The 240,554-nt window shown below is 36.6% G+C and overlaps 1 protein-coding gene across 1 annotated transcript; it reads right to left on the bottom strand.

The window, feature by feature from the left end:
- Positions 1-25,604: 25,604 nt before the first annotated feature.
- Positions 25,605-162,975, bottom strand: LOC137238171 (uncharacterized). Its single transcript, XM_067762846.1, has 15 exons — positions 162,541-162,975; positions 95,154-95,258; positions 86,649-86,773; positions 79,832-79,929; positions 71,229-71,437; positions 59,824-59,976; positions 55,123-55,295; positions 47,843-48,076; positions 36,647-37,108; positions 34,353-34,736; positions 33,982-34,263; positions 30,544-30,588; positions 28,966-29,082; positions 28,230-28,376; positions 25,605-28,041 (listed from the first exon to the last, which is right to left on the bottom strand). The coding sequence occupies exons 1-15, from the start codon at positions 162,622-162,624 to the stop codon at positions 26,472-26,474; spliced, it is 4,188 nt and encodes a 1,395-aa protein (XP_067618947.1). The 5' UTR covers positions 162,625-162,975; the 3' UTR covers positions 25,605-26,471.
- Positions 162,976-240,554: the final 77,579 nt, after the last annotated feature.

Below are 240,554 nucleotides of genomic sequence, written 5' to 3'. Positions count from 1 at the left end.
GCAATTTCTACCCCATTTTAACAGCTGTAAGCTTCAAATTTCACCGATTGCTTACGTATATAGCATATATTGTTGTCTGAAAAAATCATAGAGATCGGTTGTATATATAGTATATATCTCATACAACCGATTAATCAAATGAGGAACTTTTCGTAATTACTGCCCTATTTTAAGAGCTAGAGGCTTCAAATTTCAACGAATGCTTACGTATATAGCATATATTGTTGTCTGAAAAAATCATAAAGATCGGTGGTATATATAGTATATATATGGTGGTATATATGGTATATATATATAGTATATATATATATATATTTTCGCAAATTTTAGCCCCATTTTAACAGCTAGAAGCTTCAAATTTCGCCTATTGCTTACGTATATAGCATATATTGTTGTCTGAAAAAATCATAGAGATCGGTTGTATATATAGTATATATCTCATACATCCGATTGTTCAGATAAGAAACTTTTCGCAATTTCTACCCCATTTTAACAGCTATAAGCTTCAAATTTCACCGATTGCTTACGTATATAGCATATATTGTTGTCTGAAAAAATCATAGAGATCGGTGGTATATATATAATATACTTCATATAAACTGTCATTTTTGCCCCTTTTTTACGGCTAGAAGCTTCAAAATTCATCAAATTTCATCAAATAGTTACGTTTACGTCATATATTTTTGAAATACGTGATTCGTAGTCATAGTTTTTACATGCAGACCACAAAAAACGTGAAGCTTTGCATCCTCACACAAAGAACCTACCTATTTTTTATTTTATATTTATCTTAAAAATCGTTTAGGTATGTAGATCTGTTCACTATATATTTCTTAACTTATACATCCGATTATTCAGAGATTACGAACGGGATAAGATTATTGTTCAGCCCCATTCATGAAGGGTATGAAGTCTTCGGCAGAGCCGAAGACAGTCCCGTTCTTACTTGTTTGCGTTGCTGTAAGCTCTTTTCAAGTGATTATAAAGTTCGGAGTCGAAAATCACTTTTAAATGCAGAGGGTAATGAAGTTTCTATAGAAATGGAATCACTTCGACAAATATACATATAAACTAATGTTGGGAAGAAAAATCTACTTGGTGATTTCTCGTTTAAAACATAATCCTATAAATAGGAACTCATAACAAAACAATTGAATCGGAGATATACGAATAATTAAGATATTGTAGTTATCATGAATACGTACCTAAGGAAGTGATATTGAACCAACTATTTCTATTAAATGAAATTGAAAACATTTTTTTTGCAAACCTCATGCTTTGACGTCAAAGCAAACTAGTTTTCAAAGTAAACACTCCCATTCATTTCCACGAACCAAACTCACTCCGCCCTCAGCATTAACGAACAAAATTTTACTGAATCATAGCCAAACATCAGAATAAGTACATTACATTTGTTGTAATAAATTACTCATATTTTAAGCTTTTGAAATTTTTTTCATTTATTCTGATCTGGTTTTTGTTATTTAAAAGGCTTTGCTGCGAAAAAGGCCCTCAGCAGACTTTTACTTTGTGAAAACACCAAAGTGCTTCATGCTGATTGCTGATGGGAATTTGTGATATTGGCGTAGAAGTGACAGTGGATGAAGAAGGCCAAAAAAGAATGAAGTTTGATTTGTTTTTGAAAGCAGTGAAAGCACAAAAGCATCACAAAAGTAGGAATGATAGAGCCGCAAGCTGTTATTGTGCTAGATATGATTATATATGTATGTGTGAGTGTGTGTTAACATATAGTAGCATAATTGCATATGTTTGTTTTACATTCAAAGGAGTGTGTATGTGTGTGTGTACAGATAAGATGTAAATTGTATTGCATTCCTTCTTTTTAATAATGTCTTTTATTAAAATTTAGCTGTTATTTTATTTGTGTTTTACATATGTATGTATGTTTGTATGTATTCCAATGCTGTAATGCTGTAAATGCTTTGTTATTATATTACTTATGTGCCAAATAATTCAACATTTTTGTATATGCTTCCAGAAATTTCCATAAAATATAGATCCAGATTGTAGAAAAAAACTATTTTCATTGCAAAAAAAATTATCTTTCTGCCTTGAGCTATTAATAAAGACCCTCAGGCTGTTTTAAGAGCGCTTTGATTAGGACGCATTTAATATTCACTTCTCAGAGCTAACTGATATGTCAATTTAAAATTTAAGCAATTTTTTTGCTTTACCCAGGTATATCTTTAATGTAAGGCCAAATCTAAAATAAAGGTTAAATAAAAACAAGTAAGGAGGACTAAGTTCTGGTATAACCAAACATTACATACTCAGCTGCCAAATTACAGCTTGAACAACTTTTAAATTACCTTCTTTTAAAAGTAGGTGGTTCCACGCCCGTTGCCCACAATTTTCCTAATTTTCTATTCTGCGTATTAAGGTCAACCCGTTTACCAAGTTTCATTGCTTTATCCGTATTTTTTAATGAATTATAGCTCTTTTCGGTTTTTCAAAATTTTCGATATCGAAAAAGTGGGCGTGGTTTTAGTCCGATTTCGTTCATTTAAATAGCGATCTGAGATGGGTGCCCACGAACTTACATACTCAAATTCATTAAGATACCTCAAAATTCACTCAAGTTATCGTGTTTACGTACAAACAGGCGGACGGAGGGACGGACATGCATGGCTAAATGAATTTATTTTTTCGCCCTGATCATTTTTATATATAGAAGTCTATATCTAACTCGATTAGTTCATGCCGTTACGGGGTACCGTTATGCGAACAAAATTAATATACCCTGGCAGCTCTAAATATAAAAAGATATAAACACTTCCTTTATATAAATGTACTGGAAGACCCGGCAGACGTTGTCCTTCCTATCTGCATACATTTTAATGAGCTTTTTCAGTCTGACTCTGCCCCCCCCCCCCCCCCTCCCCCCCTTCCACTTTTTCCTAATCCTTTTATTCACTCCTCCCTCCGTCTTTTTCGATTCATCTATCTCCATCTTCGTCTCATTCCACATCTTTCTCAATCTCCTTCTCTCTTTTCTCTTCTCTCAATTCCTTCTCATTCTTCTGTATCCGTTATTGCCTGTCGCAAAGGGTGGTATGTATTTTATTCCAGTCCCAGTCCCAATCCCACTCCGAGTCTTAGTTCCAGTCCCACTCCGTGTCTCAGTCCCAGTGATAGTCCTAATCCCAGTCCCAGTCCGTCTCTGGATAATGTATTACTCTGTACCAAAGCACTCATCAACAGCTTTCATTTGTTATCCATATTGTATAAACACTGTCTGGGCATTCACTGGCCTACGTTTCGGCCTATATCTCGAGACCCTGTACCTGTAGTAACCACCGCGTGATGTTTACGCAACTTGTGTGGAAGTTTGAACAAAATCGAGCAACTCATCTCTTCAAACACCGGCGACCAACTAACACACATTTTAGCCTTTCCTTTATATATATTGGTTTTTATTTTTCACACTTCACCATAATATTAAAACGAAATGCAGATTTTCGTTGCTTTTGAAATTCGGCTAAAAATTGCACATGGAACAACGTAAGACTCTCCTGTATTAAAAAAAAATGTCCCCCCCCCCCCCCCCCCCCCCCTCTCGACGGGCCTGGTGATGTGCTATGCTTGATATCATTCGCTATAATATTTTTTATTGATAAGCAGGTTGTTTTATTTAACACCAAGCAATTACACGGAAGTATATCCGCACCACCTGAAAATATGAGTGCCACTGCGTATACGTAACATTTTAATATTACGTATAAACAAATAAAAAAATTGCAATAAAATAATATTGCGACTATGAACTGAGATATAATCTATCCTATATTTCAAGCTATATCAAACTACACACGTGGTGCAAAACAAGTTCAAAATCGGTTCAGTAGTTTAGGAGTCCATTGGCCTCAAACTTGTGACATGTGTTTTTTATATACTAAAATTAAAAGGCAGCGGTATATTTTGAAATTTCAACTTTGAAATTTTACCAGGAGCTATTGCAAACAGCAAGGATCTTACTACGTTCTATGATCCGTGATTTTATCTCATGTTTTAAATCATAATATTTCTAAAATGGTGGATCGGATTAATGACTGTGTGAAATAGCGGCAAAATGCGACTCGTTAGAACTAATTATAATTTAGTAAATAGTTTGAAAATTGCATGGTTATCGTTTGAACGAAAAAAGCTTACATTCACTGATTGTTAAACGTAATACGGGTCCAGATTATAAGAAATTAAAGGTAGATGCATTTTCTCTCAAAAGCTTTAGACGAAAGAAATACATTCGGCGTGTTTGCAAAGTTACTGCTGAGGGGTGACCATGCTTAGAATTTTTTTTCCAGTTGAAGAAGCTTTTTTCTAAATTTTTGGTGTTGCTTCTACCGGGAAAACCTTCTGTCTGGTAAACGTGTAGGCTTCTACCACAGCAAGGCAGCTGTTGGAAACTTTTAAGAAACCTCTTTTCCGTGAGTCTTCCATAAGGATGCTAAGCCTTGACATTTTCTCAAACATATAATTTTGAACATTGGTTAGTTTTCTTATAATTTGGCAACTAATAAGTTCTCCTATTCACCGTATGTGCTATGCTTTAATCAAATTTTATTTTGGGAACTGTAGAAACACTGCTCCCAGTGGAGGAGAAGAAAGATGAAGTGAACGACGCATCCTACGAACTCGTAGAACGCACATACGAGCGCTACCTCCGCCATTTTATTAAAGTCATGATTGAAAACTTTAATACTAGTGCTAGGTGCTTTCGGCCTCATTGTCGGATAGTTCAGGCTCCGCAGTGAAGCCTCTTCTAGTGAAATGAGACCGATGGCTTTTGCCGGTGCTCAAAACATGGTCGTATCCAAGACGAGGTGCATGTATACAAATATTCATCAAGCTAACATGGCTGTATCCCAAATGAAATACACTTAATAAGGCATGCCTTTCACTAGAGGCGCAGCCAAAATAAGTGCTCGCATCTGCACGGCTAAAAGCGAGCAACAAAGCAAAAGCAAAACGAAAGCAATACGTCGAAAGGCTTTAATTGTAACAGAGCACGTGCTCTCTGAGGACATAAGTCAATTGGACGGAATAGAGGAGCAGTAGGAGCGTATCTCTAAAGCACTACGTACGGCACCGATGATAAAATTGGGTTCCTGCGCCCACGGAAAAGCAACTGGCACGAAGAAAGAACGCTGCCCAAAGGGCTACGTTAAAACCGAACGCAACAAAAAGAGTGTGAGGACGCTACTGTGAGCTGAACAATTAAGCGAAAAACTTTTACAGTAAGAAAAAAGCGTCAGGAGTCAGAAAGGCATGAGTGCAAGAATCTTGACATATATGTAGGTAGCAGTCAAGGATTACCAAGAGCCTTTAGTCCGGATCAAAAGTAGTTGTAACCAATATTCAAATACTTAGATTATAGAGAGAGCACTTCTCTGCCCATTATATTATGATGCAGTAAGAATAGAAATAACCAGATTAAGAGACAACAACGTCACGGGAGTTGATGGATTGCTTGCGGAGCTATTCAAGTACGCCGACGGGTAGCTGACAAGGTGCACGCATCAGATTTTTTGCAAAATATGGTCGGATCATGCCTGAAGATTGGAATCAAATTTTCTTTACCCAATCTACAAGAAGAGAGATTCTGCAAACTATGTCAACTGTAGTGGAATCAGCCTTCTTAGTTTCACATGTATGATCCTGTCCAGTATATTATGCGGAAGATTGTAGCCCACCGTAAATCGGGTGATTGTACCATATCAGTGCGGCTTCAGAGTTGTTAAATCTATTATCGACCAGATTTTTACTATGCATCAATCTTGAAAAATTTTTACGAAAGAAACACTGACAGACATCACCTCGGGTTAGGGGATAAGAATATACCCGCGGTAGGCATGCCTGTCGTAAGAGGCAACTAAAATACCAGATTCAAGGGGCTATGTAGCGCAACCTTTCAGGTTGCCAGCGCAATATATAGCTTCTCCAAAACCCAATTGTCAACCTCACCTATCCGCGGCGAATCCTGTTTCACTAACAGACGAGGCTCTGGCGACCCCAAGCTCCTCATGGAACTTGGAGGTAGGGAGGGAGGGAATGGCCTGAAGGTTTAATGTGGCCACATAAATCGTTCCCGATATGGTCGGGCTAGCACCTTAATGGTGCTATGGTACCGGAGCGTACCGGATTTATTTCCGGCAAAGGACCATCACATCGATAACACTCCCCTAAGCATTCGGGGAGCAACCTTATCGCTACAACAACAACAACAACAGCCTCGATTTTAAAGCCGACTTCGACAGCACGAAAAGGAGCTACCTACATATATGCTGTAATGTATGTCTAAATTTTAATTCACCGCAAAACTGCTGTAACGTCCTCTCTCGGTACTCGAAGATCATCCTCTACAAGTCACTAATCCTACCCGCCCTGATATATGGTCTATAAACGTGTACACTAACAATATCTGATTAGGTGGCTCTTGGAATGTTCAAAAGATAATTTCATCGAAATATTAACGAATCTCTAAGCATTGGCAAAGTCGAGTATTGAAGAAGATTTAATGATGAGTTGTCCGTGCTTTATACAGACATCAACATAGTTCAGCGAATGAAAACACTGCGGCTACGTTTCCTAAACCATCTTATGCGAAGGAAAAATGATGCTCCGACTGAGAAGAGAGTGGCCCACACTCCGCTGGAAAGACTAGGGGGAAAAGTATTTAAATTTATTTCATGTTACTACATGTTGACTATTTTTTTCTTCTCTGAAATCGGATGAGCAAAAAAAAAAATGTTTCAACTTGCTCTATAGCAAATTAATTAGCGCTATTTGAGAAAGGTGAGTCCATTGTTGCATTAAAAAAGTGTTTACAAATTCCTTTTAAATCCCTTATAAGGTAACCTATCAATTATAATACAAATGTATGTGCACAGATTTGCTTAGTTTACTAAATGTTTTCAAAATATGCATTTCCCATAAATTTATACATACATATATGCACACACACACCGACTCAATTTGTTTTATCACATTATATTAACATAAATAAAACCCAAAATTGAAGTACGTTAACAACAATTTGTATCTCACTTGTACTCCTGCACTTTAAAACAGCTACAAATATTCAGTCGTCTGTTGAAAATGTGGCAAGTAAAGAGCAACTACCAAAAAGTTACAGTTAATTTGTAATATAATATATTACACATATACCACATTCAAGGTTGTGAGAGGTACGAGTACTTGCCACTTATTCAGTTGTGGTAGCCGAAGCAGCAATAGAAGCAGCAGAGAGTAAATGCAGCTTCTTGCAAATATAAAACCTGTGCCCTCTTAGATGTGTGTGCAAGCACAAATTTATGGCTGTGTTGAAACCCGGGCATGCAAGCTATTGATAGTAGTTTTCTAAGGGATTTGTTCGCAAGTCTATCTTTGTCATGAGTAAGTTGCCTAAGCACGTAAATTGTTTGGTTATTTACGGGCTTACTTACTTGATGCAAAGCACTTATAATCACAAAGCATTTACTCAATTTGTATGTATAGGGTGTTGCAATATGAATAAGCAAATATATTTATAAACATTGTCTATAATTTGTAATATCCAAAGACATCAAAAGAACGAATCAATTTGCACAGGAAAGTTATAGGCTTGCATAATGCTGAGAGGAAAATAATAATCGAGCAAAGTAAAAAGAAAGGAGAAAATAAGAGAAAAAGTAAAAAAAAAAAAAAGTAAAATGAAAGAAAAAAGAAAAGCAAAGTTAAAAGGATGAGAAAAAGGAAAAGTAGGGGAAAGAGAACGAAAAGAAAAAAAAAAAAAAAACAAAAAAAAAAAACGTATGTTAAGGAAAATTTTAGTAGACGGGTCTCCAAGAAAATATCAAGGCAAGGTTGGCGGTATATTTTAAGCGAGTATGTTTTCAAATTCGCGAGAAAATTGTGTGCAAACTTTCAACCGAATAATAAAGAAAGTTGGCGCTCAAAACTTGGTAAAGGTTTTGAGGCCATATTTTTTTTTTAACAAATAAAGGTTCGGTTGCACATTTACCGGCGTAGTTTGGTAAGCTTTCCAAAGAACGAATATTCGTGGAATAGGCTAGGTTGAAGTGGCCTCTGCGGAGGCAAATATACCCCAGTATTAGTAGGTCCATTTTGATACCCCAAAAAGCAACAATTGCCCCTCCTCTCCAAACCATTTTTCGGACCTGATAAAGGCTACCAAGTACTTTATGTCATACTCCTGCTGAACATTATCCAGAAAGGGAGCTCCAAAACAGCACTATCAGGCTCCAAATAAAAGCTAAGAAATGCAAAGCATGATTTAGGCCCATTTTCTCTTCCAATTTGTGTCATGCTCCTTTTTATTTTTCCGACTCCGAGTGGCATTTGAACAGAATAATATTTTTCACTGGGAAGCTTTTCATACCAGAAAAATACTCGGAATGCTTGTCAAAGTACTGCTAAGGGGCAACTCCGCTTAAAGAACTTTCTTGTAGTTGAAAAAAAAAAAATTGTTTGTGAGCCCACCACGGCGGCCGACAAGACTCCACCTTAAGTCGAGCAATTGCAGTTGAGGTGATCCACAGTTTGCTCATCATCTTCGACCCTAAAACTCCTACATCATGCCTACCAATAAGAAAGTTTCCAGTTAATTCTACTATGAGTGTGGAAATTGTATCCCTGCTTAGGGTGTAAACGTGACGTTATCTTTCAATATACCAATTTGGACAGGTTTGTTGAGATGTACGAAAACCTGGGCACTGTAGCCATCTTTAACTGATTTCACTCCATTTAGTTGATCATCCAGAAAGCTGTTAATGCTCAGAAGTAACTAATTTCCCTCTCCTTTTGAGGTACAAGGAACGAAATACTGATTGGCCTGTAGTTCTTTGGTTCGTAATGAGAACCTTGGTGGAATAACTTTGGGTTAAATTTTTTGTTGAACTAATTTCGATGGGATATTTTGGGCTCAGATGAAATTGCGTTGCCTTTAAATTTTTTGGGGGTTAATTAGATCTTGTGCTATTTTGAGACACAAGATTATACAAATTCGCCGATAAAAAAAAATAAAAAAAAATATGCGGAGCCACGGTCTAATGCAATACGAATGCTCAAGTCAACAATAAGAGAATTTGAGCTATAGATGCCAGGGAGGGTGCTATTGAATTCTGTGCACGAGCATCCTCTTGATATACCTCTCTGAAAATATTTCGGAATAGTACGAATGTTTCAGTACACCCTTTTATAAAAGCACACTCCTATATTTACTCAGGTGTACACTTTTGTTTAAATTGGTATAGTATGCTTATATTTTGTTTGTATTTGCCACCGCAGCATTCAAATCAAATTTTGAGATTCCTACTTTGTGCTGTTGATGTCTAGCTGAGTGACTGACGCCTTTTGTGTTGACTGTTTTGAGTATTTGGGCAACACGTCCTGTGAATCTTTACATATACATACATACACCTTGCATATTCATAATAGTGGCTTCCTCCTACCAAAACATATGTTTGAAGTGATGTATGCTTTTAAGTAAATTTGCTGTTTGTTTGTTTGTTTACTTTGTATATATTACATTGTCTGCGTGCTGCGGCGTAAATAAACAAACAATAATGCAAACACACATATAAATATACATACTTACATAGTTAGGTATTTCACTTAGATGGCATGGCCTGCGCGTGTACTCAACATTTTTTTGTACATAATTCATACGCATACAAATATATATATATATATATATATATATTTATTTATATGTAATTATTGAAGCAGAAGCCTCATATAGCAAAGCGAGAATTTAATTAACTTTAATTTATTTTCGGTTACGACAGGCATTTCTGAAATTGTTTGCCTTTAGTTTTCCTTTGCCTGAAGCCTGTTTGTGAGTGTATGCGTGCGAGTATCCCTGAATGCGTAAAAATATTTACAGGCTTATGGCAGGGTACTCTAGTAATTATAAAAAAACATTTATTTATGTCTATATTTATTTGCTTACACATATTTGCTGCACTTGGCGATTATTATCAGTATCAGATATTTACATAGCACATTTACTTCAATATTACATACATATACAGCAGCGTACACCGAAGTAGCAGTGGACATTTTCATAAGATTTAGCTTAGTAAGTTCTTTTTTTCTAGATTTCATAATTTAAGAAAAAGCTCTTTTAAATTTTGTAACTGAAACTGTACAAACCAATATCAAAGATGTTTTCGAAAAAATTCGAAATTACGATAAAATTTCACAAAAATTTCGAGCTTTTTGTTTAGTGCTTTATGAATTATTTTGAGCGTGAGATTTTGCAGCTCAAACAAGTTTTCGAAAAAATTCTAAACATTTGCGAAAATTTTACAAAAATTTCGAAACTTTTATCTCGAGTTTACTGAATTTTTTTGAGTTTGCCGTTATGTAGCTCATAATCATTTTCGAAAAAATTCTGAAATTCGAGAAATATTTAAAGAATATTTCGAACTCTTTATTTAGAGTTTTCTGAATTTTTTTGAGTGTGCGCTTATGCAGCTCAAAAATGTTTTCGAAAATTCGAGCGGGTTTTACGACGATTTCGAACTTTTGATTTAAAGTTTTTGTGTTTTTTTTCGAGCATGAAGGTTTGTGTCTCAGAAGAGTTTTTAACCTTACAAACCTTTTATTTAAAGTTTTCAGAATCTTTTCGAGTACGCGGTGTTGTAGCTTAAAAATATTTTCAAAAAATTCGAAAATTCGAGAAAAAAAAACTAGTGTTTTCAGTTTTCTGAATTTTTTTTAGTACGCGGTTTTGTAGCCCGAAAGGATTCGGAAATCCTTAAAAATTTTACGAAAACTCGAACCATAGCTTGAAAACTTTTGAAAATTCGAGAAAATTTTATTTAAACTTTGTACTTTTTATTAGTTTTCTGAATTTTTTGTTAAGTTTGCGGCTTGTAGCTCAAAAGCGTTTTCGATAAGGTTGAAGACTTTGAAAAAATTTAATGAAAATTTCGAACTTTTAATTAAAATATTCTGAACTTTTTTTTGGAGCATGCTATTTCGTAGCTCGAAACCGTTTTCGAAAACATTCGAGAAAATTTCTTGCTTTTTATTGATTTTTCTGAATTTTATCGAGTATGCGGTTTCGTAGCGCAAAAGCGTGTTCGGAAAAATTCGAAAATTCCAGAAAACTTTTCGAAAATTTTTAACTTTTTATTTGGGGGTTTCTGATTTTTTCAGTCTGCGGTCTAGTTGATCAAAAACATTTTCAAAAAAAGTTCAAAATTTCGAACTTCTTATTTAAAGTTTTCTAAATTTTTTTGAGCTTGCGGTTTTAAAGCCCAGTTGACTTTAGTCTAACGAAGTGTAAGTTATAGCTCTCTCAAAACTCGAATTATTGAAAGTTTCTTTCCGTAAGGTGTTTTCTGCCACACAAAAAAAAAAGCTATAAGTCCTTCGTATGGAAGAAAATGTAAAACAACTTTCGGAAAAATATTGTAATATTGTATAATTGTCAAAAAGCAATAGGAGTTCTGGGAGACCTATACTTACACTTTACAAAAATAAAATTGATTGGGGCACAAAACTGCATACTTCAACAAATTCAGAAAGTTTTTTTTGAAAAGGTTCTCGAGTTTTTTGAGGAACTTTTTCGAATGGTGTGCATAGTTACAGTAACCAAAATTCATTGAAATTTTATCTCAAATCACCGTAAAAAAGAAGAATTTAATAATTAATAAAAATGGACTCTGCTTTTTCGGGCTTACTGCTGTACATATGTACATATGTGAACATTTTTATACTCAGCGTGCTTTGCACACAGAGTATATTAACTTTGATTGGATAACGGTTGGTTGTACAGGTATAAAGATATAGATATAGACTTCCATATATCAAAATCTTCGGTATCGAAAAAAAATTTAATTGAGCCATGTCCGTCTGTCTGTCCGTTTACACGACAACTTGAGTAAATATTGAGATATATTCACCAAATTTGCTACGCGAGCTTCTCTGGACCCACTTTTTATACTCAGTTGAGCAGAGCTCACAGAGTATATTAAGATTGATTGGATAACGGTTGGTTGTACATATATAAAGGAATCGAGATAGATATAGACTTCCATATATCAAAATAATCAGGATCGAAAAAAAATTTGATTGAGCCATGTCCGTCCGTCCGTCCGTCCGTCCGTCCGTTAACACGATAACTTGAGTAAATTTTGAGGTATCTTGATGAAATTTGGTACGTAGGTTCCTGAGCACTCATCTCAGATCGCTATTTAAAATGAACGATATCGGACTATAACCACGCCCACTTTTTCGATATCGAAAATTTCGAAAAACCGAAAAAGTGCGATAACTCATTACAAAAGACAGATAAAGCGACGAAACTTGGTAGATGGGTTGACGTTATGACGCAGAATAGAAAATTAGTAAGATTTTGGACAATGGGCGTGGCACCGCCCACTTTTACAAGAAGGTAATTTAAAAGTTTTGCAAGCTGTAATTTGGCAGTCGTTGAAGATATCATGATGAAATTTGGCAGGAACGTTATTACTATTACTCTATATGTGCTAAATAAAAATTAGCAAAATTGGATGAAGAACACGCCCACTTTTAAAAAAAAAAATTTTTTAAATTCAAATTTTAACAAAAAATTTAATATCTTTACTGTATATAAGTAAATTAAGTCAAAATTCAACTCAAGTAATGATATGATGCAACAAAATACAAAAATAAAAGAAAATTTCAAAATGGGCGTGGCTCCGCCCATTTTCATTTAGTTTGTCTAGAATACTTTTATTGCCATAAGTCGAACAAAAATTTACCAATCCTTCTCAAATTTGGTAGGAGCATAGATTCTATGACGGTAACTATTCTCTGTGAAAATGGGCGAAATCGGTGGAAGCCACGCCCAGTTTTTATAGACAGTCCACCGTCTGTCCTTCCGCTCGGCCATTAACACAATAACTTCAGCAAAATCCGATATATCTTTACTAAACTTAGCCCACGTACTTACCTGAGCTCACTCTTTCTTGGTATAAAAAATGGGCGAAATCTGACCATAACCACGCCCACTTTAACGATATCGAAAATTACGAAAAATGAAAAAAATGCCATAATTCTATACCAATTACGAAAGAAGGGATGAAACATGGTAATTGTATTGGTCTATTGACGCAAAATATAACTTTAGAAAAAAACTTGGTAAAATGGGTGTGACACCTACCATATTAAGTAGAAGAAAATGAAAAAGTTCTACAAGGCGAAATCAACAGCCCTTGGAATCTTGGCAGGAATACTGTTAGTGGTATTGCATGTATAAATAAATTAGCAGTACCCGACAGAAGATTTTCTGGATCACCTGGTCCACATTTTGGTCGATATCGCGAGAACGCCTTCACATATACATCTAAGGGCCACTCGCTTTTAAAACCCTCATTGATACCTTTAATTTGATATCCATATCGTACAAAAACATACCAGAGTCACCCCTGTCCCACCCTAATGGCGATATCTCGAAAAGGCGTCCACCTATAGACCTAATGCCCCTCCCTCTTAAAATGCTCAGTAACACCTTTCGTTTGATACCCATATCGTACAAACATTCTAGAGTCACCCCTGGCCCACCCTAATGGCGATATCTCGAAAAGGCGTCCACCTATAGACCTAATGCCCACTCCCTCTTAAAATGCTCAGTAACAGCTTTCGTTTGATACCCATATCGTACAAACATTCTAGAGTCACACCTGGCCCACCCTAATGGCGATATTTCGAAAAGGCGTCCACCTATAGAACTAAGGATTACTCCCTTTTAAAATACTCATTACCACCTTTCATTTGATACCCATATCGTACAAACACATTCTAGAGTCACCCTGGCCCACCCTAATGGCGATATCTCGAAAAGGCGTCCACCTATAGACCTAATGTCCACTCCCTCTTAAAATGCTCAGTAACACCTTTCGTTTGATACCCATATCGTACAAACATTCTAGAGTCACCCCTGGCCCACCCTAATGGCGATATCTCGAAAAGGCGTCCACCTATAGACCTAATGTCCACTCCCTCTTAAAATGCTCAGTAACACCTTTCGTTTGATACCCATATCGTACAAACATTCTAGAGTCACCCCTGTCCCACCCTAATGGCGATATCTCGAAAAGGCGTCCACCTATAGACCTAATGCCCACTCCCTCTTAAAATGCTCAGTAACACCTTTCGTTTGATACCCATATCGTACAAACATTCTAGAGTCACACCTGGCCCACCCTAATGGCGATATCTCGAAAAGGCGTCCACCTATGGAACTAAGGATTACTCCCTTTTAAAATACTCATTACCACCTTTCATTTGATACCCATATCGTACAAACACATTCTAGAGTCACCCTGGCCCACCCTAATGGCGATATCTCGAAAAGGCGTCAACCTATAGACCTAATGCCCACTCCCTCTTAAAATGCTCAGTAACACCTTTCGTTTGATACCCATATCGTACAAACATTCTAGAGTCACACCTGGCCCACCCTAATGGCGATATCTCGAAAAGGCGTCCACCTATAGAACTAAGGATTACTCCCTTTTAAAATACTCATTACCACCTTTCATTTGATACCCATATCGTACAAACACATTCTAGAGTCACCCTGGCCCACCCTAATGGCGATATCTCGAAAAGGCGTCCACCTATAGACCTAATGCCCACTCCCTCTTAAAATGCTCAGTAACACCTTTCATTTGATTCCCATATCGTACAAACACATTCTAGAGACACCCCTGGTCCACCTTTATGGCGATATCTCGAAACGGCGTCCACCTATGGAACTAAGGATCACTCCTTTTCAAAATACTCATTAACAGCTTTCATTTGATACCCATATCGTACAAACACATTATAGAATCACCCCTGGTCCACCTTAATGGGGACATCTCGAAAAGGCATCCACCGATAGACCTAAGGCCCACTCCCTCTTAAAATGCTCAGTAACACCTTTCATTTGATACCCATATCGTACAAACAAATTCTAGAGTCAGCCCTGGTCTACCTTTATGGCGATATCCCTAAATGGCTTTCATCCATAGAACTATGGCCTACTCTCTCTTAAAATACTCTTTAATACCTTTCATTTGATACACATGTTATACAACCACATTCCAGGGTTACCCCAGATTGATTTTCCTTATTTTGTCTCCATAGCTCTCAACTGAGTATGTTATGTTCGGTTACACCCGAACTTAGCCTTCCTTACTTGTTCTATATATAACATTTTGAAAAACACAAAAAACCTGATTATTTAGTAAATAATACACCTAGAATGTTGAAATTTGACATGTATACTGATATTGAGACTCTTGATAAAAATTTGAAACATTTTTTTGAAATGGGCGTGGCACCGCCCACTTGTGATAAAATAAATTTTACAAATATTATTAATCATAAATCAAAAATCGTTAAACCTATCGTAACAAAATTCGGCAGAGATGTAACGAATGCTTTGAAGAAAAATTAACGAAATTGGATAAGCACCACGCCCACTTTTATATAAAAGATTTTTAAAAAGGTCGTGTACGAAAATAATAAGCTATATCTTAGCGAAAAAGACCTTTGTATCAATAGAGTTTTGCTTTTTAAATTTAATTATAACATTAAATTGGAAAACACGAACATTTTTGTAAATAGGTGTGGCACCGCCCCTTTTATAACTAAGCAATTTTCTATGTTTCGGAAGCCATAACTCGAAGAAAAATTAACGCATCGTAATGAAATTTTGTACACATATTTTCCTTATAGCAGAAAATATTTCTAGTAAAAATGGACGGGATCGGTTAAACATCACGGCAACTTAGATATAAAACAAGTTTAAAAGCGTCGTAGACTAGAATAATAAGCTATAACTTAGCGAAAAATAGTTTTGAATCAATGATATTTCACTTATCAAGTTTTATTGTAAGAGGAAATGGGGAGATATTTTTCTTTTAAACGGGCTGTGCCACGTGTTATGTTTAAAAGTAATTTATCTGAAATGAAATGTGCGATTGAAGCTCACGCTGAGTATATAATGTTCGGTTGCACCCGAACTTAGACAACTTTATTTGTTTGTTATACAATGGGTAAACGATCGTCTACTTAAGGAGGAAAGCGCAAGTTGGAGCCACGGTATTGGTTTTGTGTTGGGAAAGCGAGGCGAGGTTTTTCGATACACTGTTTTTTTGTGCCGTCGCATCAGTGTTCTTTGGTCTTGCAGCCCGAAAAATAATCACTTTCACCCATTTTGCTTTCTTCTGATGGAAGAGCATAAAGAAAAATCGATCAACAATTAAACTATAAAAATTACTTCTCCTCGTTGTTAGATCGCGAGAGGGATGAAGAACACAAAACCCCAACCTTTGACGAAGTTGCATACTGGCTTTAAATTCGCACTTAGCCAGGCATCTTGTCGTTGATGTGAGGGCTTATCTTAACACCAAACTACCTTACTCTAAGACTGTTTATGGATCTGCATTTATGCTGTTCCGCTGCAAAAGGCAGCAGACTGCCGGCAACAAAGAACTGCCACCGTCCCAATTCAGGGTACTCTGCAATCCGTTATTGCTGAAGGATTTGCAGCCATATTATTTATATTCTTAATTATTTCGAAGAGGTCATACGATAAATCATAAGGATAAGAAAATATTAAAGATAGCGGTTGTATAGGTTAATAAGCTTTGAAAGAGGAGTCTGACATGGAAAGCGAGAGAAAGATGACATCATTGAGGGAGCAATAACTGGGGTGCAAAAAAAAATTTCATGGTATGAAAACTCGAGTGAACGATTGGAAAGCACTATCACAGCTTCGGTCAATACTAAGAAGTGAGCTATGGTCGCTCCAACCGATTTCGATGAGAAGAAGTTTGCTGGGAGCAGTGAGCAAGAGTTGGTCGCAAATTTGGAATCTAAAAGAGCAATGTGGAAGAATTTCCGCTGCCATTTTTCTAATCGCCGATGTAAAAGTAGAGAAGGCGATATCAAGAACCTGGTATAAGTGCTGTAGGAAAAAGACGTGCGTGTTAGGAAGGAGGGGAAGAAAGGATAATACAATCCTGCAAATACACCTCCAGAACAGCAACTTCTCCTAACTTTCTCTAATCTTATTCATTTGCCACTACACTCACATAAACAAAACTGCAGCTTTAACTGGCTTGCGATCGATTTCCCTACAGCATAAAGCAAATATTACAAATAGGCAATTTCTATGCAAGTAAATAACAATTAAAAGTAGACTCGCCTTCTCATTCACAAACTAAAGATTATCTATAGTCTCAAATGATTTTTCTATGTACACGGCTCAAACTAATTGCAGAAAATCGGAAGTCATCAAGAATTGCTTTGATTTTGAAAATTACAGCTCTCAGAGGAGTTCTGCTATGTACATACAGACTTTCATCAAACAAAAGTATTAAATAAAAACTTTCTCCTTTAGTTATTGGCCAAATTATTATTGTTGCAACTAACTTTTAAGCTATGTAAGGCGCGATAACCTCCTAAGAGATTTTAGGCCGAGCTTCTCTTCCTATTTGCATCGTGTTCCTTTTTAGTTCTTCCTAAAAATTGATGGGACGGGATCTACTTGCTTTTTGCCGGCTACGAGCGGCATCTGCAAGGCAGATGAATTTTCACTGAGGGCTTTTCATGACAGAAATATACTCGGAGTGCTAACCAAACATTGCCGAGGGGCGACCCCGCTTAGAAACATTTTTTTCCAATTAAAAAGCTTGTTTCTAAAATTTTGATGTTGCTTTGACCGGAGCGTGAACCCAGGACATTTGGTGTGGTAGGCAGAGCACGCTACCATCACACCACAACGGCCGCCGCTTTTCAACTGCCCGACGAAAATAAGAAGCATTAATTATTGGATTGTGAAAGCTTGATCAGGCTGTAAGTATGTAAAAAAAGTTCTATATTATATTTTGCTTGTTTTTTATGCTTGTAGTAGAGCTTAAGCAAAGCCTACTAATAGAAAATTCTAAGGTCAACTTTGTGTAATTACAATCCTTGTTTTTTATTTGGTTCTGTCTCAATAAAAAGCCGCTGTGCATGGAATTATTAATAGCTCACCCTCCATCTCTTCTTTTGCGTTTTCGTCTCCACCTCTGTCTTCACCTTCGTCTCCGTCTCCGTCTCAAATTCATTATTTGTTTACTCCTACTTCTCGTTTAGGTCTCCGTCACACTCTTCCTCTTAATCATAGTTTTGGTCCCATTATCAGTCTCCGTCTTCGTATAAGTCTGCGTTTAAGTTTGCGTCTAAGTCTGTCTCCTTCTTGTCTTCGTATAAATTTCCGTATAGGTCTCCATATCTGCCTCAGCCTCCCTCACGTCTCCGTTTAAGTCTCCGTCTCGAGCTTAGTCTACGACTCGGGCTAAGTTTTCGCCTCGAAGCGGTCGCTGTGTAACACGCCATCTCAATCTCAGTCTACGTCACCGGATAAATTTTCACCTCGTCGCGGTCGTTGTATAACACGCCATCGCAATCTTAGTCTCCGTCTAAGTCTCCGTCCTCTTCTCAGTCTACATCTGAGTCTAAGTTTCTGCTCCGCTTCCGTCTAAGATTCCGTCTTTTCTAAAGTCCCCGTTTCCATCTAAGTATCCTTATCTTATCCTCCTCCGTCTCCGTATAAGCCTCCGTATCCATCTAAGTCCCCGTCTCAATCTTCGTCAAATTATCTGTCTCTTCTCCATCTCCGTATCCATCTCAGTCTTATTCTCCATCTAATTCCCCGTCTCCAGCTTCGTCAAAATATCTGGCTCTTCTCCGTCTCCGTATAAGCCGTAAATCTCAGTCTTTGTCTCCCTCCAAATTTCCGTCTCCACGTTCGTAAAATTATCTGTCTCATTTCCGTCTCCTCTCAATCTTCCTTTACGTGAGTGACTCAAGAAGAGATGGAAAATTGCTAACACAATTAACAAATAAAAATAAATTGTTATAATTCGGCTAAAATAGCCATGCTGTTGTTTATGTTCCGTATGTTGTATACGCCATTGAGCAAACAAACCTAATACCAAACTCGAAGGTTAAATAGTCTAGATACGGAAATCAGAAAGCTTTAGAATAGCTTCAATCAAAAATTATGACAAACAAAAATTGTTCTCACATCGAGCGGAAGTTAATAAATTTGCTGCTTTGTTGGTACCATAGCATAACTTGAATATGTGTGAGTGCGTATAATAGCCCAGCAGTAACATAAGGAATGCCTGAGTGAACTCATGCGTAAGCGAAGTGGTAAGGTATGCCAGGTGGGGGAGGGATCAAGTCGTACAAAACTCACTTAAGCCTAAATACAGAATTTTTTATGAGATACATTTGTAGTGCTCTCTGTTCTGCCACTTAGTTTGTAATTTCCATTTATTTGCGAGCCTTCCGTAAGAACGGTCGTGGGATAAATGCCTATAAATAGGGATATCGTCCCATTCATGCACTTGGGAGATTTCAATTAAGGTCTTGTTGTCTAGAGAATATTGGTGTCGCATTACCAAGTTGACGTAAGTTTTCAAGAACGAAGGCTGACATGACCAGGTCTGACGTTGCTTTAGAGTAGGACCGTGTTCTGTCTTATGACATTACAACCACTGGTAGACTCCAGGTACCATATAGGTCTGTAAGGAGGTTTGATAGTAAAGGCTGTATTCCACCTCCTTTCTGGTTGCCTCTGGACTCGTACCGTGTTAAAGAGAATTCGCCCCTAACTGATGGGATGGTATTTCTCGCTAGAAGTTGTGAAGTTGCTTCACAAAAAGAGGTTCAGTATTTTAAAAAGGTGATAGCGTGAAAAACTCTCTAGATTTGCCTTTGGAGTATGCTTACTGAAGATAGCTCTCGGATGTTTAATTCTGATCATTATTTTTTTAGAATCTCAGTTCATATTAAGTATGAGCTAAATTTTCGAAGGAATGCTCATTGGGATATTCACGTAATAATTCAGGTAAGAATTGTCAAAAACCCTTTTAACAATGAGACCTGATAAAAGCCTAGATTTCAGAAAAGTTTCTACTATTGGGTGTTAACATAGTAGATATATATAATTGTACATATGTATATAAACAGACTGTTATTTGTATATACACAGCTACATGTATCCTCATTTAACCTCAACCACAGTAAACCTAGTCATCGCCTCCCTCTGTGACACAATAAAGTCCATGTAATTGTAGCGCATTACTCCAACGAAGGGACAACTCATCATCAAGTCATGCGAATCCTTTGTAGGCTTACAATATATTATGTAATATGTTTCACTTTTCTATTTCCTTTGTGCGTACTGTTTTCTTAGCAGAAACATAGCCAGTATTTGTTATTTCCTTAATGTTTTGTTGTAGACAGTAAAATGTCAGATTGATAAAATTGGTAAATAATACATATCATATAATGGGAGTTATTGAAGTTTGAGTGATAAAAGTAGATTCTTGTTGTTCTTATTGTAACATATAATTCTATATATTTTATGACTGTGCTATAAAAGAAAAATTGCAATTTATTCATATTTTTTTATTGCACATATTAAAGAAAATATAAAAATTTGCTGTCAGCTTTGAAGGTATTTTGGGGGGAATTTGTGTATGTATATGTTCTATTTTTCCGAATCGAATGAAATAGCACACAGAGTAAAACAAAATAAAATATTCTGTTTATAATCTTATTAAAAAAATCTTGAATCTTTTTTTATATTCATTGAAAAGGAATATGTATGTATGAGAACTGAATGCTCTTTATAATTTTGAGCTCGGACTATAATGCCGATTGGTGTCAGGTGGTTCTATTTCAGTGGTTACCAAAATGAAAACTGTGGCTCTGTGAGTAAAACTAAAAAATCTTATTGGTAGTGGTTTAGTTGCTGATGAAGAATCAATGAGGTAGAACGTATGCCAGCATGTTTGTTAACACACAAAAAGTAATTCGTAAATATGTCATACAAATACTACTTTTTTGCTTGAGTCTAAGGAAAAATTTAAACGAAATAAATTGTTAACATTAAACCATTAAAACATTCTGCGCATGTGTGTTTGTTTGGAAAATATCTTTTCGCAAATTCGCAAATAAACAATAACCTCATCCGATGTTGCTAATCTGCTTGTTCAGCGAAAACTAAACGAAAGAGAATAATAATACGTGTGGCGCCAATAATTATTTCACCTGCCGACGACCCGACCACTGTTCTATTTACAGTTGCAGTCATACGAATTTCAGGAAAATTTTAAGGCTCTATAAAAAAATTAGGGAACTCATAAAGATTGAATTGGACAGTTCTCTCAAATAGAATTGATATATAACGTCAAAAAGAAACCACAATTTTAACCCATTTGAGATATTTTTTTTAAATTTCTCAATTTTAAATTTGTGAAAGATAGTATGCACTTCTAAATAAAACAATATCATTCGCGATAGCAACATGTCAAGAACAATAAGTGCATATACGCTTATAATTTTTCTCAGCTTAAAAGTCAATTTTGTTGTTGTTGTAGTGATAAAGACACACGCCGAAAGTTTTTTGGGAGTGTTATCGATGTTGGTCCTTTGCCGAACATAAAAACGGCACGTTCCGCAAACAAGCACCATTAATGTACGAGACCGACCATTTCGGGAACGATTTTATACAGCCACATTGATCCTTCTAGAAAAACTTTTTCTAATATAATGTCTGATAGACAACTTTTACTTGTGTGTTTAGTTTTATAAAAAAAAAAATACAGTCGGGTTTTGAAGTTCTCAAATTGCTTTATATGTAGTCATTAAGGTGGTTTTATCTCATAGGGTAAAAAATGATGAAGCTTGTTTAGATACCTCATTTAAGTTTTAATTTTTGGTTTAGGGTTCCTTTTGTATCTTTAATATATACGCATTAGGGTGATTTTATCTCATAGCGTAAAAAAATGTCAAACATTTTTTGTGGGCGCCTCCCTAAAATGTTTCATTTTGTTAGATTTTAAGATTGCCAAAGTTTGAGCACAATTAGAAGATGTTAATCCTGCCACTGGGGCCACTGTAAAGCCTGGTTGAACGCCCCCAGACACCAAAACAAGACGTAGACCTCACTGTGGTCTTAGTCCTGAAATTATTGCCCTGGCATTGTTTGACCCAACAATGCAAAACACCGTAAGGAGCCAAAAGGCGATAAAAATCTTAACAAATCAAGCAATTTTTTATTGGATATTCAAAACTTTGAGGTTCAAGTGGCATTCGTTAACATCTTCCAATAGTGCTCCAACTTTGGCAATCTAACAAAATGAAATATTTGAGGGGGGTGCCCCAACAAAATCCGACATCGATTTTTTAAAACCACCCTAGTAGTCATAGATAATGCTGTCAAATAACGCAAAATGCAAAAAAAAAAAACATAAGTGATAAAAAAAAATAAAATTTATTTACATTTGTTTGAAATTATAATGCAATAATAAAGGTGATATCAACAACATAACCTCACTTTTTCGGCAGCTTTATTTGCCAGTATTTACGTGTATTATAAAAGTAATAAATTTTTATTACTTAATTTTTCGTACACATTCTTCAATGAAATTAGTTTTTTGCGAAATGTTTACTATATTCTGTCGGTGTATACAAAGTCACGTTAATCTTTTTGTCTAAAAAATTCTGGCAGCGGTTTATATAGTTATTATATTTCTAAACGTATAGTAAAATCTACTCCGATTGTAGTAGAATCCAAGAGCAGTTATGTATGATAGACAACCCTCTAAAATAAGCATGCCGAACTTGTCCGAATAAGGGAAAACGTCAAAGGGATGAGAATACCAGAATATTAATTTCATCATGGTTTGACATAATAAATTGTTTACATTTGTTTGACATAATAAATAGTCCCTTACAAGAGAATCATGGCTCAGTTATATGGTTGGCTAATCTCATCAGCTGATTTTATTCTTTTCATTTCACTGGTATAGGTATTGTCAAAAGGAGATGGAAAACGCAAAATGTAACCAACCCATTGACAATAATTTACTGCCGTGGTGGTAAATTTTTGATAAAAAAATATCTTCATATCACTTTAAAATATTTTTTTTTAGTAAATCCACCTAATTTAGCGCATTATTTTCCCATAACACAAAATAATTGCAAATTGACTCTTCTTTTCATTCCATTCGCCTAACACCAACACGCAGGTTTCGACAATCTGAACAATGGTATGTTGTTGCTGTAGAGATGAGCCAATCATAGTCACCTATCAATCACACTTTATTAAATTCAATTTAAAATCTACCTATTAAATTTCACGAATATCGAAAATACTAAAAATATAAAGGCCCAAAAATATTGGAATTTTACTTCGCCACTTTGAAAGAACGGGCGTTGAAACTTTTCCTTTCATCAAACTCAAATAAATTTTTTTTTAATTCAAAAAAAGTAAATAAATAATTTTTTTATTCGAAAAAGAAGACATTTGCAATTGGTCTCTAAGTGTTGCCTTTTTGTTGCTATTCCTTTATTCACCATTTAGATACATACTAATTCTATATGCTTTTTAATCCTAATTGTGTGGAATAATTTTAGGCGCGCTTTAAGAGCTTAGTAAAATTTAGTTTGCAAAGCGAGCAGCGGGTCATTCATATGACTGAGTCGATAAAGACATCTGCCTTTACACTAGTATAAAGTATGAATGTTGGAGATTTCGAGTTCAATACTCAGCTCCCGAGAGGCAAGCTGATGAAGAAGTGAAATTCAGAAACATGTCCTAGTAACCATCGCAGTTTGTAAACTTTGTAATTTTTCTCTAATATCAATAAGCAAAAACAATTTTTTAAAGCAATAGGAGCATGTCTCGCTAATTAAATACTAAAACTGATATCTTAAAAAAAATATTTTTTGGCGAGCTAATGCCAAATTTAAATTTATATTAATTTAATAGTATGCATATACAGAAAAAAAATTTCAAGAGATTTCAAACAAACGAACCTCGGAATAGGATTAATTACCATGCAATATCTTTGTTGTTTTAATTAACTTGTTCCATATACATTTAATAACGAATTTGAAAAAAGTCCAATACTTGACTTGAAATTTTCGCTTATTATCATTGAAGCATTAAAAGTAGTACCAACATACATATTAACGAATCAATCAATGCGTGCACAAAACAAATAAACATAATTACATAACAAACATTTAACAATGTACTTAAATTACACTAATTATAAAAATACAGAAGCAAATAGATATATATGTGCGTAAAACATATATACATATGCTGAAAGTTAAATATACATAACAAGAAACTCAAGGAAGACAACAAACAAATGATGACCACAAGCAAACAAAAGGGGCATAGCACCCACGCAAACTCTTGGTCAGCTATATATGTATGTGAATGTGTGTGTGTATAGTAGGGTGGTACGAAAAGATTTGTTTGTAAATGCAACTCGTATGGATTTATGTCGTCTGCTGAATGAAAGCTGATCCTATCTCGACAGCTTTTCTAAAATGATCTAGCTCAGAGTTTGTAAAATGAAAGCTAAATCTAATTGCTTCGAAATAGCCATATATTAAAATGTACTCAATAATTTTCAACTGATAGAGGGTGATTAAAAAAAAAATTGAAAAAATCTGAAATAATGTGGTCTCCAATCAAACCATGACATATAGAGTTTATGTACTGGCAGTCATGATAGGGTGATTGTCCACACAGATTTCTTGATTTGTTGTGTCCATTTTGAGTGAATGTTTGAAGCTGCTGTGCTTCGGGACGCGATTTTAAGTAAAAATAATAAATCCTAGCAGGTTTTTCCTAAAACTAATAAGCAGTGTAGCTCTCATCAAATACAAATTTGAAAGCTCATAAAATAAGTTAGGTGCACCGCTCTTCGATTGATCTCCGGATAGGTACGGGAACTGTTAGTATAGGGCATCAGATTATTTTCCAGAACATGTCCTGAAGCAACTTTGAAATAAAAACGGAAGAAGTAAAATTGTTCCTGGTTTCATGAAGTACGCTATATTAAAAAACATCCTTATGAGAATATCGATTTTTAAATATTGATACAGGATTTCAAAATGGATTGGGTATGCAATAGCTCCGACTTATTTACTTACTTTATGTCAAACAGGAAGGCGAAAGAAATTGTCAAATGGTATGTTACTACCGTTAAGGTTTAACAAGGTTGCCATCGGTCTGATTTTTTTTTTTTTAATTAGATGAGATATACCAATATAAGTACCAAACGAAAGGTATTTTAAGTCCAATTTTAACACGACATATTTCAAAAGATATACTTTTAGGGAGGACTGATACCTAGGTTTGCTACGAATTGCAAGATTTTTAAGGGAGGATTTTCACCTTTTATATCAAACATGGCTTCAGCTATTGTACATGACATATGTTCTGATGTTTTTACAAAATTCCCACCTTTTAAAAAAAAATTATGATAAAAATATGCAGTATGGACGTTAAACAAAACGCAGTTCATACATGCAGTCTTTTCAATAAAATTAATATTGTGCAGGGTTGCCACCTGACGCTAATTTTGTATAAATTTTTTGCAAATGTATATTGAAGACTTTATTAGGTAAAGTCAAGTTACGCCGAGCTAAGCTGGAAAGACCAGGATAACTGATCCACTATACTGAACAAAAAATAAAAGACGCTTTCTCGAAAATTGTGTAACATTTTTCTGATATTTGTCGGAGCACCTCACTATACATAGACACTGAGGTGGGCCAAAAAAATTTGGTTAAATGAAAATATTGTATAGCCTCTAATAATTTCAGATTTTTGTTTTAATATTTAGTGATGGCCAACGAATAAGAATCATAAGAGCAATTTTCAAGTTTTTATAAAAATATACAAAAGCTCTAACCTCTAACCTAATTGGCTATACATATTCTAATAGGAAATTGAAGGGTCTACAAAAGGGCCCGATATAATTATTTTCTCACTTTTGTAGTTATTCGAGGTTAAAGTTCAACCCCAAACTGTTTGAGATTCCCCATACGATTTGTGTGTAAAAACCAATGTCAAAATAATGCTCCTCTAAACATTAAAACAAAAAGCTGAAATTTTTACGGGCCATCTTTTTGGTTGTCCTGAACAATATTTTCACTGTACCTGAATGAAAGACACATTTTGATTCGGGTCCACCCTAATATACGCACACTTAACTGTATTCATGTAAATAAAGCGCAAATAGTATTGGCAGCTATTAGCATAATGACGGAGATTTGCCTTGATTTTGTGTTTGCTTACGGTTGGGTGCTACGGAACAAACAAAAACAGAAACAAACAAAGGGTGCGACGGTAAACAAAAACAACACACAAACGATAAAGATTATATACATACCTACTTAGCACAACAAAGAAACAACACAACACGTTAATCACAAACAAAATAAAAACAAACAAAAAAAAAAACAAAAAAACAAGAAGAACGTGCAACTAGCGCGATCATGCCACATTTAAAACGCCACATGCCACATGCCACACAAAACATGCAAAAAGACGTTTTCCAATTCCGTTTACGAGTTTTGCTTGATTTGATGAGCCTCATTTACGGCAAAATTTTACTTACACTTTGTGGCTGCTGTGCTGATGTAGTTGCTGTTGACGTCAATGTGGCATTGGCATGTTGCAAGAATACTAATGGACCTATGACACCACTGCCGCTTGCTGCATTGTTTGTGGTCTTGTTAATCAAAGATTTAGGTTGTTGAACGATGGGCGGTTTACCGTTATCAAACTGATAGTAGAGTACATCGGTAGCAGGTGCAGCGCCACCATAAAGCATCGTACTCTCTGCAGCAGCACCGATATTGTTACTACTCCCGCCACCTCCCACGTATGTAGGCTTGTAAAGCGTTGTTTGTGGGGGCGGCGGATCAGCAGTTTGTGCGCCAGATATATGATAAGCTGGCATTTGTTGATGTGCATCCGCTGTAGATGCGGGTGATGTTTGCTGTTGTTGCTGCTGTTGTTGCTGCTGCTGCTGATGCTGCTGTCCTATAGAGCTACGTAGAAAATCGGGCATTTGTGGCATTTTGTAGTTGTAAATGTAGGGACGTTCGTATTCAGCGCCAACAACAGATGAACCACTCGCGCCATGATGTATATACGAAAGAAAAAGATCTGATTTGGCTGAATGCAATCGTGAATCGAAACCTGCTACACCCGCTGCATGTATGGGTGCACGTGCATGATAATAGCTCGCGCCAGGTAGTTGACCGGTAAGCATTTGTGTTTTGGTTAGCGCTTGTCCGGAGAGACGACGTGTAGGTACACCAATGTCCGACTTAGCATCGCGTTTCTTGATGTGCACGCCGGTGACCGTTGATGGACCCTGATAGTAATAGGGCGCCGCAGGTGTATTTGGCCATTCGACAAAACTATCCATGCGATTTGTGCTAGAACTTAAATTATTACCACAACCATATGTATTACTACAACTACTAGCAGCAGCACCACCACCACCATTATAACCAAAACTACTACCGTTATCTCCACTACTAACATTATGACCACTGCCTGCTGCTGTTGATGACGTCGCCGAAAAACCACCAGTCGCTTTGCCAAAAACATTATTCAAACTGAATTTGTATTGATTATTCTCAAATGTGGTGTAATTCATCAATAGACGATTGCCAACACCACTATTGCTGCTTTTGTTGCTGTTGTTGTTGTTTTTACAGTTATTGTTTATGCTTGGGTTTGGGTTTGCAGCTTTTGGAGTGCATTTCTCATTTATGTTAGTATGATTAGTTTGAAGGGATACGTGGTTATGGGCATTGGATGTGGAGTGTATGGGTGCCAAAGACTTACCCATTGGATAGGCAGGATTATTATGAGATGAGTTAGAGGAATTGTTATAAATGGGTTTCGATGGTGTTAGTTGTTGTTGGCGTGGTGCATAGCATGAATTTTGGCGTTGCGAGGATTGTTGCTGTAGCTGTTGTTGTTGTTGATGTTGCATTTGCTGATTACTCACAGTTTTTTGCATTAAGCTGTTGTACGTAGATGTTCCAACTCCTCCGCCAACACCTCCGCCGCCACCAATTGATTTACGATGGCTGCCGCTAGAGGCGCCCGAGGATTTGTTTGTGCCATAACGTGTGCTATCACTAGATCTAAAATAAAGAAAAAAAAACAAATGTGAATAGTAATGGAAATAATTGTGGCTTATGTTGCAGATCAATGACTTAGTTGTCTGGACTCTCACTTAGAAATTTAGGGAGTCACCTAATGAGTATTTCATGTTTCCTTGCTTTAAGGATCTTTCAAAAACTAGTAAGAGAAGCAAGACAACTGGGCTTACCTCTCAGAAGAATAGGCATAATCTTGATCTGCTCCTAGACCAGAATCGGTATGTTCATGTGAGACGCGCAACGCAGAATTCTCTAATGGACTAAGATTAGAGCCGGTTGGTGAGATAAAATCGCCCATGCTCATGCTGGACATCATTCTGTATAAACGAGAGACATTAATATGGTATAACAATTATTTCGTTAGGGTATAAAAAAATATGTCGATATTTAAGTTGATTTTTTTAGTGGAAACTAAGATAGGTAAACATGTTTTTTAAATAGACTCGAACGAGAAAAAACAGGGAGGGGAAGTCGAAGTAGAAACAAAATTGGAATACAGAGAAGGAGAAACAGAAGAAAGGGATAATTAGATGTAGAAGTAGAGAGAGAAGAAGGAAAAAAGGAGAAAGAAAAGAAGGAGAAGTAAAAGAAGGAAAAGGGGAAGTAGATGAAAAAGCAGAAAGAGAATGAGAAGGAGGTAGAGGAGGAAAAGGAGAAGGAATGGGAAAGTGAGAAGTGGAAGGAGTGGGAGAAGAAAGAAGGATATGAAGACGGTGAAGGGGAAGTATAGTAGGAAGGTAAAGTCGAAGCAAAGAGAGAAGCTTTTAGGTAAAAAACAGATAAACCAATTGGGTTAATTCCTACGATTTCCATCAAGTTTCAGTCGGATTTTAATAAACTCTAATCGTGAGGCTTTAGCGCCATCTCTTCAATGAATTTGTATATTTCTTTCACAAGTTAGCCTACCTTACTAATCCGTTGTTCCTTTCACACTCTCTCGAGGATATTGTGCTGGCAGAGCGTATCGATCCATTTCGTGCACCAGCATTGTCTGCTACATTCGAGGAGCTTTGCAAGTATGATCTATTAAATAAATTTTGAAAAATATTTAAAATTAGATTAAAATCCATATTCTGGTTCACGGGCACTAACAAATGTTATAGTTTCGTTTTCATTGAAACATTAAAAATTACAGAAATAGTTTTAATTTTTTATATCGATTGTCAGTCGCTTGAAAGTCCCAATATGGGCATAAGCTTGAAATTAAACATTTTGAATTTTTGTCAGAACTATGCAACAACAAATTGTTTACTGTAAGCGGTTTTTTTTATATTAATATATCCAACCCTAGTTGGTGAACCCTCAGCAGTCCTATTAAAAAAAAAAAAAAATATAAAACAATTTCCAAAAAAAAAAAAAAGGCCACTACTATCTTCATGCTCGCTACTATATAGAAAAAAAATGAGGATAGTATCTCTGGGTGTTGAGTGAGAATTTTTGAAAGCACAGTTGAGTATTTTTGATCAACTCAACGGTTGGGACTTTACGTCATATTACTGAGATTTAAGAAATCTTTTTGAATAAAAATTTAAGGATAATTCTTTCATTTGACAGTTGGCTTAACCCGCTGATCAGAGAAAAATTTGTCCTTAACTCAACTGATGGAAACGTATATACAACGTATTGTAGCGAATTTTAGAAATTCTTGATTACTCCGCACCTACTGCTAGAGTTCGAATCGCTGAACTGTCGAATAAATAGCACAAATTTTCAATAGAGCAAAGAATTCTTTATTTACTCGCGTACTTCACTTTTAACGTGTTAAAATCAAACTGATTACTTGGCGCTGCTCTTATACTCTCAGTTGCATCGTTCACCCATTTTTCCTAGGGTCTAGACTTTTCACTACCAGACTTCTCGAATAGTTGTTTCTTAAAGTTGGTTATTTAGCTATATACATATGTGTTAGTAATGTGATCATCGCTCTTAGCTCATGATTACATAATGGGTGACCGTTTTTCTTTCTTCTTCGCTCTTAGCTGCTGACTACATATATGTAAGCGAAATATTTTCTTTGCTGTTAGCTTCGCATGTACGTGTGACAGCTTAGTTGCACAGTAATGTATCGAAATGCTTATATTCGCCACAGCAAAGAGGAAAAATTATAATAAGAGACGTCAATCTGCTACTCGTAGCCATTTGGTCGATGTTTTCTATGAGGTAGTCGCTGGTGTTTTTTTTTTTTGGACTAGATGTGCATAAAATGTCTTCTATACATTTTCGCGGGGTATTTGTGTTTATTTTTCCGAATGTATTTAATTAATTAATTCTCTTTACAAAAATTGCAGTTGCCTAAGGTGCCTCCACCGCATGTATAAATGGGAGACAATTCAAAAATGTCTCTCATATAAAACATTCGGCATCAATTTTTTTTATTTCCAGCGAGTTACTCGCCACTCGTAGCAAATGTATCCTCTTTGGCCACAGTACCAACAAAATACTATTCGCTGAAAGCGCGAAACATAAACTAATTTGAGTGCTCACCTGATACGATCACTATTGATATTTGGTTGAACTGGTTCACATTTTCTAAGAAAAAAAAAAAAAAAGAAGTATTATTAATATGAAGCTATGATTTTAAATTGCTACATATCGACGCCTGGGTGGAATATCAGCCTATTTGGGAAGCCGATATAAAAATGGTCTTTTTTAGAATTTGTTTGAAGAACGCTTTAAAGTAGAACTTTGTGGTAATGAAATCTTGAACCGTATTCTAAATTAAGGCGTTTTAAAAAAGTTTGCTGAAATAGGACGTTTTTGAAAAAGCAGCCAATATAAGGTGTTATTTATTTATTTATTTATTTATTTATCTCGGATTAATCTAGAAAATGTGAACATTTTCATACAGATTACAAGAAAAAAAAAAAAAATAGACACACAGTTATTTAAACGTAAAACCTAAAAGTTACCTAAAAGTTTACGTATATAATTCATTTAATATCGATTTAAACATATGTTTTGTGGAGGAAAAGTCCAGACCCGCAGGATTTGAAAGCATATTAAACTCTTTTAAAGCTCTTGAAATTGGAGCATTAGACGCGTAATTTGTTCTAACCGTGTACAGCCAGAAGGTATCGTTAATGCGTAGACTCCTCTGTGGAATGTTGAAACAAATTCTGGCCAGCAGAAATGGGCAGTCAATCGCTCCACTTATCAAGTCGAAAACTAAGGTGAGAGACAGAATAGAACGTCTGCTGTTTAACGATTTTAGGCTTATAAGCAAACAGCGACTACTGTAAGAAGGAATCGGGTCATTGAAATGCAACGACCGTAGGGCAAAGCGAACAAAAACGTTCAAGCATGGTAACGTGACAATTATAGAATGGCCTCCAGATAAAGACGGCGTATTCTAATTTAGACCGCACAAGAGAGGTGTATAGCAATTTTAATGTGTAAGGATCGGTAAAATCAGAGCTAAATCGTTTGATGAAGGCAAGTGTTGAATATGCCTTCGCAATTATGTAATTCAAATGGGTTTGAAACAGAAATTTACAATCGAATACAACACCAATATCAGTAATTTCACTTAAAGTGGATAATCGAAGACCATCGATTTTATACCATGTGGGTAACGGACAGCGCGACTTTGAGTAGCAAACATGTGAGCACTTTTTTATATTAAGGTTCAACTTATTACGTTTATACCAGTGGGCAACATTATCTATATCAGATTGTAGCCTTACCATGCCTTCCTTGCTCGTAATTGTCGAAAAAATCTTAAGATCATCAGCGTACAACAGAAAATTTGCATAATTGAAACAGCTGGTTATATCGTTGATGAAAATTACGAAGAGAAGCGGGCCCAGAATGCTACCCTGTGGAACCCCAGAACTCGCAATGAAAGGATTAGATGATGCCACATCAACCGTAACCACAAATTTACGAGAGGAGAGATAGGTTTCAAGCCATTTTAAAAGAGTGGAATGAAATCCTAGAGCTCTCAGTTTCAATAATAAAATTGTGTGATTCACCTTGTCAAAAGCTTTTGAAAAGTCAGTGTAAACTGCATCAACTTGAAGGCGATTTTGAAACGCAAAAATGCAGTATTCCGAAAATATGGCGAGGTTTGAAACTGTTGAACGACCTTTAACAAAACCGTGTTGTTGAGCGGAAATCAAGTGATTTACCGCAAAATAAACTTTATTTTTAACTATAGCCTCAAATAGTTTTGAGACTGAGGATATCTTTGAAATTGGCCGATAATTCGCAATATTGGTCTTATTACCACTTTTAAACACTGGAGTGATAGAACCGACTTTCCACGCATCAATAAACACTCCTCGTTCAAGTGATTTATTGAACAGAACTAACAATGGGGAAGCAAGGGCAGAACATTTTTTTTAATAGGTATGAAGGCAACACATCCTCATCGGTTTTAGTAGACATCTTCAGTTGTCGGATTCCTTCTTCTATATCAGCGAGCGATAATGTTAGCGATCCAAAATTTATTGGGGAATTTATGTTCGTGTAACACACCTGATCAAAGTCAGTGCCAGCTTCGAAGTTTGACTTGAAGAAATCAGCAAAGAGATTAACAGCTTCAATAGTGGAGTGCGCTTTGGTCTCATTGAGATAGACAACAGAAGGTATACTCGAACACGATTTTCTGGAACTGACATATCTCCAAAATGATTTCGAGTTTTGCTTTATATCCGATTCGAACTTACGAGTATAATTACGCTTCAAGTCCCTGTTCATGGATTTAAATTTACTTGAATAAAACAGAAATTTCTCTTTATGTATAACAGATTTGGATAATTTTAACTTCTTGAAATATTTGTTTCTTAAATTCTTAAGTTTTAACAATCGTTTTGTATACGAAGGTATTTTATATCTGGGTTTCTTAAGGATTGGGATGTGCTTAACGCAGATCTCATCTAACTTATATTTAAAGATTTCAAAGCAGTTGGCAACATCAACGTTGGAAAGTATTGAATTCCAATCAATGGCATCAACTGCAAGGTTAACTATATCGGCATCCATTCGACTGAAGCAGAAATTAGTAACTTGTTCATCATAATGAACCGAATCAAACTTATTGAATTCGACCTTTAAAACGAATGGTATATGATACCATACAGCATTCGATATTTAAGTCATAGTTACACAGCCTTGTATTAGTCTCTCATTTCGCGAAAGCTTGCAATCATAAAATACAACAAATATTGCAATCTCATTGGGTTCTTTAATCACTTCTGATTGCAATCACAGTTTGATTACAATCCGTAATTGTACCATCATCCACTGTATATAAATCACAGTCTACAATCATTTGTTTGTATGTGATTGCTAAATCAAAAATTATAATTGAAAAATTCAATTCTAATAACAGTGATATACTGCAAATCTTTAGTGCGATGATGGTACGAAAACGATTCGAAGTTTTTTGAGATAACCGAAATAAGCATATCATGTTTTTATCTCTAAAAGATTCCAGGCTATAAACTAAAAACGGATTTCGAAATAGGAAATAGGGTCAGTCCTATCAAACTCTTGAACGTTGCTTTTGGTTCATTGTAGGGGTATTCAGTTTGTTTTTTGAATAAACTTCTGGTAAATACTACCATTACGTTCAGATTTTGCGAGATCGGCCAGTTAAATCTTCCTCGGCTTAAGGTCACTGAACACTAACTTTTGTTAGGCTAATTAGTTCCTCTAACTAAATTTTATGTAAGGAAAAGGAACCTATATTTTCTTGAAAATTTTTGGGTCATAATTTTTTCAGTTCGTCACTTCGTTCGCTTATAGATTGGGGTGTACTTGAAAAAGAGGACTGCAGACTGAAGTACTTTCTTTGCGTTAATAATAGGGTATATAGGATGACAACATGCGTCACTAATTTCCCTCATTTATTTTATATCATCCTCGTCTTCAGTCCTATCACTGTTATATTATTATTTTTCAATAAAAACTGTTACTCACCCTCTAATGCGATCCACACGATTCTTGCCTTGCCCACCAGTCGATCCACTAACATTTGTTAGCGTATTGCCTGATCCAGTACTCTTTCCGCCCACACTACTCTTACTACCACTTTTATGAATCTTCATATTTCCCGCAGAACGCTTCGAGTTCGTTTCCACTACTGTGTAAGGTATTTCACGCAGCTGATCTTCAGTCATGCCAGTTGTGTCAACCAAACCAAATTGCAAATGTTTTGCAAGCTCACTAGACCAAACGCGATTACGTGACTCAGAAGGTGATCTGAAAATAAAAATAAAGTGGAAAAGTTAAAAAAAAATTGCTTGATATTTTTTAATGGGCTTTCCACTTTATACATCGCTTCTACTTACTTATTCTTCCGATGACGCCGCGATTTATGATGCGAATGCGTATCCGAATGACTATCATTGCTATGCAAACTTCGCGCCACCATACTACTCTTCGATACAGATGCCTGTTGTACGGAACTTTGACCCAGACTAGCTTCAGCTTGACGACGTTGCGCTTCACGCCATTGTAATGTCGAATCGATTAGCTCGGTTGAATTGCTACGCACCGATGACGAACGATGTCCAGAATAGCTACGACCACGTGTACTCTCATGCTCAGAACCAGCAGATTCGCGACGATGACGCGAACGACGACGTTTGCGATGATGTGAACGGCCTGAACGTCCAGAACCACGTGATAATTCACTCTCATTATCGGAGGTACGACGATGACGATGTCGATGTCTGTATGGACATTGTAACGTTGAGTTGAAGTGTGGTGAAATGAAGATCAGAGCGGGGAGAATAAAATAAGATACGATGTTGTAATATTCAAGCTACACAAACATAGTTCAATAGTTCAAGCAATGTAATTGCATTTAGAGTCAATATTGCGCCAAATTATTGGTAATCAAAAACATATTTCCACTTAGCAGTCAGCTGTAATGTGATCGTACGTGCCTGCAAGCGAGCATCTGTCCAACGCGCACATCAAGTAATTTGATGCACAAGTTCGTTTGTACAATTTTTTTTCAGTACTTACACTGTGCGGTAAAATAAATTTTTATCTATTTGCATTAAATTGTTTTGAGCCATAGGTAGAAAAATAAACTTTGTTTTTCGAAGTTCATAATTTGACACTTCGACATATTCTATTTTTTTTTATTTTTTATATTTAAGATTTTATTAAAGTAAAAATATAGCTTCTTCCACGTTTTCTTACTAGAACTGAATAATTTTTGTATAGCTTATGTAAGGGGTCATAAGGCAGATCTTCGAAAAAATTAAAAACGATAAATTGCATAGCCACACAAAAAAGGGATTCGCTTTCATCTTGATGCCCTGAACACGAGTCCGCTCAGTAGCTTGTTATATTTTTCTAGAAACGTTCTGATAGAGGATTGGAACTCAGAGCATCGAAATGCTTGCGAATAATTATGCTACACGTGCAGAAGCAGTAAACGATTTGTTATCGATGGGTTATAAATTTGTTATCGACATGAACTGGTATCGATATTGTTGTTGTTGTAGCGATAAGGGCAGCCCCCGAAGGCCTTGTGGAGCGTTATGGATGTTGATTTCCGTTGATAGATGCATATCCGGTACCAAGCCCCACCATCTCGGGAACGATTTGGTATAACTACATGAAACCATCTAGGCCATACCGCCCTCCCACCGCCCAGATCCATGAGTAACTTGGTATCGTCAGAGCCTCGGTTGTTACAGAAAGCAGGATTCGCCACGGGTTGGTGAGGTTAACAATTGGGTTGTAGAACCTATATATTGTGCTGGCAAACCCCCTAAAAGTTGTGCTACAAAACCCGCGGGGGTATCGTGGTGTTATTGATTTGTTATCGAAAAGTTATCGATTTTTTATCGAAAATATATCGCTTTACTATAGAAACGTTATCGATTAATATTGAAAAATTTTCGGTCTGTTATTTCGATTTGTTATCGAAAATTTACCGATTTTTTAGGTTTTCGAATCGATATTTATTCGATAAGAAGACGATATCTTTCAACAACAAATTGATTTTTTCGTATAAAACGATTTTTTTTATAACAAGTCAATGTTTTTCGACAAAAAATTTCCCACATTTTTCTGAAAATCGATAATCATCCATAAATTTTCGATAAAAAATCGAAAACATTCAGATAATTAACCGATAACACACAGATAACCCACCGGTAATATACGGATATCTATTCAAGAACATTTTTACCGATAACTCTTCGATAACCTACCAATAACATGCCGATAACAATCCAATAATAAGCGTTCGACAATTTTTCGTGTACATAAATACATTTTTCCGAACTCTGCCAAACGATTCTGAAAGAGTTGCTTTTATAATCGTGTAATTATTTCTCAAAATAAGCCGCGAACAGTTCAGAAATTATCTAAAATTGGCATGACGCTAGAAATACACAATCGGGACGTAGTATGGTTTTTTGTTTTAAAGAAATATTTATAGGATTTACCATTCCCTAAATCGTAGGACAAATTTTGAACTTCGAAAGCTAATATCTATATTTATGAGGCTCACTACGGCAAACTTACTTTTATCTAAGAAAACAAAAAAAAAAAAAAACCAAATTGCTCTCTTCCAATACCAAGCCGAGTGCTGCATAGTGTTATTCAATGCTTCACTCACCTGCGCGTCGAACGTGACTCATTTGAGGAATGACTCTCTACCGAACTTGAACGATAACGTTGCTGATGACCCGTAGATGAAGAGACGTGATCACGATGCGAAGATGACTGACGATGTTGCGACGATGAACCGGATTGGTGATGATGATGGTGATGGTGTTGATGGTGATGATGTGAATTCCCACCTCCACTACCGCTGCCACCGCCACCACCACCCGATGCAAACGCTGATCGTACTGAGCGCGGACTTGAGGGATTATTACCGAATAGTGAACGTTGTTGCGAACGTGGCCATGGTGCACTGCGCGTGCTGCGCGGTGAATCAGGTGTTTGCAAATTACTATTACAACCGCTTCCACCACCACCACCACCGTTGCTGCTCAAATGCGTTTGCTGATGATAGGGACGTATGCCAAGACTCGTTGGTATGCTATATGTGGAACGGTAGGGACTTTCGTATTGGCTGCTGATTAGAGAGAAAAAAATATATAATGGTTATAAATATGAGCATTTCAATGTGATTTCATGTTGTAAATGGTTAGTTTAGAGATGCTGCGCAATTCGAATTTATATCTATACACGCACACTTAAACATACACATTTGCTCAAACCGCACGCTCGTGCATCATTTGAGTTCTGTTGCCTCAATATAATTGAGGTGTTAAATAAATAGTTGCAACATTATAGATTTACGATCGCGAAATATGAAAAAAATATTAAATACAATATAGATTTGAGTACTCCTAAATATGCATGTTTGTATGTTTGTGCATATCTGTGATTAGTAAGCGTGTGGCTGATTACACACGTCACGCAGATACTTGAGGCGCACGTGAGTAGGCGTGTAGCGCGTAAGCGTGATCAGATGAGCACACATGTTGTATATGTGTAATAAATATCGATTCGTATGTTTTATGCGTTTTGTTTTCGCATGATTTTCTGTTTGATAAAAAGCCAACGCATCTTCTGAAAAATTGAGTAATTGCCTATTTGCTTGCAGTGTGGGTCATGTTGAGAAACTTAATGGTGATTGATGAAATCAACATCTCTGCTAGATAATGGTCCCTTTCTAGATGTAGTAAAGATACTTATTAGTATCTAGCACACAAACGCGTGTTCTAGCTACAGACATGTATAGTAAGTACTCAGTACTGAAGGGTCGTGGTTCAAGTTTCGGGTCAGATATGAAAATGCTTCAGAAACGTTTTAAGAAACTAGGTCTTCGTTGTTCGATTTGAGTTGTCACTGAAAAAAATGTTGTGGTTGTTGTAACAACGATTTGGTGTTGGCTGTTTTGGAGCCGTGCAAAAAAGCGCAGAACTGCACCTTAAACTAACAAAATTACTGCTCTTATTAAAAAAGAGGATTGTAGGCCCATAATGGATGCTCTGACTGCACATTAACATTTGGCGTAAAATGCTTTTTAATTAGGTCGCGTCAGTGGTAGTAGATGTAGGACGTGCGGGTCGGAGGCTGGGCTACACTTTAGCTATTAGGAGTGACCCAGATATCAGATCTAGAAGCAGCAAGTAGCATAGGTTAGAGAGCTATTAGACTTTGCAAAGAGAAACGAGTTATTTAATAACATAAATCCTGGTTGTTGACAGGCTTTTTCAGTTTGGTCACTGAGCAAACATCTGAGACCTCACATAGATTTAGATTACTTTGACGACTAAACGGAGAACTCCCAATAAGCTACGAGGACTTTTGCTATAAAATAATAATTTGTTTTAAATTAATCTACCCTGTTTGAGAATCACTGCCTCATAGGCCACGCAACAAGAGTAAGATTGGGTCTCGTTAATATCTTACACATTTCATCGAAAGAGGCAGGAAACATTATTGACATATCCTGTGAAACATTATAACTAACTTCCATTAACTAAATAAGGCTGTCCAAAGAATTCTCGTTCTACTTTTCAAAAACTTCAGAAAAAAAAAAAAAATCATGCTAGGCATTCTTCTTTCATTTGATTCCTTCCCAGAAGCCAAACTAGCTTTGGGTGCTGGAATGTACATAAAGCGTTTGCAGGTAAATTAATCGTATCGACTACCTGACACATGCAGTGTATTCCAGGCGGAGGTCTTTGCCAAAGAGAGAGCAGCAAGAATGTTCCAGGACAGTGTGGCTCCGATCGTCGGTGAGGATCTATAGCCAAGCCGCCTTAAAGACATTATAATTCAACGTGGTAAAGTCAGATATCGTGCGGTCAAACCTTGCTCGCGTCCGTAAGGCATCACAATTTCTTCCTTTGCTGGGTCCTAGGTCACAGCGATATTGAAGGAAATGAATTGGCAGATGGCCGTTCAGGGTTCCGAAATGGACATAAGTTAGGCGGACAGCTGCATATGACCACCGCTGGGTTATCAACTGAGAAAAATAGAGGAACATGAGATTAGGACAACAGCATCTAGCTTCCTTGTGAGGCTAAACAAATTTTTAGTCACAGTACTTAGGTTTGTCATTATAAGTAATTGCGCTGTTATACCAATGCTTCGACGGTGGCGCATACCAACGAGCTCCCTATGCAGAAACTGTTAGGGTGAAGGAGAAAATGATTCGATTCATCACCTTCTCTGCCGATATCGAGGACAGCAACAAAGGCAACTCAAATTTCTGAGCGTGCGATTTTTCGACAGTGCGGTAGAGATTAGCAAAGTACATCTTTCTTTCCTACTTAGGTTCATCAGAGAAACATCTCTGAGTGGAAATGCCCGCCCTCTTAACCTAATCTAACGATATGTTATTGAAAAATCAAAAAGCAGTTGTGTAGTCTTGTGAAACACCCCATTTCTATTGCTAAGAGATATTTGTTTAATGTATATAAATACGTTCAACTAAAAAAATTAGATTTAAATAAGCCATGGAACGATCAATGCAATGAGTTTTACTCGTTAATAACTTCAACATATTACTTCGTGGCTGGCTTATACCAAGTTAGCATAACCAAAACTCCTGTTGCTAAATTTCAAAAAGTTTCCTTTTCCCAACACCGAACCTTAATTGATCAATAATGAAAATATCCCTCGTTAAATAACAACTTTGGCAATGTCTAGACGAAACAATTGTCTTTAATTGAATTTAAATAGATTTCAGCGGTGTGATTAGGGAGTGTGGTATGGCCACTTTACATGAAAGGAAAAGCGCAAACCCATAAAGACTAGCAAAAAATCCATTTAACCGCACCATATTTCTTTGACTCTGTTTGTGTTTTTTTTGGCAACCATTCATATGTGTTGCACTTTTTGTTCTTTTTTTTGGTATTTCTGCTATGAAAACATATTGAAAGTCAAGAACTGCACTTGATTTGTTTGCTAATGAAAAGGAAAAATGAATCAGAACTGAAAGAAAAAAGCGAAATTTATTTTATGCCAGAATGAAAGAAACAAATTGTATCGCATACATTCCATGACGCATGCGGAACTGTAGTCGATTGGGTTTGTCTGCATGAAAAATTGTGCCACCATTAGTGGGCAGCATAAATAGAAAACTTCCGTTGTAAGCGGGTTGTAATGTGGTGCAAAAAGTATCGTGAAAGGTTTTCGTTTGTATGGCTCCTGTTCTAATATAAAATTTGGTTAGATCAATGATGCTTCAGTATATTGTTTACTACAAGATCTGCAAAACTGATAAATTGTATACTTAGTTATGGAACTATTACGTCGAGACGGAATAGCTGCAGTATGTTAGCGTAGGTTGAAGTGGCCGCCTTCGCTGTCCAAGCGAAGACTCACTTAGGCCATTGTGGCCCATTGTGATGATATTGTGACGAATATTAGAGACACTAAGTGATACTCCCATCACTAATCTGATACTAAGTAAATAACGCCACAAGAACAATGAAGCAAGCTGCTACACTTGTATGTACGTAAACGAATAAATCATTATGTCTACACATATGTACGTACACGCAGCAGAGGAGAGATGCACAAACACGTGCAGATATCTTATCTGAGATGCTTTCAAAAGTATGCAATTGTAATTGTGGAATTGTCGCTCACAAATACACGCATCTGAGAAGTTATATACGTGCATCTGTAGTTATAATTATATGGCGGTAACTAAGTAAATTCTGGAAGCGCCTAGAAGATGCCACGAGGAAATCACAGAGTATAAAACCACCAGCGGTAGAGGGGCTAGAAGCAGTTTTCAGTTAAGTACGCTATCTGTCGGGCAATAGATCAGTTTCATTTAAGCTGTCAGTCAGTTTGGCTATTAAGGAAGCTAGTTACAAAGTATAAGTGTTATTGTGAAGTACTTTAATAAAGACCATTTTTCCATTATTCAATATTGGAGCTATTTACTCAACAGTTTGGCGATACGAACGTTAGCAGAAGATTGCAAATAAGGGGGGTTGCAGTAAATTCGTTACAATTGGTGTCAGAAGAGGAATTGTTGAATAAATTCCGAAGATTGGGAATACAACTTGGACATGACAAAGTTGAGTGAATATAGGATCCAGCAACTGAAAAAGGAGTTGGAGAAACATGGATTGAATACAACTGGCAATAAGAGCGAACTTCAAGCACGGCTACGAGAGGTAATGGAGTCGCAAGGAATCGATGTGGACGAGTATGTCTTTTATCCTGATGGGGACGAGACAGCAACTAAAATTGAAGAGAAAAACGTAACATCGCAGACAGTTACGAGCACAGACTTGAACATGATTTTGGCTGCAACATCTGCACAAACATCGACAGTAACATCAATGTCGTCGCAAATGTCATCTCAACTGGAAGAACAGAAGACCCGTACGTCAGAAATGTCGACACAGATAACATCCAAGATGGAAAAACAGCTCGAAGAACAGAAGACATATGTGGCATCCCAACTGGAAGAGCAGAAGATATATATGGCATCCCAACTGGAATCACAGGAGGCACGTATTTCAGAAATGACGTCGCAAGTGTCAACTGGAAGACCAAAAGACATATGTGGCATCTCAATTGGAAGCGCAAGAGGCACGTATATCTGAAATGTCGGCAGAAATTTTGGAACAGGTATCATCAAAACTGGAAGCGCAGGATGCAAAAATGGCTCAATTTCAGGCAGAAGTAGATGATTTAAAAGGTCATATGGAGCAGTTACAACTAAATCGGCCAGCTATTTCAGCAAGCAATCCGTAGGTAAAGACACCATCCTTTGACGGTTCTGTTCCTTTCAAGGTCTTCAAGCTACAGTTTGAGAAGACCCCAGCAGTGAACAACTGGAATGCTGAAGATAAAGTTGCTGCACTCTTCGTGGCATTGAACGGACCTGCAGCGGAAATCTTACAGACGATTTCAGAGTACGAACGGAACAGTTATGACGCATTGATGGCTGCTGTAGAACGACGGTACGGAAGCGAGCATAGAAAACAGATATTCCAAATTGAGTTGTAAAACCGTCACCAAAGAGCGAATGAGACTTTGCAGGAGTTTGCGTCGGATGTTGAAAGGCTGGCACATTTAGCGAATGCGGACGCACCCATGGAATACACTGAAAGGGTAAAGATTCAGAGCTTTATAAATGGCATACGGAACATCGAAACGAAGCGAGCCACATACACAAACCCAAAGCCAACATTCGCAGAAACGGCTGGAGGGGATGAAGAGCGAGTAAGATGTAGAGATCGAGAGCTAGCTCCAGCTATTGAATGTCCTGTGATATCTCGCAAATTGATAGAAAATCGAGCAGTCTTGCCGTCAGGGGAAAGCTGCATGGCAAGGAGCGTGTACTGACTGTAGATACGGGCGCATCTCACTCCTTAATCCGATCTGATTTGGTCAGTAGGAGAGTAAAGCCATTACCTGGAGCAAGGTTGCTTACGGTCACAGGCGAGTATAACAAAGTCCAAGGAGAAGTGGTATGTGAGGCAATAATTGGAAAGGTCATGGTTCTACACAAATTCATTGTGGCGGAGATTGTTAATGAAGTCATATTGGTAGTGGACTTCTTAGTTGACCATGACATCAAGATCGATATGCAGAGAAGGGTGATGCGTTATAAGAACCAGGATATACCACTTAACTTCAGTTTGCAGAAAGGGTTCAGTAGTAATCGAGTACTGGTGGAGAAGACTCGACAAAGACCACGAAGGTCAAAGGCAAAGATTCATAGGTTGAATGGGCCAAATAAGGCAAAATCAAAAGTACCTGCGAGAGAAACACTGGCATTGACAAAACCTAATGGACGCAAAAAAAACAAAGCAACGAGTTTCCCAGAAAAAATGTGAGGGTAGTTTCAAGAAGGAGTGCACTACTGTTGTGAAACGTGGGAACGATACTGATTATGCGAAGCCAATCCATCAAGCGCAAGCTCTACGAAGTAATTCATTGGCCAAACAACAGAGTGTGAGGGAACGGCCCAGGGAAGTGAGTAGTAAGGTCAAACACTGGCATGACAAGAACTTTAATTCGGAAGGTTTCTTGGAGGGAGATCTGGTACTGCTATACAACCCTCACCGGCGGAAAGTGTTCCGTCCAAATTTCGGCGTAGTTGGGAAGGCCCGTACAAAGTTGTGAAGAAGATCAGTGACACCATCTACCGCATACAAACAATTGGGAAACCACGAAGTAGAAGAGTAGTACATTTGGAGATGCTCGCAGCGTTTAGATCGGGAGGATTAGGTGGAGGGCAGTGTGACAAATATTAGTGACACTAAGTGATACTCCCATCACTAATCTGATACTAAGTAAATAAAGCCAAAACAAAAATGAAGCAAGCTGCTACACTTGTATGTACGTAAACGAATAAATCGTTATGTCTACACATATGTACGTACTACGTACACGCAGCAGAGGAGAGATGCACAAACACATGCAGATATCTTATCTGAGATGCTCCCAAAAGTATGCAATTCTAATTGTGGAAGTGTCGCTCACAAATACACGCATATGGGAAGCTATATACGTGCATCTGTATTTATAATTATATGGCGGTAACTAAGTAAATTCCGGAAGCGCCTAGAAGATGCCACGAGGAAATCACAGAGTATAAAACCACCAGCGGTAGAAGCGCTAGAAGCAGTTTTCAATTAAGTACGCTATCTGTCGGGCAATAGATCAGTTTCATTTAAGCTGTCAGTCAGTTTGGCTATTAAGGAAGCTAGTTTCAAAGTATAAGTGTTATTGTGAAGTACTTTAATAAAGGCCATTTTTCCATTATTCAATATTGGAGTTATTTATTCAACAGTTTAGCGATACGAACGTTAGCAGAAGATTGCAAATAAGGGGAATTGCCGTAAATTCGTTACAATATGTTGGAATGTGGTTCACACACAAATGGAGCTAAAACCGGTGCGTTTCCCTAATGTAGCGCAGAAGTTCGTTTATATTTGCGAATTCCAGTTCCACAATGTACGCAAAGAAATGTCTCTGGAGACATCGGTAGTGCTCTACGTTCTCTATTTTTTCTTCGTCCCTGCAGCTGCAGCAGAAGTCATTTGTTTGCACGAATATATGGGCCCATAAGACAGTGATCAGTTAGAATACCTACAAATGGGCTAATATAAAGGCTATTCAGATGCATAACCGATTGCAATTTCTTGTCGCTTGGGCCAGATTTGCCTCGACGCGCTACATGTTTGTTCCATGGCCCGTCTGATGCTAGCTTGTTCCGAGAACTTAGATTGCAGCCAGTGCTTGTCAGCAGAGGTGATCCGCGCAGTTTTCCGAGATGTACCTGTGGCACTGATATAAACTAAAAACCTTTGACGCTCTAAATGTTTTCAATTTCATTTGAAGTATACAAGAACTTTTAGGGCGGGTATACACAGCTTTCGGTAGGTCCAAGACCATCATTCACCTGTTTTGTGGAAAAACGTCACTTATGGCGGTAGGGATATTTTCATTTCCGACATGAGCCCAATGAATCAAGGGAACGGCATCCATGAATAACGAGAGCTCGAGCGAAGTCCACTTTGTTGAGGCGCTTATAATATGGTGGTGCAAGGCATATCACCCCTTATAGGTGACTTAAGGTTAGATGGACCAAACTAATCGTTTTCACATCAGTAGAGCTGAGACTAGATTAAACTAGTATCGGAGGGTATCCGTAATCTTCAGTCAGTTTTTTGCGGTTCCAAAAATAACAACAACAAAAACCAAAATAACAACAACAGATGTAACTTCTTGAAAAAATATGGCTAAAAACAAGCCGGTTGTAATAATTTTTATTTTTTTTTTTAAGAAAACTCTTCTTGTAACCTAGAGTTGGCATAAAGCTGATAGTGGATAAAAGGGGAGATGAGAAAGGTTCTCGTTATCACTTCCAGGTAGCAGTTGTCTTTACGAAATTGTCCGAAGAATATATATCAGTAAGCTTTCAATCGAAATACATGCTGAATGCAGCTTGTAGTATTGACTTAGGGAGGATATAATTATGTAAGTTTCATTCAACGATATAATCTGTTTAGTCTTGATTGAGAGTTCTTAAAATAAATTGCGGTGTTAACCAGATGTTGAAATTCTGGCACATTTTTGCCTGCCATTGGGTTAAAGTACCTCATGTCTTAGCCTTAGCTCTGCAAGGGCGGAAAATGAACGTAATGTACGATTGTGCAAAACACTGCCACAGTGGAATGAGCCCATACTGGAGCCCTTCGGAACACAAGGATATCAAACCCAAGAAGACGACAAAATAATTGCCGAAGTAGAATGAGCCGTTACTGGAGCTCTTCAGAACACAAGGATATCAAACCCGGAGAGATAAGTCAAAATAATTGCTGTCGTCAATGAAAAAGTCATTAGGATCTAGCCAACAACAACACAGTTAATAGTTACTGTGAAGATCTTCGTTTAGCAGGAAACCAGTTTTAAGAGCGAACACGATTTTAACTTGGAAATCCATTAAAGAATCAAATTTGCAAGTTGTAATTGAGAAGCATTATTCTCTTTGTTAAATACAGATCACTCAATATAAGTCTATCATTTCACCAATCCAGTTTAATGGTGTCGAGCCATGAATGGAAACAAGAGCTGATGATATTTCTCTTGAAATACTCCCGAACAAAGTTTTCCAGGAATGCATGAGTTGAGGTCACCAAAACCACTTCTGTCTTACTGCTAGCCATTTCCAGCCCCAGTTTCCTCAGCCATTCCTTTATTCTTACTACGGCGTTATTACATAATGCTTGAAGCAGATTCAGTTTCTTGGCCACTGCTACCACGACAATATCATACACATAGCCGAGATTTTGCGTGACTCCGGGAATATCAATTTGACGCACACCATCATACATCTCATTCCATAGCGTTGGCCCTAGAACAAATGTCTGAGGGACAGCGCCCTTAATGGTTTGCTTTCTTGGTCCCTCAACCGTTCAAAGAGGAGTACTCTGACACTAAAATAACACCCAATTATTCTGAGCAGGTAAGAGGGTGTGACAAAGTTTCGTAGCGATGTCGTTATCTGTATAGAAATGCTTTTAACATCGCGAACTTCTAATATACAAAGTAATCAGTCCACAGAGCTTTCTTTTATTTTGACCTCGGGTTATGGTTTCACTAGCTATATTTGCAACTGTTTGTATTGCATCTAACGTGGATATTGATTTTTGAAATTCAAACTGACCATTTGCCACCAGGGCTTTTCAGGGTCTGCCACAGACGCTCACTAAAAATACGCTCGAGAATCGTTCCTATCGAGTCTAACATACAAAGTGGCCTGAATGAGAATGGCTGCTCAGGCACCTTACCAAGTTTCAGCAAAAGGACTAGCCTTTGCAGTTTCTATGAGCAGGAGAAGACGCTTTCCTGGATACAGGCGCTGAAGAGGTCCGTAAATACTAATGTTTTCCACCTTACCATGGATTTAAGAGCCATATTTGGCACTCAATCCGGTCCCGGAGACTTATAATCTGCAACTATATATATAGCACCCAGTACCTGCTTTGGGATCACTAATCTTGTGTCGGAAAAAGAGTTTCAATAATTGTTCTCATTAGTATTGTGCATGTAGGTTGCGCTGATTTCTGCCCAATGAAGCTAACTGAAGGGTTGCTAACAGCGCTCTTTCGGCTAATCCACTAGCCGGTACTCGATTTCATCATGTCATGAAATTGTCTAACTTTCATTTTTCGAATACTGACAATTTCATAAATATAATTTCTAATCACTAAAAAAAATAATATAAACATTTCATGAACTTAACTTCTCGCCAAAAACTTGAACTAAAGGTTGCCAAAGAAACGAAGTGCAATATGTGCGAATTGCAGACGGCTTACTGTAACTCCAAAACGTCTCGCAGATCTAAACCAAGAAAAATTCTGCTAATCAACTAATCAAATTATCGAAAGCTCTAATTGCTATCTAACCCGATCTACTTGAAACTGGCATTGAGGGCGAAGAAAGCTTACAACTTACTCACTTTGATCGCGTGTGACTGTTTGACAATTCAATGACACGAACCGATTACAAGAAATCGAAAATCAACGAATTTGTCTCAAATAATTTACCAAAATTGATTGATACTCATAGGTGTAATACTTCTATATTCCTAATAGAAAATGCTCGCAATGTGTCCTGAATTCGAAATCAAAACAAGACAGCCCATACAATTTTTGGGATTGTAGCAGCATAAGTGTGACAAGGATAAGTTAAAATTTTTGTACATTCGATTATTGAATACTAAAACAAAAACGTTTAAACATCAATGTATCGGCACTCTGATGTTTGGGAATGTACCTAGCCTTTTGTAGCAATATAGGAGTATTACATATATGTTGATACTTTTTGTGCCACCTTGTCTAAAACTCAGCCAATAAAGGTTGAATATACATATTTTTTTCAAAAGCCACAAAATCTAAAACCACATCCCAAATCATATGTGGCGTCGTCGAAAAATAAATCAAAAGTTTATTTGATCATTGGTTAGCACGCGGACAGCGTAAAAAGGAAAATAATTAGTGCAACATGTATGAGTAAATAAATAGCAATAAGTTGGGTGTCGGAATCTGCTATAAGGGCGAATCCGCCGGAAATCAGACATTGATATAAAGTACGACAAAATAAAAGCAATAATAAAGAATATAAAAAATTTACTATATGAAAAGATTGCAAGACAAATACATATACAAATATGTAGGTATGTATATGAAATATGCTATAAACTGCGGTTGAAAAGGGCAACCAAAGATATTTTATGGTACAAAAATAATAGGAAAGTGTCTAAGTATGAGCGCATGCATGCAAGCGAGTAAAATTGTACACAACTTACTTTGGCATTCCCGTTCTAACACCGGCTGCACCTACGCTACCACCACCACCATCGGTAACACTGCTGCCTTTGTGAACGTTATTGGCGACGTTCTTTCCACCGACAGCAGCGCCACTCAAAAAATCATTAATCACGCGTCTTGGTTGGCGTTTCGAAGGAACCCGTGTAAATGCTGGCGGTATACGACCCATTGTGTGGGCATCCTTCGATGATGATTGCTTCTCGGAACGATGACTGTATGCGTGTGTTGGACAAATGATGAGTTGGCACAAGTTGGTTGTATTGGATGAATGGTTGATTGTAAAAAAATAAAAAAGTCATTCCAAAAGTCGTTACGGGTGCGGGTTGTTTGGCAAATGCGGGAAATATTTGGGTGCATTTGTTGGTTGGGCGTTGTGTGTTATGACGTTGGGGGTTACATGAAACGAAAAATTTAAACATGAAGGTTTTTAGGTTAATAAAAATAGCAACAAATAAACTTAGTATAAAAACAAACAAATTGAAGTAAAACTTAAACATCAAATTCGTATATATGTATATATTCCAGTATTGGCCGATTAGAAAATACTCAACCGCCCATACGATTTTTGTCTGTATTGAGTTCACATAATGCCATGTAATGAAGGTTATTGAAACAATACGCAAGTTAGAAGAGCAACGCGCAAAAAATTTTGTAGTTTTTTTTTTTTTGCTGTGCTCGTAAAAAGTTTGACGCAAGCCAGCAGTAAAAGCAAAGCGTTTTACTTGCTACAACCGTGTGCCTGCTGTGTTAGCTTGCCTGTGGCTGCAGACAAATGAGTTGCACACCGTATAACCTTGTCGTTGAGAACGTCGTAAAAAACCACAAATAATTATTGAAACTTGTGCTACTAAAAAAAAAAAGAACAACAACCACAAAACAGGTGAAAACAGAAATACAATTTTTTGGCATGTTGCACGGTGTGCGATTTTGATTTTGAGTATATATTAAATATTGAGTTTTAAAAAACTGTTACAAAATTACGAAAATGTAGTGAACGAATTGATGGTAATATTCACACGTATAGTTTTTGCGGTAGAGAGGTCACTCTGTACTAAATAAGGCTGTATAACTCTGAGCGATGGCGGCCGCTGTGGTTGGGTGGCAACGTGCTCCGCCTACCACAACAAAGATTCTGGGTTCACGCCCCGGAAAAAGCAACATAACAATTTTAGAAACAAGTTTATTTAATTAGAATAAAGTTTTTCTAAACGAAGTCGCCCCTCGGCAGTGGTTTGGCAAGGCTATGGCGACCCCAATTTCCTCATGGAACTAGAGGATGGCGTGTCGGTGCTTATTACCGGAACGTACCGGATTTATATCCAGCAAAGGGCTATAAACATCGAAAACACTCCCCAAAACCTTCGGGAAGTGATTTTATCATTAATACAACAACAACAACAAACATGATGGCAAGTATGGGCTAGTCGGATCATTTTAAGCTCCGTTTCGGAACCATTTCGTGATCACTGCGAAATATTTTAAGACATATTCCTATGTTGTGGTTCGGAACATTCAAAAAAATTTTGGGGTCAGAGTGGTACAATACCCAGAAGGCTGTTGCTATCATTTCAGGACTATTTTAATACCATTTAAGTGCGGGATAATTTTAAAACATTTCGTTATTGTTTAGGAGTCGGTTTTTTTTTTCGGGTAATATCGGTATCGTTTCAGAAAGAAACTTTCTTGGAAATTTAACCAGTTCCGAAAAAATGCCTTGTGCCCTGTTAAAATTCGCAGACCAAAAAATATAACCCGTTTCGAAGAAGAACAGATCGCCGGTTAAAAGTCACTTGTGTATCTTGTTCTATAAAAGTGTAGTGACTACTGTAACAAGTGACTAGTAGAAAATTCCTAATCTAACTCTCGGAAATTCCTTCAGGGGTTCTTTAACGCATTGCTATGGACAGTTAAGCACGCTGTGAAAATAATACAGCTAGGGATGATCTATATTCTGATTACCAACAAGCAGTGCCCATTGCTTTAAGCTCTATTGAAAAATTGAGCCGAGTTTACTCTGGTATTTCCGCTGGATTCAACATCCGGCCAGAAAGATCTTGACATCTGGAAAAAGGTAGATCCTGCTAAGGAATAAATCTTTAGGCTGGAAATGTGGGTCTAGTAGGGAAATGACAATAATTAACAGTGAAAGATGTGTTTTTAAATCGACTTTCAAGCTCATTTCACTAAGAAAAATTTTGTGCTCATTTCACTAAGAAAAGGCTGTGAAATTTCGATTAATTTCTCCTTATTCTGAAATGTGGGAAATTTTTAATTCGATCACTTAGAGATGAATATCTATTTGATACCTTAGTATTGAAAAAAAAAACTTATTTATATGTGTGTCACAGATGGGGCAAAAACCATCACTTGTGAAAGTGGATGAATTCACTTCCCAATTTTGGTCAAACATAATAAATGTGTTTGCCATTCGTTCAACTACGATCCGATTTGTATTTTCCCTGGACTAACGTTCTAAAAAAAAAAAAAAGAAAAATATGCTCATTTTACTGTGACGGGTGGAACAGTACTTACACGATTTGTAAATAAATTAAAAATTAAACGTTATAACAGCTGATAAACTGCAATCCATGCAGCTGATAAACTGCAATCCATGTATGTATTTGAATATATTAGTCGTGTTATCTTCTTAATTGAAAGTACCCATAGGCACATTTCTCTCAAATTAAATTTTTTTGCCTTTCCCGATGACCCTAACCAAGTTCCCCCAAGTAGTCTTTTAAATTTTATTAGCTCGCATTGGATTTTCTTTACGATTTGTTTTTATTATTCCTTGGTTTGTGACATAACTTCGTATAAACATACATACAGCAGCGAGCAGAAACATAGCAGTGACAATTTATACTGAATTTCATCAAGTAAATTCCTCTTTATTTTTATTTTCAATATTTTAGAAAAAATTTCCAAAAAATTCGTACTTGAAATATACAGAATAATTTCGAAAACGTTTTCAAAAGCAGCCGAAAACTCAATTCAAATTTAATTTTAAAATTTCGAGGTTTTTATTTGGAGCTACTAAATTTATACTTTTTTAAGCCAGCAAAGTACCATTTGTTATAGGTCTCTCAAAATTCGCATTGGGTTTGGAAATATTTTTCCCGAAGGGTGTTTTAGATTTTCATCTTTACAAAGTTTGAATTTTTTTTATATGGAGGAAAATCTGAAATTGTCAAAAACCAATACAAATTTTAAGAGACCTAAAAGTTAAACTTTGTGAGACTTGAATGATTTAGCTATAAAACTGCATACTGAGAAAAAAATTCGGAGAAATCTAAATAAAAAGTACGAAATTTTCATAATATTTTTTCGAATTTTCGAAAATGTTTTTGAGATTGGTCTGCATAGTTTAAGTGTAGAATTTAAAGAGGTTTTTTCCTTTAATATTTAAAATAAAAACAAAGAAGAATTATATTGACGAAATTTGATAAAAATTGGCACTGCTATTTTTCTGTTCGCAGCTGTTTGTAAGCATAAAATTAATGTACATACGTACATACATTTACATGTATGCAGACCAAATTTGTTAGCCAAATGTAAACAAGTAAGGAAGGTTAAGTTCGGGTTTAACCGAACATTACATATTCAGCTGAGAGCTATGGTGACAACATAAGGGAAAATAACCATGTAGAAAAATGAACCGAGGGTAACCCTGGAATGTGTTTGTATGACATGTGTATCAAATGGAAGGTATTAAAGAGGGAGTGGGCCATAGTTCTAAAGGTGGACGCCATTTCGGGATATTGCTATAAAGGTGGATCAGGGTTGACTCTAGAATGAGTTTGTACGATATGGGTATCAAATTAAATGTATTAATGAGGCTTTTAAAAGGGAGTGGTGGTAGTTGTATATGTGAAGGCGTTTTCCAGATATCGACCAAAATGTGGACCAGGGTGACCCACGACATCATCTCTCGGGTACCGCTAATTAATTTATATGTGTAATACCACGAACAGTATTCCTGCCAAGATTTCAAGGGTTTTTTATTTCCCCTGCAGAACTTTTTCATTTTCGTCTACTTAATATGGTGGTGTCACACCCATTTTACAAAGTTTTTTTCTAAAGTTATATTTTAATAAACCAATCCAATTACCATGTTTCATCCTTTTTTTCGTATTTGGTATAGAATTATGGCATTTTTTTTCATTTTTCGTAATTTTCTCGAAAAAGTGGGTGTGGTCATAGTCGGATCTCGGTCATTTATACCAACGCAAATGAGTTCAGATAAGTACGTGAACTGAGATTAGTAAAGATATATCGATTTTTGCTCAAGTTATCGTGTTAACGGCCGAGCGGAAGGACAGACGGTCGACTGTGTATAAAAAATGGGCGTGGCTTCAACCGATTTTTCCCTTTTTCACAGAAATAAGTTATCGTCCTAGAGTCTAAGCCCCTACCAAATTTCACAAGGATTGGTAAATTTTTGTTCGACTTAAATGAAAAAGGGCGGAGCTACGCCCATTTGGAAATTTCCTTTTATTTTTCTATTTTGTTGCACCATATCATTACTGGAGTTGAATGTTGACATAATTTACTTATATACTGTAAAGATATTAAATTTTTTGTTAAAATTTGACTTTAAAACATTTTTTTTTTAAGTGGGCGTGATCGTTCTCCGATTTTGCTAATTTTTATTAATCGTACATATATTAATGGGAGTAACGTTCCTGCCAAATTTCATCATGATATCTTCAATGACTGCCAAATTACAGCTTGCAAATTTTTAAAATATCTTCTTTTAAAAGTGGGTGGTGCCACGCCCATTGTCCAAAATTTTACTAATTTTCTATTCTGCGTTATAGGTTCAACTCACCCTTCAAGTTTCATCGCTTTATTTGTCTTTGGTTATGAATTGTCGCATTTTTTCGGTTTTTCGAAATTTCCGATATCGAAAAGGTGGGCTCGGTTATAGTCCGATATCGTTCATTTTAAATAGCGATCTGAGATGAGTGCTCCGGAACCTACATACCAAATTTCATCACGATACCTCAAATTTACTCAAGTTATCGTTTTAACGGACGGACGGACGGACATGGCTCAATCAATTTTTTTTCGATCCTGATGATTTTGATATATGAAAGTCTATATCTATCTTGACTCCTTTATACCTGTACAACCAACCGTTATCCAATCAAAGTTAATATACTATGTGAGCTCTGCTCAACATGAGTATAAAAATCATAAAGTTCAGTGCATTGTTGGCAACAAATTTCAGCAGCCAACCGTCCCCAACGTCATCGTCAGTCATCGCCATCATCGTTATAGCAATGAGCTGTGGTCTCAAGTGGCACCAATCTGCACATCTGCTGATACGTTTGTACGTACGAACATAAAATCAATTTTATAAGACTCTTTTACAATTAGTCTGAAGGTGAAAATTACTACATACATAAATGCATTTGCTAAAAAGAAGCTGGAACATACTGAGCTCATACTCGCATCATACTTGTATGAGTATTTGAGAAGCAGTGCACTTGGCTTTTGGTTAGTTTTAACGAAAGGAAGGTCATTAATGAAGGCTATGTTCAGACATACATATGTACGAATAGTAGTTGAAATTTGTTATTGTGAATTTAAGTGGACGAGCTAAGATTTTTGACGACCCTATGGATAGAAAAGATTTTTGGCATGCATGTTTACACATACATATATGTGTAATGGTGTTGAGAATCATCGTTTCTAAGGAATTTAATGTTTTCAAATGTGGCATACACCTTTAATGAGCGGGGATGTTTCTTTTTTGTATAATTGAAATTAAGAGGAAATGTAGGCGCTTTGGCATTTCCAAAGATATTAAAAGTGATGTATGGCATCTTACATTTGTTTGTAATAAAATTCACAAATGACTGTACGTATAGCAGGCAATCATTATATAAAAATTGTTGAGCTTCTTTTGATGAGGTAATTCGTTGTAAGATAGTAACTTTTGATGAGATGGATACGTTTGAGTAGCCTATGATTGAAACTTCACAAGTATATACCATTCAAGTATAACAGTGTTCATTATATACTAATAACTACAGTAGCAAACAGAAAAATACCAGTGGACACTTGTTTTAAATTTCGACAATTAAATTCTTCTTGTTTTATATTTCTGACATTTTAGAAGAAAATTTGTATGGAAAACGTTTTGCAGAAAATTCCTAAATTCGTAAAAAATTTCAAGAAAAATTCCAAATTTTTATTCTGAACGTTTTCGAAAAATCTCGAGAAATTTTAAGAAAAATTTCTAGTTTTAGTTGTCTTACGCCTTTCGAAAAAGTTCGAAAATTCGAGAATTAAAAAAAAATTCGATCATTTTATATGGAGATTTCTGAACGTTAACGAAAAAGTTCGAGAATTCTAGAAAATTTCGAAACTTGTATTTCAAGTTCTTTAAACGTTTTCGAAAAAATTCGAAAATTTTAATAAAATTTCGACCATTTTATTTGGAGTCCTCTGAGCGTTTACGAAAAAGTTCGAGAATTCGAGAAAATATCGTAACTTTTCTTTCGAGTTCTTTAAATGTTTTCGAAAAAATTCGAGAATTTGAAAAAATTTTAAGAAATCTTCGAACTTTTTTTTGATTTCTCTAAACGTCTTCGAAAAAGTTCGAAATTTCGGAACCTTTATTTTGAGTTCTCTAAACTTTTTCGAAAAAATTCGAGAAAATTTCGAGTTTCTTATTTGGAAAATATGTAGACTTTAAAATTATTGTTTATAGTTTATGTTTTGATGAGTTTCACGATATTTGCATGGATTAAAATTTTTTTTATTTCAAATTGATTAACAACTTTTATTTAAAAAAATTGGAGATATTTTCAAGAAAATTTCGAATTCTCCATTTGTATTTCTCTGAACGTTTTCGAAAAAAATTCGAAATTTTGATACAATTTTATGAAAATTTGGAATTTTTGATTTGGAGCTTTTGAACTTTTTCGAAAAAATTCGAAAGTTTAAGAAAATTTTTAATAAATATCCAACTTTTCAGGAACAAAATCTTAAAAGGTTTTTTCTTAAAATATCTTATATAAAAATAGAAGAATTTAATTGACGCAATTTGATAAAAATTACTGCTGCTGTTTGTGTTTTTGTTCACTGCTGTACATATTAATATGTACATATGTAGACATCTTTACATATATTATGCCTAGTCTATAATGAAACATTTTAATTAAGTAATTTAGAGCTTTTATAGTGATAGGGGGTCAGATCTTGTTGCTCTACTATTGTTGCTCTACTATTAACATTATTTTTCACTCACCTGTAACGCAATCGTGAACCGAGTTGAAATAAATCCGAATTATTCGATTGTGAATTTGGTAGCGGAGCAATGCGCACCATACGAAAGAAGGCGTGGTGCTCGACACAACAACGCCACAAATGTTTGCAAGCTGTTTTACGTGGCGTCTCGAAGCCATAGGTGCTAAGTTCGTTCTGCAAAGAGAAAATTTTAATTAAATCTAAAGAGATGTGAATAGAAGTAAAAGAGTAAAGTGTAAAAAGAAAAATAACATAAAAAGGCGGTGAGTGCAAGTCTCGTCGAAATCGGGGTCAGTTGTTATTGCGTGCCATGTCTTATGATGAAGCGGATGGCGTAAATTAAATTACAGTGTGCCAAAACTTTATGGTTATTATCAGAGTGCATGGTGCAGGCGCAGTGGGTTTGGGGATGAACGAGTATGGGAATGTAGACCAAAAATACAACCTACCGTCTACACTAATTGTAACGCGTTCTTTAACTTATTTCAGCACTACTTTCATTATCCCTAATTCAGACAGAGCATTTTGGAGAAGATCCACGGTATTACCATGTCGAATTACTCCGATGATCCTTCGGTAAGAAAAATTTACCGAAAGGAATTCGCTACCTTGCAATTGGAAGTATCCGCCCAGCGTTTGTTTAGCTGACTTAACGTTCGCCTATAGAGGAGCAGATCACAGGTGGTCGAGGTAGTCCGTGGTATCTACAGCTACCTACATTCCGTTCAGTTGTACCCATGCGCTCTAGGAGGTCTGCATGATATGTGCCAAATATATTGCTGTGGCATTGGACCAACGCGAAATTAATATTAAAATAGTTCGAAGAAACCTTAAGCGAGGTTTGGCATCGCCAACTTGGGCCTTTGAGATTAGCTTGACTATCAAACTAGATGCTTAAGTGTTTAACTTGCAATGCTCACCATCTCATACACAGCATCCTTAATTGCAAAAACCTCTGCAAGCAACTTCAACTTGCGGCTTACATCGAGCTCGTCACAGAAAACAGCTCCTCCAACTTTACCATCCAAAAATAAGCGCCTTGTGTGATAAAGGCCTTAGTGACTGAAGGTCAAATCTCAAGAACGTTTTCTAAGACGTATAATTTAAAAGTGACTTGCATGAGTATAGCTCCCTCCGCTCCCTGAGGGAATATAAAAAGCCGTATATTTTACGAATACAAAATCTTGGCAAAACCACTGGCAAGTCAAATGAGGCTGCGAAGGGCTTAAAAGGACTTGTAAATATTATTACCATAAATCATTCAAAAAAGGCTTTTGTGAAGCACACTGATGAAGCAAGGGCAGGATCACCAGCTGAGATGTTATTGTTGTTGTTGCAGTGATATAGACACTCCCGCAAAGTTTTTGGTAGAGATGTCATTGTTAATATTTTTCTGGAAATAGATACGGTATGCTACGGTTACACGCACCATTGAGGTAGGGAGCCGACCTTCTCGGGAACGATTAAATAATACTACGTTAAACCGTGTAGACCACCCATCACCATCTCCTCATCATATAAGATACCGGAAATAGATAATCTCCCAGAAGTCTTTGTTTAAGGAGCTAAAATATATATTTTTTGGAAAAAAACGTTGATTTTCAAAGCGATTGCGAAGAGAAGAGAGCATAAGTTGACCAAGAAAGTCAGCCTTATAAGTTTCACGTGTTTTCTATTAAAAACTCTCGACAGATTACTTGGCAAACGATCACGGTATGATGAGCTCCATTTTCAATATTTTTTGGAAAAAAACGTTGATTTTCAAAGCGATTGCGAAGAGAAGAGAGCATAAGTTGACCAAGAAAGTCAGCCTTATAAGTTTCACGTGTTTTCTATTAAAAACTCTCGACAGATTACTTGGCAAACGATCACGGTATGATGAGCTCCATTTTCAACGTATGCTGTGATGACAGAAGTGTGCATGGTGTGAACAGTGGAACCTTAAAGAGAGTAGATATCACTGGGACATAAAAAATACTCAGCATGGGTATATCATGGGTATATAATTGAAAGTATCATAAGCAAGGTTACTCTTACAAGTAGGAATGATTGAAATGAGAGGCACGATTGCTGCTGATAACGGATTGCTGCTACATCATCGTATCCAAGATAAACTTAGGTGTGTGGACTCGACTCTAATTGTCTAAATACTAAGGAGTAGACCAAGCAGAAACCCTCGCGATTTGAAACTCTGAAATCACTTGAGTACTTACTGGAAATAGTAAATTCCATCACCAAACGTTAGAGCAGCCTTCAATATGCTTTATTTAGAGTGTTAAAAATGATGACATCAATAAAGAAGATTCTTGAAAACAGTCTGAATAATTTGTCTACTTCACACTTAAATGCGCTTAAAAGCTTTACAGCTTTTAAGTAAATATTAAAATGTCTATTATTATATTTATCCCTCACATATCGTTAGACTGCAAGCATATATTTTATAAATTTTTTTCAACTTAATTCAAAATAAATTCCTTTGACGCAAAGAAATAACGTGATGACAAAAAAAACCACTGCAAGTAAAAATAGCTTCAAAAGAGTTCTCGAGTTAATAAAAGCTGGCTTAAGAAATCTCTGTTTGAGTGTGTGCATAGCGCTATGTGTGTGTGTGTATGTGTGTGGGGGGGTGGGGGGGGGGTACCATGATTGTAAAAAGCGCGTTGCTAAGGCTTTTCAACGCATTATGTTGAGCGTAAAATGCCTTGACACTATGCCAAACAAGGCAATGCATAACATAACATAAAAGTGTACGTAACACATGCGCGTAAAAAAATTGAAGCTAAAAATGATTTGCAAATTTTAAAGTATTTTCTTTTAAATGTTAAAAAAAAAACTTAAGCAAACTATAAAAAAGAAAATAAGTTATTCAACTTCGAAATTATATTAAAAAAATTCGTAAGTTGGAGAAATTTATTATAAAAACTGTTTCAGTAACAGTTTTGAGGATTGTCTCGATACTTTTACTGATTTTCGAAATTCATTTCATCTAAGTAAATCAATTCCGAAATCATTTTGGAAATATTAGAAGATTCAAGTTATTTTTAAACATATCTATGTAAATTTTCAACACTTTTTTGGATTACTAGAGAAAGTTTTGAGTAGTTTTTCCAAATTTTCGTTGCTTCAACATTTTTTTTAAATTGCTATAAAAACTTAATTGTTTTGTTTTCTATTTTAATTTAAAATAAATCATTTAACAAATTATACAACGAAAACTTAGTAACTAAATTTTTAAACCATTTTTGAAAAATTGGAAAATTCGAGAATTTTTCAAAAATCTCTATATAAATCGTCCAATTTTTATTTAGTGTTTAGGTTTTGAAGAATTTCACGATATTTGCAAGGACTTTAGAATTTTTTTTTTCGAATTGATTTACAACTTTTATTTTATTTTTTAGTTTAAAAGAAAACCTAAACCAATTATATAATGAAAATGAATAAATGAATGAATTTCGAAAATACTTTCGAAAATTTGGGAAATATTCTTAAATCTTTATATAAAAAGTTTCAAAATTCTTATTTAGAACTTTATTAATTTTTCAATATTTTATTTAGAGTTTTATTAACAGTTTGGACGATTTTCTCAATACTTGCATGGATTTTTGAACTTGTATTTCTAAACTGATTCAAAAGTGTATCTTTTTCAATTTTTTTTAGACGTAAACTATAACAAATTATACAGAGAAAACGAATGTAAGTAAATCAAGTTCGTAACCTAATGGGAAAGATTCGATATTTCAAGAAGTATTTTAAAATCTATATGTTAGTTTTTAGAATTCTACTTAGCATTTTATTAACAATTTTCAGTTGTAACTCGAAATTTATTTTGAATTTTGGAATTGAAATTTTGAAAATTGTCAAAATAGTTTCTTTTCCCAGTAAGATGAGTCATACAACAAAACTGCATGTAAAAAATTTTCATAGATTCTAAATACAGGCTTCGAGATTTTGATGCGGAGTTCCAAAAAAAATCTCGAATTTTCCAATTTTTTCGAAAACATTTTCGAAATTGGTTTACATTAAATAAAATCATAAAACATAGTTTTCCTTGCGCGAATTCGAAAATTCGAGTAGTTTTTAAAAATTTATACATATGTGAATTCTCAAATATTCTTTTAGAAGTGTAGGAATATCTGTCCCCAATTTCCAAAATTTGCATTGAATTTTGAAAATTCTTTTTTCCGAATGGTGCTTTATACATTCTTCCATGCAAAATTCGAAAATGTTACTTTTTGTATGGAAGTAAATCTCAAACACTTTTTAGAAAAACAAATTTTATAAGTTAATTGGAATTTTATAAAAACCTGAGATTAGTATTTTTTTCGGTGTTTTCGATATTTCTTTCAAAACTTATTTGCACAGTTTCGTTACATAATTTACTTAAATATTCCTTAAAATCAACGAAAATAAAATATTCAAATTTGTGCTGCTGTTCTTTAACACGCCGGTGTATATATGCATTTTTTTTGTTTGCGTAGAACGAAAAGCAAAAATGCCAAGTACACCAAGAACTCCCGTAAAGAAATTGACTTTATAAGTACTCCTACAATTACTTTAAATTGTTTCTATGTGTTAGTGTGATTGTTTGCGTTTACGCTATGATTTTAAGCATCACTTTGTGTAATTGTATATGTCGTTGTATATGTGTGTGTTTGTAATGAATTTTTATTTCAAAAAAGCGTATTAACGCTCGCTTATTTACATTTTTATCGCTAATACGCAGCATGAAGTAGCGTCCTTTGTAGTAAACTTTGGCAATACGCGGCCAATAGTAATGAGCCACTGTCGTCTTATTTCTTAGCACCACAATGCCACTTGGTGTCAAACCCAGAAAGTACTCAACGCTATCCTCGCCCTGGTTTGTGGAAAAAAAGAAAAGAAAATATTGTTAGAAGTTATGACAAACCGTAAATATACATAAATACATACAAATTTATATTAACAACAATTATTTACTATAGTATGATTTAAAATATTTCGAAGCTCAATTATAATGCAAACTTGAGCCATCACTTAATAACAGAAAAATATTTCAGGGCTGAACATCCGATGGAACCGAACATGATATACCAAGATTTTAACTAAATCCAGACTTTTCGGATTATTCATAACTACACCATATGTTAGGACGATATGGGTTTACTACTTAAGAAGACATCCTTTCAGATGCTGTTGGAACATGTTGGTCTCGTTTATGTAATGCTTTATATAAGTGTATTGGTATTCACTTGTATCAACCATATAGACCACGAAATAAAATAAATAGATCAGTATCAAAATATATCAGTACCAGTATCAAGTATAACCACGGTTCGTTTGAGCGCATTGAATTTTTATTAAGCAGGTATTTCCATATACTGTATTCAGAAGTCAGAGTCTGACTTTTCACCTCGTATAACAGCTGTTATACTAAATTTCTCAAAAAAAAAAGAATCCAGCCCTTATAATAAGGGAAAAGAGCGGACCACGCCCACATTTTTAATTTTTCAATTTGCTGAACACGTTAAAAAAAATAACGAAATGTAGAATTTCGAACTTCGAACTTCGTAAGCCAATATCTATTTTTTAGAGGCTAAGTTCGAAAAACGGAGATAGTGCTTTGTTTACTTAAGCCTCAATCTCTACGAAAAAGTGGGGTTTGTCCAATACCAAGAAAAAAAGTTGATTTTGTCGCATAGTGTTATTATTATAAATACGAAACAACAGGTTTGACCCACTTATTTACTTTGACTTCCCCTATTCATGATATTTGGCATATCTTTATTAACTTTTCAATGCAAACCCTGCAATTTTTCCTCCAAAAATATCACGAGTTTCAGGTCTAAGTATAATAAGAATCAGGTAAAATAACAGTTGCAATAAATATTGAAAGTGCTATAACTTCTTTACTTATTATTTCAATAATATGGTTTCAAAGCAACATTTTCTTGAATTTTTAAGTAGTTTCGTTTGGTAAGGAAAAAAAAACATACATTAGGGGGGTACAATTTTGTTAGCTGACCTAATCATGTGAAAACGACTTCATAGCTTAAAAGGACATTAAACGGAAATGTGAAGCTTCTCAAGGCCAAAATAATGACACATCAATTTTAAAAATCGGACGCCGAATAACCAAGTTACAACGAAAAACCCGTTTCCGCTGTATTTCGAAGGATCAAAAAAAATAAAAAAAAATTTTCCGAAACCCTCTCAACATAATCTTCAAATTTAGGGGCGGAAATTAGCAACTTTTTTTTCGACCCAGTCTAGTAGACAGCATACTTGATCGGCTCGATTCGCCATCTCTTTGAAGGTAAAGTACGCATGCTACCCTGAACTGATGAGGCAGTTTAAAAGTGAGGCCTCTTAAGAGGAGTACAGATCACACCCATCGGAATCATGTAGGTTCTGTATATGAAATTAGACAGGTCGAAAAATTTCTTCGGAAAATTAAAGGACCTTTGTGATATGCCAACAGCGGATCCTGCTGCCGCCGGTAATATACTAAAGGCTATGCTCGAGAAAGCAGCTGAGGGAAACCTTGAATTCCCTGCGGGTTTCTAAATTAACCTTTTTCTTGAGATTTAAGACATTGGGTAGCACAACGTCGTCAAAGGGCTGTCAGCGCTATTTATAGTTTCCCTAAACCAATTGTCAATTTCTACGCAAGACGTAAAAAACTGAATGTTTACGCAAGATTAGCAGGTGAGGTTCTCAGGCGCGACCAAGAAAGACCATCGTGGCCATATAAAATTGTTCCCGAAATGATCCAGGTAGTACCTTAATGATGTGTCGTTTTGTAACATAACTGATCAATATCCAATAAAGGACCATTAACATCGATAGCACACCCTTTACACTTTGGGGTGTATCTTAATCGCTACACGAATAATAAGAAGACCCAAAATTAAGTTATTTATATTGGCGCAAGCTTCAGCTGGTTACGCAGTAAGTCGTGTCCTTAAATAACAACAACACAACATATTTCATCACCTCCTTGTAAAGTGCAACGAAAACTTTTGCATATTTCGACAGCGTGCCAAGTTTTCCAAAAATGTTATTAAAATTCAATAAAGTTATTAGCTATGTAATGTTCGCACTCTTAAAAACTTCTGTCAATAAGTGAGAGGCGACAATTGAGTGCAGGTAAGAGGATGATAGCTTTCAGTGTTGTTATGACAAAGTTGTAGAGGATTTTAACACGGTATACTTGTTAAACAATATACTTTTTTTCATACCAGACTAAACTGCCACTATGGATAATTGTAATTATCCTTTGTGAAGTCACTTTAAAATACTTCTTGGTGCTAAGATAATGGGCGCATCTAGGGTGATTGGCTCTACTCTGGCGCCATTTAAGAAGTGAGTTTAGTCGAGGTAATACTTATATAATACAGGGTCATATAGAGGTCGCACAAAACCCAAATCAAAAAGCACGATGTTTATGTGCTTTAATCAAAAACCTAAATAATGTCGGTCTAAGGACAACGGGGTTTCATACCAATAAAGTGATTAGTAAAAGAATAAGGCAGCCATAAGGCTTATCAGTATGCGACGAACGCTGTTGGTGAGAGCGCATATTACTCTTGCGATGTGAGGATCGGTGGTTGGCAAAAACTGAGCAAAGGTCCGCGAGAGTATGTAAAAATTGTGGAGAGCCAATACAAAAGAAGGGATCGAGAAGGATTTTATAAAAACAGGTGATATACTTTGGAATAGAGGAGTGAACAACAGTGACGTTGGGATGACAGTGTTCGTACTACTAGTAGATACGGAGAAATTGGGATTGCAGAAGGATTGTACAGGTATATGTTTACCTTTTGGTAGTATATTTTACTCATACTGTATTTGCACATTAGTGTAAAATGCCACAAAAGTGGTTAGGACGTTCTGCATCGGCTGGTTCGCTCGAGATGTAAACGTTCCCGGTAGGCACCTCCAGCCCACAACAGCAGAATCGGCTCATAGTTGGAGACGAAAAAAAGAACAGAATGGGTGAGGAATGTTAAGACTAAAAATCAGCACCGAAGCCAGAAACGAAACCGGACGGCGTGTCATCAGTTTGTTAGAGGAATGTCAGCGGTTTGTTATCGGTGAGTTATCGGTTTGCACCTCATTTCTTATCGAAATCGTTATAGGTAAATTATTGACGAGATATAGATAAGGTATCGCTTTGTGAGCGATGTGTTATAAATTTGCTATCGATAACAGTGGTTATCTATAAGTTACCAAGTTCGTCCACGAATTACGGTTAGTTATCGTAAAGTAATCGGTTTATTACTGAGTGCTAATCGAAAAGTTATGGAAAGCTTATAAAATCTTATCCATTTGTTATCAAAAAAGTTCTTTTATTATGGAAGAGTTATCGATAGTTTATAAATACTTATCAATTTGTTATCAAAAAGTTATCAATTTGCTATCGGAGTATCACCAATTTGTTATCGTCGTCTTACCAAAAAGTTATCTTATAGACGAGGGATATAATAGGTATTGTGACGAATATTAGCACCACTAATTGATTCACATCACTAATCTGATACTAAGTAAATAAAGGCACAACAACAGTAAAGTAAGCTGCCACTCTTGTGCACATCAAATCAATCATCATTTATTCACATACATGCAAGGCAGCAGAGAGATACTCACAAACGCATGTCATCATCAGCCGAAGTAGTACCCACATATACACATGCATATGGATACAAACTACAACTATACATGTATAGAGTTGGTGACCAAGCATGAAATTCGCGAAGTTACTAGATCTTAGGAGAAATGGGTGGACGAGGCAACAGAGAGTATAAAAGCAGCGAAAGCTGAGTAGTCACTAAGCAGTTTGATTTAAGCACGCTATTGGTTGCGAAAAGAAGTTCAATTGCGAAGTACTCACAAAGTAGTCTAATAAAGACCATTTTGTAATACAGAATATTGGATTGTTTTGTTCAACAGTTTAGCGATACGAACGTAAGCAGAAGGTTGCAAATAAGCGGAATTTCCCGAATTTCGTTACAGTATGCTATGGAGGAGACAAAGACGAGTTATGGCTTTGTAGGTTATCGAAAAATTATGGATCTCGTTATTGATTTATTATTTATGGTTAATAGAATGCTACCAATAAATTATTGATTTGTTTTTGGAAAGTTATCGAATGACAAACGATACAATATCGAAACGTTATCGATTTGTTAACGAGGTGTTAACAATTTGATATGGACATGTTATTGATTTCTTATCACAATTCTCGCTTCTAAAGCTCCGAAATTATTTGTTCTAGTAAAGTCACCTGGGAGATCATGAGCAGGTCTTACAATCTTAGGCTAACAAATTTATTGTGATCATCAAAAAGAGGGGACTCTTGGCTCATGTTTGGTATTCTGACTGGACACTGCCTTCTGGCGTCATATGCTTTTTTAACAGGTTTTATCAGAGATAACGGATGTAGGAAATATGTGCTGGAGCAGTAAACGATCGAGCACGTTTTTTCGTCGTGTCTTGCGCTCACCAAGCTGAGGCTCCAGCATTAAGGAGTGGCGCAGCTATCAGATCTAGCAGAAGGGAAGAGCATAGGTCCTAGAAAGCTTCTAGTATTTGCCGAGAGGGCGGAGTTATTTTACAATATAAGCTCTGATTTCATACGGGTTTTTCAGTTTGGTCGTTGAGCAAACTTCTGATAACACTAAAAGAGCTCCTCTCGTACCGGCCACTTTAACCAGTTACCTTCATCTGTTGTGGTTTAGCTTCAACCCATTGATCAGCTTTAGTTAACTTCGCGAGTACTGCTACTAAGGCTTTTTTCTGATTATGGTATTTTCTATTAACTGATTTGGTATCTGATTGCGCTGATATTTTTTATTTATTTATTTATTTAGTTTTCTTCGATTCTTGGCCACAATATGTGCGGCCACGCGTGGTGTAAATGGCATTCGATGTGTGAGTGTTCTCGGATTTAGCAACAAATAATTTTTATCACTTACTCGGTCAGAGATGAAATAAATTATTTCGACAAATATGTAGAATCTACCATCTTTTACACTTTATCTATTACGTTGAAGTCTATTACGTAACCTCCCCACCCAAAACTACGCCATAAAACGCAACACTAAAGCACTAGCCATAAAGTCTTTCTAATATTTTAAGTATAACGAGTTAATAAATTTTTGTTTGAGTAATGTATTTGAGTTAAAAGAAGATTATAGATGTCATAAAAATTTCATACGCTTATTTAATAAAACACTAAAATAATAAAACACAACGCCAGAGCAATAGAAAATGGCTGTTAAAAAAGTTGTGTGAAATATGAATGAACAAATTTTCTGGCTCGCGAATCGAGATTTTCGTTATTGGTAAATACAGACACTCTAGTTGCTTATGAGACTTTAACCCTCATTTGGACTGATGGGTCCAGCCAGACCGTTTTTGAATTTTTATTCACGGTAATTGTGCAGTTTAGGGGCCCACCCTAAAATTGGGCCTTTTTTGTTGAGTGAGGTATCAAAAGACGCGTATTCACGTCTAGATCAATAATCCGAAAGCGGAAGTTAACTTTTTTTACCCGTTCAAAAGATATTAACGAAAAACCGAAAAAATACCCGGGGGTACTTCCGAAACCGGGGGTGGGATCCATAGTATTTTTGCGCAGAACACCTTTCTGCGTTGGCGGCCTTCGGCCGCGCTTATAAAAAATAACCCTGGGCTACGCCTTGCTAAGTCCGGGTGTGTGGTAGCCACGGTGATGCACAATTTTTTTTGTGGGTACAAACACAAAAACAACCACATGAAAATCGCCAACTTCAACTGCAAATATCTCCGGACAGAGATACAATTTTTCTTTTCCGCCTTCTGATTATTATTTTCGAGATTAGTACGCGTCTTTTGATACCTCACTCGAAAATCTTGGCCCAACTTTAGGATGGGGCTCCTAAAATTATTCACTATTTGTAATACAGGAGATGGCCTGTTTTTGACATCCTTGGACCGATTTCGCCAATTTAGTTTTGAGTTATTTTTGAAAGTTCACGGAAGGCTTAAAAGGTCATTAAATATAATAAAAATATCAGCTAGTTGACCCGGCAAATATATAAAAATGATTTGCTGTGCATTAAAATAAATAAATGTAAGGCGCGATAGCCTCCGAAGAGATCTAAGGCCTAAGGTCTAAGGACCTTCTCTTCCAATTTGCGTCGTGCTACTATTGATTTTCCCTACAAGTCGGCCGGACGGGACCTATATGTTTATGCCGACTCCGAACGGCATCTGCAAGGCAGATGAGTTTTCACTGAGGGCTTTTCATGGCAGAAATACACCCGGAGCGCTTGCCAAACACTGCCGAGGGGCGACCCCGCTTAGAAAAATTTTCTTCTAATTGAAAAACCTTATTTCTAAAATTTTGATGTTGCTTTGCCCGGGGTGTGAACCCAGGGCATACGGTGTGGGAGGCGGAGCACGCTACCATCACACCACGGTTGCTGTGCATTAGTCTCACTAAAATTCAGACATGACTTGACCGATTTCTATAAATTTTTTTTGTTCTGTTCGTTATGGTTTAAGGATGGTGTAGAAGAAAAGTAAGAAAAATGGGTGGTACCTCGCCTTTTAATAGGAAAAGTTTAACTTAGCCTTATCTTCGCAATTATTTAAAACAGCTATTCAATATATGGTATAGAGATGGCATACATGAGGAAATTGAGGGGTGAGAGGGAGGTCCAGTAGGGATGGGAGTGAGATTGAGATGAGAGAGGAAGCGTGAATGGGAATGGGTATGATTGCGGGAGTGCGGAGTGTGGAGTGGGATCGGGGGTGCGAGAGGAAGCGGGTACGGGTGCGGTAGTGGGAGTAGGGTGAATTTAGAATGGACATAGCAGTAGGAACAGGAATGGTAGTGGGTGTGGGACCAGAAATGGGAGCATGTATTGGGAATGGGAGCGGGAGTGCGAGTGGTATTGGGGGTGGGAATGGGAGCGGATAAGGAGCGCGACTGTGAGTGGAAGGAGCTAGAGAATTGGTAGTGGGAACGGCGATGGTAATGGGGGTAGAGTGATTATGGGATTAGGAACGGGAGTAGGGTTGGGAGTAGAAGGAGGAATGATATTGGGAATGAGAGCGCAAGTGCGAGTGGTATTTGGAATGGGAATGGGAGTGGATAAGGAGCGCGAATATGAGTGGAAATAGCTGAGGGCGTGATATTGGGAACGGGGATAGTAGTGGCAGTAGGAGTAAGTATGGGATTAGGAAAGAGAATGGGACTAGGGAGTAGGAGAAGAAGAAGGAATGGTATTGGGAACGCGGATGGGAGTAGGCCATTAGGTGTGGGAGGGGTGGTGGAAATGGAGCGAGTGTGGGAATGGGAGGGAGATCAATGGAATAGGGGCTGGACAAGAATAAGTAGACAATCGAACCTTTAGTAGAAGAGAACGGTAAAGAGAGTGAAAAGGAATAGAGAGGTTCAGTTTTTGAATGTTGGCAAGCCAATTTTCGAAAATAACAAAGTGTGCTGGGTACAATCGTGTTATATATGTTTTAAATGCATTAAAATAAATTAACTTTAACTTAAAAATTTTGATTTGATTTTGATTTAACGAACAACATATTTAAGTTTTCAGGATGTTATACAAAAATTAGCTGAAGCTCCCCCATAAGATGTTAAATTTTCTGTTGCGTCCAGCCAGACACATTGGTACTCTATATGAAAGTAAGGGTTAATAATGCCAAAAGAAAACGTCATGGTAATGAAGTCTTCCGGTCAAATAAGAAAAGGGTATAATTATATTCCATATCTACAAGCACTCTTTAATTAAATTTTTATAAATTGTTATTTATTATTTCATTCACATTCGACGCCACGTCAAAGAGGAAGCCATACTTTGTCCCTTTTCATACACAACACATGTTCACCATCTACCTTAAATTCTTATCAATACCAGCCATCAAACAATAAAACATTATGACATCCGCACACCACTACCAAAATTGCTACCGAACCCAAATGAAAACTAGCCTTCGGCGCAACCTTTAAGTCATCATATGCCCATTCATTTCGCAATTCAGTCATTTGTCACTATTTTGGCACTCATTGTCGCCAAACATTGGCCGTCGTCTATCTGACCAATTTGGTTTGTTTTCCTTCCTTGATTTTATTATCCTTACACCATCCACCCACTACCCACGCAACGTCATTGTCATTTGTGTCCATTATGCTTTATGATTAAGTAGAAACAGGAGTGAAAAGAAAAAAATTACTTTTCGTGTTTACAGTCGTCTGCTATGTGTCTTTTACTGTCGTGGGCCTTCAGTAGCTCGTTTTTACTTTTGTCCCTTTATTGTGCTCCAACTTGTATTTGTAATTTAATGCCTCTGCGTAAATTTTCGCTTCATTTACATTTTTTATGGCATTTTTGATATCCTGCCGAAATAAATCACCCGCAGTAGCAAGGCTGCTTGTTGGACTGTAGAATGTAAATGTAAAGTTATTACATAGTAAAAAGTATGCGTGTGAAAGATACATTCAAATTTACGTGATCACATATTGTGTGACATGCGTATGTAATTATGGCGGTACTTTTCCAAAAACTCAAAAAGGAGAAGGGTTACAGTTACGACTCGAATTCAAGGCGAAAATACGCCGTTTCGAAATCGCATCGAATATGAAATGAACTCGCGAAAATAGATTATCTAGAATGCTTAATTTTAGATTCGTGTCGGGTTCTAGGCAAACTCCATCGAATCAATTTTCACGAAAGCATATTTTTGTATGACCCTTTCTGGACCTACGGACAGTTGTAGATTTGGCCTCGCTAGCGAAAATCAATGGCTCGCAAAGTAAATAAGATAATTTGTATCCACGACTAAGTGAGTTAACGGTTTGTTATCGACTTAATAACAAAAAATTTTCGATTTACTATAGAAAATATTTTGATTATTTATCGAAAAGTGGTTCATATGTTATTAAAAAGTTATCGATTTTATTATCGAAAAATTATCGATTTATTATCAAAAAGTTATCAATTAGTTGTTAAAAAAATGTATAGAAAAGTTATCGACTTTTTTACCAAATCGACTTTTTGGAGGGTTTTTTTATCAGAGTGATAAAAATTTGCTATCAGCCTGTTATCGATATGTTATCAATGACTTATAGGTTTTTTATGAAAATCAATAACACAGCTGCAAGTTAGAGACTGTAACCAGTCCTTTAATATGCCGATTTGAAACCAATAAGAATTCCATTACAAACCGATATTCCGAATAGAAGAATAACTTTTCGGTGTTTTTGTTGTTGTTCTCGCAGCAACAAAGACGCTTCCCGATTGATTGAGATTTGAGTATTTTCGTTGCCTCTTACGACAGGCATACCTGCCGCGGGTATATTGCAAACCCCCTATCATGCTGGGGTAAAAACTCTTCGTTGGCGGTTATTGCCGTGAAAAGCCAAAGAAGTCCTTCCCAAAGAGATCGAATGATAATTGGGCATAAAGTTGTAACTCAATAACAACGTGGCTTTGGTCGAATTTTTTTGTCAATATATCGCAAGAGAGTGAGTTCGAGTTCCACACCAGAAAATGCTTTGAAAAGGTATACAAAACATACCTGCCAATTTGTGAGGAAAATTAAGAATGAGAACGATGCGAATTGGAAGAGAAGCTCGGCCTGAAATCTCTTCGGAAGTTAACGTACCTTGTGTTTGTTTTATTTCTATGTGGAGTTTATAAAAAAGTGACAGGTTTGTTTCTCGATTAGATTTCAATTACTAAGGTGTAAGAGTAGGCATACGTCCTCTCTGCTCAAATTAATGACTTTGGCTGATACAATTTCTGATGAGAGGATAAAAAATTGGCTTGTCTTTGCCACAAGGCAGTCAATCTAGTGTGGGTTCAACTACTCTTATTCTCAGTTGGCTTTGGTTCTAAAGTTCTGCCTCGTACAGTTCGCAGTATTCTATTGAGAAACTGATTTCAGTACCGTGCAGAAATGGTTCCAACATGGACAATTTCCTTTTCAGAGTAAAACTTTACAAGCGTTGATAGGTTATTTACGCCATATTCTATAATGTGCAGATAATATTGCACGCGATCGGATATTGTTTTCTCATACATCCCTGTAATGCAGATTACTAAGTCAACTACATAGCGTCGAGAGTTTTTAGCAGGCGAGTCATCAGTGATCATCTGTTACTAACGTACACAAGGGAGATGAGTTCATCTCCTTTAGGGCATTGCCTAGTGGCCACAACTGACTATGCTGTACTTCCTATCCTCATATTGATCTTTCTACTATTTAGTATGGAACATATCCAACCAAGCTTATGGGCAGAACAGAGAGAGAAATGGGAAAGAAATGTATATGGGGCTTTGGTAGCGGCAAGCTTTAGTTTCCTGAACATTGCGGCGTCTTCAAAATGGAAGTAGCCGCAATGCGGCGGATGAGATGCTAACCTGTGCTCTTACAGCCCTAACTGCAACGATACAATATATTTTGCAGACTAGCAATATTCTATTGGCAGAAAATGGACAGTAAGCGGTCTGCTGAAATTATTGGGTGATTGTGGTATTGAGGAGTCACTGTTCAATGGGAGTGAATGCTGTACGTCTCAGCCCATTGGAAAACCCCTCTTGCTGCAGCCGCATGGAGGACGAAGAAGTGAATAATCAATAAATTTTATGCATAACTGTGCAGCTTTTGCCAGAACTAGACAAAGTTATCTTCATCTCGACTTATTAGGATCTTTGAAGGACTTGTCCCTATTCGAAACTTCATCGTTATCACGTATATAACTAACAGCTGTAGCTTATGTTAACGTTGTCTTATGTGGTATCATAGTGGACCTTCATGTTGCCCAAAAGAGTATATATGAATCTTGGTATACATATATCAACTCAAAACAGGGTATATGATATACGATTCCACTCAAGCTAACGCTTCTATGACAATTTTGTTACAATTCTCCTACAATATCCTTTTAAAAAATTTCCAGGGGTACTTTGCTCTAAACAACGTAAAATCAATAATAAAAATTTAAACATCAACATCAAAGCGATGTTGTTGATTTCCCTCCCTCCTTACGGGCTAATCATTCTCCTTTTATTAATTAACGTACATATTACGTACATACATATGTGTGAAAGGATGTTCACTTACCAACACCGGATGCAAATCCACACCGTACATATCGTGCCATTTAACTTTGTCTAAATAGTTTAGCTCCGCTGTTGCTGGTGACATGCCTTTTAATTGCTGATGAAGTTCGGAGACACGTGTTTCCAGTTCGCTACTCTGATTTGGCAGCAAACGAAACTCGGACACATAGCCTTTGGAGTGGCGTCTTTGATCATAATCGCCCAACTCAGCTATAATAGATGAGAAGGAAATTTATAAATTAGTGAAAATTTAGTTAATGAAAGGAAAATCACTGCGTTACTCATGAAACAATTAAAGCCGATAGGTGCAGTCAATATTACAAAATGCAGTCGCATTAGACAATTCTTGCCCTCATAGCTTAGAGGGATGCTTTTTCATTTTTCTCTACAACATTGATTTTTTCGGTATAATACAAAAATACCATATGCATGCGTTTCTGAAGTATGAAATGACATACAGATAAATAGCGCCGCGGTTTTCTTTTGACGGCCAACATTGCTAGGCTAGAGAAAACGATAATGTTATAATCAAAGGAACTAAATGGTGTATCTTTATTGCATTTCAATACCCACAACTCTGGAATACTGAAATAGACCGTTGATGTCAATGGGATTGCTGAGGATTTACAGCAATACCATGAAGATGTGGTTGAGTATCTCGGAGGCCTCTATAATACGAAAACTCGAGACTGACGGTGTAACGTACTAAGACCCAACATTAACATATGAAGACAAAACGTCACAAGGTAGGCTAACTCAGCAGATAGTGGAGAATGCTGTATAAAGATAGTGTGGCAGCGGTTTTATAGCAATGACGCTTCAAAAGATCAGAGCTTGTTGAGTAACCTGATGACAAGAAAGAAGTGTTGGCTTATTTTATATAGCATTGGAAAACCTCGGAAATGAGAAGAACAACTTGAAATGCTTTTAGCCTTAATGTATATTGGAACGATTTCCAGATATCCCTTGTCAAATTTTGTTCGAGACAAACCGGTTTCCGAGTTATGCCATCATAACTGTAAATTATTGTTCTGATCTGTTGTTATCATTTGTCTTATATTTATAGTTCGTAGATTCATGAGCAGTTATTGTCAAAATTGATGATTGTGTATATTTATGTGTGTTCATTCAGAACCAAGCGTGGTTTTGTTGAGCGATTTGTGGGGCTGTCAGAGGCAAGTAGCAGCCAGTAATTCTATTCGTTTGACCTTTTTCGCGTGTTTGTTGCTTTGGTGCGTTTATTTTTTTGTGTTTATTTGTTGTTGTGTTTGTCCGTTTTACCGGTGTGATTACCTTATTTCTTGTAAACAAGTTTTAGAACTTTAAACATAGTGTCAGAAATTATGTTTATCTGTTCGTTTATTACTCTATTGTTGCATGTTTTCTGTTTGTAGATTTCCATGTTTTCGAGTACGTTCAGACGTCGGCCTTTTGCTTGTATGTGTAGGAACATGACTATGATATTGATTATTTTGATACAATATTTGAACCTTAAAAACTTCTTCAAAGTAATCACTCAGATACAACGGACAAACACACAACAACAAATAAACATAAAACCATAAAAGCAACAAAACAACAAACACAAAAAAAGGTCAAACGACTAGAGCCCCTGACTTCTACTTGCCTCAGTCAGCCACACAATTCGAACATTAAAAACCACACGTGGTTCTGAATGAACAGCACATACATATGGGATATTCCATCCCATTTCGACCTATTTTGAACCCGACCCCTTTAGAATTGGCTGAAAGTTTTTCTTATTTTTCTAGCTTACGAAAGACGTTTTTCAGAAGTTTTTCAAATTTTTTCATCCAACTCAAAAAAAGTTATGAATTAAAAAAAAAACACCGTTTTTGTTTTCAAAATGCTAAGCCTTTTACAAAAATTGACCGTTTGGGATCCATTTTCTTTTTAAAAATTTGTTTTTAAATGTACTTTTCGGAAAAAATTCAAAAAAATTTTTAAAGTTTTTTTTTTTTGTAATTTTTCAGTTTTTCGAGATTTTTCGAATTTCGCCCTTTTTTTCTCATAAAAAACTTCAATCAATTCTGCAATCATGCCCACTAATCCCGGAGTGGGCCGACATTTTTTTTTTATTTAATTGAAAAAAAAACTTTAAAATTTTTTCCGAAAAATACATTTAAAAACATATTTTTAAAAATAACTCAAAATAAGTTTTAAATCCTATAACTTTTTCAAAAATTGACCGTTTGGGATCATTTTTTTTAAAATATGTTTTTAAATGTACTTTTCGGAAAAAATGCAAACAAATTTTAAAGTTTTTTTGTTCAATTAAATAAAAAAAAAAAAAATTCTCGGTCCACTCCGGGATTAGCAGGGATGATTGCAGAATTGATTGAAGTTTTTTATGAAAAAAAAGAAAAAAAAAGGGCGAAATTCGAAAAATTTCGAAAAACTGAAAAATTACAAAAAAAACTTTAAAATTTTTTTGAATTTTTTCCGAAAAGTACATTTAAAAACAAATTAAAAAAAAAATATCCGAAACGTCAATTTTTGAAAAAATTATAGCATTTTGAAAACAAAAACGGTGTTTTTTTTTAAAATTCATAACTTTTTTTGAGTTGGATGGAAAAATTTGAAAAACTTCTGAAAAACGTCTTTCGTAAGCTAGAAAAAGAAGAAAAACTTTCAGCCAATTCTAAAGGGGTCGGGTTCAAAATTGGTCGAAATGGGATGGAATACCCCATATACATATACAGAAACATTTATTTTGACAATACCTGCTCACGGACCTAGGAACTATAAATACAAGCCAAACGACAACAGCAAATCAGAACGAGAATTCACACTGATGGTAGCACAACACCGAAATCGGTTTGTTTCGAAACCAAATTTGATAAGGGATGACCGAAAATCGTTTTAATATACATCAATTATCCACCCTGTCGGAAAATCAACAAAACACCCAGTTTTCCTTCATTTTTATATTAGACTTCCTTATCTCACAGTCGATCCTAAACAATAGCGGTAGCAGAAGTCACCTGTCATTAATTTCGTATGCCAATTGTTTTTGTATGAAGCAAACCAAAAAAAGCGTCGCTACCCCGAGCGTTAGGGAAATTCGATTTCTATATCACGGTAGGAAGCGATGTTGACTACGAAAAAAACGCCCCGCTGTCGCTCATGTTTAGCTTTTATCGCTAGTTTCACTCTCGCTTTTACTATTAATCTTATCTCAATGTTATTCTTAATCTTTATGATAACTCTTATTCCTAGTTTTATTCTCACTCTCCCTTCACTTGTTTCCTTTATATGTCTGTCTTTCCTCAACTTTTCGGTTTTTCTTTCTTATGTTTCGCTTTTTCTGGTTCTCACTTCGTGTTTCCTTCACTCTTTCCTATCAATTTCCCTTTTCCTATCCGGAAACGCATCGAATACGAGAGAGCATACATTTCATTACAAGCGTAGTAAGAAGTTTGCAAAATAGTACCAAAAACTGTCCCTCCCTACTACCTTAAAATTCATTACCGTTTTAAGATCACCTTTAAATTTTTGTCGTTCTACTACTGAGTTCCTGTTTGGTTTATTATCTAACATCTTGAGTTGATTTTTCAGTAATCTTCTTCTAATATATAAAATTCTTCTGTCACGGTGTTAGAGGCTTAACTCCTCCGAAACGGCTGAATCGATTCTCATGAAATTTTGTGAGCATATTGGGTAGGTCTGAGAATCGGCCATCGTCTACCTTTTTTTGCCTAGGGTCTTGAGATCAAAACGGTGCCTTTACGTGCCTAGGGTCTTGAGATCAAAACGTGAACCCGGGTACTCCCACAATGTGTTTATACAATATGGATAACAAATGAAAGCTGTTGATGAGTGATTTAGTAGACGATAATTTTCATACCCCTGGGTGACTAGGGTCTGGAGATATAGGCCAAACGTGGACCCGTGAACGCCTAGACAATGTTTTTACATTGCGGGTATCAAATTGAAGCTGTTTATGAGCGCTATAGTACAGGGTAGTTTTCATACCTATTGGTGACTAGGGTCTCGAGATATAGGCCAAAACGTGGACCCTGATACACCTAGAATGTGTTTTTAAATTATGGGTATCAAATTGAAGCCGCTGGGTGACTACGGTCTCGAGATATAGGCCAAAACATGGACCAGGATACCCCTAGAATGTGTGTGTATTATGCATATCAAATGAAAGCTGTTGCTGAGAGCTCTAAAATTCATTTTGTGATAAATATGCATGCGAAGCCGAAATAAAGACAAGAATTAATAATACCACATACCTATTTCATACGTCCTATTCGATTTGCCTGAAATTTCGTATATAAATTTGCCTTTATTAGTATTTACGATGCTTTTTTCCGGGAAGTATACCAGAGACGGACTGGGACTGGGATTTGGACTAGGAGTGGGACTGAGACTGAGACTCGGAGTGGGACTGAGAGTGAGACCCGGAATGGGACTGGAACAAAATGCATACCACCCTCTGGGACTGGCAATAAGAGATGAAGAAGAAGGAGAAAAACTTGAGAGAAGAGAAAAGAGAGAAGGAGACTAAGAAATAGATAGAATGAGACGAAGATGGAGATGAAGCGAAAAAGACGGAGGGAGGAGTGAGTAAAAAGATTAGGATAAAGCGTAGAGGGGTAGGGCTGAGTTAGGCGGAAAAAGCTTATTAAAATATATGCAGATAGGCCCAAATTTAGGGCAGAACAACGTCTGTCGGGTCTGCTAATTTTTCTATAAATCAATTAAATGCCAGACACAATTAAGCACTTAAATATTTGCGCAAAAATTAACTTTCATTTTCTTTAAAAATTTCAATTCAAAAGAAAAGTATTTATGTAAATAATTTAGCCATTGTCTATCTATAAATGCCTGTCCATAATTTGCTTAATGAACCCGAAAATATACTCAACTCGTACGCCTCCGTTGCAAAATTTTGCTACTATCCTCTGTCCATTTTCATCGTTTCATCTATTTTATATTTGATTGTCTCTTTGCGCCTCATTAAGTGATTTTAATATAATAAATTTGTTAAGTCAATTGTTGCTTATTAATATTTTGCATAATGAGGCTGAAAGCAATTTAATGATAAATGAATGGATGTACGAGTTGGGCCATTTTCATATCAAACTGCATGGTGTGTTTGGAGGCGTAAAGCGGGAGGAGAAACATAAATTTATATAAATTTGTGGCAGTCGCGGAGGCCATGAGATGCTCTGGGACGATTGAGGTTTTTTTGTAATTTCTTTGACGAAGCTTACCCATAAGTAACTTTTTGATTTGATTTGGCTTTATTCGCCTTTTCTTTCATTTCTACTTACAAAAAATTTTTCAATAAATTGTTTGAGCGGGTGGCAATAAAAAATAAATTTTTTCTTAAGAGTAAGTCGGTTCAAAAAATTATATATTGAAGTACAAACCACAATACGTACATAAAATTATCTGTATACTGAAACTTTTTTAAATAAAAAAAAAAAAAATAATAATAATAAATAAATAAAATTTACCTTCAATATTTAAAGAATTTTGATGGTCCTCTTAATGAATAAAAGTTTGAATTAACATTTTTCTCAGTGCTACAATATTTTTGAAAAAATGTTTGTTGTGAATTTATTAGTGTAAATTTTAATATCATACCATATCATGCCTCGGCTATGGAAGTGCATTTTCTTTGCATTTTCATATGAAATTTAGGCACTCTAATATGAATCGAATTTATATGTGAGGGCATATGGAAGTGCTATGAAACTTCTATTTCTATTCTTCAAGGCAAAACAAAAACAAAAGTGCTATAAATGCATAGGGGTTGAGCAGCTATGCTTTAGAGTGAAGAAAAGAAGAACTTGAAAAGATATCCGTAAAAACTATAAAAAAAAAAAAAAAAAATTCATTCAAAATGGGACTCACCATATAAATTTCATATGGGGTTTCCATGAATTGTCCCATTTTTAGTGAAGTTTTTTACTACCTTTATATTAAGTCCCTTTCATGTTTGTCCCCTCATTTCCATACGAATTTTTGACCCACGGAAAAGTCCTTTTCGGTAACTTCACGTTGAGCTAGACACTTGATACATAGAACATAGTTAAGATCTGGGGGACACTACAATGCAAGTGAAAAAAAAATTCATCAGGTTTCGCACGGATCGGGATATATAGAAAATTAATTTTAAAATGGAAATTTTGCAATCGACTTTTAACTAACTTCTTCGGTGATCCAGAGCCTTGAAAGTTAGCACATAGTGTGCGAGTCGATGGCACTACAATTCGTGGAAAGCAAAATGCCACCAGGTGGGAGATGATTCGAGATAAAAGAAAATCCCTAAAAAAACGCAGGGAATCTTGCCATCGATTTTTAAGTAACTTCTCACTGAGCTACAGACTTGAAACTGGGCCGTGAGTCAGAACCCGGTGACAATGCAATATTTGATCAATCTTTCAATACATTTTTAACTAACTTCCCGGTTAGCTAGAGACTTGTATCTTAGCACATAGTTCTAGACCCGGTGACAATATAATTTATAGAAAACAAAGTTCCGCTAAGTGGCGTGCTAATTGAGATAACTACAAATCCCTGAAAAATATTAGGAAAATTAATTTTAATTTGGGAATCTTTCAATCAATTTTTTTCTAACTGCACGGTTACCTAGAGACTTCTAACTTAGCACATATTTCGAGACCCGGTGACAATACAATTTACAGATAACAAAATTCCGCTACGTGGCGCGCTAAGTGAGATAACTACAAATCCTTGAAAAATGAGGGGAATCTTGCAATCGATTTTTGAGTAACTTCCCGGTGAGCTGGAGATATGAAACTTGAGCCGTAAATCAGAAACCAATGACAATGAAATATTTTATCAAAAAAATTCCGCTAGGTGGCGCATGGATCGATAAATTAGGAAAATTAATTTTAGTTTGGGAATCTTTCAATCCATTTTTAAATAACTTCCCGGTTACCTAGAGACTTGTAACTTAGCACATACTTCGAGACCCGGTGACAATACAATCTGTAGAAAACTATGTTCCGCTAGGTGGCGTGCTAATTGAGATAACTACAAAACCGTGAAAAACGAGGGGAATATGTCGATCAATTTTTGAGTAACTTGCCGGTGAGCTAGAGACTTGAAGCTTGGGTCGTGGGTCAGAACCAGGTGACAATGCAACATTTGATAAAAAAAAAAAAAAAATTTGCTATGTAGCACGCGGATCGAGATAGTAAGAAAACAAATTTTAATTCTGGAATTTTTAAATCCATTTTTAACTAACTTCCCGGTTACCTAGAGACTTGAAACTTGGCACTTAGTTAGAGACCTGTTGACAATACAACTTATGAAAAACAAGGTTCCGCTAGGTGGTGCGCTAATCAAGAAAATTGCAAATCCTTTAAAAACGGGGGGAATCTTGCGATCGATTTTCGAATAACTTCGCGATGACCTAGAGACATGAAAATTGGGCCGTAAGCCGGAACCCGGTGACAATGCAATATTTTATCAAAAAAGTTCCGCTAGGTGTGGCATGGATCGAGATATTGAGAAAACTAGTTTTAAATTGGGATCTTGCAATCGATTTTTAACTAACTTCCTGGATATCCAGAGACTTAAAATCTAGAAAATAGTTTAAAACTCGGTGACAGTGCAATGTTTGATCAAAAAATTTGAGCTACGTAACGCACAAGTCGAAATATTTAGAAGATTAGGCCATACCTTCATGGCTAGCCTCCTGAGTGTTGCAGGCGTTGTAGAATTCCACCTCGTTAAAGGCCCAACTCAATGTACGTCCTTGCATACTTTTAGGCGTACGCGACTTTCACCACGATTCTTCAAGACTTTCAGGCGTATGCGAATTTCACCACGATTTTCAGCTGTCCAAATTAAGTAGCTGACAAACGAGGAGGAATTCTCCTGTTATGATGCGAGATGGAATTCTTTTGTTTTCGCCAGTGTTGACAGCGAAAATTGCACTAATTCTCTTAAATCTTGCTATTTTGAACAAATAAATAAAGATAAGAATTTTCACTTAGGAATTACTTAATTTACTAATCAAAGCTGCAATTGCCTTTTTGTAGGCAGTACTAACAAATTGAAAATAAAAAGATGAGACAAAAATTTTAAGGACTGACTACCTTTATATAAATGGGCCAAGAAGCCAATTTTTTTCCTTTAATACAGACATTGCCTTGTTGAATTTTGACTAAAAAACTTTAACTATAGCTCTTGTAAAAGAATTTTGTGATTTAAAATTATAAAGGTAGAGCGCGTGTTTAAATTTTTAATAATCAATTAGTTAATCCCAAGTGCATGGTTTGCCTTAAATTGAAAGATTGCGCTTCACCTTTATAGTTTTAAATCCCAAAATTCTTTTACAAGAGCTATTGTTAAAAATTTTTAAACAAAATTCAACAAGACAATGCCTGTATTAAAGAAAAAATTTCCTTCTATTCTTTGGAACATTTATATAAAGGTAGTCCTTAAAATTTTTTATCATCTTTTTATTTTATTTTATTCTTTCGGGTATGTTTATAAATTTTTCTTTTATTCACTCTTAAAGTAAACCCATTTTTAATAGCCAACAGCTCAACAGAAAACGGCATAACTAATGTGAAATAAGTTTGTACTTACATTGCACAACGAATGCTCCCAACTCTGCAGCCAGCTCGAATGCCAAGGGTAATCTGCCTTGCAATACATCTTGTTTTACTTGCAGAAACAATTGATATCTATAGGAAGGAAACAACATTATATTTAAAAAATTTCATATAAAAACTGAAAAAATTTAAATAGTTTTTTAAATTTAAGGATCAGCTTTAGTACTACTTGTGATTAGCTTGTACCCTGCGGCTTCGTCGAACAAATAAAACCAAACAAAAAAATTTCTCCAATATTCAAGTTTTAATGACCCCGAAAGCAATCCCAAAATAGATGCATAATGACCCTTAAGGAATTCCTAAAATTGTTCCGAAATATTTTCGACATAGTGGTCACTGCTCCGAAAACAACAGCGAAATAATACTGCAAACAATACCAAAACTATTTAAAAACTTCTCCTAAAACCATATCGAAATTATTGCGAAAACAGATTCGTAATAATCTTAAATGAGTCCAAATGAGTTTCAAAGATAACTTCGCAATGATTCGTAAGCAGTTCTGATTGATTCCGAAAACAATCCTGAAACTAAATGGAACAAAAGTCCAAGGTATTTTCTAAATAATATCTGGAATCTTGAAACAATTCGTAAAGAGCTCCCACAAAGAGCTTAAAGCAATTAGTCAAATGTTTCAGCGATAAAACAAAATATACATTTTAAAAACTTGAATGATCTAGAAAACAGTCCGAAAATAGTCGCTTTATCACCCTTGGAGCAATTGTTCTGAAACAGTTTCGACAAAGTGGCCACAAATCTTAACCCAATCCAGAAATGATACTGAAAACTATATCAAAACTGCCTTGGTACTTTTCTGAAATTATCTCCACATAAATTCGTATATATATTGAGATAGGTAAAAAAATACAAAAAATTATCATAAATATTTTGTTATAGGCCTTGAGTTAGTATTCGAACCTGGAATCCTTTATCAATAGGTCGATAAAACAACAACAATTGAGAAATTTGTAAATTTACCATCTCGTCCCAAAGTTTGGTCCTATTCTATTAAAAAAAATGGGTAAAAACAGGCCCAGCGAAGTGCGAAGAACTGATTCAACTTGGTTAGGTTAGGTTGAACTTCATAGTGTTTCCAGAATTTTTTGACGACCAAGCGTCAAGCCCCCAATTTGGCATCTGGATCTATTTTGTAGAATAACTCCATCCTTTTGGCAAATACAAGAAGTTTTCTAAGACCTCGCTTAATTGCTGCCCCGAGATCTTGCAACTCTGCTAGCCTAGTAGCTGGAGCCTTGACAGGAGCGCAGGACATGCTCAAAACTTATTCGTCTAAAAATTAAAAACAAAATTTCCTAAGTTAATTTTCATTAAAGTGCAAAATCGGATTTGAAGCTGGGTCGGTGAGGATTCCTTCCAATTAAAAATAATCGATTTCATTAAGCGTATAACCCAACCTGCGGAAGTTTGCTGTTTTTGTGCTGATCTTAAAATGGTGTATATGATTATGGTAATTTTCCCGAAATGGTTACAGCGCCCAACGGAAATTTCCTAGGCATCCATTTTATAATATTAGGAAAGGTCACAAAGTCATAGATGGACTGATAGAAGGCGGACGGAATACTAATTGATGTTTTTGATGCTAAAAACAAGTTGTTTATTTAAATTTAAATATTTTGCTGCTTTCATTGAACACATCATCATGTTGTTGTTGTGTTAACGACAAAGACAATCCCCGAAGGTTTTGGGGAGTATCATCTATATTGACGGTACTTTGCCGGATACAGATCCATTGTACCATAAGGGTACTAGCCCGACCATCTCGGGGATGATTAATATAACTACATTAAACTTTCTAGGCTATCCCGCCCCCACACGCTAGTGCCACGATGAACTTGGGGCCGCCAGAGCCTCGCCTGTTATACATATGTATGCTACATTCATATTTGTAACAGGATTCCTCTCGCCCAGGTGAGGTTGACAATTAGTTTGCGGAAGCTTTGAAGCTACAAAGCTTTGTATTGCGCTTATTAACCCCTTGAATCCCAACACATCATCATCAATAACATATGTGTAGGCTTTCTTTTTTTATACACCGTAGTTTTTGCTGCAGCTGACAATTTAAGTGCAATGGCAACACTCCAAGGCCGCATAATAATATAATCTGGCGTAACATAATCAATTCTCTAGCCATTCTAATGGCAATAAACATTAATAGACCTAAAACAGACTGTGTACATAAACCACATGCACTTGCAGTACATGCACATACACATACACATTCAACATCAACATCAAAATCAACCAATTCATGCATATCTGCAATATAATATTGCCTTAACCTTTGGCTTGTATGCCGTCAATTGCGTTATATCAATAACTGATAGCCATAAGTGATTATGTGCGCTGCTTTGTTTGTAGTTGTAATAGACATTATATGTTTTTGCTTACTATAAACGTCTATGCTGATAGGAAATTCATCACAATAATCTGCGTAAATAAATGCATTTGCAGTTAGAAAAAAATTTAGTTTTAATATATTTTTTGGTCTGAGATAACGCACTGGACATTTGATTGAATTTTGTTTGCTGTCTAAGTGCAGTATTTGAAATCGTAATATAAATTTTGTAGCAGAATCAATAGAGACTGTAGCCACGTATTTATGCATATTTGATTGAAGGGCCTTTTATTTTTTATACTCACAAGGTATATTAAGTTTGTTCGCATAACGGTACCCCGTAACGGCATAAACTAATCAAGATAGATATAGACTTCTATTCTATTCTATTCTATTCTATTCTATTCTATTCTATTCTATTCTATTTTATTCTATTCTATTCTATTCTATTCTATTCTATTCTATTCTATTCTATTCTATTCCATTCTATTCTATTCTATTCTATTCTATTCTATTCTATTCTATTCTATTCTATTCTATTCTATTCTATTCTATTCCATTCTATTCTATTCTATTCTATTCTATTCTATTCTATTCTATTCTATTCTATTCTATTCTATTCTATTCTATTCTATTCTATTCTATTCTATTCTATTCTATTCTCTTCTATTCTATTCTATTCTATTCTATTCTCTTCTATTCTATTCTATTCTATTCTATTCTATTCTATTCTATTCTATTCTATTCTATTCTATTCTATTCTATTCTATTCTATTCTATTCTATTTTATTCTATTCTATTCTATTCTATTCTATTCTATTCTATTCTATTCTATTCTATTCTATTCTATTCTATTCTATTCTATTCTATTCTTTTCTATTCTATTCTATTCTATTCTATTCTATTCTATTCTATTCTATTCTATTCTATTCTATTCTATTCTATTCTATTCTATTCTATTCTATTCTATTCTATTCTATTCTATTCTATTCTATTCTATTCTATTCTATTCTATTCTATTCTATTCTATTCTATTCTATTCTATTCTATTCTATTCTATTCTATTCTATTCTATTCTATTCTCTTCTCTTCTCTTCTATTCTATTCTATTCTATTCTATTCTATTATATTCTATTCTATTCTATTCTATTCTATTCTATTCTATTCTATTATATTATAGTCTATTCTATTCTATTCTATTCTATTCTATTCTATTCTATTCTATTCTATTCTATTCTATTCTATTCTATTCTATTCTATTCTATTCTATTCTATTCTATTCTATTATATTCTATACTATTCTATTCTATACTATTCTATTTTATTCTATTCTGTTCTATTCTATTCTATTCTATTCTATTCTATTCTTCTCAGATCGCTATTTAAAATGAACGAAATCGGACTATAACCACGCCCACTTTTTCGATATCGAAAACTTCGAAAAACAGAAAAAGTGCGATAATTCATTACCAAAGACGGATAAAGCGATGAAATTTGGTAGGTGGGTTGACCTTATGACGCAGAATAGAAAGTTAGTAAAATTGAGGATAAAGGGCGTGGCTCCGCCCACTTTTAAATGAAGGTAATTTGAAATTTTTGCAAGCTGTAATTTGCAGCTGAGTATGTAATGTTCAGTTACACTCGAACTTAGCCTTCCTTACTTGTTTTTTATTGTTTTAATATACATATATGTATGTATGTGTGTAGATATGTGTTTTTTTTTAGTAAACGCTTAATCACTTAAGTGTTTGACTTTTGAGCATAAAATATTTGTTCGATATCCTTCGAGTAATTGTTTGCACAACATATTGTTTTTGTTTGCAACTCACGTTTTCAACGTCAATCAATTGTGTCTGAAAATTATTTGCTTTATAGTACGATTGATTGTCCTTCAATCAAAATATTTGTGTAATTGCTAAAAAGCTTATTATGGCGCTTAAATTTATTCAAGCTTTTTGAAAGTTTTCTGCTTCGCATGAGTAGATTTATATGAAAACAATTATTTTTAAATAGAAATATTTCTAGCAGATTTTAGAAGATTCAACGACTTTAATTGGTTATTTGCGTAATTTGTGTGCGTTTGAGTTTCTCTTTATGTGGTTTTACTAAGCTAAATCCCTGTTGTCAAGCCAACCAGTTTGGAACTAAATAAATATAAATGCAAGGCGCGATAGGCGCTGAAGAGATTTTAGGCCGAACTTCTCTACCAATTTGCGCCGTGTTCCCATTTTGTAATATTTCCCACATATTGGCGGGACGGAGCTCTACATGTTTACCTTTTACCCTGACTCCTAACAGCATCTGCAGGGCAGATGAGCTTTCACTGAGAAGCATTTTCTAAATTTGTGATGGTGCTCAGCCGGAAGTCGGAATCGGCATCTTCAGTGTGGTAGGTGGAGTGCAATACCACCCCACCACGGCGGCCGCCATTAGTCGCGAACTATTTTGCAACTAATACGAATCTTAAGTCAACTAGTCTGCCATTTTATAAAAATAATGTAGCGTTGTGTGTTTGTTCACAAATAATTTTCCGTTCAATAAGAAAACAACAAATACAGCAATTTTGTAAAGCTCTAGGTGACCTAGTTGAAAAGTTAGAATCTAAGAGCGCAACATGAGGGTAAAATTTTACAAGAAAAGAAACCGCCATTAAATGTTTATATTCACTCTTGTATACCATATAATAACAAAAATGTTACGTATACGCACTGGTACCCGTTTCATCAGGTGGTACGGATATGTTTGCGTCTAATTGGTTGGTTTTTAATAAAAGAAGGAATCCCCTGCGTTTTATTGGACACTCATTCTGGCGGTCACCGTGGTGTGATGGTAGCGTGCTCCGCCTACCACATCGTATGCCCTGGGTTCGCACCCCGGACAAAGCAACATCAAAATTTTAGAAATTAGGTTTTTAAATTAGAAGAAAATTTATCTAAGCGGGGTCGCCCCTCGGCAGTGTTTGGCAAGCGCTCCGGGTGTATTTCTGCCATGAAAAGCTCTCAGTGAAAACTCATCTGCCTTGCAGATGCCGTTCGGAGTCGGCATAAAACATGTAGGTCCCCTCCGGCCAATTTGTAGGGAAAATCAAGAGGAGCACGACGCAAATTGGAAGAGAAGCTCGGCCTTAGATCTCTTCGGAGGTTATCGCGCCTTACATTTATTTTTTTTATCATTCTCTGCATGTGGCAGTTACGCAGGAATCTGATTGCCAGCCGATGAAATATTTCCTGCGCACCTTTAAATGTCTTTGAGCGAAGTTCCTAGGCCTTCAATGATCAAAGTCATCTTTATTCCAAAAGCGAGGAAAACCTTTCACGTTCCTTCCAAAGACTTCAGACGAATGTATATGGTCAAAGTCACCTCTTAATTTTTTGTGAGGGACGTTTTGCAGGGTTACCTTAATGTGACCAGCTTGTCTGAATTACGCCGATAAGCTCCATGCAAAACCAAGCTCGTTGTTTTTAAGGGCAGGTACTCTTGAATTTATACCACCCCCTATTGGGGGAGGCGATGCCATCTGAAGAGGTTAGGCAGGCACGGGCGAAATGAAACGTGGGTTGAGACTTTGTGATTCTGCTATCCACCTGCTCTCTGCTTCTGGACAGAAGAGTCAAGTAAGCAAACGCTGGGCTGATACCACCTCTGGCCATGTGCCGAAGTATCTCGGGGCCATTGTAAAATCCAAGCACTCGACCCAATATAGTTGCCACTACACTGCCCAGAGGTTGTCCGTGCGGTACGCTTTTATATACTGGACACCACTAGTTGTGTAAGCTATATAAGGGATTACGAGGTAGAATCACCCAATCCAGCGTTTGGAAGGACGTGGTGTAAATATCTCTGTTTGGAGGTATTCCACTCTCGGAAACCTCCAAGATCGATGTGTGCATCATTCGTGGCTTTATGTTTACTCACTGGAAGACTGTTTCCATGTTCAAGTATGTGATAGCACAATGAAACAACATAAAGATATTCAAGTGATATATTCTTTCTAGACAGCTGCCGTCGAATTTAACCTAATGCTCCCATCGCACCATGAGGCTTGCATGGGCTTTTTTAATATGCCTCGTAATATGTCGAAGTACTGAATGTGAGCCTGTGCTCCGTTAAGTTCGAACAGCTCTGGCGATTGTTCATATCTTACTCAAGTTTTGGGGATAGTTTGAGCTAAACATACACCTTATTATAACAGTACTTCGTCATCTTAAATGAATTCCGGTTTGGCCAAAACTACTTACGACTTCTTACATACATCAAGGTGGCCTTATAGATACGTAATCGTTTACAGTCTCACCCCTTCAGGCGGTAATACCTAAGCCAAAAATATTCCCTTTAAATTTTGGTCCCTATTTCATACGGTTAAGGGGTGTCGCACAACTTATCTCCACTTACACACTTAGTAAAATAATTTTCTTGCATGATAGTAGTCTTTACTTACCTTGTAATTTCTTCGAGCAGCTTACACGGATCAGCTGCATAAAATTTTACCCCAAAATACAAATCATATGGATCCGACTTGGGTTTAAGTTGACGAGATATACGCGACGCTGGATCGAGCCAGTGCTGAAATAAGAATGAGAAGAATATTTTAAAATTGTATTATGATTCCAAGACAAAAAAAAAAAAGTTTAAAATTTGATGGGTAAAACTATGTATATGGTTTATGAAGATCAAGGCAAATCAAACGAGGTAGAAGTGACAACTACAATATTTGGTATTATTATATATAAACCCTTTGTGACCCGGCTATACATTTTGGGTAGTACAAAAATCATTTGTTACAGCAGTAAAATGCATTAATACAGATTCTTCGGACTTCTCCTTGTGAACCAGAGCTACTAGGGCGAACAAATTTAGCACGAGTTTTATCAGGAATCACACTTGGCTACTACTTCAACTTTGGTGGAGGAGATAGGTATATGTGTTTTTAAATATTCGAGGGGGAGCTGTTTTAAAAGTTTGCTGCCCTTTTTTGTTTTTTTTTTTTTGAATTTTATGTATCCTAATTCTTATTTATGTGTTATTTATAATTGTTTTGTTACAGAGTCTTTGAGAGGCAGTGGCTTCTTAAGCGCCGAGATCTCAAACCGCTCAGCTACAGAGAAACTCATCAGCTGAGAAATATAGACTCACAAAGTACAATAGATTAAAAGTAAATATAATTTTTTAATTATTAAGAGAAAATAGAACCGTCTTTTTTATGGCAAAGAGCGAGTCCGAAACATCAATTATTCTCGAGTGAGAGTTATAATCTTCACACAAACATAGAAAAGGTTCGTGTAGTTGGAAATTGCTTCTGCATTGTTTAAGAATTATAGGTTTATAATGCCTTGAAACTCGGCATGGAACATTCAAGTTTACTTCGTTCAAAAGAAATGGGCTTGAAATCGATCCATTTAAAAGTCTAGCCATATATAGTACACCTAGCATTTCCTACGACGTGCAAGGGTAGGAAGATTTATTAGTTTTAACCGATTAGTGTAAGGAGGAAGGTTATACGGAGAGTCCCATTGAAGATTTCTCAAGGAGAAAAGTAAAAATTGTTTTTGAATTGTTTCTAGTCTATCCACATGAACTTGATAACGTGGATTCCAAATTATCGATCCATATTCTAATATCGGCCTCACCAATAATGTAAAAAGGGTTTTTGTAACGTAAGGATCACTAAACTCTTTTGCACATCTTTTCACAAATGCTAAAACCCCTCTCGCTTTATTGACTGTGGCATTAATATGAGGGTTGAAACTAAGTTTGCAATTCATTGTAACTCCCAAGTCGACAAAAACATCAACGCTTTCCAGAGTTTGGCCATTAATTGTGTAGGAAGCTGGCTGTATGTTCCCAAGTGAAAAACACATGGATTTACATTTTCCAATGTTGAGAAGCATAAAATTCGCATTAAACCAAGTAACTAAACGATTTAAATCCGCCTGGAGTACAGAACGTTCTTCAACCGACGCGTATGACTTAAAAAGTTTTACGTCGTCGGCATACATTAAAATTTTAGAATATTTTATAGTTGTGGAAACATCGTTTATAAAGATCAAAAACAAAATAGGACCGAGATGGCTGCCCTGAGGCACACCGGAGGGAAGATCGATGACATTCGAACAAAGTTTTTTAAAAATGACTCTTTGAATTCTACCGCAAAAATAGGAAGAGATCCAGCGAGTTAGGCCAGGTTGAAAACCAAGCAATTCGAGTTTATAAACAAGTAATGAGTGGCGTACTTTGTCGAATGCTTTGCTGAAATCAGTGTATATAACGTCGGTATGATGATTGTTTCTAAACCCATTAAAGGCGTGAGTTGTAAATTCAAGCAAATTGGTTGTGGTTGATTTGGCTCTACAAAAGCCATGATGAGAACTATCTATCAATGTAGAAATCGAAAATGTAAGGTGATTAGTAACGATTGCTTCGAAAAGCTTAGGGATAGCGGAGAGCTTTGCTATTCCACGATAGTTTTCAATAGACGACTTGCTTCCTTTTTTATGGAGTGGGATAAGAAAAGATTCCTTCCAAGCCGTCGGGAAAATGCTATTTTTTAAAGAGAGGTTAAACAGATCAGTAAGGGGCTGGTAAATGTATTCCGCACATTTTTTAAGAAAACATGTTGGGATCAAATCGGGACCGTATTTGAAGGATTCTTTTAGGGTCTTTAGATGTAGTAGAACATCTTCAGGCAGCAAATGTGGGGCATATATTGAGTTACTAGAATGGAGCTCATACGGATAATTTGTAGGTGATGAATCAAAATTTTACCACCCACCATCATTTTCCATAGCACAACTCGAGGGCATCCAGGGACCGTAAAACGGCTTACGAGGATTAATACATCAGTGTACTAGCCACAAAAAGGAATCGTTAGATCTATAACTTATTATAATTTTTATAAATAGTTTGACAGTTGCATAGTTATCGTTTGATTCATTGAAATGCTTTTCAGTCACTGATCGTAAAGCGTAGTATGGGCCCAGAATTGTGGTCATTAGAGGCCACTAAAATTCACAGACCCAATGGTTCCAGGGGCCATCTAAATTATTCCTGCCGCAGTCAGGAAAATATCCTAAATATTCTAAGCATATCTTTGTTACTTGTTTTACTTGTTGTTGCGTTACAACAACTCGAAACTGTTGGCGCTGACTATTGATCCTATCATCTGGATAGCGAACAACTGCAACAGCGCACATGTCAGTGAGCAAAAGTACCAAAAATAGCATCCAATAAATAGCACTAAGGGTTATTTTTTTGTTGTTGTTGTAACAGTGCTGCGCCCCATCCAAGAGATGCGACCGATTATTATATTGTCATCAATGTCCTCTAACGGGAGTCCAAGGAAACTTGCTGTCTCAACAGGGGAAGATCATAGTGATAGGGGTGCTAGAGGCGTTGGTTCCTATTACAATTGAAGAGATGGTTGGTGTTATGTGGGGACACATTTCAAGCAGAACATACCTTTTGTATGTCGGGGATGAATCTGGATAGGTAAGAGTTTAACGCGTTACAGTACCCAGATCGAGGTTGGGCTAGAATGACGCGCGTTTCCCTAGGGAGAGTGCATTCCTCTTCTGCTAGTTTTGGGTATTTTTCTTTAAGAACTGGATTCGCTATACAATTTCTAGAATAGAGGTCTGACGCCTATTTGTGGTTATCACTGAGGATCTGCTTGTGATTTTTTGCTTCATGCGGTTGTGTTCTCAGGTGCCGTATTTTTTCATAATGCTTACGGAGATAACCCCTAAGACCCTGGGAAGTATAGTCTCATCGATCCGATATCTGTTGTTATGCCCAGAAACTGTCTCCTCAGCATTTTATTTGTATCTCTTATGCGGAGTACTCTCATCTCATTGTGTAGGTGGTGTTGTCTCCTTGCCGTTCTACTTTGATGAGCTCGATGCATGTTCTATTTTGGGGATCAACTTGGAAGTGTCAACTACCCCAGCTTAACCAAAATCATTTTTGGGCTTGGTTTGGTTAGGCTGGAAACAAAAAAACAGGCTTAAGGGATTGCTAGATACTCCTGTTTGTGAACTTGGGAGGCTGGCATGGGCAAAAAATCCTTGGGCCTGTCCCAACATATCATGTGTAGTCAATTAAAATGGAGTTTAAAAAGAAAATTTGATAACTCTTTGGAGCTACTGTGAATAACGGTGGTATTGTGAAATGAGACGATAATTTTCAACAAAACAAATACTTGCTCCTCGCTCCGCACCAAATATTATTTAAACCAAAACTGATTACCTCTTTTTTCAAGCGGAAATCGACGGCTACTTTTATTCCATTAGTTAGTTTTACTCAGCCAAGCTCAAGTTTTAGGTACGTTATTTGTCTGATATCAGCTTTTAAATGAATCCACAGTTTCTCTGGAATTATCTAAGGCTGGGTACGAGTTCGCCTAAATTTTAGTTACCTGAACTAATATGCCACTGGAACTTTCCAGCACTGCAATAATTTAGGAAAAAGTTGCCAAAATTGTGCGAGTTGATTTGAAAACCGAAATTTTTTATTTCTGCTAAGAAAATAATAACAAAACGGGAAATTTGGTATTTTTGATGCGTTTTCATGCTTAAAAGGAACAGAGGTCAATTAGGGTCCGTGGTAAGTACGTATCCCAAGATAGCAGTTCAAGAAAATGCAGTGGCTCCGTTTTATAACCTTTTTTTCGGACATAGTGCAGCACGTGCACAATGACCTTTTCCACAATCTTAAATTCAATTCTGTGATGTTGGTACGCCTCCAATAACTTCTTTAGGTCAATTTGTGCACTTGGCTGCCAATATGTGTTTAGATTGCGGTCCATATTTGAGAAGGATCCAATTCTTATGTCGCCAACATCAGCTGAACAAAATCGAGCTCACCTATACGTACAATCGATAGGACCTTAATCGCGGCAGGGATCATCGCTCTATGATCTATGATTTACTTAAATTGATTGGACAAGAGCCAATTATTTGCATATACAATAATGAAAATTCAATATTTTTGTTTTTGAAATTTGACATTTGAATTTAAGTTGAAAAGTATGCTCATAAAAATTTTAAATTTTTATTTTGCACTGCCTTACCGATAGTTTCCAGTGATTTAGGGTTTTTCTCTATTTAAGTAGAAATTTAGGTCAACTCGCACACAGCTTAAGTATCTAAATCACTGCGCCTTTAAGCTGACTTTGTGTCGTTTTATTTTGAATTTCTTATGAGGTTCTAAATTCTTATTGTCATTGGTTTTAGTTCAACTGTTAAGAAGAAATCATCCAAAAATCTCTTATAAGGCCACTTCCACTGAAAATAAGCAAACAAACAAGAAAGCATCATAATTCATAATAATAAAAAAATAAATATGAAGGTTTGAATTTCAACAGCTTGATATTTGTGGCTCATCTTCCAAACATGTTTAGGATTAGGTTTTCCATACAATATGATTTCCTTTAAATTATTTGAACATTCTGAACTCCCTTTTTCCTGAGCGAAAAAGAATTTACTTCTGTACTGCAAAAAATTACTATAGAATGTTTTGCGTAACTTAGCGAAATAGTAACAAAATTACATTAATATATCTTTATTTTTTTTTAAGTCATCCACATATATTTAAAACATTTTGTATTTCCATGTGTTTAGGCCATCAAGCTAAACCCAAGAATGAGCACGGCCAATGGTGACCCAGCCTAATGTAAACTATCTGTGTTTGCTTATATCTTTACCTTCGCGCACTAACACCAGCGGCTACATATGTCCGTGCAGGCGTATTTGTATGTGGTGGTGCGCGACTTTCCAATTTAACTTACTTTCGTTCAATCACCCCTAAAACCGCTTTTCTGCGGAATTGAGGGGTGAACGCGTTTTATAAGGAAACTCTCCGTGATAAATGCAGCCATCAGCCCTGTTATAGGTAAGATTTTCATTTTTGTATAACTTAACCTAAATATAGTCAGTTAAATTGTGAATTAGCTTTGAAGTGCAAATTATTAAATTGTTAAATTCAAGAATTTAATCTACTGTGTGTTCTTTTCCTTTTTTCTCTTTTTTCTACGAGCGCAAAAAACACCTTGGGAACTTACTACAGAGCTATCGAAGCCCGAAGAGGTTTTTTCACCATGGCTGCGGGAAATGTATTTGTTTCGCAAATATGATTTTTTAAGCAGTGATCGTCACTAATTTTGCGTATTCAGCCGTTTTGATAAACCAAATTTCATGTGCATTTGCATGTAAAAATATCTATTACCCTTCGAAGCGAAAAAAACTTAATGAATTAGGGGACTTCGCAATATTTCAAACTATTTTTGAATGAAGAAAAACATTTTAGTGTAACTGCACGATCTGCATGTTGAAATTTAAAATTAAAATTTCTATTGGGATGCTCATGCTCTCACTTTCACTAGTACACTTACATTTTATTTTTGCCGACCACTGTATTAGATACATATATGCATACATATCAACATCACAAAGAGAAATTTATTTTGGCCTCAGCGTATTAAGCTATGTTAAGTTATTTCAAGGACAGCAAAGTTTAAAAATTTTCATGTCGTCTGCTGGTCTAGCCAGTGTTCCTTTGTCTAACAATGAAATAATTTTATACTAGCAAGTTGAATTAATAAAAAATAGGTTACATATATACACATACATAAATAATATGTAGAAACTAAAAAAAAACAAGTAAGTAAGGCTAAGTTCGGGTGTAACCGAACATTACATACTCAGTTGAGAGCTGTGGAGACAAAGTAAGGGAAATCGCCATGTTGTAAAAGGAACCTAGGGTAACCCTGGAATGTGTTTGTATGACATGTGTATCAAATGGAAGGTATTAAAGAGTATTTTAAGAGGAAGTGGGCCATAGATCTATATATGGACGCCATTTAGGGATATCGCCATAAAGGTGGACCAGGCCTGACTCGAGAATTTGTTTGTACGATATGAGAATCAAATGAAAGGTATTAATGAGAGCTTTAAAAGGGAATGGCCCTTTGTTGTATATGTGAAGGCGTTTTCGAGATATCGACCAAAATGTGGACCAGGGTGATCCAGAACATCATCTGTCGGGTACCGCTAATTTATTTATATATGTAATACCACGAACAGTATTCCTTCCAAGATTCCAAGGGCTTTTGATTCCGCCCTGCAAAACTTTTTCATTTTCTTCTACTTAATATGGTAGGCGTCACACCCATTTTACCAAGTTTTTTTCTAAAGTTATATTTTGCGTCAATAACCATGTTTCATCCCTTTTTTCGTATTTGGTATATAATTATGGCATTTTTTTCATTTTTCGTAATTTTCGATATCGAAAAAGTGAGCGTGGTCATAGTCGGATTTCAGAAATTTTTTACACCAATACAAAGTAAGTTCAGATAGGTACGTGAACTAAGTTTAGTAAAGATATATCGATTTTTCCTCAAGTTGGCGTGTTAATCACCGAGCGGAAGGACAGACGGTCGACTGTGTATAAAAAGTGGGCGTGGCTTCAACCGATTTTGCCCTTTTTCACAGAAAACAGTTATCGCCATAAAATCTATGCCCCTACCAAATTTCAAAAGGATTGGTTAATTTTTGTTCGACTTATGGCGTTAAAAGTATCCTAGACAAATTAAATGAAAAAGGGTGGAGCCACGCCCATTGTGAAATTTTCTTTTATTTTTGTATTTTGTTGCAACTTATCATTACTGGAGTTGAATGTTGACATAATTTACTTATATACTGTAAATATATTAACTTTTCTTTTAAAATTTGAATTTAAAAAAAAATTTTTTAAAAAGTGGGCGTGGTCGTTCTCCGATTTTGCAAATTTTTATTCAGCAGACATGTAGTGATAAGAGTAACGTTCCTGCCAAATTTCATCATGATGTTTCAACGACTGCCAAATTACAGCTTGCAAAACTTCTAAATTACCTTCTTTTTAAAGTGGGCGGTGCCACGCCCATTGTCCCAAATTTTACTAGTTTTCTATTCTGCGTCACAAGTTCAACTCACCTACCAAGTTTCATCGCTTAATCCGTATTTGGTAATAAATTATCGCACTTTTTCGATTTTTCGAAATATTCGATATCGAAAAAGTGGGCGTGGTTATTGTCCGATTTCGTTCATTTTAAACAGCGATCTGTGATGAGTACCCAGAAACCTACATACCAAATTTCATCAAGATACCTCAAAATTTAATCAAGTTATCGTGTTAACGGACAGACGGACGGACGGACATGGCTCAATCGAATTTTTTTTCGATACTGATGATTTTGATATATGGAAGTTATATCTCTCTCGATTCCTTTATATCTGTACAACCAACCGTTATCCAATCAAAGTTAATATACTCTGTGAGCTCTGCCCAACTGAGTATAAAAAAAAAACATACGACCCCTCTCAGCGACGCGAAAAACTCACAAATAACTTCTTGTCTGCGTTTGGCATATTACCAAAAACTTCCACAATCTGCCATTTAACTATGTGCCAAAGTATGCGTGCATAGTTGGCAAAAAGGGAAATGAAAAGTGAAATTCATTTTATTATTTAAACGCCGCCTAAGGCGAACAGGTAAAAAAAAGGTATTTCCATGTCTGTCTTAAGCTAAGTAATATGAGACGTTGGCTATATTTCACTTTCGCTCAAGTTATTGTACCTTACAAAGGACGAAGAAAGTTATATTTTGTTTATTTTATTTCATTATTACGGCTCAATGCACGTGCTGACGTAAAAGGAAAACGGAAATGAATGACGGCTGGCCTGAAAGATATCGTTTATTGCGCTGTTAACGTTCTTACCCCCCTAAAAGTATGCTTCAATAAAAAAGGAAAGCAGTGCTAATAGCGGCAAAGCTTTTGGTGGCATATTTCCAAATATTTTGATTTGGGTTTATTTAGCGAGCATTTGACGTGGTGGTGTGGCGAAATTGTTTGTGTTTGTTTGCTTGTGTGTTGTTATAATTTCGGTGATTTTAGTTCTTCACTTTCACTTACCGTCTGATTCTCTTCATCAATATAGCGTATGCCAAAATATGAAGTTTCGATTAAATTAAGTCTAGCAAAAACAACATCCAACAAAGCTTGGCCCGGTAAGTCATCCTGTAAATAGAAAGAAGGAAGATTTATTATTATTAGAGTCGCGTAAAAAATGGAGGGTTTAGTATACATATATGTTTTACATGTATTTATATACATCTTACTTATGTAATATGTATATTAAAAACCAAATACTGATTTATTAGGTTTCCACAAGCTTTCAGTGAGAAAGGAAAGTTTCTTCACTGTAGGTAACCAATCAAATGAGTAACTAAGCTAATACTTTTGAACTTACCGAGACTGTTAATAAATCAGATAGTATTTTTGCTTTAAAAACAGCGAAATATTTAAAGTAAACAACTGGTATTTATTTAATTTTTTTTATTTTTTTTACCAGGTCGGTAATTGATATAAATTGGAAAAATTTCGAAACCGGTTTTAGCGTTGTGCCATCTTCAGTGCTTGAGAACTAGAAATGTCTTTGGACTAACAAAATTTGACAAGGATTGACGCTTGCAAGCAGGACATACATTATGTATGTAGGGGTTGATTCTGGATAGGTAAGAGTTTAACCTGATCGAAGTACGGGATTCACCGGGCAATTCCGGGAATATAGACGCCTATTTGTGGATACCATTGACAGCCTGCTTCTGCTTTTTAGCTTCAAACGGCTGCACCGTATGTCCTCATAATGCTTACAGAGATGACCCCTTAAGCCCCTGGGCTGTGTAGCCTCAGATGTCTGTTGGGATGCCCAGGTTTCCGGGTATTCAACAGAAACTGTTTGGTTAGCAATTCATTTCTCTAGCTAGTGGGGAGTATTCTCGCCTCATTATGTACATGGTGTTCTGGGGACATAAGAAGACAGCCCGTAGCGTTTCTGAAGGTAGTATTTTGGCAGGCCTGTAGCTTCTTCCAGTAAGTAGTCTTTAGGCTTGGCGATCATATCGGGGACACGTAGCATGCAATCGGCTGGCAAATTGCTTTGTAAGAGGTAATAAGCGTTGCTTTATCTTTACCCCAAGTACTCCCAGCAATGAACTTGAGTATTTTATTACGGCCCTGGATTTTCGATACAATTGCGGCTGCATGCTTATCAAACGTCACACGCAAGATTTTGGGGTGTAACACAATCGTTAACGTAGTGCGCTTGACGTGGATGTTCAAAATGGTCGACATTTGGGACGTCCATGTCGTAAACAAGGTCGCCGATGATTTAGTTGGAGATAATGCCAGGTCTCGCTAGGTGAAACAACTGGAGAGATCATTGAGGTAGCCGTTTATTTTGCTGCAAAGCTCATCGATGGGTCCTTGTTATTCCTCGGAGAAAAGGCATCCCAAGTAAAAAACCTATGAAAACGGTTCCCTAAGCACCAAGTTTTAAGCAATTCGGATCCTAACATTTTTTTTTTCATACAGGGCAGTATTCTATGCATTTTACTTGTGGTTGAGCAGAAGAAATCGTAAGCGCTATGAATACTGCTAATAAAGCGATCAATTTCATTGTCGAGAAGCTCGCCAACTTTAAGAGCATTTCGAGATTCGAGAATCTCGCCAAACGCCGAAAATCGCAAGAAATTTCTTCTCCGAAAAGTTCGAAAGATCGTAAACTTTTAAATAAGTTTAAAGCCCATCCGGCACCCCCATTTTTGGTTATTTTACCAGGTATATTTCCTTACTCAAAGAGTATATAATACCTCGATGAGGTTTTGTTGAAATATGATGAATGGTTGGTCAGCTCATGTTTGTATATATTTTTCTAAGCGCTGTTTAGGCGGATTTGCATAAGCACTTTGGTTGAGTTGCTTCGCTTTGAAATCAACATAAGGTAACAATACAACGTTTTGTCACCCTGAACCGGTCAAAGTATGTAAACCCGCCTTTGGTAGTAAAAGGGCTCGGGTTAGCTCTTTTGTATGTGTGAAGGACGACATTGGTTGCTGTACTATAAGGGCACAAAAAATAGAAAGTCAAAGTATAATTAGTCTTATGTTAATTTTTTCCAGGCATAAACAGTTTGCTGCATGGCAAATAGGTGAGGCCCTGGTGAAAAAGAAAATAATTTGTTTTAATAGAATTATAATCAAAACAATGCCCCTATGGAAATAAGACACAGAAATGAGTCGTTTTAAAAATTAATTTAAAAATAATTGGTCCACTAGATCAGCTGTTTGGCTCTACGGAAGTTTAACTTTATATGTATGTATATAAAAACTAAGAATGTCTTAGTTCGGGTTGAACTGAACATTACATCCCCAGCTGTGAACTTTAAACGCTGTTTTTGTTTGCTTTGTGCGGTTAATGGTGTTATAAGTCTGCGCAAGGCTTTCAAAAGTGGCCTTCAGGCGATTTCGCTCACTTTCAGAGCAAACTGTTGTAGCCATGATAAAAATGTTAAACCACATTCCGTTCGAATTGGATTGGTAGATTTTTGTTCGACTTATGGCATTAAAAGTGTCAAGCCCATTTTCAAAATTTGTTTAAGTTTTGTTCATAGCTCCACCATACCACTACTGTGGTAGAATATCAGCCAAATGTAGTTAAATACCATAGAGTTATTGCAAATTTGGTTAAGGTTAGATTTTTAGGAAAAGTGGGCGTGGTCTTTAACCGATTTTAGTTATCTTCACTCATATCTATATCATTTGGCAAGGATAGTCTCTGACGAATTTCATTGTAATGTCTTAAACGGCTTTTGATTTACTGCTTGTTAAACTTCCAAACTTGTTTCGTCTAATTGTGGGTGGTGCCACACCCTTATTCCAAACTTTTTTGGAATTTATCTTTTGCGTCAAAAAACAATCCATATACCAAATATTATTAGCTTAGCGGAATTTATTTTTAACTCTCTCATTTTTTTAATTTTTCTAAATTTTCGATATCGAAGAAGTGGGCGTGGTAATCGTCCGATTCCACTCGTTTTCAATACGAATCTATTCTGGGTCCAAATACGTATATCGAATTTTATTCAATCAAAAAACCAATCCACCTACCAAACAGGGGCGGATCAAACACGTTTTGGAAGGGGGGGGGGGCGATTTAAGTCAACTTTTTAAGTAAGATAAAGTGACCATAAAATTTTTTATACAAACATACATACATATATACACTCGTCTACAAAAGTCATCGTCACTCCGATTTTTTTCAGTATTTACTAAGTTTTGCTTCAACCTTCATTATGTTCGATATTTTTATAAAAATATGTATTATTACACAACACCAACAATCCAAATATACACTTAACACTTTTTAGAAAATCCGGAAAAATTCCGCGAATTTTCATGCAAATTTTTAGCTTTCAGTAAGAATTTTTAGAATTTATCTCTCAGAAAAATTCTTACCGAAAAGCAGAAAATTTGCACGAAAATTCTCGGAATTTTCCTGAATTTTCTAAAAAGTTTTAAGTTTCTGAGGTATCTTCATGAAATTTGGTATGTAGGTTCCTGGGCAGTCATCTCAGATCGCTATTTAAAATGAACGAAATCGTACTACAACCACGCCCAATTTTTCGATATCGAAAATTTTGAAAAACCGAAAAAGTGCGATAATTCGTTACCAAAGACGGATAAAGCGATGAAACTTGGTAGGTGGGTTGATCTTATGACGCGAAATAGAAAATTAGTAAAATTTTTTACAAATGGACGTGGCACAGCCCGCTTTTTAAAAGAAGGCAATTGAAAAGTTTTGCAAGTTGTAATTTGGCAGTCTTTGAAGACATCATGATGAAACATGACAGGGACGTTACTCCTATTACTATTTGTGTACTAGGGCGGGTCGATTTAAAAATCGCTCATTGCTCTGAGAAAATCGTATTCTAGGGATCAAAATAAGAAACTTTGCCGAAGGAACCATACCTCTAAAACGAATTCTGATGTCCCCCTCTTTGGGTCGAACTTTTGGGTAGGGGCAATTTCAATTCTCCCTGCTGTGTCTTGTGGTGGCTTAAAAAAAACAACACAAGCAATTTTGCGATCTGCAATTGTGTCACAGTGATACCTGGGTTTTAAAAGGGGGTTGTAAAAACGCTAATTTCTAATAATTTTTTTTAATTTCTCTTCTATTACTAAGTTAAATTCATTTTTTCATTTACATATGTTCTGACTAAATAAATTTCTAAAGAGAAAAATAAACTCAAAAAAAAAAAAAAAACATAGGCATTTCAAGGGGGGGGGGGGGGGGGGGGGAGGGACATCAGAATTCGTTTTACAGGTATGGTTCCTTCGGAAAAGTTTCTTATTTTGATCCCTAGAATATGATTTTCACAGAGTAATGGGCTATTTTTTTGCCTCCCCAGAAATCGACCCGGCCTAATGTGTACTAAATAAAAGTTTCCAAAAATCGGATGACGAACACGCACACTTTAAAAGACAATTTTTTTAAGTCAAATTGTCAGAAACAATTTAATATCTTTGCAGTATATAAGTAAATTATGTCAACATTCAACTCTAGTAATGATATGGTGCAACAAAATGCAAAAATAAAAGAAAATTTCAAAATGGGCGTTGCTCCGCCCTCTTTCATTTAATTTGTGTCGAATACTTTTAATGCCATAAGTCTAACAAAAATTTACCAATCCTTGTGAAATTTGACAGAAGCATAGATTCTATGACGGTAACAGTTCTCTGTGAAAATGGGCGAAATCGGTTGAAGCCACGCCCAGTTTTTATACACAGTCGACCGTCTGTCGTACCGCTCGGCCGTTAACACGATAGCTTGAGAAAATATCAATATATCATTACTAAACTTAGTTCACGTACTTATCTGAACTGAGTTTATCTTGGTATATAAAATGGCCGAAATCCGACTATGACCACGCCCATTTTTCGATATCGAAAATTACGAAAAATGAAAAAATACCATAATTCTATGCCAAATATGAAAAAAGGGATGAAACATGGTAATTGGATTGGTTTTTTGACGCAAAATATAACTGTGGAAAAAACTTTTTAAAATGGGTGTGACACCTACCATATTAAGTTGCAGAAAATGAAAAAGTTCTGCATGGCGAAATCAAAAGCCCTTGGAATCATGGCAGTAATACTGTTCGTGGTTTAAATATATAAATAAATTAGCGGTACCCGACAGATGATGTTCTGGGTCACCCTGGACCACATTTTGGTCGATATCTCGGAAACGCCTTCACTCACTTTTAAAACCCTCCTTAATACCTTTAATTTGATACCCATATCGGTCAAACACATTCTAGAGTCACCCCTGGCGATATCTTGAAAAAGCGTCCACCTATAGAACTAAGGCCCACACCCTTTTAAAATACTCATTAACACCTTTCGTTTTATACCCATATCGTTCAAACACATTCCAGGGTTACCCTAGGTTCATTTTCCTACATAATGATTTTCCCTTATTTTGTCTCTAAAGCTCTCAGCTGAGTATGTAATGTTCGGTTACCCCCGAATTTGCCTTCCTTATTTGTTTTCAATACCAATTTATTCTGGGTTCTAGTAAGTTCGTATACCGAATTTGGTGAATATATCTCAATATTTGCTCAAGTTATTGTGTTAACGGATGGACGGACAGATGGACGAACGAACATGGCTTAATCAAATTTTTTTTTCGGTACTAACGATTTTGATGTATGGAAGTCGATATCTATCTCGATACATTTATACCTGTTCACCTAAATGTTATCCAATCAAAGTTATAATACCCTGTGTACAAGTACAGTTGGGTATAAAAAAGGTTAACGACGACAGCGAAGTAAAAACCGTGTATTCAATATCATAGTTTTTCTTTCAACCGCACCTTAAACAGCCGCATTCCTACAAATTGTTTGCACCAAAATAATTTGCCAAACTACATTCACTTCTACAAAAAATTCATTTTTTAACTACGTTACATAAGGGAGATTTCGATAGTATGGATTTTTCTTTGAAATATTTGGGTACATTTTTATGAACCAAAAGGTTTGTTTGGAGTTGGGAAACTAAATGAAAAATTAAACGCAAAAAGGACTGCTTCATGAGAAGACATCAGAAAACTATTCAAGTGTTTAACAAGTCGAGGAGTATAAGAAATATTTACTTAAATAAAAAAATAAATGTAAGGCGCGATAACCTCCGAAGAGATCTAAGGCCGAGCTTCTCTTCCAATTTGCGTCGTGCTCCTCTTCATTTTTCCTACAAATTGGCCGGACGGGACCTACATGTTTTTATGGCGACTCCGAACGGCATCTGCGAGGCAGATGAGTTTTCACTGAGAGCTTTTCATGGCAGAAATACACTTGGAGCGCTTGCCAAACACTGTCGAGGGGCGACCCCGCTTAGAAAAATTTTGTTCTAATTGAAAAACTTTATTTCTAAAATTTTGATGTTGCTTTGCCCGGGGTGTGAACCCATGGCATACGGTGTGGTAGGCAGAGCACGCTACCATCACACCACGGTGGCCGCCATAAGAAATATTTACTTGTCTCTTTTTAAATTAAATCTTCAGGAACACTAAAACTGATTTTTTATTGCTTATTTCTTTTAAGAGCACCAACGACGCTCCATCTCAAACGCCAAAGACAAGAGAAATCAATTTCAAACGCACACTTTTTCATCACTGCAGTGACATTTATAAAAGGAACAACAGTGCGTATGAGCAACCCAGCCACAATACAAACACAAATACAAACACAAACACAAATGCATATGTAAAACAAGTCCCCCCACCATCCACGGAAAGGCAATAAAAGCAAGTGAAGTTTGAGTGAATAGCTGATATTGCTTTTTTTGACAGTCGGAAAAATGTGTGTGCCTGATGACACACACGCACAATACACAAGCAACTATAAATAAATGGAAATGCAAAAATAGCAATAACAAAGCGCAACTAACATGATAACAATCAATGTTTTCGTTGTTTGGTAACCTTTTTTTTCTATGCTTTTGTAGAATGACGCTATTGCGAGGGTGTATGTTAAACAAGCGACCTTTGCGGTAAAATTGCGTGTAAGGATATAATAAATAGAAAAAGAGACCGGTTAAATAAAAAAGGCACAATAAAGTGCGCACATTTAACGTAAGGGGTAACTTAAGTCATTATTCATGGCACTCCGACTTCTTTTTATTAAGGAGGGTCGTACACAAGCTGGTAAGGCAAAAAGAAAAAATTCAAAATTGCCTCAAATTACTCCAAGTAAGGGAATGCGTAGACACACACACATAAAAGCATGATTATCTATTTATTTAACACGCATGCAATATTAACCGACAGCTGGCATATGCAGTAAAATGCGTGTATTGTGAGGGTGTTTCCTTGTGGTCTTCTTTATGCATTTATTTTGTTACTTCCTGTTTACACCCTTCTAGGCTTGTTTTCACTTTTGTAGATCTTATCATTTATCTAATTTCCTAGGTAAAGGAACACTATCAAATGTTAAAGTTACATGTTAGCAGCAGTGCTAACTTCCATTAATCTGGTTTCAAAAACTAGGCGTGCTTATACACTTTATAGGTAAAGTTTCGTATTTTTTGCGTATTACCTTTAGGGTGTTTAAAGTTGAAAATTATAAATAAAAAAAAAAAATATGGATATTGAGGCCATTTCTCTGGCAGCTGCTTTGGTATATAATTCGCATACTCTATTACTAAACCAATATCCCTGGTTCCATACCCCATTATTTGTAAAAAAAATGCGTAAGTACGAAGTGCTTTTGAAGTTCAATTCGCAAACGTACAAGTGGATGCTTAGAAAACTTAAGGCTCCAGATCATTCGACGTTCGCGTCGTTTTGGAGTTTACGTTGCGTCCGCAGCTGATCTTGAACACGCACATCTGCAACGGGAACTCCAATTACTCCATTCACCTAAATTGTATGTGAAATTCATTAATTCTTATTTTTGTTTTGTTTAGTTTGAAAAACGTTTCCAAATTCATGGTGAAGGCCTTATTTTATTTAATCAATGAAATCAGAGTTTCTGTTTCTTGCTTTCATTATGGCAGGCAAACTTCCAGCGTGCGCTATTTCAAAGTGACACCAGCGCCAAAACGACGCTAAAGTCGAATGTGTTCGGGTTAAGTTACTTATAGCATTTCTTTTCTGGCGAAAGTGTTACGCTTTTTGTGAGCGGCGCAAGGGGTATAAATATATTTTGTTCTATTCTAAAAAGCAGATAACGCCATTACAGGGTATTTCGTGAAAATTGTTGCCTGCTCGCAACGCAAATGCTTTACACTTTTTCCCTGCCAAAAATGGCGGTGTGACAGTGCTACTCTGCAAAGCAGCTGATTGTGACAATTTATTTTCGCAACTCTACAAATGTTTAGCGAAGAAAATTGAAATGAAGGAAATAATTGCTAATGAATTTTTATTATCATTGACAGCGTGTTTGTGAAAATCAGCTAATACACGTGGTAGCCATTTATGTTCTCTGAAACAATATTCTATAAGTGCGTGAAATTACTGGATATCCGCTCCGTAAGTTCTGCTAAGTCCAAGCTGCAAAAAAAAGATTACCATCAAGAATGGAAACAAAAGGAGGTAACTACCGAAAGCAAAGACTCAGGGCACTTGCGCCTTGTCAACCACGCCACTATTGGCAACCACAATTTCGAAAGAGTAAATAAGTAACTTGATTGTTTTGGAAACACAAACAACTACATCAGCTTTAATATGCAGCGAAGAATCAGTGTTGTTAATAAAAACTACTTTGGACTAGGTAGGCATTTGAAAAGTAAAGTTCTCTCACGGCATACGAGAATGATGCTCTACAAGTTACTTTTCTTATCCGTCCTGTTATATGGTGCAGAAGAGTGGACCATGGCAACGTCAGATGAAGCGGTTCTGGGAGTATACGAAATAAAAGTTCTTCGAAAGGTTTATGGATCTCTATGCTTTGGTGATGGCGAGTACCGAAGAAGATTTAATGATGCGCTGTACGAGCTTACGCAAACATCAACATAGGCCATGTTATGCGAACGAAAGATGACGCTCCGGCTAAGAAAGTAGAGGAAGAGGGCGGCCACCGCTGTAAAGACCAGGTGGAATACAATTTGAAATCCCTTGCTGTGACCAACTCGTACCAGTTGAAAGAGCGAAGAAGCAACTGGCGCCCTTTGTGGGACAGCCATAATCATTTAAACGGTTAAGCTCCAATTAAATATGGGTGAAAAACTACTTACGTGAATATATCGGAATCCTACTGCGGAAGCAAAGTAAGATTAACCGTCCATACTGAATCGATAAAAAATCTTTAACATTTTTACAACAAATCGATATGTTTTCGATAACAAATTAATAACTCGCCGATGAAAAATTTGCACCTTTTTTGATAGTAACTGGGTAACCGTTTAATAACATATAATTGTGACAATAACTTGTTTTCGATAAATAATCGCCGAATTTTTTATAGTAAATCGACACGTTTTCAATAAAAACCCCGATAATTTATTGTTAATTTATCAATTATTCTTCAATAAATAATTGTCCAAATTTTCGATAAAATAATCGATAACATTGTGATTTTAAATCCACAACTTTTCGATAACTAACCGATAAAAAAATCGTTTAAGCAAAGGTTATCGATAGCAAAATTGATAACCAATCAATAAGGATAACACATGCTGTCGGTTACAAATCGATTACTCAACGGTAACAAAAGGTCGTCTCGGACTTTAGCTTAGACTTTTAATCTTTTCTTTCCTCCCACTTCCTTTTTAACACACGTATGTTAACTTCACTTTTATGTGTGTTTGTTTGTAACTCTCTAGGCTAGGCGCGCAAAGAAGAGTTAGGCCCATTTAGCGGTAATACTGAAGACTCGCCGCAGTGGTTAAATAACTCGCTACAACACGAGTTGTGATTAATAGCGGAGGCACAGACCTCGGCGCTATGCTGCAAATATCTAAGTGCATTGTAGGTACTAAAATGAAACCATATTTTCGTGGTTTTAGTTTTTTAATTATTATTTTTTGAACATTATTTTCCCTGCCATCCTTTTCTTTCATTTCCTTGCCTAATCTGGGCTTCGTAACCGTAATGTAAATCATATGCATCAATATCATTATCCACGTCGTTATAATACTCAAAACTTATCTTAATCGATCAAAGTTTTGATATCCTTTCGAATGATTTTGGACAAAGCAATTGAATGTTTCTTAAAAGTTTCCCCTTCTTCTTCTTCAGCAAAATCAAATCGTACGATGAGGTTTCGAAATCAACTCCAGATTTTTCGTGAAAACCCAGTACAGGCTTGTAGTTACATCTTTTCAAGTAAATTTAAGCTAAGCTCATATGAACTTAAGTTAAAAGCGTACACCAAAAAAACATTTTGCTATACTTCCCTTACAAAGCCTTGAAGATATAGTTTTGTGCAACCAACTCTTACAACAATCACTACCCTAAAATTTAGAACAATGCTAGCAAATTAAGACTCTAATAATGATGATAGTAATAGGAGTTAAGATGGAAATAAGTACAAAAATTAAAATGAGAATTCTACTCGTACGTAGATTGGTGTTATTGTGTGTGCAACACAGAAATTGTGTCGAAATAAAGATTTGACGGCCAAAACTCTTAACCAAAGTTAATTATAGTTTGTCAGCTTGCTTTTTGTCGGTGTTTTTGTTGTGGCTATTAACCGCATTTTCCTTACATTTCTTTTGGTGCTACTTTGCCTTAGAAGTCTTAATTTAATTATGCTCAGAATATTCTAACATAGCGAATGTGTGGCAAAGTCAAAAGCAATGTGGTGCGGGTGAGGGTCAACAGCATGTATACTTCTTACAAAAATACAAATTTATGTGTGATTGTATGTATGCAAATAAGTTTTAACATAGAGCCAAAACTAAATGAGTTCAAGCAAGGACATAAGAGGCGCCGAGTTGAATATGCTACTGACTTAACGGAAGGTGGCGAAGTAGCTTTTAAGGCACAAACAAATAAAATACAGAAGTGAAGGATAAATTAAAATATTAATTCACGTTCGCAGAAATATGAACAGAAATACGAAGAGGATGTGTTTAAAATATTTAAATAAGAAAAAATAATAAGATTATTGTTTTTTACTTTTCAAGGAATTTATGTGAAAGGAGCATTTATTTATATTCAGCTAAGCAGAGCTTACAATTTAATTTTGTTCGCATAACGGTAACCCGTAACGGTATAAACTAATCGAGATAGATATATACTGCTATATATCAAAATGATCTGGTCGAAAAAAGAAATTCATTTAGCCATGTCCGTCCGTCTGTACAGTAAACACGATAATTTGAGTAAACTTTGAGGTAGCTTAATGAAATTTGGTGTGTAAGTTGCTGGGCACTCATGGGCACAATAAAAGAAATCGGACTACGTGGCCGTGATACTTTTTCGATATCGAAAATTTCGAAGAACCGAAAAAAGGGATAATTCATTACCAATGACGGATAAAGCGATGCAACTTGGTAGGTGGATTGACCTTATGACGCCAAATAGAAAATTAGTAAAATTTTGGACAATGGGCCTGGCATCGCCCACTTTTAAAAGAAGGTAATTTAAAAGTTTGGAAAGCTGTAATTTGGCAGCTGAGTATATAATGTTCAGTTACAGCCGAACTTAGCCTTCCTTACTGTTTTTTTTTTTTTTTTTAATGTCTCATTTCTGAGTATGTATGTTGTATGGAATACTTATTGTCATCAAACGACATATCGGATTGTTTGCAGCTTGGCAGCCAAGGCGACCAGGCAACCGGCGTTAAATACCAAACCAATATCAGCCAAGACATTGAAGGAACGTAGAATTAATGCCACAAAGTGCCACAAAACACTGAAAAAAAAAATAAGTAAGCAATTCGGAAACTTATTCGGTGGCTCATCATTTAATTTTTCACCGATGGTCTGTGGAGTAGGACCGTGAATCTTTATACATATCTATATTTATGCCACAGGCAGAGTCGGGAAGAGCATTTGTTACTCTAGTAATGAACTGAAAAATGACTTTCAGTGTGGTTGGTTAGTGTAGAGTATGGGCTCTAAAGTTGGCTAGTCTCGATGTATGTAGGTGCTTTCATTTGGGTCCCGGATCAACGTGACATTATAAGCCATGAGCTGGCGCATGTTGATCAGGACTTGATGCGGCAGAAATGAAAAAGCTTCTTGAACATTTGCACAAACTGGAGTCAGCGTTGTGATATCTTCAGGGACACTTTTCGTTATGAGAGAAATGACACCGAAGATGGCACAACGCCGAAAAAGTTTTGTCTCCAAACCACATTTGACAAGGAATGAAGGAAAATTTTTCCAATGTAAATTAACTATCCACACTGTTGGAAAATCAACAAAACAACAACAACAACAACAAAATATATCTATTTATGGAACTGTATTCCTCCGGTGCAGAAAGAAACTACGCCGTAAGAAAATACAATGTCTTACAAAATAGATTTATGGGACCGCCCTAGAACAGAAGGATATCAAATCGGGCGCACTTCTAAAATGCATGGCAGGAACTGATAGGATATTTGATTCAGTCAGCCTTAAAATAGGCTACTGGTTGGCTGCTATCAAAGATCCCAAAAACGTGGCAATTTAGCCTGACAGTAAAGCAACCATTAAAGTTCAACACGGCATCCAAGTAGCAATATATTGCAGTGGTGATATTGGTTTCAGAACACACCGGTCCATCTTGAAATTGTGCAGCTTACGAACAACCGAGGAAGCTTCATAATAGGTCGGAGTTAATCAACTGAATGATATTGTTTTATTTTTCCAACTCCGTGCAAAAACTGATTCGTGTCTGATTCGATCACGAAACCTAAAATAAATGCACATTGGAACCCATATAAGAGTTTTCAAACTAAACTTGACCCCACAGTAATGTGAACCGACCAAAGCTCAAAAATAATTGATACACATTGCAACAGTTTCTTTAATGCTTTTATGAATTTGATTTGGAGACAAGCTGTGCCCTCGTCGTTCCGCTGCATATGAACAGACATTGTCCAAAATGGGTTTGTTTGTATACAAATTACAGGTACCTGGATTCGGCGTGTATATTTAGGAAGAGATTAGATAGTTTCTAAATCAGTCGCTTACGCTGTGAGTTGATAATTCATTGGAATATCAACGGGCCATTGATTGATGAAAGTACACGACGGAGTTGTAGGAACGAGGAGAAGATGGAAAATTTTGAGAGCTTTCTTTGCAACTGCCCTACTCCGACCAGTACTTTCATTTGTTGGCGCTGAACCGCTTAGACGATTTTGAAGCTCAAGTCCTCCTCCACCCATCACTCCAAACTCAGTGAAGGCCTCCTCTTTCCTTTGCTTCCAAACTACTGTGACGTTTGAAATGCTTTCCTGGCAGGAGAATTTTCGTTCATTGCACTCTATTTATTCCTGCTCAAAGTTAATATCTTTCACCACTAAACCTCTTCCGATACTCTCGATCGGCATTACTGGGAGAACCATAAATCTTCTGGAGAACTTTTATAACGTAGAATCCTAGAGCTATCTCATCTCTCTCGCCACCGTCCATGACTACGACCTATATCTGAATACTAGTATGATTAGCGACTTCTAGAGCGTGATTGTTGTTCATCCAGAGAAGACTTTACTACATCAAATCATTCCCTATATGGTCGGGATAGTGCCGGATCAATATTCGAGAAAGGACCATCAACATCGATAAAACTGTCCAAAACCTTGGAGGAGTCTCGACCATATCCTGAGCTAAATTTGATGAACAAATTTGTTCAGTTCATTTATGTATATTGAAAGCTAGCCTAAATATACCCCTCTACTTGATATGGGGTAAAACCTCCAAAGCTAAGCTTACATCGATGTTGTCATCGATTCAAACATTATCAGAGACCGTAACTATTAAACCCTTTATTAGAAAAGTCAAAAAACAATTTTTAAATTCTTTTTTACCAACGTTAACAAATTTTTGTCAAAATTGTTCTTGTTTTTCTTTTTTTATTGAAAAATATTTTGTCTAATTCTAAGATACACGGCAGTTAATTACAAATATTTATCAACACCGATATTTAGCAGCAAAACTTTTCACGTGGTTATTCTTGTTGTTTTAACCTGAAAACACACTCTGATTGTTTGATCCAGTCCAGTCAAATCAGCCGTTTGATCTTAACAAGTACAAGGAGGCCTTAACCGCATTGAGCCGGTTAATACCATTTTCCCCCCAGCGGGCTAGAGGGCTTAGAATATACCCGCGGCAGGTATGCCTTTCGTAAGAGGCGACTAAAATACCAAACTGATTCAAGGGGCTTTGTAGCGCATCCCTCTCAAGGGGTTTTCATTGCAATATATAGCTTCTCCAACCTAATTGTCAACCTCACCTACGCATGGCGAATCCTGTTTCATTAAGAGCCGAGGCTCTGGCGACCCCGAACTCCTGATGGATCTAGGTGGTGGGAGGGCGGTATGGTCTAGAAGGTTTCATGTGGTCATACCAAATCGTTGCCGAGATGGTCGGTCTAGTATTTTATAGTGCTTGTTAGCGGAACGTACCGGATCTGCATCCAGCAAAGGACCATCAACATCGATACCACTCCCCAAGGCCTTCGGGGATTGTCCTTATCGCTAAAACAACACCAACATACCTTTGCCGGGTCACGACAATTGAAAAAAATCTCGGAGTTTTCTTTTTCGCACAATCCTATAAGCAAATAAATCAGTTGTATTCAAATTTCCTACTCGCTCTTAAATATGAGTGAAAATTTCCAAAAGAATAAATACCCACAGGTTAGTTTTCCCATTGTTTGCCCTTAAATGAGCTACAGAGAATCTGATAAGCTTCAATGCATTGACTCACTCACTCAAAAAACTCACATTAAGTCTACTTACTTAGATTCACTGCACTACACTCAGCCCCACATGAATATCTTAAAGCGCTGCTATTCAACAATAAACCACTGACAACAGAATTTTATCGCCAAACCTAATGCGGCAGTTACCCACGAACGTACGTAGAAAAAACGTGTCAGCTGACACGACCTATCTTATGAGTGTGCAATGTACACGAAAACTCACCGACGTGTAACGCCCGTACGTACGTAGCTCGGAACGTAGAAATCAAAACAATTTTGATTTTTTCCGTATGAACGTGTCAGCTGATCGCTCTCTCACTAGACAGAGTTGCCTAGTAAACTTTTGTGCGCTAATTTTTGACCGTTTGCACTTTTATGCAAAAACACCTAATTAAAGTTTGAAAAATTGTGAAAATAAATCGAAATAATTATGTAAAAGTGCAGATTATAAATATGTAATCTATTTATACTTATTTAATATTTATTCCGGCCTTTTACAATATCAAAAATTAAATTGGAAAAAGTTGATATTTCCATAAGTATGCATGCAAACTGGCCAAAGGCAACAGTGCTTTGTTGTAAACAATACACACACAAATATGTTATGTACATGTACACAGACGCACACATTGATTCCTACGGGCTTGAGAATTCGGTCAAACGTGCTTCGTACGACAAACGTCCGTACGTACGGCACACGTCGGTGGGTAACTGCCGCATAAGCTTAGCATCTAACAGACAAACGGATGCAAATAGGCAACAAGAGAGATCACACACATTTTTGCTACGCCTCGCTGCTGTCTATTGCAAATCTACTACAATTCATTTAATATTGACATACGCAAGATTGAATAGAGAAATACTCATAGCGCAATCCAAATCCAACCACACGAGCGTGAAGGAATATCCAACCAAGTATATTTGCAAAAGCATAGCTAAGATAAAAGTTAGCAGTGAAAGAGGTAAGAAGCAATGAACTGAAGCTTCAATCATTTTCGTTTATATAAAACGTTGTTATTGTTGTGCACATTTGAAGCGTGTTGAATGGCGTTAGACATCATTTGATGTTATCGAATTGGCCGTCTCCAGCTTGTCCGACCATACATATACATATATGCATATTAGGGCGGGTCGATTTAAAAATCGCTCATTGCTCTGTGAAAATCGTATTCTAGGGATCAAAATAAGAAACTTTGCCGAAGGAATCATACCTCTAAAACGAATTCTGATGTCCCCCCCTTTGGGTCGAACTTTTGGGTAGGGGCAATTTCAATTCTACCTGCTAACAACACAAGCAATTTTACGATCTGTAATTGTGTCGCTGTGATACCTTCATTTTTTAAAACGGTTGAATAAAAAACCCACACAACTATGTTTACGACATGCAAATGCATCACAATGATGCCTTGGTTTTAAAAGGGGGTTGTAAAAACGCTAATTTCTAATACTTTTTTTTTTAATTTCTGTTCTATTACTAAGTTAAATTAATTTTTTGATTTACATATGTTCTGACTAAATAAATTTCTAAAGAGAAAAATAAACTCCAAAAAGAAAAAACATAGGCATTTCAAAGTGGGATTTTTCAAAATTTGCCCCTACGACCCAAAGGGGGGGGGGGGGGGCATCAGAATTCGTTTTAGAGGTATGGTTCCTTCGGCAAATTTTCTTATTTTGATCCCTAGAATATGATTTTCACAGAGCAATGGGCGATTTTTTTGCCTCTCCACAAATCGACCTGGCCTAATGCATATATATGTATATGTGCATGTACTTATTGGTAATCTGGCAGTCTGGCTGTCTGAGCGCATCGCCTACGTACATCAGCGAGTCAGCTAACCAACAACTTTGTGCGATGAATGAATTCTTGGCGCTTTCGCTGCCAACTGTCTGTGTGGTTTAGTACAATTTAATATTTATCTGAAGCGCGTTCTGTTTGTTTGGGGGGCTGTGGGTTTTCTTCAAATCATCTACTCATATCGCTTGCTTTATGCAGATGTGTGTGTGTTTCACTTGCATTTTCAAAACCACACACACGGCGGGCTAACTAAAGATTCATGTCTTCTTAAGACGAGATTTACGTATTGTAGAGCTTTGTTTGAGCGTGCGGCTACGCGGGCGGCAAAAGCGAATAAACTCTGTTGGCGACCTGCCAGAAAAGCACAAATCTCGATTTGGTTTGTTAGATGGCATTATTGTTTTCTTTTATTGCAGATGTTGTAGCGTGTGTTTTGTTGGTGTTTGCTATTGCTAATGCTTTTGCCACTGTTGTTGTTGCTATTTATTTTATTTAGTATTTTTGTTGTCGCTTTGTTTGTTGGCCCCGCATTGCAGCTGCAAACATTTTTCTACTTTTTTCAAAAACATAAATAAAGAGATCACTTAGAATCTTTTATGAAGAAAATTCTACAAACATTTGACAACACAATTCGTGAAAGGTTAAGGAGAGAAAGAGGAGAGAAAAGAATGTCACCAATGTGGGCGTAAATACAAGCCAGTAAGGTACTCTAATGCCGTATGAAATTGAACGTTTTATACCTAGTTCTGATCGATTAGGGTGTTATATACAAAGCTTACGATATAATTTCAGGACTCGAGAAATAAAGCACTAGTCTTTCCGTATTAATCTCGAAATAGTCGTAAAGCTCCAGGGTTTGTCAACAATCATTTTAGTCGCTGATGTCAAGCTGCTTTAAAAAATAGAGGTAACATAAACAATACAAAAAAGTAAAGCTTTAAACTAGCTTGAAACCCCTGAAGATTAGGGAGACCATTTCCAACGTATAGTGTCAAGTTGAGAGCGCTATCAAAATATGGAAACTAATCATATATCACTATTCAAAATAAATGATGTCGCACTATATTTTGTCTTCCAGCACGGCTAAAGGTACTTCAAACCCGCGACGGCTGTTTGCACGTGCCTGCGTATCTAGCGTTATTCTCCCCGACCAAGGGCGGCCTTCTCAAATGCTTGAGGTGGCGGAGAGAGCTCTGATCCACAGGATACCAAAGGCGAAACTTTAGAATGCACTGAACCAAATGCAGCATCAGAACACGATCACACCGACTTCATGTATTTCGATCCACGGGTAAGGTGTCAGAACTACGTCCTCCAAATTAAGAAGAAATTGTAAAATTTTTAACATGAGCTTTTGCAGATTCTTGAAGAAAGTTTGTGACGTGACGCTGATAGAGAACCCCTGGCTCTCTTCGAATTAAGTGCTCATGAATCTTTTGCTTAACTGGGAGAACGGAAGGCAGGGTTAGAGCTGTAGTGATGGTAAGAATCGCATTGGAGACTTAGCATAGGTAGACATATAGCAGAAAAAAGAACTGTCCCTTATCCTGGCATTCCGCTGTATGACTAAAGTAGTGAAAGCCTTACGGAAAGATTCCAAAAGGCTGGTGGATGAAGAGGTGTGCGAATAACTTCCCGTTATAGGCGCGGATATGAATAAACCCTACAGCTTATGAGATAGGGAGGATATAAAGGAGAGATTTGAGTCCTTATTTTGTTTTATACTTCAGATTAGTCTACAAGTGGATAAAAGGAGTGGAGAACTCACGTATGTTAGGCTTCACATGAATTAATATGCTTGATATCACATTGAATTTTGGGCGTGATATATAAATTCATAACTCAAGGGCTGTTGAAAAGCCAATAAATTTGTTTAAGCTAAACTAGAAGTTTACCTAACGACCAAAAACTAGAAGCTTTCTAGTACCTATTCCACTTCCTCTTTTGGGTCTGATAGCTGTACTCCTAAACACTGGAGTCCTAGAAAAGCGGCAGCAGGACACGGACACAGCAACGTGCACTCCCTTCATCTGCAAGTACTGACGAGGCCTAATTTAAAGGCAAATTTACAGCACGTGACGCTAGAAGTTAAAGAACCCATCATAAGTCTACAGCTATCTCTTTTTAGTGCTAAGAAAACTAGGTCAACCGAAAGAAGTTTGCTCCGTAGAGGAGCTGGAAGAACCCCATAACTTTTTATCAAATACGTTAGCAACTGTGTAAAACAAAGCCTGCACATCAGAATATAAAAAGCAAGGCCTTGTTAGAAGGCAGAGAAAATAAATATTAGAGCTGACTAAAAATGCGAAAAGTGGGGCGTGCTGTTACTATTTGAGGCATGTATTGAAGCTCTTCTATAAGCGTGATAAGATCAGAGCGAAATTGCCATGCGAACACCGAGTACTCCAGTAAAATAGTGAAAATATGAGTTTCTTGAGCTATTTCGGGATTTTGAGAAGAGCTTTCCTCAATAGCAAGGTATTATCGTAGAGTTTACGGTTTTTTATATACTTCTTATTGCCAATCTATCGGCTTATTTGCTCCTTATCGGCTTGTTATCGACGGGTTTCAGGTGCACCATCATTTATATATTGAATTTTTTTCGGTAGCTGTGTCATAAGAAACAGAATAGGTATCGATAATAAACCAATAAGATGCTGATAACAAATTAATAATACTCCAAAAAAATCGAGCGCGTTTCAATATCAAATCAATAACGATTTATTATCAAATCGACAACAATACAAATTGGTCACACTTCGATAACATCAATAACATATCGATAACTTCTCAATTATATTAAAGTTATACATAACATATCGATAAGTTTTTTACAACGAATCGATGCCTTTTTGATAACAAATCCACTACTAACTGGCAATACTTTGATTATAAATCCATTATTATCTGGCAATACTTAGATAACAAATCTTGTTACCTAGCGATAGCATAACCGGTAAATCTTCATTAATTTTTCGATAGTAAATCGAAAACTTTTCGATAAAAAACCAATAGCACATCTAATAAAAATCGATAAATCATCGATTTTTTTGTTATCGACAGAAAATCTATAATACTCCGATAACAAATCAATAATATATCGATACATTTTTGATACTGAAGTGATTATTTTAGTTAAATAATTAAAAACTTTGGATAACAAATTAAAAACTTTTTGATAAAATATTTGGTAAATATTTGAAAATTTTCGGATAATGAATGAATAGCTTTTCGATTACTCTTCGATAACCCATCGTTATTTATTATAATGACCGTGATCGTGATTTTATAATGACCCCTGTTATTATCTCACTGGGTATAAAAGCATACTAAAAGCAACCAAATCCTAGTATATTTATTATAAGAACACTAAAGCAGCAAGGATTAGGGTGCGTCCAGGAATATATAAATAGAAGAGCTTAGATACAGCTTTAGCTTTTGAAATCGCAAACCAACTTGCTTTTAGGTAAATAAATACATTTGAAATGCTTCCACGACTTAAGTTGGATTTATTTTCCTTAAGCTCATACTTGGACATTCAGTTGTTGTTGTGCAGTAACTTTTGTATTATTGCAACACATTTGTTTTGTTGAACAACAAATATGAATCTATCTGTTACTAAGCAAATAGCATGACAACAAACATACACACACACACACATACATTCGATCGATATATTAGACATACCTTGGCAGCTTTATTATGGCTTTGCATATTGCTCTAATCGCTGTGACCCTCATAACAATAGCTAAACATTTGCGGTTTACTTATTGTGATTTGGTTGTTGGCTATAGCTCTTCATCTTCATAAATAACAAAAACATGCAACCGTTGTGCAGTCATCCATGTTTTGAATGACGTCAGCGTTACTTATTGCGAGTTGCGAGTTGACCCTTAATCAAGAGTTGGCTGGCAGGTACAAAGCATTTAAAGAGTGAGTGAATTATCTGACATTGGTGCTGCTGTTGATCGAATGCCGACCGATGCCATGTGAAAACATTCAAATTTTGATTGAATTGTTGCAAATTGTTTAGGAGTGAACATTTTTCTTATTTAATGCTAAGAAATTGGCATGTGATTGTAATTTATTTTATTTCAAAGGCGAATAAAATACACAAAGCTTTTGTAAGGCTTAGAATGCTGGCCCAGAAGAAAATAATTCATATAAAAGAGCACGCGGAAAATTCTGTATTTTCAAGAAGGTCATGTTTAATTCGAACGGCATTCGCTGAGAAGACTTTCAAGGCAGAACTATTTTCAAAGGTTTTGCCAGACCATTACCGAGGTATGGTATGGTTTAGCAAAATTTTGAAAAATATGTTAATGTTTGTTGTCTGGTTACATAAGCCCGGTACCTTCGGTAAGATTGGCCAGTATTCTTTACATTTATCAAGGTGATCAAAAATTTCAGATTGGCCTGTTTTATAGTACAGATTCTGAACGTTAAGGCTCAATATTTTTATTATCGTCTCCAATTTCAATTTCAAAATCATATAAAATAGTTTAGGTTAGGTTGAGAAGGCATTCATGGGAACTTCGCAGGTATTTTTATACCCAGCTGTACTTGTAACTTTCATTGGATAACGGTTCGTTGTACAGGTATAAAGGAATCGAGATAAATATAGACTTCCATATATCAAAATCATCAGTATCGAAAAAAAATTTGATTGAGCCATGTCCGTCCGTCCGTCCGTCCGTTAACACGATAACTTGAGTAAATATTGAGATATCTTCTCCAAATTTGCTACACGAGTTTATCTGGACCTAGATTAGATTGGTATCGAAAATGAGCGAAATCGGATGATAGCCATAAAATAAGCTATATCTTTGCAAAAAAGAGCTTTTATATCAATGGTATTTCATTTCCCAAGTGGATTTATAACAATAAGTAGGAAAATTTTCAAATTAAAAAAAAAATGGGTGTGGCACCGCCTGTTTTATGAATAACCAATTTTCTATGTTCCGGGAGCCATAACTCGAAGAAAAATTAGTTCAGAATAGAACCATATGTGTATGTATTATTGCGCAGCCTTGTAACACTATTAAGCACACAAAACAAACAACAACAGCATTTCAAGCGTATTCACTCGAACTTAGACTTCCTTACTTGTGTTCTTTGTGAAGGTAATCGGCATGTGCTAGTTGGGGTCCACTCTTCAAATCACGTACATTCTTATTAAGGTTCTAGAGGCTGCCGCGGTGGTACAAGCCAGTATCAGGAGACCCGTTGTAATACTACAAACGGGCAACTAACACTCTGCTCTTCGAACCATAAGATTGTTCTGAAAAAAGCTACCAAGTAAATATAAAAAAAAAAATGCAAAACGCGATAACCTCCGAAGAGATATGTCTTAAGCCGAATCTGAACGGCTTCTGTAAGGCAGATGGGTTTTCACTGAGAAGCTATTCATGGCAGAAATACACTCAAAGTGTTTGCTAAATCACTGCCGAGAGAAGATCCGCTAAGAAAAATTTTTTCTTATTGAAAAAAATTGTTTCTTAGTTTTTTAGGTTGCTCTGTCGTGGACTTTAACAATGGGTTTTCGGTGTGGTAGGCGGACTACGGCCACCAAGTTCTTGATGTAATACTCTACGACCAGAAGTAGGCTAACCAGAGAAGGAAGCTCCCAGGCAGATCTGTCAAGCCTAACTTAACGCCGGGCGGCTGCACAAGAGGTGACCCAACTATTCCATCTTTTCGTCATCTTTAAACTCCTGCAACATCATACCCTTTCAACATGCCTACAAATAAGAAAATACCCAGTAAGTACTGCTACGAGTGTGGCAATGTTACCGATATTTAGGGCCTAAGCGTGAGGTAATATCTTAAAATCCCATTTTAGCCAACCTTGCTTACTTGGCCGATACCCTTGGGTTTGTAGCTATCTATCGTTGGCTTGACATTACGTTAACTCTTTCAGAATGAGCTTGCATGTCGCAAAGATTATATTAAGCATTCATTTGTAATACAGTTTCCCTCAATTTTCCTGTGTACCGGCATCCATGGGAGGTGTATATAGTTCTGTATATAGTTCTATTGGGCGATCTCCTAAAAATATGTTAAATATAGTTGAAAGAGTAAGATCTAAGGGGTTTGATAGCCACTGTTGCTTAAAATAATGATTTTCTTGACGAAAGTGTGTTCTCCATGATAGATGTTGCCGCTGCTCGGTATCCTTGTAGATACAAGGGTAAACTACCTTACATCCATCAGAAGACCAAGAAAACGCGCGCCCAAAAATCTTAATAGTCTTGTCTGTAATGCTGAAGATAAATATATAAAGTGGTAAGTCGATGGCTCTTACTCTTCATCCTGGTAAGCTCTTACAGACGGAGCATGTTAGTAAACCGCATCGTCGTAGCATTAATTCAGTGACCTTTGATTATGCTTGTAAGTACTGTCAAAGCAGATTTGTCTAAGTTGAGACAGATACTTGTTTCTTTTCTGTCTACAAACAGAGCTGTCCGCATGGTTTATATCGATTTCAATACGTTTCTGACCACCTTATCAAAAAAATCATTTCCTGAAATTTTAGAGGGTGGCATTGGGATGATATATGAATTAAACCTTAGCTCAGCACCTCCGTATAATATCAGATCTGAATTAGTTTGGACTTGAATACCTTTAAGGCTGTCCGCACAGTTCGGTATATTAGTCCTCGAGACTGTACCCTTTATGCTACCTTTACTGCGTATACCTCCACCTGAAAGACGCTAATAGATTCAGGAAGGCGATAAGACATACTGTACGCAAATGTTTCGGGTACAGCATGGGCCTAGTGTTTTGTTTTTATTTTTGAGCTGTTCGTCAAAACATGAATGTTCCTATCGCCAATTCTATATCGAAGTGTAAATAAAAGGTGGTTTATTTTTTACTGTGACAAAACGAAACTACCAATTTTTTTCAACTTTCTTTTTCATGGTAGTATGAAAACTGAATAACGGGTGCCAAGCTGTTTAAATGGCAATAGAATTTTTCTAGACAGTAACATACTGGATTTCTACAACTGGCGGAGGCTTCAAGAAAAACAATTCAAGTCTAGCTGTACATTAATAAAAAAACTCCAAATTGCACATTTAGAATTGTACCCTTCCTTTTATGGCCATCAAGTTTAAGTTTATGCGCCCGTCGGGACATCTGTGTGCGAAATCGTTCACTGACCTTTGACAACAAAGTTAACGGTCTACTTAAACTGCTATGACGAATGCAGATGCAAATAAAACAAGGTTAGGTTAGGTTGCAATAAAACATGAAAACGTAAACAAAAAGTACAACAACGAGCAACACAAATGAGACAAAAATCAGAAAGCACAAAAAGAAACAGAAACAAAAATACATATAGGCAACATGTAGTCATTAAAGAGAACGAAAAAGAGAAGAATTAATAACAAAAACAAGAACATGCACTTTCCATACGTGCAGCATCCAAGTATGAGCTATAAACTGTGGCTATGGTGAACACTTGCAGCTCCAATGACTTTCGCAGTACTTCAATGTTTCATACAAACGTTGCTGGAGTAGCTGTTTCAGAGCAAGCTTATACTACTCGTGTTAAGGGCATATTTATATATGTACAAATGTTAAAGTGGCAAGCTACTTCTTTTTGCTTCTTGTACGTAATTATTGTTGGCATACATTTTTGTTGCTCTCGTGCAGACACATTTGCCTACATATATGTAATCATACTTTGCATTTGTGCTACGTGGTTTTTCATTTTATCGCCCCGACAATTCAAAACGTTTGCCTTAATAACATTTAAGGGACCATTACTGATACTTAGCATGGACTGGACTTGACTTGAGAACTGTCCCTTACAGTTCTGTTAAATGAACATTGCATGTTACTGATTACTCAAAACTTAGCAACACTTAACTTGACTTAGAAGTCTGTTGAATTTTTATTTTCTATGTAAGTTCTAAATGACCTTTACATTTTGAGATGCCATTTGTTTCTTTCCATTTCATTTTGACATTTTGTCATACAAATTGAAATTTATTTTTATTTTATTTATTAATTTTTACACTCATACATTAATTGTAGTACTCAAATTTAACTTTGTTTGAAAACCACCACTTTTTGTAGCAAATATTTCACAATAAAATGACAGCTGATTATGATGCCAAATTGCATGGGCTAAGTGGAGTATAATCGTGGCTAAGTTGCCAAGTTTACGCCAAGTCAAGTCAATTCAATGCTAAGTATCACAAATGGGCCCTTTAATGGCTCTTCCGTTGCATTTCCCATATTATTTTTTATTTTCTTTCTTATATATATGTTTATTCTTTTATTTACTAAAAACATTTGTTTGTTTATATTTTTTTTTATGAATTCGGTGTTGTTGCTTATGTGTTTTGTTTACAGTTTTGGTATTTTACTTTCACGGTGCATTTATTTCCTTTTATATGGGGCATTATACGGTTAGTGTGGGACAAATCATGCAAACTAATTTCGGAACAGTCACAGAATAATTTCAGGATAACTTCGGAATCATTTTTGGCACTACTAGTGGAATCCATTTCGGTACCAATTTTGAACTATTTCGGGATTACTTCGTGGTTATTTGAGGTATCATTTGAGGAAAACTTCAGACTTATTTCGCAACTATCTCGGGAAACGATGTCTAAATTTTTATTGAAGTGATCATGAAATTGTTCCAAATTGGTTCCGAAATAGTAAAAACACCGTTACCAAATATAATCCCGAAGTGAGCCTATGGACGTTCTTAAATGATTTTGAACTACTCTCAAAATGATTCCGAAAAAAATCCAGAAGAGGTCCCGGAATTTCATCAAAAATGCATCGAAATTGTTCAAAAAGATCCTGAAGTCATTCCGAAATGTTCACGAAAAAGTTCGAATATGTTCCCAAATTTTCGAAGAATATACGATACAATTACATCCCCTTCAAAATTTGATCGAGCTCCGTCAAACCCTTACGCATAGTCGAAGGTGGCAATACGCTTCTTAGCTCCTAGTTAAGTTCACAAGCTTTCGCATCTCCGGTTTACTGAAAATATCCACCTGTAATTTAATTATCTGGTACATCCTCTTATTATGGAAAAAGTTTATGAGAATTTCTAACAAACGATAGCCTTTCGATAACAACTATATACCACGCTGAAAACAAATAGGTAGCACTCCAAATCGATAACTTTTCGATAGCTAATTGGCTACTTTTAAATACCATACCGAGAACCTTTCCATAAATTATCGATAGCCTTTCCAGAATAAATCGTTAAATATTCAATAACACATCGATTATTTTTTGTATCGAATTAAATTTTCCATAACAAATCTATTTATTTCGATAAAAAATCGAAGTTTTTTCAATACAAAAATCGATAACGCATCGATAACAAATAAGCATTACTCAATTTTTAAATCAATTTATTTTCATAAAATTTCGGTAATTTTTCGACAAAAAGTCGATAAATTTTAGATAGTTAACCGTTATCTTTTCGGTAAACACTGAGAACTTGTTGAGAAAAAATCAATAAATCCCCAACCTTTCGATAGCTAATTGACTACTTTTTGATAACCTACCGTTAACTTTTCCATAAATAATCGATAGCTATTCGAAATTAAATATGAATTTTTCTAAAAAATAAGAATCTAATTTCTTCGATAATTTTTCGATAGCAATATACTATCACTCCGATAACAAATCGATTTCAATCTATAATATTTCAGTAACTTTTCGACAAACAGTCGACAAATTTTCGATATATTTTCGAAAAAAAAAACCGATGACTTGTCGATAAAAACTCATTAACTCTTCCATAAAGTTTGTAAGCGATAGGACTCCTATAGCAAATCGATCACTGTTCTGTAGCTAACTGATAACTCTTTGATAGCATATCGATAAATTTTCCATAAATAATCGATAGCTCTTCGAAAAAAAAAGTTAGTTAATCAGTATTATCAGTAAAAAATCCATTAATATTTATAAAAAAATCAAAATCGTTTTCTTTCCATAACAGTTCGGTAATTTTTCGACAAATATTCTATAAATTTTTGATATTAAATCGATATAATTTCGATCAAAAACGGATAGGTTGTCGATAAGAAATGTGTAATTCCTCCATGTCATTTGTAAGCGATAGCAAATTTATCACACTTCGATAAAAGATCGATACTTTCTTTATAACAAACTTTTTCTTTACTTTCCTTTTACATTTACTTTCCTTTCCTTTCTTTTCCTTTCCGTTCCTCTCTTTCCCTTTCTTTTCCTTTCCGTTCCTTTCGCTTCTTTTCCTTTCCGTTCCTTTCGCTTCTTTTCCTTTCCTTTCCTTTCCTTTCCTTTCCTTTTTTTCCTTTCCTTTCCTTTACTTTCCTTTCCTTTCTTTCGCTTTCCTTTCCTTTCCCTTCCTTTCCTTTCCTTTCCTTTCCTTTCCTTTCCTTTCATTTTCTTTCCTTCCCTTTCCTTAACTTGCCTTAATTTGTGGTCTGAGTATGCTACTTCCACATAAATTGCTTCCACACTATACTAGAGTGGAGTTACCATACCAACGCTTACAATTACGTCACGATTACATTCTGCATTCGCCCATACCATGAGCAAAAATGTTTACACGTCAAAAATTATAAATTTAGCACAAACACATACTTCTTATCAATTATATTTGCTCCTCGATTTCTATTAGCTCTATTATATTCACTCTGGCTCCCCCAGGGTACGTAAGGACAACCATTTCTGCCTCATAACTAAGTATGTGTTATAATACAGTTCATTTACAACAACAAGCCAACTAAATGCTCCATAACCAATAAACCCAGACGTCTCATAGTCAGCGTAAATTTAACAATGAAATGAAATCATTTCATTCCCTATATTCAAGTACTTAGTAATAATACCTTACTTACTGCGCATGCGTATAACATATAATTATTTCATTAAGTTGCCAACACTAAACACAGTACTTGACGATATACAATACATATGATGACAATATATTAAGTAATATTACCAATAAAAAGCAGGTATGAGTAACTAAATGGGCGAAGTTCAGCTAGTCACAAGTTACAGGAAACCACTAATTAGTGTAAACTTCAAATTAAAAAGGAGAAAAAAAGTAGTAGTTAAAAGTACACATTTTTAGTTAGCCATGTCAAGTTTATGTAGGTAAAGTTGGTTGGTTATGGTCGGTTTTACTTTGCATAGCTATTGCTATGTTTTGACTTTCTCACATCCCCTTTTTTACGTAGTGTTAGTTGGCTTCCTGTTAAATGACAGCGAATACCCTACAGCACCCTAAAGTAGTAGAAACCTCAGCTGCCTACTCCACGACTAAAAAAAAAATGTATTTGTGTTCTTGTTCTCCCTTTTTATTCGCCATTATTTAGCATCACATGTCATCGCCGTCTCTTAGTCAGCGTAGATGTTACGGCCATGACTGGACATTTTACTTGTCCGAATGTGCTAAATTTTTATATGCAAAATGCCTGCGGTGAACATTGCACTTGACAATCACGCTCAGTTTATGAATCTAATCTTTTCCGTTTTATACAAAAACATTGCAAAATGAGTAAGAAAAAGCTGGTTTCTGCTACAAAGTTTGTATAAAAGGTCATTTAAGAGGAAACTTGATACAAAGACATCAAGTCCATGTCACGATTTGTTGAAAAGTCAATGCACTAAGGTGACACTCGAAATGGTTACCAATAAGTGGTTTAGGGCTTAGGGCAAATTAAATGCACTAATTGAGCAGGAAATATGAAAGTAAAATGCATACTCGGGATTGCTAAGACGCAACTTGTATACAAAAATGTGTGTTTTCTCCTTAAAAGAATGTATAATTTCCTATGGAATAAATTGCTACTTCAAGGGCTTTTCCAGATTAGCTTAAGCCTTATCAAATTGCAAGAGAATCTTTAATGACCTTTTAAATTTTAAATGGCAGAATCCAAATTTTTAAAGAATACGATATTTTTCAAAAATGTGGTTGTTAACTGTTCTAAATTAACGAAAGGGTCGATCAAGAAGTAAGTAGATCACACAGACTATTGCAGCGTCTTTCACGTAAAAGTTAAGATCATGAAGTAAGCAGCAGAAATTCTGGAGGAAGCATGCGTAAGCTGCAGTCGCTTTATATATATATATATATATATATATATAAGTTATGTCACCTGTAATCCCAATACTAACTAATGGCGCACCCTTTACTCACGTTGCCAGGCATGTGATCATATTGTTCCACTTACTAACTTCGCTGACGCAGCACACGCGCAACCAACGATCAGGTCAGGTATCGAAATTATTGAAATCATGGGAAATGCAATATAAGCAATTCCTGTCTACACGCGCAAGCGTTCGACTTGCGAAATATGGGAATTGCAACCGCAGCATAAATAGTTAGCAGTAATAGGTTAGCTAATAAGTTAATTTGGATGTTTAGTTCAGTTAATTTTGGGACGTGCAAGTGGCACGTAATAAATTGTGATTAATTTAAATTGAAGTTGTTCGTGTTTTACTCTTAAATCAGTATCGGCGAACAGTGGGTTCGCCGCACCTTTAATTTTTTATATCTCTCAGGACACGAGAGATTAACTTATATATATTGATAGTCAAGCGGCGATGAAGGCAATAATCTCTCACAGCACTTCATAAAGAAATATGCTGGAAAGCAAAGAAGCATTGGAAAACTTTTACTCATGGTGGACCATATAATTGTTCAGGGGGCGGCAAAATTTCTGAGATCATGTGCAAATCCTATGATATTGAACTCACAATGTGGCTCTGAAGAAAGAACATTTAAGGCTCATGGACATACTAACTGCATACTGTCTTCTGGCGTCACATACTTATTAGATAGACCTCGTCAGTAACAGCAGATATTTGAAGTGTGAGATGCAAGAAGAAACGGTTGAGCACGTTCTGGTCTAGGCCACATCTATTAGGGGCTGCAGAGCTTCCAGATCTCGATGCAGCAATTAACCAATTATTCTTTAACATAAGTTCTGGCACCTGATTGGGATTTTTACGTTTGTTGGTCAAAAAAATGCTGGTAATGCTATGGACACATCAAGTCTATGTGAGGTCATTATTGACCATCCAGTTCAACATAAGTGTAACATTCATCCAAAGAATAAATAGTTTTTGTCCCGTTAGAGACTAGCACATGTCCGATTCTTCGTTACACCTTTCCTTCACTATATAAGAGATATTATTCGATAAAAAAAAGAGTATTTCTATGTTCTTCCTACTCCGTGTGTCTTACTTTATATTCCACTAGTTTTTTCCTTACCCCTCCCTTCTTGTCTCTTTACATATACCTTCACCTCCCGGTTCTTTTTTCTCTTCTCGTCGTTTTATTTCTTCTTATCCCTCTTCACTTGCGAAACAACATATAAATACACATAAGCTCTCACATGAGTAAATGTATGCATATTCTTAGGTGCCGGTTTAGGGACAATCTCAAGTTTGCTCATAACTAGCTTGGTAGTTTAAACTACGCGCCTTAAGGGTTAATAATTGGAAATTTACGACGTGTGCCGTCTGTGGCGCCTGCACACAAAAAAAAAAAACATAGAACCAAGCGCCCCCAGCGTTGGTGTCGTGAATTGGTTCCAACCAGCAATACGTATTGTACATAAATAACACGTATTTGCATGCATATATATGTTTATCAGGGTGTTCCGAAAAAAATAAAATAAAACATAGACGGCAAAGTTGTCAGATCTTTAAGCTAGGTCCTAGAAAATGTCTGGTATTTGCCAAGAGAACTAAGTTATTCTTTAACATAAGTCCTCGTACCTATTTGGGTTTTTTCGTATGGTAGTCAAATAAATACTAGTAATACTGTGAAGACATTCAGTCTATGTGAGGTCTTTATTGAGCGGCCACTTAGGTTAGGTTAGGTTGAATTAGCCGGTCAATGCCTTTTCGTTATCTTCTGACCGGGTACCCAGTATAGATGTGAAAGTGTTTGCTTAATTGCCATCTGATCATTAATATATATTTTGACGCGACTGCAGCTTAAGCATGCTTCCTCCAGAATTAATGCTACTTTCTTCACGGCTATGATGTCTGCTTTTAAGACGCTGCAGTAATCTGGGAGTCTGTGTGATCTACTTATTTCTGGATCGATGCAGTAAACAGCAGATCCAGACCCGCCCACTTCCATAAATTTTGAACCATCCATATAAACATATCTAGTATTTTCTGTCATTTATGCACTCTGGCACCAACCTTCAATTCAATTGTGGCTCCAAGATGTTATTCGAAGCTTAGACACGGGACAATATATTCTTTTTGCCTGATATTAAATGGCCATATGGCCTGGACTTAAGCTGCCCAGAGGCTTTAAGCCATGTCGAAGAGTGACCACCTATGTTAAAATCAAAGGCTCTTTTCTGAATAAGGAAATTTTTTCGGTACTCTGAAAAATAATTCTAATTAAACAAGAGAATAAAGTAAATATTTCTTTTTTGTTTTTAGTACACCCTAATGTTTACATTTTTGTAATTTATTACAGCATATATGATTTTTTCCCATTTCGTATGCAGCAAAACCTCTTTGAAATATTGTAAACAAGGCGTCACCTTATTCGACATAATATTTTTCAATTTTCTATTGTTTTCTTAGAATTTAATTTAAAGTATTTTTCATATTTCCTGCTGTCAATTCTTCAAACAAACTAAAAGTAAGCCAAATCTTTTGCATACAGCAATATAACCACAAATATTCCTGTTTATGACATAGCACTCAAAATATCAGCTTGGTCGATTTCTCGTCTTCCTTTTGCTCCAGTTCAAACGCTACTCAGTTATGGCGCCGCTGGTGTTTGACAAATTACTCGTTCAGCTTGAAAAATGGTCAGTTCATTGAAAATGTAGTGAAAAATGTGCATAACGGGTTTGTTGCGGCAGCTGATGGATTGGTTCGTGACACAAATCTTAATAATAAAATTGCAGCATTACATACTACAATCATATGTAGGTATGTTCAGAAGTAAGTACATGTGGGATGATTTTTGCCGCAAGACATTAATCCACATTTTAATATGGCGGAAATATAAGAAAACTCTGAAAAATGGTATGCAAATAAGGCTGATATTTTACGCAAAACCCATGGGCAGTTAGTTACTGGTTTGATACCAACGAATAATGAGCTTAGGGAAGATACTTATACGGGCATCACTTAAGGTAAGGAGAAAAGAGAACTTTGCAGCCACTTATAGCATTGCAAATCAGCACAATTTCTTTAACAGTTCAGTAAAAACTAATTGAAATAAATTATTTTTCAATTTAACATTAGCATTATGCACTTTTATGAAAAGAAGAATGGTCATAATATAACACAGTTGACACTGTAACCATTTAACTATTTCTTCAAATCTTTTGTTCATTTCTAAAATTAGTTGACGTTATGGTCGTAGACCTTATGTTACCTCTTCCATCTTCGAGATATTGAAACGAGTTCTGGGGATTTCTGATATTTATGCTTTTTTGCTAAGGTTCGAATCGCTAAACTGCTGAATAGCTAACTACACTATTCATTATTGCAAACTGGTCTTTATTTAGATTACTTTGGGAGTAGTACTTCACAATTATACTTCACTACCAATGGCGTGCTTAGATCAGAACTAATTCGTTATTACTCAGCTTGCGGTGCTTTTATACTCTCTGTTGGCTCGTCCGCATATTTCCCCAAAGGTCTAGTCATTTCGCGAAAATGTATTCGAGAACAATTGTACCTCCTTGCATGGTTACCAGCTATATACATGTATATTTGTAGTTTATAGTTTTGTACTCGCCATATGCGTGTGTATTTGTGAGCAACTACTTCGAATGATGACTACGTGTGTGCGAGAGATATCTCTTCGTCGCCTTCTATATATGTGTGTAAATGATGATTAATGTGTTCATGCACACAAGTGTGGCACGCTTTTATGTTTATATGTTCATAAGAGTGGCTGCTTCATTTCTTTCTTGTTGCGTGATTATTTACTAACAGCCTAGTGCTGTAAACATTCGTCACAATATAATCCTATGTACTTACATGCAAACCTTGTGTTCCTTTTCTTCTATTCTTCCTGTAAGTTTCCACCAACCTCTGTCTCGCTCACTGCCGCTATATTTAGATTTTTCTTTTCTTCCCATATTTATCCTGTCCCAGTTCACTACTTAATTTTTTCAACTCCTATTCTCCTTTCCTTTCCGTTCCTTGTATTTCCACGACTATTTTGCTATTATTGTTCCCTGTAATTTCCTTACTGCTCTCCTTCTACTTTCCCTTTCCTCTCTGTTCTCCTCGCTGTGCTAATTTTTCTTCTTTCGCTTTTTTACCTCCGCATTACTTTATGCCACCCCTCTTTCTCTTCTCATTTATTACATTCATATATGAGGTATTTTCTCAGTATTTTATGTGTCCTTTCCATATCTCGTTTTCCCCTCTCTTTCCGTAACATCTTTCACAAAATCCTCTCATTTTTCACTCCTTTTTATTTACATCTCTCCCTTCCAGCTCTGTCCATTTACATTCATACTTTAAAATGTTTTGATTCCCCTACCCCACCCCCTGAGACACAGGTTTAAGTGAGATCGAATTTGACCAAATTAAGTTCAGTAGTTTGGAAGAATATCGCGGGCAAACATTGTATAATCATATTTACTTTCATATAAACACATTTGTTTAAACATGTATGGAAATAATTATACACTGTAAAATGACAATAAGTTTCCACTACTACAACAACAGCAATACATTTTCGCTGATATACATAATTTACCAATTGTATCTCCAATAACCTCCGTTAGCCGGTAACTGAACATCGAAAGAAATTAATTATGCTCAACTAAAGAATTTAAATTGCGTACACATTTTGCTTTTGTAATACACACATTACCTGGCGTCTGCGCCTATATATATTTCAGTATAACTATACCCAATACACCATGTCAAAAGTTAGTTCTCAAAAGCATCTAAAAGAATCGTTAAAATAAATACTGTGACGAATATTAGCAACGCTAAGGGATACTATCATCTGTAAGCAGTGACTTGTATGCACATCAACAAGTCAATCATTATGTCTATACATATGTCCATGCAAGCAGCGGAGAGCAACGCACAAGCAAATGCATATATCTGAGATACTCCCAAAGGAGGCAATTAATTGTGCAAGTATCACTCACATATACACGCGCATATGAGAAGCTATAAACGTAGTTATAGCTGGTAATTTTATAGCTGGTAACGAGGAAACCAAATATTATAAAAGCAGCAACAGTTGAGGCACGACCAATCAGTTTGATTTAAGCAAGCTATCAGTTGCGAAGTATAAGTGTTATTGTGAAGTAATTTAATAGTACTAATTGAATAGTGGAGTTATTTATTCAACAGTTGAGTGATTCGAACGTTAGTAGAAGGTTGCAAATAACAGGAATTACACTAAATTCGTTACAATATTTTCCCGAAGGCGCCAGTTAGTTGCCACGTGTTGATGTTACATGTTGCTAAAAATTTACTCGGCACTTCCACTTCTGGGATAAAAAAAGTTTACAGAATGGGTAACAGTGAGGAGCTAAAGTGTGAGTATAAGCTTTGTACAAGAAGAAGTATATTTTCGAACGCCAAAGTTGTAAGTTTAGCATATTAGTTGCAGTGTGGACCAACAGAGCCCGGTATAGCTACTCAGCCATGTTGGGTGCATTTAAGGTTTTCCTAACAATTTTATCTTTGAAACACTTTCGGGTGACAAGTTAGTGGATCCGCATTCACAAATAGCTTGCCAAATCAGAACATCTCTCTCAAGTTTTTCTATTTCGATGTTTTTTTCTGAATCAAAAATATTCTTTCCAAACTGTAAGCACTATAACTGGGCACTTTGCAGCATTCTTAGGTCCATTTTCAAGTACAATTCGTCTTACATAATCGCACAAAATTTTTGTTTGTCCATTGAGTCCGATAGAGTTTACGTTCAAGGAAATAATTTTCACTTCGCTTTGGAACCTTGTTCTTTTTTACGTTCTTTTAGAAATTCTCTGCTTGATTCGTGTGAATCCACATGTGTTGTTTTGACTGTTTTGGTAACACCTCTCGTTGACATTGATCGGTTTTTCCTAATTAAGGATAGGAAACTTTTCTCCAACTGAGCGTCTGCATATCCCTTTGGGAGGCCACTTCTTGGCTTGCCCTTTACTAAGCCACCTTTCTTGAAGCGCAGACCCGATTTTCGGGCAGTGTCAAGAGATGATCATATGATTCTAGCCACTTTTTGTAAGTAAAATTGAGGTTAATCGTCCAAATGTTCAAAATTTTTTTACGTAGCTATTCGTTAGCATTAATTTTCGACGTTGTTGGTCCCCCACTAATGAGAATAGTATAACTTAAAAATAAAGACTATTTAATCGAAACTTACTTAAACGAGTTAAAAGCAAACTGACCTACTGCCGTGATTCGCCCTCTGCTTTTATAGCTGCCGCTGTGCTATAATTTCCTTATTTGCTTCCATAAACACTAATGCAGGTCTTTCATGTATCACACTCTGGAATATTCTTTGTAATTGCCTTTCATATATGGTTATCTTATCAACAAATTTGTCTTGGTAGTTTCGGTAGCATCCGTTTAATAAGTCATGCGGAATATCGATTTCATTCTGTTCCGTTCAGGTATGCGTTAATTAAAAAAAAAAAAACAAATTTCAATACCAAAAATGTGCGCTTGACTTTGAGAACGCTTCAAGCGGTTGACTCAGTAAAGGGCTGTAAAAAGCAATTTGAAACATTTTTTTTTACCAAATGCTTTTCGAATTGAGAATGCATAAAATGGTTATTGGGTATATGCTTTGGCTGAGCATGTAGTGTTCATTGAATATACATTATATTCGAACGCACATAACTAATGAATAATTTAAAATTTAATTTTTTTAACGCAAAAATGGACACACTCACGGGAATCAGCAATATTCGACACTTACTGTTTGTCTGTGATTCAATACTTTATTTGCAGTTGAATTGGTCTAAATTACGTAAAGTGACTCAGAAAAGTATACAGACTCTAAGCGTGACCACACCTACTTTGAAATCCAAAAATAAAAATAACAAGTAAGGAAGACTAAGTTCAGGTGTAACCGAACATTACATACTCAGTTGAGAGCTATGGAGAAAAAATAAGGGAAAATCACCATGTAGGAAAATGAACCCAGGGTAACCCTGGAATGTGTTTGTATGACATGTGTATCAAATGGAAGATATTAAAGAGTATTTTAGGAGGGAGTGGGTAATAATTCTATAGGTGAACGCCATTGAGGGATATCGCCATAAAGGTGGACCAGGGCTGACCCTACAATTTGTTTGTACGATATGGGTATCAAATTAAAGGTGTTAATGAGTATTTTAAAAGGGGGTGGGGCTTAGTTCTATAGGTGAACTCTATAATTCGTTTGTACGATATGGGTATCAAATTAAAGGTATTAATGAGGGTTTTGAAAGGGAGTGGTGGTAGCTGTATATGTGAAGGCATTTTCGAGATATCGACCAAAATGTGGACCAGGGTGCCCCAGAACATCATCTGTCGGGTACCGCTAATTTATTTATATATGTAATACCACGAACGGTATTCCTGCCAAAATTCAAAGTCCTTGATTTCGCCCTACAGAAGTTTTTCATTTACCTCTACTTAATATGGTAGGTGACACACCCATTTTACAAAGTTTTTTCCTAAAGTTATATTTTGCGTTAATAAGCCAATTCAATTACCATGTTTCATCATTTTTTTCGTATTTGGTATAGAATTATGGCATTTTTTTAAAATTTCGTAACTTCCGGTATCGAAAAAGTGGGCGTGGTCATAGTCGGATTTCGTCCATTTCTTACACCAATACAAAGTGACTGCAGATAAGTACGAGAACTGAGTTTAGTAAAGATATATCGATTTTTGCTCAAGTTATCGTGTTAACGGCCGAGCGGAAGGACAGACGGACGACTGTGTAAAAAAACTGGGCGTGGCTTCAACCGATTTCGCCCTTTTTCACAGAAAACAGTTATCGTCCTAGAGTATAAGCCCCTACCAAATTTCACAAGGATTGGTAAATTTTTGTTCGACTTATGGCATTAAAAGTATCCTAGACAAATTAAATGAAAAAGGGCGGATCCACGCCCATTTTGAAATTTTCTTTTATTTTTGTATTTTATTGCACAATATCATTACTGATGTCGAATTTTGACATAATTTACTTATATACTGTAAAGGTATTGAATTTTTTGTTAAAATTTGACTTAAAAAAAATTTTGTTTAAAGTGGGCGTGGTCGTTCTCCGATATTGCTAATTTTTATTAAGCATACATATAGTAATAGGAGTAACGTTCCTGCCAAATTTAATCATGATATCTTCAACGAATGCCAAATTACAGCTTGCAAAACTTTTAAATTGCCTTCTTTTAAAAGTGGGCGGTGCCACGCCCATTGACCATAACTTTACTTACGTGCCAAGTTCCATCGCCTTGTCTGTCTTTGGCAATGAATTATCGCATTTTTTCGGTTTTCGAAATTTTCGATATCGAAAAAGTGGGCGTGGTTATTGTCCGATATCGTTCATTTTAAGTAGTGATCTGAGATGAGTGCCCAGGAACCTACATACCCAATTTCATCAAGATACCTCAAAATTTACTCAATTTATCGTGTTAAAGGGCAGACGGTCGGACGGACGGACGGGCGGACATGGCTCAGTCAAATTTTTGTTCGATACTGATGATTTTATATATGGAAGTCTATATCTATTTCGATTCCTTTATACCTGTACAACCAACCGTTATCCAATCAAAGTTAATATACTCTGTAAGCTCTGCTCAACTGAGTATAAAAATGGCGACGGAGCTAGTAAAAAGTACACTGTAAAAACCTCGAAAATTCACAAAATAAGATTTTTTGAAATATTTCGAACCATGCGCCACCTAGCAGGAGTTTTTTCACAAAGCGATTTCTATTCCCGTAGGTAATACGTGTTCCAAATATGAGCCTAATTGGAGCACAAATACGATTTTTTGAAATATTTCGATCCATGCGCCACCTATAGATTTTTTCCTTATTATTGCATTGTCATCGGGTTCTGAATTATTTTCCAAGTTTCAAGCTTGTAGCTTATCGGAAAGCTACTTAAATTTCGATTACAAAATTCTATTCGCTACACAGAGTCAAGCTAAATAAAACCGTTTAAAAAACACGACTATTATTTATTATATTCTATTAGATAAATGAGTGATAACATTAAATTATCTTCTTACTTCAAAAGTTTCACTAATATGTATATTCCATACTAAATTTTTCAGTTAAAGACTCCCCACAACCTTCTGCGCTGAAACATCAACAACAACTACATAATCAACAATCAAGGGGATAATTGCGATAAGTGGCGCCCGAGTATTTCATATCCACAAATATAATTTTCCAATCAAGCTTTGATAAGCTTCTCATTGAGCACATTCTATATATATAAAATTCAATTATGTATGTATATAGGTATAGATCGAGTTGCGTGCTAAAGGGATCGACCGATCACAACTAAATTTGCGCAACCTACTAGAAACCTTCCAAGCATGGTCATAGGCTAAAAATAATATCGATATAGAAACCGGGTGTGGCACCTTCCATGCAAAATAAATATTTGGTACTACATAACTCTGAAGGTATTCATGCTAGAAAATTGAAATTCAGTAGGGAGTTATATGAGGTCAATCCCTAACACCCCCAAGAAACTGTGAGGTGGGGGAGAAGGAGCGTGGCACCTCCCATATAAATGGAATTTATCATACTGCATATCTCTGGATGTAGTAATGGTAGGAGAGTGAAAATTGGATATGAGGTTAAGTCCTAACACCTCCAGTAAAATGTGTAATTGGGGAAAAGGGGGCGTGGAACCTTCTTAAAATGGGATTTATCAGAACTATGACTGCCGTACAAACTTAGGTTATTATAACAGCTAAAGCTTGACTACAGAAATGTTGTTGGATGTTTAGTAATCTTCCACCGTTAAATTTTTTTGTTAACTTCAGTCTATCCACATCTTCTATCTATATATATATAAAGTTAAAATTATGAATTTTTGTATGGAAGAATAAATCGGGTTGCGCCCTAAACGGAGCGGCCGATCTTAACTAAGCTTGAATCACGCACTAGAAACCTTCCAAAGATGGTCATAGGCTAAACATAACTTCAATATAAAAGAGGAGGTAGGACCTACCATACAAATGGAATGTTTGATACATCATAACTCTAGAAGTATTCATGCAAGAACATTGAAATCCAGAAAAGAGTTAAATTAGATCAATCCCTAACACCACTAAGAAAATAAGGGGTGAGCAAGAAGGGGCGTAGGAACTCCCGTACAAACGGAATAATGAAAATTGCTAAGGAGCTATATGACGTTAAGTCCCAACAGCACTAATAATATAGGGATTTGAAAAAAAAAAAAAAAAAAAACAAATGGCACTTTCAGGACTATGGCTGCCTTAAAAACTTAGGTTATTGCAACACGTAAAATTTGATTGCAGTGTTGGGTTTGGCTGTTATTCCTTTGGTATTCTATTATGTTATCTTCAGGGTTCGTATTTTTGGATACGCCTGGAGAAACCGGAAAAACACATTTCTGTTTAATTTGATATTAGTTGATGTAAGAGCAAAAAGAGAAATTACTATGGCAGTTGCTTTCTCAGATACCGCGGATACCCTTTCGGTGGTGGACGTACAACTCCGCATTTAAATGACCACTGTCTGCAAACATCTGATACATAGATGTGCAACATAAGCAAACGGTCAGGCCAAATTGAGGGTGCGCGATGTGTGCACCTTGACTCATAAATAGTCGGTTCTAGACCAAACCCCTAAGAATTTAAGGTGTAGTCATCATCCCAAAGGTGGTTCTTTCCTGTTACTTGCTGGAACAGCCGAAGTTGAAGTAGATGCGTGCTTTTTCGCCTATAGAAGGCTTTACATACAAAAATTTACTTTCTTTAGAAATATGAGAGGGAAATTTGGCGGGAACACTTCAGCAGCAGCTTTTGCTAAACATCTTCTTGAAATTAATTATGCCAAAATTCCTCTTCCTTTACTAACATATTTGATTTCTTTTCCTGCAAGTTTTTGAGAAATTACATCACCTGAAGCTTTAATACCTACTGTTTCTTCCAAATATTGAATCTGTCTGTACAATCTATAAATGGCTTTGAGGAAATGAGGATGTTAATATCACTAGAACCAAGACAACTTATCACTCTATTAACACAGTAGTGGACGAGTCCCAAGCTGTGCATATCCCCATAATATCATAATATTTATGCTTCGTTATTTCGATTCTCCACGCTTATGTAGTGGGACAAGGCTTTTCATCACACAACTTTATTGAATATCATTGAAGCAATTTATTTTATCGGAAAATTTCGACAACAAAAAAGTTTTAAACCAAGGATTCCATTGATACCGATAGATTTGTCTTTTCAATTTTAAATGCCTCAAATTTCCTAACCCTATCAATGAAGCTCAAGGATGATCATTAGCTGCGAACCAAGGGATTGATGACCGCTTCAGGGCTTCTGCAACTCAATTCTCAGCCTCACGTACGTGAGGGGAATCTTGTTACAAATATGATTACATCATACAACAACAGTCATTAGCTGTAGCAGAAGACAATCTTACGAACTCATGTTTTACCATGGCCAGCTACGCGTAGCCCGCATATTTTTTATAGAAACGTGGGGTAAGACCCACGGGCATAAGCTAGTAGTTTATATGACCAAGACAATGCAACAAAGGAGGAAAAATTCCACTAGGTGGCGCACGGGTTGAGATAATAAAAAAAAATTCATACGAGATTAGGAATCTTTCGATCGAATGTTATTCAATTTTCTGGCAAGCTAGAGAAATGGAGTTTGAAACGTAATTCAGAGGCAAAACGGAGTGACATATATGTATATTACAAAAAGTTTCCCTAAGAGGCGCATGGGTCAAGCCACTTAGATAACCATTCGAAAGTGGGGAATGTTTCGTATTGTTAAAACTACCAGACAAAGGCAATTGCATAAAGGGATTGTTTAAGAATGTTCCCCTCTTTTTCGTTATTGAAAAAATCAGTTTTGTGTTTTCTAGTAAACGGTGGTCAACTACCAACATTTTGAGGTAACTTTTCCTGAAATTTTAATGAAATAAAAGAAGCTGCAACGATTATTATTTTTCCTCTTCCACTGTTTAGGTTCTGTATGAAGCCAATTGGAGTACACTGTCAGTTAATACACACAAATATATGTGTGTACATGTTATCAGTGCCAGACATAAATTTATGCATAAGAACATAAGTATTATTAACGCATATTAAACACCAGTGACTGCAATAGCAACAACAACGGATGGCAAATATTAAAAAATTAAATGAATGCATTAAATGATGTTAATACATTTTTATGTAAAATAAGGATACATATGCATTTGTGTATGTGAGTTTCATTTTAACACCGTATGCATGTAGGCATGAATATTGAGTCCATAGTAGAGCCAAAGGAATTAGTCGAAAAAAATAGTGTGACGAATATTAGTGACACTAAGTGATACTCACATCACTAATCTGATACTAATTAAATAAAGCCACAACATCAATGCAGCAAGCAGTCACTTGTATCTACATAAACGAATCAATCATTATGTCTACACATATGTACGTATACGCAGCGGAGAGAAAACGCAAATACACATGCATATATCTTATCTGAGATGATCACAAAAGTAGGCAATAATCTGTGCAAGTATCACTCACATATACACGCGCATACGAGAAGCTATAAACGTAGTTATAGCGGGTAATTTTATAGCTGGTAAATAACTAGTAAACTCTAGAAATAGAAACGCCTAGAAATATGCCTACGAGGAAACCAAATAATATAAAAGCAGCACCAGCTGAGGCGCCACCAATCAGTTTGATTTAAGCACGCTATCTGTCGAGAAGTAGAAGTGTTATTGTGAAAGCAGTCTAATGAAGCCATTTTGCATTACTGAATATTGGAGTTATTTATTCAACAGTTGGTGATTCGAACGTTAGCAGAAGGTTGCAAATAAGGGGAATTGCACTAAATTCGCTACAATACATTATATTAAATAATTATTTAAATTTTTTATTATTGAACATTTATTTATTTGAATAAAAAAATTGTATAAAAAAATTACCCCAAAACATTTCCATTGTAATAAATAATACGATTTATTTGAATTAAAACAAGTCTTTTGTTTATTGAAATTTAAAAACGATGTATTCAAATAATATGTAATTGTATATTTTTGTGTATAAGATGATAGACTTGACCATACCATCACCACACGGCGGGAAAAAAGATTATCAAAACGAAAGGGAGCCCTCACATAAATCCAAAAAAGTTGAAAGGAAAAAATGTTTTGCAGCCCAAAAGAGCTCATAGGGTTGTTCCATTCTTTTACCCTAAACTCTGGCAAATATGAGTTAGATATTCAGTGATAAAGTAGTAGGAGTTGTGTCATATTTGCTGTGCCTGTAATCCGGCAGGTAAAAATTAACTCACAACGTTATAGCAGCCTCAGGTTTTGTGAAAGCTTTTTCCTTGAATGCCCAAACTTTTTTAAAGCAAGGAATCGAATTTGGACTGGCTGAAGGCACAGGCCTACGACGTCTGTTATAGCGTTCGTAAGGAGGCAGCCGCCGTGGAGAAGTGGGCCACTCCCCTGGCACAGCAACGTAAAATTTAGAAACATGTTTTTTCAATTAGAATAAAGTTTTTTTTAACGTTGTCGCCCCTCGGCAGTGATTTGACAAACTTTCCGAGTGTATTTCTGCCATGAAAAGCTTCTAATTGAAAACTCGTTTGCCTTGCAGATGTCTTTTGTCTTTCAGAGTCGGCGTAAAACATATAGGTTCTATTGCGCCTATTTGTAGGGAAACTTAAAAGAGGTTCTGCCAACTGGCGCCAATTGGTCACACCAAGGGAGTTTAAATCGTTTTCAACTTGGTCCGAAGTGGGGGCCGCCGTCTTCCTCTGCTTCCATAGGCGGGTTCCGATAGAAATACTTTCTTAGCCGCAGCATCTTCTTTCATTCGCATAACATGACCTAGCCAGCGTAGCCGCTGCATTTTAATTCGCTGCTGGTGTTTGCGTATAGCTCGTACAGCTCATCATTAAATCTTCTTCGGTACTCCCCATTGCCAACGCGTAGAGGTCCATAAATATTTCGAAGAACTTTTCTCTCGAACACTCTCAGAGCCGGTTCATCTGATGTTATCATGGTAAATGCTTCTGCACCATATAAAAGGACGGTTACGATAAGTGACTTGTAGAGCATGACTAAAAGGAGCGTGACCCATATAAGAGGAGAAGCTCGATCTTAGATCTTTATTTATTATACGGAACGAAGCGCATAACGTAGCTACTGTTTTGGTTTTGTGATAAAAAAGAAGAAGTTGAGGAAGGGAATAAAAGGGGACACAAAACGTGAAGAGAACGCAAAAGATAGAGGAAAAGGATGAGAAGTATTAATGGAAATATGTGTAGGAGTAGGAAGTTGAATAGGAATGGGAATAGAGATAGGAATAGAAATAAGAATAGGTATAGGAATATGAACAGGAATATGAAAAGGAATAGGAATAGGAGTAGCAAAATGGACAGGAATAGCATTAGTAACAGAAATAGAAAGAGTAACAGGAATTGGAAAAGGATAATGAATAGGAAAAGAAATAGGCTGTGTAGTAGAAAGAGAAATGGGAAAGTAATAAGAATAGAAGTATGGATAGAAGAATAAAAAGGAAAAGGAATTTTAATAGGAAGATGAACAGAAAGTAGAAGAACAAAATTTAGAAGAGAAAAGTGAAGGGGAATATATAGAGGAAGAAAAAGGGTAAGAGGGAGAGTAGTAGTAGGGGTAAAAGTAAAAACAAGAGTAGGAGTTGGGGTAATAGTAAAATTAAAAAGAGGAGTAAAGGTAAGTGTGAGAAAAAGCGTAGCAAAAAGATCAAGAGCAAGAGTAAGAACAGAATTTGATGAAAGGGTAAGTGTAAGAGTGTAAGAGTAAGATTTAGAGGAAGAGTAAGGGAAGTAGTTGGATTACAAATCTTACTCTAACTAAAAGCAAGGGTAAGAGTAACTGTAATAGTAAGAGCAAGAGTAAGGAAAAGGAGGTAGAGCAAGATCAAAAATAAGAGTTAAAGTAAGATTAAGAGTAAGAGTAAGATTAACAAAGAAAGTAAGAGTAAGAGTAAGAGAAGTAGTACGCAAGAGTAGAGTAAGAGTGGGGGTAAAAGTAAGAATAAGGAAGGAAAGAGCAAATAAAGGATGATAGAAACAGGTACAGGGAGGGGAGAATTGGAAACCTTTAAAGCCGTAGGCAAATCGCATTAAGGCAGGACGTATTATACGTCTTCTGTAAACAAACCAAACTACAATTAGTTAGCTTCAGAGAGAATGCTATCTTTTTCTTCTATTTAATATCGCATTCGGCATGCACTGAAATAATTCTTTTAGCCATGGAATTCAGGCAGTTCTTTCTTATTTGTATGTATTTTTTTCTTGTTTCTTGTTACTTTTTTATTTTCTATTTACTGGCTTTATGATTTATATCAAAAGAACTCGTGTAAGGATTTTTGTTAAAGGAATTTTAAAAAACAATAATTATATCAATTTTGGCGTTGCTTTGAATTGCCTATACATTTTTTAGAAATCTGACTTTTTCTTAATACTTCATAGCCTACTTTGCGGCGCACTGTTACTATGTTCAAAGGAAAAATTACTTTTTAAAAGCGTTTAAAAGTTGATAGTAAGTGGCATATAATCTGTTTTTTGAGCAACCGTTAAAAAATAGCAAAATTAGAGAAGGAAAAGATTTTAGTAACACAGTTGTATAAAAAATTTAAAATATACACAAACATATATACCGAATGTCCAAGAAAGAAGAGAGAGTAAAAGTTGTCTAATAAAGGCGCTGCTAGATATACTTCGAAAGTTCATTAATTATAATTTTTTTTGTACTTGTATACTTTTGACTTTAACCCAGTCAAATCGAGAAGATGAATGCAATGAAAAATATTTTTTATTATAAAAAAAATAATATGACGCATAAATGAGAGATAAAAGACATTGAGGCAAAGTAAATTGGCTAGACCGCACTTTGATGTAGTGAGCGAAATGAAAACTAAAAGGCAAAAGCATAAAAAAGAGAAATAAGTATATTGCTTGGGTCAAAAGTGCATCTAAAGTGATGTTATATACTTTGCAGAAATTTAAAAGGAGCTTTTTCAAAATGCTTGTGCTTTATTTGCATAATTTGTAAAAATTTCAATGTGGGGTGGTAGAAATAAAATTATTTTGTGCTCAATTAGCAGCGTAATGAACCACAAACCAATAATATTAAAGGAATAAGAACGTGGTTGTCTGTGGGTGTGGCGAAGAACTTATATATTTTGTGAATGTATCCCAACTATAAACTGTTTGAATTCTTGAGAGCGATTTAGCTGAGACAATATCAATACCGATACTTCAAGGATCAATTATGATATATGTAGTTTTCAAGCCGAGATATGATGATATTCAACTCAGCAGTCGATATACATACATGTTGAGCCTTGTAAATAAAAGGCGAACATTTGCCTAGAATAGATTTTCAGAGTAAAATGTGGGTATTTTGTTTGTGTACCAATATAACGTATGTAAGTCTGAGCAAATGCTCGCTATTAACGCATAAGGCCCATTATTTCAAAATCGCTCATACGCCCAGTAGCACCTCATAAGAAAACATGGAAATTCACTAAAAAAAAAACTGGAAAGGTGTTCTCATTAAAATAAATTTACTAAAAAATTTAAAATACTTAAGGTATTTGTATCCCCATCCATGCCAGCTTTCGTTAATTAGCTTATTTCCCCTTAATTGCATTCAATCTATTAACCACCATCTTTGTTGATAGAAGCTTAGGAATTGAGAGATGGGATTAGATAGCGTGCTTTACGTTTTCAATTAGATGCAAATAAAAAAAGAGCGGTAGAAAGAAATAATTTCAGCACCCACAGGTCATAACCTTTTTCACATACATACATACATCCAGGTTTGTTTGTGTTTGTGTAGCTAAAATTATGAAGCGCTCCAAAGCTTTTGTTCACAAAAATATTCCATTTGTGTCACATCAAAGGATTTTTTTTGCGCAACACAAAATTCAAACGTTAGAAGATTCTTATTTATGTTGTTACTTAATGAGTTTGTCTAAAGGAATTAAGAAAGCTCTATTGCTTTCATATTTTTTTTTTCATTAATAAGCAGTCAAATTGGATAAAAGAAAATTTTAAATTATTTTTGGATGCTTAAAAAAAAGTTTCTTTTTCAAAGCAGAATAACTTTCTTGGAAACGTATTTCGCAGCTTTAACTTAAATAGATGAAAAAAAAAGAAAAGTAAAAAACTTGATGCGCAAAAACCGTATCTTGTTCAGAAAAGCCAAAGTCGTTACTTTGCAACTCTAACAGTGACTATAAATCTAATCGCCATATAACAAAACCCTAAATATAGGCATAACCGCAAACGTAAACATAACAATAAACGTAAACGTAACCATGAACTGAAGAGCCAAAGTCGTAACTTTGCCAATAACCGCGACGCTGTACTTCTAATCGTAGCTGTTACTGTAACCGTATTCGTACCTGTTTAGGCCCAATGCCTAACTTTTACCTGATTGACGGCGCCAAACCATAACCATAACTACAAACGTGGACATAACCATAAACGCAACCTTGACCATGACCGTAAACATAACCATAACAATAGTTATAGCCATAAACATAGCCGTAACCATAACTTAAATCATAACCATATTCAGAACCATTACCATAGACATAGCCATAACCATAATCATTATCATAACCATACACATTACTTTAACATTACCATAACCAAAATCTTCACTGTAACCAAAGTCATATCTATGACATAATCAAAAAAAGTACTTTTGGCCGCTCGAATCTTTTGAAAATCTTTGCAACGACTTCAAAAGCGGCTGAAGTTGTTGTGATGAAATTTATTATGAATCTTTCCTTTTTGAAACACAATTGCCCTAACAAAAATCACAAAATCGGTTGAAAACCTCGCCAACTTTCTGTACAAAAGTTAAAAATTCGCATATGGGACACACCTACAAAATTCAAGATCAGTAGCCTCTAGCGCTTCTTCCAATGTTATTTGGGGATCTTCATAAAACTACATTTACTCAGCAATTTCAGATGCTAATTCATGCAGTGAGGACAATCGACTTCGCTGTTTCCTGAAACGTTTTCATGTTTGGCTAAATGTATAAATTAATGTTTGTCTGTTTTAATGATATGTTCAATTTATACATATTATTAAGAATTCATGAGCTTGACACCGGCTTATGATAATTGAGTATTCAATTTTTATGTTTTTCTAAGGTAAACTGAAAAGAAAGAAAGAAACATTTACTGGAATATTGCTACGGTACCATTTCGAAAGCCGCCACGTAATCATCATCACGCAATTTCGTAATATTATCAAAGGTTTCGCCGAGATAAGCCATGAAACAAATACAAACAGGATAGCGTAATGGTTAAGGCAACTGCAGTTTCACCGTGTGATTCGCGGTTCGAATCTCGGTGGAACCTTCGATAATATTACGAAATTTCCTAATGATGATTACGTAGCAGTTTTCAAAATGGTACCATCGCAATATGCCAGTAAATATTTTTTTCTTTCTTTTCAGTTTCCCTTAGAAAAACGTAATAATTGAATACTCAATTATCATAAGCCGGTGTCAAGCTCATGAATTCTTAATAATATGCATAAATTGAACGTATCATTAAAACAGACAAACATAAATTTATACATTTAGCCAAACATGAAAACGTTTCAGGAAACAGCGAAGTCGATTGTCCTCACTGCATGAATTAGCATCTGAAATTGCTGAGTAAATGTAGTTTTATGAAGATCCCCAAATAACATTGGAAGAAGCGCTAATGCGCATTTTTAATTTTTGTATAGAAATTTGGCGAGGTTTTCAACCGATTTTGTAATTTTTGTTAGGGCAATTGTGTTTCAAAAAGGAAAGATTCATAATAAATTTCATCACAACAACTTCAGCCGCTTTTGAAGTCATTGCAAAGATTTTCAAAAGATTAGAGCGGCCTTAATAGGTTTTGCCACGCCCGTGTTTTTTAAAATAAATAAATACGGTTTTTAAATCAACCTTACAAGGTTGTTTATATAAAATTTTTGCATTACAGCTTTATAAATTATGGAAAAACAGGAGTATATTTTATTTTTAAATAATATTTGATCTATAAAAAGTGTACATTGAATTTCATTACAATACATTTCTTTAAATAAAAAAAAATGTGACAATGACCTCTCGGACAAATAGACTGACGGATAGTCTTCCATATATCAAAATCATCAGTATCGAAAAACAAAATTGATTGAGGCACGTCCGTCCGACAGTCCGTCCGTCCGTCTGTCCGTTAACACGATAACCTGAGTAAATATTGAGATATCTTCACCAAATTTAATACACGAGCTTATCCGGACCCAGAATAGATTGGTATTGAAAATGAGCGAAATCGGATGATAACCACGCCCACTTTATATATATATAACATTTTGGAAAACACAAAAAACCTGATTATTTAGTAAATGATACACCTAGAATGCTGAAATTTGACATGTGGACTGATATTGAGACTCTTGATTAAAATTTGAAAAAAATTTCTAAAATGGGCATTGAACCGCCCACTTGTGATAAAATAAATTTTACAAATATTATTAATCATAAATCAAAAATCGTTAAACCTATCGTAACAAATTTGGCGGAGAGGTTGTCTTTACTATGTGGAATGCTTTGAGGAAAAATTTACAAAATCGGTTAAGGACCACGCCCACTTTTATATAAAAGATATTTAAAAGGGTCGTGGACGAATAAAATAAGCTATATTTTTGCAAAAAAGAGCTTTATAGCAATGGTATTTCATTTCCCAAGTGGATTTATAACAATAAATAGGAAAAAATTTAAATTTAAAAAATGGGCATGACACCGTCCCTTTTATGACTAAGCAATTTTCTATGTTTCGGGAGCCATAACTCGAAGAAAAAGTAATGAATCCCAATAAAATTGGGAACGCACATTTTCCCTATAGCAAGAATTATTTCTAGAAAAAAATGAACAAGATCGGTTAAAGACCACTCCCACTTTTATACAAAAGATTTTTAAAAGGGTCGTAGATGACAACAAAAAGCTATATCTTAGCGAAAAAGAGGTTTGTATCAATAGAATTTTAATTTCTAAATGGAATTTAACATTAAATTGGAAAACACTTAAATTTGAAAAAATGGGTGTGGCACCGCCCCTATTTTGTCTAAGCAATTTTCTATGTTTCGAGAGCCATAACCCGAAGAAAAATTTACATATCGTAACAAAATTGGGTACACATATTTTCCTTATAGCACAAAATATTTCTAGGAAAAATGGACGGAATCGGCAACTTAAATATAAAACAAGTTTAAAACGTTTTAGAGGGTCGTAGACTAGAGTAATAACTTATAACTTAGAAAAAAAATAGTTTTGAATCAATGATACTTCACTTATCAAGTTTTATTGTAAGAGGAAATGGGGAGACATTTTTTTTTAACGGGCGGTGCCACGTGTTATGTAGAAAAGTAATTTATCTGAAATGAAATGTGCAATTGAAGCTCACGCTGAGTATATAATGTTCGTTTACACCCGAACTTAGACATTTTTACTTGTTTCTGTTGACTTAAATATAATATCAAAAAAAAAAAAAAAATCGGTGGTGCGTGCAAAATTTATTCCATGTTATACACAGAGTGTATGAATTTTGGGTAGTTACACTTAAAAAAAATTAAAATTAGGAATAGAAAAAATCAACCACAAACAATTGACTGTAATAAATACCAGAAAATGTTAACACAAAAAAAAAAAAAAACAAACTGCAAACCCAAAAGTTAAAGAACAAACACAAAAGCCAAAGAAACACGCAATTCTTTGTGGCGAGGCGAAAAACAAAACAGCGTGCACAAAAAACAACAACAACCGCCACTTATTCAACTTAAGTACCTTACGACATTGAATGAAGTTAAGTGGCATTTGAACTTTTCAAGTAGATGGATGAACTTGAATATAGCCAGCAATTCGTAATCATATCACTGAAAAAATGGTGCGATTAAACCCTAAAGAGATTGGTCTCCGATTGATCTCTTTTGTATACATTTGGGTATAACTGAACCCCTTTTGTCCCTTTCGCGTGGAGCTGGGATTAGTCAGTTTGAAATCAATGTAGCCAATTTAAGAAATATTAAAAAAACAAAACGCTCTATACCGAACCTAAATTACTAGGACTTAACAACTAGGCTGTAATTAGGGTTACATTTTCGGATAATATTTTTTATACCTTTTTGAAAAGCGGGCATACAATTTTCATCAAATAGACTTTGTGGCTTTGAAAACCCTTCCATTGTGTTTCTGCCATGAAAAATGCCACTTTTTTTTATTTGAGTCCTTATTGAATCGAAAAGGGATGAGTCTTCATATGTTCCCGTATCGGTACAAAGGCGATTGCTTCTATGGATCCCTTTTGGGTATAAATGGGTACAATTAGTCTCTTCATAGAACATGCTCAAACAAAAGGCAGCAGTTCAACTCATACAAAGAGATCAAAACTGGCATTGGTCGCACAAGCCTTTACGACTCAACCTGGATTCATCCTAGACTAATCACATTATTTGCCGGGTTATATGTTTATACATACATACACAAACGCGTAAATACATTCACGTTCAAAAATAAATATTATGATTTGCCTCTTCATTTTGTGCTTACGTAATTCACTCCTGCCATTTTTTTTGTATTCTCTGTATTGAAAGCAAGATCAATATAGACGCTTACGCTAATGTGTGGTGTATATATGGCACCAAGCTTATTTTAGTCAATTGAATGTAATTTTAAATTCAATAAATGAAAATAAGTTTGACTGCGAAGATGAAAGTGATTGCATGTAGGAGTGCTAAGAAGATGTTATATGTGTAAACAGGTATGCGTTGCTTGTCAACAAATTTGTGGATTATTCAAGGTTACACAGTCCGTGCTCGTGTCTCCAAATAATGAGGACATTTTGTAGTTCACATATTTGATATACCAAAAAGTTGCACATTTGTTCTCAAAAACTTCATCGTTTTGGGAGAATTAAACCTGCTACTCGTAGTTTCTAGCATAACTCGTCAGACCATAAGAGAGCCGAGTCCAATCAGTTAGTAACGGTTGTAATCAATTATTACTAATACCCGTTAAGCCAGTCATCAAAGCTTCGGTTACAGGAACAGCTACACTTATATTAAGGGTTAGAATAACACAGATATTAAGGTTTATGATAAGGGTTACGGTGATGTCTTCGTTAACTCTAAAAATAAGTTTTGTGGTTACGGTTATTGTAATGACTATGGTTATGGCTATGGTAATTGTATTTCATTTATTTATTGGGGGAAATTATTATGGCTAGGTTGATATGGTTATGCTTATGTTTATGGTTATGTTTATGGTTATGGTTATGGTTATGGTTAATGTTATGGTTAAGGTTATGGTTACGGTTATGGCTGCGTTTATGCTTATGCCTATTCTTATGGTTTTGGTAATAGTTATTCATGGTTATTGTTATGATCACGGGTAAGGTCACGGTCATTGGCATCGTTCTGAGTTTTGCTAATCACAACAACATACAATCTTAAAACATCAAACTTCTTACTTTCCTTCTTTTCCTTTTCATTTGTTAAAGTCAAAGCTTGGGTAATGTTTCATAGTATTTTTCATAATATTCAAGTATATTAAAAAATATGTAATTAATACTTGGCGCTTAATTTTCCTACAAATTGGCGGAAAGGAATATACACATAACTTAAGCCGTCCTCAAACGGCAGCTTTCAGACAGCCGATTTTCCACTGAGAAGCTTTTCATGACAGAAATACACTCAGATATTAATTTTAAAAACTTGTCTTCTAAATTTTTTATGTATCTTTGCACGGCACTTAACCACAGGACCTGCGGCATGGTAGCACGCTTACCCACAAAACGGCGGCTACCATCAATATAATTTTGGGCATTTTAAATAGAGGGAAAGGCATGGCAGTTGTGTCAACAAATGTCATGTGAAGATGAAATTTTGATGCATAAAGCGAAATTTCTAGAATTCGGTAAACGAATAACTCAGAGATGTTTAGAGACTTCGTGTAATGTCTACAGTCTGCCATTCTATAAAAGGTGGCGCTGAAGTAAGTGAAAGAAATTAGTTTAATTTAAAACATAAAGTAATTAGCTTAAAGTTATATTAAATTAACAGCAGGTAGCTGAAACATAGCGGTGCAAATTTATATTAAATTTCGATAGATAGATTTTGCTCTTTTTATTTTCGATATTTTAAGAAAAAACTTCGATAAATATTGTAGGAAGAAATTTAAAAGCACGACAAACTTTCACTTGTACTTCTAGCAAATTTGTTGAGTATGTAGTTTTGTAGCTCAGCCGCAATTGTTCTAACAGGGTCTAAGCTTTAGTTTTTTCAAAATTCGCGTTTGCCAATTTTTTTTCCGAATTGTGTTTTAGAATTTCCTTCATACAGAGTGTGAATAATTTTTTATGTTTTTTCAAAGAGAATTCTAAATAAAAAGTTTCTGGGATTGAATTTCTTCGAAAATCTTTTCAAGATAGATTTGCATATTGAAAAAAAAAGAAACTGTTTCAAAATCTCGTAACTTACTTAAAAGTACAACATAAGTAGCCAAATTTTATTTTAGTTTTTCAGAGAATCATAAATCGAAACAAATGCTTTTGTGAGTACCTGCGTCATCTTTTTAATTTATATGTCAATAGCAGTACCAAATCACCTGCAGTGAGTAGCATATTTGCAATCCGTCTTTGCTGATAAAGATGCTAACAACTTAAGCCTAAGGGGTGTACATTCACTGGCAGTGGACAGAACACGATTTTTCGTTCAATTGTAAGACAAACATACAAGTAAATATATTTACTTATTTATTATCAAATATATATTAGATGCCTACTGTGCGTTAAGCAAATCTACAGTAGCCTGAGGCCAATAGGAAGCTGAGAGGTTACTAACCAAAAAAAATGCTGACTTCCAACTGTGAAGAAGTAAATATATATTTATGCAAAATGAAATTATTACTTAGCAAGATTAACAAATTCGCCCGAAATGTGATGATTACTTTTTAAACTTCAATTTATGTAGGATTATGGTTATTCACATTTACATAAACAACTTTACGCACGATTATGGCAAAATGTGTGGTGAGTTTTATCTGCTGGCTTTTGCACTCATAAATACAATGCCAATGTTACAAAATTTATATACCGCAATCAAACACCATTGAAAACTAATGATTATAAACCAATATCTTGATATGCATACATATGTACAGTCATAAGTGTGAATACATATGAACACATATGGGAAAACATGATTGCATGCCTATCATTACTGAATAATTTACAAAACAAATTTTGCGACCATAATTCAAAGATTATTATTGTATTTTGTTTGTTAGGTCAGTTTTATAGAAGGCAGCACTTTGGCATTAGAAGACCAAATCAACGAACGACCACATGGGGTATATGCAATAAATTGGAATTTGATCATATTTTCGGCAGGCAATTCGACAGTAAGGAGTAAATACATAATACATATGTGTATAAGTTAAAAATATGTATTGCTGATGACAACAAAAACAACTGAGTATGATGATGGCCTGCAGGAAAAAACTTGCTACATATCGGAAATGAATTTAATTAAGGAGACGGCTGCCGTAAGTGTTTGTTGTTCTTGTAGCGGTACCGCCCCACATCCAATAAGTGCGACCACTCACGACTTCTCATCCATAGTCATTCAATTAAAAATTTATCTTCACGTACGTAATATAATTAATCCCTGCCAGCACGGTTTTATGCCTGGTAGATCTATGTGTACTAATCTACTCCTAGTTACGCACGAGATCGTTAAGGCATTCAATTGCCAGTCTCAACTTGACATGATATACACAGATTTCTCTAAAGCCTTCGATAAGGTAGACCATAAAGTTTTGTTGCATAAATTAAAAATGTACGGAATTACTGGTCAGCTACTGAAATTTTTCTCTAGTTTTCTTAGTGGTAGGAAACTATTTGTGAAAATGGGGTCCACCATGTCCAGCAATTTTGTTATAATGCGTGGTTAGGTATTCCGCAAGAAACCCACAGCGGGCCTTTATTGTTTCTACTATTTATTAATGATTTACCCTTTCACTTTAAATATGCGAATTGTTTAATGTTTGCTGACGATGTCAAACTCTTTCTGAAAGTTGATAGTACCTCTGATAGCTTTAAGTTGTAGCATAATTTAACTTCTTTTGAAGCGTGGTGTAGTTTAAATCATTTATATTTAAATATCACAAAATGCTCTATAGTAACATATGCTAGGAAGCCGGATATTGTTCTCTTCGACTATCAGTTGGATACTAATGTGCTTAATCGTCTACCAGATATGAAGGACCTGGGTATGATACTTTACACCAAGCTCTCTTTTAATAAACATATCGATTTCATAACCTCCAAATCGTTTGCACTGATAGGTTTCATTCAAAGAAATACTAGGGATTTTAGAGACCCAAATACCCTTAAATCTTGTACGGAGCCGGTTAGAATATTGTTCCTTCGTTTGGAGTCCGTACTACGATATATACTCAGCAAAAACGGAAAGAGTCTAGAGAGTCTTTACGAAATATACTTTATTTAAACTAACATCGAAGGTGGTCGTCCGCCTTACATTGGCAGAAGGAAGCTTCTCGGCTTGCAGTCTTTACATGACCGAAGAATTTGCTGCTCATTACTATTTGTATATAATGTAATTAACCATAATATTGATTGTGATGACATAAAGGCTTTGTTCAATGTTTATATTCCCCAAGATCGCTAAGATATAATCGCTTATTTGCTGATTCAGTTAGTAAAACTAATTACTCGTTGACTGAACACATTAATAGGTGTATCCGCTTTTGTAATAATTACGCTAATGTTATTGATGTCAATTCAAGTTTTTATACGTTTAAATTAAGTTTATTTACACTATTTAATTAAATTGGTTATATTTATACTTATGTGATAAACTGCCTTGTCTGTAAGATTTATAAATCAGTAGACTGAAATAAATAAATAAATATGCTCTGATTGGAATCCGAGAAACCTTGCAGTTTAAACCGGGATTGATCAGGGAGATAAGTGTGTTATAACCGTTGGGACGAAATTGCAAATGAAAAGTGGGGAAATATTACAAGCGGGACATTCGTTGGGTATGTCGAGGTTGATTCTGGATAAGTCTTTTACCTAAACTGTGACAGTATCTAGATCAAAGTTGAGCTAAAGTGACGCTCGTCTTCCTGGGGAGGTTGCATTCCTCAGATGCGAGTTAATGGTATTTGCCTTTAAGAACGGAGTCGACCGGGCAAAGTAGTCCGACGCATTCTTGTGGATGTCTCTGAGGGTCTTTTAATGCTCCTTTTCTCACGGCTGAGCTTTTAAGAGCTGGATTTCTTCATAATACTTACGGAGATGACTTTTTACGTTCTTGCGAACTAATACGATGCTCAGGTTTCTGGGTATTTACCAGAAACTGTTTGTCTAATATTCCACTTATCTCTCTATTGGAATATTGTCGCCTCACTCGCCATGATTTGGCGGTAGCGTGCTCTGCCAGCCTCACCAAAGATCCTGGCTTTAGGTCCCGGGCAAAACAATATCAAAAACTTAGAAAAGTTTTTTCAAAAATTTAAAAAAGTTTTTTCAAAAATTTAGAAAAGTTTTTTCTGTCATGAAAACTTTCTCAGTCAAGATCCTAAAAAGGAGCATGGCGCAAATTGGAAGAGATGCTCTGCCTTAATCTCTTCGGTAAACCGTAGAACAAATCACTTGTTAGTATTCTGCTCTTATCATCAAAATACATTTGTTTTAGTATTTTTGACTGAAAGATCTTCTTGTCGCATTTTGCCAAGAAGGCAAGCTTTAGCAGAAGTATAAACGTTTTCTTCAGTGTAAACCTTTTATTTTTGGGAAGCATTCTTAATTCACCGAGATGCATTCTGAAGTTGCTCGATAAAATCAGCTCTGACCCTCGATCTTATTGGGGCAACAGCCTCCTTCCACTACTTGGCAAAGTATTGGAAAGAGTATTGGTCGAGCGGCTTAAGACGAGTTTTCAGGTAATAAATTGACTAGGCAGTTTAATTTAAGACACCTTGGATGAATGTTCAAGTGGGGTTGAAACGAGTGTAAATAAATATGTTCATGGCATATTTACTGACTTTAATGGGGCGTTTGATTTTCTATCTCTTTGGAGGAGCTATGTTTCGGCCACACGAACTTCTATTGCTGGGTGAGTGAAAGTGGTTGGCGGTTGTGCGCAGGCATCCATCTCTGGTCCATATATTTAAAAAAACAAAAAGATGTACTATTTTCTTGGACAACTTGAACCACTTCGTAATTTCAGTGCCTAAGCGGACGATCTCTTTTGTTGATAGAGAGAGAGTCTCGAGTTAATTTTGAGTGCATCAGCGAGTCAATGTGTAGTGGCTTACTGGGCTGCTCACGTGGGGGAGCAAAACCGTGACAACGCTGCTTAAGGGAAGATTGTCGTGGACTCGATCACCGGCTTTTCGTGTAGGTGGGGTTAGCATCAGGAATGTGATTCTAGCAAAGGTAGAGAATGAATTTCATCCCAAACTTGGAGTGTATGATGGAGACAATTTTGACTATTTAACGTAGTTTCGTCGCATTGTTAGCAGCGACTAAGGCCTGAGTCGTCGTGCCGTTTGTACAGTATATCATGGCCTTTTTGTAGGTTGTGGTACATATAAAGACACCATATGGTATCGAAAGTTTACACCTGTTCATGGTCTCAGAAGTATTCTTTATTATACAAAGATGTATGTTGTTGGCACGCTCACTGGTATGTTACATTGTATCGATATATGCGTTTGCAAGTTTTGATCCACGAACCCCCTATTGGCTTGGTGGGGATACAGAGATATATCTTCTTCAGGCTAAGAAGTGATTAGAGTATGCTGTTGCTGCTCCATTTTGTCTGGATTACCGACAATGATGTGATGAGAGGTTATTTGGGAGAATAGGCGATATAGTTTTAAGTAGCTGGCAAACACATTAGGAAAATTGTTATAAGGGTAGGGTGGAGTTCAAGTACATCCGTAATGTTTCGTTTGTGGCAAAAAATTCTCACTTTAGTTTTAATCAGTCTGGATTTTTTGCTAACAGGTTTTGGTTCTCTAAATTCATTTTTGTACAAAAAACCCTGCGCGAAACGAGGTAGTGTGTGTGGGGGGCCAAAGTGGTTAGGGTATGTGGAGGGTTTACCCCACCTCATTTTTCCCTTTTTTTCATTTTTATTTTTATTTTTTCTAGGCTGCCAGTCCAGAGTGAACACCTAACCGTAATAACTTGCGGCTGCGAAAGTCTAACCAAGAACTTTAAATCTGTTTCCGCATGGATCAGTTAAGCCCACGGATCTTGCTCCATTTCTGCTATTTTGGGACTAGCCCTTCGGGAGTATCGTGGTGGCTGCGGTTGATATCCAAATGCAGAAGTGCTGTTTAATAATAACTAGAATTAATTAATTGAGGATCGCACTGGGACCCTTGGCCTATTGTGGCCTCAAGAAGTTTAACTCGAGTGTGCATTTGCATTGCAACCGGATGCCATGACCTGTAGATTTAAAGAGGTTCTCTAGCAGTGTCACAAAGGTGATGGTGTATCCACTCACAATATCAATTGGAACCAAGGTAAGCGAGTTCTAGGAGCTATTCAAACCTGTATTTGATCACGGTGCATTGCTGCGTCATGAGTTTAGGACGGTGAAGACAGGTTTTTATATTTAATTCACACAGGTGCACTACACGTAAAATTTCCTGCAGGGTATGTACACGTTTTATATGTATGTATGTATTGAATTAACAGTAACGAAAACAATCAGTAAAACGACAAAGCAAGCTCACCAGCTAGTGGGACTATTACAAATTTGCGTTTGGCATTTCGATTTATTTCCAATTTTGATTTTGTGGGCTCAGTTTGCTGTTGACCAAGCACATGTTTCCATTTGCATATGCAACCACACCCCGCACTAATCTACTAACAAATTTTTGGTATTATAAACGTATATAAATACATTTCTGATATATAACCAACATTTACGGTTTTTGTGGTTCGGCAATTTATTTGTTAGATTTTTTATTGATTACATATTTTTGGTTGTTAAATTTGTTTAATTGTTTTTCACACTTTGCGTTCACACAATTTTAAGATAATACTCGAGTTATTTTTTGGTATTGGTTTAGTGCATTTGTTTTGCCTTTAATTAAAAGTTACATAAATAATTGATTAATAATGAAAACAACTTTTTAAATGAATTTTTGAATTTTATTGGCATTGTACTAATAAATAAAATATTTGCATTTTTTGAAAAATTATCTAACCAAGCTTGAATTTACACATTGACAAACCGCGACTTTTAACCTTTAATACAAATAAATATCTAATCAAATTAAAAATAATAAAATTAAACAAGTTAATGCATTGATTCGATGGCTGCAATCTTTTGTAATCCAGCGACAAAATAATGTGAACTTTCCAAAATACCTGAATATTTCAACAATATAAGGGGTAGTTTTGATTATGTTGAGCGGTAGCCATTCCTACAGGGAAGCTCAGTTGGATAACATGAAGATCCATTGTGATACAACATAAGATAACGGAAACGTAAGCTATAGCTTCTTGGGGAACTATTGCGTAGCAAAGATGTTGTTTCAAATAAGACCGATCTCGACGCTGTATACGTCCTTTGGAGATTCTGGCAAGCTGAGAATATAATGCTTACACCTAGTCCTAAAGCTGGGTAGTGAAGCATGAGTTTTCTCGATAAATTTACCTCGTCGTCCTCCATGTTTTGCAGGAAAAGGAGTTTTCCGATATGTTTAGATGAATCGTATGCACTTCCATTGGGTTGAGACCCATAAAAAATTAAAGCATCAGTGATAGATTAACCCTGATGTACCAAAAAGTTTCATTGACCGCTTACTATACTCTTTCGGCTAAGAGGATCTCGCTACGCTGCAAGAGGAAGTGTCCGCCTAGCGTTCGCTTAACTGACTCGAGGCCCATCTATAAATAAGTGGCAAGCTAAGTATATTCCATATTGTCTATAGGCATATGTATTCGTTTTAGTTGTACCCATACACGTTACAAGGTAATTGCCAGGTCCCGGGATCCAGATGATATGTATGAAAACAGTTTGACCCAACCGCAAACAAGATTAGGCATTCCCATACCATCTTCGTTCGCACCACAGTTGAACTTAGGGACTTGATATTCGCTTATCTAGCGGAGTAGATGTGAGATGTAAGGTGTAAGTGGTACAAAGTGCATATCGAAAGTTCGTTACAATAATTTCCAAAAAATATATATATATATTAGCCGAAACTCAACTCATCAGCAAAGTTTTGGCTCCACTATTCTAACCATTCGTTTACCACAGCGGTGATTTGTTTTTGTTTCAAATTTTGATTTCTACTCTGCTTCTCGGAAATCAATTTTTCACAGTCTGTGACATCTTTTGAAGAAACGTTGTGAACATTCGATTTGTTGTGAATTTTCGAATGGTTGAGAGTGCGGACCAGAACGGGCTCTAGAAGTTGCCTTAACAATTTTATTCTATTTTAATTAAACATTTTTTTTTTTTCATCTAAAACAAAAGAAATCAACATAATAATAATAATAATAAAAACAGAAAACTATTGTTAAGGCCTTGAGCTCAGTTCGAGTCCATTATGCTAATAATTAGTACGCCGATAAAACAAAAAAATAGCAAATGATTTAAGGTCTCGGACAAGCGTGTCCCAACTTTGAAGTTGTTTGGGGGTAGAGTGAAATAAATTTTTGAATTGTATCCCTGATTTAAATAAACATATCTCACAAGCTGCCAGATCACTGTAGCGTTTTTCAGTCGAAAGTTGTGGACGTGACCAAAGAAGAAGAGAATAGCATAACCAGCAGCTGCGTCAACTTTTATATTAACAGCCAAGCAGCAATTAAGGCAATAATCCCGCATAGCACAGCATCTAGACGTGTGTTAGAGGGGGATTCAAGGGGTTGTGTAGCGCAATATATAGCTTCTCCAACCCAATTGTCAACCTCACCTTCGAGCGGCGAAACCCGTTTCACTAACAGACGAGGCTCTGGCGACCCCAAGCTCCTCATGGAACTTGGGGGTGGGAAGGGAGGGATGGCCTGAAGGTTTAATGTGGCCATATAAATCGTTCCCGAGATGGTCGGGCCAGCACCTTAATGGTGCTGTGTTACCGGAGCGTATCGGATCTGTATCCGACAAAGGACCATCACATCGATAACACTCCCCAAAGCCTTCGGGGAGTAACCTAATCGCTACAACAACAACAACAACAACGTGTGTTAGAGTTTGAGCAATCCCAGGGAAGAACTGGGGCAGGGAGAAGCATACATCTATATTGGATCCCAGGGCTTATATGATTAGATGAGAATGAAAAAGCGAATGAACCAGCTAAAAATGGTGCAACCTTGGAAGGTTGCTCCGTAGACGTCCCAATTAGATTGGGCAAGATTAAGAGAAGGCGAGGGTTGTATACGATAAACCAAGTGGACAAGGCGTGGATCCAAGCGCGGTACTGCAAAGTGTCGAAGATCATGTGTAGGTCTTACAAATTAAGACTAACCAAGTTACTCTTATCATCAAAAGGAGAGTTCTGATGAGTACTCTGACTAAACAATACTTTCTGGCGGCATATGCCTTTAAATTAGGCTTTGTATGTCATAGCAAATGTAGGAAGTGTGGAGGATGGAACGATAGAGCACGTTTTGTGATCGTGCCCTGCCCTTGCCAGACTGCGATTCCAGCTATAAGGAGTGATGCAGCTGTCAGATCTAGATGCAGCAAGTGGATAGCTTCTAGTATTTGCCAAGAGGACGGAGTTATTTTTTAACATAGCACATGGTTTTTGATAGAGTGTTTCCAGTTGGGTCGTTAAACCAACTTCTGGTAAAACTGCGGACTGATTCAGTCTGAGTGCGGTCTTCATGTACGCGCCATTTCAACTTAATCTTTATCTTCCCCTGATTTAGGTGACAATCAGAATTAAAAAAATATCAAGTAATAAATTTTGTCGTATATATTGGGATTATGTAAGCTTAAGTTGTTTAATTAATTCTTCGTTGTTTTTTTTTTTGTTTTTTTTTTTTTTAATTCAATTTTACAATTTTGAAAATTTCGAAAATTTCTTTTTACCGAATATGTATGTAGTGTTTTTGTTTTAATGTTTATTAATTCATTTTATTTTGTAATATAAGAATGTTAATAATAGTACATAGTTTAGATTAATAGTAGATAAATTATTTTTAAGTTCAGTGTAGTTAAATTGATAACTTTAATTAAAGTTGTACCGACTACTTTTATATTAGCGCGCGCGTCCGTCGAGATTGGGTGTCCGTGTTCAACTGTCCTTTTTTGAATCGTTCGTTAGCTGTTCGTATCGTTTTGTAGTTGGCGTTGGTTAAGTGCGGCAACGTTTCGTCTAGTCTGTCCTAACGTGTATAGGGTTGCATTTGCCTTAACCCTTCCTACATTCGGCTATCCTGACAGGGCATTCGACCCGAATGCTGGGTCCCACTTTTTCATGTTTTCGGCTATAGCATAGCTCCTTCGTGGCCCCTCAGTATCCCCAACTTTCTCGACCGAGTACCGTCCATGTTGAAACTTTTCTATTATTTTGTATGGCCCTAGAATCTTTGGCCTTAGTTTTAATCCGGACCCAAATTGAGTTCTTTTTATAGCCACTAATTCTCCTGGTGAATAAGTCGTTTCCTTTACCCGCTTCCTGTCGAAATATTTCTTATTTTCAGCTTGAATTTTCTGTATATTTTCCCTAGCTTCTTCTCGATTTGAATCCCGTTCCTCCTCCAACTCTTGTATGTTTTCTTCCTCTATAAGTTTTCGAATGTCAGGATTATCAGTGATCCGCATCTCTACCCCTGTTAGTAATCTAAATGGTGTGTATTTCGTGCTACGGGGAGGTGTATTGTTAATTGTCTGCTGTATCCGATCAACATGCTTGTACCAAGCTTTAGGATTTTCCATGCAAAGTTTTGTTAGCATTGGAACAACAATCTTATGCATACGTTCAACCTGACCATTCCCACGTGGTACTCCCGTTGCAATAAGTAGATGTTGAATCATTTCCTTCTTGCAATATTCTTTAAAAATATTTGCCGTGTATGCCGTGCCTCTATCAGTAATAATTCTTTCTGGGTTTCCAAACAAAACTGCTAATTTTTGTAACTTTCCTACGACTTCTGCTGCCCCTGTACTTTTCGTGGGATAAAGCCACACGAATTTCGAGAAAGCGTCTATTATTACCAGTATGTGGTTATAGCGTTTCTGCGTTTGTTCCATTGGGCCTACGTGGTCTATGTGAAAGGTCCTTAGCGGCCTATCAGCTTTATCAATGGGATTAAGAAAACCCTCCTTCCTGCCTGCCTTCGATTCTGACACTATGCATTCAATACACGCTTTTACTACTTTGGCAACTTTGGCGTTTAAATTTGGGAAATAGAAACTTTTTTCTACAATGTCTTGCGTCTTTTTCGTTGCGAAATGTCCTTGACGATGAGCAATTTCTATTACTTCTCGTTCCATTACAGACGGTATTACCAAAAGTTCCTTGGTTGGATCTTTGTATAGAATGTCGTACTTAACAAAGTAGTCTTCATAACATCCACCTTCTACAACGTTTCGTATTGCACGCGTCCATTCATCCGATAGCTGAGCTTCCTTAATTCGATGACGTAACGAGTCTCCCACTGCTAGACAAATAACACGACTCAAAGCATCGACGTGTTTCATTTTGGGTCCTGCACGATGCTCTATAATATAGTCAAATTCTTGTAAGAACATAGCCCATCTGGACACTCTTAATGGTACGTCGTCTTTCCGCATTGTCATCGCAAACGCGTTACAGTCTGTTACGATCTTGAACTTTGTACCTAGAACATATACCCTCCACCTCTTTAAAGCTTCAATAATGGCTAGAACCTCCAATTCATAAGAATGGTATTTTTGCTCTGCCGCCGTCGTTTTTCTGCTCATATATTGAACTGGGTGTAACTGGCCGTCTTCGGAGTCTTTCTGCAACAAAACTGCACCGTAACCGAACTTGCTAGCATCTGTATGAATTTCAGTTGTCGCCGAAATATCATATATCTTCAGTACTGGCGAAGAAGTCAATGCGTCTTTAAGTTGCAGAACCGCTGCAGATTCCTGGTCCCCTATAACAAATTTAACATCTTTCTTCAAAAGGTCTGTCAAAGGTCGAGCGATCGTCGCATAGTTTGGGATAAAACGCCGGAAATACGATGTAAGTCCCAAGAAACGCTGAAGTGCCTTCCTATCTTTAGGTACTGGAAAAGTTTTAATGGCATTCGTCTTTTCATTCGAGATTTTAATTGTAGAGTTTTCGATTATGTACCCGAGGAAATTTACTGTTCTCTTTAAAAATTGACACTTTTTCCATTTTATCCTCAACCCATTTGATTCTGCTACTGCTAACACCTTTTGCAATTTCATGACACCCTCTTGTTCGTCTTTCGATGGGATTATAATATCGTCCATATAAATGACAACCGTGCCCTCTTGTACCAACTCACGAAATATTGCGAAAATAAACCTACAAAAAACGGCTGGGGAGTTTGAGATTCCGAACGGAACGAAATTAAACTCGTATTGGCCGTTATGTGTCACGAACGCTGTATATTTTTTAGAATCGTTTTCCAATGGTACGTGAAAAAATCCATCCCTTAAATCTAATGTTGTGAAAACATTTGCCTTTTCTAAACGCTGAAGAACATCACCTATTAGAACCATTGGGAAGTTGTCCCGTACGATTTTCTCATTTAACCTTCTGTAGTCACAACAGAGTCGCTTGGTTCCATCTTTTTTCCCTGCCAGGACAATTGGTGATGCATATGCAGACGAACTGTTCCGAATGATTCCCTCATTAAGCCAGTCTCTAACTTGATTTTCTACTATAACCTGATCTGAAATAGGTAGTCTCCTAGGTCTGCTATACACCGGTACTTCGTCTTTTAAAATTATTTTCATTTCTACTGGTGACGTTTGAGAGGGTTTTGGTTCATATCTCTCTATAATTTTTGTGACTTTATCTCTATCTTCAACATTTAGATGGCTTAGCTCATAGTTAGATTTCGCTTTGAATTCACCCTCTTCAGCTGATAGGCAAATTTGGTTGAATTCCCGTGTAAGCATACGGATGCTTTCATCAGCACTTTTATCTTTCACCACCACACTTTCTCCAGCTTTCGCCTTCTTATCTAAATCCTGTAACCTAATTTGCTTATCGCTTTTTTGCTCAGTAGACTTAAATTTAGCCTGGAATCTAGCACCCTTTTCACCTATAAATACATCGACAAATTTAAGTATATCGTTTCCAAGGACTGCATTATACAAAATGTCCTTCTCCCTAGCGACGTGAAATTTAATCTGAAGATTTAGGCTATCGATTTCGACCTCTTTTGTAAAGCTACCTACCGTTGTGATCTTCATCCCTCCGATTCCCGTAAATTTCTTTGTCTCATTGGATAATTCAATGTCACCTAACAACATGAGTGTGTCATACCGTACTGCACTAATATCGCTACCTGTATCAATTAAAGCACATATAACAACGTTGTTGATAGTAAACTCTTTGAAAACGCGGTTACTTGACTGAGTTAAAGTTATCACTTCGTGGTCGGAAGTCATATGCACTCCGTCCTTCTCTTTTTTCGCCACCTCTTTTTTCACTTCGTCTGGTTTCTTGGATGTACACTCTGTCGCTCTATGCCCAACTTTATTGCATTTAAAACACTTAAATCCTTTCAAACTACAGCTTTTTGCAATATGCCCCTTCATGCCACATTTGAAACACGAGAGTTCATTTGAGGTTTGTTTACCTTCAAGTGCCTTTCCCTCTCCTATGACCCCCTGTGAACTACCCTTCGAGAATGAAGGTTGAGATCTGGACAGCTTAATTTTTTCATACACTTTCAAATGAACTTTTAACTCTTCCACCGTTTGAGCTTGGTATAAGACTGTTTTTTTTTGCCATGAGTCTGGAATACCCCTAACAAAATAATCTATTAAACTTTCTTCGTCAAGATTAGTTCCATTTCCTATCTCTATGAGGGAGTACAAATATTCTCTTAAAGTTTCTGATGGTTTTTTCCGTCGGTTTCTTAGCATTTCATGAACCTCGATTGCTGACAACTTTTTACCAAACTCCTTATTTAACGTAGTTTTCAACGATGTCCAGTCACAAATGTTCGATTGGCTTCTAACATATGCTCTGGCATCTCCCTTCAACAATTGTTTTGCATAAACAAATTTTTGTAACTCATTCCAATTAAGCGTAAAAGCATTGTCCTCGAAATCTTTTACCCACTGTCCTATACCTGGATACCCTACACCGGTGAAATGTCCCATGGAATCTTCTATATCCCGCAAAGTGAAATGTGATGGTGGTACGGTAGGTACTCGCTGGGTGGTACCGCCCACATCTTCATATACAGACTCATTCTGTTCGCCGTCGGTTGCCACATTCTCGGATAGACCTAAATGTTGTAAAAGTCTGTCCTGTAATTCAGCTTTTCTTTCTACTGTGCTTAATCCACACTCTGTCAGTTTTTCCTTTAAACTGTCCACTGTCAATGTTAGTAATGTCTGCGCATCCATATTGTATTCAATATTACACAAAAAAAAAAAACAAAATTTGTTTAAAAAGATTGGATCAATTATGAAATTCTTATTCAAACTTTAATTCAGTTTCAATTTTCAACCCTTAAACGTTTATATGTTATCTAACCTCTGTTAAGCTCTTATTTTTAATTTTCAGATATTGTTGGTGGAATTACCCTTCGAGTTCTAGTTGGAATTTAATATATTTTTACACAAACTTATCTGATTTTGACATCTATTGTTTACTCACATCAACGATTTTATGATGTTTTCTTCTTTTAGCTTACAAATTTTCTTTTTAGAACTACTTTACCGAGACATCTGTCTCTTTCTTTATTTATTTATTTGACTCGCTTTAACGAAACTTTATGTTAAGCTATCTATCCACCTTCCTCTTTTTGTCAACTTATTTGGATTAAAACAACTTTTTACTCACTTCATCTCTTTCTTTCATTTCTATCTTTACATTAACTTCGTTCGTTCTTTCAACTTACTTTCGGTTTTCTTTCAGCTTTGAGCTTTTGTTTGCATTCAGCTGCTTTGTTTCTTCTTATAAATTTGGTTATCTTTGTTTTTCTTTAAACTTCTAAGAATTTCGTTCTTTTTTTTTTTCTTAAATTTCTTTACTCCTTTTCAGCTTTTTACAATTTTGCTTTTTTAGCTTGATTTTTATATTTTCGATTTTCAACAACTTTGCAACAATTTTTAATTCAACTTCACATTTCGTTTTATCAATTTTACATTTCAATCATTTATTATCTTCTGACATACATATTTAGCCTTTTACTTCGTATGAATGAAAACTAATAGCAAAATCAATAGCGAAGACAATCGTTAATTTTTCTCGTTTACCAACTTCGGCTTTTGTAATTGAACACAAATTTCTCTTTCTTCTCACGATTCAACTACTGTTCGTGGATCATTAAAATACGACCTTAAATCTAACGATTGTCATGCTATCTATTTTATTCTTTCTTACTCAGTAGGTACTTCATTCCTCTCTCTGCCGGACAAATGGTGGTTGCTTATATCATGATTGCTGCTGCCACTCTTCCTTCAATGCTGCTCTTCTTTCGCATTATCGATTGTTTTGTGATTCCCCTTTCTTCGCATTTTTTTCAACCTTTATGCGTATTTCGACTTTGAACAGTTTTTGTTACTGCGCAATTAGCTGAACGCTGCAGCCTGCGCCACTGAAGCTGACGTTCGTTTTAAATCAAACGATGTGTACATATACACATATACACATAACCTCTAAATTTACTTGAGGCTACTTGCGGCACTACGGAGCACCCAGACACTGCGCATTTTTATTTTTCAAATTACATGAATACATCTGTATGCAGTATATATTTTATGTTTTTCAATTTTCGCTTTTAAACACTATCAACTTTTAACATTTTTAGTTTTGCACAATGCAACTAATGTTTTAAAACAAATTTTCTTCTTTTTTTCGTAGTAGCATTGTCAATACGTGAGCACATACGCACATCCACTTGTTCACATCCCGGTTGAGCCCCCAAATTGTAGTGTTTTTGTTTTAATGTTTATTAATTCATTTTATTTTGTAATATAAGAATGTTAATACTAGTACATAGTTTAGATTAATAGTAGATAAATTATTTTTAAGTTCAGTGTAGTTAAATTGATAACTTTAATTAAAGTTGTACCGACTACTTTTATATTAGCGCGCGCGTCCGTCGAGATTGGGTGTCCGTGTTCAACTGTCCTTTTTTGAATCGTTCGTTAGCTGTTCGTATCGTTTTGTAGTTGGCGTTGGTTAAGTGCGGCAACGTTTCGTCTAGTCTGTCCTAACGTGTATAGGGTTGCATTTGCCTTAACCCTTCCTACATGTAATATTTTCATATCTAATATTTTGTGTTTATCTAAATGTATTAAATATAGCATATTGTATATTTTATGAAAATTTGTTAACACCTACCTTAACTTCGTGTATGAAATCTGTTTCGTCCAGCAGATTGATCCTTACGGACATTATCCGCGAAGGTCGACAAAGGCAATTCATTTTGCTGTTGTTAGCTGGACTGCTTCTACCTCAAACACAATTAAAAATTGATAACTGATTTAACATCGAAATTTAATGCCATTTTGTTGCTAGCTTTACGACTTTGATTACTAAAACTTTATATTTACACATCTTCTCTTTTTTTTATTACACACTCACATAATATAAAATTATTAAATTTTTGATCACTTTTTCTTTTTTCTGAGTTGATTCACACAAGTTCAACTAAGTAATATGATTGATGCCTTAGCATTTAATTAGCCTCTTCAGCTTTAATGTTGTTTTTTTTTTTGTATAATTAATTTGATTTAGTTCGATTTGATTGTGCTTCTCCTTTCACTACCTGATTTGTTGACCTTTATCTGCAAATAAAAGAAAAACGTATAATTAAATCATTTTTCATATAGATGATTGAATATTTTTTGTAACTTTCAAATATGAAAATTTTTAAATTTTATTAATTTTTCTTGCAAAAATGGACGCAAATAGCTTTGAAGTTGCATTTTATTTTAATAATATTATAATATCTAAATTGTAATACTAGTTTGTGACAATAATAAGTGCGAAAACCTAGAGTTCATTTTAATACAATTGGTTTGCTTTGAAAAGTTAAGATTTTGTGAATTTTTAAAATTTTTAATCAGTTTCTTATTATTCATTTTGTGTTTGCCGAGTCATTGTGCATTTGTATTTTTATTGCAATTTTGATTGGCACCTTTTCGCCTTGCAATTGTATTTGTGCGCACACTTTTTGTTTTTCTCGCAATCTACTGTCTTCGTAGCTGTTCGCGTCCCTTTTTAAGTGTCAAGTGACAGTGACTCTAAAACTGCTAGCTACCGCTAAGCTCCCAAACTTTCAGAGTTGCTTTATATATAACCTTTCTCATTCTCAGTGCTATTTCAACTGTTTTTTCTTTGTAATTTACCATTTCTATATTCTTATGCTAGTCTATTTTCACCTTTCTATAAAAAATTACTTGCCTTTTCAAAAACTGTCAGGTAAAAAGCGAATCCGAACGTTTTGTCTCTTGCTGGATTTGCGATGGGCTCGCCCATGAAAAGTGCTCGGGACTGACGGCTAGAGTTGTTGACACTGTCAATGATGGGGAGAAGGGAGTACGTTGGTCATGCATTAAATGCAGATCAACTGAGGTTGACCTATTTAAACTGTTTAGACAAACACGAAATGCGTTTTCTGAAATTGCTGAAGAGTTTTCCATAATCACGGAAAAGGTCAATCAATACGATAGCTTGTTCAAATCCTTCAAGTGTTTGGATGAGTTACCGCATTGTTTAAATAGAAATAAAGACAACCGCGATAATAAACAAAAACACTCTGCAGACTTACCTAACGCTTTGAATCTTAATCCTGCTCAGAACATTAATCTTCCGCAAGTGGAGCTCATAGACTTGGCTTCCCTTAATCTGCAAGCTGTGGTTCCATCCACTTCTAAGGCCGCGGAAGAAACCTTAGAGTCTCAAACTGTAACTTCTGAAACTGAAACTTCTGAAACTGTAACTTCTCAATCTGTGACTTCTTGTTCACAAGCACCGGCTAAGAAGCTGGTAGTAGTCCCGTTCAAAAAATCGATTTTTGTATCTCGCTTTGACAAAGACACTTCCGATGAGGATATCAAGTCTTATGTCACTTCAAAAATTAAGGCTGACGGCATGACTTTAAGAAAATTTAAATTTAATTACGAAAGAAACATTTCTTCATTTAGAATTGATGTCTACTCAAAAGATTTTGATAAACTTTTGGACAGCGCATTTTGGCCGCCAGGGGCTTTTGTTCGCGAATTTATGCATAAGACTATTGAGATTACTCAAAATGTAGCAAAAATTCCTCCTCAAAGTTCCGATCCAAAAAACTTAATTTAACATCTTGTTTAAGCATTTACTATGAAAACGTTAGAGGCTTAAGTACTAAACTAACTGACTTATATTTGAAAACCATTCACTGTAACTATAATATTATTGCTTTTACCGAAACATGGCTGAAACCCAATGTTTTAAATTCCGAAATTTTTTGCGGTGAGTATCAGACCTATAGAAATGATCGCTTAAATAGGACGGGAGGTGGTGTCTTGCTAGCTGTACATTCTTCAATTCCATCTGAAGATGTTAATTTAGCCGAAGTTGGTTCCATCGAGTTTTAATGCATCCGAATCTTACTCGGCCGGGGTCATATTTACTTAGCCGTTTGCTATATTCCACCGTCTTCTGATCTATCAGTGTATTGCACCACATTTCACTGTTATCAGTCAATTCGATGATAAAGCCCACGGACTCAATGATTGTTTTAGGCGATTTTAACCTGCCACATATATCTTGGAATACCGTTGATCACAATATTGTCCCCGTATAATCCAAAATGCATAACAATGACTTTTAGGATGGAATTACTGATCTTTGCCTTAATCAGATCAACTTCTTTCCGAATAAGTATGGAAAATTCTTAGACTTAGCATTTGTTGACGACATATCTTAATTCTCTATAAATCGGTGTGAACCTCTTGTTTTGCCAGAAGACGTTTACCATCCTTCTCTTGAGATAACTTGCGAAATCATAAGCAACGAAGTCGGCTGCAATAACAAAACACGTGTCTCTACCAGATGCTTAGATTTTTCCAAAACTAATTTCAACAATTTAAATAAAGAGCTTTCTAAAATAACGTGGCCTCGATATAAAGAGGATTTAGAGGAAAACGGTTTACATTTTAATAAAACCATTTATAGTTTATTTGAAAAACATGTGCCCAAACGCACATGCTCGTACATTAAACCAGTGCAAGCCTGGTTTACTAAAGATTTATAAGCTTTAAAAAAAAAGAAATCACGTTTATTCAAATTATATAAGAGAACCTGTTTACATTCTCATTATGCACAGTACGCTATTTTCCGTCATAAGTATTTTGAACTTAATAAAAAGTGTTATGAAGCTTACATATGTAAAATTAAAAGAAACATTATTTGCCACCCGAAGTCTTTTTATGGTTTCGTAAATTCTAAACGCAGAACTAACGGGTTTCCTTCTGCCATGAAGTTTAGAAATAGCATTTCCAGCGACGATCAAGAGATTGCAAACTTCTTCGCTCAATTCTTTCACTCTAATTACTCTGCTGTGGTTGATTCATCACCTACAAATTATCCGTATGAGCTCCATTCTGGTAACTCAATATATGCCCCACATTTGCTGCCTGAAGATGTTCTACTACATCTAAAGACCCTAAAAGAATCCTTCAAACACGGTCCCGATTTGATCCCAACATGTTTTCTTAAAAAATGTGCGGAATACATTTACCAGCCCCTTACTGATCTGTTTAACCTCTCTTTAAAAAATGGCATTTTCCCGACGGCTTGGAAGGAATCTTTTCTTATCCCACTCCATAAAAAAGAAGCACGTCGTCTATTGAAAACTATCGTGGAATAGCAAAGCTCACCGCTATCCCTAAGCTTTTCGAAGCAATCGTTACTAATCACCTTACATTTTCGATTTCTACATTGACAGATAATTCTCATCATGGCTTTTGTAGAGCCAAATCAACCACAACCAATTTTCTTGAATTTACAACTCACGCCTTTAATGGGTTTAGAAACAATCATCGTACCGACGTTATATATATTGATTTCAGCAAAGCATTCGACAAAGTACGCCACTCATTACTTGTTTATAAACTCGAATTGCTTGGTTTTCAACCTGGCCTAACTCGCTGGATCTCCTCCTATCTTTGCGGTAGAATTCAAAGAGTAATTTTTAAAAACATTTGTTCGAATGTCATCGATGTTCCCTCCGGTGTGCCTCAGGGCAGCCATCTCGGTCCTATTCTGTTTTTGATCTTTATAAACGATGTTTCCGCAACTATAAAATATTCTAAAATTTTAATGTATGCGACGACGTAAAACTTTTTAAGTCATACGCGTCGGTTGAAGAACTTTCTGTACTGCAGGCGGATTTAAATAGTTTAGTTACTTGGTGTAATGCGAATTTTATGCCTCTCACATACAAAAATGTAAATCCATGTGTTTTTCACGTGGGTACATATAGCCAGCTTTCTATACAATTAATGGGCAAACTCCGGAAAGCGTTGATGTTTTTGTCGACTTGGGAGTTACAATGAATTGCAAACTTAGTTTCAACCCTCATATTAATGCCACAGTTAATAAAGCGAGAGGAGTTTTAGCATTTGTGAAAAGATGGGCAAAGGAGTTTAGTGATCCTTACGTTACAAAAACCCTTTTTACATTATTGGTGAGACCGATATTAGAATATGGATCGATAATTTGGAATCCGCGTTATCAAGTTCATGTGGATAGACTAGAATCAATTCAAGAACAGTTTTTACTTTTCGCCTTGAGAAATCTTCAATGGGACTCTCCGTATAATCTTCCTCCTTACACTAATCGATTAAAACTAATAAATCTTCCTACCCTTGCGAGTCGTAGAGAAATGCTAGGTGTACTATTTATGGCTAGACTTTTAAATGGATCGATTTCAAGTCCATTTCTTTTGAACGAAGTAAACTTGAATGTTCCATGCCGAGTTTCGAGGCATTATAAACCTATACAATGCAGAAGCAATTTCCAACTACACGAACCTTTTCTATGTTTGTGTGAAGATTATAACTCTCACTCGAGAATAATTGATATTTCGGACTCGCTCTTTGCCATAAAAAAGACGGTTCTATCTTCTCTTAATAATTAAAAAAATATATTTATACTTTTAGTCTTTTGTATTTTGTGAATCTATATTTCTCAGCTTATGAGTTTCTCTGTGGCTGAGCGGTTTTAGATCTCGGCGCTTAAGAATCCACTGCCTCTCAAAGACTCGGTAACAAAAAAAATTATAAATAACACATAAATAAGAATTAGGATACAAAAAAAAAAAAAAACAAAAAAAAACAGGTTTCATCGGGCCACTTGGCGGTCTTAATCCATCATTAGCTATGTGGAGCCCATATATTCATTTGAGCACTAATCTGTACTAAGAAATGAAACCACCAAATCGTAAAATTATTCGAAAGATAATTCAAGTCTAAAGACCGTCGCAGTTCGCCACGGCTATCCGGAAGTTAAATATTTGAAAAATGAATGACCCACCTTATATAAAATAAAAATAAATAAAATGATTTTGCTTTATTCATTACTAAGGACAGTCTTCTTCGATTGGACAAGCCGAAAGCACCTTTCTTGTTGCTTTTGCAGACGGCGTGACAGCTGCGATGACAGCACCAAACTGCGAGCTGGCACAGCTAAAGTTGAATCAGGTCATGCGTTATGTAAATAGGTGGATCGCTGATCACGGTTTCCAGTTAGCAACAGTAAAAACGGAGATCGTCTTCCTCACAAAAAGACGGATTCCCACAACCAAAAATATGACGGTTCCGGAACAGCCAATAGAAACACTCACTTCAACGAAATATCTGGGAGTGAGTTTAGACAGCAAATTCACCTTTCGAGATCACATATGCGGAGCCTGCGAAAGAGATGCACGCACAATATGGAATTTAAGTAGATTAATGGCAAACACAGGTGGCCCAAAGCTATGCAAAAGGAAGCTACTGGCATCAGCCTCGGATTCTATACTCTTATACGGAGCAGAAATCAGGGCGAACGTAATAAGATACCGGAAGAACCGAATCGCCTTCACCTCTGTCCAACGCAAAAGGGCGCTGCGAATAGCTTCGGCTTAACGCATGGTCTCGTCAGAAGCTGACCTGATCGTTGTGGGATAAATAACGTTATATCTTCTCGCTGAGGAAATAAAAGAAATATCCGACAAGCAATATGCGTCGGAGGCCGCAAATTTGGCGAGAAACGTGACCTTATAAGACAGCTGGATCCCGGCGACCCCCAAATAAGGGACATAAACAAACACATCAGATTGCTTGTGGATGAACACAAGCGGGCGAAACGGGAGGAGCATCTAAGGAGCTTTAACCTCTCTGACGGTATTGGTAAGCTTTGGTCCATCGCAAAGTCGAATCCGTCCAAGCACAACGACAAAATTTCCATCGCCTTTGGCGATAAAGTACTGTCAGATGCGAAAAAATGCACGAGCGCCTTTTGCCGACAATATATAATGCATTCTAGGGTTGACAAAGCTAGACAGAGGGCCCACAGACACACACACAAACATAAATTCAGCGCGTCCCCAAGTACCATCACCGCCAAAGAGGTTGAGGATGCCATCGATCAAGCTATACCATATAAAGCGGTGGGCCCTGACGGCATAGCCATGCCGATGCTTAAAATCATAGGAAATGAGGGTTTTAAATATTTAGCACATGTCTTCAACATGTCCCTTTCCACCTTTGTCATTCCCGAAAAACGGAAAATGGCCAAGGTGGTCCCGCTACTAAAGCCTGGAAAACCAGCTAACATAGGAGAGTAATATCGCCCGATATCTCTCCTATCGCCAGTAGCTAAGACGCTTGAAGCCATTTTACTGCCCCATTTCAAGCAAATTTGCCACTAGCCTCTCATCAGCATGGCTTTAGAAAACTATACAGTACTTCAACCTCACTAAATGCCATTAGCACCCAGATAAATTGCGGTTTAAATCAAAACCCCCACCATATAACAGTACTCCTTGCGGTAGACCTATCAAAAGCTTTTGATACGGTCAACCGTGGTACGATACTGCAAGACTTGGAAGGGTATACCCTTCCCCCTAGTCTTAAAAGGTGGACCTCAAATTATCTGGGTGGACGGCAGGCATCGGTGCAATTTCAAAATGAAATATCTAAACCAAGAAGAGTTAAACAAGGGGTGCCACAGGGTGGTATCCTGTCCCCACTTTTGTTTAACTTCTTCATATCAAAGCTACCTTCGCCACCAGAAGGAGTTACTATCGTTTCTTACGCCGATGACTGCGCAATAATGGCCACAGGCCCAGGCCCACAGATCGATGAGCTATATAACAAAATAAGCGGCTACCTCCCTGATCTCTCCAGTTTCTTCACCCAGCGAAACCTGACATTATCACCGACTAAATCATCGGCGACCTTATTTGCAATATGGACATCGCAAATGTCGACCATTTTGGACGTCCACGCCAATGGCACTACGCTACCGACTGTCTTACACCCCAAAATCTTGGGTCTGATTTTCGATCAGGATCTACATTTTGTTGTGCATGCAGCCGCAATTGTACCGAAAATCCAGAGCCGTAATAAAATCCTCATATCTCTTGCTAGCAGTACTTAGGAAAAAGATGAAGAAACGCTCATTACCACTTACAAAGCAATTGACCAGCCGATTGCATGCTACGCGTCCCCGATATGGTCGCCAAGCCTAAAGATTACCCACTGGAAGAAACTACAGGCCTGCCAAAATACTGCCCTCAGAACCGCCACGGGTTGTCTCCATATGTCCCAGAACACCATTTACATAATGAGGCGAGAATACTAATGCTACTAACGAAATGCTAACGAAACAGTTTCTGTTGAATACCCAGAAACCCGGGCATCTCAACAGACAACTGATTGATAAGCCAACACCGTCCAGGGGCTTAAGGAGTCACCTCCGTAAGCACTATAAGGAAATACGGCACCTAAGAACACAGCCGTATGAAGCCAAAAAACATAAGCAGATCCTTGGTGAACTCCATAAACAGGCTTTGGACCTCTATGTTAGCAATTGCCCGGTGAATCCAATACTCAAAGAGCAATACCCTAAACTTGCGGAAGCGGAACGCATACTCCCTAGAGAAACGCGAGTCACTCTAGTCCAACTTCAATCTGGATAGTGTAACAGGTTAAACTTTTATCTATCCAGAATCAACCCTGGCATACAAAATGTATGCCCTGCTTGCAATTAGTCCCCACATGATACCAACCATCTCTTCAATTGTAATGTGGAACAAACGCCTCTAACACCTCTCCCATTATGGTCCACCAGCAAGTTTCCTCGGACTCCCGTTAGAGGACATTGATGACAATTTGTGATTGGTCAGACCTATGGGGCGAAGCACTGCTACAACAACAACAACGGATCTTAAGCGAATAGAGCTGTTGTAGCCATGCGGGCGCGAGAATAATCGATTCAACGCTAGTAAGAATAGTGGAGCTACAGTACCGTAGGAAAGTGGACTAAGGAACTAATCTCTGAACTCAATCTACAACACGGAGAGGCAGCTTTTAACTGATTTCTACAAATAGCTGCACAGAATGGGCAAGATTGATAATTCCTGCTACCTGTACTGTGGGAAAAAAGACGAAGTACTCGACACCTTGTTCGAATGCAGTCACTTTTTCGATCAACGAAGGATGTTAGAGGAGATACTTGGCGACCTATCCCCGGACAGTGTCATCAATAACATGACCTGCCGAAAAGACAGATGAGATACGGACTGCACTGTATGTGAGGCATATACTTATCAGTAAACGAGAAGACGGATGCCTAGCCCATTAGCGTGAGAGTAGCCATGGAGATCACGTAGCGCGCACCCGTACCCGAAGTAATGCTAAACGCGGTTCCAGGTACGGATATTTGCTAGTGCCGGGGGAGGTTAGGTTTCAGTTGGTCTCCTTCATAGAAGAAGGGCGTCCTACACACGGAGAGTCTCGAACTGAGGCTTAAATAGACAGGTCAGTGCATAAAGCATTTCCTACTTCCACAAAGAAAAAAATATATTCATTACCGTACAAATATTTTTTTTCAATGGCAAATACTTAAAATCTAAACTAAAAAATTTTGATTTGGCCAAACCCACAATACACTTGAAATGTCAACACAGAATAACATGAGCGTGAGTAGATTAAAGCTATAAGAACTACGTAAAAACACATACACATGTGTGAATAGAAAAAAAAAAAAAAATAAACAAGTACAGGTGTCTAAGTTCGGGTGTAACCGAACATTATATACTCAGTGTGAGCTTCAGTTGTACATTTCATTTCAGATAAGTTACTTTTCTACATAACACGTGACACCGCCCGCTTAAAAAAGAATTTCTCCACATTGCCTGTTACAGTAAAACTTGATAAGTGAAATTGATTCAAAACTATGTTTTGCTAAGTTGTAGGTTATTATTCTAGTCTACGACCATTTTAAACCTTTTAAACTTGTTTTATATTCATGTTGCTGCGGTCTTTAACCGATCCCGCCCATTTTTACTAGAAATATTTTCTGCTATAAATGTGTACACAATTTTATTACGACCCGTTAATTTTTCTTAGAGTTATGGCTCCCGAAACATAGAAAATTGCTTAGTCATAAAAGGGGCGGTGCAGGCACATTTTTTAAATTTGATGTTTTTCCTATTTATTGTTATAAATCCACTTGGGAAATGAAACAACACTGTTATAAAGCTGTTTTTTGAAAAGATATAACTTATTTTATTCATCCACCACCCTTTTAAAAATCCTTTATATAAAAGTGGGCGTGGTCCATAACCGATTTCGTTAATTTTTCGGCACACCGTTCCTTATAGTAAAGGCAACCTCTCTGCCGAATTTTGTTACGATAGGTTTAACGATTTTTGATTCATGATTAATAATATTTGTAAAATTGAGTTTATCACAAGTGGGCGGTTCAATGCCCATTTTAGAAATTTTTTTCAAATTTTAATCAAGAGTCTCAATATCAGTCCGCATCTCAAATTTCAACATTCTAAGTGTATTATTTACTAAATAATCAGGTTTTTTGTGTTTTCAAAAATGTTATATATAAAAAGTTGGCGTGGTTATCATCGGATTTCGCTCATTTTCAATACCAATCTATTCTGGGTCCAGATAAGCTCGTGTACCAAATTTGGTGAATATATCTCAATAGTTATACAAGTTATCGTGTTAACGGCAGACGGACGGACGGACGGGCATGGCTCAATCAATTTTTTTTTCGATACTGATGATTTTGATTTATGGAAGTCTATATCTATCTCGATTCCTTTATACCTGTACAACCAACTGTTATCCAATCAACATTAGTATACTCTGTGTGCAAAGCACGCTGAGTATAAAATCTGCGTGACTGCTAAATATGTAGTAAAACTGTAAAAAATTGTTCTCACCCAACCCAGAAATGATCGATTTTTTATTGCTTTAATACTTTAAGTACAATTCACTCAATTATGTATGTATGTTTAGGCGATTTGTATTTACCTAAAATCGCAAAATTTAAAATGTAACAAAATTTAAATTTTAGATTTATATATCTTACGTCATTACGGTTAAATTAAATTACTGCCCACTTAGCGCAAGATTTGATAATTTGTGTTATTTCTACAAAGGAAAAATAACAACAAATTCTTTTGTTTCAAAAATACTAAAATACTTATTATAATAATTTAGCACTTATGTATATCGCGCCTTCGTTAGCTAAGCAAATAATTGTAATAATTTTTCGTGATATTTTATTATTCTTTATTACTACGAATTTCCGTTTTTTGTTTTTTCTTGTGCAAATTCACGGCGTGAGAAAAATTCACAAACAATTGTAAACTTGAGATTTTCACAGGTCGTTGCTTATGTGAGCAAGTTGGCCACTTTTAAGTGTGGAATAGATGTATGTTTATATGTAAGATTATGCATAACTATGTTTCCAGTTGTATAAGTATGTCGCTTTTTATTTTAATTTGATGCCTAGAGAAGTTAGTTCTAGCGGTCGCAATGGCGCTAACTGGTACATGCCACACTTAAGTATTTGTGCACGCTTGCCACTTGCAACATGAGTTCTTACATGTACCTACATACTATGTACATTAGGGTGGCTCATAAGAATTAAATTAATGAGATTTTATATACTAATCCCCTCAAACGGTAATATCACTGGTGACGCATTGGTTAAGATGTACCTTCACACGGTAGTGTGTACATTGAATAATGACCCTAACGAATATGGATTTAAATATATGTATATATGAGAGAACCTGATGGCAGCAACTACTGCTATTAGTAAATGAATTTTTTAAATTAAACTCATCTTTTCTTATTTTCTACCACTCTAGAAACCAATTCCATGAACTCTGTAACTGAGACCGAAAACTGGTGTAGTGTTTTAAAAATTTTTCCGAAAGGTGTTTTATATTTTCTTCTATATGAAGTGCGTAAAAATTTTTTTTGTATGGAAAAATACTTTGAAAACAAATTGTTAAAAGTGAATACAAAATTGTGGATAAGACAAGTGCGATAACTGCTACATACACGTCAAAATTACTAATGAAACCGATCATCTGATTTTAAATTGACTATCGCGGTCACATTCTGTATCTTTTCCAATCACCCGCTGAAGATAGCCGGCCCTATGCGCCGCCATATTGAACATCCTGTCAGGCAGTTGATATCAGACTTGTTTTATACACAATGACATATAATTTTTTCTTTGTTGATTGAGCTAGAAAGCTCAATACTAAAAAAAAAAAAAAAAACTCTAAATAAAAAATAAGAAACTTTTGTAAAATTTTTCGATTTTTTTCGAAAACGTTGGTGTGATTGATTTGCATTGCTTCAGTTGCAAAACTTATTGAGGTTTTTCCTTATTTATGAAAAATAAAGAAAACAGACTTTAATTGACGAATTTTGATAAAAATTCAGCTGATATTATGGTATTTGCCGCTCTTAGGATCTACGCACTAAACTCGTCCCATCATGGAAAAAAGCGCTTGACATGTGCTTTGGTTTCGCACACGTGTATGAAAAGAAAGAAAGGCACACGATTTATTCAGTTAATTAAATTTGTATATGTTTAAATTAACATAGTTTTAATAAACTGAACTTGACTTGACTTGACATGACATCATTTAACTGGCTTAACTCGATTCGACGTAACGTGACTTGACCCGACTCGATGGGATTTGAGTTGACTTAATTAGATTTGACTTCACTTTAATTGTCATGACTTGATTCGACTTGAATTTACTTGATATGACTTGACGTTACCTCATTTGATTTGACTTAACTCGACTGGACGTGGCTTGCTTTAAATTGACTTGAGTTGACGTGGAATTGTCTTGGCTTCAGTTTTGAGTCGAATTGACTTGAATAGATTTGACTTGTCCTGACTTGATTTTAAAATCTTGTTGTCTCACTGCGAGACTCACCGACTGTTCGACTCCATTCTTCATTGAAGAGCTACACACCAAGGCCTAACCCCCACAAGCCGTGCACTAAGCATTTCTTTGGGTGCGGATGCACGCTACGTGAGCTGCATGGCTACTCCCACGCCGATTGGGGAGGCAACAATATTCTTGCTTCATATGAAACATATGCATTACTTATGTGCTGACCGTATCCCATTTTCGATTCGGCTGATCGTGTTATATATGACACTTCGCGGGGATTGGTCGCTTAGTATCTCTTCTACCCTCTTTCTCTGTTGGGCGAAGTGTTCGCATTCGAAAAAATTGTGGTTGCACTTCGTCTTATTGTTTGCAGAACATGCGAAGAGAATAGCCGTGTCTACCCTCTCCATGCGTTCGGCTCAACCACGGGTTAAGTTTTGGAATCAGTTTCTTGTTCCACTTTCCTGCATTTTCCAATTTACTGCTGCTGCACTGCTGTTGCCAGCGTCGGATCGATTAATCTCGCACCTTTTCCGGTGTAGAATATTGCTTTACTCTTTTCAGCGAGAAGATATACTGGTAGGGTTACCACAACGATCGCGACAACTTCTGCATAGACCGAAGGGTAAGCTAGCAAGTTGCACCGAATTGAGGGCGGTTCGATTTCTTCGTGTGTTTAATCGCTTGCGCTTAAATTATAGCGCCGTGTTAGAGTATATAATGCGAAGCTCATGTAAGCGGCTTCCTTGTACTTCGGACCTTCCTGCGTTTGCCACTAATTTAGTTACTCCTAGTATACACAGTACTTTTGCCGAAATAAATATTTTGTTAAGGCGCATTTTTTCATTTCCTTAGTTTTCTTCCTTCCCTTTCTTCCATGTCTTATTGGGCTCGTACCAACTCTACCACGCACTCAAAGTCTTTCGTACGATAGAACTACCCTAATGTATTTTCAAATTTACATAACACATTCAGGTAATATAATTTAGTAAATTCGTTGCTCACGCGACGAAGTAAACACCAAATGTTTGGATTTAATTTTGTGTTGAGCGCGTGAGCGTAGAACTTTTACCTAGTATATATGTATATGCATATGTATATGTGTACAGTATAACCCCTACATCATTGCGCTGCAAATAAATTTACCAACAACATTCGTTACTACTATTTTGTTTTATTACCTTTTCTTCACTTTTCGCAGGTACGAAACACACTTGAAAGAAAATAATATCAGAAAGTTAATTAGCCACTTAAAAAATCAGGTCAAATCGCAATCGAATTCTAACAAAATAACAACAAACACTTAATCGCCCTTTCACCTACTTCTAAAGTACATAGAAAATAATTAAAAATCTAAGCAGTAGTGCATTTGTGCATATTTTTGTATGCAAATAACTGGCAATTCGTTACTAATAACGATTCCGGAGTTGTTGTGGCTGAACGCCATTTGGGCAATTGTGGGTGCATTTGAATCTATTTGGGTGGCGAAAAGATTTCACCAGTAAACAAATTACATTAATGGCCAAATGACCCACTTTCGTTTAGCAATTTGCTTTTGTAATAATTTAAAGTTTTTTTTTGCTGGTGTGAAACAAAAGAAGTTTGTTCTTAAGAGAAGACTAGACAAGACAAGACAAGACGTAAAAGATGCAATTTTTTTGCACTACAGATGTTTTTCTGGGTGTAACAAGTAACGGCACAGAAATCTAGCTTTGGATTTAACTAAGGGGTAGGGGGAGGAGGATGTGATCTTAACGAAAGGTGACTAAAATCTAAATACGTAAGCTGGGCTTGCGATGTACCCCGAAAAAAACCTTACCAGTGATATAACTAGGCAAGAACGGCAAAAGTTTTAAGGATGATGATTTATGGCTATATTCGGACTCTTGCATGAAAAATATCAGCTTCCTTTCCTAGTGAATGCAAATGCTAATGTTAGTGTCGTTTAGGAAACTCAATGAATGAGGTAAGGCAATAGGGGACAATGGGTCGTTGCGACATTGGCTACCGTGTTCGTACAGGCGGAAATGGAATAAAGAGCCACGGTGTCAATTTTTTAGTTGGAATTATACCTTCCCATCAAGCGCTATCATTTGCAGCTGTGCGTGATAGCCTTGCAGTCATATGAATCAAGCCGAGCTTTTTCTTTCAAAATACGTTTGCACTTATGCAGCATAGATGATGCGGAAGACAAGGATGACAAGGATAAGGAAGACAAGGATAAGGATTTCATCTAAAAGAAGAAATAAAAACGAAGACGGTCGCCATAAAATCTAAATCATGATTGACGACTTTAATGCCAGAGTAAAAAAATAAAAATTCAGCCTGCAAACATTCAAGTGGTGTGAGGTCAATCGACTTCGCCTCAACTAGTAATATGGTGATCTGTAAAACTGGGTTTCGGCATAGAGAGAAATATCTATATACTTGGGAGTTCTCTGATCGAAGAACACAAAACCAAAGCGAACAATTGACTATCAGTGTAGCAGTAGATTCATGAATATGCGCACACTACGAGCTCAAAATATCGACTTTTACGATTGCCATATCCCATTTAAGATACGCACACTAACCTGGGTCGACTTGTATGGACGAAAGTTAACCGATATCGAGCCTGCGAAAAAAAATGGCCAAAGGGTAAATTTTTCGACCAAAACACTCCCCAAAACCCAAAAAATATTTTTTTTTTTCAAAAAACTGATGTAAAAACGTTGGCGATAACAGTTTCTTGAAAAAAAAAATATTTTTTGGATTTTGGGGAGTGTTTTGGTCGAAAATTGACCTTTTCGCCATTTTTTTTCGCAGGCTCGAAAATGATTTTTTTGGATATGCGTAGTGGAACTTTTTCTCCTGAGCCTAAATCCTATCGAAAAATCGATGGCACGATATCGGTTAATAAATCGACCGAGTCAAAAGCACACGGCTCTTGACAGGAAGTACAGGAAAGTACACTTAGTGAAACAAGGTATACTTGCCCTCAGGAAGCTTAGCGCAACACGGAAAGTTGATAAACACTATACGCGGCTGTCACATTTGCTCACTGAGACTGACGGTCTAACCGAGCAGTGGAAGCATATTTCTCCCTCAATACCTGCCGAACAACAAAGGATCCCTGCAGAGCCAATTCGCTTGTGCAATGCAGAAAGCGGAGTCTTTTTAGATAAGAACAATATTTCCTAAAGACTACCTTGAGTACGAGCGCAACAACACGTAGTTATGCGAGGGTTACTGTGGTGCAAAGGGAGATATCTAGTAAGAAAAAAAATGTCAGGCCCAATGCGAGGGCATGTGTGACTTCAGATGCTGGCTTGTAGGAATAGTGTATGAAAATTCTTCCAAAAACTGGGACCAAATTTGCAAGATTAAAGGCAAGTTCTCACAGAGGTGATCAGCCCAGTAAGGCACGTTCAAAACGTGCACAAGTTACACCTGAGTTTACTCGAAAAGCGGTGCATCAACCTGAATGCCCAGTACAGTGGGACGAGGCCCTGCTGCCTAGCTTTGCGTTCAAGAGTGCTTTTCGATTCCATAATAATAGAAATGCTGCAACCTGAGCCTATTACGGCGGTTCAGCCTGCCTTATATCGAACATAGTGTTCTGTCTTGTGTCTTGTGCGACAGATTGAAGCTCAAAGCTAGCGAACTAAGTCGCTTAATATTGGAGAGAGTACATTATACGATTATCGACACACACGAACGTTTTAAACTTCAAAGCAGATTTTGACAGCGCGGGAGCGCCTCGATTAAATATCGGCAGCAAACCTATAAGACATAGAAAACCAAATGGAAAACAAACAAATTGATGCAATTTCGATAAGAAAGTGATTGCTCGCCAATATTGGTTTTTTTTTCGATTTCATACCGATCAAGCTCTTCTCTAATTGTTTCGAAACTACGCCGAAGGAACCCTAAAATATTTATTTATTTATTTATTTATTGCCGAAATGGTTTCAAAAAATACCCAGCTTAGTTGTGAAATAGTCCTGAAATACTTCTGAAATAATTCCGAAAACAATCTCGAAATAGTATCTTAAATGTGAAAGGTACATCTAAAATGTATCTAATATATATCGCTTTACATTTAGCAAAAATGTATCGATTATTTAGCGAAGAATTACCCGTAAGATATCAAAAAGTATACATCGATTACTCTTTATATAAAAATTATCGCTTTGCTATCGAAATTTCATCGAATTTTTATTAACTAATAACCGTGTGAAAGCGGTCCATCTGAGCTAAGTTTTGCAGCAGATGAGGCGCTCTGCAAACTAATGCCGCGACCATACCTTGTTCCCAGATTGATGTCGGGATCTCGAAATCACCAAATGAAATCCTAAAATTGTCGGAATCACAATAATTTTAATACCTAGTCGAAATGTTTTTCTCTCTATTCACTCATACTTCACTCACTCTATTTATGCTTTGAGTTTGTGTCATCTAACTGCGCATTGAAATCTCGTCATTAGTTAAGCTTCACATTACAAACTTATTCACATAAAAATCTGTGTTAACTCCACTGCCATAGAATTGCTTTAATTATTTGTGCACTTTCAATTGATGCTGGCGCTTTTGTTGTGCCCATTCATGCAATTGCAAAAAAAGAAAGAAATAAAGGTAAAAACTTTGTTAGCGTGTCAATTGTAAGTCCTGCATATGTAGGATGGATGTGTGTGTGCGTGTTGATAGTTATTGCATTGCATAGGCGCCCTAATGAAGTTGCATTCAATTTGCTGAGTAAATTTTTTTAAAATGAAAGAAAGATAAGACCTGCGAATAACAAAATGATACCAGCGAACTACAACAAAGTCTGCAACATTAAATAAATTAATACAGAGTTGCTGTGTTGGAACAGGTAAAAATATGCGTATTTTATATTTATTCTAATCTGTCTTTTTTTTTGATTTTTTTTTTTGCTAGAGAAAGCCTAGTTACTTCGTTTCAGATTTAGGGAATAATCTGTGTTAGTAGCGTGTGGAATTTAATTCATTTGCTGCTGCTTTGTGGTAGCGTCTGCTGCAAGTATTTGTAGTAAAAGCGCATTGAGAAATTAATGCATGCACATTAGGGCGGGCCGATTTAAAAATCGATCATTGCTCTGTGAAAATCGTATTCTAGGCATCAAAATAAGAAACTTTGCCGAAGGAACCATACCTCTAAAACGAATTCTGATGTCCCCCCCTTTGGGTCGAACTTTTGGGTAGGGGCAATTTCAATTCTCCCTGCTGTGTCTTGTGGTGGCTTAAAAAAACAACACAAGCAATTATACGATCTGCAATTGTGTCACAGTGATACCTTCATTTTTTAAAACGGTTGAATAAAAAACCCACACAACTATGTTTACGACATGCAAATGCATCACAGTGATGCCTTGGTTTTAAAAGGGGGTTATAAGAATGCTAATTTCTAATAATTTTTTTTAATTTCTTTTCTATTACTAAGTTAAATAAATTTTTTCATTCACATATGTTCTGACTAAATAAATTTCCAAAAAGAAAAAAACATAGGCATTTCAAAGTGGGATTTTTCAAAATTTGCCTCTACGACCTAAAGGGGGGGACATCAGAATTCGTTTTAGAGGTATGGTTCCTTCGACAAAGTTTCTTATTTTGATCCCTAGAATATGATTTTCACAGAGCAATGGGCGATTTTTTTGCCTCCCCACAAATCGACCCGGCCTAATGCACATACATACATATATAGTACATATTTGATGTGGTATTGTACTTTTTATTCATTGAAAATTAAGTATTCTAGCGATTTTTGTTTAGTTCATTAAATTATTTTTTTTTACTGATTTTGTTCTGAGCTCAACTTTCTGTCTTAAGCTCAACTACCTATATTCTCTTAAATATTCTTATCTCTGTTGAAGTGACTGACGAGATTTAAAAAAAACCTTGTTAGTTCATTACTTTTAGCAAAGGTTTAAGAGGTTTGAATGAAGACTATCAGTTAACAGCGAAATTTCAGCCGAAAAGTTTTGATATAGAGGATAGAAAGATCCTTCGTGGAAAAAAAGAAGTTTAAAGTTTTTCTTCACAACTATTAGCTGTGGCTGATCTAGGCAGAAGAGTGTCATAAAATCAATAGGCATAACATCAACTGACTTTATGACCACTTCAAATGGTCCAAATGTCAAGTGAAACTATGATGACAACGTCAAATTTCAAATGGTTAAAGTGCCAACGATATTTATATGACGAAAATTCTGCTTTTCCGTAATGGTCAGAAAGTCAACTCTTTCTCTCTCAAGCGGTCATAAGGTCAATTATTCTATTTCCCACCTCCTGGTATTAAAATTTCAACAACCGTTGACTGACAGTTGCGTCTTAGTATTTTCGCTACATTTTTGTTCAGTCGAATCAAAAGAAAGTTTTTGTGTTTAATATTTTGCTATACAGCGCTCCGTTCCGTATATTTTGGACCAACAAGGTCCCCTCAAGGACAAAACCTATTTTATTAAAAATTTACAACAAATTTTTAATTTAAACTTTTGCAACCTTTTGTGCCGTTTCCTTCTTCCTCATCTTAATGAAAGATTGGATTTAATTGTGGTTCAGTTTGGATATCTCTGTATATTTATTTATTTTATTCAATTCGAAGTGGTCATAATGCCAATTGTCTTATGGCCTTTTGAAGTGGTCATAACATCGATTCACCTTCTGGTCGTTGAAATTATGTCAACCTTCTTAGGCGTTTATGGCTCATGACTATGTATCTGGGACGCCACTTCGGATACCAATACAAGAGGTGGGCCACTTGTGATTTTATTCTAAACAAGGGTTTATGTGTTTGGAGCAGGGGTGATGGTTGACTGTTGTAACTACTGCAGTTAGGGATGACTTCACGCTTTTTTGATCAATCTAAGTTTTAGCTGTGATACTGTCGAGTAGGCAAATATACTGAAACAGCCCTCCATTCGCTTGCCACACTAATTAAAGGTTGGCGTGAGTACATAGAGTGGTTTCTGGGTGCCTTTCTTGGCATCGAAGGAGCTTTTAATAATATCCTACCGACAGCGATGTAAAAATGTTTTAACAGAATAGGAATAATTTCAGAACCTTTTCGGCAATAAACAAATCTAAACGGCAGGACTGAAAAAGGAGTGGTCATGAGATGGATGAGAAGGAGTACGCCGTTTGTCCGGCATTCCTTGTCAGGGTGGGAATTTCCTCGACATCCAGGAGGACCTTTGAGGAGAATACCATAGTACGGTGGTTATGTGGTCTGTCTCGTACGGACAAGCTGTAAATCCTAGAAAACTGAGCTAGCTCTATTTGCTAGGAGGTGAAACATGTCTTTATTCTAACTACCCTCCATTGGTTAGTTTGGGTAGTATCCCGTCGCCTTGTACTACTGCAGAGGTGCCATTGCCAAGCCCTAGGGCTCTATCCGAGGATGACGCATTGGCAGTACAACATAGTGATCAAGACGATCATCTATTATATAGTGTTGGTCTGCTGTAACTCACTAGGCACTGCTTTTAATGTCATAAAGCTAGAAAGCGTGCAACGATGGCCTTTTATTGGAATCAGTTTAGCCCTCCGCAAAGCACCAAGTACGCATTCTATGAAAAGTTAAATATATAACCCGGCTGCACTCCAAAACTTTTACTAGCCTCCACTTCATCACTAAAACATTACAAGGCGCCGGGTTTCGCTGCTGCTGGTGATTTCATGTCATCTTAGCAAATGCTGAAATGACACCACCTCTTTTCACGATCTTTCTGTGTGGCTGCTGATGCGAAATGCTCAGCGTTCTACTAGGGTGCACTAATGAACATTTCTCACTTCACCCGCCGCGGCACAGACTTTTGTACAATACCAGCTGGAATGGTTGCTTGGGGATATCGATGTGAAGTCCTCATGTTACTTTATGCTTTACTAATATTATTTTTTCAAGGACAAGACGTAACCCTTTCGGTAAGGTTGTATAAGAATTACCGGAAGAAATTTCGGTGGTTGTTTCAAAAATTAAGCTAAGCGCCCATCGTGTGACGAAAATATAAAACGTGCTTCGGAAAAAAATTTCCAAAAATCAATTCGAATTTCAGAATACGTATTAGGTTAAAATTCAAGAAACACTAAATAAAAAGTTCGAAATTTTTTTTTAATTTTTTCGAAAACAGATTCGAGGTTAGTTTGCGTAGATTCATTTAGAAAAGTGATGAAAGAAGAATTTAATTGTTGAAATTGGATAGAAAAAGCTCGAAATTATTGTAAAATTTTCGCAAATTTTAGAATTGTTCGGAAAACGTTTTTGGCATGGGTTTACATTGTTTGAGTTACAAAATACATGAAAGTTTTCTTTAGGCTATCTAAAAACTCAATGAGATGAGTCCAATTGAAATAAAAAAAATTCTTCAAAATTCTGATTAGTTTTTAATCGGATATTTACTTAAGCACTTTTCTCAAAGCAAGGTAATGTTTTTACATACAAACAAATATTCTTCATGATTAATTTATTTAATTGAGGAAAATATGTATTTATATATAGAAAAATCATTCGAACTGCCTTACTTTTGAGAATTTTTTTCTCAGTGTATATAAAGTATTTGGAAAATTACCTCTACAACTCATAACAGCATCCCATCACTCTTTATTAAGCATTTTTCTTAGTAATTTAGCACTGACTTCCATTAGGCTCACGGATCATATTTCGTAATTTTTGCTCCAATTCATATCATAGATATGCAGCAGCTGATTTACGCCAGTAACGCCTTTTTTTATTGACTTACGTACACCAACATGTTAACACATTTTAACAACAAACAAGTAAGGAAGGTTAAGTTCGGGTGTAACCGAACATTACATACTCAGTTGAGAGCTATGATGACAACATAAGGGAAAATAACCATGTAGGAAAATGAACCGAGGGAAACCCTGGAATGTGTTTGTATGACATGTGTATCAAATGAAAGGCATTAAAGAGTATTTTATGAGGGAGTGGGCCATAGTTCTATAGGTGGACGCTATTTAGGGATACAGCCATAAAGGTGGATCAGGGTTGACTCTAGAATGCGTTTGTACGATATGGGTATCAAATGAAAGGTATTAATGAGTATTCTAAAAGGGCGTGGACCTAAGTTCTATAGATGGACGCCTTTTCGAGATATCGCCGTAAAGATGGACCAGGGGTGACTCTAGAATGCGTTTGTACGACATGGGTATCAAACGAAAGGTGTTAATGAGCATTTTAAAAGGGAGTGGGCCTTCGTTTTATGGGTGTTCGCCTTTTCGAGATATCGCCATAGAGGTGGACCAGGGGTGACTTTAGAATTTGTTTGTATGATATGGGTATCAAATGAAAGGTGTTAATGATTATTTTAAAAGGGCGTGGGGCTTAGTTCTATAGGTGGACCCCTTTTCGAGATATCGCCATAAAGGTGGACCAGGGGTGACTCTAGAATTCGTTTGTGCAATATGGGTATCAAACGAAAGGAGTTAATGAGTATTTTAAGAGGGAGTGGGCCTTAGTTCTATAGGTGGACGCATTTTCGAGGTATCGCAATAAAGGTGGACCAGGGGTGACTCTAGACTTTGTTTGTACGATATGGGTATCAAATGAAAGGTGTTAATGAGTATTTTTAAAAGGGAGTGGGCCTTCGTTTTATAGGTGTTCGCCTTTTCGAGATATCGCCATAAAGGTGGACCAGGGTTGACTTTAGAATTTGTTTGTATGATATGGGTATCAAATGAAAGGTGTTAATGATTATTTTAAAAGGGCGTGGGGCTTAGTTCTATAGGTGGACCCCTTTTTGGGATATCGCCATAAAGGTGGACCAGGGGTGACTCTAGAATTCGTTTGTGCAATATGGGTATCAAACGAAAGGAGTTAATGAGTATTTTAAGAGGGAGTGGGCCTTAGTTATATAGGTGGACGCCTTTTCGAGATATCGCCATAAAGATGGACCAGGTGTGACTCTAGAATGCATTTGTACGATATGGGTATCAAATGAAAGGTGTTAATGAGTATTTTTAAAAGGAAGTGGGCCTTCGTTCTATAGGTGTTCGCCTTTTCGAGATATCGCCATAAAGGTGGGACAGGGGTGACTCTAGAATTCGTTTGTGCAATATGTGTATCAAACGAAAGGAGCTAATGAGTATTTTAAGAAGGAGTGGGCCTTAGTTCTATAGGGGGACGCATTTTCGAGGTATCGCAATAAAGGTGGACCAGGGCTGACTCTAGACTTTGTTTGTACGATATGGGTATCAAATGAAAGGCGTTAATGAGTATTTTTAAAAGGGAGTGGGCCTTCGTTTTATAGGTGTTCGCCTTTTCGAGATATCGCCATAAAGGTGGACCAGGGGTGACTTTAGAATTTGTTTGTATGATATGGGCATTAAATGAAAGGTGTTAATGATTATTTTAAAAGGGCGTGGGGCTTAGTTCTATAGGTGGACCCCTTTTCGAGATATCGCCATAAAGGCGGACCAGGGGTGACTCTAGAATTCGTTTGTGCAATAAGGGTATCAAACGAAAGGAGTTAATGAGTATTTTAAGAGGGAGTGGGCCTTTCTGGACCAGGGGTGACTCTAGACTTTGTTTGTACGATATGGGTATCAAATGAAAGGTGTTAATGGGTATTTTTAAAAGGGAGTGGGCCTTCGTTCTATAGGTGTTCGCCTTTTCGAAATATCGCCATAAAGGTGGACCAGGGGTGACTCTAGATTGAGTTTGTACGATATGGGTATCAAATTAAAGGTATTAATGAGAGTTTTAAAAGGGAGTGGTGGTAGTTGTATATGTGAAGGCGTTTTCCAGATATCGACCAAAATGTGGACCAGGGTGACCCAGAACATCATCTGTTGGATACCGCTAATTTATTTATATATGTAATACCTGCCAAGATGTTAAGTGTTTTTTATTTCGCCCTGCAGAGCTTTTTCATTTTCTTCTACTTAATATGGTAGGTGTCACAACCATTTTATAAAGTTTTTTCTAAAGTTATATTTCGCGTCAATAAAGTAATCCAATTACCTTACCATATTTCATCCCTTTTTTCGTATTTGGTATACAATTATGGCATTTTTTTTCATTTTTCGTAATTTTCGATATCGAAAAAGTGGGCGTGGTCATAGTCGGATTTCGTTCATTTTTCATGCCAAGATAAAGTGAGTTCAGATAAGTACGTGAACTGAGCTTAGTAAAGATATATCGATTTTTGCTCAAGTTATCGTGTTAACGGCCATGCGGAAGGGCAGACAGACGACTGTGTATAAAAACTGGGCGTGACATCAACCGATTTCGCCCATTTTCACAGAAAACAGTAAGCGCCATAAAATCTATGCCCCTACCAAATTTCAAAAGGATTGGATAATTTTTGTTCGACTTATGGCGTTAAAAGTATCCTAGACAAATTAAATGAAAAAGGGCGGAGCCACGCCCATTTTGAAATTTTCTTTTATTTTTGTATTTTGTTGCACCATATCATTACTGGAGTTGAATCTTGACATAAGTTACTTATATACTGTAAAGATATTAAATTTTTTGTTAAAATTTTACTTTAAAAAAAATTTCGTTTTAAAAGTGGGCGTGTTCCTTCTCCGATTTTGCTAATTTTTATTAAGCGTACATATAGTAATAAGAGTAACGTTCCTGCCAAATTTCATCATGATATCTTCAACGACTGCCAAATTACAGCTTGCAAAAGTTTTAAATTACCTTCTTTTAAAAGTGGGCGGTGCCACGCCCATTGTCCAAGATTTTACTAATTTTCTATTTTGCGTCACAAGTTCAACTCATCTACCAAGTTTCGTCGCTTTATCGGTCTTTTGTAATGATTTATCGCATTTTTTCGGTTTTTCGAAATTTTCGATATCGAAAAAGTGGGCGTGGTTATAGTCCGATATCGTTCATTTTAAATAGCGATCTGAGATGAGTGCTCAGGAACCTACATACCAAATTTCATCAAGATACCTCAAAATTTACTCAAGTTATCGTGTTAACGGACGGACGGACGGACATGTCTCAATCAAATTTTTTTTCGATCCTGATTATTTTGATATATGGAAGTCTATATCTATCTCGATTCCTTTATATATGTACAACCAACCGTTATCCAATCAAACTTAATATACTCTGTGAGCTCTGCTCAACTGGGTATAAACATATTTTATGAGCGCTGAAAGAAATCTGTCATAAATTTCTAAGTATTAACAAAAAAAAAAACAAGTAAGGAAGGTTAAGTACGGGTGTAACCGAACACTACATACTCAGTTGAGAGCTATGGTGACAACACGAGGGAAAATAACCATGTAGGAAAATGAAACGAGAGAAACCCTGGAATGTGTATCAAATGAAAGGCATTAAAGAGTATTTTATGAGGGAGTGGGCCATATTTCTATAGGTGGACGCCATTTAGGGATATAGCCATAAAGGTGGATCAGGGTTGACTCTAGAATGCGTTTGTACGATATGGGTATCAAATGAAAGGTATTAATGAGTATTCTAAAAGGGCGTGGACCTAAGTTCTATAGATGGACGCCTTTTCGAGATATCGCCGTAAAGATGGACCAGGGTTGACTCTAGAATGCGTTTCTACGATATGGGTATCAAATGAAAGGTGTCAATGACGGCCGTTTTGAGATATCGCCACAAAGGTGGACCAGGGGTGACCCTAGAATTTGTTTGTACAATATGGGTATCAAAAGAAACGTGTTAATGAGTATTTTAAAAGGGAGTAAACCTTAGTTCCATAGGTGGACGCCGTTTCGAGATATCGCCATAAAGGTGGACCAGAGGTGACCCTAGAATTTGTTTGTACAATATGGGTATCAAACGAATGGTGATAATGAGTATTTTAAAAGGGAGTGGGCCTTAGTTCTATAGGTGGATGCCGTTTCGAAATATCGCCATAAAGGTGGACCGGGGTGATTCTAGAATGTGTTTGTACGATATGGGTATCAAATTAAAGGTATTAATGAGGGTTTTAAAAGGGAGTGGTGGTTGTTGTATAGGTGGTCGCCTTTTCGAGATATCGCCATAAAGGTGGACCAGGGGTGACTCTAGAATGCGTTTGTACGATATGGGTATCAAATGAAAGGTGTCGCTGAGATGTAGACACAACATTTTCTTTTGGCGAATTTGCTAAGCGCTAACAACACGCACATTTCCTCCCCATACACATTATTCCAACTTTGGCTATGTTTTAAATGTGCTTCAAATTAGGTGCAATATATCACAGTTATGAATGAACTGAGCATTTTTGTGGCATACATTGTGAATGCATGTGTGTGGTGTGTGTAAGATTTTTTTTTTTTCAACAAAACGAAAGTGTATTGTATGTATGTAATTATGTACTACCCTTTCGACTCATATACGAAACATATGAGGTAGGTTCATATGTATACAACGCGCATGTGATTCATAAAAGCCATAAGAATAAATGTGATTATTAGAGCTTGCACTCCGATTAATTGTTTAGACAAACATGCTGCAGATGGTAGCGTAAGTCCTATGTAAGCAAGTCAAATGTGCATCATGGTATATGTTTTTGAAACACTTAGTAAAGTGTGTATCTGAAATTGAGCACTTATGTGTTTCTATACACATGCGTATACCCAGTTGTGCTATCAACTACTACTATATTACTATATTACTACATCCATAAAAATGCATTGAATAGATCAGCCTGATCTTTACCAATGCATACTTTCCGAAGGTAATTTGCAACCCTTGTACTGTTTCTGCGAAAAATCAAGACATTTTATTGAATTACTAATGGTGATTTCTTTTGTACACGAAAATGTCGCCACTTTCAGGGGCAACCACTTTTAAGATTCTCACTTCGCCCTGTGAAATTGTAGCCACTTAAAAACTTCAGTACCCCCCTACAGACTTGAAAACAACAAAAATTGCAACCCTGTCACGTAATCAGCTGCTTCTTCGCGCAAAATAAACAAAAACTTTTGCATTATATTTACTCAAATAAAATTCATTTTAGTACTGTTTTTAGTATATTGTGTTTATTTGTCAATGTGATTCATCAGCTGATTGACAGGGCTGTTCTCTGAACCGTCAATGGCAGCGAGGGCAAGTAATGTTGCATTTTTGGCCATTTTTAAGGGTAGGTTTTTGAGAAAAGATAATGATGCCCTCTATTGAGGCTACACTGATTTTACAACAGAACACAACTTTTTGAAGAGTTGGCGTGAAGGCGACATTTTCGTGAAGAAAAGAAATCACCATAAGCTTTCTTCATAATAAGCATCACTTTATATGTCTACAGCAGTGAACACGAAAAGTGACAGTGGCAGTTTTTATTAAATCGTCAGTTAGACTCTCCTTTTTTATTCTGTTTAGTTTAAAACAAAAATTCCAAGAATTTCTTTACTCAAACTATGCAAACTAATGTCAAAAAAAACGTTTTCGAAAAATATTTCATAAATCGAATAAAATTTTTGAGTATGTAGTTTTGCTGCTCAATAAATTTTAGTCTTACAAGGTACCAGTTATAGGTCTCTATCGTATTGACTGAAAACAATTTTTCAGATTTTCTTTCTTTTAGAAAATAAAAAAGTAAAGCTATGCTATCTTTATATTAAGGATTAAATAAGAAACACAATTCAGTAAAAAAATGCAATAAATCAATACAAAATTTTTTATAGCCCAAACATAGATAAGTGAGTCTGATCAGACGGTGTACATTTATAAAAGGCAGACCCCACGTTTTACCGAAAACAGTGTTGTGAAAACGAAAATAAAGAACGCCTTAAGGTTGTCCCTTCAACGAAAGGTTTCCACACTGATTTGGTGTCCTGAAAGGCAGCTGAATTGTGATTTCAATAAGTGTAGGTAAATGGAGCCCATCAGAGCTTATGCGGAAAATAACACAAGTAGAACTTGCAGATAAAACATTCTGATTACACCAGAAGTCAACCATTTCTAGCATAATATGCTTGCAATTGACTTTGTGAAATCATTTCTTCAAATAAATTCAATGTCAACTTCTCTCGAATGCGCCGAAATATATTCCACAAAATTCGTGATTAAAAACAAGTCTTATATATAATAAAGTGTTTTAAAAAGGAATAGCAATAACAAGTAAGGAAGGTTAAGTTCGGGGGTAACCGAACATTACATACTCAGTTGAGAGCTATGGTGACAACATAAGGGAAAATAACCATGTAGGAAAATGAACCGAGGGAAACCCTGGAATGTGTTTGTATGACATGTGTATCAAATGAAAGGCATTAAAGAGTATTTTATGAAGACGTGGGCCATAGATCTATAGGTGGACGCCATTTAGGGATATCGCCATAAAGGTGGATCAGGGATGACTCTAGAATTTGTTTGTACAATATGGGTATCAAAAGAAAGGTGTTAATGAGTATTTTAAAAGGGAGTGATGCTTTGTTCCACAGGTGGACGCCGTTTCGAGATATCGCCATAAAGGTGGACCAGGGGTGACCCTAGAATTTGTTTGTACAATATGGGTATCAAAAGAAAGGTGTTAATGAGTATTTTAAAAGGGAGTGATGCTTTGTTCCACAGGTGGACGCCGTTTCGAGATATCGCCATAAAGGTGGACCAGGGGTGACCCTAGAATTTGTTTGTACAATATGGGCATCAAACGAAAGGTGTTAATGAGTATTTTAAAAGGGAGTGGGCCTTAGATCTATAGGTGGACGCCGTTTCGAAATATCGCCATAAAGGTGGACCAGGGGTGACTCTAGAATGTGTTTGTATGATATGGGTATCAAAAGAAAGGTGTTAATAAGTATTTTAAAAGGAGTAATCCTTAGTCCCACAGGTGGACGCCGTTTCGAAATATCGCCATAAAGGTGGACCAGGGGTGACTCTAGAATGTGTTTGTATGATATGGGTATCAAATTAAAGGTATTAATGAGGGTTTTAAGAGGGAGTAATCCTTAGTTCCATAGGTGGACGCCGTTTCGAGATATCGCCATAAAGGTGGACCAGGGGTGACTCTAGAATGTGTTTGTACAATATGGGTATCAAAAGAAAGGTGTTAATAAGTATTTTAAAAGGAGTAATCCTTAGTCCCACAGGTGGACGCCGTTTCGAAATATCGCCATAAAGGTGGGCCAGTGGTGACTCTAGAATTCGTTTGTGCAATATGGGTATTAAACGAAAGGAGTTAATGAGTATTTTAAAAGGGAGTGGGCCTTAGTTATATAGGTGGACGCCTTTTCGAGGTATCGCAATAAAGGTGGACCAGGGGTGACTCTAGACTTTGTTAGTACGATATGGGTATCCAAAGAAAGGTGTTAATGAGAGTTTTAAAAGGGAGTGGTGGTAGTTGTATATGTGAACGCGTTTTCCAGATATCGACCAATTTGTGGACCAGGGTGACCCAGAACATAATCTGTTGGATACTGCTAATTTATTTATATATGTAATATCTGCCAAGATTTTAAGGGTTTTTTATTTCGCCCTGCAGAACTTTTTCATTTTCTTCTACTTAATATGGTAGGTGTCACAACCATTTTATAAAGTTTTTTCTAAAGTTATATTTCGCGTCAATAAAACAATCCAATTACCTTACCATGTTTCATCCTTTTTTTCGTATTTGGTATAGAATTATGGCATTTTTTTCATTTTTCGTAATTTTCGATATCGAAAAAGTGGGCGCGGTCTTAGTCGGATTTCGTTCGTTTTTCATACCAAGATAAAGTGAGTTCAGATAAGTACGTGAGCTAAGTTCAGTAAAGATATGTCGATTTTTGCTCAAGCTATCGTGTTAAGGGCCATGCGGAAGGACAGACGGACGACTGTGTATAAAAACTGGGCGTGGCATCAACCGGTTTCGCCCATTTTCACAGAAAACAGTTAACGTCAAAAAATCTATGCCCCCACCAAATTTCAAAAGGATTGGTTAATTTTTGTTCGACTTATGGCGTTAAAAGTTTCCTAGACAAATTAAATGAAAAAGGGCGGAGCCACGCCCATTTTGAAATTTTCTTTTATTTTTGTATTTTGTTGCACCATATCATTACTGGAGTTGAATGTTGACAAAATTTACTTATATACTGTAAAGATATTAAATTTTTTGTTAAAATTTTACTTAAAAAAAAAAAATGTACATATAGTAATAGGGGTAACGTCCCTGCCAAATTTCATCTTGATATCTTGATATCTTCAACGACTGACAAATTACAGCTTGCAAAAGTTTTAAATTACCTTCTTTTAAAAGTCGGTGCCACGCCCATTGTCCAAAATTTTACTAACTTTCTATTCTGCGTCATAAATTCAACTCATCTACTAAGTTTCGTCGCTTTATCTGTCTTTGGTAATGAATTATCGCACTTTTTCGGTTTTTCGAAATTTTCGATATCGAAAAAGTGGGCGTGGTTATAGTCCGATATCGTTCATTTTAAACAGCGATCTGAGATGAGTGCTCAGGAACCTACATACCAAATTTCATCAAAATACCTCAAATTTACTCAAGTTATCGTGTTAAGGGACGGACGAACGGACGGACGGACATGGCTCAATCAAATTTTTTTTCGATCCTGATTATTTTGATATGTGGAAGTCTATATCTATCTCGATTCCTTTATATTTGTACAACCAACCGTTATCCAATCAAACTTAATATACTCTGTGAGCTCTCCTCAACTGAGTATAAACAGCCAAATATGTCGATCAGGGTGACTAATCGATAAGTGTGTTGGTCAATGTGACGGGTTGACAAATGTAAACAGATATGTGTCGTGTGCGTCGGTATCCACATGTGATGTTGAACTCCCTCTGGGTTCAAATTATATGTGCCAGTTTAACTTGAATACTTGGGTGGTCGATATGTGTGTATGTATATTGAACCATAAAGAATGAATTGCAGGAAGCGCATTCAAAGTAATGCTACAGTATGCACACATATTTGTAAACACTCAAAAAATAATTCATAAAAACGCTATGCAAATAATTCTTTTTGCCTACAGCAACAGCAATAGCCTCTTTCTATGCTGATTTCTGCTTGTTTAGCGACTAATAAACGTAGGGGCATTCTTGTGGCCCATAAAGTATGTATCCTAAAGATAACCAGAGTTACTGAAAACAAAGGGTACATGAACCTCAAACTTATTACCATTGTATAAATTAGATCTAAGATCCTATGTGATTGTCTTATGTGTTTAGTTTTGCGTAAGGATATCCTCGCCGGTACCCTGAGTTGCACTCTGCACTTTATCGAAAATTCATGGGACTGAAGCATACTCTACTTGAGGGAAAAGATAGTTTTGCCAAAACACGTACTTCTGTTTTACGAACGCGAGCAGCTACGGAAACTCATTCGCAAAACTTCTAATCAAAAAAAAAAAAAAAATGTTTAAAAGATCTCCTTTAATTTAATGAGATGCGGGCTAGTACAAAAAATGCCCAGAAACCGTGACAAAACATGTAAGCTTTGATTCTACGTACTTCTAAATACATAAGTTCACATAAATATTTGCCCAACTAAATTATAACAAAATACACTTTGTCACACATTAACCTGGAACATAAAATGTACTAATAATGGCCAAAAAAAACGCAAACAAATTAAACATATATGTTAAACAACAACAATGCTACATGCTAGCAAGTAAAACAAAAACAAACGCTTATGAAAATAACAAAGATTTATTTACATACAAGAATCTTCATAGCAGTGACTGGAAAAAATAGGTTGTTTATATGTGTGGCAGAGACGGAACGAGAGCAAAGCAAAACCAAAAATTCTGAAAGCTTTAAGCGGAAAAGCCACTTGAAGTGCAAAAAGGACGATTGTAAAAGCAATGGCGGCAAATATACTTTGAAACCAGAGCAATGACAAAGCACACAATTTCATTCATCCCAGAATTCATACTCAAAGAGTCGGGCAATGCAGACAATTTGAACGCAAGTACTGGCACTGGAAAAATGATACTAGCAAATGCTAGGATATGCAAAAAAGGATATAAGGCGAAAAGATTGCTTTGAGTATGTGTTGGCTAGACGGACGGACTTTATTTACACCTCAGCGTTTGCGACAGGGAGATACCAAAGGTACTGAGGATGCATGCAAAAATTTAAATACCTATGTATGTATATATGTGGATATGTGTGTGTAATTAAATATGTTTGTAGCAACACGAATTGACGTATTATTATAAGAATTTGTATATATCATTATAACAGGTTGGTTAAAATAACAGTAATACAAAAAAAAAACAATAATCATAAAATTTTAAGAAATAAACACAAACTCCAAGATTATATCATTTGAACGATAGAGAGAGATAGGGAAAGGGATAGAGATAAGAAGAGATGAAGACAGCCATAAAGATAGAGATGAAGATACATAGATATGGGAAAGAGATATCTTTTGCAAGAGATCGTGATCAAGATAGAAATAGAGTCAGATATGCCGAAAGAAATTGAGATACTGAAGTATCTAAAGATAGTGAAGCCCTTATATGAATAATACGTAAAGTAACTTTCCCACGTGAAGCTATCCTTCAGCTTTTGTCCAACGTAACTAGCTTAATAGTGCTATGTGCAGCACCAGTGTGGTACGGATTTAAAATATCCGACCAAATAGACATTCAAGCAGCTTACCAACTTACAGCTGTACGGGCAAGTGCTTTTAAAATGATCTCCGAAGATGCGATCCGTTTTTTTTTTTTTTGGACCAGTAGATCTGCTGCAAGTGAATATTCGCTATACAAAGCATTGTATTAAGCGACCTTCTGACGACGACACCAGGAAAAGCGCGAGGGCGCGTACAATATCAAGTATGGTAGGAGGAATCGCGAAAGGGCGTTGCACCTTCAAACTCATTCGGTTTATAGCGGAATAATACGAGCGGAAGCACGACGAACTCAAATAACACCTTACACAGATATTGAGTGTACATGGCGGTTTCAAGGAATATTTACATAAGCGTGAGATAGAGGAGTATCCTCTTCCGTCCACACTGTCTCTCCGAAATGGGGAATGTGGAGGGCGTAATTTTTTTTCGGCCTTGTCTTCTCGATGAAAGGTTCTTTGTACGCAGAGTTCTTGGAGAGGAATCTTCCATAAAAAATTAGGTTCCCCCAACATGCATCAAAATGGCGTTTATGTTTATAAGCTGACTGATATACGACAAATGTGGCGGTTCAATAAATGGGATGGAAAAAGATATAGGGTAAAAGAAGAGATTGGAATTGAGATTGAGATTGAAATAGAGACAGGGATGGAAAAAGAGATGGAGACAGAGATAGAAATAGAAATTGATATAGAGGAAGAGAAAGAAATGGATAAAGATATCTTCTTAATATATAAAAAACACGTGTCACACAATTGAGGCCAATGGACTCCTAAACTATTGAACCGATTATGAATTTGTTTTGCACCCCGTATGTAGTTTGATCTGACTTGAAGTATAGGATAGGTGACTGGGTGACTAGGGTCTCGAGATATATGCCAAAACGTGGACCCGGGTACCCCTAGAGTGTGTTTATAGAATATGGATATCAAATGAAGAGAAAAGAGAAAAGAGAGAAGGAGATTGAGACGAAGATGGAGATAGATGAAACGAAAAAGACGGAGGGAGGAGTGAATAAAAGGATTATGAAAAAGTGAAGAGGGGGGGGAGGGCAGAGTCAGACGGAAAAAGGTTATTAAAATGTATGCAGATTGGCCAAATTTAGGGCAGGACAACGTCTGCCGGGTCTTCTAGTAGAGATATAAAAAAAGAAGGACTTAAGAAGAGAGAAAAGGATAGAGGTAAAGATACAAATTCCAATTGAGGTTGAGATTGAGAAAAAAATTAAGACTGACATTGAGAATAGAGATAGCAATAGAAATAGAGGTAGCGATGACAAGATATGCGGGTAGACTCTAACTGAACTTACTGTACTGGCTTATCAGTGTAATCGGCTTTGGCTCTATCGCGATTTTTTGTCCTGTACGAACATGCATCAGGATATCGCTATATAAAAAAATCATTTTACTAAAGCTATACCAAACTGACTGATATTCTCGCGGCATATAGTGAGGGCAACTATCACTTTAAAGCAGGCGAATACCTATCCTTTTTAAATCCGTTTTAAGTTTGCTAAACTCTCTTCAGGGTATACACATCTTATTCAGTTAGGAGCTCATAAATTTTTTTTTTATTTTTTTTATTTTTTAAGCTCAGTTAAAGAATCCGAACGTCCCAATATAGATCTTCCCCACTAACTCTTTCACTTTGTCTGTCATCCACTTCCATTCCACATTCGTCTTCACAGAGGGCATGCATTCGAGGATACGCGAAAGGAAATAAAAATCAAAGGCTACATACACACAACCATCATTGTAGTGTGTTCCATTTGAAAAAAAAAATAAAAATTGAGAACGTGTAAAAAAATATCGAAAAAATTAAAAAAATACGCGAAAGCTTAAAAGAACCGGCAGCTAAGTGCGAAATGGCATTTGAGACGGTGCAACGGAAATACCGACGTGTCAACAAACTTTTCATATTTCACATCTCCTTTTCATTCAAATAAATTTGCAGTGGTAGCTTTAGGATAACACACACCGGCACATACACACACGTACATAAATACTTATATGCGCGCTTTAAAAATCATTGCCCACTCATATTTTTTTGGTAGCAACTTTATTGCTTTTCTCCATTTTCTTGTTTGTTTGAATTTCCCTTTTTTATTTACCATATATTATTGTAAGTATTATTGCTGCAGATTTCCTTGGTTACTTAGGATATATTTTTAGATGTATGCAGGTATTCGCTTCAATGAGACAGCAGCTCCCTTATGGTTGGCTTAAGGAAGCGGCATAATTCCACATGCCTTGATGTATGCTTAGTTATTTCAAATGAGCAAAAAGCTGTGAAATGAAAAAAAAAAAAAACGATGAAATCGTTTTTATGAAAATAAATAAACCCGCATATAGAAAATGTGAGAAATATGAATGAATAACTGATTGAGTACTTTCCTAGTGACAGATGCCAGCAGCTAATGTGATGAGCTAGAATGTATTTAAGTTGCAAAAAATGGAGGTAACACCAAAAGTATTTCTACTTTAAGCAGCAGTTGAAGTTTACGAAAAGCTTTTATTTATATTCACATAGAGTAGCTTATTCTACAAAATTTGCATGTATACACGAAAAGTTAAACAGCGATTTATATTATAGTTCTATGGAGTGACATTTTATATTGATGGTTATTCTTCACACCTTTTTAAGAAGTGAAGCTCTGAGCCATGCTTTACTACGTCATTTTTACAAAACGCTTTAGAGAGCAAGGATTTTTCTGGGCAGCAGTTTACCTCAATTTATTTTCTTGACAATACTGCAAACAACCGGCCATTCGCTAAGTTATCCACAACCTTGAAGAACGTTATTTCAACTACTGCTTCTTCACTTGCCTCGCCTTCTCTGATTATAACTCATCTGCTTTCAAATCCCATGGTCTATAATAATTTTTTTCAGCAACGCTCAACGCGCTTGAACCCTGAATATTGTGGATAAGGAAGGTGCGGTACTTTCAGCATAGACGTCAAAACAACCGACGGTAGAACCGACCACCAGATTGTGTTTATCGTGGTCTCATCCTGTATCTCTTTCTTTTACCCGCTGAAGATAGCCGACCGTATGCATTGCCATATTGAACATTCTATCACAACTCTGCCAAATAGGCATCTTGAACATTTTGACGGATAACATATAAAACTTTTTTTGTACACAAGGCATTGCAATGTTCACAACAAGGATATTCGACATTAGTATGCAGATGTGTCATCGATTGTATACTGAAATTTCATAGGTACCTATTTCCCAATAAACAGCTGATAGCAAATCGATAACAACCCGATAACAAATTGATAACACTCCATTAGAAATCAATATTTCCGATATTACATAGATACTCTGATAAGAATAAAACTGGTAATTAATCGATCATTTTGCGATAATCATCTAATAAATAATATATGAGTTTTTGATAGTAAATCGATAAATTTTCGTAAGCATATCGATAATTTTTTAATAAAAATAAGATTACTAGTCGATGGCCAAATGAAAAATTTTTGGTAATATATTGTAAACCTTTCTATAATTTTTCAGTAATAAATCGACAGTTTTTCGATACCTCGTCGAAAAAAAATTGGTAACTCATTGCGAAACTTTGTTATATATAGCAAATTTATTATACTGCCATATCTCGTCTTTGTCTCCTCGATAAATCATATATGTACAACAAACCGATAACTTATCGATAAAAAACCGTTAATACGTCGACAACGAAGTGATAACACGTCCCCGGGCTTATGTTCCGGCTTTGGGTTTGATTCAAATCTTTCCTTTCTTCTCCCTAGATTTTACTTTTCGTTTCTTTTCCCTTCTGTTCTGTTCCACCCCCTTTTCTGGCCTTGCTTTGGCTTCGCAGCCGTGAATATAACCATCAACATCAATATTATCTTCCACATTATTACTGGCATGGTTATTGTACTGCTCATTTCTCAGTCCTCTTCTTCTTTTACTTTTCTCTTGTCGTTGCACTTTCCCTCTTATTTATTATCGAATTATTTTTCTGCCTTTGTTATTTTCAACTAATTGATTTGCCGCCGGATTTTGCTATAATCAACTCTATCACGTACGTTGTTCCTAAATTAGTGCATACACATACGCTTACGTTAGATATATATTACGCCATACAGCAATTCACTTCAAAGCACTGCGCTAGCTTACACTTACAATACGCTTACATACTGTATTCCGTCATGCCTTGAAAATACATCAAACATTTGTATTTTAATCAAAGATACTGCCAGTTATGTTCTGTTAAGATTGTTTAAAAAGGGTTTATATAAAATGGGCGAGTTCTTAACCAATTTCGTCAAGTTTTAACTAAAATATTGCTAGTCTTAAGAAATGTATGTATACCGAATTTTGCCGCGAAAGTCAACTCTTCTGCTCCCAAAAGGTATAAGAATTCCTCGTCGAAACAGGGGCGAGCCCATACCCATTTTAAAAAATATGTTACTTTTAAACTTCTGCTCTATAGCACTTTGAAAGTGAAAAGCATTGATACAAGATTTTTCTTTGCACAAAATATTGCTTATATTAATACATTTTTTGTAAAAGTGGGCCTGGTCACCTACTTCGTTCATTTTTTCAGTCACATAACCCACAATACAATAAATCTGATTGACAAGTTTTGTGATAATCGACCTGTATGGAATTTGGTTATGGTAGGCCCATTATTTACTGAATAATGACGTTTTTTGCGTTTTCTAAAGTTTATATATACAAAAGTGGTCGTGGTTATCGTGCATTTGTTTAAAAGCCTCGGGAGATAAGTGCCAACGCGTAAATGTATATGTGACCTGGAATCATGAAATGACCCTATTGTGCGAAAATACCGTTCTTCACTTTTTGAGTGATTCTTAAAAGAAAAATTAAAGCTCTTTTCAATGGAACAAACCGCAGTTTTCTCTATTTAGTTTTTTCACAAATCGAACCGCAAATTCGATTTTTTGAAATATTTCGATCCATGCGGCACCTATCGGAGTTTTTATACCCAGCTGTACTTGTTTTTCTTATTATTGCATTGTCATCGGGTTCTAAACTATGTTCCAAGTTTCGAGCTTGTAGTTTATCGGGAAGTTAATTAAATTTTAATTACAAAATACGTTCACAACCGCCAGCCGCTACCCATAGTCAAGCTAAACAAAAACTTTAAACACGTTTTTCTCGAAAAATTCTTTTCGCTCAGTAAGGTGTTTCATGATTTCACTTATATCTTTGCTAAGATACCTTTCAATTTACCCAAGTTATCGTATTTACGGAAAGATGGACGTGCGGACATGGCTAAATTAATTTCTATTTGTGATATATTACAGGCTATATTCATCTCGATTAGTTTATGAAGTTATGGACTACCGTTATGCGAAAAAAATAAACATACTCTATGAGCTTTGCTCAGCTGAGTTTATGTAAATGTTATGGAGAAAAAATTTGACAAAAAATTTTGCCATCCCAAATTCACAACAAAAAAAAAAAAGATTTAATCCTGAAGGAAGTTTAGTGTGATATTATTTTTGTATTGGTTTCGATCTGATCTAGTGGGCAACCGGATTAAAGAAACCTTTGTATTACCTTTAACTTTAAGCACAGTTGTAACTCGCACTGGAAAGTTTGGTGTGATTATAATCACATAGTACAAACTCATATATCACACACTTCATATTAACTACCGTACTGTTCACCATAAAGCCGATATTTTTCAATTACATACTCTGCTAACTTAATTCTAAAATGTGTCACCAAGCCCCACCCACGTATTAAATATAAGCTATTAACTATACGCATTAAGCATTCCACCTAAATACATTTTTTTTTTCTTTTTTTTTCAAATTGCAAAAACCATTTATACATCACGCAATTAACCCAAGTCATAAGCAAGTATTTATTGCATATATGCAAATTTTCAATGGCTCAAGGCTCATTGTAAGTGTAAAACTAAAATGTTCAAATGTTTATTTGTCAAGCTATTTGTAGATTTGCTGATTACATTGATTTCCGTAGTGCTGGTTTAATGATGGGGCTGCTTAAACTTTGCAACGCAGTTGCTTAGCTGCAGATACCACAACTGCAAACTAAATACACACATAAACACGCACACATATTCAAAAGAATATTCATTTACTCAAATGCATCGACTAACATAGGAAAAACAACCAATTTCCCTCTAGTGCATTGCTGCATTTGAAAAACGTGCCACACTTGCAACACGCCCACGCGTACAAATCACTGCGTGCCAGTAGGCTTGAACGGCTGCCAGTTGACAATATTTTTCCCGCGAATTTTGCACACTAAATATTGTTACGAATATTAGCAAAACTAAGGAGTGCTGCCAGCTCTAAGCCGATCTAAGCAGTGACGTGAATGCACATCAATAATTCAATCATTATGTATCTACATAAACGAATCAATAATTGCGTCTACACATATGTACACATTCCGACGAGCAACATTTACATACAAGGCAGCGAGAGATGAGATGTCACACACCGATGAATTTACTTATACGCTTATGTGTGTGCGGGAGACTGTAAACTACAAACACATGCATATACCTTATCTGAGTTGTCACAAGAGAGAGCAATAATTTGTGCACGTAGTTGTGGCTGGCGATTTTGTAGCCGAAACAACTAGTAACTTCTGGAAATCGAAGAGCCTAGAAGTATGCAGCGTAAACTATAAAAGCGATGCAGGCGAGTAAGAAGTAATTCAGTTTGATTTGAGTTGTCAAGCAGTTGCGATTAAGACGATATCTAGCAAGCAATAGCAGTATTATTTTGAATAGTAGAGTTTCATTGAGCTATCAATCAGTGTGGTTATTAAGCAAGCTATTCGTTGCATAGTTGAGTGTATTGTGAAGTACTTTACTAAAGGCCATTTTGCATTATTACAAATTGGAGTTATTTATTCAACAGTTTAGCGATACGATCCTAGCAAAAGGGCAAATAAGAGGATTTGCAAATAAAAATTCGTTACAATTGGTGTCAGAAGAGGAATTGTTGAATAAATTCCAAAGATTGGGAATACAACTTGGACATGGCAAAGTTCAGTGAATTGAAGATCCAGCAACTGAAAAAGGAGTTGGAGAACCGTGGATTAAATACAACCGGCAATAAGATCGAACTTCAAGCACGGCTACGAGAGGTAATGGAGTCGCAAGGAATTGATGTGGACGAGTTTGTCTTTTATCCTGATGGGGACGAAACAACGACAAAAATTGAGGAGAAAGGCGAAACATCGCAGACAGTTACGAGCACGGACTTGAACGTGATATTGGCTGCAATAACTGCTCAAACATCGACAGTGGCATCTCAGCTGGAATCGCAGGAGACACGTTTAACATCGAAGATGGAAGAACAGAAGACATATATGGCATCCCAACTGGAATCACAGGAGGCACGCATTTCAGAAATGTCGTCACAAATGTCATCTCAACTGGAATCGCAGGAGACACGCATAACATCCAAGATTGAAGCACAAGAAACGCGTATGTCAGAAATGTCGACACAGATTACATCAAAAATGGAGACACAACTGAAAGCACAAGAGGCACGCATAACAGTACAACTCGAAGCACAAGAGGCGCGTATATCATCAAAACTCGAAGCACGTATGGACGAGAAAATAACGCAGTTTGAGGAAAAAATCGAAGCCGAGGTGGATGCTTTGAGAGGTCGTATACAAGAGTTGCAATTAAACCGCCCAGCTGTTTCAGCAAGCAATACAAAGGTAAAAACACCATCCTTTGACGGTTCTGTTCCTTTCCAGGTCTTTAAGCTACAGTTTGAGAAGACCGCAGCAGTGAACAACTGGAATTCGGAAGATAAAGTTGCTGCACTATTCGTGGCATTGAAGGGGCCAGCAGCGGAAATTCTACAGACGATTCCCGAAGGAGAGCGGAACAATTATGAAGCATTGATGGCTGCTGTAGAACGACGTTATGGAAGCGAGCATAGGAAACAGATATTCCAAATTGAGTTGCAAAACCGCTACCAAAAAGCAAATGAAACATTACAGGAGTTTGCTTCAGATATTGAAAGATTGGCTCATCTTGCAAATGCGGACGCACCCGTGGAATACACTGAAAGGGTAAAAATCCAGAATTTCATAAATGGCATACGGGACGTGGAAACGAAGCGAGCTACATACGCAAACCCAAAGCTGACATTTTCTGAAACGGTATCACATGCATTGACTCAGGAAACGGCCTCACTATTGAGTAAACCAGCATACAAAGCTCATCGTGTAGAAGTGGAAAGACCAGATTGGGTAGACACTATTTTGGAAGCACTGAAGGGATCACAACAGAAAAATGCCGGAGTTATTAAATGTTTCAAGTGCGGCAACCCAGGTCATATTGCACGACATTGCAGCAGCGGTCCCAATAGCTCCAACAATGTGGGTGGTCGTAAACGCAGAGCAGAAGGTGATGAGCAAATATCCAAGACCACTCAATCGTTAAACTAAATCGAGTCAGCCGCAAGGGGCGACAGCTGGCTCCCGCAATTGAATGCCCCATAATCTCTATCTCGCAGATTGGAAGAAGATCGAGCAACCTTACTGTTGGAGGACATGTGGACGGAAAGGAACGGTTATTGACTGTAGATACGGGTGCATCTCATTCCATCATTCGAGCGGATTTAGTCAACAAAAAGATAAGACCATTGCTTGGAGCAAGATTACGTACAGCCACGGGAGAGGACACCCAGGTAATTGGAGAAGTAGAATGTGAAGTCGCAATTGGGAACGTCATGGTAGTACACAATTTTATAGTGGCAGAAATTGTTGATGAAATCATAATTGGAGTGGACTTCTTAACCGACCAGGGCATCAAGATCGACATGCAAAGCAAGACGATGCGATATAAAAACAAGGGTGTACCACTTAATTTCGGCTACGAGAGAGGCTACAGCAGTAAACGAGTGCTGGTGGAAGAGAGTCAGCAAATACCACCAAAATCCGAAGCAGTCATCTGGGCAAAGGTTGATGGAGATTGTGGGACAAACAAATTGTGGGTTGTCGAAGCAGCAACCAAATCAGCACTAAACATACTTGTAGGAAAAACCCTGGCTATGACAAAACAAGATGGACGTATTCCGGTAAGAGTACTCAATGAGTTCAAGTCACCACTCAAACTGACTAAAGGAGCTATTTTGGGAAGATGCCAAGAGGCTGAAGTGGTTATTAACTGTGAACAGCTCCAGGAACACGTTTCACCTAGTAATACTGATCTTTCAAATAACATCACGGCATGGATGCAGGGACTAGAGGAAGCATATCAGAGTAAGGCAAAACAACTGCTCCTAAAGTACGCGAACATATTTGACCAGGATGATTCTAAACCAGGCCGCACCAACGTTGTGAAACATCAAATTGACACTGGAGATGCGAGACCGATCCGTCAAGCTCCACGTAGTGTTCCACTGGCGAAGCGGGAAGTTGTGAGTCAAATCATTCAAGAAATGAACGACAGCGGCGTCATCGAACCATCAGCTAGTCCATGGAGCTCACCGGTAGTACTTGTAAAAAAGAAGGATGGAAAAATGAGGTTTTGCGTGGACTACCGGAAGTTGAATGACGTAACGAAAAAGGATAGCTACCCATTGCCAAGAATTGACGACACTCTGGACTCGCTATCTGGTACGAAATGGTTTTCCACGCTGGACTTGAAAAGCGGCTACTGGCAAGTGGAGGTGAAGGAGGAAGATAAAGAGAAAACAGCCTTCAGTGTCGGTGATGGTCTTTGGCAATTTACAGTGATGCCTTTTGGACTTTGTAATGCACCAGCTACTTTTGAGAGACTCATGGACCAGGTACTGAAAGGACTACATTGGAAAACATGCTTGGTGTACCTGGACGACATCATCGTATTGGGCAAGAACTTTGATGAACATCTTAAGAACTTGGAGGAAGTTTTCCAGAGAATAGCTGGCGCTGGTCTGAAGTTAAGTCCCAAAAAGTGTGCGCTGTTTAAAAAGGAAGTCAATTATTTTGGTCACAAGGTAACGACAGAGGGCATCTGCACTGCGAAGGAAAAAATAGAGGCTGTACAGGATTGGCCAAGACCACAGAATCTACATGAATTGAGAAGTTTTCTTGGGCTGTGCACATATTACCGCCGATTTGTACCAAATTTTTCCAGCGTAGCCCATAGCCTCCATGAGCTTACAAGAAAAAACAAAGCTTTTGAATGGAAGAAGGAGCAAGAAGTGGCTTTCCAAACATTGAAGGAGCGTTTGTGCACTGCCCCAATGTTAGCATATCCGATTCCAGGAGCAACATTTATTCTAGATACAGATGCAAGTGGATATGCTATAGGAGGCGTTTTATCACAACTGGTCGATGGACAGGAGAAGGTAGTTGCATATTACAGCCGTTCGATTGGAAAACCAGAGAGGAACTACTGTGTTATGCGGAGAGAGCTGTTGGCATTGGTAGAGTGCATTAAACATTTTCACAAATACCTCTACGGCCAGCGATTCCATGTCAGGACAGATCACGCAGCATTGAAATGGCTTCTGCAGTTCCGTAATCCGGAAGGACAATTGGCACGGTGGATCGAGCGACTTCAAAGCTATGACTTTTCCATTGAGCATCGAAAAGGTAGTACCCATGGAAATGCCGATGCAATGTCACGAAGGCCATGTAGTTTGGAATGCAAGCACTGTTCAAAGGCCGAGGCTAAAGAAGACATTATAGATGTCCGGCTAATGACTATAACGTGTACGGATGAATGGGACAAGGAACAACTAAGAAAGTGTCAGCTAGAAGATACAGATCTGTCACATGTTATGCAAGGGCTCGAACGAAACGAAAGACCAAGCAGAGAGGATATGTCAGCAGAGAGTCCCATTGCGAAGTCATATTGGGCACAGTGGAACAGTTTGGAATTGATATCCGGTTGCTTGAATCGAGTATGGGAGAGTGAGGATGGTCAGTGCAAGGAGAAACTTATAGTTGTTCCCAGAAAGAGGATTCCTGACGTGCTCAGCGAGTTGCACAATGGTCCAAGTGGAGGCCATCTTGGAATCACGAAGACACTCGAGAAAATTAAGCAGAGATTCTATTGGGTTGGTTGCCGTCAGTCGGTCACCGAGTGGATTGCCAATTGCGAGGTATGCAACAGAGCGAAAGGGCCCAAAACCCGAAGTCGTGGCCAGATGAAGCAGTATATTTCAGGTGCACCATTTGAAAGGATCGCCATGGATGTCGCAGGTCCATTTCCTACTAGCAACCGCGGAAACAAATACGTACTGGTGGTTATGGATTATTTCAGTAAATGGCCAGAGGTATACCCAATCCCAAACCAAGAAGCAGAAACAGTAGCAGAAGTGTTTAAAAACGAATGGGTTGCAAGGTATGGTGTACCAATGGAGTTACATTCTGACCAAGGCTGGAATTTTGAATCAGCTGTGTTCCAAGAAATGTGCAAGAAGTTGGGCATTCGAAAAACACGGACAACTGCATTGCATCCTCAGTCCGATGGTATGGTGGAACGTTTCAATAGAACATTGGAGGAGCATTTAAGGAAAGTAGTCGACAAGTACCATAAGGACTGGGATACACACATATCATTATTCTTGATGGCCTACCGATCGGCGGTACATGACACAACGGGCCAAACTCCCGCAAAGGTAATTTTTGGCAATGACCTTCGACTGCCAGCTGATTTGAAGTATGGGATAGATGCCGATGCGGAGAGGAATGTCAAGAAATCCACTGATGTCTTAGAAGAAGAGCTGAGAGAGATACACGATCTGGTAAGGCAACGAGCAAAGATTATGAGTGACAAGATGAAAGCGAGGTACGATAAAGCAATTAATTCGGAAGGGTTTCAGGAAGGAGATTTGGTGCTGCTATACAACCCACAACGAAAAAAAGGTTTGTCCCCGAAATTGCAGTGTAACTGGGAAGGCCCATACAAAGTTGTAAAACGGATCAACGATGTAGTGTACCGCATACAAACCACTACCAAACCACGAACCAAAATGAAAGTGGTTCATTTGGAGAGATTAGCAGCGTTTAGATCGAGAGATTTGTCTGATCGGGACGATCAGACTTAGGTGGAGGGCAGTGTTACGAATATTAGCAAAACTAAGGAGTGCTGCCAGCTCTAAGCCGATCTAAGCAGTGACGTGAATGCACATCAATAATTCAATCATTATGTATCTACATAAACGAATCAATAATTGCGTCTACACATATGTACACATTCCGACGAGCAACATTTACATACAAGGCAGCGAGAGATGAGATGTCACACACCGATGAATTTACTTATACGCTTATGTGTGTGCGGGAGACTGTAAACTACAAACACATGCATATACCTTATCTGAATTGTCACAAGAGAGAGCAATAATTTGTGCACGTAGTTGTGGCTGGCGATTTTGTAGCCGAAACAACTAGTAACTTCTGGAAATCGAAGAGCCTAGAAGTATGCAGCGTAAACTATAAAAGCGATGCAGGCGAGTAAGAAGTAATTCAGTTTGATTTGAGTTGTCAAGCAGTTGCGATTAAGACGATATCTAGCAAGCAATAGCAGTATTATTTTGAATAGTAGAGTTTCATTGAGCTATCAATCAGTGTGGTTATTAAGCAAGCTATTCGTTGCATAGTTGAGTGTATTGTGAAGTACTTTAATAAAGGCCATTTTGCATTATTACAAATTGGAGTTATTTATTCAACAGTTTAGCGATACGATCCTAGCAAAAGGGCAAATAAGAGGATTTGCAAATAAAAATTCGTTACAATATGTTTAAAAACACCCACTTGTACGCCCAACAACAACGTTTGTCCTACTATTTATCGGTAAGTAGACAAAAATTATATTTGCACATTTTTCTCGCGGCCATTTAACTGTCAACGTTGAACGATTCTACTTAGTTACAATTGAGTATATGACTGTTAAAAGTGTGACTGCATGCATATGGAGGTACATGTACAACAAAAAATTTTGTAAATAATAATAGCTTATTAGCTTTAACGCAAAGCTTCGATCGAAAGCAGAAAATAAATAAGATAAACACAAGGTGCAAAAGCCTCCGAAAATTCTCGTGTTCACTTTTTTTTATAAATTTCTACAGCAGTGGAAGAAAATTTATAAAATTTGTTTTAAAACTATTTGTGGTAAAAGTAGAAAAACTAAATAATTCTTGACCATTTCTGAATTTTATTTTATATGCAGTATTTGATTTTCTTTCATTAAGTCCCTTATGATTAAAATATACACTCCTTATATAAGTTAGCCTTTATGTTGTTGGCTGTAATTGCGTATGCGTGTTATTTGAATATTTGTACAAAACACTTGAAGTAGTCAACCAGCAACGCACGTGATTGTATGCTCCCCCATCGAGAGGCCAGTGCACTGAGCTTTTGCTACTGCATCAGTGCAGTAGAAAATTGTTTTCTGAATGTTGCAGTGTTTTGTTATTACAGTGGTGGGCGACTTGGCTTGAGTTGCAATCAAATAATACTCCAAAATCTGTAACTTCGGGAAAATTGTTGAGTTGTGAGCCGTCAATGTGATAGAAAGTGGTGATGTATGAGCGGGATTGGATTAATTGGAGATATGGAAGCACCTTTTGATAGTAAAGGCAAACTTGCTGAAGTGTAAGCCAAAGTCGCATCTTAAGGCGGTGCTGACTTTTTTTGCGATACCCACGGCGTCATGTATAGTGAATATGTTCCCGCTGGCCAGAAAGTGACTGGAAAATTATATATTGTCGTTTTGGAGAAGTTGCGGGCACGTGGTTTTCATGTGTGACCCGAAGTTGCCAAGGATGGCTGGATCTTGCATGACGACAATGCACCGGGATATTACACATTCATTGTGCATGAATTTTTGTGCCTTACTTACGCTTTAGCCCCAAATTTGCTGCCTGCAACTATTTTCTGTACCCCAAAATGAAGTCGCAGCTGAAGGGTGTTCATTATGGCAGCGTTATAGACGGTTCAAGGAGTTGTAGCCGCAGTACTAACCGGGCCGATTTTGGAGAACTACCAAGGATGCTCCCAATCATGGGAGAAACGTTGGAATCTTTGCGCACCACATATCCCCGCGCACGAATTCTATCCTATCGCCCACAACCGAAGATAGTCTCATGTGCCCATTAGGAAATAGCCTCCTATAATTTCGTGTAAAATGACTTTTGAAGTTATATGTTTGGGTATATTCTTGGTTTGTCTGTACGAGAACATAACGCTTTGTTTGATTTATTTAATTGAAGGCATGCATAAGTATTTTTAAACGCATTCAAAAAAACAATGCGATGCGTTAATTTTGAAAGCTACCAAGTCCGACTGGGTTTGTGTACGTGCGAGAGCCATCTCTGCTCGCTGATTGGCTGTCATTATTTGCAACCTTCTACTACTGTATGGACATATGTGTAGACATAATGATTGATTTGGTTATGTGCATATAAGTCACTGCTCAGTATCGGCTTAGAGATGATAGTATCCCTTAGTGTTGCTAATATAAGTCACAATATAATAAAACTGTTTTAAGCGTTAAGCTTTATCGTATTTTTATTAGTGCGTAAATGCGCAGAACGTAAACTATTTCGTTCCTCTGTTTGTCAAATCCTGTGAGATAGATGCGCAGACCGCACTTTTTGAATTTTGAAGTAATAAAATAAACTTTGAATAATTCTTAATTTAAAGTGTACTTTTTACTAGGTCCGCCTCCATATTTTTACTGTTTGCCATCAATTTTGTTTAATGAAGGTGTGCTCACGCATCCATAAGAAGTTTCTGGCGATCGCTGGTAAAGAGTTAGAGGGAGACTATTTTGAAGGTCGATAGTAAAATATTTCCTAAAACTTCATTTTTTTGTTTTGTATTGACGAATTCCTGGAACTTTATTGCCGCACCTTGTATGTGTGTATTACGAAGTAAGAGTTTGGACGGTTACCATACTCAGATCTTATCTTTCCCAAAAAACATTGGCAGCTATTCTGGTGGCGCTTTGGTATATGCATATCTAATAATTTCACATAAAAATTAAAAATTGGGATTCTTGTAACGAGTTCAATGCCTATTCCGCTGCTGTATTATACAATAGAAGTGCAACACATTGACGAATTTCCAACGTGCAACATGCGCTTTAATACGAGTATAATGAGAATTACATTTAAAACAAATATAAGAGAATTTGCAACAGCTGCTGCATATGTCCCAAGCTACTCTGCATCCATCTTCTTCTTCTTCTGCAACATTTAATAGCACAATTGTGTGTAAATTTGCAGGCGTGTGCGTCACTTGTCCCACACACTTCTACACAAAACATCTACTTATGTATATAACTGTGCATATTTGCAAAATGTTTTTCCCAAATGGTCCTACTTTTCTGTTTTTGTATTCGTTACTTATTTTGTATGCATTTCTATTACTGTCACTGTCGCTTCACAGCTGCAGCTAAAAAAATATCTGCATTAACGTTTCTGTTGCAAAATGCAGTTTGTGGCCTCGCTGACTGAGTTGATTGCCACACGGATTGATGGATGGTTGGATACTTGGCGAACACTTCAACTTACACTACATGTGCCTATGAATAAATAAGCGACGCATAAATACTCACGAATGTGTAAATGCATGTCATTGACATCGAAATGTATGTAAAAACTTTGCATTTCATATTTAGCAGAGCTTTAATACCAGAATCAAAAGATATGCACGGAAGATTTAAAGTAATTTATGTACATACATATGTGTGTGTGTAGCCATGTTTTTGCTAAGATAACAAATAATACTGAGAAAAAGCGATAGAAATATTAAAAAAAAAATCAGAATTTGTAATTTTTCTGCATTTCTTTTGCATAACTAATTTTGTTGCGCGCGTGATGTTGTAAGCTTTAAGTTTGTTAGTTATGGTTGCAGACATTGTAGCTAATCAGTGTTGCACGCTTTCATAATCACATCATGTTGGTGTTGGTAAGTGCAGTTTGCAAGCAGCAGATGCAAAGTTATTTGCAGTCTTGCAATCAAACATGTGTACAACTATGCGGCGAGTGTTGCAATTGCTACTTTTTTTTTGCTAAATAACTTAAATAAAATTTTTTTTTTACTTTGGTATTGTTGCACTCTTTTTCACACAGCTGTTGCCACCTCAATTGATTGGCTGCTGTTTTTCTTCTTTTATGTCACAGTCGTTATTTAGCTCCTACCAATGTGGGCTGAAACTGGCTTCACTTTACCTAAGCACATAAATTGCAATGCAACATGAAAATGAAAAAAAAATATATAATAAATTTAAAAAAAGTGTGTAGCTAGAAAGCAGTGTGAAAACGATTAACCAGCGAAATTGTTTGATACACTCAAAGAAATGGTGCTAGTAAAATCAACAAATCGGTTCTGTTGTTCTTGACTTAACGGAGATTCGGTGAAATTGATCGAATTATGGTTAATTCGACCGAGCTCTCTGTCAAGCGAACAAATAATTTTTGTCATTTCAACAGAAGAGAAATTGTCGCTCTTAAGTTAACAAAATTCTGTAAAATTGACAGATTCCTAATCAATCTAACCGATTTTTCTGTTAACCCAACGGAGTTAACCCAACCAGTGAGGTCATTTCAACAGCGATCAACAGTCAGTACATGAGCAAATTTCAAAGAGAATTTTACGCTTACTGCGCTCTCTACTTTGTACTTATGTATGCTGTATACTATATGTATGCATTACGTCTGTATATGGCGGCCACCATGGTGTGATGGTAGCATGCTCCTCCTACCACACCGAAGACACTGGGTTTACACCCCGGGCAAAGCAACTTAAAAATTTTAGAAATAAGGTTTTTCAATTAGAAGAAAATTTTCTAAGCGGGATCGCCCCTCGGCACTGTTCGGCAAGCACTCCGAGTGTATTTCTACCATGAAGAGATCTCAGTGAAAACTCATCTATCATGCAAATGCCGCAGCATAGGTACTTTCGTACAAAGCTGTCGCAACAACTTTTTTTGTTCATTTGACTACTAAAACGGTCAATTACGAATCAACGATTTGTGCGCAGTTGATTTAACATCTTGTTGCGATGGATAAAAATTGACAGACATTTCGGTTGAATTGACCCTTATTGCGGTTGAGTTTACCAGTATTTTTCTTTTAGTGTAGATCTATTATGTGAAATAGAAAGTCGTTAACATAAATATGTCAAGTGTGTGAAATCGCTACACCCGAATTAGTATTAAATACAATGGCCAAATAGAAGGGAACGATCGAAATACTTATTAGATTGAAATTTCGTTTTTTATGGTGAAAAGAAAATGCTTTTTATATTGTTACGGACATACAAAATTGGATCTTTACATATATGTAATACTCCTATAGTGCTACGTCAGGCTAGGTACACTCACAAACATCAGAGTGTCGATATATTGCTGTTCGAATGGTTTTGTTTTTGTATTCAATAATCGAATGTACCTTAAAAATTTTCTTGTCACACTTATGCTGCTCCAATCACAAAAATTTTGTAGTCTGTCTTTTTTTGATTTCGAATTCAAAACTCATTGCGAGCATTTTGTATTAGCAATATAGGAGTATTAAATATATGAACCTGTGACGGCCACCGTGGTGTGTTGGTAGCGTGCTCCGCCTACCACACCGTATGCCCTGGGTTCGCACCCCTGGCAAAGCAACATCAAAATTTTAGAAATAAAGTTTTTCAATTAGAACAAAATTTTTCTAAGCGGGGTCGCCCCTCGACAGTGTTTGGCAAGCGCTCCAAGTGTATTTCTGCCATGAAAAGCTCTCAGTGAAAACTCATCTGCCTCGCAGATGCCGTTCGGAGTCGGCATAAAAACATGTAGGTCCCGTCCGGCCAATTTGTAGGGAAAATCAAGAGGAGCACGACGCAAATTGGAACAGAAGCTCGGCCTTAAATCTTTTCGGAGGTTATCGCGCCTTACATTTTTTTTTTTATTTATAAATAATAAATATAAATAATGGGCGAAATCGCTTTTTTATTCAATAATAAAGTTTCAAAAACTGAATAATTTTATTTTTACAATATTTTTCCGTCACATTGCTATCCTCGTAATTCTGATCGCATTGATCAAATGCATCAGTGGTTTTAAATGATGACAATATTTTTAAATGAACCACCATCACTCTGGTTCTTGTACGGCCGTATTTCTTAGTTCTATATACCACGCCATTTATTCGTGCCCACTATGTTAGGGTCATTAGTTCGACTATTGGGAAAGCTTTTGCTTCACCACTTTGAGTGTTCTTCCGAAGGACAAAGCCTCACCTGGTAAATATATGTGCCTAGGTATTCACATTTGTAAAAGGAACCGTAACGTGTAGGTGATAGGGCCGCCAACTTTAGGAAACGTCAAACCCGGAGAATTGGGTGTTGATGGATGATGTGTGAAAATCAAATAAGCAACAGAAGTTTGAATGCAAGCCCAAGTGATTTTTCAAACCCTTCTTATACGTACATATATTCTCAACTTAAGTATTAGGTAAAAATAATTTCAAATGGGTGTTTATGCCCCTAGAACCTACTAAAGGATTTTGCATCTCGGATTTCGCTTATTCTTTCAGCCAATCGCAATATCATTTTTTTTTTAAATCGGCACCTTTTTTGGGCAATTTGCTTTTTTTAAAAACTTGAGGACAATTTGAAAAATGTTCGCCTTGGGTCATTTTATGTGAATTCATTGTTCATTATTAATTTTTTGAAAAAAATATGCAAAGTGAGCATATAAAATTATATAACTTTTCTTTTAGTGCTTAGTTTTAATAACGTGGTGAATGCGCTTGTTTTTTTTTAAATAACTCTTGAACAGTTAGAAAGAGTTAAATTTCGCAATTAGTTTCTTATAACTGGCAGTGATGCGCATCCGTTGATACCACTTTCCACCATATCCGGCCAGTTTTCGACATGAGCAGTAAAGGGCCTAAACAGTCTTAGGCGAGTAGAAAATATAGTAACGCGTCGGACGCCGCCGCCGCGCCGATATTTTTGACATTCGGCGGCGGCGGCGGCGGTCTATATCGGCGGCGTATATCTCTACCATGTACAACCCATCAATGTTTTACGTGCACAAAGTACGGCCGGCCGTTTTTTACACCCTCTTTAACGTTAATCTTTCGCTACAAAGTACTGTCTAGAATGATTCCTAGATATTTTTAACAAGGTTTCTCCTGCAGGGTTACCCATTCCAGCTGCGACCTAGTCCAATTTGGGACTTATACCTCTTAGTAAACAAACCATATCCTTCTTCTCCGAGTAGACGGTCAACCCGACCATAGATGTCCAGGTATGTCTATCCCGAAAAACTAATTTTTAGAGATATTGGCAGATTCAGGTGAGAATTTCGTAACTATGCGCCTGATTCTATGCTACTGCGCGAAGGCGAATCATACGCGTATATGATGATGAATATGCCGTTGCTGGTACCACCTCATTCATCCCTGACTTGTCACATTTTTTCCAGATTTCAAATTAAATTATATAACCCTCCTATATTATCAGTATGTCTTATATTATTACGCATTACGTTTCAACGCCCATTCGAATTAAAAAATTTTTCGTGAATCACAATAATTTATTCATAATTTTGGAACCCTTTTTGTTAAGTAAATTACTTTGTTGCAATGCCGCAAAGTTGCGCAATGAACGTAAAATATGTTGTGGAGCTTATCGTCTTTCTATTGCTTTCTTCTTAAAAGCTATGAGTGAATGAAATAAAATCTTCTTATCTCTTGGTGCAAAAAGATCCATCGACATTTCGACACCCTTAACCAATGTCAGCAGAAGAAAATAATGCTGATATTTTTTCTTCGTTATCTTCCTCTTCTCCCTTTTTGCTATATGCAGCATCCCTTTGCTAAAGCGCAACATAATTTTGTATATTTGTATGATGATGATGATTGCTATGTAGTCATAAATTTCTTAAGCGCAAACATAAATTGAGTTGAAGAAAGGTAAGTAAATATGGGTGAAAGTAAGCGAACGCGTGTGACAAATATTGTAAGTTACACAGAGAATGTGACTAAATATATAGAAGAAGAAGGTGCATGCCACTTGAGCCATATAAAAGCAAATAGCACATACAATGAAATTGTATAGGTGCCACAGAGTGCTACAAGTGAAACCAAAGGAAAAAAGTTTTACAACTTATGTTACATTTTATGAAAATTCCGGTACAATTTAATGCTGCCAGCGTAAATATCGAAAGTGTGCAAGCGCCGGTGAGTAGAGGTACGAGCGCAGGAAAGCAGCTTAGATGAAGAAACAATAAGGTAAAGTTAAGAGATTGCAAATAGCATTTATGTATGTTGACAACATTGTTGATTTGTTATAGAAGAACAAAAACGAATATACGAAAATTGTTTCTCACTGCTTACATAATATCTACGATGTCAACTTAAGCGAAAATTTCAACACTTGCGTGCGTGTACTTACAGTAAACCAAATGTCTTGCCCAAAATGAGTAAAATTTGTTTGCCCGCATGGAATTGCTTTGCTCATTTCAACGCTCGATTCCCTTGTGTAATATTCAACAGCCAGCAAATACATCAAAAAGTATTTATTACGAAATATGCATCACCTGTGCGTGCTACCCACCAGTATTTGACAACTTAAACGCCTAAAAGTATGCTTGAGTTGATAGCGCAACTTATTAAACAAGAACTTGTTTGTTAAATGTGTTAGAGTCGTTTAACGGTACATATTTGTTAATACTCACGCCACACATACCAATTTATTTACGTGTGACAACGTTACTTAGTTACCACAGTTTGCCACCTAATTAGCGGAAAACTTTGACGACCTTCTAACGACTACATCTAAATAGAAGTTGCTCGGTTTCGTGACACCATGATTTGATGTGTTGATGTTTTGTTGATGTATGGTACTTATTTGTATACAGCAGTGTACCTTTACAGGGTGGCTGTTGGATGGTGGGAAGGTTGGAACACTTTTGGCATATTCAGTGTATGTAAGGGCCTTGCGAACCGTGCAGAGCAAAACAAAAAACCGTCACATAAACTGAATGGATCAATAGTGGTACCTAAAAGAATTTTGTTCGACGACCCAATGGAATACCTGCGATTACAAACCAAGACTTATTTTATAAAATAATTATATACTCTTTGCAAAAACTGGTGCATCTATATCTGAGAGCTGTACTATTCTGTTAAGTGCTTTGGTGTTGCGTCTTGACTGCAATTAGCATCAATGTGCTATTTTGATATGGCGTATCGTGAATAAAGCTAAGAATATGTAAGATGAATAGACAAGAGTTTCGGAGAGGGTCCTCTATTTTTCATTTCATATATATTTTAGAAGTTTCCCAAGCCTAAATCATCCCTTTACCTCTAGGAGACTTTGTTTTGATTCTACAGTGTGCTCAAGAGTCGCATCATAGATTCTCCATCGTGAGACTACAGTTGACATATTGCTCCAATCCCATCCGTCCTGCATATACCGAAGGACCTGTACCTGTTTAGTACCGAAACAAATCCGAATGTCTCCCTTAAAAATCCAATTTCTGTGTAAAATCGTCACATGCTTCTAGAAACTCGACAGGATAGACTTTCACTTATTGTAATCATCACAAAAAAAGTGAGAGGCGATTGATGAATCATGTAAAGTGAAATTAGAGCAATGTTATGTCGATTCGTTAAATTTATGGCCTACTCCTTACACAGATCAACCGGAACTGATGCTATCGTAATTAACCCGATAGCCACTTGCAACTGCGTTATTTTTTACACAATTGCTTTGTCCGGAAGACACATAGTTGGTGACGTGGACGGGAGTATTGCAAATACTCCTGTACCCCCTTTGCAAGGCATTTTAGGACCGTCTGTCAAAATAGATATATCGACTCCCTTTGTGAGCTTCCTACAGATCAAAACGACCGTCCCCATATGTACTTTATGCCTAAAGACATATTTCCTAAAGCCAAAAGGTAAATTAAGATTAAGTTTCCTTTCATGTCGGTATGATATTACAATTAATTGCATATGACAGTTAAATCCTAACAATAATCTAAAGCCCCCACAGGCAAATAAGTGAACTATTCTTATATTTTTTGTTTATCCATCATTCCTGTTAGTTGTTTTTGAACATTTATAAATCCAAGGGACGCTTTCGCCATCCCTGAGGGCCGTTTTCAGTTAGTCACTTATCTAAAAATTATCAAAACTCTTGTTTTCTCACTGAAGCATTTATTGTCACTTATATGCTGTTTTTTTTTTTGGTTTTAATGTATTCTTAATGGAACACTTTCGGGACAGCTACGAGGGCTAATTCGAATTCATTCGAGAATAGTGCGGCATCATCTCGGGACCTCATAAAGACTTTCGCGACAACTTTGGAAATATAAGTAGTTTAGACACGTCACTATCCCACTAGTTAATGAATGCTGCACAATAGACTGGGTTGAAAAAAAAAAGTTGCCAATGTCCGCCCCTAAATTTGAAGATTATGTTGAGGGGGTTTCGGAAACATTTTTTTTTTAATTTTTTTTGATCCTTCGAAATGCAGCCGAAACGGTTTTTTCGTTGTAACTTGGTTATTTGACACGTCCGATTTTTAAAATTGATATGTCATTAGTTTGGCCTTGAGAAGCTTCACATTTCCGTTTAATGTCCTTTTAAGCTATGAAGCCGTTTTCACATGATTAAGTCAGCTAACAAAACCCACTTTTTCGATCAAAAAAAAAAAATTTTTTAAATTTTTCCGGAACCCTCTCAACATAATCTTCAAATTTAGGGGCGGACAATAGAATTTTTTTTTGTTTTTGTATGGGGGCCAACCCAGTCTACTGGACAACCGCAACAGCAATGTTAGCAGATGAGACAACAAAAAGCGACGCAATCATGAATATGGCATTTAAGACCGTGGCCGACATTACACACATATTCACGGTAGGAAAGAGTGCAGACGTCACACACAGAGAGACAACAGCAAATATGTAATGCAGAAGATTAGAGAAGTAGAAAGGCAAATAATCGAGAAGGCTGTTCGCGAAAAGTCTAGACCCTGGGAGAAATGGGCGTACGTGGCAGCTGAGAGTAATAAAGCGATGCAGTTCAAGTGACGATTAGGAAGTTTTATGTTAAGGAGTTGTGAGTGAAGTACGCACCGAATTTCAATTGTACTAACATTTACAGTACAACAAAGAACATTTGATTATTCTGCAGAGTGGAGTCTATTTACTTGACAGTTTAGTGATTCGAACGATAACAGAAAGCAGATAATATTCGAGAATTCCTGAAAATCGCACCAATATAAAATTTCAAACGCCAGCCTTTATCATAAAATGCTTGATGACTTGACCTAACAAAACTTGTACATGTATATGTATGTACATGGAGAAATATTATGGACTTATACCCTGCAAAAATCGTTGGATCATGTGGTCCACTGGAGAACTTACCTTTGTGCTCCACTGTAATGCAGCAATGGACCAACTCATATTTCTACACGAACATATTGTAAGCCGATCAGTGCTCGCTTTTAACGATTGTAATCACTACACGATGTTTATTGGACTGTGGGTACTCTACGGATTACTCTGATGTAATGCGGAGCTGGAGTATATGGTCCCGTCCTAGGACATCGCAATGTTAATTGGACCATATTTTTTGTATGAATTGTGGTTAATTTTGGAGCACTCGGTTGGTCCATAGCGAGTACTCCATACATGCATGCATGGTGTACTCGCGATTTTTGCAGGGTAACAAATTTAAGTCCACATATGTACCTACATATATACATAATTTGTGCATGCATCATTTTAGTTTACGACTTTCGATGGTTATAAAAAAAGCAGAATAGGTTTTGTGGCTTATTCGTCAATAAATCATAAATTTTTTAAGAATTCTTACATGTTTACAGCAAAATATACTTAGATATCTACTTACTTGCATTCTATATTTTTATGGACAAATTTTCTTGTTTATAGCAATTTCAATGCGTTAGGAATAAACGCAAATTGTAGGATCTTAAGAGTATGGTTTTTTATGGCAAAATTTTTGAATGCTTCGATAGTATTTTGGCATTGTTTGACCTTTTTTCGACTTCCCCTCTAGATTTCTCTACAAACCTTTAACTAACCACAAATGGAATGTGCGGTCGTAAAGAATGTTTGGCCTTCGTAGAAGTGTTAAAAATTTATTTATGATTCAATAAAATGTAAGCGTATTTATTTTATTAGCTAAATTTATTTGATTGCTTAATTTTTGCTGTTTTTTCTTTTTCAAAATTTAATGAAGGTCACTTAGAGGAAGCAGTAAATGATGTTATGTTCTATTGTTATTTAAATGAAACATTTATCTAGAAATGAAGTTTTGATTGAAGAAACTATTTAAAATGTAAAGTTCCAATCCAGAAAATAATCTTTAAAAAAATGCTAATAAATCCCGATATTACAGCGCAATCAGCTGTGAAATAGTTCGGAGATCAGCCCGGAATGATCCACAAATAAATAAATAAATGCAAGACGCGATAATCTCCGAAGCTATTTTAGGCCGTGCTTTTCTTCCAATTCACCATAGGAAGAATAGGAAGAATTGGAAGAATAATGTAGTGGATTTCTTCAAAAATAGTTCCAACACTCTCTTGAAATACTTTTCTACGAAGTGGTCCCTAAATGTCCTTGAAATAGCTTCTAAAAAAATCACGAAATCATACGGCGAAAGTTCAAAAATATCCCGTAGCAATTTTTCCGACACAATTCTAGACACCCTCGTAATGACTCTGAAAACATTCCGGAAATGGTCCGAAACAGTCACAAGATAATATTGAAGCTACACGAAGAAACTATGACGAGAATAACGAGGAAACTGATTCAAATAGTTCCGACAACATATGGTTCACACTCCCATAACGGTATTGAAACAGTCCGAAAGGGCCCTTAAGGTATTCCGTAATGGTACCAAATAGTCCCAAAGTAGTATAAGGTTCGATTTTTCAACTCGACTTTAAAATCCAGTTAAGGTTGACTAGATTCTAAACTCAATTCAATTTTGGTGCTCATCTCAGTTCAAGTGGCCAAAGTGGCAGGGCCAAACTTTAGTCAACTATGCTTCGAGCTTAAACATGCACTGAAAAGACAGACCTTAAAGTGGTCCCGAAGCGATTCCGAACACAATTTCGAAATGGTCTCGTGAAGAAGCTTAGAAAAATTTCCTAAATAATTCACAACCGGTTCAAATAATTCCAAATATATCCCAAAAACTATTCCGAAATATCCCCCATATGATTCCAAAAACAACTCGGAAGTTATCTCCAAACGCTCCAAAAATGATCCGAAATAGTCCCACAGTGATCCAAAAATAGACCCAAAACGACCAAGAGAAAGCGATGAAATGGCCCGCAAACAGCCTAGAAATGATCAGGAAACTGTCATTATGCCGAGATTAGCCTTTACGACTCAATCACACAAGAACGGCTGAACCTTCTTCGATGAATCTTGGTTCACAGATAGCTACTCCTCTAGACGGATCTATTGGGCATATTTTTTAAGAGCATGTATGTCATGAAAATATCCCTAAAACTCCCCGAAATTACTTCGAAAGAAATGGTCATGAATCAAAATTTTATCCAAGAAGTTCCGAAAAGATATTTTAACAATTCCGAAAATAAGCCAGAAATAGTCCTCAGCACAGTTCCGAAATTATTCCGAAAATAGTTTCGAACTTCTAAGAAGATGATGCCCAAAATAGCACAGATATGGTGATATTTCCGTTGTAATTCTTAAAACGAACCGCAAAATCGTAACAAAACGCCGGATATGACACTGAGGGTTACAGATCTCATAATATACCCGCGACAGGTATATATTCCTGTCGTAAGAGGCGGCCCAAATACCAAATTTATTCAAAAGCTTGTGTAGCGCCTCCCGTAAAAGGGGTTGCCAGCGCTTCCTAAGATTTTCCTAGATTTTAACTCAGAATAATAGCTTAGCTTCACTATTTCCTTCCAAATTTTAATCCGTTAACTGAACCCTGAATATGGTTGAATTCAAATAATGTTTCCTTATTTTGAAAAAGCGAGCATCGAAATTCAATAGCCGTTTACCCTTTATATAAAAGAGTATTTTAAAAGAATTTTTGCATTAAAATATTTTAATCTTAGTATTTCTTGAGTTCATGCTAACATACCCGCATATTTTTCCCTGCACTGTTGTCACCTCAAGAGTATTTGATTTCCAATGCCAGAAGTTTGGGGTCACATTTTGCTGGTATTTTGCAAATCACAATCGGCATTTTTGTGGTTTTACAATTTAATCAATCAAAACCGTAATTTGTTACATCATTTGCTCTTTGTTTGATTGTGGTTTCACTTAAGTAAATAAATTGTTTAATTCCATTGTAAAATTTACCAGCATTTACTTACAGGGGAAATTAGAGGCAAATTGCTAAGAAATAATTGAGGGTTATTAAAATGCCTGTTCAAACCTGTCAAGAGTAAAGTGAATGAGAAAATAATTATGGAAATGGGGACACATAATGCTTCATAAGGTTTTATTGAGGTAAATTGATATGGTTACATTAAGCGTTAATGCAATGAGGTATTTTCTAGTAAATTTATAAAAGGGTTGTTTACCTATTGCAAAACGGCAATTGATCGAATGGTTGTTTTCAGTCATATAACAAACTGAAACTGGCGGCCACCGTGGTGTGATGGTAGCGTGCTCCACCTACCACACCGTATGCCCTGGGTTCACACCCCTGGCAAAGCAACATCAAAATTTTAGAAATAAGGTTTTTCAATTAGAAGAACATTTTTCTAAGCGGGGTCGCCCCTCGGCAGTGTTTGGCAAGCGCTCCGGGTGTATTTCTGCCATGAAAAGCTCTGAGTGAAAACTCATCTGCCTGGCAGATGCCGTTCGGAGTCGGCGTAAAACATGTAGGTCCCGTCCGGCCAATTTGTAGGGAAAAGCAAGAGGAGCACGACGCAAATTGGAAGAGAAGCTCGGCCATAGATCTCTTCGGAGGTTATCGCGCCTTACATTTATTTTTTTTTTAATTTAACAAACTGAAAGTAGTTTCTTACTTCTTAATCTCATCAGTTCTGTGGAACTAACCTGGATTCAGTGCACTAACGCCCTGGGAAATAACGCCCAAGGGCTTTACAAAATAACGTCTGTGGTCTTTATTGCCTCTCTAGAAACGAAATAATGCCCGTTGACAAAAGGAAATATGAAATAAAATTGAATAAAATAAAATAAAATAAAATAAAATAAAAAAATAAAATCAAATAAAATAGAATAAAACAAAATAAAACAAAAAAAAAAAACGAAAGAAGACAAAATAAAATAAAAAAAATAAAATAAAATTAAATGAAATAAAAATATAAATATAAATAATAATGATATAAATAAAAAAATAAAAAAAAAATTAACAAAATGATAAAAATTAAATAAATAAGACAAAAAAATTAAATACAAAAAATAAGACAAAAAAATAAAAAAATTAATCAAAATATAAAAACTCAAAATTAAATTAATTCAAAACAAAATAAAATTTAAATAATAAAAATGAATTTAAATAATATAAAATAGAAAAAAATAAGAATTTAATTTAATAAAATGTAATAAAATTAAGGTAAATTATATTAATTAAAATTAAATTAAATTAAATTAAATAAATTAAAATGATACCAAATAAAAAAATTATAATATAAAATTGAAAAAAAATAAATAAATAAAATACATTAAAAAATATAAAGTAAAACAGGAAAAAATAATAAATCGATTTTTAATAGCCGATCGGTTTGTTATCGAAATTTGTCGATTTATCAACGAAAAGATATCGATGTGTTAACTTTATTAAAAATGTTATCGATTTTTTATAGGAGTGCTATCGAAAAGTTATCGATTTGATATCAAAAAATATCGATTAATAACGGATAAGTTATCGATGTGCTATCAAAGGTATATCAATTTGTTTTCGGAAATTTATACATTTCTTATCAGAAAGTTAGCAATCTATTATTGGCGTGGTATCTAGCTGTTATCGAAAATATATCGATTTTTAATAGAGTGTGGTATGCGTCGTAATGCTATCAATTTGTTAACTCATCTGGTTTTTATGAAACAGATACCAATAAAATTTCAATATAAAATCGATGATACATGTGTAACCCATCGATAACAAGTCGTTAAGAAACCAATTAAGAGACCATGATAAACTGATAACAAATCGATAGCAAGCTCATAAGAAATCGAAAACTGGATGATAATAATTTACAATCAATAAGAAACCGATAATAAAACAATAACTTGTGGGTGTCGGTTGTTACCCATAAGAACTGCCAGGGGATGTCCCTTATGAGCCATAAACACCACCTACATACACAGTGAGACCAAAGAGCTCAACATTAAAGAGCACAACGAAATGCTGAACGATTGCTGTCACAAACCAGGACACCCCATCAAACAACTGCTTGATTTAGCATCGCCTCCACGGGGGCTAAGGGAACATCTCCCTAGGCACTATAACGAGATGGGGCACCTGCCAACACAACCGTTTGATCCAGACAAGCAAAAGCCTAGACCCTAGGCAAATCCACACATAATCGGTATCAATATACAACAGCATCCCTTAGAGAGGAAGAAAGCACAGGGAGAGACGAGTCACTCTTGGTCATCTTCGATCTGGATACTGGAACATGTTAATCAACCCTGACATACGTAATGTATGTCCTGCATGCGATGTATCTCATATGACATCAACCATCTTTTCAAATGTAATATGGAACCTATGCTTCTAACACCAGTCTCCATATGGTCCGCCCCTATTGAAACTGCCAGTTTACTTGAACACCCGTTAGAGGAATTTGATGACAATTTGTGAGTGGTCGAGCCCATTGAATGGGGCGAAACACTGTTAATACAACAACCACCCATAAGAAGCCGACAAAGCTCATCCCGCGAAGCCAAAACATATGTGTTTCTAGTAAAGTTACCTTGTTGTGGTTCAACTTCAACCCCTGGGCGAGCTCTAGTTAGCTTAAAAACACCTGCATGTTTGCACATCTAACTTCGTGAGTACTTGGTATTCACGCCATTTTATTTTAAAAGCATAGCTTGTTTATCTTCGTGCATATATTTTTTTAAGCAATTTTCATATTCAGTGTTTTCGTTTTCTATGCGAGTAAGCAGATTTATTATCTCAAGTTAATATGTTTACTTAACCCAACTGTGGTGATGCCTATATAGACATACATATGTGTGTGTAGGTCTTCTTGTTTAAGGAAAATTTCAACACCTTGCTTTCTATAGATATTCGCAAGCTGCTTGAGGTGCATCAACATTGTTGACAGATTCACAGTATTAAGGTATTTTGAAAAATTAAGCTATGTAGTTTTACATAATAAAGAAAAAGGAAAGTTGACTTGGTAAATATGTTTATAAAGGAATCGTGTGTAAATGTTGTTTAGGTTCTTTTGTATATTGGTCTCTATTTTCTACATCTATAAATTCAACAACCACGTAAACTGTTCTTCCTCCCATCGCTTACTCATGCTTGGTTTTCACTAGGTAATTTCAACCAAAACGACGTCAAATACATTTGAGAAAGCTTCGAGCAATTAGTATAAATATTAGCAGCAAGTGAAAGAGATTGTCTATCCGATATGGCAAATTTGATATACAATGAATACATGCCTTACTGCTATAACTTCGTTATTTTTCATCCCAGGTTTAGATTGATATGTCATTATTTTTATCTGCAGAAGCTATAACGCTCCCTACGAATTCCTAACCTACATCCACCGCCAGTTTGGCATCTGTTTCGAGTTATAATCCACCGATCTTTTTCTGCCTGTAACTTTGCGCCACCAATCGGTCATCCAACGTTTCCGCCAAAATAAATCTACTGGAACCAAGCTCGTTCATGAGTTGTTATTGTCAAGTATACATATGAATTACCGATTTGTTATATTAGCAAAATTTATTGGCGAGTAATTGATTCTTTAGCGACAAAATATCGGTTTGTTATAGAAAAGTTATGTATTTATGTACACTCCAAAAAAAGAAGGTTATCTATACGAAATTTAACGATATTTTATCAAAAAGTTATCGATTTTTTATCGAAAATGTTCGATTTATTAGGAGGGTGCTACTAATATGCTATCGGCGTACTAATTATTTGCTTTCGGAAAGTTATAGATCTATTTTCAAAAAGTTATCGAAAATTAATCGATTTGGTATCAAAACGTTATTTAAGCGCCAAATACACGACACGAACATTTCCGCGAACATTCCCGTTATGTCATGTTTCTGCGACCTTTTCTGTCGTGTATGGTGGTGTTTGCCGGTTCGCGCAAATGTTCGCCAAAAATCAAAATATTTTAATTTTTGGCGAACATTTGCGCGAACTGTTCGTGCGTGTATGGCGAAATTGCTCATAATCGTAGTAATTTCTGAACGGAACAGACGTGCGCGGAAAAGTAAAATGGGCAGTAAAAAATGTCTGAGTGAATTTATTGAAATGTATAAATCTTTGCCATCATTGTGGCAAGTAAAAAGCAAAGATTATTGTAATAGAATTAAAAAGAATAATGATTATGCGACTTTAATCGAAAAATTAAAAGAAGTAGATCCTGTCCGTATTCATCGCTGTCTGAAAGAGAACTAATGTTCGGCCAAAAGTTCGTATGGTGTATGGCCAAAGCTGCGAACAAGATTGCGGAATGTTCGCGGAAATGTTCGTGTCGTGTATTTGGCGCTTTAGTATTCACCAAAAACAAATTTTTTGTAAAGTCGTTTTGTTATCCACTTGATATCGGGCTGCTATCAATAGTTATTGGCGTGCTATCGATTTGATATTGAGCAATTATCGTTTTTTTAGCAAAATGTTGCGGATGTTATATCGAAAAATTATCGATTTACTAATAAATAATTATCGATTTATTATGGAAGTCTTATCAGTTACTTATGAAAACGTTGTCGATGCGTTAGACTTGCGAGCATAATGTTATCAATTGGAAAATGGCGCACTATCAAAAAGTTAGCGCTCAACTATAGAAAAGTTAGCGAAAAGTTATCGATTTCTAATTGGAGAGCTATGAGTTTCTTATCAGCGTATTATTGACTTGTAATCGATTTCTGATTGGTTTATTATGAAACAGAAACGATAAACTTTCAACATAAAATCGATAACACATCTGTAACCCGTCGATAACAAGCCAATGCGAAATAAATAAGAAGCCGATGACTCGGCGATAATAAGCCGAATACAAAACTATAACGCGACGATAATATCGCTTATGATAATTAGCCGATAATATGACAATGACAAATCGTTAACGGTTTATACCCGTAAGAAGCGGTAGAAGCCCTTCTCAAGCATCGAGAAATTATTTGTTTCAGGTAATGCTTCCCTTTGTGGTTCAAGTCACAGGCAAATCAACATCCAAAATATAAAAACACGTTTTTTCGATTAGAAAAAAGTTTTTCTAAGCGCGGTAGTCGCTCGGCAGTGGTTAGGTAGGCACTCCGAGTATATTTCTGCCATGAAAAGATTCTCAGTGAAAATTCATCGGCCTTGCAGATGTCATTTGGAGTCGGCATAAAACTTATAGGTGCCGTAGTGCCAATGTATTGGAACAAAATCCTGGCTCAAATGTTTTAGTAATTGGTCTCTAACATAAACACGTTTTAGCTTTTATTCGATAATAAGATATTTTTCCATCTGTTTTCCCCTAATCGAAGCACTACGCAACGGGTAAATATGTGATTGAATTACCACCAAAAAATTTGCTAGTATTTTTGGTTCGTGATCCTGGCATGGTTGAGTCCCACCCCACGTTGAGTCAGCAAAGCCCACGGAAGTTTGTAAAATGTCACAAAAGTAATGTTACAGTCCTAAAGCCAGACATGGGTAAGCGCACCGTTCTTGCTAGACCAATTCCAGTCCCTTTCTTTGGTTTAAAAAGCTATTGTCCTTGCAGGAGGGACTATTATTCTGCACGAAAATTGCTGGCAATCGAAACAACAAAACAAGCAATTGTAGCAACAAAAATTATAATAACGACTACATGGTTTTTTTACTCTTCTACCTTGGGTTTGTCACATGGTAATTACATATTTCGTAAGATAATGAATAATATACGATTCACTTGCGTGTCATATTTTTTCATTTGCTACATGCTCCTATTTTTTTGTTTTTTAATTTTTCACATTGCAATTAACTTTGGTGTGGCCCAATGTGTCCAACCCAAAAGCCCTACCCTTGCACTATTCCCTTCAACTGTCTATCACATCAGCAGCACAATCGTCAGCATACGAGGATGTGTCGTATGTTGATATCCAATGTAAAAGTGAGCCAGCAGGGTGGTATACATATTGTGGGACAAACACAGAAAGCAAAGCATGCGAATAATATTTTCCACGAGTTTGACTTTACTCGTCTTCGTTCCTGCGAGAATGACGCAGTGTGCGTTTATCTTAATGAGAAATTCTTTACTTGCCATATAACGACAAATTGCATTTTGATTTATTTCCGTGCAATATCTGAAGAATTCCCTTAGTACAAGTGCACAACATTATTGCATATGCTCGTGTGTATATGTACTCAAATATGACATAGATGGGCACTCTTCATTATTAGGAGCATAGTAACCAGTACGTTTTAAACACTAAAATAATGCTGTTGTCTAGAAAACATAAAAATTAAAGCTTTAGAGGAAAATTATGCATAACGCAACGCGGCGCAATGTGTCAAGGTGCGATCCAACATTTGTGGTATATAAGTGCATTCATTCACTCCAGTGAGTGTAAGTAAACTTGAGTGCTTTTTTGAACATTTTGATATTAAATTGATTTGATCACCCTCCATATCAAACATCCAAATTTTTATTCACGTTAGGTGCTAAAGCCCCAATCCTGGTACTGCACGCTCCGTATTTGTAGTGTAGACGTTGTTACACAATTTTGCCGCACCATCTCCTAATGAAAAGTGTATGCTAAATAAAGCCTCAAGTGACTCTTCATTACCATGCGGCTATTGCTAACCGTCCTTTTTTATCAGTACCTGGACTTTATCTCCCTTATATAGGACATTCTTCAGTATTACCGTTGACCTGGACCATTCTATATCCGCACAGAAAATTTTCCATGAAAACCTCTTTGATCTGTTCATTACACATTTATAGATATTCAACAGATCTCCATATTCTTTGCAGTACTCCTCTTTTCGACAACTCTTATCAGCATGAAAATGTCCATTACCTGCCCTATAAGAAGACTCAATTCCTTACTTTAAAATGGCGGCTTTGCTTTCCCTTGAATCTTTTCAGACAGAAAGCTCTGCTGTATGCACTTGTCATCGCCTTTGTTAAGAATTTGTTGCACTTTTCAAACTCCTTTACATTTGGGGACTTGTTTAGGTTTCCCCAGTCATCCCGCTACATATTTTTGGTATTTTTGCAGTTTATCGTCCTAGGGTTTCTTACGAATTTTCTCTTCTCTTCCCCTTTAGGAGGAGGAGCACAAGGTGTCATACGCATGGTTTGAGAAGGACGCATGGTTGATCAAGGACCTTCCATTCATATCCTGATATATTTGTCTCATAGGTCAATGTTATATATATAGCACATTACTTGCCGTTAACTCAACATAAGGAGGAAGGCTACTCCTGTTAGCCAACCGTACGCTGTGATGCGCATTCGCATCTGCGCTTATGAAAAGCCGTATTCTGCACTATTCTTGATCAACCAGCCTTTTGAACTCTTCAACACTTTATGTGCCATATAGTAGGATGATGGGATAAAGGATGGTTTTTGTTTGCGCAATTACGACCACCGCTAGGCCCTCAGTGCTGAATTTAGGCAGCAAACACAAGTACAGTGTGTTTCCTCACCATGACTGCAGCTCTAACCCTTCTTTCAGTCATTATAAACGCCTTATTCACACGGGCTGAATCCAGAAACATTTTTCTTCCAGATGAGAGCCATGGCTCCTGTATTAGCGCCATATCAAACGATTCCTCCTCAAGAGTAAGGAGAAGGTCGCTTGACGCCACTTTACTGTTTGGAGATTTATGTGTAAGATTCAAAGCGACATCTTCATATGTCCTCGCGATTTGCAGCTACTCTCAGGTTCTCGAGATCCTTGGTAAATAATTTCCTTGCGAAAAATTTCATAATTTTTTTATTTAAAAAAAAAATAATAATAAATGTAAGGCGCGATAACCTCCGAAGAGATCTAAGGCCGAGCTTCTCTTCCAATTTGCGTCGTGCTACTCTTGATTTTTCCTACAAATTGGCCGGACGGGACCTACATGTTTTATGCCGACTCCGAACGGCATCTGCAAGGCAGATGAGTTTTCACTGAGAGCTTTTCATGGCAGAAATACACCCGGAGCGCTTGCCAAACACTGCCGAGGGGCGACCCCGCTTAGAAAAATTTTCTTCTAATTGAAAAACCTTATTTCTAAAATTGTTGATGTTGCTTTGCCCGGGGTTTGAACCCAGGGCATCCTATGTGGTAGGCGGAGCACGCTACCATTACAACACGGTGGCCGCCGTTTCTCTGAAAATCTTCTATGAAATTCTAGAGTACTACTGCTGTCATATATCGGAAGAATTGGATCAGTAAATTCTAGTTGCGAACTAGAATTTTTGCGTCTAGTTAGTTGTTTAGCTGCATGCTAGCGGCTATCATAAATACATACGTACATATGTAGATAAGAACGTGCGCCCTTCTTTTCACTTCGAAACTTATTGTTTTTTTTTTCTTCGTTTTCTATATGTACCCTTCTTGTATTTTATGTTGATGATGATAATGATGATGAATGTTACTGTCACAGCGTATGAGTAGTTCCCTCCTTTTATTGCATTTTGTTAATAAAATGCAAGACACATTGTACTTGACTTTTGCATACAAGTGGCTTTGATCCTCGGGCTCTTTTACTATAAAAAGCTGGATGGTGCTATTTATCTACACATAGCCATGGCTGCGTATGTTTTTATTGGCATTTTGCAGCTAATGAGTACATTAATGCACGTGTACGAGAGGAATCATCTATTTTTACGATCTGTCATGACTTGTAGCGAATTTTTCCGTTTCTATTTACTGAATTCTTTTTTTTTTTTGTTTTATTAATTTATAGAAAATAAAAATGGCTTCTTTTAGTTGCCGCACCGGAGCATTGATAGTTATGTCACCACGAGATGCATATGTGGCACAAAAAATCTATGGGCTATGTGTAAATTTACCCAGATAGCCAGGCAGCGCTCATGGTGCTTAGCTCCCCCATCACTTCGTCTAAGACCCTCAGCAGCTCCAACAGGTCGCTTCAAGCCGCAGCTAACTTCGCAAACATAACCTTTATAAAAGTACCTGGCCACAGGAATATCGATGACAGTGAGAAGGCAGTTGGACTTTGAAGGGCAGGGGCGGAAATGGATGCTACAGAGACTGTCGAAATGCCACATTTACTTACATCAACAGAGAAACATACATATCAACTGGTAAAAGAACTAACTTCCAAACAGGTCAAGCACATAAATCTTTAGGATCACACCAAAAGAGACAGTACCAAGAATGATAAGATTTCGTTTTGCTGCCCGGATCATCATCCATATTCAGAAAAAATAAGTCAATATCTTTGTAACCTTCTTTCAATCCCAATATATTGCTGATGAGCAAACACTAACTGCGTTGTGAGACTTGCATTAGGTGGGCCAAAATTTGATTGAAATACTCTTATAGAAAAGTCTTTATTATCCAGATTATACATTGACGTTCCCGACGTATGTTAACCTTTACATTCAAATGCTAGTTCTTTATTATGAGTTTTTTATGTGACTCCAACATCAGTAGGTAGTTTGGGATGGACGTGCTGCCAATATATTTGACCCTAATAACTTTTGAAAAGACTCACACTAGGACTAATATTTTAAAATAACTCCGTCCATTTGGCGAATACTAGAAGCTTCCCAAGACCTAGCTAAATAGCATCCTCGAGATCTGACAGCACGTACTTTCTACATCTGCTGTTACTGACGAGGCCTGACTTATAAGCATGTGATGCCAGAAGACATTGTTCAGTTAGCATGTATGATTTGCACATGATTTTAGAAATTCTGCAGCCCCACGCTTCTGTCCAATCCTTTCCTGCTTGATGGATAATATGCAATTCTTATTGTCCACTCATCGAGTGCTGCACCTTCCTTTGCCAACTCATCGACCTTTTCTTTACTTTATATCTTTTTACGACCGGTAACCCAATATATGTGTATGGTCCGACCTGAGCGAAGTCTCTCAATGCTTATTTGCACTCCAGGACACTTCTTCATGAACTACTGTGTGAGATTATTGCCTTGAGTGTCAATATATATATTGACGCGACCGCAGCTTAAGCAGATTTCTCCTAAATTGTTTCTGCGTTGCTCATTGCAAAAATTTTCGCCTGAAAGGTACTGTAGTGCTCTGGCAGCATATAGAATCTACTGATTTCTTTGATGACCCCTTCCATAATGATATTTTCGCACTCTTGCGCCAACCATACGGCTCTATCTTGGCATTGTATTGATATAGCCGTAAGATCTACACTCTAGCTGACCAGAGGCCTTGGGCTTTATTACATGTGATAATGCCATATTTTTCGCTATAAATTCTGCAACGGGGTGTGCAAAAAGGCGTGCAAATCTGCTTGGTACTTTTTGTGTGGCTGTCCACCAGAAAAGGACCCTATAGTAAATTATTGGCTTGACAATTGCCGCAAATACCCAATGAGTGAGTTTGGGCGATAGGCCTCACGGGCATGTTAGCATCTCTCTTCAACTTGGAGTTTCCATGACAGCTTACTACATTTTTAGTATAGTTCCTAGATATTTTGTGCTGTACTTTTCTTGAAGGGGATCGCGTTGGTGGTTAACCGTACTCCAGATGCCCAAACATGCTCATCGCGAAGCGCCTCATCCATTAGAGAGCTGATTGTTTGTAGACACATGCCACGTATGATGATTGAAACGTTATCTGCGTACGCCTTGAGTTTGACTGGTACTCTGACGAGCCGGTTAAATAGCTGATTGATGACCAGCGTCCACTCCTCAATGAAGCGCTGCGCAGATGTAAATACAAAGAAATATTGCTACGAATTGGCACGTTTTAAAAAAGCAACTGTTGAAAAACTGTTTGATGATAAAAACTGAAACGAACCGTTCCAATGCACGAAAAATATCGGCTTTTTACGTCAGATTTCCGATTATAAATTTCTTACGATAGTCTCAATCAAATTGTTGACTCTACAAATTGACAGTCATTTAAAGGCTCTTTATAGGATAGGTTAAACTGGCCGGTCCATGAGGACCTCGCATAGACTGATTGAGGCCGTAATGTTACCAGAAGTTAATTTTAACGACCAAACGGAAAACCCCTATTAAAAACCAGGAAATATGTTACAAAATAACTCTGTCCTCTTGGCAAATATTAGAAGCTTTCTAGGTCTTAAACCACTTGCAGCTTCTAGATCTGACAGCTGTATCACTCATAATAGCTGGAGTCTTAGCCTGGCAAGCACAGGGAACCAGCACAAAACGTGCTGGATCGTTTCCTCCTCAAACCAGCAGGTTATCTATAATTTACTTATTTCATTGTAATATTTTGTAGATGTATGAATAATAATATTGGAAGTCCCCCTTAAAATATGAGGATATTTATTTCATTTTTATACCCAGCTGTACTTGTACATAGGATATTATAACTTTGATTGGATAACGGTTGGTTTTACAGGTATAAAGGAATCGAGATAGATATAGATTTCAATATATCAAAATCATCAGTATCGAAAAAAAATTTGATTGAGCCATGTCCGTCCGTCCGTCCGCCCGTCTGTCCGTTAACACGATAACTTGAGTAAATATTAAGATATCTTCACCAAATTAGGTGCACGAGCTTACCTAGACCCAGAATAGATTGGTATTGAAAATGAGCGAAATCAGATGATACCCACGCCCACTTTTATATATATAATATTTTGGAAAACACAAAAAACCTGATTATTCAGTAAATAATACACCTAGAATGTTGAAATTTGACGTGTGGACTGATATTGAGACTCTTGATAAAAATTTGAGAAAATTGCTTAAAATGGGCGTGGTACCGCCCACTTGTGATAAAATCAATTTTATAAATATTATTAATCATAAATCAAAAATCGTTAAACTTATCGTAACAAAATTCGGCAGAGTGTTTGGCTTTATTGAGGCATGCTTTGAAGAAAAATTAACGAAATCGGTTAAGGACCACGCCCACTTTTATATAAAAGATTTTTAAAAGGGTCGTGGACGAATAAAATAAGGTATATCTTTGCAAAAAAGCTTTGTAACAATGGTAATTCATTTTCCAAGTGGATTTAAAACAATAAATAGGAAAAAAGTGGCACCGCCCCTTTTATAACTAAACAAGTTTCTATGTTTCGGGAGCCATAATTCGAAAAAAAATTATTTCAGAATAGAGCCATTAGTATATGTATTATTACGCAGCCTTTTAACACTATTAAGCACACAAAACAAACAACAACAGCATTTCATGTACAGCTGCGTATGCATTGTTCAGTTTCACCCGAACTTAGACTTCCTTACTTGTTTTTAATCAAATTGTAACGCTTAGCAGTGACGCAACATGTGGTCAACGTATCACTCCACAGTTGCTTGTTTAAAACACAACCAACGTTGAAGGATTTCAAAGTTATACCAATACAAGAACAATGGCAGTGACAGTAACAAAGTCGCGTAAAATTGTTAAAGTGATATGAATGTTGAAGGCACAATGACGCGCTGAAAAATAGTGGCAACAAAAGTCAAAAGCATCAACGGTGATAGCGATAAAAAAAAACTAACAACAACAAAGCTGTGATACTGAGAACACAAGAAAGCTTTAAAATCTTCACTGCCACAGTTACAACAGAAGTAATAGCAAACATCTTTAAATTGCTACTTTATTAGATGCGCGTTGGTTGAAGGTAACAGAAGCACCACCACCACCTGCACCGACTGAGTAAGATTAATGAGGCTACTTAAAAGGTTGAGGATAGTTTATCATTCTCTCGCCTAAGCAACAGTGATAACAAAAACAATAATAATGGAAGAGCTAAAGTAAAAGCTTCAAGGTGGCACTTGCCGCTTGAATGCCACATTGCCATATCGTTTTGTGGCATGTCGTATTGTGGTGGCATTGACAGTGATGTGGCAGTCCCTGCTGTCTTACTATGGATACGATATTGTGTGTGTATGTGTTTCTATGTATTTACTAGCCGCTGGCAATATCGCTAGCATTTGCTGTTGTTGTTGGTGGCATAACTTCTTAAGACAAAATACGCCATAACGCTCTGTCGTAACGTTGATGAGCTCTGAGAAAGTTAATAATGGCAAAAGCAATAACGACATAACGCTAAAATACTCTTAAATGCACAAAAAAAAAACACAAATATAGGTAAAGGATGGTTGAAAAGTCGTGAGTAATGGTAAAAAAAAAGGCTTTTCACAGTCAGCAAAATTATAAAGGTTATTAAGCGCAAAGTGCTTAGAGGAAAACAATAAAACGCATTTATTAGTTTACATTAATTTTGACACGACCTAACTAGAAAAGCTGCAGCACTCTGTTCATAATGACCCAAGGCTCTCTTACTCGTTATTGTATTTACTTGGATACATATAGTTGGAATCAAGGAAGAGACTTTACAAATCCTTCGGAACATTGCTATCGAAAGCTCTAATTAACAACGAGGCTAGTCTGACTCGTTCCATGAAGGAGTGGGAAACGATTATAATTCCCTTTGAGTTATCAATTGGCGCCATTTAGTCCAACCTAGAAGCGGCTTGCGCGATTTTTTTGTTGAAATGGATAATCATCTCTTAATTAAGTAAGTAAGTTATATGAAACGTTCTAATGGAACGGGCTGGTTGCACTAACAAAATATCCGCCATGCGATCTTCCTCGGGTCAGCTTAGCAAACATACTAGTACAGCCAAATTGTTGGCTGTGGTTGAAATAAACGGAGTTCTTCTTAACAACGTCCAGTCCGGCATTAAATTTCATTCTAAAAAAAGGATACATGGTTCGCCAAGTAATCAGCGGCTGATGTTTGCCTCACCTCGTTCAGAGTTGTCATAATAACATCGCATGTCAGAGGGATTCCTTGGACCAAACGAGAATGAGAGAGCCACTCGTATCAAACCTTGGACTCCCGCTGAACGGCTTAGTTGCATTGACCACAACGCTAAAACCACCTTTTGTAAGGTCTTCGAATGCCCGACCCCGCTTCCCATGTTTTTGTTAAAGAGATTGTATTAACCGGTTATTGTTATTGTTGTAACGATAAAGATTCTATTCAAAGGTTTTGTATATTGTTATCGACGTTGATTATCCCTTGTCAGATATTGATCCGGTACGTTCCGGTAACTAGCTCCATAAAGGTTCTAACCAGATTATTTAGGGAACGATTTGACAATACTATGTTGAACCTATTAGGTCATGCTATCCTCCCACTCCTAGCTCCCCGGGAAATTAGGTCGCCAGAGCATCGCCAGCTAAATATGTTTATTATATTTGTAACAAAATTCGCACCGCATAGATGGGGTTGGCAATTGAGTTGAGGTGGTCGTACACGTCGTGTTATCAATTTGTTATCGAAGTAGTACCAGTTCGTTATCGATGAGCTATCGGTTAGTTATAGTTTATGGGCGTATTATCTATTTCTTTTAGAAGAATGATCGGTTAAAGGTGTGTTATCTGCGAGCTTTAGACGAGTTATCGATTTGTTTTCGAAATGTTGTAAATTTTTTATCGATAGCAATATTTATGAATCAGTTACCAATTAATGTGTGACGAGCTATTGCAAAGCTATCGATTTATTATCAAAAAGGTATCAATTATTTATCGAAATGTCTTAGCTACGGTATAAAAAGGTTATCGAAAAGTTATCGATATGGTTTAAAATAGTTATCGATTTGTTATCGATTTGTAATTAAAAGTTATACATTTTTTGTTTAAAGTTATCGACATGTTATCGAAAAGTTATCGATACGCCATCACAAAGTTAACGAAAATTATCGATTAGCTTTCGAAAAGTTATCGATTTATTATCGACAATTTTTTGATTTGTTATAAAAAATTATCTATTCGATTACGAAAATTTATTGGTCATTAGAGTGCTGAATTTTTTATTACCTTTATATTAAGTTCCTTTCATGTTTGTCCCCTCATTTCCATACGAATTTTTGACCCAAGGAAAAGTCTTTTTCGGTAACTTCCCATTGAGCTAGACACTTGATACTTGGAACATAATTCTGATCTGGGAGACATTACAATGCAAGGAAAAAAAATCAGCTAGGTGGGGCACGGATCGAGATATACAGAAAATTAATTTTAAAATGGAAATTTTGCGATCGACTTTTAACTAACTTCTCGCTGATCCAGAGACTTGAAACTTAGCACATAGAGTGCGAGTCGATGGCACTACAATTCGTGGAAAACAAAATGCCGCCAGGTGGCAGACGAATCGAGATAAACAAAACCCTGAAAATCCCTGAAAAAACGCAGGCAATCTTGCGATCGATTTTTAAGTAACTTCTCGGTGAGCTGCAGACTTGAAACTTGGGCCGTGAGTCCAAACACGGTGACAATGTAATATTTGATCAAAAAAATTCGCTAGGTGGCGCATGGATCGAGATATTAAGAAAATTAATTTTGATTTGGAAATTTTTCAATCCATTTTTATCTATCTTCCCGGTGACCTTGAGACTCGTAGCTTGGCGCACAGTTCGAGGCTTGATGACAATACAATTTACAGAAAACAAAATTCCGCTAGGTGGCGCACTATATAAGATAACTACAAATCCTTGAAAAAGAAGGGGAATCTTGCAATAAATTTTTGAGTAACTTCCTGCTGAGCTGGAGATATGAAACTTGAGCTGTGGGTCAGAACACGGTGACAAAGCAATATTTTATCAAAAAAATTCGGCTAGGTGGAGCATGGTTCGAGATATTAGGAAAGTTAATTTTAATTTGGTAATCTTTCAATCCATTTTTAACTAACTTCCCGGTTACCTAGAGAGTTGTAACTAGCACATAATTCTAGACCCGGAGACAATACAATTTATAGAAAACAAAGTTCCGCTGGGTGGCGTGCTAATTGAGATAACTACGAATCCCTGAAAACAATGGGAATCTTGAAATCGATTTTAGAGTAACTTCCCGGTGAGCTGGATATATGAAACTTGAGCCGTAAGTTAGAACACGGTGACAATACAATATTTTATCCAAAAAATTCCGCTAGGTGGCGCATGAATCAAGATATTAGGAAAATTAATTTTAATTTGGGAATTTTTCAATCCATTTTTAACTAACTTCCCGGTTACCTAGAGACTTGTAACTAGCACATAATTCTAGACCCGGAGACAAATCAATTTATAGAAAACAAAGTTCCGCTGGGTGGCGTGCTAATTGAGATAACTACGAATCCCTGAAAACAATGGGAATCTTGAAATCGATTTTAGAGTAACTTCCCGGTGAGCTGGATATATGAAACTTGAGCCGTAAGTTAGAACACGGTGACAATACAATATTTTATCCAAAAAATTCCGCTAGGTGGCGCATGAATCAAGATATTAGGAAAATTAATTTTAATTTGGGAATTTTTCAATCCATTTTTAACTAACTTCCCGGTTACCTAGAGACTTGTAACTAGCACATAATTCTAGACCCGGAGACAATACAATTTATAGAAAACAAAGTTCCGCTGGGTGGCGTGCTAATTGAGATAACTACGAATCCCTGAAAACAATGGGAATCTTGAAATCGATTTTAGAGTAACTTCCCGGTGAGCTGGATATATGAAACTTGAGCCGTAAGTTAGAACACGGTGACAATACAATATTTTATCCAAAAAATTCCGCTAGGTGGCGCATGAATCAAGATATTAGGAAAATTAATTTTAATTTGGGAATTTTTCAATCCATTTTTAACTAACTTCCCGGTTACCTAGAGACTTGTAACTAGCACATAATTCTAGACCCGGAGACAAATCAATTTATAGAAAACAAAGTTCCGCTGGGTGGCGTGCTAATTGAGATAACTACGAATCCCTGAAAACAATGGGAATCTTGAAATCGATTTTAGAGTAACTTCCCGGTGAGCTGGATATATGAAACTTGAGCCGTAAGTTAGAACACGGTGACAATACAATATTTTATCCAAAAAATTCCGCTAGGTGGCGCATGAATCAAGATATTAGGAAAATTAATTTTAACTTGGGAATTTTTCAATCCATTTTTAACTAACTTCCCGGTTACCTAGAGACTTGTAACTTAACACATAGTTCGAGACCCGGTGACAATACAATTTATAGAAAACAGAGTTGCGCTAGGTGGCGTGCTAATTGAGATAACTAAAAATCCCTGAAAAACGAGGGGAATCTGGCAATCGATTTTTGAGTAACTTGCCGGTGAGCTAGAGACTTGAAACATGGGCCGTGGGTCAGAACCCGGTGACAATGCAACATTTGATCAAAAAAACTCGCTAGGCGGCACGCGGATCGAGATAGTAAGAAAACATATTTTAATTTGGGAATCTTTCAATCCATTTTTTTAACTTCCTGGATATCTAGAGACTTGAAACCTGAAATATAGTTTAAAGCTCGGTGACAGAGCAATGTTTGATCAAAAAATGTCAGCTACGTAACGCACAAGTCGAACTATTTAGAAGATTCGGCCATACCTTCATGGTTAGCCTCCTGAGTGTTGCAGGCGTTGTAGAATTCCACCTCGTTGAAGGCCCAAATCAGTGAACGTCCTTGCATACTTTTAGGCGTACGCGACTTTCACCTCGATTCTTTTAGACTTTCAGGCGTATGCGAATTTCATCACGATTTTCAGCTGCCCAAATTAAGTAGCTGACAAACGAGGAGGAAATCTCATGTTATGATGCGAGGTGGAATTCTGTTGTTTTCGCCAGTGTTGTCAGCGAAAATTCCACTAATTCTGTTAAATCCTGCTATTTTTAACAAATAAATAAAAATAAGAATTTTCACTTAGGAATTACTTAAATTACTAATCAATGTTGCTATTGCCTGTTTGTAGGCAGTTAGGTTACGTTGAACTAGCCGTTCCATGAGGACCTCACATAGACTGATTGAGGCCGTAATGTTACCAGAAGTTTGTTTTAACGACCAAACTTAAAAACCTTATCAAAAACCAGGACCTATGTTATAAAATAACTTCGGCCCATTGGCAAATACTAGAAGCTTCCTAGGACTTAAGCCACTTGCTGCTTCTAGATCTGACATCTGTATCACTCCTAATAGCTGGAGTCTTAGCCCGGCAAGTACAGGGCACGAGCACAGATTGCGTTCGATCGTTTCCTCCTCCAACCCGCACTTCCTACATCTGCTATCACTGACCAAGCCTAATTTAAAGGCATGTGACACCAGAAGGCAGTGTCCAGTCAGAATATCCGTCATGAGTCTGCAGTCCTCTCTTTTTAATGATAGAAGCAACTTTATTAGTCTAAGGTTGTAAGACTTACACATAATCTTCCACACTTTACAGCCCCGCGCTTGATCCCACGCCTTTTCTGCTGGGTCAATCATGTGCACCTCTCGCCTTCGCTTAATCTCGCCCAGTCTAATTGGGACCTCTACCTAGCAAGCTTCAAGGGATGCGCCCTTTTTAGCTAGTTCGTCCGCTTTTTCATTCCCATCTATTCGCATATGCCCTGGTACCCAATATATATGTATGCTTCTCCCTGTCCCGATTCTCTCCAGAGACTGCTTACACTCTAACACGCACTTAGATGCTGTGCTGTGCGAGAATTTTGCCTTAATTTCTGCTTGACTGTCAATATAAAAGTTAACACGGTTGCATCTTAAGCTATTCTCTTACAGGGTTTCTACTGCTTTGGTTACGGCTAATAGTTCCGCTTGGAAAATGCTAAAGTAATCCGGCAGCCTGTGGGATCTGCTCGTTTCCGGATCAGCACAGTAGGCATTGCTAAAAAATTTAAAATAAACAAGTAAGGAAGGTTAAGTTCGGGTGTAACCGAACATTACATACTCAGTTGAGAGCTATGGTGACAACATAAGGGAAAATAACCATGTAGGAAAATGAACCCAGGGAAACCCTGGAATGTGTTTGTATGACATGTGTATCAAATGAAAGGCATTAAAGAGTATTTTATGAGGGAGTGGGCCATAGTTCTATAGGTGGACGCCATTTAGGGATATAGCCATAAAGGTGGATCAGGTTGACTCTAGAATGCGTTTGTACGATATGGGTATCAAATGAAAGGTGTTAATGAGTATTTTAAAAGGGAGTAACCCTTAGTTCCATAGGTTGACGCCGTTTCGAGATATCGCCATAAAGGTGGACCAGGGGTGACCCTAGAATTTGTTTGTACAATATGGGTATCAAAAGAAAGGCGTTAATGAGTATTTTAAAAGGGAGTGATGCTTAGTTCCACAGGTGGACGCCGTTTCGAGATATCGCCATAAAGGTGGACCAGGTGTGACCCTAGAATTTGTTTGTATGATATGGGTATCAAATTAAAGGTATTAATGAGGGGTTTAAAAGAGAGTGGTGGTAGTTGTATAAGTGGTCGCCTTTTCGAGATATCACCATAAAGGTGGACCAAGGGTGACTCTAGAATGCGTTTGTACGATATGGGTATCAAATGAAAGGTGTTAATGAGTATTTTAAAAGGGAGTAATCCTTAGTTCCACAGGTAGACGCCGTTTCGAGATATCGGCACAAAGGTGGACCAGGTGTGACCCTAGAATTTGTATGTACAATATTGGTATCAAAAGAAAGGTGTTAATGAGTATTTTAAAAGGGAGTGATGCTTAGTTCCACAGGTGGACGCCGTTTCGAGATATCGCCATAAAGGTGGACCAGGTGTGACCCTAGAATGCGTTTGTACAATATGGGTATCAAACGAAAGATGTTATAAATAAAAAAAAATAAATGTAAGGCGCGATAACCTCCGAAGAGATCTAAGGCCGAGCTTCTCTTCCAATTTGCGTCGTGCTCCTCTTGATTTTTCCCTACAAATTGGCCGGACGGGACCTACATGTTTTATGCCGACTCCGAACGGCATCTGCAAGGCAGATGAGTTTTCACTGAGAGCTTTTCATGGCAGAAATACAATCGGAGCGCTTGCCAGACACTGCCGAGGGGCGACCCCGCTTAGAAAAATTTCTTCTAATTGAAAAATCTTATTTCTAAAATTTTGATGTTGCTTTGCCCGGGAGTTGAACCCAGGGCATACGGTGTGATAGGCGGAGCACGCTACCATCACACCACGGTGGCCGCCAAACGAAAGATGTTAATGAGTATTTTAAAAGGGAGTAATCCTTAGTTCCATAGGTGGACGCCGTTTCGAGATATCGGCACAAAGGTGGACCAGGTGTGACCCTAGAATTTGTATGTACAATATTGGTATCAAAAGAAAGGTGTTAATGAGTATTTTAA

Source organism: Eurosta solidaginis, chromosome 1 (assembly GCF_040869045.1).
Source record: "Eurosta solidaginis isolate ZX-2024a chromosome 1, ASM4086904v1, whole genome shotgun sequence".
In the NCBI taxonomy this organism is placed as follows: Eukaryota; Metazoa; Arthropoda; class Insecta; order Diptera; family Tephritidae; genus Eurosta; species Eurosta solidaginis.
This window is presented reverse-complemented; position numbering and strand designations above follow the sequence as displayed.

Coding starts and splice junctions, on each gene's coding strand:
- LOC137238171 (XM_067762846.1), bottom strand. CDS start 162,624: ATGAATTGCCTTTGTCGACCTTCGCGGATAATGTCCGTAAGGATCAAT. Junction 79,930..86,648: donor CTGCTCGAAGAAATTACAAG/GTAAGTAAAGAC, acceptor TCCTTCCTATAG/ATATCAATTGTTTCTGCAAG. Junction 37,109..47,842: donor GTTAGAACGGGAATGCCAAA/GTAAGTTGTGTA, acceptor TCTAATCAGCAG/CCAATACGAAAGTCCCTACC.